Genomic DNA, 278,317 nt, shown 5'->3' on the forward strand with positions numbered 1-278,317 from the left:
GTCAGATACAGGGCCAGACGACCCTTCTCACACACACTCACACACACGTAAAGCTTATGAGTGTGTGTGTGTGTGTGTGTCCAGTTCCAAAAGGAAGGGCGGGACACTCAGGACCTGCTGAAGCGGATGGACACCGAGCTCAACCAGAAGTATAACCCAGAGTTCAAAGACATGTATCAGATGGAGGGCCTGATAACAGAGCTGGATGTGAGTCCTCTTTACTACTGGTGCTCTCCCACTGAGTCTTCTACAACAGCAAGCAACATGCTGCCTGTCTGTGTCTGTGTAGGACCAAGCCAAGGCCATGGACCACTTGGATGAGCGCGTCAAGGCCCTCCAGAAGCGCAGCCTGCAGGTTCTGCCTTTGACGTCCCGGCGCATAGCCCCCAAGAAGCTGCTGCCCGTCGAGGCGCTGTGCGAGTTTGACACAGAGGAGGTTCGTGGTGTGCGTGGCCGGCTCATGGGCTGTTAACCTATTACGCCGCATGTGATATACGTTAATAGCGTTAAAAACCCTAGCCTCCAACGTCTTCCAAGATTTTTTGGGCTGATGAAATATTGTTGTCACATAATATTTGAATTTGAATTTCTCGTCAACTAACTCAAGTGTAATCCTAACTTTCGAATTCAAGTGAAATTGAATGGTTCCTTTGGAGAGTGATTATTCCCTTAACGTGACTGAGTTGTCCCCAGTAGTTTTTAATCTCGGGTGTTTCTTGAGGTTGCTATTACCCCCGGCTTTAGTAGAGTCTGCTGATGAACACGTTGCCACTGACCTGTATGTATTTGACCTGTTCGTTTGTCCGTGCCTGAGGCAATAAGGCTTCTGGCATGCTTATTATAACCAATACCTTATAGATCTCTGCTGTAAGAGTGTCAGAATCAGCACGTTGTCTTTCTTACAGTACTAGTCCTGTAACTTTTTGGTTTTGTGGTGTAATGTATTCAAATCCCTTCGGGAGGGAGCTCAGGCTGACACTCTGAGTATCTCATGTGAAACCCCCCAGGATGAGAACACGAAGAAGTCTGTGGAGCTCTTCAGCTTATGTGCAGTAAAGCTCCTCATGTCCCCGTTTGACCTCACTGATTGTCCATCATGTGCAGGACCAAATGCATGAGGTCCCAGGTTACTTGAGCCCCACAAGCAGATGTAAACATCTATATCTCAGAAATGCCTTTTATACTATATCCGGCACTGATTATCCTGGTGTACGGCACAAATCTGGTTTGACAACTTTAAAAGCTTTTGTCTATTTGGAGAAGCACGTTGTCCGAATAGATTTTGAAGAGACGGTCTTAAAATCTCCAGGTGCTAGGTGACAGGTTGTCGTAGCATTACTGCCCTCTGCTGTGTAGACCTTGAACGAACTAGAGGGTCATATAAACGGTATATCTATACAGTATATATAATTTCTTAAGTGATGTTGCAAATGATTTCAAAACATGAATAACACACACTGGGGGTCCTTATCGTTTAGTCTTCATGTCCATCCATTATGTTGCTTTTGCTGGGTTAGGGTGGTGGGGCAGCAGGCTCATCAGACATCTAGAGGCCAGATATGAAGCCCTCCATCGTGTTCTGGGTCTAACCCGGGTTCTCTTTCTGTTCCTCAGTCCATTTGTAGCAGCTCATACACCGCTTTTAACCTCACTCTAAAAGTCATGACCCCTAGATCCTCCATCGCTCGGGGCAGTGACCACAATCCTGGACAGTTCATTTCACTTCACAATTCCCTTTAAATGATTTAGAACTGATTTTGCAAAAAGGAGCTCTCAGATTTGTTTTAGCACAAACCTATAATTCTGTAACTGTTGGATGTGCACAGGGGCAGATTTTGCGCGGGGAGAGGTACACTCTACTCCGGAACAATGGCACCAAGTGGGACGTGAAGGATGCGGCTGGACGTCAATTCACTGCCCCGGCCGTCTGCTTCATGATCCCCCCCACTGACCCCGAGGCACTGGCACTCTCTGACAAGTGAGTGTGTGTGAACAATTCCCACGACAACGTTCATTTCTATTCCAGTGCAGCTTTAACAACAGTTTATGTTCTGTGTGCTTGCAGCCTGGCAAACCAGCAGAAAGCGGTTAAGCAGAAGATCGCGAGCAGCAGTGCAACTCTGCAGAAACGCTTGGGTGAGCTGAAGAAGGAGAGCGGGACCGGCACAGCGACAGGTACACAACACATTTCATTCTGCTGTGCAGCAGCTTCACGGACATTTGTTACTCCAACTCATTCATCATGCTTAGCCTCGTAAAGTTCAGGGTCCAGTTACACACGTACAGATTTGACCCGTTGCATGACTGATTAGTGAACGAGGTCATCGGAGGATAGAGCCTGTGTTCACTGTGCAATCCTTTCATTAGTGATCATGTGTGGTTGTATGCTGGAATATGTTAATATAAGGACCTCAAGCTGGGTTATAATGATATGATCGTTATCTGAGCCATGATTCCTCAGATACAACACATTTTATTTCCATAGGTTAAGGCTTTACTTTGGTACTGTGTTGTTCTGAACTGATGAGATCTGGAAACAGTGAGAGACACACAAGTTGTCATATGATCAGACTGGGTGGATACAAACCATAGACTGCATTAACTATATTGTAACAATGCAAAACAAACCTTTGTAAATGTCGATGGTCCTGCAGCAGAGTTTCTCATTTATACATTGAGGTTGATGGTAATTCACTCTTTAAATTAAACTTGATGATCTGCATCTTTACCACTTTCTTTCTGGCTTCATTTGCCTGTGTTTTATCCCACAATGTCAATAGCTATTTAAAAAAATAACCATGCTTACTGCTGACTGAACAGAACGTCTGCCATAAAGAATCATTAGAACATATTTTCTTGTTAATCGAGATATTCCAACAACTCGATGATCCATGAGCGTCATAACTGTGTGGTGATGATGCTGCTGAGTTCTCTGTCCGTTATTCAGTGTGTCCTCAGATCACGGCACTTACTCTGTAAAGACAAAGATTGAACATGAATCGCTGTGCAGACCTGTCACTCTGTGTCACTGGAGAAAAACAGATGAAGCCAGAGGAGCTTATCATGTTGTGTTTGTGTTCTCAGACAAACAGGAGCAGCAGTGCCGCCAGCTGATGGCAGGCCTGGACAAGGTGGTCAGTGACCTGGACAAACAGGAGAAGGGCATTCATGCCCGAGTGCGCCCGCCTCTAGAGCAGACCCGCCCCCTGCAGGACAGCGCCGACCGCTTGCAGGATATGAGGGTAATGAGCTCCACATCATCCTGTTGATGGATCCAAACACTGCATCTCTCTCATTGGCTCAGAAAGCTCACTGAGCGCCCCCTGTACAAATCAACAACTCCCACCTGTACCTGCAGGAGATTGCTGCTGCTGTCAGTAAGATTGAACCTGAGAAGTCCTCCAAAGTGCAGGAGGCTCAGAGCTTCTTGGTGTCAAATCCAACGTGTGCCAGCGCTCCTCAACTGCACAGCAAGGTGGACGAAGGCACCAAGAAGTACACCAAGATCGAAGAGCTTCTCCAGTGCTCCCAGGAGAAGTATGGGGCTTGATTTGTGTCTCCTCTGGTAGTTGAGATAGTTTTGAGAGCAGTAGTTATTTCATCGGAACGACCATTCATATTGTTATTCATATTTTTTTGTAAGTTTGTAAATCATTCTGTGGATTTTAAATCCAATCATTGCAAATTTAGTCGACGTACCATTTATGTTGATCTCTTTGAAGCCATCAGGCTCCACTCACAAAAACTTTGTCATTTTATCATTTCGCAAAACGGGTTGTAATTTATAACCTCCTCCGCTTTCCTTTACCATGAGCTTTTTGTTTTATTTATTGTTCTATTCATGCATATCTACTCACAGAATAACACTTTCCTTTTAGACTGAAGAACTCCAACCAGCTGGAGACTTCCCTTCAGAATGGAAAGACTTTACTTTCCACCCTTGAGAACAAGCTGGCCAGGGAGGAGGTGGCTCCGTCTGACATCACCTCACTGGAAAAAACACAGCGGGAACTTGCAGTAAGATCCCTTTTATCCTGTGGCACACATTACAACGGCTCGGCCGAGAACAGCACACATATGATTTGTGTTTGAAATGAAACATTTAAGATGCAAAGTGTTTTTTTATTCTATCGAACTAAATATGAATCCTTCTGTTTGTATTCGCATGCACTGATAGACATTCCAGTTGATAGTCTTACGGTCAACTAACCAAAGAAGAATATTTCCAAAAAATCTGCATTGCAATTTTTTTATGTGAAAGATATGAGTCAATATGAGGAAAAGCAGTCAACTGATCTAAAAGGCCACATTTTTGCTACATCTCGGTGGGTTTCCACACAAACCAAGATGGATCCTGTAATTGATGATTTTATGACCACCTCTGTAACAGGGTCACAGGTTATTTGTAAAAAGAAATACAGCCCCATCACACTGTCATTTTATCATGGACTTGTCTGTATAAGTCATTATATTTCACTATTATAAGTATTACTGTGCATATTTAATGAGTATGCCTTGCTACCATGGTAGGATATTTCATCCGACCTGAGGTCCAAGAGGTCCGTTATCGCTGACTCGGAGCAGAACCTGCGTTCAACCAGAAGCAGCTGTGACAACATGGCTTCCAAATTCCAAGAGCACTGCCCCGACATCGAGAGGCAAGAGGCCGACGTCCAGAAACTCAACAAGCGCTACAACAACCTCAACCAGCAGACCGACACCAGGTTAGAGCGTCCAGAAGAAGGAGTCAATAATAATCTATTCTTTTTTGGGGGAAATATTAATGAGAACATCTCAAAAACACATGGCATTTAGACCTAAATATAGGATGTGTATTTTGCTGTGTGCTGCAGGTCTCAAAGCTTGCAGAGAGCCAAGATGGCGTACAACAATTACCGCAATGATTATGACAATCTGAACAGCTGGTTGTCTCGTGTCCCGAACTACGAGCCCCATGAAACTGATGACATAAGACAAGTGGACACCAAACTGAAGAATCAGAGGGTGAGAGTATTTCCTGGTGTAGTTAAGTATTCAGTTAGTGGTGTTTGTATCAAAACTCTTGTCTCATGTCTGTTTTCGTCTTTTCAGAACTTGCTTTCTGATATTGCAAGAAAAGAGTCTGACCTGAACAACGTCTCCAAAAATGCTCAGCTTTACCAACAAGCTGTCAAAGTAAGATATACCTTGATATTAACCACAACGTCATTACCTTTTTATTTGGATTAAAGGAAATAAGATGATGGGTTGATGAAAGCTTTGTTGGTTCCTCTTTGTAGGACTATGAGAATGAAACTGAGAAGTTTCGATCCATCCTTGACCTTGAGGATGGACTTGTACCTCAGACATACAAGAGAAACAGACTGGAGTCTCCTGCACAGATAGTCAAGGCAGAGGTGAGACACACCAGCTAAGCTCTCGTGACATGTCACTGTCAATTTAGTCAGATTTCAGACACAACTGTTATAGTATAATAGGACTTTAAATACACAGTAAAGATATACAAGCTATCGCTGTTTTCTGCTTTCCGTAACCTTTCCCTGGTTCAAGCATGTGCATGTGCCTAAGTGAGGTAAAACGCATCTTTCTCAGCATAGATTACCCATTGTTTCCCCCCCCCACCCCCCCCCCAAAGTCAATCTCAGCATTAGAGGCAGGGATATCTGTACTTTTAGTCCCTTGTCAGAATCATACTACCAGGATCCCACATTTCTCATAGTCTAACTCAATATGTGTTTTTATCATCTGTTAACCACGCACTCCAACGTTTTCTGTTTCTCAAGGATTGCTGTGTGTGCTTTTCATGTAACTGATGATGATGTTTACAGGAATCTGCTATTGAGGCAAAGTTTACCGAGGTGAATGCTGTGAACAAGCAAAGGCTTCTGAATCTGGAGTTTGCCCACAGTCTTCTCAACCAGGTGAAATATTTTCTCACAAAAAAATAAAATGATGGTGATGATGATAATGATAATAATAATTGAATAATTCATTACAATATTGATTATGATTTGCCATCAACAGCAACCGGAGGTCCCTATGATCCAGTCTACAAATGTAAAGTCAATCCATGCTGCTGCCCCAGGAGAAGAACCCTGGAGGATCAAGAAGCAGCTAGAGGATGAGATCCAGAGGAGGGAGCAGCTAGAGAGAGAAATCAAGACTATCCAGTCTGACATCTATCTCCTTGAAGGACAGAAGCCTCAGGACACAATCGTAAAGAAGGAGCTCATCAAAAAGGTTGCTGATCCCCAGCTGGATGAGGAAGTCCATAAGGTCCAGCAGAAGCTGTCAGAAGAGCGCCGCATTACCCATGTCCTGGTGAACGACCTTGAGGTACTAAAGTTTAAGTTGCGTGGCCTTGAGACAGAGGTCAAAGAAGGGGCACAGCAATACACTGTCAAGGAGGTCCTGCGTATCGAAAGAGATCGTGATCAGGAGGAGGAAATCCGCAAGCTTCGGGAAGAGCTTGATGAGCTAAGAAGGCAGAAGTTGATGAAAGACAATGAGCTGGTTCTGATTCAAAAGCAGGTGACAGTCCTGGCTCAAGAGAAGAACAAGGAACAGGAGGTGATCACTGAAGAGGAGGTAATCAAAGTCCAGAACGATCCCCAACTGGAAACCGAGTACCGGGTGCTTCTTGACCGACGTCAGAAGGAAATGGATAGCAGGAAGCAGCTGGAGGATGAACTACACTTTCTTCAAGAGAAGCTCCGAAGGATGGAGAAGGAGAAATCAATGGCTGAGGAGAAGATTTCCATCAAAGAGGTTCTGAAAGTAGAGAAAGATGTTAACTTTGAGAGGGAGGTAGAAAACCTCAGAAGGCAGTATGAAGACGAGAAGGGGAAACGAAGATCATCCCAGCGAGAAAAGGCTGACCTCCAGAGGAAAATTTCCAGCCTTGAGGAGGAGAAGTCCAAGGTTGTTATTCAGGAGAAGGTGCGGGAGATTGTCCGCCCTGACCCCAAAGCTGAGAATGAGGTGGCCAATCTCCGGCTTGAATTGGTAGAGCATCAGCGGCGTTGTCGGGATGCAGAGCTCCAGTTTAGATCACTGCAGGATGAGCATACCATGCTGAGGAACAGAGGGCCTCAAGTGGAGATCAAAGAGATCATCAAAGAAGTCATCAAATACAAGACAGATCCACAGACGGAAAGAGAACTTGAGAGGCTTCGCAACGAAATCGTAGATAAAACACACCAGACTGAGAAATCTGAGATGGAAATCCGCCAACTTCGTGATGAAATTCAAAGATGGAAGGACACCAAACCCCAAGTGCAGACTAAAGAGGTGGTCAATGAAGTACTGCAGTACAGAGAAGATCCCAAAACTAAGGAGGAAATTGAGACTCTCAAAAGGAAACTGGCTGATGAACAACAGAAACGGCTGGACCTTGAACGTGAACGGTCGGCCCAAGAAGAGAAGATCAGACTGAGGAAAATTGATCTGTCCCAGATCCGCGAGAAGATCGTTCAGCAAGAAGTGGTCAAGATGGAAGAAGACCCTCTCCTCAAATCAGAGTGCAACACCTTCTTACAAAACATCAGCAATGAGCAGAAACAAAAGGAAAGCCTGAAAACGGAGCTCTACCAACTGCAGAGACAGAAGGCTGACCTTGATCTGCAACTGGAAGAACTGGAGCGTGAGCGAAGGGCGAGGCGCGATGCAGAACTGGAGATCCAAAGGCTCAGAGTTAGACTTAATGACCTGGAGATCCGTGACAAGGAGAATCGGGAGAAGGTGACTGTCAAACAGAAGGTAGTCCTGCAACAAGATCCCCAACAGGAAAAAGAACACTCCATGCTCAAACTACAGCTTGATGAAGAGAGGCACAAACGCACTATGCTCGAGAAAGAGTTGAATATCCTCATCCAGCAGCAACTCACCCTGGAGAAGATGGATGTGAAGGAAAGAGTTGTCCGCACTGAGAAAGTCCAAGTTGAAAAGGATCCAGAGGCCGAGCTTGAGATTGAGAACCTAAGGAGGACTCTGGAAGAGGAGAAAAGGAGAAAGACAGAACTCGACCGAGAGTTGGCAAACCTCAACTCCAGGTTCTCTGAAATGGAGTTCTCCAACACCAAATCTTCTAAAGAACTGGACTACATTCGTGATGAAAGTGGCCGTTTGCAGCAAGAAAACCAAAGGCTGCAGAACGAGATACGCAAGCTTCGGGCTGAGATCGAGATCACCAGCAAAGAGACTAGGCTTATCACTGAGTCTGCACCAAGAGAGGAAGGAAAGAACCTGGAATTGAGGCTTGATTCACTACAGAGAGAACTAGCAGAGCTCAGGGGCATAACCAGCCAGAAGGATGAGGAGATCGAGAGGCTTCAAAAGAACCTGTCGACAGTGAGAATGAAGAAGGAACAGAGGGAGAGCCATCTGCGTAGGTCCATCGTGGTCATTGACCCAAATACAGGCAAGGAGATGAGACCAGAGGAGGCCTACAAGCTTGGGCTGATCGACTGGAAGATGTTCGTCAACCTGCAGAGCCAGGAGTGTGACTGGGAGGAGATTACAGTCAAGGGCCCCAAAGGAGAGTCCTCAGTTCTCCATGACAGGAAATCTGGGAAAAAGTTCTCCATCGATGATGCGTTGCGTTTCGGGCACATCACTAATCGCCAGCTTCAGCAATACATAAACAAAGAAATCTCCATCCAGGAGTTTGGCGTCATGGTGTCAGGCAAAAAGTGAAAGCAAACATGTTAAGGGAGAGGATTTTTGGTTGGTTTCATTTCTGTTTAACTATCTCCTTGTGTTTTATTGTACTTCCACTCTGACTCTAATACTATGGTGACTTAGCATTAATGTACCAATAGTATAATATATAGCTGCCCCATGTGTTTATTTGCTCATGCAAAGTGGCATAAATACATGGATTGCCTGTAATGGTATTAAAGCTAAATATGTAACATGGTAGTAAGTTTGCTCAGACAAGCTATCATTTCTAACACTGGGTGTGAGGGCTGAGGACATATCTTTTCATGGTGTTTTTGATAATGCCATTGAAATTCACATGGGTACTAAAAGTTTCATTCATGATTCAACTGGAAATGATGTGTGCTCTGTAATCTCCAATAAAAGTCAAATCAAAAGGTTTTTTTCTATCATTTGATTCTGTATGCTATATCTGATGATGGAGATTCAATAAAGAACATTGAACAGCTCAATGATGACTATCTAAAAATTGTTACTCGACACCGGTGTAGAATCATTGAAAACGACATTTATTAGATAAAACTTGCAAGTATGAGACATAAACATACATGTCAACCCTCCCGATTTTTCCGGGAGACTCCCGAATTTCAAAGCCCCTCCCGAAAATCTCCCGGACCGACCTTTCTCCCAAATTTCTCCCAATTTCAACCCGAACAACAATATTGCTACACCATCCGTCACTGGGCACGCCGTTTCAGTCAGTCTTGAAGTCAAGCGCGGCAATTAGAACGAAAAAAGATGAGAGTGGAACTGCAAAGAAAACCGCTACCGCTACCACACCCCCCCCCCCCCGTTGATCGCTTGGCCCAGCATATCTCATCATGCTATGCGGGTCAACGAGGATTTAATGTATTGAGGGCGGAGGCTGGTGAGCCAACAGCAGGGAAGAGTTCACTTTTAAATGTAACGTTAATAGAATTCACTTTAAAAGCTACAGATTTACATAAATGGTCAATTATAATATATAACATCTAGTGCTGATACACACACACACACACACACACACACTTTCAGTAAATATATTTCCAACGTAGCTATTGACATGACATTTTCACCAGATGTTGGTAACAACCCAAGTAATACATACAAAGAAAGCAAAACAAAGAAGCTCAGAAATAAAGTTGTGTAATCATGTGAAATGACACAGGGACAAAGTATTGAACACATGAAGAAAGGGAGGTGCAAAAAGGTATGGAGAGCCAAGACAACAGCTGAAAACTATCAGTAATTAAAAAGCAATCCAGACCCTTGTCAGTGCAAATTAATATTAGCAGGTTCAGTCCCAACTGATGGCCTGCAAAAAGGTCTCATTGCTAAGGTGTCACACAAGACACACCCATGATGGGTAAAAGCAAAGAGCTGTCTCAAGACCTTTGCAACCTAATTGGTGCAAAACACAATGATGGCATTGGTTATTGGTGCATTTCTAAGCTTCTGAATGTTCCAGTGAGCGCTGTTGGGGCCACAATACAGAAGTGGAAAGACAATCATTTCACCATTAATTTGTTTTCGACCAGGTGCTCCTCGCAAGATTTCTGACAGAGGAGTGAAAAGAATAATCAGAAGAGTTGTCCAAGAGCCAAGGACCACTTGTGGAGAGCTGCAAAAAGATACTGTTGTCTCAAAGAAAACAGTAAGTAATGCACTCCACCGCCATGGCCTGTGTGCACGCTCACCACGCAAGACTCCATTGTTGGAAAAAAAACATGTTGAAGCTCAATTAACGTTTGCTGCACAACATTTGGAAAGGTCATGTAACGCTCCCTGGTGGCTCGAAGTAGGGCGCAACATAAGGGCAACCGGTTCGGGCAAGTGAGGGGGCAGCCACACAAAATCCAGTACACAAAAGTATTTATTTACAAAAAGCAACACAGGGATCAACAAGGACAGTCAGTGGCACCAAAGAATATAAATAAATCCCCCCCCCCCCCCCCCCCCCCATTGACCGGTGCTTAGCACCAAAAACACAGTGGGTGGTGCTCACTCTAGCCTAGGGTATTAACAACAGGTAAACCTACATGTATGGAATATGTACACTCACCGGCCACTTTATTAGGTACACCTGTCCAACTGCTCGTTAACACTTAATTTCTAAGCAGCCAATCACATGGCGGCAACTCAGTGCATTTAGGCATGTAGACATTGTCAAGACAATCTCCTGCAGTTCAAACCGAGCATCAGTATGGGGAAGAAAGGTGATTTGAGTGACTTTGAACGTGGCATGATTGTTGGTGCCAGAAGGGCTGGTCTGAGTATTTCAGAAACTGCTAATCTACTGGGATTTTCACGCACAACCATCTCTAGGGTTTACAGAGAATGGTCCGAAAAAGAAAAAATCATCCAGTGAGCGGCAGTTCTGTGGGCGGAAATGCCTTGTTGATGCCAGAGGTCAGAGGAGAATGGCCAGACTGGTTCGAGCTGATAGAAAGGCAACAGTGACTCAAATAACCACCCGTTACAACCAAGGTGGGCATAAGAGCATCTCTGAACGCACAGTACGTCCAACTTTGAGGCAGATGGGCTACAGCAGCAGAAGACCACACCGGGTGCCACTCCTTTCAGCTAAGAACAGGAAACTGAGGCTACAATTTGCACAAGCTCATTGAAATTGGACAATAGAAGATTGGAAAAACGTTGCCTGGTCTGATGAGTCTCGATTTCTGCTGCGACATTCGGATGGTAGGGTCAGAATTTGGCGTCTACAACATGAAAGCATGGATCCATCCTGCCTTGTATCAACGGTTCAGGCTGGTGGTGGTGGTGTCATGGTGTGGGGAATATTTTCTTGGCACTCTTTGGGCCCCTTGGTACCAATTGAGCATCTTTGCAACGCCACAGCCTACCTGAGTATTGTTGCTGACCATGTCCATCCCTTTATGACCACAATGTACCCAACTTCTGATGGCTACTTTCAGCAGGATAATGCGCCATGTCATAAAGCTGGAATCATCTCAGACTGGTTTCTTGAACATGACAATGAGTTCGCTGTACTCAAATGGCCTCCACAATCACCAGGGCCGTTTGTCAATATGCGTTCTTGTGTGGACTTTTGTTCTCGTGGACTCGTGAAACGTCATCAGTCGCAGCCCGAGTACTGTTCCAATTCTCAAGTCCGCTTCTGGCCGAGAACGGTCATAATACCCGGATGTGGCTCGCCCCGCCCATTTTACCGGGCATGCATCGAAGCAGGCTCGTCTGTTCTTGTGAGAGACATATATCCCAGAATGCATTTCACCTCAGCAACAGGCAACAACGACAAAGGAAAATAAACACAACTTTATGTCGAAGTTTATAAATACTACTTTTTTAAGTAACGTAATGTAATTTTCTGACTGAATAGTAAAATATTTAAGTCAAAAACTAAAATAAAAACGTATTAGCAAGACCAGCTGACGTGGTGACGTCATCAAGTCAGCTGCTGTTCCAATTGCGGAAATGACCGTTCTCCGTTCTCCCGAACCTGCGAGTCAGGACTCCCGAGTCTGTCTCCCGAGTCTATTCTCGCGGGAACGCGAGTCCGTTCTCGCCGTCTTAGGTATTGAGAAACGGCCCAGATCTCAATCCAATAGAGCATCTTTGGGATGTGGTGGAACGGGAGATTCGCATCATGGATGTGCAACCGACAAATCTGCGGCAACTGTGTGATGCCATCATGTCAATATGGACCAAACTCCCTGAGGAATGCTTCCAGCACCTTGTTGAATCTATGCCACGAAGAATTGAGGCAGTTCTGAAGGCAAAAGGGGGTCCAACCCGTTACTAGCATGGGGTACCTAATAAAGTGGCCGGTGAGTGTATATTACCTGTCCTCATTGACCCTGTTCGCACAACAAAAAGAAGTAACAAAGACAACACAAAAGTAGGCTGCTACCAAATGCAGTTATAACTAAACACAAATCCATGACAAGCTGTCACTTAAACACTGCCTCCTTCCCTGACGAGCTTAACAGCTTTTATGCACGCCTCGACAGCGACAACCAGGAGGCTGCCATCAAAGCTGTGCTCACTTCAGACCACCAGCCCCTCACACTCTCCTCCACAGAGGTGTGTGCTGCACTGAGCAGGATTGATGCACGTAAGGCTGCTGGCCCCGATGGCATCCCCGGACGCGTGCTCAGGGCCTGTGCTGGGCAGCTAGCTGAGGTCCTGACTGACATATTCAACCTGTCACTAGCCCAAGCTATTGTCCCCACGTGCTTTAAAACCACCTCCATCGTGCCAGTGCCCAAGCACTCCAGCCTAAATAACTTCCGCCCAGTTGCACTCACTCCAACCATCATGAAGTGCTTCGCGAGGCTGGTCCTGGCCCACCTCAAAACCTGCTTACCACCCACACTGGACCCCTTCCAATTCGCCTACCGCAAGAACAGCAGTACGGAGGATGCCATCTCCACGGCATTACACTCCGCCCTTTCTCACCTGGACAATAACAACAGCTATGTGAGGATGCTGTTCATAGACTTCAGACAGCTCAACACTGTCATCCCCTCCAAACTAATCACAAAACTCAGTCACCTGGGTACCAACACTTCCCTCTGTAACTGGATACTGGACTTCCTATCCAACAGACCCCAGTGTGTTAGGGTAGAGAACCACACCTCCTCAACCCTCATCCTGAGCACCGGCGTGCCACAGGGCTGTGTGCTAAGTCCTCTCCTCTACTCCCTCTTCACCTATAACTGCACACCTGTACACGGTTCTAATACCATTGTCAAGTTTGCTGACGACACAACGGTGAATCACCTCATCAGTGACAACGACAAGTCGGCCTACCAAAGAGCTAATTGTGGACTTCCGGAAGAAAACTGGCACACACATCCCCATCCATATCAACGGGACGGAGGTTGAGCGTGTCACCAGCTTCGAGTTCCTGGGTGTCCACATCTCTGAGGACCTCTCTTGGACCCTCAACACCTCATCCCTGGTAAAGAAAGCCCACCAGCGTATCTTCTTCCTGAGGAGACTGAAGAAGGCCCATCTGTCTCCTCAGATTCTAGAGAATTTCTACCGCTGTACCATAGAGAGCATCCTTACAAACTGCATCTCTGTATGGTATGGCAGCTGCTCTGTCGCGGACCGTAAATCACTGCAGAGGGTGGTGAAAACTGCCCAACGCATCACCGGTTCCTCACTCCCCACCATTGAGGCTGTCCAGAGCAAGAGATGTCTGCGAAGGGCACGCAGCATGGAGAAGGACAGCTCTCACCCCAGCCACAGACTGTTTGCCCTCCTCCCCTCTGGGAGGCGCTACAGGGTGCTCCGTTCCCGGACCAGCAGGTTCAGGAACAGCTTCATCCCTGCGGCTGTCATTCGACTGAACTCTGCCGCCTACCCCCACACACATCTCCCTCAGTGACTGTACTTCCACCCTCCACTCTGGCTTGACTGCCACACACCTTCCTCCAGCCACTGAACACTTGCACTGTTATTGCACACTATTTCTTACTGTACATATCTATGTATTCACTTATCACACTTTGCATGTGCACATACTCTGCACTTTTTGCTATTTTGCACTTCTGGTTTGATGTTAAACTGCATTTCGTTACCTCAGTACTTGTACCCTGTGCGATGACAATAAAGTTGAATCCAATCTGAACAGGACATATCAGCACTCCGCCATGGCTCAACCCAAAAGAGCCTCCAACAAGGACTATTTAAAGGAGAATGGTTGATGGGAGATCTGGACCAGGTGTGGTGGTTGATGAGTGGAACCAGGTGTGCACATCTGTGAAGTAGGAGAATGGAAATGGGAGGGGGAGACAGAACACCAACACAAACCAACAACACAAAAAAAGGAACACAATAGCTGTAGGCCTAAAAACACGTTGAACACTGTACAGGTCAGATGAGAGCAAAATGGAACTGTTTGGATGCCATAATACACCATGTTTGGAGGAGAAATGGCGCTGCACATCACCCTAAAAGCACCATACCAACAGTGAAGTTTGGAGGTGGGAACATCATGGTGTGGGGCTGCTTTTCAGCAAATGGTACTGGCAAACTTCACTTTATTTTTTTTAAGGAAGGATGAATGAGCAAATTTACAGACACAGGGATATTTATATTAGTTATTTATAATCCTAGTCGTAATGGTAGTTATATCATATTCTGAATATTGTATTATATATATATATATGGTTTTATATATATATATATATTTATATATATTCCTTGTTCTAATGAATTGTTTGAATAAGATGTTCGTATTATGTGAAACTGTTGGAATAAATGTTTATTAAATATTGAACTGCAAAGTGATAATGGGTGTTTGATACCCTTTTTTGCATTGGTCATACTGATTAGCTGGCCCTATAAAAAATAATAATCCACTAGCTGCCACTGTCAATAACATTTTCTAGTTTTGGAATTGAAGATGTTTACAAGTATAGTTCACTGGTTCATGCATCTTAAGCTGGTGAGGTGTCATTATAATAAATAATAGAAAATATAATGAGAGTACAGCACTTTTCAAAACAAAGTGAAAATAATTGAAACGACAGTGTATTTTGTCCACGTTGTACAATGAATATCAGTTTAATTAGGGGCATTTCTTCATGTCAATGGTCTACTGCTGCTCAAAGGCGGGTAATCCTTTTTATGTCTATTTTAACGTTGCATTTAATGAACAAAGTTACTGTCTACTTACTGTCAAATCAAATTAGGAACGCCTAAACAAAAATCTTATACCAATCAATATTAAAATCAATATTTATTGACCATTCTTAGTATATCAAATGATATATACGTGTGTGTATGTATATATATATATATATATATATATATATATGTGTGGAATGCACTTTGGATAAAAGCCTCAGCTAAATGACATGTAATGTAATATAATGTAATATAATGCATGCATTACGCCAAGAAAACCAGCGAACGGAGCAGCGGATGTGACGTAGGAGGAGGGGCTTGTCGTCACATGTGATTAGTGGGTGTGTGTTGTCTTTTCCCTTCAGTCAGTGCGACGTTTTATTAAAGTTGTAAGATGGCGACGATGCATCTGAGGATTGGCGATCTGGTGTGGTAAGATAACCCTTGAATATTGTTCAACGCCTCCGGTCCCACTAACGTACTTGCATGGCCTAAAGTAGTCATTTGTTTAGTTGGTCCACGGTGAACGTTGCGTGTTGGGTGACAGCCGCCTTCTCGGTTAGTCGATAGTCGACCCAAACAAATCGCTGGCCGAGCTGACTCAGCCAGCAACCGTCGTCAGCTGCTAGCTAACGTTAGCTAGCGGACGAGCTAACGGTACGGGAAAGGGATCGCCTTAATACGTGTACTTCCAGATGGAGAGCACTCTTTGTTTAATCGCCCTTCTCGCGCGGCTGGGTTGTTGTGTAAAGTTGGTCGGTGTGTTTCCGTCTCCAGTGTTTGGGCGGTGTTTTTGTAGCACTTCCGAGGCGGATGTTCCCGAGCGGCTAGCTAGCTGTTCCTGTAGCTGTCTTCCGTGTTGACTGCTGCGGACCGCTGTGGGTCGTCTCCCGCGACACCGGCTCGCTTCTCTCCACAATGACACACAAGTGTGTCGGCCCCTCGCGGTAGCACCGTAGCCCCGGTTCGGGTTTGTCGTGGTGGCGAGGAGCTGTTCGGTTCAACAACCGACACCTCCCTGCAGCCTTAGTGATGTCGACAACCAGCCACAAGCCGAATGAACCATCGCAGTACCAGACGGAGCTGGAAGTATCACGTGGGAAACCTATTCCATAACTTTACTGTTATTAATGGTAGCACACCAAAACTAATGTTCTACATATGTGGGCTCATTGTTGTTGTACTGCAGGAGGTGGAATGTGCTTTTGATTATTTATAAATGTGATTTAAAATGCTTCACTCGTACAAAGTGTAGCTTAGAGGCAAAACATTCCATACATCAATGGGCTTGTTCTTGTTGTACTACAGTAATTCGTGTTGACACTAGCTTGGCGTCTAAAAATGTGTCCCTCTTCTTTCAGGGGGAAGCTTGGTCGCTACCCACCATGGCCGGGGAAGGTAAGCAGTGCAAATAGCCCACCAGCTGATTGGTGATAGTGGGCCAGTGTAGGATGACTTTATTTATTTACATTTTAGGTTGTAAGCCCTCCGAAGGACTTGAAAAAGCCCAGGGGCAAGAAATGCCATTTTGTCAAATTCTTTGGAACTGAAGACCAGTAAGTATGCCGAGCGAAGCTCCTGCCCTGACTCACCTGACCTGTACTTCTCCTTCAAACGTGTGAGAGCTGCTTCCTGTGTGCCTGTCCAGTGCCTGGATCAAAGTAGAACAGCTGAAGCCCTACCATGCCCACAAAGAAGAGATGATCAAGATTAATAAAGGCAAGCGCTTCCAGCAGGCGGTCGATGCAGTGGAAGACTTCCTAAAGAAAGCCAAGGGGAAAGAACAGGTGAGGACATGTCATTCAAATGGAGGCATCCCCCCCCTGGTGGTTACCTACATCTGAGCCACACAAGTCACCTGTTCTGCTTCAGTAGTATGAACGCCATTGTCACCACCACCCTACATTCACACCGCTGACAGCCTGTCTTCCATAGCGCAAAGTGACGAGCTGTGTTTCCGACAGAACTCAGATGGCAAAGGAGACTCAAAAGGAAAGAAGACACCCACCAAGCCACTGAAGATACTGGAGGAGGACGACGAGGATCTCAGTGCCCTGAAGGATCCCTCTGAGAAGGTCGGTGGAAGTTCATTATTTCTAATACAATGATAGAGCTAAATGCGGACTGTAATAAAGGCGTTCATAAAACCATCACATGCTTCTATTATGCAAAGTCTTTATGCATTCAAAATGTAATTTATTTTTAATTTCTTCCAATAGTTTTTTAGTTTTAACGTGAAATGGCCTCCACACAGTCCTCCAGATAGAGGACGTATCACTCGGAGTATAAACCACTTAATAAACCTCCACTTGATGAGCTCTTTGAGAGGACCTGTCAATCATCAGAGGCTTTTGACCTGACCTCCTCGTAGACCCCTAAGGTTTACTGGTCTGACGTTTCTCCCTCCATCCCAATGAAAGCAACGCAACATTTGGTCCTCCGTATACGACCAACCCTAGAGCAGATACGGACCCCTCCAGCTTCACCACTTGATTTCGAAAGGTGAATGTGTGTGTGTCTCTCTCCTCCTCAAGGATCTAACTGACTCTGACCCCGAGCCGTCCACTCTGGAGAGGCTGGGGGCTGGACCAGGCTCAGGATTCAATTGGGAGAGCAGTGTAGGTGAACTCGTTCTCCCCCAGCCTGCCTGGCCTTGCTGTTCTTCTACCTGACCTCCAGCTTTGTCTTTAATCACCAGCCCCTGCTTTCCCTTCTCCCCTGTTTGGTGCTCACCCCTGACCTGTTTGTCTGGTGCGTGCTGTTGATATGGTCACCAGGTCTGCTCACCCACAAACGTGTGACTTCCTCACCAGCTTGCTGCTTTCCAGGGTTGACTGGTAGTACTCAGGACCAGTGTTGTCTCTGTCTCTCTGTGTTTGCTCTGTATGTCAGTGGAAACGTGTACAAACTACTAACCTGGCCGTACGAGGCCACATCCACACTACTACGTCTTTGTTTTAAACATGCACTACGCCTGAAGCGCGTCGCGTCTTCGTTGGGGGTGGTTGGAAACTCATCTGCGTTCACTACTTGATTGGTTCCTAGCAGTCGCGAGGGGTCCATCGCTGATTGGTCTCGCTCCCATCACGTGACCGCTTCCAGAGAGGGAACCAACGGCACAGCTACCAGTGATTTATGTTACTCTCATCACCCTTTTCACCATCACACCGTTGCGCGCATGCCATGTGAGCGCTAATGGTCATGTGATTGACGGTTTCCAAAGTTTGCCATGTGGATGCAGATCATGTCATTGAAGATTCTCCCCTTGTGAGCGTGATGTTTCTGTTTTAAAGCGTGGGTAGAGCGAAGAGAGAAGAATCCTACCGGATGAACTACTCAATGATTGCACCAGTAGCTTGCTGGGTTTTTTAATGATCAGCTTCCTTGTCACTGACTGCCATGGAGATGACCTGTAAATGTGCACAGCATGAGGCCTTGAACTCTTGTCCCTGCTCTGTGTTGGTGGGCAGCCGCTGTGGCTGACTTGCTGTTTCTTTTCAACCTGACTGATCTGTGCCGCTTCCCACTGGTTACACACTGTAGGCATTTTGAGAGACCTTGTTAAATGCAATGGGAGCCGTGGCGTGTCAGCATGGCGCCCACTCTGCCGTCGGTCTGGTGAATACATACGGCCTTACAGTGAACTGTTCTTCTGTTGCAGCCTGTGAAGGACGACCCACATTTCCATCACTTCCTCCTCAGCCAGTCTGAGAAGGTAAGAGGAAGCACGCTCAGTGTGCTGACTTCACAGGTTGGGTTCCACATCAACCGTTGGCTCTTCCTGTGTGATCTGGTCCCGTAGTCCGTGTGAGACTCTTATGGTCTCCTTTCCTATAGAACAGGTCCATGGCTTCTGGTTTTATGAAACAAACTATAGATCGTTATCATGTGTCATTTCCGTCTCTACAGCGTCATGTTTACGATTCTCTGCTCTCTGTATCCGCCCCGCACGCACCCAACCACACACGCTCTCCCACAGAGGAAGAATGTCGTTGTCTTTCCACCGTAAAGTGTGTGTGGAGGGTAGATTGTTCATCTGTCTGACTGTTTCCCCACAGCCAGCATCATCGATGGAACCCATCAGCAAGCGGCTGAAGATCATAGAAGAGGTGAATAATAGTAAAACAAACTTCCTTTCCTGTTAACTTGGTATTTCCAAAAAGCACATATCAGGAGGTGCAAAGCTGGTTACGGCTTCACTGTGACTGTGTGCTCTGACTGCAGGAGTCAGGGTCAACATCTATCCAAGCAGCAGACAGCACAGCCATCAACGGCAGCATCACACCCACGGATAAGAGGCACGCAGCATCACCACACCAGTATCGGGAAGAACTGAATCAGACACAGCACTGAGGATGACTCGAGTGTTGGCGTGCTCCTCATGTGTGTGTTCTTTGTGTTCTTCAGGATAGGGTTCCTGGGTCTGGGTCTCATGGGCAGCGGTATAGTCTCCAACCTGTTGAAAATGGGCCATGTCGTCACAGTGTGGAACCGCACAGCAGAGAAGGTACTGCAGTACATGACGAGTTAACTGTTGAGCAGAGATCGTGTGTAGGTTGAAGAGTTTGAAGGAGGAACTCTTTCAATGCCCTGTGTTGATTTAAAATGTCTTGTTGTTTCAGTGCGACCTGTTCATCCAGGAGGGGGCCAGGTTAGGCCGGACTCCTGCAGAGGTGGCTTCCACGTGTGATATCACTTTCTCCTGTGTTTCTGACCCGAAAGCTGCCCGGGATGTGAGTACTAGCTCCAGTTACCGGCTCCCTGTTGATGTGACAGTCACTAGCCTTCACCAACTGGTCTTTGTGGCTCTGTAGTTGGTCTTGGGGCCCAGCGGAGTGCTGCAGGGAATCAGGTCCGGCAAGTGCTATGTGGAGATGTCCACTGTGGACCCTGGGACCATCACAGAACTCTCCCAGGTGAGCAGTACGCCACACACGCACACACACCTCGTCCTGTAGTTCTACCTTGTCTTTAGTGCACGGTAAAGAATCATGGACTATTAAAGTATATGTTTAACCACAATAAGCTATTCCCCCCCCCCCCATATAATGGTAAAGGAAAAACAATATGCGTGGATTAAAGTGTTGTTCTGTGTTTGAATGTGAGGTGATCACATCGCGGGGCGGCCGTTTCCTGGAGGCCCCGGTGGCAGGAAGCCAGCAGCTCTCCAACGATGGGATGCTGGTCATTCTGGCGGCCGGCGACAGGACCGTCTACGAGGACTGCAGCAGCTGCTTCCAGGCCATGGCCAAGACCTCCTTCTTCCTGGGTATGTAGGGTCAACTGGTCACATCAAACTGCTAATGTTGAACCCCTTCCAGGCCATTTCTTGGCTCCAGGTAGTTCCTGATCTCTAAAAAATGTTTGAATTGTTGATGCTGATGACCAGCAGTGTGGAGACGGCTGCTTCATGTGTCTGCATGTGTTCTCAGGGGAAGCGGGCAATGCAGCGAGGATGATGCTGATCCTCAACATGGTGCAGGGCAGCTTCATGGCCACCATCGCAGAGGGGCTGACCCTGGCCCAGGCCACGGGCCAATCACAGCAGACCTTCCTGGACATCCTGTGCCAGGGCCAGATGGCAAGCACCTTTGTGGACCAGAAATGCCAGAGTAAGTCCACACAAAGGACGTTCTGAAGACACTGGTGGTTGTTTGTCATTTCTCTGTTTGTCGTCAGTAGTTTTCAAACAGAAATGTAGTACTATACTAGTAAAAACCTTTCTCCATGCCTCGGACAGATATTTTACAGGGCAACTTCAAGCCAGACTACTATTTGAAACATATTCAGAAGGACCTGAGGCTAGCCATCTCCATGGGCGACAAGGCCAACCATCCGACCCCGATGGCCGCGGCCGCCAACGAGGTACACCTCAAACATTCTCTGTTTAAGTTGTCTGTTAGAATGCAAACTACATTTAAGTTCCCTGCTAGATGCTTTTGGTAAAAACTTTTGTAATAAAAAATGTTTTTACAAACTTCCCGAGCTTAACTTCCCATGTAAACTTTCCGCCCCTTTGCAACCCTAATGCTATCTCGGTGTGTGTGTGAATGGTGAAAGCACTCTGGTCACAAGACTAGAACTGATATATTTAAGTAAGAATAACCAGAGGAGCGAAGCATGAAACTGTTCCTCTGCTTTTCTGCAGGTGTACAAGAGGGCGAAGGCATTGGACCAGTCGGACAACGACCTCTCTGCAGTCTACCGGGCCTACATTCACTAGACCACACTCTAACCCCCTTCTTATTTCACCCCTGTCATGTAATGAGTTTTTAATTTAATTTTAAACCCTGGTTGTTTTATTTCCTTTTGCCATAGACATGTTAGCTGGGGCTGTGATTCCTCTGTTCGAGACTATGAGGGTGGAACGTTTGCTGTTAGATGGCTCCAGATGAGCATGTACTACTGCAGTTTGATTTGTGATGGCTGTCATGTGGTTAAGTGATGCTTGGCGAAGACGAGGGTTCCAGAGCCGGGACTCCAGCTTCTGTGGATGCATAAACCTGAACCATTTTTGTTGTTAATGTGCAAATAACAAGTATATTTAATGAAGTGGGATCTTTGCTTTTCTTTTAAAATGTCTAGAATTCCAGGAGACAAACCATCACAAACATGCCACTGCATTGCCTTATTATTGTAACCCCTCGTGTCTCCGTTATTTATTTGGTTCTTTCCTTTTCATGGAGCAGTTTAGCCATGGCTTGTTGCTGTATTTGAAAGCTCCTTTTCTGCTTTGTTTTTGTTTTTTCTTGAACAGAGCAACAAATGTGAGGCCTTTTAATGCAGTAATAATGAATCCTACTCAATGAGGCTTGAGATTTCAATGTTCAAAACTTTTGATCTTGTGTTTGAAAGAATTCTCATTTGAAATAATTTTCTGTTTTAATGCATTACTCAATAATGCATTACTCCTGAATCTAGATGAATCCACATAGTCCATTTTAACTTTAACGTCACATTTAAGCTCCAGCGTTGCCAGTCGACTTCTTATCTGGTGGTTTGAGGCAAGGTATTGAAGGATGGTTTGAGACCTGAGGGGATTTAAAGTGAGCTAGTGAAAGGGCTTCAGGTGAGTAATTGAACACTTCCACTAGAATGAGATGTGCAATAGATCCAACATCTACATCTACACCTCAGGTCAGGAGCTGCCTGTAGTCTGACACACACACACACACACACACACACACTCAATCTTTTGGTCCTATTTATGCTGTGAGAAGGTGTAACCTCGTACCGGAATCAGACATTAACCGAAGTGGTCCTGTTACTGCAGGTCTAATGGGTCAGAGTGGACTTATTCTGTGTAATTATGACTTGATGGGTGGCATGTATTTTATGCTCTTTTTCCTTTAGTTTGCACGTTCGTTCTAGATCAGGCGTACTCGTTTATTAAATAGCATCAGATGTCTTTTCAAAATGACTTGCATGTTGGGTTAGGAAAGTCTTCTCTGGGTGAGGGCCTCTACTATGTAGTCTCTGACCCCACATAAGTATGCAGATGCTAAAGAAGCGGGCCCAGAGGGGTTGTATGTTGGAGACTTGTCTCTTATCGGGGGACCGATCGCGTAACGCCTTGAAATCCGAGCTGGAGGCGTGCGTCTGTGTGACCCTTTCTGGAGATTAAGTTGTGGGTTGGTTTCCTTTGGAATATGGCCAAACATAACAATTCTATGACGCCAGAAGGCCGTGTCTATTGTTTTGGGGCCCCCTGGTGTGAGGAAGAACGTGCAGAAGAGTGCAACTATTAGAGCTATTTTCCATCCGCCCCAGTACAAACTATCGGTCCACAATCTCCAAGCTCCCATAAAACAGTGGTTCATATAATCTGGGTCACATTGACATTGATGACTCTGATCCTGTTGAAAGAAAACAAAGAGTTTTAGGGAATATTTGATTTTGTGTAGCTTACATGTGGAAGTATCAAGACTGTTGTGCTGTTTAATAAACCCTCTCCTGATTACTGACATGGGTCATGTTTAATCTCTGGTCGTCCTGTCGAGGAAGGCACTGAACCTCCGGTGGGTCACGAGGGTCACGCCTGCGTCTGGCATGGCGCCTTTGCCATCATCGGTGTGTGAGTGAGAAGCCTTTTAAAAAGTCAATTTACCTTTTGTTTTGTATTTTTTATTAAAACTCTTTTTATTTGCCTCTAAACTAACCCATTTGCATCTCAATATTTGTTTTTACTTCCCTGCCTCTTCTGTGGCTTACAGCCCCACACTTACTGGATTCCTAACACATGTACATGTAGGCCTACTTCTCATTTTAAAAGGTTCAGTAATCCTAGAAAAAGCTGCATCTTATAATATTTGTAGTTCTTTGTAAGTATGATGAGCAGCAAGGGTTGTGTTTTAATGGAGTTCTAAGCTTCAGAGCGAGGGCGTAACCATGGTTTAGACATTGGCTAGGTCCAAGTGAATATCATTTTCTTTTGTTAAGTGCATACCCTACAATTTTATATTTATAGATAAAAAAATCGCACATTTAGAACATTTCGAGGACTACATTGACCATTTGAATTCACATCTAAAGGAATAGTGTAATTGTATCTGTGCTTTTATTTGCTTTGTTTGGCTCGGGATCGAGTTAGTTACTGTAGGCTTGGCTCTGCTCCAGTCAAATCTTCCATTACTCCAACAAGTTAACTAACACTACGTTCTTTGCTCTCAACTGACTGACGAAAAAGTGATTGGAACCAACTTGCGTTGTCATGGTTACCAAAAATCGCAGTGTACAATTAGGAGGGGGGAATTCACAGAAAAATAAGGAAATAAATGAGACATAAGAGGCCCACAGGGTTCATAAAAGGAGAACATATATTTGACATATTTTCTGTTGCATATTGGGGGGGGGGGGGGTATCCCTCCCCCAGAGAATGCATGGTTACGCCCTTTTCCTCAAAGACACAAACCTCTTCTTCTTTGTTTGATAGGATTCTTGTGTAAACTTCCAGCTCAATCCTTTGAGGAGAACCCTGTAGACGTGACAGGCCGTGACAGTCAATTGATGCACTTATTAACAATAATGATACTCGACCTCTACTTCTAGTAGTAGAATGTGGACATGAAGTGGGGCAAAGATTCCGGAATCTTTCATTGGGAATCCCTCTGGAGCTTCCTTTGTGCCGAGGTTAAAGTAGGCTGCAGCTTTCTGTCTTTGTGTAAAGATCTAACACATGTTATGCACTGTTGTAAAACTTTAGAGAAAGCCCAGAGTAACTACAGTGGACCACATATGCGGTCAAACTGACACGACTTTCTGGATTGTGCAATGAGCGCGGAGGTACATCTCTGTCAGCCCTTGTGCTTACCCGCTGACTCCACTGAGCAACACTGCGCCACCAAACCTTATTCTAACGTGAACGGAAGTAGTATCCCCAAATAAGGACTAGTGGGTGGAGCCACATAAATAATGAACGCGTGACCATCCTAATGCTGCATTCAGGTATTCTCGGAATTCTCTTTGAGCCAGTGGATGCATAAACATGAAAACCTACACCATGACGAATAAAAGACTAAACCATATATAGCTGAGAATACATGTAATGATGCTTATGCTATCGCAGTACCTATGCAGAGGGTCGTTTCTACCTTTGCGTTTCCCAATGATTTGGTCAATTTTCCGACAGCACATGAAGGCAGCATAGCCGCGGCTAATACAGAAACGTTAGGTAGCGAGACCTTCATCGAGAGGAGAGGGTCGTGTTCTGAAGGGTTAGCCCGTAGTTTCTGTCCGTGTTCTGTGCAAAATGCTCAACCCGCAGAGGTCTCTGTCCGAGCTGCCCAAGATGTCAGCTGCCAGTCAAGTGGAAAGAGCCGTGTTGGTAAGCTGCACTGCGCTCTTAGGCTCCATTGCCAGCTGCCGTCCGTCGGTCAACATAGCGTGTGTTGATAATCAACGTCTGGACAGTAACGTAACACCTAGTGGAACGTCAGTAACGTAGCACCTAGTGTTCCGTCAGTAACGTATCACCTAGTGGAACGTCAGTAACGTAGGGGTTGGTGTACCGTCAGTAACGTAGGGGTTGGTGTACCGTCAGTAACGTAGCGGCTGGGGTACCGTCAGTAACGTAGCGGCTGGTGTAACGTTAGCTGCTGGTAGCCAGGAGGGACGTCAGTATCCGCGCGCTACAATGCAGGTGGACAGGGCTCGCGCTGACAGTCATTCTGTTAGGATGTCAACATCTGGAAAGGCGTTGTGGTGATCCTAAGAAATGATGAGGTAGCCGACCACCAACAGACGTCACACGACAGGCCCGTATGTGCACCTTGTATCCTTACTACCAATCACGCGCCATAGTGTCCCATAGTGCTACCTGAGTTGCATTAAGTATGTTTCCTTGTTATATTTGCCATGGTCTTAAGAAATGGAGGCCCGAAAGGCTACATTTAAATGAAGATCTAAGACCGCATCATCAGATGAAACTATTTTAATGTGAAATACTTGTATTCGGTTAGTACGTGTGGATATCATAGGTACGGTGCCTTTTTCGCCCACCTTCATAAATAAAAGTATTTGGACGTTTGTTTGTTGCAGGGCTGTATTGTCCACGTTAGCCTTAGCAAGGAGCTCATAATTGACTGCATACCATCATACGTGTAGAATAGAATAAAGTACAAATGAGCAACACGAAACTAAGCAAGCTATAGCTCACATAGTGCATAGTTCTTTGTTAGTGCTCAGACTAAGGAAACAGCACCGTAATGGAGGAAGGGTTACAAATACACAAAGATGTAAACTTAGTAACCCATGCAGGATTAAGTATGAAGTGTCCCACTGTATCATTCTGAGGATGAATGTTTTTTTGACCTATTTTCAGGAGGAGGAATTCAACTGGCTGCTGAAAGAAGAAGTGCATTCTGTTTTAAAGCAGCTCCAGGACGTCCTCAAGGTAAAGGTCAAGCTTTCATGTAAACACTGTGGCAACGGCTGGGAGAAGTGGTTGAGATCACATCCGCAGCATTAAAGGGCCATTCCAGCAATTCCAGCTACACATGTACTATTTCGTCTGTAAAAACGGACTGTACTTGCAAATACATGTATATATCTTTTCTAGTTGTAACTCGATTTTAGACCACAAATCGAACTGTACATCTGAAATGATGCATCTATAAGGACAGAGACTCTGAGGCTGTGACTTCACAACACTGTGATTAAGATTAATTTCTAACTGTACGTTTTCTCTGCCATCAACAGGAGGCTTCTAGACGTTTCTCCATGCCAACGCCAGGCCTTGAGAGTCAGCAAAAACAGGAAAACTTTATCCTCGGCAGCTCAACGTAAGCCTCTGTCCATTTCTATCATGGTGTACAGTCAATATGGACATAATATGTGTAATACAATGGTAAGTGTATAAATAGGTCCTGTGTCTTATTCCTGTGAAGGGAGTGGGAATTATGCTCTAAATAGTGCATAGTTGTAATGTTCAGATCAGTGCTCTGTCTCACCTGCTGTAAAGCCTCCCCTTGCCTTTTGTTAAAAATAAAATGTGATGTGTTGTTCTGCAGCATGGATCAAGTGAAGGGAGTGCTGACTCTGCAGGGAGAGGCTCTGACTCAGGCCGTGAGTTTGAGCTATTCTCATTGAGTTGGTTTTCCCTCAATGTGAAAGTGATGTGTAATGTTTTGCTTTTCTTAACAGGACATAAACCTGAAGGTTGCAAAGAGTAGCCAAGTGTTGCATTTTCAGTTCAGAGACGACAAGCTGTGGAAACTGCAGCAGGTACAGTATGTTCAGTTTGAGGTTTGGTTCCAGTCTGATTTGTTTCCTCTTTCAGGGAGCTCCTCCACTTGTGTCCACTACAATGGACATTTTGACTGAGATATTGAATCTCATTGTCTCATTCAGTCAGTGCTTGTCCTCACCACCTCACCTCACCGAGTCTAAAGCGACCCACAAAGTTGGCTCCAAGAAGATTCTAACATTAACGTCTCCCGGGGTGTGTCCTCTGTGTGCAACCCAACGTGACTGGCTGCACTGATGCTGCTGCTTGTTGAAACTCACAAAGCAAATGAGTTCTCAGCTGTCACAACACAGATATGTGTTCACAAGTTAACTGACTTCACCTAAATCTCAAATGTAGTTTTGATTGTTGTAAATAGGTTAATGGAATGTAGCCATGCTTTTTAGATAAAGAAAAAAAACAATAGTATTTCTTGGAGGTAAAGCACAAGTTTCAAAACTATTTCAAGATGGTTGAGGTTTGACATTGACCTCTCCAGGTTGAGGTTAGATCAGGGGGTTCAATCCGTTTTTTCCTGAGGGCCACATACAGAAAACTATAAGAAGGTAAATTACGTTTGATAATTGAACATTCTCTCATTGAGCCACAGATTGGTTCTTCATTGTCCCGAATGAAGGGGAAGAGAAGATGAGAAATAGGGAATGTGTATCAAGCTTATTATTCAAATAAATTATTGGGATTGTTCACACAACTAAGGTTTGTTAAAAAATTGCTTTAGTTTAAAAAACTTTTATTGATTGAGTATATTAAGTCTTTGGGCTTATTGACAAATGAAAACTGAGTGTATATTTTGAACTCCCCTGTAATGGGAGAATGTTGCGCTCAGTGGGAGCAGCGATTGGTCGCTTTGGTCAGGAGGAAGTTCGGTGGTTGAGACGTGAAGGACGTCACGGAGATGCGTTCATGTGCGCATACAGCTGTGGTACCAGCTGCTCTTTGCCTGTAGTCTCTTGTTGAGGTGATCAGCGAGATCAACTAAAAAATATTGTGGATATTTGATCTCAGGGAATAAACGCGCTGCAGCACGGAGCCGCGACTCTCAGAACGTAGAGTCGGTCCCGCATGCAGCATCGACATCAGAGAGGAACGCTTGAAGTTCTCTGTGGTAAAGCCCTCGTCCTTTTAAGAAGTGCAATACAGGGGCCAATTAAAAACCGATGGCGGGCCGTAGTTTGGAAGCCCCTAGATTAGATGTTGACCTCTACAGTCGAGGTTAGACGTTGACTTCTAACGTTGAGGTTAAGGAATTCAGAGTTTGTAATGATTTGTCCCGGTTGTATACAGATGTAGTAAATCAACCAACGCGTGGCTTGATAGATGCAGTGAATCCTGCCAACAAGTTTTGGAGATAAGCCACTCCCCTTCTCCATTGTGGATTAAGGAATGTGGCGAATAACCGTAAATGGTCCCAGGTGAAACATGACCAGACTGGCTTTGTTGTTGGGCTGGACTTACCATAATACTGTGTGAACTTATTTGGCTTTCAATATAAAATGTTCCTGACATTTCCACATCTTTGCTTCTGTTCATCCATCAGATTCAGGATGCCAGGAACCATGTGAACCAGGCCCTCCAGCTGCTTGGGAGCCACGATGAGAGCTACCACTTCAAGACAGGGGCTGAGGTTAATAAGGTCTGTCCCCTGTGTTCCCATGGCAACCGTACCCGGATCCTACCAGAACAGGCTGTTACTTTGTTGATGACTGTAGTCTCATGTCTCTGTTACTGCTGGAACAGCTCATGGACGCAGTGATGCTCCAGCTGACGAGAGCACGGAACCGCCTCACCACCCCGGCCTCCATGACGCTGCCTGAGCTGGCCACCAGTGGTCTGATGGTAGAGGACGCACGTGCACGCGCACGCACACACAGACGATAGTCACTAGATCAAGGGTGTACCCCTGGGAGTACGTGAAGGCACTGCAGCATCCCTGGCTGAATTATGGTCTGCAGTCTTAAACTGATGGTCCATAGGTTTTTAATTGTAAGTAAAACACTGTAAGAACTAAGGAAAAATGAGGAAAAATAAATATGAACACTGATTAGCAGCTTATACAGAAAAGAAAAAACCTAAAACAATATTTTGCAAATTTGAACAGATACTAACCTTGTGCCCCTGTCAACCAGGTGCTAAATTAGTGTTTCAGTGTTTTATAAGTTTTTCCGTGCTTTTAGCGTTTTTTAGATTTACTCCGGATAGCGCTTTTACTTTCACGACCTTTGAAATATTCAACAAGTTTAAATTCATAAACAGAATTTCTTATGTTTAGTTTAGTATTCAAATTCCTTATCTGACAAGTCTCCCCCATACTAACCTGCCAGAGGCCTTTTCTGAAGCTCTCTGTCAGCTCCATATTCCTCTGGTGAGCTTTGTGTGTGTCTCCTTCACCTGCAGAAAATGTTCACTCCTCCCATGCCTGGGGATGTGATGGTGAACTTCTACATCAACTTAAGCAAACTGTGCCTGACCGTCTACCAGCTCCATGTGCTGCCTGCCAACACCATGAAGGTCAGACCTTGTGGCCCTGCTGCTCTTTGTGAGGCCCCGCCATGTGACATGTGACCCATGTTTCCCTGTTTTGTCTAGAACTTCAAGCCAGCTGGAAGCTCAGTGCTGCACAACCCAGGAGCAATGTTGTAAGTCCTTCCTTTCTTTTGGCTTGATACATAAACAGTGTAGAGTTACTTTCTAAACCAATCTTGCGTTAAAGTGACACCGATGCACCATTTCAGTTCGTAACCCAAAGAAGGCCAATGTTTGAGTTGATCTGTTCTGGTGACAAACATTCTCTGCAGCCTCTTTGCTCAAGTTCCTTCCTGGTGCCTCAGCTCAACTGACACACCGTATACCGAAATCTCTTCCCTTTGACACGAGACCCGCCCAGCACTCCTAGTGTCAGCAAATGCATCCAACTAATGAATTAGGTCCAACAATCGATGAATAGTTGATGGACAGAGAAAGATCATTAGTGATACTACATTACTGATCATTCTTGGATGTCACAGCTCTGTATCTCTGCCTATCATCCACAGTGAGCTCAACAACAACCACTTCGAGGTGAGCCACGTTCACAAGGTGGAGTGTGTGGTGCCCTGGCTCAACGACACGCTGGTGTTCTTCACCATCTCCCTGCAGCTGTGTCAGCAGCTCAAGGACAAGGTGGGTGTCATCCTCCCCCTTGACCAATCTTAAAGTGGTCCGCCTTCTTAAAGCTGCACATCCATATCCACAGCGGCAGATCATGACTTTCCTACCTCAAGAGCAGGCCTATAGCTTCCTCTTCTATTAAACATGCAACTAAGTTAGATTACAAGTTACTTTATTAGTTACATTCAGCAGCTGCCGACAACCCCCCCCCCCCCCCCCCCCCCCCGTCTCAACATAAAAATGACAACTGGTTATCCCAACACTCACTTTATCTAGTCGAATCGGGGGGTTGCTGTGCTGCTGACCATGTGACTGGCTAACGTACGGCTGACGGGTTGTTGTCACCCGCACTCTGCTAGCGGGGCGGATGTTTGTCCGCTGGTACGCATGTGCATATACGGACATATGCACACACGTGAAAAAAGCGCATCTCTCACTCCTTGTGGCTTTGACCAGGTATTTATCATGTATATGCAGAAGGCTGGCTAAGCTCCCCTGTGTCCTCCCCTCCATGCAGATATCAGTGTTCTCCAGTTTCTGGAACTACAGACCTTTCTGATCCACTTCCTGTCCTCCTCCAGAGTGCAAAGGACGTCCTGGGAAGATCCTCATTACTTTTACACATGTATTTCTCCCGCTGTTACTCAGTCTCAAGTGTTGCATGGTTAGCTGAAGGAGCCAATCAAACCCCCATTGTGTGTGTGTGTGTGTGTGCGCGAGCGTGTGTGTGCCGACTTGAACTCCTCCATGAATAATTTTGTTCTAAGAATGCATTGTGTGATTATTTGTTGCATTGCTGACTGAGATTTGTTCTGTGTTACTGTGTGGAGCACAGTAACACAGCTCGTAGGATACATACAAGTAAACACCGGAGGAGGGTTCAAGGCTCCACTACGGAGGCTCAAGTACTGACTCTTTAGAAAATGCACACACACCTTTTAGGAGCCATCATTTATTATGTGCATGTACTACATCCAGCAGTACTAGAGAAGCAGGCCCACCCCCCTCTCATCTCAGGTAGGTGAGGGAAGAGAAGATGAACCTTTTGTGAATTCACTGTGAAACCTCAAATCCATCCTGATTGGTTTAGAGATGCTTCTCAAAGGGCCGGTGTAGAGGGGAGGGAGGCCGGCCCCTCGGCTCTCTCCTCCCTTCCCTCATGTGTAGGACAGCCCTGTCTAGTTGGGAAGAGCAGCAGCTGGATGTGTAGATTTGAAGGACTCCTTGTAAGCGTTTAGAAACAGGACTGTGGGTTTCAGGTGGTCTTACACTGCTGAACTCCTAGTCTGCATATCGTATTTTTCCAATCGACCCTCTGAAGTCCTTGAGGGGGCACTTGGCTGTGTGCTAGCACTCTGAGCGTTGTCTGTCCCACCTGTAATCCATCATCTAGGTTAAATCAAGACGATGGATTACAGGTGGGACACTAGTACCTCTGAGATGAGCTGAAGGGGCATTAGTGTGCGCGTTGGAGCTGTGGTTTTTATTCATATATTACAGTAAACATTCCCTGTTTGTTACGGCTTGGTTCTGACCAAATGATAAGATAGTTACCACGTCGACTTATGTTTGTCTGCTCAATCTTTCTATTTATTTGACACGTTTTGCACATGTTGTTAAAACACTAATCCAATCCTGAACAAATTACTTCATTCCACTAAGTGTTAATCTATTGTGAAGAGCTGCCTCTTATATTGTGCTGCATATATATATATATATTATAAAAATTACTGTGTATGGATGTGTAAAATGATCTGATACTTGTGCAATAAAAACATTGTAAACAATAAATTGTTGGACCTTTTCTGCATTGAAGCAACAATCAAAGATGTGTCATTACATGTTTATTATTAATGCATTACTAATTTAAATATGAACAAACAAACTGGGAGGAAGTGACATTCACATCCACAGAGTGTTTCCATCTCCCATGTGGTATCCTAGCAACACAGCAGTGATGGTAAAAAAGATCACATGTTCATGAGCAACAATAGAGGTGACATCAAATCAAAGTGTGTTCTCAGGAGAAAGACTAGACCAGGGGTGTCTAACTCCTTTTAGGGTAGGGGCCACACAATGCCCACCTCAATCTCAAGTGGGCCAGACCAGTAAAACCCTAAACAGTGGTCCGGGTGACGGGGGCGGGGTTAGAGGGACAGTCCCAGCTCCATCGGGGCGGTCAGGGCTCCAGAGCCAGGTTCTCTATGCCCACCTTCCATCTGCGAGGCTGGGGAGGAAGCACACAGCTCTGTCAGTACCCCCCCCCCACCTTTGTTCTACTACCACAGCATCTCTTTCCACCTCTCCTCAACACAGGCGGAAGGAGAAGGACCCGGATGAGCCGAGTCACAATGTCTACGTCCTACAGAGATTCCTCCTTTAAGTCCCCTCTTCAGACTACACCTTGACTAAAACACTAACAAACTGTAGCACTTAAATTGTACTTATAATGGCACTTATAATACTTATAATAGTGTGTGTGTGTGTGTGTGTGTGTGTGTGTGTGTGTGTGTGTGTGTGTACACACACCTTCTCGTCGCTGCAGCAGCAGCAGCAGCATCTGATAAGGACCAGGATGACCAGCAGTAGAACCATTGCTATGAACACACACACACACACTTCATCAGTGCTTGTGTCTGTCAGCTGGACCATCAGATCCAGTTCACTCCGCAGTGAAAGCCACATTCACAAAGCACACTTTGTTTACACTCTTAAATGAAGTAAGTTCAGCATGCTGGGTTCCTGTACAGTTCCTGACACATGGGACTGCTGTGGTCTCATCTTGTTGCTCCTTGAATTACCAACAGGGGTTGAAATGTAAACTTTCCATCACTTATTTTCACTAAAAATACAGTGGCACTGTTTTCTAGAAGTCATAAACACATCTTACGCTGCTTTCTTTCCCCTTTACTCACCAACAAAGATGAAGAAAACAGCAAAAGAGATGACGTCCCAGTCCGACTGGAAGAGGTGCTGTCTGGAAAGCTTGTGGCTGAGCTGATCCTCCAGCTCCTGCTGCAGGTCTTTGTGCTCCATCGCTCTGAGGACAACACGCTGGGTTCAGTCTCACCCAACGGGAGATTACACCATTCTGTGTGATTAAGAGAAGCTCCTAGCCTTACACGCCTGATACGTTGGCATTCATGCTTAGCATTAGCTGCGGAGCAGTCCAATCAAAGGAGGCAACGTTACACCCAGAGCAGTGTTGACACTCGTAGTTCTGTGTCAGGTCTGTCAGCCTTTACAGCACCATTAGAATACACTGTGAACTACCAGTACACACCAGTACATCAATGCACTACGGGCTGTGATCACTAGGAGGAATCACAAGACATTAGGCACAAGTTATGTTTCAATACTTTATTCTCCTGGAGACTAAACTAATTCTGATTCGCAGTCCAAGCCTTCAAAAGGTCCTGCTGAGTTAAACCGAGTTTAAACGCTTTAAAAGGTTCCTTACCTGTAGACGGAATCACTCCTTTCCCTCTTTCCGGGTCCAAAGGTCTACCTCACTCACCTGCCAGTCACGTGCACAGACAGCCTCTCAGTGGGTTTCCTCCTCACACAATGACGCACAATTACTGGAACAGCCACAGAGGTTTCACAGTCCAACCTTCCTCTTCCTCTTCACAGGGCGGGAGACGTCATTTAAACTGGGCCGAACAACACCTTCGAACGGTTACATCCTCGTACCTTATTGCTTAAATACGATAACAGCATTTTGTTCTTCATAATTGTTCAGCTACCGAAGCCATATTCAGCTCCTTCTGCTTGAATTAATATAAATCAAAATTCATACTATTTGTGTATATTGCTTCTCAATGAAGTTTTTTAAATCCTCTTAAACTGCTTCAACTCTTAAATTCTTGTATTTTCATCCTGGGTCTCTGACCATTCACCTATTTTTCGATCAGACGTTTAATTTAGTGTCTAAGGGGAACTTTAACGTGTGCATAGTTAAATATCTGTTATTCACTCTGCCCTTTGATCGGCTTGTTGACGGTCCCAGAAGTGCCATCACCGTGGCAACCGCACAGACACAAGTTGCACTCAGTCTCCATACCCCTCCCCCCTCACACAGCTCATTGGTATTAGCTAATTAGTGGAGTCTGACCAACCTTGAACCCTGAACAAACAATCCCCATGCCCCCCTAAAGCAAACCCTCACCTGGTCAGTGATGTGAGGGCTTTGTGTCAGTAAGACCAGACAGCTCTTAGCTGCCGCATCATGTCACCATGCAGGGCCGGCCCTATAGGAGGAGGGCGCCCTCTAGGTGTGCCCGTAAGCATACATCGAAGAGGAGGAGGAGGAGGAGGAGGAGGAGAGGAAGGCCTTTCATAGAGGTATGTATGTCAGACAAGTCATTTCATGTCACACAGAGGATGCTTTAGATTAACACTATCCTTTACATAGCTAGTGCTGGCCAAAGTGCTTTAAGCCTTAAGGAGCCTTCCAGCTAGCACAGTGATTCACATTCTAATCACTAATCAAAATACACCAGCACTTGAATCACTGTGCCACGTTCATTTTACTCAAATGACTGATTACTTTTAAGAAAGTACCACATGGGTTTTAGGATCACTGATCAGCTGTTTTATATTAACAAGGTGTCAAACATCCGGCCCACCGGATGAGTGTGAAAATGAATATACTAATATCTCAAAGAACCGTGTAAAAAACACACAGAACCATCCAATAGATAAAATAGTTCTGAAGAAGGTGACAGTTATTTGTAGAACCACTATCACGGTTTGGGCTTTTTTCCTGTTTTATTTTGTAGTTTCATGTCTCTTGTTCCTGTGGTTAGCTTCACTTCCTGCCTTCCCCTGTGATTGTCTGCAGTGTCTGATTGTTTCCGCCTGTGTCCAATCACCTGCACCTCCCTTGTGTATTTTCATTTTCATTTGTAAATTTGTAAATCATGCTTTATTACCTGTGCTAAGCGCTATATTGTGTTTATGACATTGTATTAAGATTAGGGCTGCAACAACGAATCGATTAAATCTATTAAAATCGATTATTAAAAGCGTTGGCAACGAATTTCATTATCGATTCGTTGTGTCGCGCGACTATTATGTTTGAGTATTAAAAGAAAGTTGCGCGCGCCGCGCAAAGCTGAGAAAAAAAAAGTTGCGCGCGCCGCGCAAAGCTGAGAAAAAAAGAGTTGAGCGCTCGCGCAGCAGAACAGAGAAGAAAAAAAGCTCCGCCCAGCAGAGCGTTGCTAAGAAAAATAAATAAAGAGCAGAGCTGAGGTAGAGGAAAGACCATCGGAGAGACCCGTAATACTGTTCTGAAACATGCGGAGGCAGAGAAACCAATGCGACCTAAATCCTCCCAGGTATTTCACACTGAAATGGGGGGTGCGGGTCCTAGCGGGCAACGGGGTGGGGTGCGGTGCTGCGGTTTTCTTTGCAGCGCCAGTCTGATCTTTTTCCGTTATAATCGCCGACACACATTTTTGACTCCAAATAAGATTAATTTGCAGCATTATGAGCCACTTGGAAACAAGAACATTGGCAGAAACAATCATGCAGGATTCTTGTCAAAGAAGTAGTGAATATGATGGGATGCTTGTTATATAGTTTGTGCCACTAAAGGGAAAGAGGGATTTTGTGAATGTGGCGAAGGAACGGGGCGGCCCAGTCGCAGCCGACGTGACCTATGTGGTCGACCAAGGCGTCATTATGAGGATGCAGCCGACAAATTGAGACATAGCTGGGGATTGGGCCCCATTCGTCTCTTCTCCCCCTCTCTCCACCACCAAATCTCACTATTTTCAAAATAAAGGCACCTTGAAGGGAATTCAAACATTAATACTTGAGAGGGGGGCATTTAATAACCTCTTTGTTTGTATGCCAAGCATTTTTATACTGTCACTTCACTCCCTCTCTTCCCCTCTCTTCCTCACCCAATTCCTTCATTTCAAAATTAAAGCCTCAATGATCCTCCGTACCTTAACATGAAGCTCAATGAATGACACAGTTTTGTTGAACTACGTATTGCTCTATACTACAACTATTGCTAATATTACAACTACCATAGCCATTTTATTTTACATTTATTTTAGCTTTTGTCATTTTTGTTTTTAAATATATTTTTTTAATTCCTTTCATCTCAGCATTCCAACGCATCTTCTGCAGAAAATGCATTTTCTTGTTTCTGTCACTATACAAGTTGGGACGATTTGATTGGCTCGGCAAGCCTAACAACACGGGGACGTTCTTTGACCGACAGCTTTCACGACCAATCAGCCGTCGTCACATTTTATTCTTTTGCCTACGTGGTGGCAGGAAGAGAACTTCCCCCGTACTTCCGGGACAGACTTGTTGGCATATCTGTGGTTGTTTACGAGGCGCGATGGCCGAAGACCCTGCACTGACTCTCCGCGTGTCAGACATCAAGGACCCGGAGGTTCTGTTCGAGCGCTACAACACCGCGGAGATCCGTCGGGTCGAACGCAAAGTCCGCGGCGAGATCGAGCAGAAGAAGGAGGAGCTGAGGCAGATGGTTGGGGAGCGGTACCGGGACCTGATCGATGCCGCCGACACCATCGGAGAGATGAGGCAGTGCTCGGAGAGCGTGGTCCAGTCCATCCAGGACATGCACCAGTACTGCCACCAGCTGAAACAGGGCCGAGCCGGCACCAGCAACTGCAGGCAGGAGGTGAGCCCTGCGTGCCCCCCTCCCCAACGGCTCCACTGCCCCCAGTGAATTACCTGATGACAGCAACACATCCCCTGTGGGGTGTGATTACACACATGGGGATCCTTGCATTGGATCCTTTTGCAATGTGTGTCATATCCCCAACATAAATATATATAATGGAGGATTAAGATGGTCCCTGACTATGTGACCACTCACAGTAGAGTACTTCTTGTGTTTGTACACACGTTCTCCAAAGTGTAATCTGCTGCATGTGTGTGTCATCCTGCCGTAGGGCCAGACACAGTGGCAGGAGAAGTTCTACACCATGGCCTCCCAGATCAAGCTCCTCTTGGAGATCCCAGAGCGCATCTGGAGCGCCATGGAGGCGTCCCAGTACCTCCAGGCCACCCAGCTCTACCTGCTTTGTTGCCACCTGCACAGTCTGCTGCAGCTGGGGGGCGCTACAGGGGGCCATTACAGCCCCGTCCTGGTCCGCTTCCCAATTTTGGTCCGACAGGTAGCCACCACGGGGCACTTCAGGTACTGGGTGTTTTGGTTTACAGAATCAAGTAGTCAAGGACCACCCAGTCCCAGTTCAGTCACTCGTCTGTCCTCCTGCAGGTCCACCATTCTCCTGGAGAGCAGGTCTCTGCTGCAGGGCCGCGCCGTGTCCGACCAGGCCATTGCTGAGGCCCTGGTGTCCACCATGCTGCTGGAGGACAGCTCACCACGCCAGGCCCTGGCTGACTTCCTGCTGGCTCGGAAAGCCTCCATCCATCAGCTGCTCAACCAGCCACAACATGGTATTCTTCAACCTTTGCCAAGTGTACCACAACACATTCACATGTCACAAAGCCAAAAATATCCTGCTTCAAGGCTTTTCCTGTGACCCAGAGCAGGACAGTATGAATGTAAATGTGTAAGTAAAGCAAACGCTACCTGTCCATGGAGTGTGCCCGTTCATATCACAAGTGTCATTGGTGCAGGTGCAGGGATCAAGGCCCAGGTGTGCAGCCTGGTGGAGCTGCTGGTCACCACTTTGTTCCAGGCCTACGCTGTCTTCTACCTGCCCCCAGAGGGAGGCCCCAGGCCGGGGGAGGGGGCCCTGAGCTGTGGCATGCTCTTCTCTACCTTGGAGAATGTCACCTCCACCACAACCGCAGGTAAAGAGTCCGAACACATAGTTCTTACCCTACGGAGCCGTTCTCCTTTAGCTGATATTTGAGCTTGGCTGACCTACCTTCATTAACAGGCTTTAGGCGTAGACGCATCCAAAATCCAATCATTTAGCTTGCCTGTTGCTCCAAACATTTTTAAATTAACAAAAAAATATATTCTCTGTATGTCCATGGGTTTTAAAACACTTACTATCATACAATAGGATCATTTACATCTGCGTAGACAGGGGATGAGGAGCTCTGTTACAGGCATGAGATGTTTATTGTTATGATATCATTCATTTTTCATCCATATATCTGAATCCGAGCCATGATAGATTATGATACATCAGCCCCAATTTGACTGTTCAGATCTATTATTTCTTAAAAGCACTAAGCATAAAGTAACACAGCCAAAACGCGGACTCAGGATACAGATATATGATGGCGCGTTGATGTCCGTGATGAATGGTGCCATCCATCCCACGTCTGTCCTCAGCTAAAGACAGGAGGGTGTTACAGGAAGAGACGAGCACCGGCCGCTGGTTCAAATACCTGCCTCCCTCCATCACCGAGTTCCAGCCCGCCCTTCGCACCCTGGCCAAGCCAATCCAGAGAGAGCAGCTCCGGGACACCCTTCAGCAGTGGATCGATACGTAAGCTGTAACCAATCAGAACACTGTTTATCTGTTTCACATTTGATTGGTTTCCTTGTTTCTCTGGTGCTTTTAAATGTTGTTTATTAGATGCACATTTAATTATTATAATACACAGACTGCTTGCAAGATTTTCATGGTCTAAAAAGTGCAACCAAATAGTGCTACAGCAGTAAATAGAGGAATAGAATATGACATCATACTAATGAATGATGAACAATCTTAAAAACCAGTCTTAATATATCGAAACACGCTTTGAGCAGGAAAAATGTGGTTTTCGTCCTGGCCGTGGGACCATGGACCAGCTCTTTACGCTTTAAAGAGAGGGGGGGGGGTGCTGGGAGTCTGCTCATCCAGTCTACAGTTGTTTTGTAGACCTGGAGAAGGCGTATGACCGGGTCCCCTGAGATATACTGTTATACTGTGAGAGATGAAATGGGACTTAAGCCTTTAATCATTGATTATCATCTTTTCAATGACTTTCAGCTGTAAGGAGGACATCTGCTGTGGCGTTAGCAGCCTTCTGGTCTATGTGAAGAGCCTGAAGGGGCTGGCAGCCATCAGAGACTCTGTATGGGACCTCCTGTCCACCAAGTCCATCAGTCAGCACTGGAGCACTGTGTGTCAGCGGCTGCTCGAGCGCCCCCTGGCTGTGTGGGATGACTTCCTGCAGCAACTCTTCCTTCAGCGCCTGCAGGTTTGTGCTCTCCTTCACAGTTCTGATAACTGTTACCGGTTCTCAGCATCTAAACGCGTCTCTCCATTGGCATTTGAATGCTTTGTGATTCCTTGAAATCCCCTGTCCCTTTGCGTCTTACAGTAGTGACAGACCTACGTGCTGATGCAATCCAATTTGACACTATCGTCCCGTTCCCAAGGCTATCACCAAAGAAGAAACCGAAGCCATCTCAACCAGCTCCATCCAGCTCCTCGCCTCAACTGTAAAGGATCTTGAGGGCCAGACCGTCCGTACCTCTTCGGCTACCAACCCTAGCTCAGCGCGCGGGGCCCAGTACGAGGTGGATGTGGCCTCCTTCCTGTGGTCGGAATCCCCGGGGGACCTGCTGAGCGATGCAGGCTGGGTCAGCGTGAGTCAGCGGGGGCAGCAGCATCAGAGGAGTAGCCTGGCCATGAAGACCCAGGCCGTCACGCCCTTCGTCCAGAACTTCTGCTCCTCTCTGGATGCTAAGCTGAAGACCAGGCTGGATGACCTGGGGTACTACCTACCCTCCCGAGACGCAGGTAAAAAAGCTGGCCGCTGTGTGCCCGTCTGTTTGGGCCGGGTTATTGTTCAGACTGAAGTGGTCCTTAGGACAGGGACTGGCGTGGTAGTCCCAACTATTTAAACACTTGCAGATTCGTCATTGACCAGGGGCTGAGGTCCCCCTCGTTGGCTGGCATTGAAGAGACAAACGTATCTCTTAAGAGGAAAGAAATATGATTTCACAGTGAGGGGAATTGATCATTCCCACTGAAAAAAGAGTTTGTGCTCTCTATTGCTGATAGAATCTGATCATGAATGAATGAATGAATGAATGCATGCATCCTCTGTCATGATGAGAGTCTACTGTAGCTGGTGAGCTTACCGGTAACAAAGCCGGCAGCATGCTAGTGGTGAGCATCATGCTACATTGTCCAACCCCATTAGTTGTTTGGCAAATTTCTCAAAAACTGTTGTGTGATCCTGCCATCCAAGTAGTGCTAACGTTCCCCCGTCATGCTGTTTTCTGTAGGGTCCGACTCCGTCTCGGCGCCCCCTTCTGGAGCCAGCGAGAGCGCGTCAGCATCCTCCTTTAACCGCTTCACGGATTCTGCAGCAGTAGAGGACGCTTTGCGGGAGGGCTGCCTGGCCTGTGTCCGCCTCGTCCTGTCTTCTATCCGCTCCGAACTGTCCTCGGCCTCCCCTGACCCCACCCCCGCCCGCCTCACTTCAGTCCTTTTCATGGCCAGGCTCTGCCAGTCCATGGGGGAACTCTGCCCCAACCTGAAGCACTGCATCCTGGGAAAAGCGAGCGCTTCTGAGGCTACAGGGAAGGAGGCCCCCAGACAGGCCAAGAAGCTGGGCAAAGCCAGGGCCCCCTCGGAGGTCAGCCCCGCCCAAACCAAGTGGGCAGCTCTGAAGGAGGATTTCCTCGCCTGCAGCATGGAGGCGTACCGCATCTGGAGCTCCGCCCTCTCCAAAGTCAGATACCCTCAGACATGTCGCTGTATTCAATTTGTGTATGTGTGGAGGACTGTTGGCGGTCCAATGTCAGAGTAGAGGGGACAATACATCCCGCCCCCCTATAGAAGAGTACTCTTAGTTACATGATGTTCTGTTTTGACTTAAATGCAGTTGAAAGTCCAAAAGTCTGATTAAAAAAGAACCCTAGTTGAGCTGCTAATGTCCACAAATGTTCCAAATATTGCTTGAATTCAGGCCAGATATTCACCTTTTCTGTACTTCTGTACAAGAAAAGGCTGTCTGCTTTATAAAAATGCCTCTACACTCAAATAAGGCCATTATTTTAAAGAAATAGTCCACCTGCACTTCAGGATCTCAACATTTTCTCAGTCTTCATTTTGTCTTTTCCTCATGTGCGCTTCTCAACATAATTCTATGGTATCAAATGTGTGATGTGTGAAGTGTTTGCCAGTAGTGACCGGGATCTACACAGTACACCCCAGGCTCAACAAAGGCGCACACACACACACACACACACACACCTGTTTACCTCTGAGACCAGCTGATGAACATTGAGGACTATTTACTGGAGACCAGAGAAGAATGACTATCGTGTGTTGTGACAGGTGCTGCTGGATAAGTTTGCCACGGCGCTGCATGCTGAGTCTGCCGGGGCTATCCTTACCACAGCAACCAACTGGGAGGATCTGGAGATCCAGGAGGAAGCCGAATCAGGGAGCAATGTCACATCCAAAATCCGTCTTCCAGTCCAGGTCAGCTAGCAGAACCTCAGGAAGCACAATGATGTGTCCACCCAGTGATGTGATGGTGAGCTTGTCTCCTCTGCAGCCGTCCTGGTTCGTGCAGTCTCTGCTGTTCCAGCTGTGTGTGCAGGTGAACAGGGTGGGAGGCCATGCTCTGCCCCGGCCCACCCTGCAGGAGCTGCTGCACACCTGTCTGAATCAGGTCCTGCACCACTACCAAACCTTTACCCAGCAGGCCCCCAGCAGGGTAACTCAGCAGCACACACACACACACACACACACACGATGAAAAGGAGGGACGCTTGTGTTGTACCTTCTGATTTGGTCTTTAGATTCTATAATCTCCTTGACTAGCAGGCGATGAAATCAGCGGCTTACGATCGTATCGTCTTCATTACTGTGGGTCATTTCACAGAGGATTGCTCTTCCTGAGTTTCTCTGCTCTGTTTGTTTGTGTTGCTCCATCCAGGAGGGCGTCTTCCCCATGACTCAGAACAGAGCCTTACAGCTGTTGTTTGACCTCCGTTACCTTAACACCATACTGGGCAGCAGAGTGGAGGAAGGAAAGAGCTCCCGGTCCCACCAAGACCCCAGGTAACGTCCGCTGTCCCAGCTCAACCAGGGTCCATCACCAACCCACCAGCTCAAGTCAGGCTGAGTTGGGTCTTCACAGATCCTCCAGGACCTGCAGAGCTTCACTTTTTCTGCAGGTCTTTTCAGATCTGAGGGGTCCACAAGCTAATGTAGACACACAAATACAGACCCAAACCTTTCTCTGAAGACGGGTGTTGCTCTGAGGTGGAGCAGGTTTTCCCATAATCACAAGATAGGCGCTTTGATCCCGCTTAGCCAGTTGTACCTTGGATGTAAAATAGTGGCTCCTGTCCGTTGGCGTCCACCTTTCAGGGAAGTGGCCTCTCTATGATTGACAGGTCACTGCTGACAACAATCAGATTTCAAACCATGTATACGATGAGAGAACAGGTCTCAGCGTTGGAGCGTCTTTCCATTGATATTCATATATATATATTTCTTGAATTGATAAATGAAACCATATCTGAATGCCGCAAACATTGTTGTGTGTTTTCCAGATTCCACGAGGTGTGTGATTGGCTGGAGGGCTACATCGACCCCTTTGACCTGGACGTGTTCACACCTCCGCTCAACACCAACCTCAACCGCCTGTCCCAGAGGACCTCGGTACATTCAGCCCCAACAACACACACACATGCAGCTTAATGTTGTAGAAGCAGCTTTAGCAGTAGCCCACAGATGAGCATTGGCTGGATGTGAGGGATGCTGTGCTCGCTGGCTGGCTCAGAGCGTCATGTGCCGTTGTGTCTCAGGTGCTGCTGGGGCTGCTGACGGGCTCAGAGAAGCAGTTTGCCCCGCGGAGCAGCAGTGGCGCCTCTCAGGAGCCTTACAACATCCTGCCACTAGCCAGCAGCCAGACCAGGTGAGTCAATCCCAGGAAACTGAGGAGACTCCGATGGATCATGTGACCAGAGGACCGCGCGCACTCTACATCATTCCCAGTGGTGCATATCACAATGTATCCACAGGGATGTATGCCTGACCAAAGTGAGGGACAGGAATCGGCTGATATGCTGATTGTACAGAACTGTTAAGTAAGAGAAGCTAAAAACCTCAAATGGGTGTAAACGCATGTGCAAACTGATCATGTCATGTATACAATAGTGCTGGCATTTGCTAAATTAATTATAATTGCAAGATTCAATAATTCATTTAAAAGTAGGGTATTGCACACTTTTATTTATGCAATTTAAACAAATAGGTGTAGCAACTTTCATCATAACCAAAGACTTGCGAGCAGTTAGTTCATTAATGCGCTAAAGTGTGAAGTCACACGTTAAGATACTCTGAGAAGCAGCTGTTCAATGCAGTTTATGTAGCATGAGTCTGAATAACTTATGCATAATACAGATAAAATCAAAATAGCCATTTCTGTTGTGACATGTAATATATGAAAACAATTACCACTCTAAAAAAAGCAGAATAAGTATAGATCTGATCAAGAACTCAGTGCCCAGGAAGTGATTAAATAATGTTGGTTTGATGCAGGTTCGGGTTGCTGCCTCTCAGCATGTCCAATGTGCGCAAGTCCAAGTCGGCCTCCCGGAGCGGTGACGCTGCTCTCCAGCTGGTGAGTGACAGACCTGGGATCAGATACCCGAGTCTCAGTGTTTCATATGTCCAGTACCACAGGATGCTCCTTGTTTTGTTCAACCATGGGAAAAATGTTTCTCTTTCACCTTCTGCCCTCCCAGCGTTTTTGAGATGCACAGGTAAGAGTGTGTGTGTGTGTGTGTGTGTGTGTGTCACAGGGATTAATAACTAAGATATTTCTCACTAATCTGCCACTCTGCTTGTGCTCATAATGTAGTTTGGGCTCAGACTAAAGTCTGGAGAACTCTTTGGGTAGCAGAGAACATGGGCTGCTCTTACCTGTCTCAAATGGACCAATCCCAATCTTGAATGAATGCATTATTGGTTTCTGTCATGGCAGCAAAATAAGAAACGTAGCTAAAGTTGTGATTGGTCAGAAACTTTCACTTTTAAAACTTCTCTATAAAATAATCCTCGACAAATCACACTGGCATTTGGGCAAATAGCTGTCTCTCAACATGTCAGTTGGCTTTGAGTGAATAGAGGCTCCACCAGTTTCCCGTGATTTTCAGGTTTGGGCTACGCTGAGCTAATGGTGTCTCGTCTCAAATCCATTTCCACTCTCCTGTTCTGAAAGTACAAATACTTTGTTACCTTACTAGTAGATTTGGGGTATCTATACTGGAGTATTCATTTTGCTGATGACTTTTTACTTCTACTCCTTACATTTTCACCCAAATATCTGTACTTTCTACTCCTTACATTTTAAAAATAGCCTGGTTACTTGTTGTTATTCCGACGTGTCATCGTTCAAAAAAGACAACCCGGATAAATGGCGCCATCCGGTAGAGTGAGTTTGATTGTGGTTGCATGAGAAGTATGCAACCACAATCAGACACCCTATTGGTTTCCTCCGGGATGCGCCTGCAGATGACACGAAGCCGAGTGACGCTGGGGGCAAAAAGTGGTCGGTGGAAGGATCCTCTGGTTCTGACTGCTGAATAAATGGCAGAATTGTAAATCCAGCTTTCTGACAGCGGTCTGAACATCACCGGCACGAGTCCGCAGTTTGTGTATTTATTAGACATGATGCATGCCCTTATGTAAGCCTAGATTATTTAACTTCATTAGAGCTTTTGGGATGCTCTGCTGTGTGTTAGCATGGAGCAGCATAGGCAGCTGGCCCTGATCCAGCTCTGTCATGATACTGCTACACCGTTCCAACCAAACCACAAACCATCTATCGCTGTCATCGTTAATCACGGAGGCCTCTGATGGCCCTTTGAGTGACCGCAATGTCCACATGGGAGGAGATCTGGATCAGGACTTGCATGTTGGCCAAGTGTGACGTGTTCTTCCTCCGGCAGGCTGCTCCATCCTCCGTGGCAGATGGCGAGGACAGCTTCCGTCCCGGCAGCCTGTTCAGACAGCTGGCTGATCAGGACGGGGACGCTCCGTCTTTATTCAAGCTCAGTTGGCTCTCTGGCATGGCCAAGTGACCCTTTATGGCTAAATACTTTTACTTGAACTAGCAGAAACCTTGTAAATAATAAAAGTGTATAGTAAAAGATGTTTAGTTTTTTTCCAGAAATGCAACTTGTGTGAATTAAAGTGAAAAATGGAACTTTGATTGTGGTCTCCATGAATGTGCCAGCTAACCTGATTATTACAAGGTGTTTGCAAGGCGAGCGGCGCTGTTCTCATCCCAGTCGCCCAGCCATGGCTGTTTGAGACCTGTTAGCATTTAGCTCCAAGCTCTGCATTCACCTCCGTCGGACCTTTCTACATTTTGTCATGGTAACCACCTATTAAAATGTATGTCATTGTGATTTAATGTAATGGACCAACACAAAATAGTCCATCTGGAAGTCAGGGGAATGTGGATTTACAAATATGAATCTGACTGAAGTGCTAAGTGCTCTTTACCCCCTTTAGTGTAAAACCCATCACATTGATCTGGTGCCACCAATTGGCTTCACAAATGATATAATACGGGTGTTCTGTGAAGGCCTCAGTTTGTTAGAGAGCATTACTGAACAAAGGGCGCGCCCTATAGGGACAACTATTCGCTGTGTGGCCTTTATGGAAGAGGGCAAGAAGGCCGCTGTGGAAAGTCAACCATAAATGATCCTGTTTGGAGTTTGCCACCATGTGGTGGACATGTGGAACAAGATGCTCTGCTCAGATGAGACTCCAATGAAAACCAAACGCTGTGTGGAGGAAACCCAACTCTGCCCATCACCCCGAGGCAAGTCAGAGTGGGCTGGATCCTTCTGAAGGTGCTGCATGTACCCTGACAGTTAGCTTTTGTCCCCCATTGTCGTTAGACCCTCTGCTGGGTAAATGTCCACATACTTCATGTGTGGGGGCTGCAGTGGACACCTCTGGCAACATGATACCTCATAAAATACATGTATTAATATTTCATTCTACCATATTATTTAGTTACATAGTAACCGCCATCATGTTTTTACTTTGAATGTACAAGCCTCTATGCAGTAGTTGTGTGTGTGTGTGTGTGTGAGTGTAAAAAGGTTTGACAAACACAAACATCTTCATCTCATTTATTACATTACATTGTGTGCAGATCAACATTGTATATTTCAACGATAACTTCTTCCCATTCAGTAACTCCTTTACATTGTGAGAGGAAAGGGAAATGAATATGATGAAATATACAACAAGGACAAAAGCTGCTTAATCAGATGTATTAATTATTTAGTAGAATTCCCTAAAATCTGCATGAATCTGCTAATTTGGGAAACAATTCACTTGAATCAGTTAAAATATGTGTATGATATAAATATGCTGCACCAGTAAACAAGCAGGACTCCATGAGTTCTCAGACTAATTTGCATACACAATGGAACGTTCCATAAGAGACGTCAAACTTTCCCCCTCAGCGATGGTGAGTTACTTCTTCAGTAAACTCCTCTTATCGATGTCCTGTCAGTCAACATCGTGTCTCACCATTATTGATACATATTGCACACATTTTGTCAAGTCAGCTAGCCAACCTACATTGTAATAAATTGTAATAAGTGTAGTAGTAATAATACTAGTCAGCGTTGTTCCATTAGCCAACATGCCACATACTAAGACAAATCCATGATCTTTTGTCTAATGTGTTCATTTGAATATGATTTTGTGTGCTGTGAGTCATAATTGCAGCTCGTCATAATGTGTTCTCAGTGCACAGGAAGCCACTGTGACTACGTCCTCGTGTCCGACTGTGCACGTGACAAACTGTGCACGTGACGAACTGTCACCCAAACAGTACGTTGGCCGTGAACAGGACATCTCAAGCAGTGCAAAAACACCACTTGGATCATATTTGAGGTTTTCACATTCACTCTGTTAAGTGAAGGTGGTGTAGTAGTATATGAGTGTATTATTGGGTAGTCTCGTACTGTATTCGCGTATTAGTGTATTAATATACTACTGTATTAGTGTTTTAGTGTACTAGTGTTCTGGTGTATTAGTGTATTAATATACTAGTATATTAGTGTTTTAGTCTACTAGTGTTCTGGTGTATTAGTGTATTAATATACTAGTATATTAGTGTTTTAGTCTACTAGTGTTCTGGTGTATCAGTGTATTAATATACTAGTGTATTAGTGTTTTAGTCTACTAGAGTACTGGTGTATTAGTGTATAAGTAAAGTGCTGTGATGCAGTATTGCTGATTTGTACACACACCAATAGAAAATGATAATGTTTTCTTATTTGTATATTGTACATTGTAGTGTAAGTGTTGGGTAGATAGAAGAACTAGTATACATACATTGTTAATAAAACACATTAATTGTACGTATTTTACGTTTTTGACTTTCTTTCATTAACCTGATTGTGTATATTAAACATATACGCTTTATAATACTGAATACATACTGCTTGTTATGAATTTAAAACATGCATAAACCTACTGTGTGTTTCTCACTCGTTTAAAATGGGTTTGACTTCCAACCATACGTGTACATAAGGGCCCATTCCATCTCTATACAGTGTGCAGCAGCCTCCTACCATCTACTTCTTCCTGTCTATTTTGCTCATCATGGCCTTGACGTCGACGGGAGCCGAGGCAGCAGCAGCCTTGGCCTTGTCCTCCTCCTCCTGCTGCCACAGGATGACCGGGTGGACGCCGAGGCTTCGGTTCTGAGCGTTCTGCTCCAGCTGTGCTGGACTAGGGCGGAGACAGAGACACGATGGGGTCAAGACGGCGAGCCCCTCTCCCGTGGAGCAGCTTCAGGCAGACTAACTGAAGGAGTTCAGATGTATTTTACAGTTAATCATGGAGACTATTTTCTGGTGTCTAGGCATACCGTTTCCACTGTGCACGTTCTTCTGGAGATTCATTCCACAACATGCATTTTATTTTCTCTACAGTTACACCATTTGTATAAATGTCTGACTTGTGCTTTTATGCCACTTTAGGTTATAATGTGTTTTAGTATTTGCATGAGTGCGCATCAAGCTGTGGGGCAGAAATGTCAGGGCTGCAGCGGGAACATCACGGACATTTTGTAAAGCTTTTCTGTACGGATTTTGTAATTCCAAAAGTGTAGTCCTCAAAGGTCTGGAGCCACCAACCTGAAGTTATGAGGCGCAGGGCTCAGCGCGTTCTTCTGGGTGTCTTTGTACACGGGGGACTTGAGGTAACGGAAGAAGGTGTCCTGTTCCAATGAAAGCACATGAGACATGCTGACCTCAACACAACAGGGCCTTCTACCTGCACATTTCATTTACATACACATTTGTATTTGGATCACAAGCTGCAGTATGAATAACATATTACATGTTAGAGCCTTGATTTAAAGGAGACGTGTGGTGCTCATTTTAAGACTCATACTTGTATTCAGGGGTTTCCTATTGTCCGTGTGAACATCCCTGTGTTTGTCCGAAATGTCTCTTTAAGCCCTGCTCCCCCCTGCTCCCGACCCATCTCAACGCGAGTCCAGCGCTATTTTGGCCCAGGTTGAAACAGCTTTTCTTACTTGGACATGCTCTTCATCTATGAAACGGATCCCTTTGGTTCTTGAGCCCTCTTGAGCTTCATGCTGCTAGCTAGTGTATCCCAGGTTTGCAAGAACGTGCTTTGGTGTGTCGGTGGAATATGCTGGGGGGGGGCCCGGGATCATGTAAGGGAGACCCCCCCCCCTTGGTCTAACGACGTCAGCAAAGCCCGGAAACGTCCAAACAGCTTGTTTCCAATCGTATTAAGTCATAACACAACATGCAGGTAGCTTCTCTCCCAGGGATTGGTAGTCCTCACAGATGAGTGGCAGCCCTGTCAAAGCTGTAGATTCAGAATATGTCTCCTTTGGTGGGACAATATCTGATCTGGTAACATCTGACAACCCACTAAAGACCGAAGCCTGTGCCCTCCAACCATGCCGTCCTGAGTGGGCACACACTTTAGATCAAAGCGTCATTGGTCTCTTTGAATTATAGGCATTATTTGTCACCTTTTTCATGAGCAGGAACACGTGTGTCTGGGCGGCTTCCAGCACGTAGCGGTGGGGATGTTCCAGGCCTTTCACGGTCAGACCCATCGTCCTGCCGTCAATGTTGATCCAGCGGGGGGCGCCGGGGGCCAGGAAGGTCCTAAACACACAGACACTCAGGTTTGACATTGAGTAATATAACACTGTTTGAACATTCAATTATTACATAAAATGCTGGGAAAACCATTTGGTCAATCAGCTAATAAAATGGTCAATGTGATCAGGTTCTGTACTGTGGTGGCCTAACGAAGTAGTAAAACATATACAGTACCAGTCAAAAGTTTGGACACCAGTTCTCAGAATGGGACAGGGTGTACGAACTTGGTTGCTTTGCTCCTTTAGTTTAGTGGTGAGATTAGAAACTAACTTTACATTTAGTTATGTTTTATGGAGCAGGAGGAAGCAGCATCAAGCTGAAGGAGAACGTTGTGCGTGGTGACATTCAGCTTCATATTGGACATATTCTGGAATAAGTTACAGTTAAAATAACTCGTATTCTATGCAAGAAAATCCTAGCATACAAGTTAATAAATGGGTTTACTGTGGTTTTTATTGATAGTATGGAATGATTTCTTCTCAGATTGCAATAATACTTTTAAATAAAAGTACATGGATTAACCATTTCGATCATTTCAATAGAACTTAAAATGACCTTAAAATGTTTTCTTTCAACTTGAAATACATCATGTAGCAGGGGTGTAGCATAACTTGCTAAATGAAACGCAATAAGAAGATTACAATCTCTATGTGTGGTTTTAAGGCTTGTCGTCTTTTTCAAGACTCATCGCAGGCACCTGTTAGAAGACAATCAGTGAGCCGTCAGCAGTCAATAATGGTATAAAACAGTCAAAAAAGAGGTTGTTCCTTCTAGTCTGGTTCTAGTACCTGACAATGGATGGCACACACACACACACACACACACACACACACACAGATAAACAGTTGTTTTCGTTTTCTTACTTGAAAATGGTCTCAGCCTTGGATGACATGGAGGATGCTGTGCCCCACTTCAGTTCTTCAGCTGCCTCCCAAAAAGCCAAGTTCTCCCCTGGGATGCCCCCCCCCCACACACACACACACACACACACACACACACACACAGGTTCAATTAAGCAGTGCTTTATTATTGTGTTTTCAAAGCCAGGCTGTGCCACAGGAAGACCTAGGTGTTAAAGCATTTTGTTTATGAGGGAGCACGAGGCTGAACAATCACATGTCTTGGATGGGGCATGGCATGTCAAACAGATTGCCCCATGTGCTCTGCTTGCTGTCTAGGGAAACACTTGGTTGATTAAGTAAAACCTGTAGAAATACCCAGGTGCCCAAAACAAGAAGGAGGGTTCCAGAGAAAAGACATCTGGCACAAGAGATTCATGGGGTGAACGGAAAGACGTCTGACGACATGTGGTGGCATACCGCTGAACTCCTTCTTGAGGAAGACCTTGAAGTCGTCCCGGCCTCGCAGGTCGCTCAGCAGCTCGAATAAGCTGAAGGACCAGCGCTCGACTCGCATCTTAGTGGGAACGTCGATTCTGGACACAAAGCAGCCACACTACACCTTACAGACATTTGCATTGCTGACACAGCTCTATGGAGGGTAATAAATATGACAAGATTTCAATTGTGTCATGGCATCGGTGATGGACAGAAAGGGGTCACCAATAGTTCAAACGTGCACGTTACTCTCCTGATGTGCACATCCATCCCTATAGAGGGATCCTCCTCTGCCGCTCTCCCTAAGGTGTCTCTCTTTTTTCGCCCCGTTAGCCCCTCCCCACTATGAAGAACGTGAGGGAATTATTTCTTTGCATTTTTACTTTCTGGGAAATAATAATCTTATTTTTACAACAACATAGCTCAATACAATTAATAAAGATGGTTTAATGAGATTAAGTTAGGGTCAACACCCTTTTTAATGATAAAAAATGATCAAAATGATGAGCTGATGATGGTAAAGCAGAGAGTCGAAGGGCTAGAGTTTTTCTTGTGCAGATGTGAGGACGCCGGGACAGAGGATGGTGTACAGAGCCCTCTGAGGCAACGTTTGACTTTGGCCCAGATGAAATCAATTGAATTGAATGAGCTAAGTGGACATCCATGGCTTCTGATCACCATGGCGATGCTCTTGGAGATGGTGATATAAAGGGTGCACTGCCTGATGTAGCCGGATACAGAAGCTGCACTCCCGGGTCAGTTATGTGCTCAGGTGGCAGGTCCTTTTAAAAAGGCCCAGACTGAACAGCGAGGTAGCTCCAGCTGTTGGACATTTGCTCCTTAAAGATGTTACAATACGTGTCAACATTTACGCGGATACACACATTACACACATCAATATATCTTGAGCAGAGGCTCATTCACTCACACACCGATTGCAGCAGCAACTTGTTGCTCAGTATCCTTCACCTGGGGGAGTCAGAGGTCAAACCACAGATTCTCACGGTTTATTGTGACAATGAAGCCAGAAAAAATAAGAAACTCACCGTCTGGTGTTGCAAATCCAGTATGCGTCATGGTCTGTTTGCCAGGGGTTGCTGGGTAGACAGGGAGCCAGGAACGGGTCGTGGTTTTTATAGGTTGTGACGTACTTGTTCAGTCTGCAGAAACAGAACGTTTGAACTAATCACTGCATAATGACAATCCACACATCCTGTTATTATGTTTAATAATAATCATTTAATGAACAAATACATGTTTTTAAGTCTCCTCAAGAAGAAAATCTTTCAAATTGATTTGAACCCAAATATACAGATAAGAGACCAGAGGAACTTACGCTCCAAGAGAGACGCTAGATTTGACCTTTGACCTCATGATAGCTTGTTGGTAGAATATGTTCTAGAATGATAAAGGGAGACAAATACGTTTCACAAGATTCAGCTCAACAATCAAAACTTGGGTCTTTTGTTGTTGTCATCATAAACTTGCAGTGTGTAAAGTTCTCAGTAACGCCATGACTTCTAATTTCAACATACATTGAATGATCGTTTTGACTTACCATGCGTCTGTACTCGTCAAAAGTGATTTTCTGAGAGACAAGAACAAATACTGTTAACATGGGAACAGTTTGCTGTGAGCAGCACAATAAAGGATGGGCCACCATGCGGTTACACTAAAGTAAAGCTACTGCAGCAATGCACACAGAGAAAGAAACACAACTCAGTCCCCCCAGGGTGAGAGACACTTGCTGCATACTATTCAGTCATTACTCAAGCCGAGATTGATTGACATTTGCAGCAGCTTTTCAGAAGGCTCTACTCAGTATTTGTGGGATCCCAGCTGAGCTGTGCCATACGAATTCCACTGAAAGTAGAAAACAGTCTAAACTTGTCTCATTGAAAAGGAGGGTTTTGTTTGATTTGGCTTAGTTTTGAAAATGACTTTTTCAGGACGGAGGCAGAAATGAAAGCATCCTCCCTTCCATCCTCCCAACCAAATCATGATGGAATTATTACAGGAATTAGACAACATTGTCATCATGGATAATTTACCATTAATTAAATCAATCCCAACATCACTCTTTCCTGGAGGGATGACTAAAAACTATATGGGACACGTGTGAGATTGTCATTTACACATGACATGAATGACAATCTGCTTTACTCTCTCATCTGCATCATTGTAAGGAGATCTGTGGAAAGAGTGAGAGACAAAGAAAGATGCAACAAATGAATTAGTTTCTCTGTTCAGGAGAACTACATTCGGACTCATTATATATTATTGACATCTAAATTACTTTTATTCAGCTATGTTGTTATAAAAAAGATAAGAAAAGATTATATTTGCCCCAAAAGCAAACATAGAAAGAAATAACACTACTTTTGTTTTAGTGAGGACATTAAAGTCCTACATCATTATTTTTATACAGGTATTTGCATTTTTCAGTCAATATAACATTAGATATTACCATTGATATTGTTCTTTATTAAAGAAAAAGGGCTTTGAGTTCCAGCTGATAACCATGTGTGAACACATACAGACTATACTGTGTTCTCATGGAGTCCAGTCCTTTAGTGGACAGAGTAAGCTTCAAAGGATTTAATGAGAACCGTCAGTCTACTCAGCATCTCGGGAATGTCCTCTTCACTTTCACTACAGGGTTTCGGTTTTGTGAATGAACATAGAGGACCAATGAGCCCAATGAGGAGAGGACAGGACAGGAGGTGAGATGAGAGGACAGGACAGGACAGGAGAGGAAGTGAGATGAGAGGAGAGGAACAAACGTTTGAACTGACTGAATGAGGAAACCTCCCCAAGACCCCAAAGCCACGTCTTTAACAGAGAAACAGTGCAGACACATGTGGACACTGAACAAAAAGATATTCAAGATGTTCAACCTGGGAACAAAACAAACACCCTCCCCCAGCACCGGATCAAGGTGTGCTCTGTATCTGCTGGTAGCTATCGAGTTGCGTACACGAGGCATGTTGTACGGGGACAACCAGCTGCCTTTTGGGGACAACACCACTTTGACTCAGGTGTGGTAGACAGCTTTTTTCTGCCACAACTTGGGGATTCTCCAAGGGATTCCCCCCCCCCCCCCCCCCCACTGATGAAAAGGAATTGGAAACAGAACTCAAAGCCATCCTACCACTGGCAAAGAGTTTGGTTGGTGACATACCCCCTGAGACAAGTGTGGCCCACACTTTGTGGTGGAGAAGGATTTAGATGGACTAATTGACGTCCAGTCCAAAATGGCCTACTTTTGACTCCAGAGAGCTCAAATACTGCTTTACAACTGAAATGATGAGCTTTATAGTGAAGCCAACTGGAATGATGGTACTGCGGGATATGTAGATCCAGTCTAGTCTGGCTGCACTCCCCCTGTTGTTGCTGACCCTACACCACGACCATGTGTACTGCCATGGTCTTTTTCTCTAACTCTGGGCCGCTGTCCACCAACGCGAGCCCACCGGTCACCAGCCACGGATCTCTCCGCGACGGGCAGCGTCCGTGGAGCCAGGCAGTTGGTGCCCCACATCTCCCCACTCAAGGATCTTCCGCTGTCTCGAGGTGGTGGACAGCATGTGGAAGCCGTGCTTCACTCTGGAGGACACCAAGGTCTGAGTCAGCGAGTCCAGGAACATGAACACCTGCCGTCTGGGATCTTCACATCCCAAATTAACGTTTATTATTCCACCTGCAAAGAATCCTCCGCAGCTCGTTCTCTAACGACCCACCAGACACGTTGATCCGCGGGGAGGGAGCTGATAGGGTGACCTACCCAAACGCGTCCCCAATCAACCCACCGCTCTCATAGACACGAGGCTCTTCCTTCAAGAACACAACCACTGCTTTGTTTCTACTAGGGAGAAGAGGAAAGGTAAGAAGAGGACACAGTGGATGTCTACAGATCCTCCAACAGTATTACTCTCCTCCTTAAGCTACAGTAAGTTTCTTAATAGACCAGCTGACCTCAATCCCTGAGTCACTGGCCCATCCCAACCTCCCCAACTCACGGACTCATGGACTTTGAGGCGCACTCCCACTATCTCCGTGATGGTTTACGGCTCTCCTACTGTCAAACCGTTGAGTTTGATGCTCTCAGGCAGACATTTTGAGCCCTCAGTGAACCCTTTCCAAAGGTGTCTTTGTCCAAGGAATTACCCACAAGTCATTGCAATGTGACCGTGTAAAAACAGCATAACCAGTTAAAGCATGGAGGCCTCAGTTCGATTAAAGAGCACTTGTTATTTTGAAACCCTGCGTATGAGTCCTTCCGGTTCCAGCACCAGCCATTGTGATGTGACCTCTCACCTTATGAGGAGAGAGTTTGGAAGGCGTTCAAATCAGAGTGAAAAGTTTAAGTAAATGCCTTCACTTGTAAATCCTACTTTCCTATGTGTGAAGTGCCACATAGTGGCAGCGTCATCAAACTTACACCATTTAAAGTTCTCACAGATTCTCCCACCACTTACCAGGTGACGTCAGCTAAGTCCCTTAAGGTTCAGGGTTTAGGGTTCAGAGTCGCTTGTGCTTCTTTTATATCAATTGGTGTGAGTGTGTTGTTACTGACCTGTTACCTCTTCTGCGTTGGGATCAATAAGACGTTCTGGACCACTGTCCATAGAGCTGTGTGTACGAGGCTGGACATGCATGGGATAGGTTCATGATGAATGTACAGGTCATGTGATGGCATCTTTGTGCTTCTACTGTAGAAATAGTTGTTATGGATTCATTTGGATCATTGCTCTTCACACAGCTCACTTACTGGAGGCCTGCTGACTATCCAGTAAGCCCTCTCCTGGCAGTCAAACACAACACGATCCGGCTTCGTCCTCTCCTTTCCAGCTCTGACACACACACAAACACACACACCAATTAACACCAAAAGAAAGGCAAGTGTCAAGAGAAACTAATGTCTTAACTTAACTAATTTTAAAAACTTAATGTTTAAGTGGTTTTAAACTGTCAACTCTCATGTTTTCCTGCATCTTTGTAATACTGGCTCATTTAAATGAGGTAATAGTACAAACTATTGTTGTAGTAGCAGTAGTACTAATATTGGAAAATGTTCCAGGCTCCACTCGCTGACGTGTCCGTGGTGGGGCGACGTGTCGGTGACATCCGACATGTGGATGTCTCCGACCCGGGACAGGCATATGTCTGTGTAGTGTTGGGGTGGGGTTGTTACAGCAGCTATCTACAGTATGTGCATTCAGCATAACATTCCCTCCAACATATCATCAATCTACATATTATATATCAACACATTATTAGACATAAAACATTTGCTCCAGAATCTTTCAATATGCAAATATTTATCTTTTAAAAGTTCAACTGTAGAGGAAAGGGGGATGCCATCCAAAAATAACCCAAGCCGGGACGGCTCCACCTACTTGTACTGCTCAGTGGCCTGCATCACGATGAAGTCCCACTTGTGGTTCAGCCAATCATGGAGGTGGCTGTAATGTGTCTGATTCAAACACAAACACAGAGACAATGTGGGCAGATCCCTGTTTGTCTGTTGGAGTGTGGAGAGAAAACCCGATGCAACAGGAGGAAGAAGAGGAGACTCCAGTAGAAACCAGGGTCCTTTACACCTCATGGGGAGTCAACATCATATACTGGGGTGAACACTCCACTCATTATACACATGAAGATAAGCTGCCTATATCTATGTATCTATTCAGTATATTTTATATATATATATATATATATATATATATATATATTTAAAGATATCTATAGCACTTTAGTGCTCAGCATTGGCTCACATCCACGCATTATTATTACACAATACAATATTATTATCATCAACAATTATTTCATCATGCATTATTATCAGTCTAGTGCTTTGAACACAGAGACACAGCAATGGTCATAGTTAGGGCCCAATGTGGATCAGTCTTGGCTTGGGAGGGGCCTAAGGACTGTTTTCAGTGGGGGAATAAAGTTATAACAAACTAGATAAAACATTAATGCCCTAGCACTGCCAAGTAGATTTGGTTATCGATTTGATTTGATTACATTTATTGTTAAGTCGAGATTTACAAGAAATAGTTGACCAGCTGCTGTGTAACGGAAACCTGGGTGTTAAGGAGCACCTTATTTAAAGTGTTTGCATGAATAAAAGAACAATATACTACTTTTCAACGAATTATTAAATTCCCGCATTGCATCCAAGAGTCATTCCATTTGTCCCAGTTAACAATGATGTTGTTGAACCATAAACAGAAAGAAAAGCTTAGAGCCAAATGCTTGTGCCACACGGCATCCTTTGTAAAATACAAATCACCCATCGAGGGGCCAGCAGTGTGACACTGACACACATTTACACACCTGTTCATAGGGTTCCAGCATGCCTTTCTTGCGGATGTTCCTCTTTGCCAGATAGATGGCTACAGTCAGAAAAAAACGTTATTACTCATCACACATGTTACAAGAGTGAACACTTATAAAGGGATGATGTTTGCTTTACTAGTGTCAGTGTGTCACACAGTGAAGGTGTGTTGAGTGTGGCTGTTTCATTCAGCAGAAAGTAGCCCAGATCTGTCCAAATGAACCTTTCATTGCCTCACGATGAGGGAAGTTTCATCCAGATATTTGCTCATTACATTACATGTCATTTAGCTGACTTACAATAAGTTCATTTCAACCGTAGGGATACAAACTCAGACAACAAGTAACAAGAAAGTACTTTTTTTCGATAAATAAGCTGTTATAGTCTAAAGAGGTGTGTCTTGAGTTTTTGGAGGAAGATGTAAAGGCTCTCTGCAGTCCTGATGTCATCAGAGAGCTGTAGGAACTTCCATAAAGAATGTTTGCTTTCCTTGCCACCTGCATTGTGACTCAACAAGGTTCATCCTAACAGGTCACTGAAGCTACTCCAGTAACCCCCACCCAGCCCCCCCGCGCCCATACCAACCATAGTCAGAGTCCTCTGCAACCCATTTCTGTGTAGGCCAGAAGTACGGGGTCTGAAAAGGTGTAGATCACAATGACAGTGTTAGTGATTGTCTATCAGCAGCCTGACCTTCTCCTGCCGGCCTCCCACCCTGCTAAATGTGTTTGGGCATCGTCATGTGGTAGGAATACACAACAACTGCAGGTGATCCAAAGAAGAACGCTTTACTCAAACAGTGTTGGTGTCAAAAATGTATTCTTTGGGTGCTTTACCGAAGGAACAAGGAGGTACAAATATTCAATTATTGTCATTGAACAAAAAGGTGCAACATTGTAGTCTCACCTTGCTTTGAAAAAAAGAAGAGGAGCACAAACAAACCAACCACATCATCACACCGTTGGGCTCATTGCAGGCACCTCTTGTTCCAAATCTCACTGATGCTCCATAGATAGATAACAACACCAGTTGCATCGCCCTCCTGCTCTGTCCCCTCCACTTTGCAATGTTTCCAGTCAGGAGGCAATCTATTGCTCTTCTGTAACAGTTGAACACGGCTTGAAAGAACGTGCATGTGAGTGCGCAGGTGAGGGCTGTGGCTCTCCACTGGCCGACCCTCCATCAAGGCGCCGTATGAAAGCAGAGTTGAGCCAGCACTAGATTGGAGAAAAGCCTGCTTGCACTCATATTTCTGCTCACACGGTAGGCGTTCCTGTGCTCCACCTTCAGCCCTCTGCTGGACTGCCACCTGCTCTCAGATTTCTTACAAAGGTACAACAAACCTTGGTTTCTCTAGGCGTTGGATTAACTAGTGGATTCATTTGTGCCTTGTGGCGTAGGAACAGTCAACTCTTATTCTTATAGTCCCCTTTCAAACTTAAAGACAGGTCCTCTAAAGTGCTCTATTTATCAACTCAGTTGAGGCTTTAATTCAAAGCTCCAGTATTGGTCAACTTGATCCTAGACTAGTTAATGAAAGTCAACCAGGCTTCTCTACTCAAGAATTGTCTGAATCTGGCACCAGAGTTCTGAGCTCACACAAGAACTCTTGGGCCAAAGATGTTTGTGGAATTGACAATGTGTTTCTAGAGAAACATAAAGGGACAATGTGTGTTCCCAAAAGGATGGAAATCAGCCATAATAACATTTCAGAGCAGAGCAGAGCAACTTATTAAACATCTCAACAGCTCCCCATATCAGCTGCTTCCAGTTTGGTGAATCATTCAACCGAAACAGCCAAGTGCTTTGAGAATGTGGAGCTTAAAATGGATAATCTATTATCAGTCTCAGCTAATGTTTGTATTCCATGGCTGACATGATAATGTAAAAAAAACTTGACAATTTGCATGTCATGCTACTCTATTTCATATTTCTCATGTGTCTTTTAAATAATGATTGTCCTCCTATATCACTATCTTCATAAGACATCAACAGGTCCCCTCAGGAACTGGTGAAGTAGGTGTCCTCTTGTTGAGTAGCACAAAATCTTGGGTTTTTTGTTCACTCTCCAAATGCAGTTTCCCTGTGATGTTAAAGTGCAGCAATAATTCCAACTGGAGGCAGCTAAAGGATTTGTTCTGACCTGGAAGCGGTAGAGGCTGGAGTCGTTGCACAGCACCAGCTTCTTGTGGTTCTGCAGGGGGTAGATGTAGCCGTAGGCCACTAACATGGTTCCAAAAGCCTGACTCTCTGGAACACAGATGGGAAAATAACAATAATAATGATAATGTCAGTGGGTTTTCTCTTCAATCAACTGATGTGAGAAGATGCAATGTTTTAGCGATCAATATATGATATGTGTGTTTGTGTTGTACCTTCTGGAGTGGTCTTCATCTTATTTGTGATCCATGCGATGACGTCTTTACCTTTGTAAACAGGATTGGAATTAATGTGCTGAATTGTTTTGATTTTGCAATAGTGAATGATATAAAGTTTGATCAAATCTCCCTCTAAATTTCTTTTTTTTTTGCAAATTAGTGAATAGGAAAACTAAATGCCAAAAATGTTTAGGGCTTAAACTTGACAAGCCATATTATTTGTATTCATTCCACATGAAATTAGTCCACAATAAGGTAAGCCCCAGCGAAGGGACAAAGTCAGCATCATATGCAGCGATAAGGGTGACGGACAAATGAATACTAAAGGTACCAATCATTGTCGAGGAATCCCACTAATTGGCTTATGCACCACCCAATCAGTTTGTAAAGGGTTACTCGCAGCAGGTGCTTGCACCTCATCGCCTGGAGGGTTTATCCCAGGTATCCATGCTGACCTTTCCCTCACTGCTCTTACTTTGGATTAAGAAGCCACTTTGGCCCTAGAGCACTCTCCAGATCTCATCCAATTGTGGGCCGCCTTATTTAGCCCGTGTTAGCAGCTTAGACAGCGAGGGGCCGTGTCTTCACGCAGTCTAGGCTTTAAATTATGCAATGATGAAGCGTTGTTTCACTCAACCATCTTCAGTCGTCCTTCTAGAAACTGACACGATAAGTGCTCAGTCAATGACGTTAAAAAACAACAAATCAATCCAACCCTATAGGACAAAGGTTGCTGCATTGTGAGAGTTATCTTCTTTTTTTCTCCCCATTGTCTGTTCTTTTTCATTCTTGTGGCAATCCAAATAAAAATTTTAAACTTCACAAATGGCCATAGGCATGGAATATACAGTAGTATGGGGCAAAATGTGGATAAAAAAATTGTTTACAAATGATGATCTATGTATTCATAGATATTTGCAAAGCGGGATTGTATGTGTCTATTTTGTGCATAACCTCTGAGATATATAAATATTTGGCTGCAGTAAATACAATGAACTGGCTGGTGTCTGCCAGTCTGCTGTTTGAGTTTGTGCTGGAAAGCTCAAAACCTAAAAGAGGTTGAAGAAGCCTGAATCATATTCCAGTCATTACTTACAGCAAACATGTAATGAATTGGCTTCACACAGTTGAATATTTGCATCTTCCTCGGGGTTTGTGAATGTGTTTCTCAGACTTACCAGTGATGACGTGTGGGATGGTGCTGACGTTGAGTTTTTGCTCCGAGCCCTTCACCCCACTCTTTGTGTCCTGCATCTCCACCACAATGGACTCCAGCTTAAAGCAGGACGGACACATAAGATGTACACAGGAATATATTTTATTATTTAATGTATTCCCAATCGCCTAAAGTAAAAAGCTAATGAATTTAATGAAAAAACAGGACTATGTATCAAAACAGGCACTCAAGTCTAAGTTAGGAAATGATAGGCAGAAACTTATAATGCTAAGAAACCAGGTAACGAAAGAACTTAGAAAAGCAAAAGAAAGTTAAATAACTAATCAAAATGAATGATGAAGCAGGAGGCAATTCTAAAAGAATATGGGATCATCTAAAGAAGTTAGCAGACAGCGATAACAGCAATTCAATGAAGCCACTTCAAATTAAAGGATGAACGGGTGCCTTACACAAGATGAAGAAGTCATTTTTACAGCTTTCAATTCATACTTTATCAACTCAGTTGAGGCTTTAATTCAAAGCTCCAGTATTGGTCAACTTGATCCTAGACTAGTTAATGAAAGTCAACCAGGCTTCTCTACTCAAGAAGTGTCTGAATCTGGCACCAGAGTTCTGAGCTCACACAAGAACTCTTGGGCCAAAGATGTTTGTGGAATTGACAATGTGTTTCTAGAGAAACATAAAGGGACAATGTGTGTTCCCAAAAGGATGGAAATCAGCCATAATAACATTTCAGAGCAGAGCAGAGCAACTTATTAAACATCTCAACAGCTCCCCATATCAGCTGCTTCCAGTTTGGTGAATCATTCAACCGAAACAGCCAAGTGCTTTGAGAATGTGGAGCTTAAAATGGATAATCACAATGTCCTGATTAATAAACTGTTATGCCTCTGGCCTGTCTGAAATCCACCTTGAAGGAAGAACCCAGTGTGTCAGAGTGGGTGATGTTTCATCATCTACTCTCAGGTCTAACGTGGGAGTACCCCAGGGTTCTATTTTGGGACCTTTATCATTAGGTTTAGACGTTCATGATTTTCTGTGTGTTTGCAATGGGTTTGATATTCATGTATGCTGATGATACAGTGATTGTCCCCCATCTGACCTTCTGCCTAACCAGCTGAGCATATGCCAGCATGCAATACAATATTAAGGCGCTAGAAAATGTAAAAAATGCATCCTGAGTTGGAAGAATCTCATTAAATGTACTGATGCGTGTCGATCTGCTTCAAGAGGTAATTGTGTCATTTGAAATAGGTCAAGCTCGTTTAGCAAATCTACCCTGGCGCCTCACTCGTGGAATATTCCACACAAAACGCACAAAACACGTACCAAGCCTTCCAGTACAACCTTAAGGTGTGCAAGCATTGATGTGCTGTCTACGTTTGTTATGTGCGTCAGTGGTAAACTGTATATGTGCTTGTACTGTAGGTGGGTTTCTTCTGCCTGACATTTTTAGATTTTATTAATTTAGGCTGCCTTAAAACATCTGGCTGGGGACAGCAGATGAAAATGAGCTTCTCTGACTAACTTACAGTACAGCTGTTGATTGTCCCTTCAAAATAAATTAGTAAATAAAACAAATAAATGTATATATAAAGGAAGTACTCCAGGTCACATGCTTTCACATCACCATCACAAAGCGAAAAACAACAGTGATATTTTCTCTGTTCCTTTCAGGATGTATTTCAATCACTTCATATTTTCCTCCAAAAGTAATTTGCAGTCTACTCTATTGATCCTATTGCTTTTGTGTTGTCAATAAATCCATTTTGTCTGTAATAGATTTGCTACGTCCTTCTTTCCTTTGACTCAACATGTTAGTGAGCTTGGAGCTAACATTAACAACAAAGGAGCGTACCAGGAGAGTCAGGTGATATACTGTAGCTAATTGGCTTTAAAGGGGAATTAACAAGTTTCTGCTCTGCTGATAGCAAACAAATCCTGTGTAATTCTTGTTCAAATGTTATTAGTTGCTGCTTGCTTTTTTGTTTTGAAAAATAATTAAAGAAATCCAGAAATGTTAAGTCTCACTAAACTTGAGCATAATATACATATTATACATAATACATAATACATATACATATCTTTAAGTTTTCTTCATTTCTGATTAAATTAATAATATACTATAACAAATAAAATACCAGCAGCAGTAGTAATTATGATGATAATGATGTACACCCACCTTTTTCAAGCAGTGCGTGCGAGGCCTGAAATGTTGTCCCCGGTTTGGACGGGCGGTTCTAATCGTCATTCTGCAGATGGATGAAGACCAAATTAGGTGATTAAAATTCAAATAAAAAATTCAAGTTAGAAGGTACAGAGTTGCTGACAGAGTAGTGTGTGGATGTGGTGGACTTGAGCACAGTCTCCCTGTGTGGGGATTGTCCGACAGGATGGGAAGGATGGATTTATCTAATCAGCTGGAGAAAGCCTCTGCCCCCAGCAGTTAAAGAGAAAAGCCTGTCTCTGTGGTTCCTAAATGAACCTTCAGTTCAGGAGGCTGAAGGGTGTCATAATCATCTGAGATGGCTTGATTGAATAATGTATTAAGAATCAATCCATGTCTTGCTATTTTGCAATTTAGAAAACTTTGTAATTTAAAAGAATATTTCTAAAATATCAATTTATTTGCCTCCATTCGTACATTCAAGATGGATGAAGACGAAATCAAAAGTAAAAAAACCCAATCATTAATTTCATTGTCTCCATTATCAAAGGATCAAAGCCGTGCTTTTCAAATATCCGGATTACTGATAGAAAGCAGAATAAATCAGTCAGAAACAATGCTGACAGAAATGTGCCTGCCGTGATCTGTGCGACCCGCCCAAACAATGAAGCATGGGCGCGCTCACGTTCTTTGTCGTGAGCGCGCCCGTTTATGAACTGTACCTCTCTTTGCTGCGTTCACGTATATTGGAAAAAATGTTTTAAGGGACATAACAGAGACATTTGTAAATTCTAAATTAATGTGACAGACAAAAAGAGTTTAATCCTCAGTCGTATGGTTAACAACATTTTATATTACATGAATAAACAAAAAATCCCGTAGACCTCTACATTGTAAAATCCGTTTGTTGCTATTTCCCACTTTTGTGGTAATTATTTTCTGCCAGAATTCCTTTCATCAGGAAAATACCTGACTTTTTAGAAGAAATATTTGACAGCCTATTTTAGGCCAAGCCTATTTTAAATAACGCTAGTTGAATTGAATGTGCTGTCAACTCAGTGTTAGCGGTTGTAGTTGTGGAGCAGTATTGATTCCCACGGCACGTGAAGGCAGCAGCGGGCCGCGCTGAGCTCGGGGCTCAGGTCTCCTCCTCGCTGTCTGTATCGATGAAGTTGTTTCAAAGATGGCGGATTTCCTGCCGTCCCGTTCCGTTTTATCTGTATGTTTCCCTAACTGTCTCCTCACAAGCGGCGAAGCGGAACAACTGAGGAAATCTAAAGATATAGATGAGGAAATTCATCGAGATAAGACGTATCTAAAAAGATTAGTAAAGATTTTATTACTTGGGGCGGGCGAGAGCGGCAAGTCGACTTTCCTCAAGCAGATGCGCATTATCCACGGGAAGGACTTCGATCAGAAGGCCAAAGAGGACTTCAGAGCCACGATTTTTAGTAACGTTATAAAAGGTAAGTGTACACGAAGAAGCCATTGTAAGTGTCATGTTGACGGGGGGTCACTGTGACGTCTGTTTGGGCCTCACACTTCAGAGGGGGAAGTTGGTAGCCATGCTAGCTGCAGCTGAGCCGACCGGTGGGACACTTCTCGCTGGTGGACAAAGCTAGTGTGGTTAGCTGCTGAAGCACCGAGAAACGCCCATGTTGGCTGTGTCGGTCTACACAGCCGTACAAGTGTGTTTATTTACAGCTCTCCAGATACAACGTTACACTTTCTCCCTACTTGCTGTTCTGGCACGCGAAGGGTTGAACTTAGTCCGAATGTTTCCTCTGGGCTTCACGTTGCGTGGCGGAGCATCGATGAGCTCACTGAAAGCCACGATCACGCAACTGACCCACTGGACCTTTCCTTAGCGGTATGATATGGGATGTTCAAAAAGCCAAAAAGAACATTAGTCTCTCTCCAGATAGCTTGACTTTTGTTGTTCCCCCGGTAATTGAGGAGGGGGACCACACACTGCCACCTGAGCTGCTGGTGCCTTCAGGTGAGTCACAGTAGCAGGAGGGGTATCGGTAAAGCCAGTATGTGGATCAGACCACTCCGCCCAGCTCACATGTTCCACGTATGAACTCGCTCTGTTGGTGCTTTTACATCCTCTGCAGCATTGTTGTGGCTGGTTACTTGATCCCCACATTGAGCTGAATCATGTCTGAACACACAGAGATTATACCTGTGCCTGCACTTACACCTTTAATGTGAGGAGTCAAGTAGCTGCTTATCCTCATAACTGATCAAATGACTCCTCTAGCCACTTGGCACTTAACAACAGCATGTTTCCCAGGAAAGCTTTTATTGTGACAAGTAAGCTTCAGGAAGTGTTAAGTGATCTATGGAAGCTCATTTGTTTTGAGGGTTCAGGTCATGTCGCTGCAGAGTCCTGCCCATTGGTCAAGGAGGATCTGAGCAGAAAGAAGGTCACAGATGAAGCTGCAATAATAATAAATATAATTATCTATACACCCCTGCTTGACTTGATCTTTGTCATGGGGATGCTCCAAGCTTTATTCCTAATATTGACATTCCAACTCTAAATCAACATTTAGCTGTTATACAAGTGTGAGCGGTTTTGAAATGTCCGCACTCATTAGTACCATGAGCACAGACATACGGGATAGATGAGTGGCGGTCAAGTGCAGATAACTGGGCCAGCTGTGGTCACCACTAGCTGGGGAAAAGGATCCAAGTTTGTAGAATTTGGATTCGTACTCATTACATTACATTACATGTCATTTAGCTGACACTTATCCAAAGCAACTTCCAATATGTGCATTCCAAATAATCCAAACATTAATGAATTGCACTGCAGCTTGTCACACCAGTTGTGTCCCAATGTGGAATGGCCTGTCTTCTTGTCTTCTCCAGGAGATGCAATCTGGCTGCCTGCTGTCCTGGGGCATGTATGGACATATGAACTAGCTCTGTGTCAGTGGATATGTACACCGAATATACACAACATGTGCATAGTAGTGTTGACAGTAGAGTGGATTTGAACTCTTACACAGGATTAAAGTAACACCAGACAAGTGTTTATTCTAGTCTTTTCTACTGGTTTGAGCAAATATTAACTAGCAGTGTTTGATATATTTACTCCTTTAGTATAATTCTTATCTAACGCATTATTTTCAATTGACTCTTTAACAGAACAACTGTCATTAAGTTACATTTTTCTTAGTATAACTAGTTAAGTAGTTAATAGTCCAGTGTTACTTTACTATTGTGTAGATAAGGACTATATGGTTACTGAATTATAGTTAAAATTCACCCTTTAAGTGTTAGCATTAACACTGTCAATAATTCCAGGCTTTTTCCTGGGAGCGGGGATAATTTCGGGTGTAGTGCACATCTCTGATATAATGGTAGGGGAAACACTGAAGTTAATCCTTGAAGTGTCCATGCAGGCAACAGTTTGGTCCAAATGACGTCAGGTAAACCAACTTCTCTCACATGGAGTCTTGGTGTCCTACCAGTGCTGGCTTTAGCTAGAGGCATTATCACTACTGGGAGCATGAGGCCATTACAGAAGTTGCACAGGATCCTCCAGGATGACACATACACACGTGCCGTTGCCAGGAGACTTGATGTGTCTCCCAGTACAATCTAGAACATGGAGGAGAATCCAGGAGACAGGCCGTTACTGGACAGGGCCGCAGAAGGTCCTCAACCCATGAGCAGGACTGATATCTGCTGCTTTGTGCAAGGAGGAACAGGCTGAGCATTGGCCAAATCCTACAGAATGACCTCTAGCAGGCCACTGGTGTGAATGTGTCTACCCAAACAATCAGAACCCGACGTCATGAGGGTGGCCTCAGGGCGCAGCGTCCTGTAGTGTGCTCTGTGCTCACTGCTCAGCACTATCCGATAGAGGCATGCGGGAAGTCCTCAAACCATGGCTGTGAACAAGCGTGTCAAGATTACACGGTTTTGACAAATTCTGGTTGTTTTACGGCAGTTTGTATGTACTACAGCGAGTCATGTAAAATGACCCTGCAATGTCCACGCTGTAACACTGCAGGTTTCGGTAACTCTACCACTATAACAGACTTTGCAATAAATCTGTTTCTGATCTAACGTAACTTACGTTGAATTTTCCAAAACCAAAAACCCTCCAAACAGACGTTAAAGAGTGTTTGTGTTTGTTGTGGGTTACTCATTGATGGTATAAAGTTCTATCCATGACTCAATCTCGACACACATAAGACCGACACGCAGCGCTCCTCGATGACGTGTGAAAATAAATCCAACGTCCGTTGTTATGGCGTAACACCGGTATGAACGGTGCGTATATACCTAATGTGGTACATCTAGGCCAAATTGCATCTCTGGTTATGTTTCCATCATTTTTAGACTCCTAAAAGCACCTGTGTTGCTCATGGTGGGGGATGCGTCATTATGGCGACACTGTTTGACAAACGATCAAAATCTTTGTGGGTTAGTCATGAGCTTCTTACATTTGTGTGGAACTAGTTTGATGTTGATCTGATTTAGCAGTAAGATAAATAGGCCAAAGTATGTAGACATGAACTTCCTGATTCAAGTAGGTGGCGCTATGACTGTTATTCAGTTTTTGTTTGTAGACGTCTTCAGGCCCAGAGTCTAATCAAATATGTGCTATTGGATGGATATTCCAATACCAGACAACCTTCATCACCAACCAGCCTCTGACATCAGACACCAAGTTCCTTTGGATTATTCCAACAGCAGAATACGATGCGCAGGGAACTTGGAGGTGCTGTAGTGTGTGCTTTTGTATTTGTTTCTAATTAATTATTATAACTATACTCTTACAATTAACATATTGTTACAGTTTGGAGTTAAAACGTTTGAAGCCAGGTGTGGCTTTGTGTTTATTTATTTATATTTATAGTATGCCTCAAACAGTTAATATATTGTTCGATTTGAAGGAAAGAAAATCCTTGTCAATAAAAAAAAAAAGCCCTTTAATGTTGTCAATTGCATTGTGCTTCTTTTTTGAAGTATCAGTTCAGTCACCGTTTAAGCACCTCTATCGTAAAAAAACCAAACCATGCCCGTCCCCGGTGATGGGTGTAGCATCCCTTCAGAGTTGAATAAACAGACTTGGGAGTGTTTCCTGACGGGTGTACTTTATTTCAGTAGAGTGTGCATAGCACCAACACCGTGAAAACTAAAGGGGGAACAACAGAGGCAATTTAGCCAGGTACAAATAATCCTTTGACAAATACAATTTAACATAAGTGTATAACTGCATAGCAGGCAACAGTCATATGATTTAGTCTAATTATCATTCACATGAACATGAAATACAATTACAATTAATCACATACCTCGCTCCGCATATCAAAAGGGATGCTATATCGTGGTTATCCCAGGAAGGCTGCCGCCATTAGCTTAGCTTTGGATGTTATAAAGCTAGCTATCAACTTAATAAATCATTATGGAACCTTTACTGCCAAGGCTAACAAACACTGAATGTTAAACTCTTCAAGGGAACACCTTCGTTAAGGTTAGTTATATTTTAAATCAATGGCTCTAACGTCTGCATTGCCTTATAAACGTGGCTTCTCGTCTTCTTACAACGTGAGCGCTAGCGATTAGTCACATGTGAGGATAGTTTGCGGTCAAAATAAAAGTCACGTAAAACATAGAAGCGGGATCGTCAAAATAAAAAACACTGCTAGTGGTCATTTACAATGGGTGATCAGATACAAATGCACATTCCTGACTGACGTTAACGCTTCACGTCACCCGGGTGGAGTTGGCTGTGTCATTCCCAAATGAATCCATCCATTCTGCAGAACTTCACAGATGAGTGTATACACCAAAACGGTTCTTTGGTGCTTCCATGATGTCAGATGGGCTGTGGGGGGCAGTTGCATGAGTGTGAACATGGAAGTGAGAGGCTAGAAAGGCTTGCTCAGCAGCAGTCGGGGGAAGTAACTGACGCTGAAAAGGAAACGGTTAGTGTCATTTGAGGATGAAAGTCAGCTGAATCAGGCTGGGGGAGCAGCCTGACACACCATTTTACAGTGTTTCCCCTACGCCGGGGTTTATGGGTAGTGGTCGTTGCGGTAGGACACCCACTCTCCGGTGTTTCCCCTGGCACGATATTGGGGGGGTGCCCCTAATATCATTTTTTTCTCCTCCTACGCACAGTAGGAATAAAGGAATACGACGGAGTCAAATCCTTCACTTGATTGGGGCGATGGAGTGCAAAACCCCCCTGTTGACCTCGGGGAAACGCTGGTTGGAGCTGCGGGTGCGATACTGAACCTGCTTTAGCGCGCTGTTGTGACAAAAAGAGAGCTGAGTCACAGTGGTTTTAATAATGGTATTTTTAGTCAGCTACTCTTGCTTTCAGTGCCGTTTATTGTTGTCATAATCGCGACCAGCTGGTTAGTCTCACATTTTACACATGGACATTCTCCCAGACAGACCCGGAATGACAAAGGCATAAAGGAATCTGCAAGCCCAAAATAAGCCGTGGAGGAACAACATTAGTACATCTGACCACATCTGACAGTTATGATTTTAAAATGAATTGCCATCATGCTGCTCACAGGAATCCCAGCGACTGGTTGCACTGCAGGAAGCGCCATAGTGGGGCTTCCAATCACTTCTGAGGAGTTGCATTGGTGAATGCACCTTCTCGGGCAGCTCAGAAGGTAGAGTGGGTTGTTAATCAGAAGGTCGCTGATTCAGTCCCTGGACCTTCCGCTCCCTGTGGTGTGTCCAGTGATGTTGCTGCATGGCTGCCCCTGTCATCAGTGTGTGAATGGCTGAATGATGACATGAAGTGTTGAAGAGCTCTATGTGGTTTGAAGATTAGAAAAGAGAAATACAAATAGTCCATTTAGCATGATGTATCTTACAATTCCAGTTATTTGAAGGAGATTAAAAGCAATATATTACAACAAATCCTGACCTGTTCAGATTCCTAGTAGTAGCTGTAAGCATTTGTAATAATGAATTAATAATACATGAATAGACCAGTGTCTTCTCCTCTGCTCTCTGGAGGCACATTTTCTTTTGTAGCTCTATTTGAAGAGTACTGTTTTCTGTTCCTTTATCATTGAAATTGTTTTTGATTTGTATGTGGATAACTACTATAGATGACAAGAACAAAGTAAAGGGAGCATTCCTAATTTTCCCTCCCAACACAAGGTCGTAGAACGTTGCAAACTGCATCTCTGTACAATACACCAATACAAAACACCATTTCCACTGATTCAGATAAGCACGACGCTGACCTGCATTTTGGTTGGTGTTCAGTGATTTATTGATGTTTTAGCCGTCAGTTTGTGCAGTGCTTTGCCTACTCCATGTATGGCCTCGGCTTATGTGACCGAAGCAGTCACATGACACCACTGTGTTCTGAAAGCTAAACCAATGTCCTAACGACCACAAGGGCTGCAGTTAATTATTATTTTCCTAATCAATTAATCTATCGACTATCTTTTTGATTAATCGACTAATCTAATGACTATTTTACCTGCATTGTACTGTTTAGTTTGGATTTTAAACTATGTGGACGCATGGTTACCCATATAAGCAACATAACACATATATGAATGCTTGGATTCTTTTGGAAGCATTGGAGTCCTGGCTACACAAACCACTTTAAAATACTCCAAACACAACTTTAGTGGGTGGTGTAAGAGTAGGAACATATTCCATGTACATTTGTCCAGAAATTTTGGACTTGACTGACTAACACGAGCAGAACTTGCCAATTACGTGTCAATTTCACTCGGACAAACTAGGCTGAACATAATCATAAAGCCATAAAAGCAAAAAAATATTTTATTTTTTACTTGTTTTACTGGATCTAATCCAGGCCTTCTGTAGAGTAGTTTATTCTTGCTCTATCAACTTGAAACTGTACACGTGTGCTCTCCAGACACAGGGCTATCACGTAGATGTGGCTTTAGCCTGGTATCTGCATCATCCATGGGATTTATAGGACTGTTTATGACATTAGGCCAATCTCAAAACTCTTTTTTTTGACTGTCACCCATTATAGCATTTACAAGGGTTCCCCTTTATCTCCACAAAATAAATAATAAGTATTTCAAGAGTTATTGCACTTTTTATCATGGGTGTGACATTTTTGGAGCAGAGGCCAAAAAGAGGATAGTCCCTATTAGGTTTAATATTCCCAGACCTTTGAAAGTCTCAATCTTGCTGCCTTCCATTCAACTTCGAAACATATTCTTCGCCTTTGTGCATGAAGACAATGGAAGCGATACTGCCCCCAGCAATTTCTGTGGCGCATTGCAACACCGAATGAAAATTACCGGTAGCTCTGAATCTTTTTAGAATATTCGATGCATCGACAATTAAAACCCATGACAACAATTTCCGTTGTTGCTTTGTCGACTCATCAGCATTAGACCACAAATAAGAGAGGAACTGCAGTTGTTTTCCAAGGAAATGTAGGTTGTATTGGAATCTGTAAAGAACCTCTGGAATAGCAGTCTGTTTCACTCCTGCTTCAGGTATTCGAGTGTTGGTGGATGCTCGAGAGAAGCTACACATTCCATGGGGCAACCAGTCCAACCAGCGCCACGGAGACACAATGATGGCGTTTGACACTCGCTCGGTGATGGCCCACGGTCATGGCATGGTGGAGCCAAAGGTTTTCCAGCACTACCTGCCCTCCATCCGGGCCTTGTGGGCCGACCGGGGAATCCAAAACGCCTACGACCGCCGCCGAGAGTTCCAGCTGGTGAGTTCCTGTTTAGTTGAGTGGGCGTGGGCCAATGCCATGGCCCATATACCTTAGTATTTTCCCTGTGTTTCTTGCTTTGACATTGTGCCTCTGTTTGCATGTCCAGTGATGCTAGTGAGTAGGTTAGCAGAGCATCCAGTGGACAGACCAGCATTGACAGCCAGATAAAGGCTCTGCCTCACACTTGATGCAGCAGAGCTGCAGCTGCTGAGCGCACACTGACGCACACTGACGAGCTAATGAAGGGCTGCTCTCTGTCTCTCCACCTCTCCCTTGCCATTCTCCACCAGTGTACACTGTGCTCTGACATAATGATGTGCAACTCTCTGGCAGGGACACCGGCTTGCCAAGCATCTGCTGAGATTGAAAGAGCAGTTAGCGTTGGTCATTGTGATGTTGCTGTGGTAGCGCAGGTAGTCTCCTCCTGGGACGCCACTACAGCCATTGATTTAATTTCCAACAACCTTTCCCTTGAATTACATCTAGTCATTTTTCTCTTTGTAGAATGAAAGAATGCCTCTGATAGTCAGTATCAGTGTGTTATTATTATGCGCTATATAGGCTTGGGTATCGAGGATTGATTGGAATCGGGACTAGCTTTGCGATTTACCCGGAATCGTTCAAAAGTTTAAAATTCGATTCCTAGTTTTGATTCTCAGTCCGCCGGCGCCGACCGGAAAAAGAAAATGCTGAACACCAACGAAGAAGCGTCCACCAGAAGTGTTGGCATAACAGCGCGATTGAACATGGATAGCGTGCGTCGGCGGTCCAAAGTGTGGTTACACTTTTGGAAACAAACCGAAAACTTGGCAAAATACAACATTTGCAGCAAAATAGTTTCATGCATGACAGGGTGCACGTCAAATATGATTAAGCACCTCCAAGGGCATGGAGTGGAAGTAAATGTGAGCCCCGTCTGTGACGCACTGCGCACACCGTCCTCCGCTGCCGCTTCCTCAGGCTCCAAGGGTTATTAGCCCATCAGTGGGAGCAAGGTAACGTTTAAGTACCTGCAGTATCATGCACTCATGTGTAAATGTGTTTTTGCGAGGTTTCAAAAATAAACCTCTCTTGAGGTTAAAAAATATATTCATAATTTATAATGTTTAGAATATCAAGTTCATAGTTTGATATTTATATTGTAGTTGAAAACAGCCCTGTTAGAAATTCATAGTAAAGTTTGTAAAAAGTAAAAAATTCATAGAATTAACATTGATGGAGAAGGTCCGACTATTTTCATTCAGAAAGACCCGTGGTTAGCTAGCTCATTTAAAATATCTTAATCTTCAACTTTTTTGACCCTGCCTCTTAAAAGAATCGGAATCGAGAATCGCTGGGAACCGGAATCGAAACAAGGAATCGGAATCGTTCAAATTCAAACGATCCAAAATGAAAAGAATCAAAGCCAGAGTTACCTGTGAAAGCTGTAGCTGGTAACTGTGCCCACAGCAGTACATGCGACTCATGGTCCCAGTGTTTCCCAGTTGAACAGGGGGGCGCCCCGCCCCAGGTCTACAACTCCTTGCTGCCCACAGCCATTCTGCCCCGACACGTGCGAAGGACAGAGAGCAGCCATCCTCAACGACTACTTCCCCGTTCGCCTTACTACTATTACCCCCCCCCCCCCTCCCACACTCCCCTCACGTCATCTACGATCTGTTCGCCCCTGCAGAGTTGTAAACATGGTGGAAACACCGGGTCCCTGTAATCTGTGATCACATTGCAGAACTACTGACAACACCCATATGTACGTCCTAGCTGGGTTGTAAATGTTGTCGTTGGGTGATATGACCTTTGAAGATGTCACATGAGCTCTGCTGGGGACGTCTGACGGTCAAACGCTTACTAATTAGGAAACGGAAGATCCTTGGAAGAGTGACGAGACAGCTGATCATTGTATCTTTTTTCACACATTCCTACCTTATCAGGTTTGGACTGGTGTCTCTGCATGTACAGTTTGACTGTCCCATTTCTACACACTAGGTCACTGAAATCTCTCTCACTCTCTCAGGGGGAGTCGGTCAAGTATTTCCTGGACAATCTGGAGAAGCTTGGACAGACGGTAAGTCCCACGTTCACTGCAGAGGACGCGCCAATCACAGACACGCGGTTCAGTTGGTATCACTAATGGGTCACAGATCGGATCAGCAGAAGAGAGCTCAATTAACTTTGACAGATCCCAGATATGTCCTTCTGGCCTCTGATCCTAGTGCATAGGGATTATTTGTCCATTCAAACACACTATTTGTGACCTTTTCTTCTTTCTCTGTGAACACACCAAGTTCATAATGAGCATGCACTGTACCTAATTTCCCTAATTTCCCCTCATCCTCTGAGTTCCTCTAGTTCTAAATATGACGAGCCACACTGAGCCGGAGCACTGACCACCAAATACTGCGTGAGGGTTTGTAGTGTGTTTGTGCGTGCAAACACACACGCACCGTGGTCGGATCGCCTGTGATGTAACCAGAGCACATGGAGACACACACCATCAAACCGGGATTGGGAATAGTCCTGACTAGTCCATGGTGCCCCTCTCCACAAACACAGCCCTGCATTTGTTAATGCTCTGTGGTATTTGAGGAATGCAGTTGTGTTTTGCCTGGAATACAGACCTCTTCATTTCTCCCCCGGTCTCTCTCATATGTGTGAGACATTGGAAGTCCTTCTCGCAAAATCAATGAGTTAAAAATAAACTACTAACTAACGTAGCTTTACGGTAAAATGGGGCAAATCTGCTCATGGTCCATTTAGTCTGCAGACGTCCCTCAGTGCTGCTATATCTCCTGCTGCAGAGCCATGCCTGCATGGACCAGGATGCATTGCAGCAAGTTCTTTGTTTCTGATAAACTGAACTGTCCACTGTGTGACGAAGCCTGGTTTGTTTGCTGTTAACTCAAAGTAAAACTACAATAATCAGCAACTATTATTGGCTTCATATAAACTGCTTAAAGGCTATAAAGGACAAGACTTGTATTTCTCTTCTAGTCTTTATACCACTCAAACACTACATGCCATCATTCATAAATGCACAGAGTGAGGCAGTGTTAATTTTGGCAGCTTTTTTTGATTTAGTATTTTAGACAAAAATGCATGTTAACCCTAACCCTGTGCTGTGTCTAGCTTACAGTACTTAAGTTGTCCATCAGATATCCCTCCTAGGCAATGTTGTGCCTGAACGCGTTCATATTTTGGGCGAACGTGAACTGAACGTACTGTATTACTGCCCGTCAACCAAATTAACACTGGAGTGAGGTGTGTCATGGCGAGGTGGACGACGTTCACGCACACAGCCCACTCTGAGTGATTGTGGATCTTCTCACTGTAGACATCACAAACATTAAGGTCCCTCAAAAGCACTCAGGCGTTCTTATCGTTGACCTCTTCAATTTCTCCCCCTTATCCTGCTTCCATATCACATCTTTCTTCCACCCATCGTGTGATGGTGCTTCTGCCTTGCACCATGTCTTTGTAAAAACACTCGTATGAGCTGCTCGCAAGCAGGGAGCCGCGTCTCTGAACACAAAATCTAAAAAGTCTACACCAATTTTTAGTGATGTAAAAAAAGAAAAATTCACTGAGAATGAACCCTTTTTTAATTCATGTGGTTCATTTACACCAGATTTCCTGAAGATAATGGTGGCTCTGACACTGTGCTTGCAGGACTACCTCCCCAACCAACAGGACATCCTCCTGGCCAGAAAGCCCACTAAAGGCATTCACGAGTACAACTTTGAGCTTCGCAACGTGCCGTTCAAGATGGTGGACGTGGGCGGTCAGCGGTCCGAGAGGCGGCGCTGGTTTGAGTGCTTTGACTCCGTCACTTCGATCCTCTTCCTCGTCTCATCCTCTGAATACGACCAGGTGAGTCTGCTGTCCTTGGATTGGTTGACCATAGTCAGGTGTCCATGCAATAACCCCAGCACTCCCAACACCTCCAGGTGCTGATGGAGGATCGGCAGACCAACCGGCTGAGCGAGTCCCTCAACATCTTCGAGACCATCGCCAATAACCGGGTGTTCAGCAACGTCTCCATCATCCTGTTCCTGAACAAGACGGACCTGCTGGAAGAGAAGGTGAAGCAGGTGTCCATCAAAGACTACTTCCCCGAGTTCTTGGGCGACCCCTCGAGCCTGCCGGACGTCCAGCGCTTCCTGGTGGAGTGCTTTCGCAAGAAGCGCCGAGAGCAGCAGCAGAAGCCGCTGTACAACCACTTCACCACGGCCATCAACACCGAGAACATCCGGCTGGTGTTCCGTGACGTCAAGGACACCATCCTGCACGACAACCTCAAACAGCTGATGCTGCAGTGAGGGGGCTGAGCAGGAGGTGGGGGTGGGGGGGCGGTGGAGCCAGACCCATCCATCCTCTCTACTTGACTTTGACCGGCTCCTCATTTTGAACTTTGACTCTGTATTAAAGACACCACTACTACCGCCCCCCCCCCCACTTCCCGAGCTTGCTCTCTGCCTTATTGAACTTGCTCACTATGACGCCTGTGGCTCTGAGCCTCGACCCCCCTCTGACCCTTCAAACCACTGTAAATGACCTCTAACCCCATCCCCATCGTCGCTCTGACCTCCTTTATGTTGCTCTAATCCACACACCTTCTCCATGCTGCTCTGACCACTGTTGCTAAGGGAGGGGGAGGGGCTTGTTTCATAGTGAGAAGCCGCCAGCAGCGACTGTTGAGCGCTGCGTCTTTGTTGTTCCTCTGATTTAACATCTGCTCTCCACTGGCGCTTGGTTTTGGTTCTAATATCACGCGCTGGAGCTAACACACAAAGAGAGAGGAATGTCTCCTCCAAAGTCGCATAATTTTCTAACCACAGCTTCTGAATATACTGTATGTACCTATGCCTTTAACTTATATTTGATGGGGCTTTACACTTACAGGCTGTGTTCCTTTTAGCTGGACACATGGACCATAATGCAGGCACTGCTGTCACGTCTCCTGCCACGTGACTCAGTCATGTGACACATGTTATGGGCTCTTCTCCCACTTTATATGTCTCAATAATACTCACCATGCGGGTTAGAACAAACAGATCATTGTGACCTCGGTTCAACTCGGTATTGACATGTGATCTGTATCTAGATTCCACATCTGTAAAATAACATCTGTCTTTGCACTTGGTGGTGATCCGCCTTGTTGCTTCTCACTTCTGCCTCCATCAGCGTTCCAGGAGTCAAAGCAGCGAGGCAAACCACAATGGAAGACCAAATGCACGCCGATGTTCCCTGTGGGTCTTTTTCCCTCGGATAATGGCTTCATCTAGATACTTAGCACAGGTCAATGTGGGGCTTCTATGAAACCTGTTTTTATCTTATTTTATCTCTTATTGTCTGTGTTGTGTGCAAACCATGGCCCAACAAATATGACCACAAACAGCAGCTGTGGCAGACTGAATGATGGACCGTTGTGTAGCAGCATGCAGCTTGAATGTGGGTTTTTGAAGGAAATGGGTCAGGTGGTCTCGGTGAACGGCGTGTTGCTGTGGCTTTCTTGTCTTCATAAGAGCCCATGGGTTTGGTTTAGATTGTTCTGCCTCTGATGGAGCAGTGGTCCTTACTGTGGGTGGGCTGCTGGGGCTCCACTGGTTCCTGCTGACACTAGACAAACATGTGCAAGGCCTTTTTATGGAACTGAATGTCTGATGTATGCATACAGACATCAGCATATTGTAGTATTTTTGTACCTTTCATCACTATAGTTGTGTTGGAATTACTATTTGCAGCTAACCACAATGGTGACTGCTTGCCACCCCCCCCCATCCCCCTGTCTACACTGGATGTTTCAGCCAAGCTTTCTAGTCCTCGCTCTCTGTTTTTATGACAACAGCTGGAGGTTCATCCTGAGGGAACATCAGTGGGAACCAAAGTGCTCCGATGCTCTTCATCACTTGTAATTAAGGCTCTATGAATTCTGAATGGCCATTACACCGTATGGGATACCTGTGACTGCCTGTGTGTGTATTTAGGAGTTCTACCAGTAGAGAGGTCAGTTAAAACTTACTACTTGGTGTCTTCAGTTAACCATCCAGTCATGTATGCTACAGACATCTGTTACTTCTTTGTACTTCAGTATTTGGACTGAAACATACTGATCACTGTATTTACTGTAGCTCATCAGAGAACAGAACAGAACATAAAGAAGCCTCAACAACATAAGAATACCACATGATGCTACTTGGATCCCTCTTAATAAGACACTCTGTTCACACTACATCTGGATCTGCAGGATGGATCCGTTTGAGATTTGAATAAGTGACCTTTCTTGGGTGGCATCGGGTTCACAGTCCTTTCCAGCCTATGGTGTGTTAGCATGAAGCAGTGAGGGGAGTGGGCGGGGGGGGCGGTCTGGATCCAGACTGCTGCAGGCTAGAGTAGAGCCCCTAATCACAGAGATCTACGTTGGGTTGTTGTCCCGTGGGAGCTGAACACACGTCCCATGTACTGTTCATGGGGTCCACAGTGGGGCCTTCTGCTGCCTCCCAAAAGCACTGATGAGGGATGCAGAGGAATCCCTCTTAGGAGATTGATCCAAATTCTCAAGAAGTCTAAAGAACTGCCTTCGTACTCACCGAAATAAAGCTTAGCTCAAAGGTCCACTTCCAGAGAGCTTGCTGGAGCTGCCTGTGGAGCGCGTTCCACCCGTAGCAGCCGGCGTGCACGCCTTCTCTGGCTGAGATCGTCTTCCTGTTTGGTTGCAACCCTCCGTGAGAGGAGTCCAGTGTCGCCTCACAGTCCAAGCTATGCAACAGCTATGCACAGCCATGACTTGGTATCATGGGTCCAATACTCCTGATGATTCTCTTAATGCCAGTGTCTTCTAGTCAGGAGAGACGTCTGCCAAATATTCTTGGGTCTCTGCCTGTACTGTCAGCAGCTTTTCTATTGACGTGCACATTCAACCTTTGTCCCAGTTCAACAATGTTCACGTAGACAAGCTTTCCATGTACAGTCTAACTTATGCCGCCGTAACCTTCTACTCTCTAATCAAATCAAACCTAAATAAACTGTTTGTTTTTTTACAAACCCTCTGTCTGTGCACTCGTTGGATTTGTGCTCTTGTGAATACGATTATTGTCGTAATTCAAACTTCCAGTTACTCTTCAAGCTAAAATAGTCACCTGTGGCTCACGGGAGAATCCACGTTCCTTGACTTGGTAATGAGCTTCGTCCGTAAAGAGGGGAGGGGGGGGGGCACCTTCTGATTGTGGGTCGCGATGGGATTTTCAAGAAGTTGCACATTAAACCATAAGTGCCTTGGAAAATGAATATTCTATCAAATAAACAATACCACACAAAAGGGTTTAGCATTTGACTAGTTCATTTGTTTATCTGCATATTACTAGACACATTTCATTTATCTGTCTTTTATTTCATTTATAATTATTTGGGATTGTATAAGTAAATAATCAGACGTATTGCTTTGTTTGTGTTGAAGAACACTGATGAAAGATGATGCAGCAAGTGGTTGTAGGTGAGAAGAACCTTACGTTCTATTTTTAGATTAAACGGAGCCAGTGCAGAAAAGCTAAAACAGGAGTGATAAGATCCCTTTTCTTCATTCTGGAGAGGCTTTAGAGATCAGCCTGATAACAAAGAATTGTAGTAATCCAGTCTAGAATTAACAAACGCATGAACTAATTGTTTGAGTCCCACTACTAAAGCAGTTGTATAGCGCTCATCCCTAGAGGGTCACGGGGGGGGGGAGGGGGGGGAGTCGATCCCATCTGGCATTGGGCGAGAGACAGGTACACCCAGTCATAGACACACAGCCATCCTACAGCGTGTCTGTGGACTGTGAGGAAGCCCACGCAGACACAGGGAGGACCTGCCGTCTCTCATACAACCTGCTAAGTGGTTCTTTAATACAGTTGACATGATTTGTAGTTTAGTGGATCTTGAACCGTGGAGCAGATGTTGGACAGAGGTTTAAACAAAGGGGAATGGGTGATGTGGTAAAGGCAGAGCTGCAGCCCGAGGGTTACAAGGGGTCAAACACAAGGATTAGATAGGACCTCGTAGACCACAGGATGGAGCTGTTGGAGACCAAGCAGACAGCCAGCAGCGGCCTGACGAGGAGGACGTGGAGGGCTCTCAGGTGGGCAGCAATGTAGACACTAGCAAAATACTTTACCATAAGCTGTATTTTACTTTGTTAGACCTTTGTGTTCTTTTTTCAAGCCAAGCAAGAACATAAAAATATAGAAACAAAGGTATGGAGGAAAGCTCTTTTACTGGCCTCTGACAGATAACAGAAGGAAAGAACATCCACTGATTGACCGATGAACACCTCCAAAAGTGTTTCTCTGAAATTTGCTCTCCCTCGTAAGTAGATACTGACCAATATTTGGGGATATCTGAAACATGATGTTAGAAGAATGTTCACATGTTTCACATCTACATTACATAATGTCAGAAAGCAAATACAAACCATTCTCTTGTGTTTGGTGTATAGATTACATTCATACACAAAAAGGGAAGGATACTCTTTTAATCCCTCTCTATCGTCACAACCCCCCCCCCCCCCCCCCGCCCCTCATAAGGACAGTTTTCTGTTGTCTCAAGGCTAAGATAATCACCCTGATGTCAGGGCTACAGGAGACGTTATACAGCTATATGGTGTACAGTACATGTCTGGGAGGGGACTTGATTCACCCAAAATCTTATTAAATAGGATGGGTAACAAAATCAAATAGAACTGAGTGAAGCAAAGGAACAATAGAAATGTGCTGTATTTATAAAGTCCATTTATGAATTGGGTGCACAATTTCAAAAGGATTTGACAATGATAACACCAAGTCTGTTTGGAGGACATTTTATTTAGATCTGAAATAATAAAAGCAGAACAGCACTTAACAGAAAGGTCCCAGCCTCGCACTCATCTTATAAAAAATATCGTCATTATAAACAGCTTAAGATTAACAGTACGGACCATATTTAGAAGCAACTGGTCATTATAGGCCAGCGTGGAAAAGACATTCAGGATGATCACACTGTGAAGTGAAGCAGTGACTCATGTGAGTGTTCAGCAGGCTCTGATGACAAGTCTCAGTATCCATGACAACAACTTTCCTGAGATAAAGGTCATCAGACCGATGATACCCAGAGGATTGTGAGATTAGGCCCCGGCCCTGAACAGCTGGAACAGAAATGTAGTGATGGAACTCAACATGGAGACATCAAGGTGTCACTGAGGGCCAGCTCGATAAGAAAGAGGGGCACCCAGCTGTGAAGACCATCTCTGTGTTGTTGGCTCTGAGGTGATGTCATGCTGTAGTTGGGTTCATATTACAGAGACATGTTCCTGGTCCGCAGCCTTTCTTAAGTCCACCTCCAGAAAGTCTGACTGGCCGCTATCCTGAGACATTCTCTCCTCTTCCTCTGTGCTCCTGCATTCCTCTTCGTGTCTGTTTTGTCTTTGGCACATGCCTGACTTGGTCGGGCCAACCAGAGCCAGGCAAATGGCACTGAGGCCCATTCCCACCGCACAGGAGTAGAAGGCAGCACCGTAGTTCTGTGTGACATCTATCAACACACCTATAAGAAAATACAGCTGTTAGAGTACCACACAGAGGCGACCCGATGAGTCCTAAAAGGTTAGAGGGTACCACACAGAGGCGACTCGATGAGTCCTAAAGTACCACACAGGTGTGACCTGATGAGTCCTAAAAGTTTAGAGGGTACCACATTGAGGCGACCTGATGAGTCCTAAAAGGTTAGAGGGTACCCCATTGAGGCGACTCGATGGGTCCTAAAAGTTTAGAGGGTACCACACAGAGGCGACTCGATGAGTCCTAAAAGTTTAGAGTGTACCACACAGGTGTGACCTGATGAGTCTTAAAAGTTTAGAGGGTACCACATTGAGGCGACCTGATGAGTCCTAAAAGGTTAGAGGGTACCACACAGAGGCAACCTGATGAGTCCTAAAAGTTTAGAGGGTACCACACAGAGGCAACTCGACGAGTCCTAAAAGTTTAGAGTGTACCACACAGGGGTGACCTGATGAGTCCTAAAATGTTAGAGGGTACCACATTGAGGCGACCTGATGAGTCCTAAAAGTTTAGAGGGTACCACACAGAGGCAACTCGACGAGTCCTAAAAGTTTAGAGTGTACCACACAGGGGTGACCTGATGAGTCCTAAAATGTTAGAGGGTACCACATTGAGGCGACCTGATGAGTCCTAAAAGTTTAGAGGGTACCACACAGAGGCGACTCGACGAGTCCTAAAAGTTTAGAGTGTACCACACAGGGGTGACCTGATGAGTCCTAAAAGTTTCGAGGGTACCACACAGAGGCGACTCGATGAGTCCTAAAAGTTTAGAGTGTACCACACAGAGGCGACCTGATGAGTCCTAAAAGTTTCGAGGGTACCACATTGAGGCGACTCGATGGGTCCTAAAAGTTTAGAGTGTACCACACAAAGGTGACCTGATGAGTCCTAAAAGTTTAGAGGGTACCACACAGAGGCAACTCGATGAGTCCTAAAAGTTTAGAGGGTACCACACAGAGGCGACTCGATGGGTCCTAAAAGTTTAGAGGGTACCACACAGAGGCGACTCGATGAGTCCTAAAAGTTTAGAGTGTACCACACAGGTGTGACCTGATGAGTCCTAAAAGGTTAGAGGGTACCCCATTGAGGCGACTCGATGGGTCCTAAAAGTTTAGAGGGTACCACATTCAGGCGACTCGGTGGGTCCTAAAAGTTTAGAGGGTGCCACACAGAGACGACTCGATGAGTCCCAAAAGGGTACCACACAGTGCAAGCAGTAGTAGAAACAGAGGGGTCATACCTCCTAGTGGTGGCCCTGCCAGTCCAGCAAAGCTCTGGATGAAGACATAAACTCCCACAGACGATGCCATCTTCTCGATGCCCACAACATCCTCCTCAGCCAGCATTGGAATGTGGGTGGAGCTCACGGTGCCCATGAAGTACCCGTAGAGGGCACAGCACACCACTAGGCCCCAGAACTCCCACACAATAGCGAAGGCCACCAGCACCAGGCACAGCAGAATCACACAGCCCAGCACCACTAGGGTCTTCCTGCACTGGACCTTATTCAACACCACTCCGATGGACAGGCGGCCGAAGATCTCGGCCACAGCTATCACAGAGAGCATGTAGGAGGCCACGCCGGGCTCCACCCCCCGGCTCTTGCTCAGTTCGATGACGTAGAGTTGCGGGGCGAAGAAGCCAAGCGTTGCAAACAAGCCAAAGAGGGAGTACCAGAGGAAGGCCCTGTCTTTAAGCACTGAAAAGTCCAGAAGTTTGGAGCTGGATGTGGGAGGTGTGGACAGTAACAGCTTCTTGCCCTCTATGTCCTGCACCTCCCTCTCCATCCGAACCTGGTTTTCAGCTTCTGCCGTCCTCACGTCTCCGTTGGAAGTAGAGAGGGAAGTGACACCTGAGTCCTCTGAACTGATGGAGGTCCCGCTTAGTTCATTCTCCTGCTCCAAAACAGTCAATCTCTCTTTCAGAGGCAGAGAATCGGACAGTTTGCGCTCCTTTACAGGCTCCGGCTCAATAATGATTGGACGGAGGAGAAGTCCACAGCCAATCACAGAAGCTTGAAATGTGCCAAGGGCCACAAAACAGTAGCGCCAGCCAATGTGTTCCTTCAGAGCAAAGAGAGCTGTGGAGAGAAGAAAGTAAGTATGCTGGGATGTTTGGTTTCGAAACAAAAACTTTTGCAATCTGAGTAGTGGGGGTGGCATATGCTGCTGAATGAGCCAGGAGTTTCTATTGGTGGGTTTGACTTGGCGCTCAGTATCTGCTTCTACCATCCTTTAACACAGAGGTTACCGTTGGGAGCGATATGGAGGTAAGTTTAACGTGTATTTTGTCAAAATTATTCTAAAAGTTATTGTTATGGAGTCTTTGTTTAAAGAAGGATATGGAGGACTGCTGTGATAACGTGAAATCTCATCTTCTGCGTGCATGTAACGTTAGCACATATTAGCCCACAGTGGGATAACACTAGGTTACGTTAGCTACAGGTACCTACGCATGTATGACACAATTTAAATCAATCCTATGGGCTTGGTTTGGTCATTCTCCAAAACTGGATCTGCAAGTCCTTTATTTACACATTTAAACATTCAGCTCCTCAGCATGCTAACCCATGTTACCAATATAATCACATGAGCAACCATCCAAATGACATCTGAGCAGTGGTGGGCCGACCGAACACTCACCTGGAGCAAATGCAAATATGGCGAAAGATTCTCCAGATGAGGCGACAGAGGTGACGAGGGCTCGCTGTCTGGAGAAGTACTGGGCTAAGAGGGTAACCGTGGGAAGAAAGGCGAAGCAGTAGCCCAGGCCTGTAAACAAAGGAGAAAAGAGGGGGACATGACAGCCACTGGCCCACATGGTAGGTGCACCGCATGTCTCAAAGGTCAAGGCTCCAGGTCACTCCTTTGTGTGGTATTCAGCTGCTGCTGGAAGACAAAATACAATACTCTCTCCCCATACCTTAATACAGAATGAATAAGGTAGGGGGAGAGAGGGGGGGGTTGTCAAGTTAGCTGGGGTCCACCTCAGAGGCACATGTGGTAACTTAAACCTATTTCTCTTTAACGTCATCATCATCCAAACTATTCCTTTCTCTTTGGCCACTTCGTGTTCTGTCAGCCATCTTGCTCTAAAAGAGGTCTAGTGTTTTTTGTTGAGCTATCTGTCTGCTCTGTTCCTTCCTACTGATAAAGATGGCTGTATGGTGCTCAGAGGAGCCTGATTACCTCAGCGCCAGTGAACACTCCTGAAAGAAACACATTCATTACAGGATGCTACTGTGGAAAGGACCAGCACACCTACTGAAGAGGACATGTTATGAAAATGGAGAAAATGGAGTTGCGTACATTTAACTTTCCAGTTTGCTCCATTTGACGCAACTTAATTTGTCTTAATTTGCGCTATTGCAGATTTGCGTTTCTCCTGTCTCATTTGTCTGTGCTTAGACTGTAGGTAATCTGGTGGGACAAAACACTGCATTTACTGTGAACACACCATACGGCTTTGGGACTCAAACAAACCACGGAGTAGGGCTGCAACTAACGATTATTTTGATAAACGAATAATCGGTGGATTATTTTTCTCGCTCGATTGATCCGATTTTAAAGCATTAAAAAGCTTTAATTTACAACCCTTTATTCTGAAACTATACTTCTAGAACTTCAAATTCACACTTCAAAAATACTTAAGAAAGTACAGGTTGCTCCTTGAACATAATAATAATTTATAAAAAATGAAGAATGATACAAATCAGAAAATTTAACAGGATTTGTTTTGATGTCAGAACTTGTTCTCTATACTACACTCACACACACTCAAACTCTCCCACTCAAACACACACCCATGTTGACTTGAAGCTTATTCATTAAATAATTGCCATCATTGTAGTACAAATTAAGTAAATGTATTCACCACACTAAATGCAGCTAAAGATAACCAAGTGCTATGAGATGAATTTAGTGTGTCCAGTGTCGGCAGTAACTTAAATTACGAGTGAAGGGATGAAAAGTTTGAGGGAAATGAAGACGCTGTAGTGATGTCAACGCTTATTGGCCAAGACCCGTCACGTCAAAGATGTTTTATTAGGAAGATCACGTCATCACCCTTCCTACTGTATACAGTACATAGATAGGCTGGATAAATACAGTAGATAGATGTGCTGTATAGAGACAGTACATAGATGTACTGTATATAGACAGTAGATAGATGTACTGTATAGAGACAGTAGATAAATGTACTGTATAGAGACAGTAGATAGATGTACTGTATAGGTACAGTAGATAGATGTACTGTATAGAGACAGTAGATAGATGTGCTGTATAGAGACAGTAGATAGATGTGCTGTATAGGTACAGTAGATAAATGTACTGTATAAATACAGTAGATAGATGTACTGTATAGGTACAGTATATAAATGTACTGTATACAGTAGATAGATGTGCTCTATAGGTACAGTAGATAGATGTGCTATGGATGTGCTGTATAGGTACAGTAGATAAATGTACTGTATAGATACAGTAGATCGATGTGCTCTATAGGTACAGTAGATAAATGTACTGTATAGAGACAGTAGATATATGTGCTGTATATAGACAGTAGATAGATGTGCTGTATAGAGACAGTAGATAGATGTGCTGTATAGGTACAGTAGATAGATGTACTGTATACAGTAGATAGATGTGCTCTATAGGTACAGTAGATAGATGTGCTATGGATGTGCTGTATAGAGACAGTAGATAGATGTACTGTATAAATACAGTAGATAGATGTGCTGTATAGAGACAGTAGATAGATGTACTGTATACAGTAGATAGATGTGCTGTATAGAGACAGTAGATAGATGTGCTCTATAGGTACAGTAGACAGATGTGCCCAGGCCTGTAAACAAAGGAGAAAAGAGGGGGACATGACAGCCACTGGCCCACATGGTAGGTGCACCGCATGTCTCAAAGGTCAAGGCTCCAGGTCACTCCTTTGTGTGGTATTCAGCTGCTGCTGGAAGACAAAATACAATACTCTCTCCCCATACCTTAATACAGAATGAATAAGGTAGGGGGAGAGAGGGGGGGGTTGTCAAGTTAGCTGGGGTCCACCTCAGAGGCACATGTGGTAACTTAAACCTATTTCTCTTTAACGTCATCATCATCCAAACTATTCCTTTCTCTTTGGCCACTTCGTGTTCTGTCAGCCATCTTGCTCTAAAAGAGGTCTAGTGTTTTTTGTTGAGCTATCTGTCTGCTCTGTTCCTTCCTACTGATAAAGATGGCTGTATGGTGCTCAGAGGAGCCTGATTACCTCAGCGCCAGTGAACACTCCTGAAAGAAACACATTCATTACAGGATGCTACTGTGGAAAGGACCAGCACACCTACTGAAGAGGACATGTTATGAAAATGGAGAAAATGGAGTTGCGTACATTTAACTTTCCAGTTTGCTCCATTTGACGCAACTTAATTTGTCTTAATTTGCGCTATTGCAGATTTGCGTTTCTCCTGTCTCATTTGTCTGTGCTTAGACTGTAGGTAATCTGGTGGGACAAAACACTGCATTTACTGTGAACACACCATACGGCTTTGGGACTCAAACAAACCACGGAGTAGGGCTGCAACTAACGATTATTTTGATAAACGAATAATCGGTGGATTATTTTTCTCGCTCGATTGATCCGATTTTAAAGCATTAAAAAGCTTTAATTTACAACCCTTTATTCTGAAACTATACTTCTAGAACTTCAAATTCACACTTCAAAAATACTTAAGAAAGTACAGGTTGCTCCTTGAACATAATAATAATTTATAAAAAATGAAGAATGATACAAATCAGAAAATTTAACAGGATTTGTTTTGATGTCAGAACTTGTTCTCTATACTACACTCACACACACTCAAACTCTCCCACTCAAACACACACCCATGTTGACTTGAAGCTTATTCATTAAATAATTGCCATCATTGTAGTACAAATTAAGTAAATGTATTCACCACACTAAATGCAGCTAAAGATAACCAAGTGCTATGAGATGAATTTAGTGTGTCCAGTGTCGGCAGTAACTTAAATTACGAGTGAAGGGATGAAAAGTTTGAGGGAAATGAAGACGCTGTAGTGATGTCAACGCTTATTGGCCAAGACCCGTCACGTCAAAGATGTTTTATTAGGAAGATCACGTCATCACCCTTCCTACTGTATACAGTACATAGATAGGCTGGATAAATACAGTAGATAGATGTGCTGTATAGAGACAGTACATAGATGTACTGTATATAGACAGTAGATAGATGTACTGTATAGAGACAGTAGATAAATGTACTGTATAGAGACAGTAGATAGATGTACTGTATAGGTACAGTAGATAGATGTACTGTATAGAGACAGTAGATAGATGTGCTGTATAGAGACAGTAGATAGATGTGCTGTATAGGTACAGTAGATAAATGTACTGTATAAATACAGTAGATAGATGTACTGTATAGGTACAGTATATAAATGTACTGTATACAGTAGATAGATGTGCTCTATAGGTACAGTAGATAGATGTGCTATGGATGTGCTGTATAGGTACAGTAGATAAATGTACTGTATAGATACAGTAGATCGATGTGCTCTATAGGTACAGTAGATAAATGTACTGTATAGAGACAGTAGATATATGTGCTGTATATAGACAGTAGATAGATGTGCTGTATAGAGACAGTAGATAGATGTGCTGTATAGGTACAGTAGATAGATGTACTGTATACAGTAGATAGATGTGCTCTATAGGTACAGTAGATAGATGTGCTATGGATGTGCTGTATAGAGACAGTAGATAGATGTACTGTATAAATACAGTAGATAGATGTGCTGTATAGAGACAGTAGATAGATGTACTGTATACAGTAGATAGATGTGCTGTATAGAGACAGTAGATAGATGTGCTATGGATGTGCTGTATAAATACAGTAGATAGATGTACTGTATAGATACAGTAGATAGATGTGCTGTATAGATACAGTAGATAGATGTGCTCTATAGGTACAGTAGACAGATGTGCTGTTTAGAGACAGTTGATAGATGTGCTCTATAGGTACAGTAGATATATGTGCTGTATAGAGACAGTAGATAGATGTGCTCTATAGGTACATTAGATAGATGTGCTGTATAGAGACAGTAGATATTTGTGCTGTATAGATACAGTAGATAGATGTGCTATATAGATACAGTAGATAGATGTACTGTATAGATACAGTAGATAGATGTGCTCTATAGGTACAGTAGATAGATGTGCTGTTTAAAGACAGTAGATAGATGTGCTCTATAGGTACAGTAGATATATGTACTGTATAGAGACAGTAGATAGATGTGCTGTATAGAGACAGTAGATAGATGTGCTATATAGATACAGTAGATATATGTGCTCTATAGGTACAGTAGATAGATGTGCTGTATAGAGACAGTAGATATATGTGCTATATAGATACAGTAGATATATGTGCTCTATAGGTACATTAGATAGATGTGCTGTATAGAGACAGTAGATATTTGTGCTGTATAGAGACAGTAGATATATGTGCTATATAGATACAGTAGATATATGTGCTCTATAGGTACATTAGATAGATGTGCTGTATAGAGACAGTAGATATTTGTGCTGTATAGATACAGTAGATAGATGTGCTATATAGATACAGTAGATATATGTGCTCTATAGGTACAGTAGATAGATGTGCTGTATAGAGACAGTAGATATATGTGCTATATAGATACAGTAGATATATGTGCTCTATAGGTACATTAGATAGATGTGCTGTATAGAGACAGTAGATATTTGTGCTGTATAGATACAGTAGATAGATGTGCTGTATATAGACAGTAGATAGATGTGCTGTATAGATACAGTAGATAGATGTGCTCTATAGGTACAGTAGACAGATGTGCTGTATAGATACAGTAGATAGATGTGCTGTGCAGGTACAGTAGATATATAGCAGTGATAAGTGTTGTAACAGAGATAGTGGTGTGAGTTTGAAGTACCGGAGACAACACCGACGGTGATGTACATGTCGTTGATGGAGGTGCTGAAGGCGGAGGTGATGGTTCCCAAGCTGATGAGAATTCCTCCCACCATCACCACTGGTCGAAAGCCGAAGCGGTTGCTCAGCATCATGGACAGGGGGGCTGGAGGGGGGTCAATTAAAAAGGTGTTAGCCCAAATCTTTAACAATTTGTATACAAAAACCCTTAATGTCCCTTAACAAAACTCAGAACAGCCCGTTGCAACGACTCTCCCAAGTCCTCTCCAGAAGAGGTCCTTTTTAATGACAGGAAACAGGATGCCGCCTCCCTCCGCTTCAGGGGATTGAATGAATGTCAGTGCCACCAAAGGGTGGAGACAATGACTTTACATATTTAACGGAAGGAGGTTTCTAGGTATAAACATTACTCTCTTCGGGTTGAACTATCATACAATTTGGAACCTTCCCCGATTATATAATATTATATTGGAAAAAATACCTATCCTCTGGTACGGCCTGTGGAACAGATCACTTGTTGCAGACTTTCATACTAATGGCCTGTACCTGTATATCTCCCTTCTAGTCTTCTGACCACTCGGGCTTTATCACTACATCTCTTTAATCACACACTGATGACACGATCTACCATACACAGGCCTACTCTTCCCACAGAGACCTGATTCAACACATTCCTTCAGGATGAAAGCAATCATTAGCTGCAACCTTACAACTCATTCTAGTAGTCTGCACAAGTCTGTCAACAAAAGGACAAACACGTATGAGGCCGAGGGACTGACCAGTGAAGGTAAAGACGAAAACACAGATGGAGAAAACCCATGACACTCGGCTGTTGCTCTCCCCAAACTCCTCCATCAGGTCCTGGAGGAAGACACCCTGACTCTTGAGGGTCCCGTAGGTGCAGACCTCCACAAGGAAGAAGGCCACGGCCACAGCCCAGCCCCAGCCACCTTCAGGCACCTCCGGGTAAACATTTGGACCCAAACAGCGCTGGGAATGGGAAGTCCTCATGGCTGCCTGGAGAAGGAAACAGAGACGTCATGTTGTGGAATATTTCAATAAGCTCGGTAGAAGAGAATGATTTGTCTAATAAAACGGAGTCTTGATGAATGATCAAAGTTGCAGAAAGTCCATTTATTGCTTGCAAGCAGGAGGTCAACTACACAGGCACGTATCACGGTGCTCTGTGGAGATGGCGTCTCCGAGCAGTGAAAATGCTGAGTTCTTATACACACACATGAAGGTCATTTCTAGTGGTATGCAGACACGAGAGCTACTAAAGCCTGAAACTCTAAACCACCTGTGAGATAACACAAATGAAAAGTTACAAATCAAGCAGGAAAAGAATCAAGGCAAAGATGGGAGTAACAGGGTTCCTTTGTTCGAGCATTCGGGTGAAGGCCAGTTTGACTATCCTCCTTCACATAGCTGCAAAAGGCAACTTTTGGGTCTCCCTTTTCTTCTCACATTGCTTCATTACAGACAATAATTAATCTTTTGGCATAAGATTATGTTATAACATATTTTACCATTACAGTCATCAGGCAGCTCATCTCAAGTCCTTGTGGACCACAAATGAGTTGATATCTATAGGCTACTGCAGCCCTCACTCACAGACACACTACGTATAACCCCAGTGAGCACAAGACGTTATTTCAACGTTGAAATATGGTTGAAATTGGGTTGAAATGAGGTCTGAACGTCTAAGACCTCATTTCAACGTCTTTTCAACCGGTGAAAAAGTGCATGAAACATCAACGTGGTAGAAAAGGGTAAATTTATTGATTATGTGTCATGTTGTAACGTAAGGTTGAAAGAGAGATGATAATATCATTAAGATTATCATAATGATGAATGAACTGGTCGGCGAAATTTGGTCTACGCAAAGACGTGATTTCAACGCATTTAAGATTTTTCTTAAAACGTCATGAATATGGAAATACAGAGTGTGTGTCGTTAACAACATGCTTTAAGGAGAAAATAATGCGGGCCGTTTCAAACATTAGTTGAAAACACGTAACTCTGATCACATCTGTAACGCGCATGCGCAAGTTCTTAGACGCTTGCAGAGCTTCCACCGGGAGCAGAGCGACGTGAACGGGCTGATACAACCACGGCTACCGGCCCCAATACTCTGTAAGTACGTGAGTGTTTGAATGAAGCACACCTGGAACTATAACCAGTTATTTTACTTGTGCTGCCCACTCGATACGGGAAAGACTGTTATTTTGGTAAGCTAGTTAGCGTTAGCGCAGATAGTTTGCTAGTTAGCATGCTAGCTTGGAGCATGCTAGCTCGGAGCATGCTTAGCGTTCAACATGAACTGGATCAAAAGTAAACATCATAGAGTATTTTCCGTGTGTTTGGTGTTGCTAATGCGTTAGGTTGTTGCTGTACCCATGTCATGTAGAAAATACACGTTTTTAAAACAACGCGGCCTAAACACAGTTCGCAGCTGAATTCAACAAGTTGTGGCCTGTAAACAAGCTAGCCAATACATCGTAAGTTACTGCATGCTTAAAGCAACATTGTAAAGTAGGGTACCGTGTAATATACCTGGAAATGTTACTCCCAAAATGCCATAATTTGCAGATGAATTGTTTATAATGTCATAAGTAAACAATCTATAAATAAGGGTTCTCAAACACCTCCTGCTGTTATCATTATTAAACTTTTTATTACTGTCATTATAAACCCAAGTTACACACTTTTCCTTAAAGTCTTTGGCCCTTTCTCAATATGCGTTCTTGTGTGGACTTTAGTTCTCGTGGACTCGTGAAACGTCATCAGTCGCATCCCGAGTACTGTTCCAATTCTAAAGTCCGCATCTGGCCGAGAACGGTCATAATACCCGGATGTGACTGGCCCCGCCCATTTTACCGGGCATGCATCGGAGCAGGCTCGTCTGTTCTTGTGAGAGCCAAATATCCCAGAATGCATTTCACCTCAGCAACAGGCAACAACGACAGAGGAAAATAAACACAACTTTATGTCGAAGTTTATAAATACTACTTTATTTAAGTAATGTAATTTTATGACTGAAGTTAGTTTTGTATAATAGTTTATTTTTTGTTACTGTATCCAACCTCCTCCTCCTAAAATGATAAAGCTAATTATTTTATGACTGATTATATATATGGTGCTCAATATTATATAGCATTTCTAATTTTAAATTAAAATTAGACAAAAGCTTGTTAATAGTAAAATATTTAAGTCAAATACTAAATTAAAACGTATTAGCAAGACCAGCTGGCGTGGTGACGTCACCAAGTCAGCTGCTGTTCCAATTGCGGAAATGACCGTTCTCCGTTCTACCGAACCTGCGAGTCAGGACTCCCGAGTCTATTCTCGCGGGAACTCGAGTCCGTTCTCGCCGTCTCAGGTATTGAGAGAGGGCCTTTGTTCTTCCCTCCTCACAGGTTCCTGTGGATGGAGGTTACATCTGATGGAGGTTGTCCCTGCAGTTGTCCTGCCTTACACCTGGCGTACTACTCTGAATATTTGAATAATTTCTGTCGTAGGAATTGAACGTACTGTACATCTTTAAGTTCTCTCTGTACACAGCTACTCCTCCGCTGTTCTCCCTTAGGTTTTGTCCAGTTGAAAGGAGTTTTTCGTGTGCCGATGTGATGGTTTTGGGAGAGGAAGCTGGAAGGTTTACAGACTGTAAAGCTCCCTCAGGCTTATTTTTCATTTTGGGTTGAACAAAATGAATTGAATTGAACGAACATGTTGACTAGAGGCATCTGCAACTGAGGGGTGTTCTGCGCATTCTGAATCATTGAAGTGACGATGAGGGAGACAGAGCTGATTTAAGGTATACGGTCCGGATTCAAGTGACTCAGAGCCAAATGAAGTGCCAATGATTCAGAAAAATGGTTTACAAACACAAAATTCTAAACTGACTGGTTCGTGTTGTTGCTGCACTTATAATTTCATAGTTTATTTTCACAAATTGTATTTTTGTATTCTGTTATGTATAGGAAAAGTGTTGTTATATTGATATGAATAAATACAAATTAATCAAATTGTGTTGTCCTTGTTATGGGCTGTTGACATGACAACTAACTGTGTGTAACTTGTACTTTTCCAGCGAGCAATTTATCGTTGAATAGACGTCTATGGCCCGACGTTGAAAAGACGTTGCAAAATGGTTTAAAAGTGAAAGTAGACGTTGAAATGACGTCTATGTTTAGACCAGTTTTCAACGTGATTTTTAATATCGGTGGTAAACACACAAATGTGGACGTCATTTCTTTTTACACCTATAAAATAATGCTGTAGCACAAAGTAGAGGACGACATTTTACCGTATTAAAAATCACGTTGATATGTGGTCTAAATATAGACTTCTTTTCAACGTCTTTTCAACGTCGGGCATAGACGTTTATTCAACGTCTTTTCAACCAAAAGATGTTCACTGGGACAAATCACGTGTCATGACCATCAAGTTATAATTTAATGAGAATAAAGTGATAACAGGGGAAGATGGGCCCGAACAAAGTGACTCATAATATTCTAATATGAGAATCATGATAAATAGTTGGTGTCTAACAGGGCCATGACACTTGTCCATGACCGTATATCAGATGGAGCTTCGTGGATGGTACGTTACCGTAATGTCCCGTAGAGCGGAGTCCTGTCACGTCGTGATTCAACTCTTTGGTCATTCGCTGATGTCACCGGAATCTTTTCAAAGCAAACGTAGTTTTTTGGCTTTAAAAACTAATCCTATTGCCTATTACCTACCACAGTACATAAATAAATGAGGCCAACTGGCCGCTGTTAACGTGTGCTTTCTCTACGGCGCATCTTCTGCCTCCGCGGGGTGATTTCCGGTCGGTGTCCGCAGCTCTTTACCGGCTCAAACCGGTACACGCGCGCTGACACACAGACCCCTGCTTCATGAACGCGCCCCGCGAGAGAGAAGATGAAGTCCTGTCTCAATTTAGGAACAATGTCTCCTTGTAAAACTGCCCACGATGTGTGGAGCTCGTGACACCTTCCGGACAGCGGGGAGAAGATGCGCAGGGTGTCCTGCTGGAAGGACAATGGACTCCTTCTGTACACCCTGCAGTGGTTCACACGAGTATATATCATATAACTATGTCATAATCAATTCGTGAAGTCACGGCTGCTGAGAACCAATCAAGTAGCGAACGCCAGTGTGGGCGCGATCGATCAAATGGATCCGTTTCCGTTTGAAAAGGAGGAGGGGTAGTGGGATTAAACAGCATCAACATATAGACACAACACCACAGCCGTGATCCAAACACTACCCACTGCCACATTGGACTGCGTGTATATCTACCATTTAAAGAGCTTTTTGAACGATATGAAGTGACATCACACAGCTGCTATGCTAACCCAAGCTATAAACGATCTTATACATCTTCTTCTCCAATGAGCAATATTAGAGAACACATCCTCTCTCGGGAGAGGCATTAAATAGGAGACATTTGTGTTAAAACGGGAACAGTTTGTTCTTAACAAACCCAATACATCGTGTTGTGTGACCGTGGCTCCTGTAAAGGTGAATGGGTTTACTGTGAAACTGCAATAAGACGCCCAGAGCACCCTGCTGTTGTAATAAATCACACTCTGCACCAGCAGAGGAACACGCTGATGTGCTGAGGAACGTGTTCCTGTCACAGGTGATGTCGCTTACATAACTCATAAACACACAGATATCAGCTCCTCTGCTGTGTCAAAAAGGAAATGCAACTGGCAAATTCTTTGCTTTGCATAGGTTCTTTCTCACTCTAATGGGTTTATTTCTTTCACTTGTTTTGGTCTTGTGCAATTAGCAAAATACTTTGCTCTTTTACAAATGATAATTAGGCACCAACAATCTTACATCACAAAAACACCTTCTGAAGTCCATCCAGGAGGCATACATATAAACATCTAATACATGGCATTACAATACGGAATAAAAATTACAATTTAATTATTTATCATGGATGTGAACTATAGTATTAACAAACAAATAAAAAATGTTGCTGCAATAAAATGATTATAATAACTAAAATATTTGTCAAGTAGAAATGCTTCTGGTTGTAGTTCTGCTCCAGCATGCACCTCATACTTTCATCAGACAATGAGCTGGAGGGAAGTTTAGAGATACTATTGCTGCGTTGACTAAATCAGGCATGTATCTTAACACAATCGTTACGTAACATCTACTTCATGGTCAAATTTTTGTCAACTTCAAAGATAATGTTAGTATTATTATTGTCTCTCTGAAGGGAAAAGATAACTTGGCACCCTGAAATACAGTTTTTTTGTGGATCATCCCACAGCGCCTGTCAGTCCTCTGTCCATTTGTCCTTCTACCCCTCACGAGGGCCTGGCCTGGCCACCTCCAGTCCCGCCTCGACACCAATTAATCTACCAAAACACATGAACACACCCGTTAGTTTGTCTACAGGATTCATTTTTTCAAACGCAGCCTGTGTCAAAGGGAAGTTCCACAACACGTACAAAACAAAACCATTCAGCAGCTATTCTTTTGTAGTATGTGTTAACTCTGCTGCCATAGAATCGTGTGAAATCACGAGACAAACACTTCTTGTCATTACTGTAGAGGAATAGGAAGCTAGTTCGGTTATTCCTGTACGTAAAGCTTCTTGCTTGGTATTGGTATTTATTTATACATCACTAAAGTCATCTTTCTAAACTTCTTTGGTCCTTTAAATTATCATCTCTTATGTAAAGTGTGTGATATCTAGTCGTGGAACTGCCGATTGAAGTAAATCAATTCAGGCGGCCTTCAGACAACACATTCAGTGTAAAGTTTGTCCTTTCCGGGCTACTGTAGATACATGGCTGCACCCTGTTGTTCTCTGTGAAGAGGACCTGCTGCCATGTAGATATTAATATCTATCTTTTGTTGAAGGGAAATGTTTCTTATTGCCCAACATATATACTTCATGTTATAATCAGCTTTAGAGAAATTGGGTAGGGATATAACGGTATTAATATATCCCTGTAGAGGAGTTACATTTCCCAATGAGAAGTGGGACGACGCCAACAGGAGGAGAGTTATGCAGTAAGGATTAGGATTGGGGAGGGATTCACGCAATCGAATGGTCAACGAAATGTATAAACTGATGTGTTGTATCATCACCTCGTGGGTGTCTTTCTGGAATGAGCTCAGTTTATTCAAGTGTTGGTGCTCCAATAAATCTGACTTGAAGTATCCTAATCTCCAGCGTGTTCTATGGGTGTGTGTTACTGAATGTCCCTGGTCTGTGAGGATGTGTGGCTCCTCATTTGGAGTCAGATAGATGAAGTCAGTGAGTTGAGAGAATACCTGGAAAATAGTATAAACTATGAATAAATTTATCCACAACACTTTCTAGCGAGAAAACATAATGATAATCAATTTCAGGTGATTATACAGTGAATGAAACATAGTAATTAGGCCAATAAATTCCCCTATATGCTACACTGCGGAATAACAGTAGTTAAAGTTCTTATAAAAAAAGCACAATTTGCATTTCTGTCTTTGCATGTTTCACTGTGTGCACAAGTACAACAGCTTGTAGTAAAGCCAAATCTCAAAAGTATTTTGGAGGACTACTTATTCATTTATATGAAGTATACCACAATATTCATTCAAATTCATCTCCTGAGGTAAAGTTGAATCGATTCCTCTATGACAATTTCAGAACCAACTGATCACTATAGAGCCTTCATCAGGGCGGTTGCATCCACACTGCATTAGCTTTAGCTCAGTGTATGCCAATTAAACATGTATTGATTAATGGGTTTTAAGTTAAGTCATTGAAAACCTCCCTCTGGTCTCAATTGCATTTTACTGCTTTTTGGTAACAGTGAAAGAGGGGAGTCAGCCGGCTTGCTTGGCTTCCCTGGGTGCAGCGATGCTTTCGGCACGCTTATAAACTACACCTAGCAGTCAGCACTTCTGGATGCTCACAGGAGGAAACTCGTTCTCATCGTCTAGACACACGGGTCCAGCAGCGAACTCGTGTTCTGGAATGACTTCGCCTTTTTTTGCACCGCCATCCTCAGAGTATCCTGGGTAGAAACAGGTGAAGGAGGCAGACGTATCACATGACACAGGCCTGCATCATGAGGAACATAGAACATTTAATGATCTCAGATCTGCTCAGTTTCTCCTGGATTAAAGACTTAAGTAAGCTAAGGATGCAACGAACTTGGGTGTTATGGTTGCATTTGCTCTTCTATTGACCAGGGGGCGACGACTCTGGTCCTATAGAAGTCTATGAGAAAATAACTCCACTTCTCGCTTGATGTATTCCCTCAGTAAGGAGATTAATCTCTAGATAAAAGTCTTGTTCATTACAGCATCATGTTCATTTCCCTAAATGACGGTCCATAAGTAGTGTTGCTTTAGGACTGCCTGTGATTGGCAGGTTGCAACCACAGCATTGTTTGGTCTGGGAGTCTGAAACGTTTCAGTGTGGTTTTGCTTCCTGGAAGTTAAATGTAACATTTCTTGTCTAAAATGATTCAGCATTGCAGTCCTCCTTAGATGAAGCTGGCACAGTAACACAGAAAGCTGACTGAAAGCTGGTTAAACACTGGGCTAGTTCACCAGTAAACCTGGTACACAGGTGGAGGGACAGGTGTAGCTGCTAACCAGTGAGAGTTGCAGTGACAGGACCAGAGGCTGGTAAGGCAGCGGTTGCAGCGTAGGATGGACAGGTCTGCACTGGCCCTGGGACCTCTGACCCTTCCGTCTTTGCGACTTCGTCTTGGTCATCATCAGTGCCAAAGAGCCTGAGGGGAAGAGAAAGAACGTTAAAGCAAACCAGAGGGTTGGCAAAAGTCCTCCATGGCAACGTAGGGTAGCTCTCATTCCATTTCCTGCTCAAGTAGACATTTATCCACTCCAAGTGTTTCATGTGATTGCTCTGAATGTCGTGTTGATCCTATTAACCACTGGAAATTGTCTGCCTCGGCTCCTTTAAAAAATATCTTTTGCACAAATTCAAGCGATAAAGAACAACAGAAGAGCAGACAATGCACAACCATGAGGACCACAGGTGGGGCCCTGCTGGGCTGTCATCCAGAACCACCCTCAATACATGTTTAGATTTATCCTTTTTGCTTGTACATTTTTGCTTGTGCGTTTAATACAATTAATATAATTATATAGCTTCTCTGTCCGCCAGCTGCTCATCTTTTTGTATTTTCCTGGTGATATACGAGTCCAAATACAAGAAAATCCGAGTGCAGGCATTCTATCTGTGATGTAGCTGTGAAACTAAATGGAGCCTCACCTGTGTTTGTGGGCTAACATGCACTCGCCTCCATCCAGTGGATCCACGTTGTAGATGAACAGCTGGCCGTCAGCTGTAGCCACCAGGAGCCGCGGAAGCTTCTGGATCCTGGAACATTACATTGAGTTGTTAAATCATAGGCATTGATGGCATGCATTGCGCATAGCTGGATCAGGAATGAGAATGAGAAGAATAGTGTGACAGTGCAGAAAACACACATGAACACAGGAAGCATTGGATGGAATTATTGGGTATCAAAGGCCCATTCCCAAAGAAGCTCACATAGCTAGGGTGCAGATGTTCCTCTGGCCCAAGGTCACCAGGTGGACGGTGGCGAAGGCCCGGTCCTGGCTCATCATGCCGGACACCGGAGCGGGGAGGTAGCTGCTGGCTGCTGAGAACATCTTCCCCACGTAGGCTGTCCACGTGCCAGTCTCGTCCTCTCCACTACATACAGAGCAGCAAGTTCATCCTAACTACATTCATAAACAATAAATAAATAAATAACAAAGTGCAATGGGAGGAATAGTACTCAAATACAGGCTGGAATACATTGTAGCTTTAATTGAATACAGCAAGCACACACATACGCACACACACACAGGTAAAGGTGACGTGTGGTTATATTAACTTGTGTGTACCTTGGTCCCAACTGCTCCAGTTTAAAGATATGCACCGTCTCTGTGTTGCTGGACGCACAGAGGAACTGACCATCAGGGCTGAAGGATAAAGAGCTTATATTGACATACCTGCAGAGAAACACACACACACACAAGGATTGATCAAATGATACTGATGTGATGAAATGTATCAAATATCTTCGGAAACCATTGGAGGTGAAGATCTCTATCAAGTCTCCAGGAAATGTGCGTGGCACTGTAAGAGTGACTCCATGTGTATTTGAACCATCTTTAGCTGCGTTCATTCTTTGGACACGGGGCAGATCTAAAGGATGTGTTTGAACTCTGACCTCTTCATGCCCCGGCGGAACTCAAACAGACGCAGCCCCTCGGGTATGGAGAACACTCGGATGACGGTGCCCTGCAACGACACACAGCGGGGGGGAGGGGTCATCGGGACTGCTTTAGCCGAGAAGGAAACACAACCAAACTCTGCCCGTCCCTCCAAATTCCATCTCCTGTAGGAACAGCTCTTGAGGGCAACTATGCTCAGGTATCCAATAATAAGGAAGAAAGACCCAATGCACTGAAGATTTGGCCAAAGATGTAGTGTCGTGCACTTATTTGCCACATGGGTTCAACCTGCACAAAGGACACATTTTGGTTGAAAGACGGAGATCGGTCAGGATAAGCCGGAATACCAATAACTGGACCAAACTGGACTGGCCGAACTTCATCAGCTACATGTGCAGTGTGTTTTACCCTCTCTGAGGCACTGGCGAGTTTGGTGGCTGAGGCGTTGAAGGCGAGGGCTGCCAGAGGACTGTCGTGAGCCGGGATCATGGTCACTGTGTTCTGGAAGGACGAAGAGAAGGAAAAGAGCCTTACTCAAAACTGATTTCATGTTCATGTCATCGATTTCTACAGAAGAGCCTGCACTACAGAGATGGATTGCAGATATCAATGAACAGTGTAACTGTGAAAAAGCTGTCTGACCATTTAATATCAGGGACAAAACATAGGTGATTTGAGTGGTTCTGTGATGAGATGTTTTTTACCAAATTGTTGGCATCATATACTACAATCTCCCCGATGGTGGCACTGCCTGGGTACGCCAGGTAGGAGTTGGAATGGCTGATAGAAAGCGCACAGAGACCTGCAAGAGGACACAGCCAATGGTGCCCAGTTATGTGGTTATGTGGTATAGTATGTAGTCCAGGAATGATCTGGTGGATGAACGTCTTACCTGACGGGTTGGATGGAGTGTTGAGCAGTGTCTTGAGCAGCTTCATGTCTTTGATGTTGTGGATATAAATGGACTCGTCAAGGCACACTACCAGCCTCTGCAAGACACAGCACACCTCAAGTCCTTCCACGAGGGTTGGCTTCTACCAGTGAAAGCCCCGCCTCCATAGGAACATTACTTTTATTCTATATTTCAACTTTCTGTCAAAAGAAACATTCCTTCCAGGTGATCATACATTAGCTTCTGCTGAAAAGCTGAGCTGAGGAAAAGCCAGAGCAACACCTTAAGTATTACAGTTCATCTCTAGTGGAGCACGAATACGAACAGCTGTTTCCACAGCATGGAGACGTTTATAGTTGTACATTTGTTTGGTGGAGTAAAGCAATCAACTTTGTATGAACAGTCGTCGGCTGTATTGAACTCGGAATAGACACTTCTATCTCTAGTTTCAACCATTCGTCAATGGACCATCAGAATCATGAATATAACAAATCATGAATATCATTTGAAAAAGCATGATGTTTTTTTTTAGTAAATGAGGGTCCATTTAAGCTCAAAGAGACCATACATGCTTTAGAATTAGGGCATATCATTTATCATGTTTCAAGATTAGGTAACCAAAAAAAAGAAGCGGCTCACTTCCTCGTTGGGATGAATTATGGTGTCCGGGGGTGGGGGTGAGGCAGGGTGAGGTGGGGTAACTCACATGTCTGTTGAGCTTGACAGCCAGGATGCTGTTGGGATAGCTGTAGTTGCAGATCTCCGTCCCCTTCTTGAAGTGGTAGATGTTCATGCGCTGTGGCATGGCGGTGCTCACTACGACTACCAGACTGCTGGAGAACAGGCGCTCTACGATGTAGACGTCTGGGGTCTCTACTGGGGGACAACAGGGAGTTTAATGCCAATCTAACCACTAGAACTCCCATTTAAGCATTCAGATCAGAAGGGCCGGCGGCCCGGGGGGGGGGGGGGGGGGGGGTCACCGGGGTGGGTGGATGATGGTCCGCGGGTCGGGGGAAGTGGGGGGGGGGGGGGGGGGGGGGGGGGTTTCATGCGAGGTGGCCCGCATTTATTATACATTTATTTACTTTGTAATTTATATATTCCATTACTTTTGGAAAGACAATGCGAAAGTAAACCAATTTCAAGCACCAAAAGCTTGCCACAGAAGATCATTTACCTACAAATTGTCATATACAAGTCTCATATCCACAACGTCATGAAGGTGATTTTAAGAAAATATGTAAAATTCGATTAAACTGAGGAGTTTTAGAGGAGTTTAACGTTTATACCGCCAGGTGGCAGGGTTGACAGCTATAGGACTGTAAGTCCGTTGGGGACGGTGCATCAATCACACTGCAGAGGCAGATGTGATTCCAATCCTCTTTAATAAAGCTGTGGAGGAGTTTGTGTGGTTCCACAAGAAAGCTGTCACAAAGACATATCAGCCCACTGCTGCATTGTTTTGATTGCTTCAAGCGGAAATCACTGAGCAGTTGATATCTGGTCCCTATGGCCACATTCGAGGAGACGATCTCACATGGAGGCTCTGGATCAGAAGATCCTGGTAGTATTCATGCTTCATTACAGTGAGCATGTGTAAAACCTTTCCCTTTGAATATACAGATCATGCATTGTGGGTAACCTGAGGGGTTTCATGTGTGTACTAACCACTCTCATGGATACAGTCCAGCATTTCCACCATGGTCAGAGAAAACAGCTTGTAGCCAGTCTTTGTTCCCAGAGCCAGGGATCTGCAACACACACACACACACACACACTCAGTCATCACAGCTGGAAGACATTTAAAGCTTTAGTTTCATTTTGTTGCAGTCCAACTGGAAATACAGGGACAGTGTGATATGAGGTGAATTGGGGGAATTCACTTCCTCGGCACACAGTATACACGGTTATCACTAGAGAGATAGAGATAGAGAGAGCCCCCCAGTGATGAAATGTGTAGTGTGGAAGAAGTGAGCTCTGTTGGGAACTAGGGGACCAGCTGAAGTTCTAGTCAAAGAACCCTTGCAACAAATTCAAGTTGTTTGCCAACTGAAGATTCAACATTTCCACTTCCTAGTTAGGAGTTGTTGTTTGGTATGAAGTGGCCCAAGTATGGAATTGTGGTCACGTGATAACTTCACCCTCCCCAATCAGGCTTCAATGCAGGCCACTCAACAAAGACCCCCCCCCCCCCCCCCCCCCGCCCCCTTGCGCTTTCTCAACCGTTCTGCTGCATTTGACACGGTCGACAACCGTTGAGACCAGCGGAGAGGACGTTATACATTATATTCTATATTATATTCTATATTTTTGCGCAGGTATCTTAATTTACAAATATTATATATATAATTATATATATATAAAAGCACAAAAACACAAATATTTGTGAAACTTTTTTTTAATATAATAAACTTTTGTTTTTGTCGCTCATGGTGGGGCCACGCCCCAATGCCATCTATGGACCAGCCACCACTAATCTGAACCATGTCCTCTCACCACTGGCGTACCTCAAGGCTCTGTCCTGGGTCCCCTCCTCTTCTCTCCGTACACCAACTGTCTCGGCTCTGTCATCCACTCATATGGCTTATCCTACCATAGCTATGCTGATGACCCTCAAATAATCCTGTCTTTTCCCAAACTAAGACACAGGTAGCAGCACGAATCTCCTCTTCTGCCTGTTTGACTGACATCTCTCAACAGATGGCCACATACCTGAAGATTAACCATGACAAGACTGAACTTATTTTCCTTCCAGGGATGACCATGATTTTAACGTTCCTCCACCGTCTCATTCTGTCCCTGAGCAGAAGGATGATGTGTGACACGTGCATGTTTTTCTGTTTTCTGGTAGATATTTGGGAACGGAATAAGTAATAATATGCTGAAGAAATAGCATACAAACCATGCATTCTTCCTGTTTGTAAAAAGAAGAGTTACTGTTACAGAGGTGCAAATTAGCACATACCTGCACACACAGATCACATTTCCATACACACACCCCTTTCCTTCACAAAATCCCGTGCTTATCTTTGGTATACTGGGCACCAAATGGCCGACACATGGCCTGTGTGGGCATCCTGCTTAGTGAGCAATGAGTGGGGCGCCAGCTCCATCCTAAGTTTATCCTGTGGTTCAAGGGGGAAGATGAGGCTTTTGTTGTTTGGGTCTGCAGCGACCTGTTGAGCAGGACCAGCACTTGCTTACAGTGACTAGACTTAGAGCAACCGCTTGGCAAATACTGCCCTTGTGCAAGGCATTGAAACACCCCAGTGAGCTGCTATTACAGCCATCAACAGATGTTACCGTGGTTGCAGCTGCAGACTGGCTGCACAGGCTGTGTAAGGGTTAGTGCAGCAGAGGCCCACATAATGACTCTGATCTGGTCACATCACTATGACATCACTGGGGTTATTGACTCAAACTCTAAGCTTTTCATTGTGATGTGTGTAGGAGAAGTCTATACTTTAGTGACCAAAGACACCTTTTGAAGGTACGCCTGGTCTTCCAGGGAGAAATTAAGCTGATGGGTGTGTCGTGGACACACCCTCTGGGGGTCTTCCTGCTTACTTACGTGGAGTCTTGGTTGAAAGAGGCGCAGCCGAACTGCATCCCGGGTGCGTCCGGCCCGCCAGGCCCGTCGGCACCGTCTCCTGTCTCCATCCCGATTCCCAGCGTCCTCCTTCCCTCCCCCCGCCCTGGATTGGAGGCCCGGGATCGGCTGCACCTCTTCGCTCGATCTCGGCGGAAGACGACTCCAATTTGGCAGAAATGTGCTCCGTGGAGGAGAAGAAGAGCCTCAAAGGAGCGTCCGTTTCACCGCGGCTGCTTGCGGAGGTCGCTTATCCAAACCTTGGAGGAGGGACGAGGAGTACTGGAGCAAAACAGGAACAGCTGACGGCTAACGTCACAGCTTCGCCTCTTACAATTGGTTGGTAGCCAAACCCGTTTTCGCTGGCACTTATTTTGATTGGGCAACTGTTCAATGACGTGTTTCTATTGGCTGCTGGAGCGGAGTGGGTTCTGTGTGTCCGTCCACTCAGGCTGTGATCATGTCCCCGACTCTCATCTCTTGACTAAAACGACTTGATTCGTAAAATACCAGTGTGTCACAGTTTAATGACTGTATTCATTAATCGGTCCACTTCAACATGAGCCCCACGTGAGTCTAGGTCGTCCTCAATCAAGAGAGATCGCTCCAGTTGAGCTGTCATGTGATCACATGACTTCTGGTTAGTCCAATTACAGGATGCATCCGAAGGCTTTGGATTGGCCAGATATCAGTCCAACAGAGACGCTAGGTGGCGGTGTGGAGATTTCCGTGTTTCTTCTAAACACGACTTATCACGTCTCCGAGGTACATGAAGTACTTTTAGACTTCATCTCAAAGGGTACATGTATTACTGTTAAACGATACCCGAGCTCAGAGCTACATGAAGTACTTTTAGACTACATCTCAAAGGGTACATGTATTACTGTTAAACGATACCCGAGCTCAGAGGTACATGAAGTACTTTTAGACTTCATCTCAAAGGGTACATGTATTACTGTTAAACGATACCCGAGCTCAGAGGTACATAAAGTACTTTAAGGAATAGCCTTCTTCTGGAAATCAGACAGTTTGATTCTGTTGAGGTTCTGACAACCCAGAGGATGTTGACAGTAGGACCTTCTCCATCTTTGGAAAACACAACCAATGTCACAGCAGAAGATTACTGTACAACATTTTCATATCATGACAAGTCTTTCCTAACTGATGTCAGTCAGTGAGGTGAAGTGCTCCATTGGAAGCAACAGCAGCAGTGTAGAGTAATGACGCAAATATTAAGTGATAAACTAAATAAATACATGAAACCTATGCAGTAAGAGTGGTAAAATGAGTCAAATATCAACACACTGAACACACAACATGAAAATCTGGAGAACAAGTGCATTGTCCGCCCCTGTAAATATCCTCTTTATTTGTCAAAAATTGTTTTCAAATATAGTTTCCAGTTGCTGAGAAGCACATCAGTAGTTCCATGGCGGTTATGTTGCATAGAGGTATATTTGATCTGGGGGTGTGGTTGTGGGCGAAGCTTCTGACCCCTCAGCGTGTTTCAATGCTGCACAAAAAGAGCAGAACATGTCAGAAGCATCCTACACAGCTTTGAGTTGTCCCGTGCGTCCTTTGAGGTACCAGGTCATGTGCTCCCATTCCACTGTGCACTGTATTAATGTATGAGGACTAAGCATTCAGAACTCTTTCAAGGTGAATAAATTGAAGGTACTGAGGTCACTGAGCATGGAGCTTTTTTTAATGTGGGAAACAGTAGATACCAGAACTTATGTTTCTCTTTTATAAACTTTAAACCACATCTCATGGAGAATATAGGCACATGGATTTTGCTCAGTTATGTCACAGTTGAGAGATATTTTCCAATCAATAGAATAAACAAATAAATATGTGATTATTTACAGAATATTCACCTTCAATGACAGTAAATAGCCTGCAGTCAAAGTTTCTCAATGTTGAATATGATTACATCAAAGTTAAACTGAGTGATACAAATCTTTACAGCTAAATAAATAAATGTGGTTTCACTTGTGTGTTTGACCGGTTTGTACCTTAAAATCCCAGATCACCATGGCTCCATCCAGACCCACACTGCTGTACTTCTGCACTTTGGCTTTGTCCCCAGACACAACACACAGCTGACTGCAAAACACAACACAACGCGCTTTACAAAGATGGATCTATGGAAGTTTCCCTGTAGCTTTTCTAATGTCCACTCTGATTCATGCAGATGTACAAACTAAAGAACCCTAGACTTTTCGGAGAATATTTTTAGTGACCCTTTAAGTACTTCTCTCACCTGAAGGATCGATAGACAGCATGTACAGTGCCTCCAGCAAGGCCTCAACGTTTATGAAGTCATAAAGCAGCTGGAATAAAGGAAAGGTCCAATGTGCACGTGGCTTTAGATCTGCATGACACTACACAACTTAAACGTGAAGGAGGACATGAACTGACTCACATTCCGGACCACTCATTCATGGCACAAATGACACATTTGACATGTGTACTTGCAGGATTTAACACAACTCTGAGGGTTTACTACACATGTGACCTATACATTTGGTCAACATAACATAATGTGGCATCACAAGGTGGAAAGCTGCTACATTCCCACCCAGGATCGGTGGCCCCACCCCAAAATGCCCGCTGCCACACTAACTACAGCCCCCAGAAAGCCTCATGGAACACCCAGCTGTAGGAGGTTCAGCCCACTGATTCCGGCAGGGCTTTCTGGGCCAGAGCGCCAGGCTGGCAAAGGGGAAGAACGGACGGAGCAGGGGAGCACCCCACGAGCCTTGGAGAAAGAAGCCACGCAAAGACCGGTTATGGAGGGGGCCACAGGACGGAAGGCCTTATTTCAGTTACCTGTTTATTTAAGGAAAATGAATCTTTTCTTTTGCTTGGGAAATCTGTTGGTTGACGTTATTTTTGCACTAACCCCACCCAGCTGTCCATAGGAACCCCCCCATGAGGCTACAATACGTTCAAGATGAATGGAGATTTCTGGGAAAAAGACCAGCTGTATGGTTGCACTGTGATGAATGATGCTCAGCTTGCCTCCTGTGGTACCGGGTCCAAACATGCTGGTGGAAAATCCTGCTTTTTTCCCCTCTCAATAAACTGCCATTTAAAAACAAACAAGCAGCTTTTTGGAGCTCATCTAAACATGGGATATGGGGTGGGGAAAACAAATTTGCCAAATAATATTCCATCAACAGACAAAAGAGTTATGGCCAAAGCACACGTTATGATGATGCTATTGAATCTGCATCAACGCGTTTCTACTTGCTGTGTTGTGTGGTACCTCGGAGGTATATGCTATATCCAATGGAAGCCCTTACGTGATGCTGTTCTGGTGGAGGACGCCCAGCTCGTTGCTGTCCTCATCCGTGGCCCTCTTGTCCAGGTTCTGGAAGTGTTGCATGGCAGAGATGCCGCCCTTGGAGGTCTGCTTGGGGATATCCAGCTTCTTCACAAACTCAACGGCACCTGGACCCTTATAGGTGAACTGGTAGGGGCAGCAGTCATGACCCTGACAGAAAAGGCAATGTCATTTTTTATTTATTTTTAAAAAATCAGCCAAGGGTTGTAGAGTGTTTTTCTCACTAGGGTTCACAGTTATAAGGGACTAAGTTCTCATTGGACAAAGTATTCTCATCTATTATTAATAGAAAAATATCAATTAATGCAGCTTCCAATTAGGAGCATCAAGTTGATTAGTCAATGATTCTTGAAGTTGGACACACACACACACACACACACACACAGGGGAGGGTGTGATATTTACCGCAGCAACAAGCTCAGATGCGCTGACATAGATCACGCTCAGTAGTGGCAGATGGTTGGTGGTCAGCTGGGTGACCCTGGATTGAGTTGAGAAAGGTGATATTATTATATATATATACACCAAAATAAACCCATGATATTCTATTACAGAATTATATTGACATGAAAAACGTTTTCAGCCATTAAAAGAAGGAAGTTGGTTGGTTGATTGGTTTCAGTCTAGGAGCCACATCACTGATCCATTTCAAGGTCCTCTCCATTTGAGCTCAATATACACACTGATCATCCTGATGGAATAAGTGTGTGTGTGTGGGGGGGGGGGGGCGGGGGGGCAGCTGAACTCACTCCTTCCCCTGGGCGGCGTCCACCACAGTGATGCTGCTGTTGTGGGCCACACAGGCCAGCTGGTCCCCACTGGGGGAGAATGAGACGCTGTGCACCCAGCCCCCGCAGTCCTTTTGCTCCAGCAGCACTTCCCCAAAAGGCATTTTGGCCCCCCAGGCAGTAGGTCCAGGCTTGTCCTCGATGTCTTTGATGTAGGCTGAGAAAACCCTGAGGAGCACAGTATGGAGCTCTGTTATAGTCCACTCTGGGACCCCATGTTGTGTTGCTTAGTCGTGCACAGTTGGAGTAAACCATCATTAATAAATACTGTGTATGAGTATCTCAATTATAAAAAACGTCATATACATGACATTTCTTTTGCTCATAATGTAAAAAAAGAAAACTGTTTGCGTACAACTTTGACATCAATACTTTTCAAAATAAATATGTCTGTTTTGGCCTGGAAGCGAAAGATAAATGAACGGAGTCTAAAAAGGCAGTTTATATTAATAAAATCATTTCCTCCTTTCCTTTACATGACTTTGGGTGGTTGTGTCACCTGCAGTGGAAGTCTGCAGACCCGGCGGCCAGCAGGACGTTGTTGGGATGCCAGTCCAGACTCATCACTGTGGAGCGAATGGCCTTCTTGATGTGCTTACTCAGCCACCTGAAAGGAAAGCACCATTGTGAAAACCTGCAACTTCCCAGTTGTGTGTCAGTGAAGAGGTTAGACAAGGTAAGTACAAATAAATACAACAACAATTTAATCTTGTTTCACTTAACAAGAAAAAGAACACCAAACGGCTGCATCCACACCTGTAACCCGACTGATGCCCTGAGACGGCCCGTTTCATTCGCTGCAGCTGGCAAGAGATGGTGGATCCAACACAGGGTTCTCAAACTGTGGGGCCAAGCCTCTAGTGGGACGCAGTGGTGTGACAGGTGGGTCGCACGGGGACATTCTGAATTATTTTATTTTACTATATTGAGAAATATTACAATAAAAAGAACACAGACTGCTGTTGCCTCTCAAAACTAAATACAGATTGAGGCTCAACATTGAGGATGAATTGAGAGGCCTTATCAAGTCTGCAAGCCTGTATTGAAAGGATTTGTAGTGGAAAGCAGGCTCATTGCAGCCCTGAATACTGATAAAATGTGTTTTATGCACTAATTGTGTTTTGTTTTTCACAAGTTGCACATTGTTATATATATGATATGCGTGTAAAACTCTTCATTGCAAAATTACTAATTACTTGCCCATTTTGTGTTGATATTATCTTGAGAAGATGTTCAGTGCAAAACCGGTTAATTACAGCCACAATAAATCATTTTCAACCAAATATTTGTTAGAACTTTAGTTGCATTGTTCTAACAAGATTGTTGTAGTTGTTATTTGTTTTTTTCCTGATCCTGATCAATCTGGTTAAGTCGATTTCAATTTTTTTGTGAACATTTTTCTGCCTCCACATGGTTGTGATAGAAAAGGTTTGAGACCCACTAGTTATTGTTGCTTTTTAAACTCAAATGACGAGATGTTGGCTTCACATTGCCACAGTGGCATTGATCGTTATACCAGTAACGTTAAAAGTAAAAGTAGGAGTGCATGAGCACGCCATCGGCACCCACCACGGATGTCGGTGCGTCCCAAAGACAGGCTGAGGCTCCAACACCACAGAAGTAAATGCTGTTGGCCTTCAAAACCCACAGTGCATAACTCCAGGTCCCTGGTAGAAAGCAGCACTAGTTTAGACTGGATCCTGCAGCGCTCACCAGTCGTTCTCCTTCTCAAAGTAGCAGACAGAGATGAGGCGTGCTCCGCTGCCCAGGGCGAACTTGTTCTCCAGAGGGGACCACTTCACACAGGTGGCTGCACGGTTGATGCGCACCAGGACCAGGGTGGGCTTCCACACGCCGTCCTTCAGGGTCCACACGTAGGCGTTGCGGTCCGAGGCGCATGTTACGATGCGGTTGGACTCTGGGGCCCAGTCAATGCCTGTGGACATCACGATGAAGCTCAATGAACGATGCAGTGCTACCTAGGAAACGTATCCCACCTTTGCTTTCAAGTCAAATATTTTACTCAAGAAGTCCGTAGACTAAAACGCCATAATAAACACAAAATGATTTATACCATAAACAAACGTCGATTTGCTCACTCTAGTGTACGTTAAATAGGTCACATCCCATCTATCCCTCAGTCACAGCTGCTATAATGGCTACCGAACCTGTGACCCGTCCACTGTGCTCTGTCAGCTCGTGGGTTTTCACCCACTCTTTGGCCTTCTTCTCGTAGATGATTACCACATTGTTGTTATGGCTCACTGCGACCTCTGCAAAGACATGTGCAACAAAGGTTAGTCATTTAACCCCTTTATGTTAGTAACACAAGAAGTAGTGAATACGACGTGGTCTTCACCTGCAGAGTAATGATGCGCAGTGTGTTACTGTTTGTGTGAGGAAAAGTTCCTCTTTTGAATGTTTAGTTATTATGGGTGCAAAATGAGTAGTGCGAGGATGATATAAAGCGGTCAAAGAGATTGAATGCAAGGAGCATGAATGCATACAGTCAATTCCATTTGAATGTTGTGTTCTGATCAGACACATAGTTATATATAGATATTGATACTGATGATTATGTCTGTTTGACAACTCCAATAGCATTAGCTTATTGGACTTCAGTGTTTTCCTTCATGAGAAGATTCATCATCCGGGGAGTATGAAAATACCAGGAATTTACACTGAAATACCGCATGCTAGATTATTAGATGAAATGAGTTTGTAATAATTGTAACTGAATTACTTATGAATAACTAAATGTTTTATCTTGATCCATCATCAGGTGCCAACTTAAACGTGTTTGACCCAGTAACTACAAGCTGAGGACCTTCCCTTTGGCCCTTAAGCCAGTGCAATAGATCCTCTCTACAGAAAGAACAACACCACAGAATGCCTGCCTCCCTTAAACGTAGAGAGGCAGGATGTAAAGTGTGCAGAGCAAGTTCAAATGACTGGAGTGTTCTACAAAGCACCATGTGCAAAGCAGCAGACACGCTGCAATGATGCATGCAGTGGAGCTCTTTGCGTCCATTTCCTGCTTTGATAATCAGATTCTCCGCGGCTCTCTGCCTGCAACATTAATGCAATTAGAGAAGGGAAGGATTGTATCTACATTAAAAACCTTGTCCCGCCCTGTATGGAAGGCTCACATAATGAAGAATATTGAGTACTGCACATGTACATATGCACAGTGTGTATGGCTGGTGTTTCACCTACGTGTCCGGTCTTTGTTCCAGGTGTGGCACGAAAGTGGCTCCAGGCCAAAACTGTAGAGCGACATGTCTGAGCAGAAATAGGGGAGGCTGCTGGAATGTAGATCTGCAGCTGCACGTCCCAGGATGAGGACAGGGAGAGGGACGGGGAGACATATTGTAGAGCAACATGACTTTACAGCCAAAGCACTAGTTTGTTGATGTGAGCAGTGGATTGTAAAGTAATTAGATTAGACCTATTTAATCAAAACAGAGTGTGATGGATACTTTAGGGCCCAGGAAAGTGGGTAGTGCAGACTCCAAGGCTGCTTGGTAGAGGTTACTTTCGGCGACATTTCTCCCTTTACTGGTTGTTAGCTGCATGAGTAATGCCTGGGAGATAACAGTCGGCTACACCTTTATCAGGTGTGGTGCACACTGTACAAACACTATTTAACTGGAAGGTCTGTATTTTTTCTGTTCACTAACCCTAACCGGAAAGTCCTCTCAGTTTAAAATGTCCTGCCTAAAAGGATTCCTGACTGGTACATTTAGGAACATTGCACCTTTGCTATGAATGATCTAATAAACAGACTAGATGGTTTCTCACTATCACTGCTATATGGACCAGAGAGATCAAAAGTGATCCAAACATAGCAACCTGATTACATGTGACAAAGCAGAGATCTTAGGTCATCAATTAGGTCACGTACCTGTGCTGTGTATATGTGGTTACGCAGAACGTGTGCTGGTGGTGGAAGGTGCAGAGGTGTATTCGTGGACTCTGGGCAGTCGACACGAATGAAGCGGTGCAGTCTGACTGCTGAAGGAAGTGACTGTGCTGTGGCTGGAGGGAGGGAATCAAAGGTGGGTGTGTCTGCAAATAGCTGATGAGCAAGCATGTTGCCTCGGGCAGGTCTGTTGTTTCAAACCAGCAGGACACAGAGGTGGGCTGATGTATGACCAATCAAACATATATGATGAATGAGTTGGTTTTGTAAATATTGATGTATTTATACATATACAGTTGTGTTATTATATTCACAAAGAAGTGTTCCAAGGAGAAACAGAGATGATGTCTTGAAATAGCCTCTCTGTGTCTTACAACCTGAATGTTTTTACATTTACATCTCAAAATGTGCAAAGCTGGTGGAGACATTCCGCAAAAGACTTACAGCGAATAGGGGTTTTACAAAGTATTGACTCAGGATGGTGAAGACTTCCAACAGATGTAGACTTATGTTGTCTTTAAAGTACTATGAATGTTGTGTTGATCAAATGGAAAAGTCTATTTGAATTGCAAGACACTGTGTATATCCATGGAATCATTTATATTGCATATTGTTATCTTCATTTATTTTTCTTTTTTTTCTAAGCGGGTCAAATTCACAATAGCCAATAAACTTGATTCTGATTATTTGACAAAAGTGCGAAACCGAAAATATTATGAAATTGAAAACCCTCCATAATTAAGCTGGAAAGGAGTGATGTCTATTTTCTGTTTGATTATTATTGAAACCATCCAGCAAATAATTACATCAGACCATTTATTTTCTCTCGGGTGCCTATCAGACCTGCCATGTTTGTATTGAATGTGTAACAGTAGGACATTTGTTTATGTTTTATATATCAATTTAAGTGTTGCTTATATTTTATTGTGAAAAAACTCTATGCGGAAATTGTGGTTTTCTTCTGACAAGAAGAAAATTACAGAACTCACGTCTTTTTGCTTTCGGTGAGTAGAAGTTTCCAGGTTCAATAATTCGTTTTTACTCTTTTTGTAAGTGCATTTGTTCAAAGCGTTTCACTTATTTGTGTCTGTTACGCTTTTTTTGCCATAGTTTCGATATGGGACAGTGGTTCTAATGGTTAGCTCGCCAAGCTAACGCTGGTTAAAATGGCTACTTTTAAACATGGCTAGCTAATCATACGCCATCCTACGGTGTAATTACATGTACTGTGTTGGTATCACATTGGTGACGAGAAGAGTCTTTTGCTAACGTGTAACGTTACATAGAAATGAGGAAGTAACGTTAGTTGCCCTAATGCTAGCGCTAAGTGAGCTGCTGCAGCTAACGTTAGCTGTTTGGCACGTCGCATTTAACTCACGCTAACGATCACCTGCGCATCTGCCAGCGTTAACAACTGTACCAGAGTCAACGCGATTCACTGCACAAGAGTTCCTTTCGACACTGTTCGCGGTTCACGGTTCCGATCCTCGCTGTGGAGGGTCTGCAGGTCGCCGACCCGTCCTCCCAGCAGCCTGTGTGCCATGCCCCCGGTGCAGTAACGTACCGTGCATAGAGGAGTTTAACATTATACCAACCATACGTCCCTCTCGATGCGGCGGGACTCAGCCAGTGGCTTGTGGCTGAGGAGAAGACCATAAATCCCATTCTTGATTTAACAGGGACACGCTGCAGAAAAGCGAATGCATCACATAAACATGTCATTTCATATATACACATGTACACTCACCTAAAGGATTATTACGAACACCATACTAATACTGTGTTTGACCCCCTTTCCCCTTCAGAACTGCCTTAATTCTACGTGGCATTGATTCAACAAGGTGCTGAAAGCATTCTTTAGAAGAGTTGGCCCATATTGATAGGATAGCATCTTGCAGTTGATGGAGATTTGTGGGATACACATCCAGGGCACGAAGCTCCCGTTCCACCACATCCCAAAGATGCTCTATTGGGTTGAGATCTGGTGACTGCGGGGGCCATTTTAGTACAGTGAACTCATTGTCATGTTCAAGAAACCAATTTGAAATGATTGGAGCCTTGTGACATGGTGCATTATCCTGCTGGAAGTAGCCATCAGAGGATGGGTACATGGTGGCCATAAAGGGATGGACATGGTCAGAAACAATGCTCAGGTAGGCTGTGGCATTTAAACGATGCCCAATTGGCACTAAGGGGCCTAAAGTGGGCCAAGAAAACGTCCCCCACACCATTACACCAGCAGCCTGCACAGTAGTAACATGATGGCAATCAATCATGGCAAGGCATGATGGATCCATGTCCTCATTCTGTTTACACTAATTCTGACTCTACCATCTGAATGTCTCAACAGAAATCGAGACTCATCAGACCAGGCAACATTTTTCCAGTCTTCAACTGTCCAATTTTGGTGAGCTCTTGCAAATTGTAGCCTCTTTTTCTTATTTGTAGTAGGCCCATGACCTCTGACCTCTAGCATCAACAATGCATTTTCGCTCACAGGACTGCTGCATACTGGATGTTTTTCCCTTTAACACCATTCTTTGTAAACCTTTGAAATGGTTGTGCGTGAAAATCCTAGTAACTGCGCAGATTGTGAAATACTCCGAGCGGCCCGTCTGGCACCAACAACCATGCCACGCTCAAAACTGCTTAAATCACCTTTCTTTCCCATTCTGACATTCAGTTTGGAGTTCAGGAGACTTCTTGACCAGGACCACACCCCTAAATGCATCGAAGCAACTGCCATGTGATTGGTTGATTAGATAATTGCATTAATGAGAAATTGAACAGGTGTTCCTAATAATCCTTTAGGTGAGTGTATGTGTGACGTATTCGCACTGAGAAGCTAATACGGTAGTAATATAAGGAAACAAATCTAGGCCAAAAGTTTTGATCATCAGTTTTGGTCTTGAACATTGAAAAATACAACAATGCATTCAAAATAAAAATAAGTGGACAAAAAGTATTTTGGGGTTTGATATAGTTTTTACTCGGTTCTTGAATATCTTTTTTTCCCAATATATTTTATAATTTTAGTTAGCAGATTTAAAATGACAGATTCAAATCTTATATTTTCAGGTTTCAAATCTTTTTTTCACTTTCGAATTGCATTTTCTTTACATTCACAATTTTGGCCCTGATCTGGGGTCAGGGGCGTGGCATCAACTGGGGGGGGGGCGTGGCATCAACTGAGGGGGCGTGTAAAAAGGAAAAACTTCTAAGCATGTATCAGGGCCCACATCTGTATCCAAACTTCCAAAAATAATAATACAAACAAAGAGAACCGGCTGTATTGTTTTCTAGGTTGAGTGCAAAACACTGGGAACAAGGCTTTCAAATGAGTTCTAATCCATCTTAGGTTAAGATTTATTAAAAGGCAGGAGTCATAAATGCCACTCAACCCCCATGGCCTGTAGCTCGGGGAATATGAGAATTAACATGACTTGGAGGAGTTACCTCATTTAAGCTGAAATATTCTCCATTCGATAGCCACGTTTCAGTAAGACAAAATAGATGAACTTTGGTTACAATAACCGCTTTAGATCTAATATTTAAGAGCCCACCTTTAAGTCTCCTATTTTGTAGCAAAGTGGACTTTACGTACATTCACATCCATATTGAGCGACACATTGCAGCACTTGGTCTTTCAAATATAACATTTTCACTGCTTTTTTATATATACACAACAATAAATGTATTTACTTTATGACTTCATGACCATCGATAGACTTCTGAAGCACAGTAAATGACAGCCTTAGTCAACTCGTTCTGGTAATTATTTGCATGCCTTCATATTCTATTTGCAACGTTCAGGCCTAGGTAACCTTTAGCTGCTGCACATTAATTCTGGGGACACAATACAGCTTCCTGGTTTGTTTTTGTGTGACCATCTCGTCTCCCTCCAGGTCTCAACACAAAGATGGCATCAAGCAGCACCAGCAGCGAGGAGGAGCGGAGCCTCCAAGAGTGTGAGCAGTACGTCCAGAAACACAACATCCAGCAACTGCTCAAGGAATGCATCATCCAGCTGTGCACGGCCCGGCCCGACCGACCCATGAACTTTCTCAGGGACCACTTTGAAAGACTGCAGAAGGTGGAGACGGACACACGCGACAGCATGTCTGCCTGCTTTGATTTGTCCCTTGAGTGTCACCGTGATGGGTTTGTGAACGTGTGTCCCTGCAGGAGGAGGCCCAGCAGATCGCCGCGCAGCAGAGGTCTGGCTCGAGGTCAGACTCCCGGGAGGAAGAGGTTTCTCCTCCCATGAACCCCGTGGTGAGGGGTCGCACCCGAAGAGGAGCCATCAGTGCTGAGGTGTACACCGAGGAAGACGCTGCGTCCTATGTCAGAAAGGTCAGCTGTCTTGTCTTTGCGTCCTCATCCTCACACATCAAGGCCCCATTTATTTAGATGGGAAACGGATAGAGAAACAATCATTTATTGAACTATATTGAGTGGTTTGTATTGATTACAGCACTCAGTTCAGTGCACATTTTATAATTATTTTGATCTATTTTGACTTGCAGTATTGAAGTTTCATTCAAGTTTATTGTATTCTCAATATTCCCTGAACTGTTCCTGTGAAATCTAAACAAGTTTCTCAACCCAAGGTCATCCCAAAAGACTACAAGACCATGGCCGCCCTGGCCAAAGCCATGGAGAAGAACGTGCTGTTTGCCCACCTGGACGACAACGAGAGGAGGTAACGCTGCATTCCATGTGTTAGTTATCAACCTCTTTCATCCATTTCCTCCTCACCCGCTCTTGTTCTCTCTCTACAGTGACATTTTCGACGCAATGTTTTCCGTCAACTACATCGCCGGGGAAACGGTCATCAAACAGGGTGAGTTTTCCACGCTGCATTTAAAGGTTGTTGTGTTTTTCTTGTGGTCATTCATTGACGGGCCTCTTCATTGCTCCTGATCCAGGTGATGAGGGAGACAACTTCTACGTCATTGACGTGGGAGAGATGGATGTAAGATCCTTCATGTTTTTATGCACTTTTGAATTGTGATCTTAAAAATGAAACCAGTTATCTTTCTGATAACACCTAAAGCTCTGAGTTATGTTCCAGCCAAACCATCTATGACACGGAGCTTCAATAGAACGTCTGGTGGTTATGCCGAAACGCTGTGTTAGGGTTTGATTAAGCAGGAAGTAGCGGAGCACAGTTTGTGTCCCAAAGCCACAGCTGGTAAAAAAAAATGAACATCTGCAGCAATCGATGAATCCAATGTACAGTCAGTTCTGTAATGAAAGGACTGGATAGTCTCCATACCTGTGCACGTTGTTGACCCCCATAATGATGCAGGGGGCAGTGTGTCAGTACTTTGTAAAACCTCTGTTCTGACCCATGTAGGTGTACGTGAACAATGAACTGGTGACCAGCATTGGTGAGGGGGGAAGTTTTGGGGAGCTGGCTCTGATCTATGGGACCCCTCGAGCAGCTTCAGTCCGTGCCAAGTCCAATGTCAAGCTGTGGGGCATCGACAGAGACAGCTACAGGAGAATACTGATGGTAGGCGGCGCCGTCCCACGTGCCAAAGCTGACGTGACGTTGTGGCAGCAATGAGCTGTCGAGTGTAGCGCCCCCTAGCTGTCCTGGCTTTGTTAAAGGAGTGCGCTGCCCGAATTCTTAACTATTTAATTTATATAATCAATACTAGATTACTACACTGTTAACCCTATTATTTTAGCACCTTATCACACCAATTATTTAGGAAGACATACCACGTACACAATAGAATACATTTAACCTTTTACTTGACATGGGATTCACAAATACACATAAAATAACACTCAAACATTAGGCTTCTGTCCAACCATTATTTATCTAAGCCGGCAGGTAACTAACTAATATACATAAACCAAACGTGGGTACCCAATCAATTGTCCACTGTACTCTATCCGAGTTCCGTTACACAAAACAAAACCAACGTAGCGCAAATCGTGCAGATATTGCTGTCTTTTCTAGTGGAGAGTCACTCGCCGTTCCGCTCGTGAATCCCTCTACTATCTCACTTTACGCTGTCTTGTTGTTGTCCGTCATCCTTCTTCGTATCCCCTTCTTCTTCTCTCTTCTCTCGTGTCTGCCCTTCTTCTTCTTCTCTCCCTCTTTTTCGTCCCTCTTCTTCTTCTCTCCCTCTTTTCTGATTGGAGTACTATCCCTTCAATTAATACAATGTTTAAACATGCTCAACATTAACTACAATAACAAACACACAAATAAAATACAATCATTCCAAGATACAACCCAATTGGCCATAGGGCTACACGAGGAAACATCCCTCTTCTCTTCTTTTTAGGGAAGCACTTTGAGAAAGCGGAAGATGTATGAGGAGTTCCTCAGCAAGGTGTCCATCTTAGGTGAGAACGTGTGCTTCTACTGCCTGACGGGCAGATGGGGGGGGGGGGGGGGGCGTACTCTAACATAAAGGAAGGGAACTGCTGACCTTTGACCCCGGTGTTGCTCCTAAACAGAGTCTCTGGATAAGTGGGAGCGTCTGACGGTGGCGGACGCCTTGGAGATCGTCCCGTTTGTCGACCGCCAGAAAATTGTGGTGCAGGGAGAGCCTGGAGATGAGTTCTTCATCATCCTGGAGGTACACACCATCTTCTGCATGCTCCTGTTAGACTAAAGAGCAAGGCCCATTTCTCCTTGCTATTCACCTCTGCAGCAGGTAGGATCCTGCTGTCGTAGGCGCAGGGCTGTGCTTCTCATCATCATGTGACACATAATCAGTCAGCCGCCAAATAAAGCCATGCGTTCAACATACACAGTGTGAGCAGTGCCACACGGTAAGGTGCTTCCAATGAAAAGCAATGCAAGCTGTGTCTTGTTTGGCCTTCAGGGGACGGCAGCGGTGCTCCAGAGGCGCTCAGAGGACGAGGAGTTTGTGGAGGTGGGCCGACTCGGACCCTCGGATTACTTTGGTAAGTCAGACCTTGGCGGACGTCTGCCATCTACAGCACAAGTCCATTTAAAAACCAGAGCCTTCTGACATACCTGTGTGGACCCCTCCCCGTGCCCCCCCCAGGTGAGATTGCCCTGCTGATGAACCGGCCCCGGGCTGCCACCGTGGTGGCATGCGGCCCCCTCAAGTGTGTCAAGCTGGACCGGCCCCGGTTTGAGCGGGTCCTGGGTCCCTGCTCGGACATCCTGAAGAGAAACATTGAGCAGTACAACAGCTTTGTCTCCCTCTCAGTCTGAGCGTCCACCCCGCACATCGGCTTCAATCTCCTCCTGCTGTTACCACACGACGCCTGCTACGCCTCCTACTGGTTTTATTGTCTCTGCAGGTCCTCAGGAGACGTCATGTGCTTTCTGTGAAGGGAGGAGCTGAAGCAAAAACCAAATAGATACACTTTGAAAGTCTGGCTAAGATTAGCTAATGAGGGATGCATACATTATTAAAAAGGAAGTATTCATACAAATTGCAGTCTAGATCCGATCTGCATAGTCCCACAGTCAGGTGCCAGGTCTGAAGGTGAGCAGTGTGTGTAACTTGGTCCGTTGATGATGTGATGCACAGCTGGTACCTCAGTTTGCTCTCCACGTCTCCCTCACAGTGAATTGTCACAACCGTCACGTCAAATTTAAAATGTGCTCAGTGCGTTGCTCTATGACGTGCTGCTGATTAGCACTGTTAGCATACTGAAATGCTAAATACACCTGCTGGACCTCGGCATGTTACCATGGTTACGTCCTCTTGTCCCTGTTTCTTGCTATCGATGCCAGTTGTACTTCTACCGTGTGGCGGCTGTTCAAACGGAGGAAGATTCTTTTTAAAAGCCCAATTCATTCCAGTCTCCTCCACTGCTTATTTTAAACAGCACTTCCATCATCTTCATTTCATCTCTTCTTGCATCTAATTTCCGCTTTGCCATCATTTCATTTTTTGTATGTTTTTTACATTGAATCAGTAATCAACATTCTCTTTGTTTACCTTTTGCTTTTTAACTGTTGCTATATTTCATTGTGAAGTTGCACACTTCCCAATGTCGAGGTACACCTCTGCTACAAATCTACGTATTTTGAGTAAATCACTATATATTTTTGCAGATTTTGTGATGTACAAAACTTTAATCGCAGAAGTGAGTGTATGCTTTAAGGCTCGCTGATCCCAACAAGGTTCCTCTCGGGAGGTCTGACTTTCTGACCCACGGCATCACAAAGTCCGTTATTCTTTACTGGTTGTGTTATAATTCCACTGCTTATATCAGTGTTGTGTTGAGGATGTACTATTGAACTAAATGAACCTATAATAATATAACTGCCCGTATTTTAAAGTGATTTCCTGAACTCCACGTATTGGAGACGTGTTTGTGTTTGGAGCACACTCCGTGCAGATGGTCATTGGTCAGATGGAAGCGGAACGTCTACACTTCAATGTTGTCTGTCACAAATGAGCGAGTCAAGCTTCCGTAATGCTGCATCGCACGTTTCCCATGATGCAACGCTGTGTGCCTGGTAAACAATCCGCTCAATATGAAAGCGTGGTTTTCCAAGAAGACAGAAGCTTTCCTTCAGGCCGATGCTGCTGCTTGGTGGACGTGTCAACTACGACACTTTGATACCTAAAGTATGCATGTTAATTAACCCAACCAATGAGTCAGCATCCCGATGTGCAGCTTGTCCAGCATCGCTTGGTCCAGCCTGTAGGAACCTCGTTGTCTACACGCAGTGTTGGATGTCCACTGTTTATCAGCAGGGCGGCACCTGTTTGGACCCGGTTCTGTCTTTAGTTTAACCGGCCTTACGACTACAGTATGACTGAAACGCTTCAATGCAGCCGTGTTTGGGTTATTAACTAAAAAAGAGGGCCGTGTTTCCAGAGGGTCTGAATCATTTGACTCATGTTTAAACGGCCTTATGTTTGATCAAACCAGTGGGGGAAACATACGTACCAGTCCTTTTTCTGCTCCGTGGGGGGAGGGGGGGGGGGGGGGGATATTGCCATTGAGTAAAGGCTTACATGTACATTTTTGCCATGATGATAAAATGTGAACTATTTTTCTCAGCCACTTCTTGTAAACGTCTGTGCTCGCTGAGCAGACTAGTTATATCTCAAATATAAATAAATTCTAATCCTGTTCTGATTTCATTTGATTCAAGCACAGTTATTTAGTTGTGAAAAACTATTATTGGTAAGCATACTTTCTAGTAGTAATAAATGGTAAAGTCCTCTCTCACACACTTCAAATGAGTGGGGGGGGTTGAGTGGTGTTCAGTTTGCAACCTCACCACTAGAGGTCACTGTTTCAAACAGCTCCTTGTTGGGGCCCATCTCAATCCCCCCTCACGGACTCAGACTTTGAGGCGTTTGAGGCTCTCTGGCACACTTGTTGACACTTTATGAACCCTTTCCCTAAATCTTGTGGGTTATTCCCTTGGCCCTAAACACCATATACAGTTGGAACCTCGGTTCTCATGCTTTCTGTAGGGACGTCACGGTGTGATTTGTGTAGGACAGATGTTGTTCAGTATCTACAGGTATCTAAGGAATGAAAGGAGAGGACCATTCAGACATGAATGCATATGATGACACCCAGTTAGGAAAGTGCTGGTGGCATAAAAAAGATGCGTTTACACCAACTCTGTTTAAATCTGTCGGAGACAAGCATGTTTTAATCAATGAGAGGCAACTACGCCCCATGTTGAAATGTATAAAACTTGTGCTTGTCCTTCATTCATGGTCCTCTAGCTGGAGCAAACTGCACTGTGAGAAATATACGCTGTCACAACCATTTTTTATTAAAACCGCTATATCATAACTCAGCGAATACTGAAGTTCTTGTTCACAACTAATGGAACAAAAAACCCACATGGAGATAAAATTGTCTCATCTATTCATCAAACATTTGAGTTATCTTGCGCTGTTTTGATGGAAAACAGTAAAAGCATTATTTTAAATGCCCTCATTTTATGAGAAAAGATCGTGGAAGACGTACATAGTATGAAAAAAATCCCCCTTTTTTGACGTTGTCATGGTGACATGACATGTGGCAGCAAAAGGCTTCAGCCTGACGTTCTCCCCCCCCTCGCGGATTCAGACATTGAGGCGCACTCTGCTAACTCTGAGATGGTGTTTGAGACATTCTCAGCCCTTTCTGTAAGACAACATTAGATGCTGACTTTGCCCAAGGGAATTACCCACAAGTCATTGCAATGTTACGTTAAAAAGGGGATAACCAGTGGAAGCATTGAGGCGTAGAGGTTAAAGGTGGAATTAAACACCTCCTTGGGTGGAAGAGAAGGCCTTCCTTCTGGCACGCTGTGTGTCCGTCTGTCCATAGCTGATGTCTTCTGTCCTCAGGTAGGACCGAACATCATGCCCAGTTTACGCTGACCCCACCCATGACCTTAACACGCTGCACTAAAAACCAGCCTCACCTGGTGTGTTGCAGACCACATGAAATCCCTGTTTGGTTGTCTGTATAAATATCAACATGTTCTACCTATTCAATAGATATGAATACTTTCAACAGCATGCCGATGGAATGGAATGAGGAGCCAGCTGAGGGACTTTATTAGATCTATTAGATTTAATTAGACACACTGTACAACTTTAAAAAGCTTTAACAACAGCTGGATGTGAATGCATGAATCAAGATCAGAAATAAATTATTCTACATTTATGCTCAAATCAGTGAAACATTTAAAAACTCTGCTGAACTCTCTGTCTCTTTCTATTGGCTGACTACATCACACATTGCTTTACATGCTAACTGGAGTTCTGCTCGGTATCTTTGGGAGTGGGGGCACTTTTGACAGCGTGCGCATCAACAGGAAGCGGAGTGGCGGTCACCTTCCACAGCTCCTAAAAAAAAAAGGAGTTTGTTGATGATGATGATGATCACTGAAGCCGTCCATCTTTCAGCTTAGAATGGAGCTGCAGGCCACCACAGCTCCTCCTGGGTACCAGAGCTGCTATGTTGATGCTTTGTGTCGTATACTATTGTGTGTATTGTTATGAACCACTACGACAGGTTTCTTGTACCATGCTTTTCTTCTCATACATTAAGATGAAAGGCTTGAAGGGGGGAGCTACTTTAAATGTGCGTGACTGCTTCCCTTACCAGCTGCTCTATGCGTTCATAAAGAAGGAACTGTGCAAAGTCCGAAGGGAGCTGCTCCACAGTGAAGCTGCACCGCCCGTCCACCTGCTCCTCCAGCTGGGACAGACAGTGGCTGAAATGGTTGTAGGCGTCGCAGGAGACATCCATGTGTCGCAAGGTGAAGTTCATCCTTGACAGATGGAAACAGCTTTAGTGTTTAAAGGCTGGTTTTTAGAAGGAACAATACTTGTGTCTCATGAAGAACTGCATGTGTACAGTGTCCTAACTGGACACCTCACCAGGGAAGCATCAGTACTACCCCCTCCAAAGCACAGCGTGAGGAAATAGGACCATGAATACTTGGTGTGGTGGTGCTGTGAATGTTGTTAAAGACCAAACAGGTGGAGGACTGCCTGATGAAGCAGCCTTTCCTCCTCACCTTTTCTCTAAGGAGATGAAGATGGTGCAGGTCTGCCGGAAGTTGCTGCAGAGTCGATACAGAGTTCGGAAAAGCCCGTCCGTCAGATCGTCATCGTAGCACACTGTGGGGGCGGAAACACGTCACAGGAGGCCGACTTCCTGTGGCCACCAGGTGGCACTTCGACAACACGCACACACACACACACACACACACACACACACACACACAAAGACACACCATCGGCAGCAATGATGATCTTCGTTTTGTCGTACAAATCGGCAACTTCCTCCTCTGTCCACCTGAATTCCATATCAGCGTCTACAGAGAAGACACAGATCATTAAGGTTAAGTTATCCCTGTGGTTTTAAGGTGCCACATGAATCAATCCATCCAAATGTCCACCGGGTGAAATAAGTATTGAACACGTCACCATTTTTCACAGTAAATATATTTCCAAAGGAGAAACCAAAAAGAAGTTCAGGAATAAAGTTATGTGTAATAATGTGAAATGACACAAGAAAAAAAGTATTGAACACACTTAATGATATTTATTCAATACTTTGTACAAAAGCCTGTGTTGGTAATGACAGCTTCAAGACAGGACTGTAGGTCAGAGGAACAGTGTGTGTTACCTGTACAAAGGTCATATTGGAGCCAATCCAGCTGTCTCACTCGCACTTCTCCACCTGATGAATAACATGTAGAAACACACGAAGAACCACTGAAGAACAAACACTCGTAGCTTTCTCAGTCTCCCTGTTCATTATGCATCACAAAAATACTGCATGGGCATCCAGATAATCGGTTGATAACACAATTATATATGAATATATATATATATTAATCGATAATGCTTCATTACAATAATCACAGTGGGAGTGATAATAATTGCCTGACACAAATGTTCACACAAAAGTTGTTAGTTTGGAGAAACATTTCCCTCCAGGATGAAAAGAACAGGATGTAGTTTCATCCCTCTTAAGTAACCATGGTAACAGAAGAAGCCATTCCAAAGGAAATGAAAAAAAGAGCAATTGTCATTGTTATCTCACCTGCAGGCTCTATTATGTGTTGATTTAAGGTCACATTCTTCCTGCACATGCTTAGAAGGTCTTCTCCCACATCTGTGGAACAAAATCAGGTGATACAAAGACCAACATGTCTACAGGAGCTGATGGGGCTGCTGTGGGGCTCCTCCGGTCTCCACGGACCCTCCACACAGTTACACACTTTCTAATATTGCATCATCAATATGCTTCATCGCTGGCTGGCATTGGGAAAGCTCACTACAGGCATAGCGCCCATTGGAGAAACTTTAAAGAAGGTCATTCTGGAATGCAGATAGAATTTAAAAGCCTTAAGCAATAAGTGGACCGTTGAAGAAACGGACAGTTTGAACAGATTGAATTGCCCTGTTTTCATTTTTAAGTAGCACAAATGCTGGATGGCACTATACCTGTGCAGTACAGCATTTTGGCTACAGTTGCCATGACGATGCTGGTCAAGCCTGTTCCTGCTCCCAGCTCTAGGACTGTAGCTCCTCTGAACATGTGCGGCTTAGAGAGGATGAAGTCAGCCAATAGGAAGGCCCCAAGCCACACCTGAGGGGGGGCAGAAAGACACAGGGCCTCAATGGCACCACACTTCAACGTGAGCTTTTTATCTACACCAATATGGAGGTAGTGGTACGGAGGCAGCAATATTGGACAAGTGTATCGACGGATACGGACACTGAGAGGAGGTCGTCATTGGCTCAGTGGGACGACAAGTCCTCCTCTGAAGACTGCTCTCAAGGACCTCCTCTTCTCAGCTGCGTCATCTGTGTTGTCCTTCATTTAGTTTGTTTAGAGAGTGCTTTGACTCTTCTGTACGATAAAACACGGGCCGTTTGGGTTCCCTACAGTGGACATCTCGTGGCTGGACACTGTAGTAGATCATTGTAGAAGGATCCTCATGCTCTTGCTCTTTTTACTTCAGAAAGCCAACAGCCTCCAGGCGTGATGGGGTCAAAGGAGCAGTGTGTTCTTTGGGGAGCATCTCGCGCTGGGATTGGAACCTTTTACTATTTACTATTACTTCTCCCATGTGGCTAAGACACACACACAGGTGTCCACCGCCAGGTACGACCACCAACAGGTACGACCACCAACAGGTACGACCACCACCAGGTACGACCACCACCAGGTACGACCACCACCAGGTACGACCACCGCCAGGTACGACCACCGCCAGGTACGACCACCAACAGGTACGACCACCAACAGGTACGACCTCCACCAGGTAAGACCACGGCCAGGTACGACCACCGCCAGGTACGACCACCGCCAGGTAAGACCACCGCCAGGTAAGACCACCGCCAGGTATGACCTCCGCCAGGTAAGACCACCGCCAGGTAAGACCACCGCCAGGTAAGACCACCGCCAGGTACGACCACCGCCAGGTACGACCACCGCCAGGTAAGACCACCGCCAGGTAAGACCACCGCCAGGTATGACCTCCGCCAGGTACGACCACCGCCAGGTACGACCTCCAACAGGTACGACCTCCACCAGGTAAGACCACCGCCAGGTATGACCTCCGGCAGGTACGACCACCACCAGACTAACAGATACCTTATATATACCTCATTACCAGCATTTAAATGTAACCACAGGTGGCCTCGGGCCCATATGTATATGATATTCATCCCCTTTGTTTTTGTGAAATGAATGCATGAATCAGAAAACGTTACTGACCTGTTTGCCAACGTCCTCGAGGGTCGTAGCCATCGTGTGCTCTGAAACACAAACCTTCCTCAGTTAGTGCTGTATTCACCCTTCCTCTAATGGCAGGTGGGTAAATCCCAGGCAGCGTGCGTTAATGAATGAGGCAGTAGGCCCTGTGCCTAGATGGTGTGGGCAGGCTTCAGAAAAAGAAGAAGAGGTTCCTCTTACCAATCTTTATAATGCCTTCATCATCTGAAGTCTCGTCTTCCTCTTCCAGTACAGAGTCAGAGTGTTTGAGAATGACGGGACAGACCAGGTCTCGCCCCCCCCCCTCGTTGGGGTTGTTCCTCGGTCTGCAGAGGAAGAGCATGAAATGCATCTGAGGAAAACAGCGATGTATCTAACCAGGCTTTTTGTGCACCTCTGAATGACAAAACGGACAGCGTCACTAAAGAGGTGAGTTCTGAGCAGTGGACCACTGGTGCTGGTCCAGTTTGAAGCCCCCCAGGATTTAGCTGTGGACTAAACGTACCGGTGCTTGATGTCAAGATCTCCGTCCACATCTAGAAATGGTTTCACATTTCCCGCCCCATCTTCCTCCTCATCGGTTCCTTGACTTGACGTGACTTGAGTGTCCTTATCAACGCCTTCCCTTGGTTCATCACTTGGCTCCGCCTCCTTGCCTGGGTCACTGTTGTCCTGTTTTTCACCATCTGACAGGATCCTGAATTTAGTGAGGAAGACTGGACGGAGGAACAGTTAGACAGTGAGACGATGAAATGGACACAAAGTGGAACAGTGACACAGAACATTTGTTTTTTTACTCCCAGCAGTCGCCATCTTCTCCCTTCGGAAGCCACTAGCTTCCTCACATAGAAGAATGATTCCAGTCTTATTCATTATGTATTTAATATTAATAACACTAAGGGTGTAAGTACAATAAATGGACTGTATTTGGAACATTTGCATATCCTCTGTATACAGTGGTCCACTCATTTTTACCCTACATGTCATCATCCATTCACACACTGATGGCAGGAGCTACCTGCCCACTAACATTCAGACCAGTCACAGGACACATTGATCCGAGATCGAGCCGCCCATTGATCCGTGTAGTGTGACTGGTGCATCCTCGTCTTAATGCTGCATTGTGATTGTTATGATTGGTGGAAAGGGTAGACACACATTACCTTTGAAAGAACAAATTCCTCACATTGGTGAAGCTGATCCAGAAAATGGACGGATCATCAACAAATCATCATGTCCAAAAGGGACAGTACAGGATCAAATTGATTCAATTGTGCACATGATATGTACGAAAGTTTACCTAAATATGACATGATATAGCCTTTGGGAGGTATGTTTTTCATATGGAATCGGGTCTTTGCTGACAGCGTTGGGTTTACCTTTCCTAGAGGGTCACCTGATGTGACATGTGTATAACAGCTGCACTACACAGTGACAATCATACACACCTGGCTGTCCAACAGAGTTGAGGCGTGTCATGAGGTGGCTTGCATTGGGCTGCAGCATGTGGACGTCTGACAGCACAGTGTCATGGTGAAAGGTGATGTGGTCCATGGCTGATCATTCATGGTACAGGAGGGGAGAGACTGGGCACACAATGACAAGAAAAACGGAACAGTTTAATCTACAGGGACAATAAAACGTTCATTTGTACAGAACAAGTATTACTCTTTTATTGTTTTATTTTATTTATTTTCTAATGCTTATTTAGTTGTGTGTAGTTATATCTAAATGGACCACCATTTTGTAAATAAACATCATGAAGACTTGAAACTAGAGACTGAGACCATAAACTCATGTATACAATGTTTACTGAGGGAATAAATCAAGAGAGAAGTAGTCATTTTCTCATAGACTTCTATGGATCGCCCCCCGCTGGTCACTACACACAATGCAGCTTTAATGCGTGTTTGACTGAGATTGTTGCTCGGTCACCACTTTTCTCCCTGGATGAGTGAGTGTTTCGATGGAGAGATTGCTTTGTTCTGGAAGATCACCTGTTGGTGCAGGGTATTTCCAACTGAAGCCGTTCTTTTTAGTATTGTACGTAGACTAAAAAATAAAATGCCATGAACAAGGAGATGAAGGAGAAGCAGCAGAAATAATAATGGATCTGATGGAGTGTCCGATCTGGAGGAGCATAGACCTGCCACATATTTCCTGATTCCTGATGAGCTAGAGTCTCCTAGTGCAGCTCTTATTACACCGACTCTGACCATGTGTGGTTTTAAATAGAGTGGGGGGTCAACGCCTCTCTTCACTTCAGCATGAAACAGATGACTGTTTACGTACATACATACATATTTACATCCATCTTTATTATCTAAAATAGATACCGATTGTGGAACAAACTTAATTCTGTGGCTTGTACATAAATGTATCATTAGTGTGATATTAACATAAAACAGAAAATTAAAAAATCTTAATATGGCACCTGAGGAGCAGGCTGAAGGACAACAGAAGGACCTTGTCCAGAACCGAGTGGACGCAGGCGGTTCTGTGTGATATCAGGACCACGAGATAAGAACAGGATTCACAGGTTAATAGTCTCTGAGACCAACTGTGTCGCTGTGGAGGCCAAGCAGAACCTCTCAAGGTCAAAGAGCAGTATCTCATTACTAATATTAGCAGTAAGTGATCGATTGATTTTAATTAAATGTAATTTTTGGAATATAAAAAGGTTCATATTAAAAATATAAATTATTAATGTAATTTTGCACTCCACAGGGTTCATTGGTTGGGTTTGCTTCTTGGAGCTGTTAAGTCACTGTCCAAACACAGACATTGAGAATGAACGCAAGCTTTATTAGAAACAGCAATACTAATAATATGACGTTAGTTAGCGGCCCACACGCCCCGGGTCACGGAGCAGGACGTCCGGGTACCGACCGCTCGACCCCGCCGGGTCAGACTGAGGTGACCGCTGCTCGGAGGGGGGCGACGGGAGGAAACACGGCCTACCTGCTGGAAAACATCCGGAGGATCGCACCCTGGTCACAGGTCGCTACGGTCCGATCTGGTGCACCAGCTAAACCGTCCCGACAGGAAACGGACACACATGGCTTCGGTTCCGCAATACAAAGACTGTGGGCCTGTTGTTCAGTTTCATATTATTATTATTATCCGTTTTAGCTTTAAATATATTTCACGCGGTGGCAAAACAGTCTTGTTGAAAACAATAAAATATACATGGTACAGTGTGCAAGGTGTATGAGGCCAGGAAATGTCTCCTGATGGGCGGGTGACCCGTTCACTGTCCTCGCTACATGTCCTCATTACTGTTAGACGGTATTTCTTCAGCCGAGGCTACACTCATTACTATGACGTCTAACGTTACATGAAGCGCTGCTGCAAAAAGGCCGAGCCAATCAGAAGAAGCCCCTCCTCCTGACTGCTGAACACCGCACACGCACACGCACGCACACACACGCACGCACACACAGAAACACGCGCTCTCAGCTGCGGTCCATCAGTCGTCCCTCGCCACTTCAGACTCCGAATCTCCGGTAAGTGAGACCCCCCCCCCGCGGCCTCCCGGCGGGCGATGCTCTATGTCCGCGGGGACACTTTGTCTTCCGGATGCGCGCTCCTTCACGTCCGTTAGTGCCGTTGACCCGTTGAAGCGTTTTACAGCATCCAAGTCCGGGTAGCAGTTGGACGTGAGCTCACCCAGAGATGTGATCCTTAACTAGGATGAGCGCGCGGGCTGCGGCTGTGAGCCGGTCGGAACCAGATCTGTCAGCTGAGCAGAAACAAACAACCATTTGTTAGCGTAGTTGAGCCTGCAGCGATAGAAGAGATGCCTGGAGGAAGTGAACTCCGCAGGAAGAACCACATGTGTGTGTCATCCTTTAACATTCAAAGACCCGCTGTTTTAAGGTGTTGATCTTTGTGTTGAAGGGCCCCACTGCTCCAGGTCTCTGGATCCACATCCAACAGCAGACATCAGCAGGTAAGGGATGTGAAGATATCATCATATCGGGCCACTATGATAAATCATCATCTCTTCAAAGGAACACTAATAAATACCCCAGTTAGATCAAATGGATAATGTATCTTTAAGGTAACTCCTCCATAAAGTGAACATGAGCGTGCCTAGTCGTTGAGGTTCAACTCCGATCTGCTTTATGCAAATCCCTTCATTTGGATTGACTTAAGTAACAAAAGGTGAGGCCAGAGGCTTGTTAGGGTTAGATGTTGAAGAGTGGCGAGTGGTCGCTATGGTTACCATGCAGATTTACAAGTCAGCCTGAACAGCCATAGATTTGTGCGGGCAATATCCACGAGTCCCTCTATGACCTGCTTTAAAACAGAAAATATGCATTGATGAAAACACTAGGGTTGCAAAAAATGAACTAATTAATCACACATTTTAAAATTCATTATTATGGATTAATCACAATTCAAAGTTTGTTTTTCTTCTAAAGACTAAATCTTACAAATAATGAGTCACTTTAGAAAGAGTGAATTTTAGACACTGTTGTTTACTTGTTCATCTTAAACACAAAACTACACACATGTGACCATCTTGGAGACAGAATTTCACCGGATGGAACATGTAGAACTAGCGACTCTTCCTGCTGCCCACGTCATCATTTGACGGCTGTGTTTTGAAGTGGCATCAATCTCCCAAACATCGAGTTAAACCACAGTGGTGGTCCTCCGCAGGGTAGAGGTTGAGATGGAAGTAGCCTAGCAGCTAGCTTAGCCTAGCATTGCTTAAAGTGGTCCGTTCGACATGTAGAGGAATTCTTCTGCGCAGTTCTCTGCTGTTTGTTTTACTTCCAATCCAAAAAGCTCTCTCCATCTTCAACTATGTTCTCGCTCTCTTCAGTCTAACTGACTGCAGCTAGCGATGGTTTCATTTCTGGGGTCAACGGAGGAATGGAAGTAAACAAAGTTGAGCTAACTGCATTAAAATATTTGATCGCATAGATTAACCCGAGAAAATACACGATTCCAAAGTAAAGCACCACAACTGAATCTCACTGGGTTTGAAGGCCTTATGAAGCAAATATTATATCACTGAGAGTACTGTCAAATGGTGGAAAGGTGGTGTTAGTAGAGTCAGACTCTCCTCCACCCGCCAGGCTGTGGGCCTGGAGCAGCCCCTTCACCTGCTGTTTCATAAGGAAAATTAAGGATACTATTAAAAACCGTGAAACACAGGTATCATCTTGTACTTTCAACAATTTTTAACGTGCGTTCCATTAAAGGTTTGAATACCTGGCTGTTTTCTAACATGTGCTTTAATAGGCATTTTGTAAAACCATTTTAATTTACTGGCCAAGTAGTTTTTGCACTTTTTTGCAGTTTTTATATTGAAAAACAGTGAGTTGTTGAGGATGCTCCTCTCACATTGAAACAATGTCTCTGCTCATTCATACCAACAGCATGGATAAATAGATGAAAAGCAAAAGTAAAGAGACCAGAGTCCTTCCTTCGCTTCCTGTCATTGAGTGTGGAGTATCCCTGGAGCTCACGGAGACGCTCTGTAATTAAGACTTCAGGGAAGCAGCCTCTCATCGTCCCTCCGAGCACAAGAGACAGCTGTGGTCTATATGGTCCAGGTATGTCTCAGGCACACCTATGTGTGATGCACATGTAGCATAGAGATAGCCCCCTTGTTTTGGATGTGCGAGAGTTGGTATTATTGGAGTTTCTTAGCATCTATCCCTGACCCGGCCCAACAGAACCTTCCACATGCTTCAGCCTCCTCTGATGGAAAGAAGTCTGTTTCTCTTTGTGAGGAACACATGTTGCATGCAGCCGTGCTCAGCTCACAGAGGGACAAGTAGAAGTTAAAGAACCTCAAGCTCCACCTTTGGCCCTCCAACTTGTGTACAAGGGCCCCTGTAAATCTGTCAGGTTTGACTTAGCTCTTGTGTAAGGCGGCCTTTTGATCCAGTCCTTTGTTCTCTGTCGGGACTCCTAAATCTTTCTTAAATCCATGTGTTTACATCTGGAAGTTTGGGTGGAAAAAACGTGTGCCTCTCTGTCTCTGACACAACCGAATAGCCAGTAGACCCAGAAGTGGACTGTGGAGTTTGATAAGGCCGCTGTGGTTACATAACAGCCTTTCTGTCAATGCAATTCCAGGTCACTCGGTGACAGCTGATTTTACCACCCCAGACCGGTTCCAAGCGGAGAGAAAGAGTGCACAACAGTTTCTGTCATGCATTTGGTATTACTTCATCTTCCACTCTCTATAAGAAAGAGCTGCCTGTGGGTTTTCCTGTTGTATTCTATTCAGTAATTTTTATCATGTTTACAGTCTGAATATCAAAACACCAAGAGGAGGTTCGTCTTTAGGGATATCTCCAAATACATGCAACGCCTCCAGATGGTATTCTTGACAGAGCATGGTTCTGATAGGAGGTAAAAGTTTTAGTACTTCCAGTCCAATCCAGCTTCAATTATATTTATTTTGTAGAACCACAAATCACAGAATTGGGCTTTACAAAATGGACTTAATGGGAAGTCACCAGAGGAGAAAAAGACTGGCTCATGTGTTACCCTGTTTTGGGGATTTCCCAAATTTGAAGACCTGTGTAGTTCTCTGTCTTCACTGGCTACAAGTCCTCTCCCTTCACTGGCTACCAGTCCTCTCCCTCCAGTGCCTACCAGTTCTCTTCCTCCACTGGCTACCAGTCCTCTCATCCTCTCCCTCCACTGGCTACCAGTCCTCTCCATCCATTGGCTACCAGTCCTCTCCATCCACTGGCTACCAGTCTTCTCCCTTCACTGGCTACCAGTCCTCTTCCTCCACTGGCTACCAGTCCTCTCCCTCCACTGGCTACCAGTCCTCTCCATCCACTGGCTACCAGTCTTCTCCATCCACTGGCTACCAGTTTTCTCCCTTCACTGGCTACCAGTCCTCTCCCTCAACTGGCTACCAGTCCTCTCCCTCCACTGGCTACCAGTCCTCTCCCTCCACTGGCTACCAGTCCTCTCCATCCACTGGCTACCAGTCTTCTCCATCCACTGGCTACCAGTCCTCTCCATTCACTGGCTACGAGTCTTTTCCCTTAACTGGCTACCTGTACTCTTCCTTCACTGGCTAAAAGTCCCCTCCCTTCAATGGCTACCAGTCAAACATTGGTACTTTTGGACCGTGCTGCCTTCAGGGTCCAGTCTACATCCAGAACACGGTCAAACCTTATGTGCTCCCTCACAGAGAGCTGTAACGACATCACCACTGAGTGATAACCTGGCTCCTGAATGGTGGAATGGTGGATGCCTAAAGGCATCAGGGCAGCAGAAAGTCTATTCAGCTAAAAACACACCACTTTATCAGCACTTACTTCTAGCACTTTGTAGTTTGGCTTTCATTAAGAAATGCTTCTTTCTTGATTATTTTTATTCTGGTTCTGTTCTGTCTGGGTTGAATGCACTAACTAAACAATGTGATGTAATGTAAATGTAAATCACAGTAAAGTGATGCACTTTACTCAACAGATAGGGGTGGGGGGCAGCTCTTAGCACTCTCACTCTGTGTTTCTGTGTGTCTTTTCAGAATAATATAAAGGCTTTTCCATGATCTCTTTGTGGTTGATTGGGATTTGGTTGGGTGTATTGCTTCTCCCACCTTCCAGTCACCTCCACTGTGGCGATATAGCTCGCTGGTCTCTAGGACGTGGTCTACTGAGATTATATCTAGAATTGTTGTTTCAGGTCTTCATTTTCTAAAACACTAGTGATTGTTTTCTTTACTGTATGTAAGTCAATGAACTTGTTGACATTGTTATGAGAACTGCTCGGCCCCATCATGGCTGTAGGCCATCTGCATCTGTGGACCCAGTTGTTGTGTTTGTAGCAGCCTGTATCCTCTCAGCTGGCGGTAGTCAGTTGGCTGCCCGATGAAGAGCAAGTGGCTTCTGATGTAACACTGTGTCTGCCGATGGAGGGCTGCTCGGCTCCATGCTTTCCTAAACAAGAAGCCTCCATTAACAGCGCACAGACTGTTTGAGGCCCCGGGGCTGTTTACAGCTACAGCTGCTTCCTGTTAGGGGAACAGCTTTGGAATCCTCTCCACGATCCGGACAGGAGACATTGCTCCATCATCCACGTGTTCATGTCCACTGAATGAAGGTGTGTGAGGGGGAGTACATGTGCTGCGTTTCAACTTCTCTCCAGCTCTCTTTTTCATTCCTTACATAACTATCTCTGTCACATGTGATGTGTGCAAATGGGTGCAGCACTTTGAAAACATTTCTGTTTTTACTCTGCTCAACACACTTTTGCGTTGACCTAATTTTCCAGTTATTGAGGTAATGACCCAGTTTTTCTAGCATAAGTCAGTATATATTCTCCGCATTGTCACTGTGCATCAATAATGAATGTCAGTGGTACTTGTGAGTAACAACCAATGAGTAAAGAGTCTTTCTCGTTATATGGTCTCTATGGTTACGACTGAAACACATCCTCCCAGCTCCAGTACTCCACCGGGGGTGTTGTCCTCCCTTTATATGCTTCCTGCTCATCCCGGTTCAAACTCATTGCGTCCCTTCAGCTATCCTCCATCACTTTACTCCCGTACGCCCCCCAGCCATATGAAGACGGATTCTTGTGTAACTCACTCGCCAAGCCAGTTCCATCCAGTTCACGATGTGCTGCCAAAGAAACAAGCTCTGTGTGTGTGTGTGTGTGTGCGTGTGCGTGTGTGTGTGTGCATGGGTCAGGGTTTCCTTTGCTGTGTGAAAGCAGATATCTGGAATGATCCTGTTTCTGCCGCCAGGGTTGCATAAGAGCCACTGCCTCACTCCACACATTTAGCCCTGTTGTTGCTTTCTCTCCCGAGAGATAAAAGGAATCATTATTTATGAATCACTATTTGTAACGTGGCTGTAACACCAGCTCGCCCATTACTATTTATTTCACTGGTATATTTTGACGGTTTCCTTATTGCATTGCTCTATTTAAATTGTGAACATACTTTATCATTCTCCTGCTTTATCCGTCAGGCTGTCTACACTGCTTTTAAAGGGGCTCATACAGTGACTGCCTTGTTAATCATCTTAAGGTGGGCCTATAATGATAACTCACAATACCATGATATCATGATGTGTCGACATCAGAAGAATGAATAGGACCCTCCAAGGTCTCTAATAACTCTTGACATAACTAGGTTGGAACAATGAACAAGGTGCACAGATTCTCAGCTCTTTGTTCCCCCCTCACTAGGTGATCAGGTGGAGTCAGACTCTTCGGGCTCTCACACAGCTCCGGCATGGCGTCGTCCTTCATCAGCCGTCACTTCGCTCTCTCCCTGCAGAAGAACCTGTGGCTCAGTGGCCCAGGTAAATCCGACACTGAAACTTATTTGTAGCTTTACTAAATGCTCCACGCCTCTCTTTTACATTCTAATCCACTGCTCCTCAGCCTCCTTGAAACCTTTTAATCTTGTTTTTTAAAATGATTTACTCTGAATTGGGTTATTAAACCATCACTGTGTTTGATGTCACTCGGTTTTGAGTGTGTGAGAAAACACCAGCAGATAAGAAGTCATAACGCTGTGGGCAACACTTTGGGAATCAGTGTAAATGTTTGATGAGTGAGAAAACAGGATGTGGTTATCAATGTTGTGGCTCCTTAGAGGTCGTCGTCTCAAAGGCCATCCCTCCTGTCAATCATCAATCGGCCAATCTGTGGTTCATATTTACTAAAAAAGAAAGTTTAATAAGTGACCGTCCAGTATCAACAGAAGGAGGCGACGGTTACACATTATGTCAAAGATGTACCACTCAAATATCTACTGGAGAAAGCACGCTAACCAGTTAGCCTGTCTTCCATTTACAGACCAATGTTACAATGTGCAAGTCCCGGTCATGCCCGGACAGCAGCATTAAAAACTGTGTGTGTACGTGTGTGTGAGATTGCTCCGTTTCCTCCACCAGGGTGTCGGTACCTCAGTAAGGCGGCACCAAAGACCCAGGTGGAGTATGACTACGATGGGCCCTCCATGAAAACCTCAGTCCCTGGACCACGATCACAAGTAACACACACACACTCACACACACCTGCACATTCCAGCGTTTGCTCAGGTCTTGGTAGTGAATACAACTTTGTGTTCTGTAGGAGCTTACAAAGCAGCTGGGAGACATCCAGGTGAGTTTATTTATAATATGAACTGACCTTGATATGTGATGTGGAACACGATAGTTGTTAGAACAGGGGAACGGTTATCTTTCATGGCAACGTTTATTCCCGCACTATGAGTGTGTGTGTGTGTGTTTGACTGAATTCTTCTGAATGATGTGCTTAATACAGCACATGTCTATCCACAGAATGTTGGTGCGATCAACTTCTTCTGTAACTATGATGAGAGCAGGGGGAACTATCTGGTGGATGTGGACGGCAACCGCATGCTGGATATCTACACTCAGATCTCCTCCATCCCGATCGGTAAGTAGCAGATTGATACCAACTGTGGATCTGAAAATGAAAAAAAGAACTGTAGCCGATGCCCCACCTGGGCTCCAGTGTTTCCTGTTTGTTATTGGCAGAAAGTAAGCTTGCAAATGTGACAACAAGCAACCACAGCTCAGATGGTGCAGCAGTATCCTGACAGCCTTCTGCCAAACATCAGTCCGAGCTCAGGCTCTTCATTTTAGAGACGTGCAGCTGATGCTTTCCTCCACCTCCTGTAGCAGCGCTCTGCTCGTTTAGCACTTCTACTGTGCAGCGTTTCATGACATATGGGAGGGAAAATCAAGCTGTGCATGACGCTGACCTCTGTCACTCAAGGTGCCCTCAAGTTCCAATGCATCATCATCATCATCATCAAAGAGCGGCTTCTCCGTGTAGGTGGTGCTCTCTGATCCCCCCTCTGGTAAAAACTGTTAGCTGGGCACACATCACTTCGGTTTGTGCTGTTTCACTGATTGAGGGTCATTGGGAACCAATCATATGCTCCCAATCTCTTATTATGCACCAATAGAAATGTGCTCCAACTGAACAAACCGCTCACAAGCCTGGGGGGGTTTGCAGGAGCCATGAAGTGAATCAAGTGTGCTGGTAATAATCAGCATGGCTCTACCCTTTGCTATTGGATCATCAGCATATTTTACAGAACATTTACAGTTGACAGGATAACTTCCTTTACCTGTGCTGCCAAAAGTTGATCTTCCTTAATCAAATGCATCTTAGACTAGAAGGTCTGACAGTGCTTCGGTGCTCTCTTTGGAATGGGCCTTTGTCCAGAGACCAACCACTACTGCATTTGGGCAGCGGTGTTCTGGTCTGATTAACATTGTTTGTGGTTTCAGCTCAGGCCTCAGGGCCTCTCTGACAGAAGGGCTTCTGTTGGAGCCAAAAAACTCACAAGTAATTAATTCAGTGGTTGAAAGGGGGCCAGAAGCGGTCGCTCACTGCCTCAGAATGCATAGGAAATAGAAGATTTAGGGGATCACATTTGTAGTTTTGCTCAGTGTTCCTTCACTTCTCCTGTCCAAGCCGCAGCGTGATACCACGTCTTTTCCCCAACCTTCCTTCAATTGACACTGTGACGAGCATGCGATCTCCTACAAAGAAAGTGGAAGATTTCACATAAAGAAATGGAATCGAAAGTGGCGCTTTTGAGAAATGATGGGTGTGATTGTGATGGGCCTCAGAGTTCTGGCCTCATAGGAACGAATGACAACGAGGCTCAAAGCTGTGAGACGCTGTTTGTATGCGTTCGGTCCTCGCCGTGTTAGTGTTTGTGTGGAAAGGATTGCGTTATTCTGAACCGAGCCTGATGTCACCAGATTACACCACAGGACTGGGAAAAATGTGAAGCACATGTAGAAGACTCTAATGTGGACCAGCTGGAAAATCAAAGATCCAGAATATGCACAAAGGTCTCCCAAGTGGAGTGCTGCCCTCGGCTGGTTGGAAGTGGAACACTTTATGTAAGGCAGCCACATGACTTGCTGATGTATGCTGACTGCAAAGAAGAGAAGGACTTCTCCTTCCAATGTGTCACTCACTCAAAGCCCCACGATAACCGATAAATTCATTTCCACAACATTGTGGAACATCATTTGAGTCCCTCACAGGGACAGTCCACCTTTCTGCCCCCTAGGTATCAAACATCTGCGTAGGAAGCATTCACATTACCAATGAAGAGGAAGACAAGTAGGATATGCACATAACTCTACTTTTCTTGACAAAGGGAGTTATTAGTCACTCATGTAATGAATCAATAAGTGGATTAGTGGATTGAATCAACAAATGGGTTTATGCATTGCTGCTTCATTGCTACAATGAACACCTGATAAAGGTAGGAAATAAAGAGCAGGACACAGCAGGAACACGTTTTAGCCACTGTTGGGAAATGTAGTGTGTCCTATTCATACTTTATGAGATTTGTTTTGGTTCGATTTTCAGTTGATGTGTACATTGATTAGTCGTGTGTGTGTGTGTGTGTGTGTGTGTGAGAACAAGGCCATCAGGCCACCTCAGACCTCTGGCTGGACGTCATGGAGGGGAAATGAGCGTAGTCACTGTAGAATGGCTGTGGACACTGGGCTACTTTATACATTTAATGGACACTATCAGCTTTCAATAAATAGGGCTCTGAGTTTGTCCCCTGATCAATAATATCGGTAAACATGTCCTCTGGATTTAAATACTTGATGTGGCCATAGAGCAGTATAAATGTATTAAAGACACCAGAGTTGAGACCTCCACTCGGACCCCACATTGTCCCATCCACATGTCCAATGCTTCCTGTGCCCACCCACTGTCCCCCTGTCCTCCCCCAGGCTACAACCACCCGGCTCTCATCAAGCTGATGTCCGATCCGAGCAGTCTGGTAGGTCACTCGTACCCTCCCCACAGCCTGTGAGCTGGTGTGTTCTAGGGTTCAGCTGTTGCACTACTGTCCAAGTAAGGCTCAGTTGTGCTGAAACGCGTGTGTCTTTCAGAGTACACTTGTGAACCGACCCGCCCTGGGCATCCTGCCTCCGGAGAACTTTCCAGACAAACTCACGGAGAGTCTCCTCTCGGTTAGTAACATGCACATATTGGACAAAGAGAGTTTGAATATTGTTGTAACAAATGAGTTTAGCAGTAAATACATCCGCTCTGCCGGCAGGTGGCTCCCAGTGGAATGGCTCGGGTTCAGACCATGGCCTGTGGCTCGTGCTCCAATGAGAATGCTTACAAAGCAATGTTCATCTGGTACAGGGTGAGTGAGTATTAGCACTGCTGCTACTATCAGTCCTTCTACCAGGGGGCCACACAGTCACCTCACAGCCAGACATGCTCGGGATGGGTGGAAGCATCAGGTCAACACCATCCCCTCAGAAAATCGCCTGTTGTCCCTGGACGGACGTGTGAATCTTCCTCTAGATGTTCCCTCAGGAAAAATGAGCATCTTCTGCTGCAGCTCTGAACACAACCAGAGAAAGAGTACGTCAGCCTCTGAGCGACAGCCAGTGGCGTTAGCAGCTAGCTGTGCTGATGCTACGTGAGCAGGAAGGACGCAAACTGTGGTCCTGGTAACAGAGCAACATCTGTAACCATGGAAACCCTACACAACAATGAGGAGAGGAAACTGAATATAAATTACAAATGACAAATTTAACTGCGGTTATTAGATTAACTTGTGACTAACACAAATATACAGTATGCTCTAATAATGAGAGATGCCATCCAATCCATTAAAATGTGTAATCTTAAACACAGCTTAACTAGAGGCAGTCAGAGGCAACGTAGTACGTCCCATGAGAGGAAACACACCTTCCACACGGGATCCATTAAAAGGGCCTTTTAGACTTAGACTGCAAGAAACACACAACTTTGACTTTCTAATTGGTTCCTTTAGTGTTTTATACGTATGTCTTGAATATGTTTGTCATTCTTTCTTAAGATATCAAGTGAAGATCTTGAATGTGATCTAAGTGCAGCTTGATCTGTGTGTTTAGAACAAGGAGCGAGGCCACAACAACCCGTCTGAGGAAGACCTCAGCAGCTGCATGGTGAACCAGGTGGGTCACACCGTTTTCCATACATACCAGAACATTTCGACATTTCCAGGTATGTTGTACTGAACATGTGCATCGTGCACTTTGCCTTTTCCTTTTTGTTGTTTCTCTGTCTCAGGTCCCAGGTTGTCCAGACCTCAGTATTTTATCTTTCATGGGAGCTTTCCATGGAAGAACCATGGGTATGTTACTGGTCGCTTCGTTGTTGGTGTTGGAATAACATTTGGATACGTGAATAAGAATTGAGTGTATACATCCAACATGTAACAGGATATAATTCATGAAGTATCCTAATTAGATAATGGATTCAGGGCAATTCAATGGTTTACCACTCATAGTCATACGCACCATTCTGCTGCTCTACATGAAAAGTATTGTCCTTCTAGAGCCTTGTTTTCTCCTCCTGTCGATTTAACGCAAAGCATGCTGAACCACCATTGAATGAAACGGCTGTTGTTATTGCAACATCATAGATTCATGGCTAACAATGTTTCTGCATCGTTAAGGTTGCTTGGCAACGACACACTCTAAAGCGATCCACAAGCTGGATGTGCCATCGTTTGATTGGCCGATCGCTCCGTTTCCCAAACTGCAGTACCCGCTGGAGGAATTTAGCAGGGAGAACGCTCAGGAGGAGGCTCGCTGTCTGGAGGAGGTACGCTGTGTGTGTGAAGATGGAGCTGACGTTCCCCAGCCCCATTTGCTTCTCTTATTGTTGCATAAGTGTAGTAACACAACTACATCAGTCGCCTGTAGAGTTTGCATCCGCCCATGAAGAACCCCAAATACGAAAAAGTCCACATCTGTCCAACAGGTGTTCACTCGCGCTCATTCTCTTCCCCACACAAGTGAACTGGTCATCTGAATTGCAGCGTAGACGCCTGTTTCGGATGACCAGTCCACCGATGATATCACACATCTGTCTTCAATGACTGACCAGGGGATGGAGCAGCAGGGTTTCCTTCATCCGTTGTCTGCAGTACCTCAGTGCAGCTAATTACCTGCGTCATCACTTTCACTGTGTGCAATTCATCGGGCTCTTGATCAAAGAATCAATCTGTGTGTATTTCCTTACATAGCAAGAAAGCCCATAACGATCCTTAATGATATTTAAAGCTTTTTAATAATCAGTTAATGATGAATACATCTTTAAAGCTGTGAAACAAACAATATAACATGATGTATTTGTTCATCTTTCCAGTTTGATCACGCAGGTTTTTACAGTGCCCGACACCCATCCCATATTCCATGTACGTGTAAGTCGCATTCACATTATGATGATAGAATTGTGTGTGTCTGCAGGTGGAGGACCTGATTGTGAAATGGAGGCAGAAGGGGAAGCCTGTGGCTGGCATTGTAATTGAACCGATCCAGGCTGAAGGTGGAGATAACCACGCCTCCCCAGACTTCTTCAGAAACCTCCGCAACATTGCACGCAAGGTAACGGCGATCACTATGGCAACAGATACATAAAAATGTGTTAACTTGTTGAGTCAACTGGGAAGGAATACTTTTGTGCTGCACACCATAATTAAAATACCATTTCAAACAGAAAGCTCAACATCAATATTGTTAACATATACACCTGGAGCCGTCTAGTGAGATGATAAAATTACATGAAATTACTGTTATGCAGCCTCTAAAATCAAGAAAAGTTCTAGAATACGATTGATTTGACTGTAGAGTGGGTCAGCATGCCAGGTGGTAGAAATCCTGGAATCCCAGAAGGAGCTGAAACCCTTTGAGCCACATGAACAGGAGGAAGGTCACCCATGTCACAGACCGTATGATGTATGATGAAGAAAAGACACTTCTCAAAGAAATGGTTTTAAACCAATGATCCAGCCCCACTTTAGATGGAAAGGTCTGGTACTGTCTGGTCACTTCTTGACATTTCTATTACATGAGGCCAAAACACTGGAGATCACATTTCCAAGCCTCAGTACCAGCTTCCATGTTGCACATGAACCCGAGGCTCTGGGTTCTTACTACAGACCCATGTGAACATGCAATAGCAACTTAAACTGAGCCAAAGTGGTGCGAGCAGCTGCAGGAAGCCTCTGCACGATACTAAAAGATGGACGTAGGCTGTCTCTCCCTCCCTCATAACCGACAATATATAAAATAAGTGCAGTATTCTAACTCAAGCTTCTTATCCATTGGTTCCCCTGTCAATTAGAGAAGAACTTTTCCTTCCTTTCCTCCTACTGCACAGGTGTCAAACTCCAGGCCAAGGTGGGCAGTATGTGGCCCAAACCTAAAATGAGTTTGACACCCCTGTCCTACTGCCTTCGTAATCCCTCTGCCTCGGTCCCTTTTGCATAGCTCACTCTGTTGACCCTTTATCTCCCCAGCATGGCTGTGCCTTCCATGTGGATGAAGTCCAGACTGGTGGAGGAAACACAGGAAAGTTTTGGGCTCATGAGCACTGGGGCATGGATGACCCTGCTGACATTGTGTCCTTCAGCAAGAAGCTTCTCACCGGTGGCTACTACCACAGAGATGAATTACAGGCTGATAAGGTCAGTCATTGGCATATCACAGTGCCTTCACCCCTTGGGCTTTTCTACATCACATGACCCTAAACATACAGCCAGAGCTACACAACATTTACATTCACTAGATGTGCACAGCTGGTGGAGGCGTTCCTCAAAAGACTCGCAGCTGTATCTGCAGCCATAAGGGGCAGTGTTGTGCCCGAACGCTTTCATATTTAGGGCGAACGTGAACTGAACGTACTGTATTACTGCCCGATGAACGTTACTGTGAACTTGTTCATTCTGGTGTCTGTGAACGGCACGTTCTTTCAGGTCAACATCGTTCAATAGGGTGCCAGATTTCTATAGAAAACACACCGTAAACGCGCCTTAATAAGTAGCGGAAAAAACACAGATTCTGGCAACACCAGCCACCAGTGTCGCACCGCGCATGCGTCATCAAAAAAAAAAGAAATGCATGGAGGCGACACCTGCGGCGTATAATAATTTAAATGAGTTTTATGAAGTTACTGACAAGGTTGGTGAGGATGGGAGGAATCTGACCTTTCTTTACAACATCAGGGTGATGTACAATTAAAGAGGAATGTATTTAACAAGGAAGCCACATCCGATCGCTTGTCTGAAATGAACAAAAATCACTGTAAACATGTTCTGAACAATGTTTTAAAATGTGCATGTTCTACGTGTATTTTGAATGGAAATGCAATTGATCAGCACTGTTTTATTGAATGTTTGGTGAAAGCCACTGAGGATATCGTATGGTATACAAGTAAGGTCTTCAAAACAGCTTCCCTTGATGCCACTGGACTGTCACTTTCAGCTGTTAAATGATTTTTGGGATGTTTATTTGCTGGTGTTCCTTTTTCAGCCGTACCGCATCTTCAACACGTGGATGGGTGACCCATCAAAGAACCTGCTCCTGGCTGAGGTTCTAAATGTGATCCGCAGAGAGAACCTTCTGGAGGAGGTGACCCGCTCTGGGAAAGCCCTGCTAAACGGCCTTTATGACCTACAGGTGTGTGTGTACTTGTGTTTTTTTTACTATTTCTCTGTGTGCACCCCTTTGCTGCTGTGATCCTGTACATTTCTCCGCTATGGGATGAACAAAGGATTATCTTCTCTTATTGCTTTAACACACTGAACCCCACACAACTATTGTACATATTCAGCCCTATAGCTCCTTGGTCTCATCCCGCCTGTGTAAACGTTGGAAACATGTCTGTTCAGAGCGAGCTGAATGTCTGCCATGACATACTGTAATTGCATCCCGTGTGTTGAGATACTACAAATATAACCCGTGTAGTATTGTATCTACATGTTTAATGTTACTGGCTACAATGAAGATTCCGATTTTACACACACAAATAATTATGATTGATTATTGCTCATTCACATACTTTGTGTCTCTTTGTCACCTTTTACTTGAGGTAAACATTTGAAGAGAAGACATTTTTTCTATTGACCTGTCTTAGTATGTGAACATGGCCAATATAGATGTGAACGTAGGCTACATGGATGTGAACGTAGGCTACATGGATGTGAACGTAGGCTACATGGATGTGAACGTAGGCTACATGGATGTGAACGTAGGCTACATGGATGTGAACGTGGGCTACATGGATGTGAATGTAGGCTAAATGGATGTGAACGTGGGCTACATGGATGTGAACGTGGGCTACATGGATGTGAACGTAGGCTACATGGATGTGAACGTAGGCTACATGGATGTGAACGTAGGCTACATGGATGTGAACGTAGGCTACATGGATGTGAACGTGGGCTACATGGATGTGAATGTAGGCTAAATGGATGTGAACGTGGGCTACATGGATGTGAATGTGGGCTACATGGATGTGAACGTGGGCTACATGGATGTGAATGTGGGCTACATGGATGTGAATGTGGGCTACATGGATGTGAACGTGGGCTACATGGATGTGAATGTGGCCTACACGTATGTGAACGTGGGCTACATGGATGTGAACGTGGGCTACATGGATGTGAACGTGGGCTACATGGATGTGAACCTGGCCTACATGGATGTGAATGTAGGCTACACATATGTGAACGTGGGCTACATGGATGTGAATGTGGGCTACATGGATGTGAACGTGGCCTACACGTATGTGAACGTGGGCTACATGGATGTGAACGTGGGCTACATGGATGTGAACCTGGCCTACATGGATGTGAACGTGGGCTACATGGATGTGAACCTGGCCTACATGGATGTGAATGTAGGCTACACATATGTGAACGTGGGCTACATGGATGTGAATGTGGGCTACATGGATGTGAACGTGGGCTACATGGATGTGAATGTGGGCTACATGGATGTGAACGTGGGCTACATGGATGTGAATGTGGCCTACACGTATGTGAACGTGGGCTACATGGATGTGAACGTGGGCTACATGGATGTGAACGTGGGGTACATGGATGTGAACGTGGGCTACATGGATGTGAACGTGGGCTACATGGATGTGAACGTGGGCTACATGGATGTGAACGTGGGCTACATGGATGTGAATGTGGCCTACACGTATGTGAACGTGGGCTACATGGATGTGAACGTGGGCTACATGGATGTGAACGTGGGCTACATGGATGTGAACGTGGGCTACATGGATGTGAACGTGGGCTACATGGATGTGAATGTGGCCTACACGTATGTGAACGTGGGCTACATGGATGTGAACGTGGGCTACATGGATGTGAACGTGGGCTACATGGATGTGAACGTGGGCTACATGGATGTGAATGTGGCCTACACGTATGTGAACGTGGGCTACATGGATGTGAACGTGGGCTACATGGATGTGAACGTGGGCTACATGGATGTGAACCTGGCCTACATGGATGTGAATGTAGGCTACACATATGTGAACGTGGGCTACATGGATGTGAACATGGCCTACATGGATGTGAATGTAGGCTACACGTATGTGTACATGGATGTGAATGTAGGCTACACGTATGTGAACATGGCCTACATGGATGTGAATGTAGGCTACACATATGTGAACATGGCCTACATGTATGTGAACATGTCTCTCCTCTGTCTGGTCTCCAGGCTCAGTTCCCCGGCCTATTGAGCCGAGCTCGAGGACAGGGGACCTTCTGTGCCATTGATATCTGTGACGATGCAACACGCAGCAGTATCCTGCTCAAGGCCAGAGACAAAGGTAGGAAGTACTCCACCATTTACTACTTCTGATTTGCAGAGTACTCCTGGTAAGACCTCACCTTCCTGACTCCTAAAAACAGGAGCACTGTCATTGTTGCCATTTATCAATACAGTGTAAGATTAACCAAAATAGGCTTTTGTGTTGAAGCGTCTGGATGTGGATGACAGATCCTTGATTGAGCTGTGTGGACACCCTGTAACGGTGTCTTCCATCGACAGGTGTCCTCCTGGGAGGGTGTGGGGATCGGTCAATCCGTTTCCGTCCATCGCTGGTATTCAAGGAATACCATGTGCACATCTTCCTCAACATCTTCAGCGAGGTGTTGGCCCAGCACAAATAAATGGTGACCATGAAGGAACCGGACTGACACTGCATGAGTCTAAGTTGATCCAGAATGGAAGGAGGGAACTCCAGACAGTCGGTGTCATGATAAGCACAATCCCCACAATTACTCACAATTCAGATCCAATTAGCCAATCCTCATCTCCTTAGCCAGAAATGATGTCCTCTTGCTTGTGGTGCCATAAAGCTGAACTCAGAATTTCCCAGAATGCTCTGTAAAATAGAGCTATGGAAATAACTCCCAGGTCCAGAATCATTCTCATCTCTTACTTGCAGACTGACTTGACTTTGGATGACATCAATGTCAGACTGTACATCTCTACCGTTTCCCACTCTGTTCTAGCCTTAGATAAATGTAAATAAGACATGGGGGATCAACCTCACTGATTGGCTCAGAACAGATTATTATGTTATGTAGGACTTAGTGCTCCTATGCTGGCTTCATCCATTCAGTCACTGCGGGGATTCCAGTAAGCATGTATGTGTGTGTGTGGAGAAGAAGACAGCCTGGATGCAGAATTCTGTGTCAGCGATGGCTCCGTGTAGGAACACAGCTATGACCTGCATGTCATTTAATGCCGTCCATTAGAAACGTCCTTGTAATGAATCTGTGTTGCTTTTAATAGGAATGAATTTTGAAATGTTATAGCCCAGAAAAAACGTGAATCTTAAATGGACCATGACAATGTCATTGATTGTTTAGTGCCTGCATGTCACTTACATGTGCTCATTTTTGTATTCTCCTATTTTTTAATGCTCTATTTGGAGCAGCCATCGGCAACCTTAGTTGAACTCAAAGGTTTCATATGTTGGCAGAATGAATTTTCAGTTTGCATCCAGCTTTGAAATGCTTCTCTAATTGAGCCTGACTAGAGGTTCAGCCTGTGAGCCACTCTGTGCAGAGACAGGCCCAAACAGGGATGGCCTGTAAACAAACTGTAGCCAAGTTGCAGAATTTGAACTCTGAGCACATGTTGATTGAGCAGCAATTAGATCATAAGTAATACAGAAATGTAGCTCATAAAGGCGTAAACAACATTACGGCATTCTTTTTACTAATTCACTTACTGAAGACCTTGATCGGTGTTTGATGGAGCTTTTGGGCAAGTTTTGTAGCAGTTAATAAAACATGTAATCATTCATTTTTTTCTGATTGTTACGCTTCACAAATATATATATGAATATTATGTACATTTTTTACATTTATTTTGCATAAATGATGTCAAGTTAGCCAAATGTAATTTGTTCCGCAGGGTTCAGAGTCTTGTATAGAGTCTAGTATTGAAAGGAGATCTGATGAAGTAAGAACTGCAGGGTGTCCATGTGAGCAATATGATGGTTATGACAACAGTGTCAGTATCCCATGTATCCATCATGACCTTCTTTAATCATTTTTGACATTCATTATTATCACTTGTGATCCGAGATCGATGGTTATTGATGTAATTTTTTAGATGGCTCTAACTGTTGTCCATTTGTGAGGAATAAACAATGTTTTGAGTACCCTGGTTGAGTATTTATTTCTGGAGGTTGACATCGCTGCGTCCCTAACCTGGTTACCCAGCTGCAACGCACACAGTACTGCGGTGACGACACACAACCAGCATGTGGATGAAAACAGGCACATTTTATCTAAAATAATTCATTGTGTGAAGTTTCGTGGGGCTTTGGAGTCAGTCTTTCCTCAACACACTGATCGGAGAGGAGAAGCATATCTTCCTAAATTAAATGAGAAAAAGTTTGTCTTCTTTATGAAAAAAAAAAGATCTGAAGGTGAAAATATAAGATTTGAATCTGAAAATATATTTAAAATATATCGGTGGGGGACACAGAAGTCCAATGTTGGACTCTCTGTGTAGTCCTAAATCTGATACACATTTAACTATGAAAATAGCTATATTATTGTGTTATCCAGCTAAATTCTACCTCAGGTTTCAATTCATCAGCTAAAAAGAGACAATGTGTATACTGCGTTGTTAAGGCAGACAGATGTTTTCCAGAAAACATCAGGTCTGCCCACTTACAGGATTGTGTCAAATCACAACTTTGTTCAAATCATGTCATGTCATCACAAGAAATCATAATTTAAAATGAGTAAGGACTCCACAATCACTCAGTTCTTCTGGTGAATATGTCCTATTTTAAAGGGGATAATTAAAAGAGGATTGTCATATAAAATGCATGTAGCGCCGGCTGGTGGTGTTTCATGAATGTTACACATTTATAGATATTTTAACTTTGTTCAGAGAATAGCTGATTAAGCTCAAATTTTGGTAAGAAATCAGAAAACCTTTTTTATTATTATTTTCCTCAGGTCCAAACAGCAAATAAATAACTTAAATTAATTGAGAAAGAAATTAAATCTGATATCTGAGACTGACTGCCTACTTGTCTGTCCACCTGACTACCTCCCTAGCTGTTGTCTTGTCTGTCCTCCTCCCTAGCTGTCTTCTTGTATGTCTACATCCTTAGCTTTTGTCTTGTATGTCTACCTCCCTAGCTGTCTTCTTGTATGTCTACCTCCCTAGCTGTTTTATTGTATGTCTACATCCTTAGCTTTTGTCTTGTATGTCTACCTCGCTAGCTGTCTTCTTGTATGTCTACCTCCCTAGCTTTTGTCTTGTATGTCTACCTCGCTAGCTGTCTTCTTGTATGTCTACCTCGTTAGCTGTCTTCTTGTCTGTCTTCCTCCCTAGCTGTCTTCTTGTATGTCTACACCCCTAGCTGTCTTCTTGTATGTCTACATCCCTAGCTGTCTTCCTCCCTAGCTGTCTTCTTGTATGTCTACCTCGCTAGCTGTCTTCTTGTATGTCTACATCCCTAGCTGTCTTCCTCCCTAGCTGTCTTCTTGTATGTCTACCTCCCTAGCTGTCTTCTTGTCTGTCTTCCTCCCTAGCTGTCTTCTTGTATGTCTACCTCGCTAGCTGTCTTCTTGTCTGTCTTCCTCCCTAGCTGTCTACCTATCTACCTGACATGGAGAGCAAACGTGCTAAGAATGAACATCCCAGTCTGAAACGAGTGAACACATGAATGTTGCATACATGTCATGTCAGTCATATTTGGAAAGGTAACACCTTCTACATGAAGACAAGCTGTGAGAGCTCCTCGGCTGGAATCGGCTCCTCTCGTTTGCTTTCGTGTTGAGCAGCAGCAGTCCGTTTGGCGTGACAACGTGGCACTTTACAGCCAATAAGAGCATACCCAAAAACTTTTCACTTATGCTACTTCTTATTGGTCGGAGGCCCATTGAGGGCTTTGTTCATTGGGTATCTGAAGAACACGGCCCGCCTCCGGACGTTGTTATTTAAAGGTACAGAGTGCCAACGCGGACCAAACTGCTGCTCGAACTGCAAACGGAGGTGTCGCGAGAAGCTGCAGAGAAACTGGTGAGTTCGTTTTCTCTTGGCTCTAAACCGTTATATTAGAAGAAAAGTGGCGAGAGGTGTAATTTAGAGTTTGCAGCAGGAAATATGGAGGAAAAAGTGTGACTTTGTTAAAGATGTTTCATGTAGAGGGAACTGAGACAGTATTTATTCATTCTCATCAATGCTGTACTATTTACCCAACATTCAATTCATTTTATTTTGTATAGCCCAGAATTGTAAATTAACAATTTGCCTCACAGGGCTTTACAGTCTGCACACATGCCACATCATCTGTCCCAAAACCCTGACATTGGCACAAACATCTCTCTTTGAAGTGTTTGAAAATGACATCGTTACTGAGAGGGAATGTTGGACGAATAGTGACCTGTGAGTAGAATGATCCACGTGTCCATGTTCCTGTACAATCTCATTCAATGATGGATGTCGTGGTCTAAGAGGCCGATGAGGTCGTCCTAGTCGGCCTTCTAGCACAAACTGCAGATATGGACTGATGCACAGTAAGCACTGAGGAAAGGATACTACCTCCATCAGGAGGTATTTCATTGCAGTTGTAGAGCTCGGTCGTGACCGACAGTGAAAACATTAAAGTTTGATGAAGAGCTCCAGAGGGACTCATGGTAGTGTGCTAATTGTCCACCAGCCTCTCCTATTGGTTTCACCTCCACTCCAGGGCAGCAGAAGAATGGGTGAACCCATTCTGGGTGCGCTGTATATGGTCAGAAGACACCGCTGGGCCTTCTGTCCCTCAGTAGAGGCTCTGACCTGAAGGAGGCGCTGTAGACTGTAGACCTTTATTCCAAGCATCTCAAACGGGACACGTGTGTTATCTAAAGTTTGATGCTGATTCAACTGTGTTTTAAACTTTCCTGTTTTTTTGTTCTTGTAAATAATGTGCTTTCCTTTTTTCTTCATTTCTGACATCCCACAGCCCCGCCACCAGTCAACGATGATGCTGTGGAGGTCACTGGCCTCCCTCTGCGTCCTGGCCGCCGCTGTCTTTGCCGTCCCTGCTCAGGAGAAGCGCATCCATCACCAGGCCGATCTGAGTGACCACGCCCACGACGATTCCGGCGGCTTCCAGTACGACCATGAAGCCTTTCTGGGCAAAGAGGAGGCCAAGACCTTCGACCAGCTGACGCCCGAGGAGAGCAAAGACAAATTAGCGTAGGTTTTACTAATGTTTCTACACTCCCAAGACTCAGGGTTCATTCTCTTGTCATTGCACAGCGTGGTGTTGATCAATGATATGCACTCTGTACATTTGCATGAACGTTCTGCTTATAACACAGCTTTCAATTATTCTCCGACCCCATCACTCGTACAGGAAGATTGTGGAGCGCATCGACATGGACAAGGACGGCTTCATCAGCCATGCAGAGCTGCACTATTGGATCAAACACCGGCAGAGGAGGTACATCGAGGAGAACGTGAACAAGCACTGGAAGGACTACGACAAGAACCAAGACGGGAAGATCGGCTGGGAGGAGTACAAAAACACCACCTATGGCTACTACCTGGGTAATGCTTCCTCTCCCCTCTGTCCTTTACTTTCATTTCTTCCTCTACCTCCCTCCTTGTGATCTAGAAACTGATAAAGCAACTCGAAAGGACTTGGAGCTTTCCGAGGAGCACAAGAACGTCTCAGACCACATGATCCAGCGCCACTCAACTAGTGTGCAATGCAGAATATCCAAAGAAGTGAGCACCACGTAGCCACAGCTAAGACAAACTAGCTTTCTAGCAGTTACCCTTCTGTAAACCACTAATCCCCCCAAACACTAATCATGCTACAGAGAATACGCTCTAAAACGGCCTCAACTCAAAGGTCCACTTACTTGCTTTTCTGCAGCTCTCAACCATTGTCACTAGCAAAATGGAAGCGGCTGATCTGGGATCAGCTGTTCACACATGCTTACCCCTTTTGGTAGCTGTTCTGGAGCTTTCCCTCACATGACCTGGTCTTCACACATTGTCTCTGTTTCAACACCCCACGATGCCCGGCTGGCTCAACCATGAATGGTTTTTTGCAGACGACGGGTTTGATGACCTGGAAAACAAGGACACCTACAAATCCATGCTGACCCGGGACGAGAGGCGCTTCAAGGCGGCCGACCGAGACGCCGACGGCATCGCCACGCGGGAAGAGTTCACTGCCTTCCTCCACCCGGAGGAGTATGACCACATGAAAGACGTGGTGGTGCAGGTAGACCTCCAATGTGGATCCATGCTCCTTACACAGAGCTCGTGTTCACTGCATTGAGTATTCAATCCTTTTCTCCTGCAGGAAACCGTGGAGGACATCGATAAGAACGGCGATGGCAAGATCAACCTAGAGGAGTACATCGGTGGGTGTTCTCTTCCACCACACCCCTCATCACTCCTAAAGCTGGAGGACATCTGTCCTAAGTGTGTGTGTGTGTGTGCTGCTGCTGCGCCCCCCACAGGTGACATGTACACATCAGAGGACGGTGGCAGCGAGCCCGACTGGGTCCAGACAGAGAAGAAACAATTCTCTGAGTTCAGAGATGCCAACAAGGTAAAAGCTGCGGTGTGATTTAGGTCGTCCGTGGCGTACCTCCACTCGGCTCCACAGATGAGCAGGTGTGCTGCGTGTTGTACAGGATGGCTACCTGGATGCTGACGAGGTGGCCCACTGGATTCTGCCTGGAGAGGTTGACCATGCTGACAATGAAGCCAAACACTTGATCTATGAGACGGACACAGACAAGGTACACCCCCCCCCCCCCACACTTTGAAGCCTCTGCCAGTGCAGTCTATGTGGTCCTCACACAGCGTAGACCCAGAAGCACACACAGCTCAATGTTCACTTCCCTCCAGATTGTTACACACCTACTGACTACAACGGCTCTGTCCATTTGAAACATGAATCCCAGATGACTGCAAACACCAAGATGAATGTTTTACATTTTGAGCTCTGCCTTATTGAGAGCTGATGAGAGGCAGTAGATGGTGTACAGCACCTTTAATGCACCGAGGGGCTTTTCAACACAGACGCCACGTGCAACTAGCAAACAGTGTCGTTGACACTGACAAAGGTCGCGGGGTCGCTGTGTCTGCATGGCGATGCAAGAGGTAAGGTAGGAACTATGATGAATGAAAACTACTGATTAACTAGAGCCAGGACCGTACCTGCCTCTCTAGTTCTAGTGAGTGGAATACACATTACATTACACGCTGTACATACTACACAGTTACGCACAATACACTGTCAGCTATGCTATGCTATGCTATGCTATGGTGCATCTAATTGGGGATTGTGTTTTAATTATTAACTGGCTTCTGTCTGTCTCTTGCTTTCTCCTACTACTGCTTGTTTTCACCTCTCTTCCTGTCAATCATAAACCAATGAACCACTGCTGGATGGAATCTGCTGATCAAACAACAGGACCAGAAAATAACCAAGAAGGAGATTCTGGCCAACTGGAACATGTTTGTGGGCAGCCAGGCCACCAATTACGGGGAGGACTTAACAAAGAGACACGATGAACTTTGATGAGCTGTCAGAAGCTCATTGGGAGATTGTGGTTACCATGGTTATGAGGTGGGGGTTCTGACTCTGGGGGAAAGGTTGTAATGTTGTACCTTTGGTCACGCATACACACATATCCATTCAGCATTCACTCACATACTGTGTATGTGAATACAGACCGTCGTGGGTTACATATCAGTGACACTGAAAACTATCTCCATTTACAAACTAAATTGGGCATAATGCTCACACAGTTCTTCTTCTATGAGCCTGAGAGGTCCCAGCACATGAAGAAACATGTAGTCACGTCATTAAGACCAGCAGACATCGTATCTGAAGCATTAAACCACAAGGTGTATGGAATGTTGTGATCTCTGGGCTTTGCTTATTAAAGTCTTTTGTTTTTTTTTCTACAAATTGCCAATTCTTTGTTTTAGCATTAACCAATCATGAATCTTCGGTTCCATTTGTATACCATTTTGTGAAAATGAGAACAGTGTAGTATGGCGGCAAATCACTGTGGAAAAAGAACAGCGAGCGCGCAGAAAACCCCTAGCGACTAGCGAGCAAATATCGCTCTCCACAGACTTTTGCTCGTGGATGTTTGATCTATGTGCGCACGTGAACCTTATTTGTGCCCTCGAATTTTGACAGTGATTTGCCGCCAAAGTGTAGGTCTCTACATGGATTTCTGTCTATTTGCCTTCAAAATGACATTAAGTCTGGAGTTGTTTGTAAAAGCTGATAAAAGTGGAAGGTGCTCAGCACTGTTGGATTCTGTCCATCTCATCATCACTATGTGGTCAATTCAGCAGAGGAAGAGCCATCCTAAATCTTTACTGCCCAGTACAGCTTCCACTTCCAGATCCGAATGCATACTTCCTGTTAGACAATGTACACTTTCAAGTCGAACCCTGAGGCATCACACCTCCAGTCGTGGTGAAGCTCAAGTATGTACTATATCTACTCAATATTTCAGTCACCAAAGTACTGCTAGCGTACTCTCATTAGGCCACTAGAAACAGAACCATAATTCATTCGTTAAATCAGATTCAGGAGAATGGGACAGACACAACCAACTAATTTAGCAGCCACCATGCAAAGGATGTTTAAAATATAGTTGGTAATTATTTGTGTTTTTCTTCTGCTATCTATTTGTGCAGTTCCGTATCATCACATTGTTCTTTTAACGTTATGCATGTGATGTTAGTTCAGTGCCTTGTTTGGATATGGATGCTCCGATGAATCATGGCTCAGACTGTAGACCTCATCTAACAGCTTTCTGGACATTCATTTGGTTCAGGGCCCATCTGAAGGGCCTCATGGGGTCCTTTTATACCACCTGTGTCAATGTCTGATCTCCATCATGAAGCATATTTATGTGTTGTCAGTAAGCAGCACAGATGCAGTTGGTAGTCAAGCCTTGAATTCAGAGTGGAGAAATACTGCTGCAAAGTGTCTCATGAAAGAGCGTTCCTTTGTTTGGAGGGGGCCCACAATGAGAATTAGAGGTCATCATAGTAGATAAATGAAGGGGCTCTGTGTGATCGATGGACTTCAGACTGGTGAGAAGTATTTTCAGTTTAAAAGTTAGTGCAGCTGTGTTTAATATCATTTCCTCAGTGTTTACTGTATCCATCTCCACCATTCTATAACTAGATGTACTATGAGTACATCCGTCACACAAAGACATGGCTGAATGCTATCCAGCTTCCTTAGGGACCGGCGTGGAAACCTGAGTGTTTGGTTTGTCCTTCATGGGGTCCTGTAGTAATTATGACCAGCTCACTTTAAGCTAACAGAGACCAATTGTTGGTTTTAGGATATTTTATACTTCTGAAAACATAGTTCTGGATACCTTATTTTATTTCTGATGGTGGTAAGTATAGTAGTATAGTATATAGTACTCCTGTTGGAACTTGTATGGTTGGCTGTCCAGCCTCTTGAAAAAACATGCATTTCTAGAATAAAAGCAACATATATATTTTTAATGTATTTCTGGATTAAAAGCCACATGCATTCCTACAATGTATTTCTGGATTAAAAGCCACATGTATTTCTGGATTAAAAGCCATATGCATTTCTAGAATAAAATCCACATGTATTTCTAGAATAAAAGCCACATGTATTTTTAGAATGTATTTCTGGATTAAAAGCCATATACATTTCTAGAATAAAAGCCACATGTATTTCTGGATTAAAAGCCATATGCATTTCTATAATAAAGGCCACATGTATTTTTAGAATGAATTTCTGGATTAAAAACCATATACATTTCTAGAATAAAAGCCACATGTATTTCTGGATTAAAAGCCATATGCATTTCTAGAATAAAAGCCACATGTATTTCTGGATTAAAAGCCATATGCATTTCTAGAATAAAAGCCACATGTATTTCTGGATTAAAAGCCATATGCATTTCTAGAATAAAAGCCACATGTATTTCTAGAATATATTTCTGGATTAAAAGCAACATGCATTTCTAGAATAAAAGACATGTATTTTTAGAATGTATTTCTGGATTAAAAGCCACATGTATTTCTAGAATGTATTTCTGGATTAAAATCCGTATGCATTTCTAGAATAAAATCCACATGTATTTATTTCCACATCTCTATCCATGGTCGTCAGGATGGCCTTCTGACTCTTTCTGAGCTGCTCAACAAGCTGGACTACGTCATGACGAGCACCATCACGGACTACGGAGGCATGAGGGTGGAGGAACACGACGAGCTGTGACAAAGGGACCACAGAGCTGACATGGTGCAAGTGATCTCCTTCCCACTGAAAGTGTTTCTCTCAAACTACAGACAATAAAAGCAGACAGGCGTTGGTTTCCATAAGTTCATGGTTTAATGAAAACAACTTTAAACTTTCTCCAAATGATCCTTTACCACTAACATCACTAACCTTTGTCTAAATAATGATGTTTTTGAAATCATTTGATGCGATCACATCAAAAAAGGACAAACTATTATGTAGTTTAATGCCTGAAACAGGAAGTAACTGGTGAGACTACTCTGGCCACATCTATTTCTGGGAATATAGTTCAGGATGGAAGGGACGTTTACAGTTTGAAGTAGGAAAGCCAGTAAGCAACAGATGCAAAAAACAACAAGGAGCAGGCCTGTGAGACGGGTGGCCGCGCTGTCCTCCGTCTCATACTTGCATCACTGGACGTGCCTCTTTGGCCCGGAGGTCGACTCCGGACGCAGAGAAGCCGGTTCCGCCCTGTCACAACACACGACACGGCAGAAGACATCAGTAAGCCGTGACTGAGAGAGCAGCAGTGAGAGACCGGCTACTGTAAACGGGCTCACGGGGGGGGGTGTCATTGGACCCCACCCCCCTCATTGCGTCCACAACTTGCTGTCTGAAGCAGCTCATTCAAGTCCAGAGTACCATGAGTGTCCCCCACCTCCTCTACATAGAAGTACACACATACCCTCTGCATTGGGATGATGTCCCTTTCGGACAGTTTGTCTCCGGTCACAGGATCCATCATGTCCTTCTTGATCAGCTTCTCCACACACTCCAGAGTGACAACCGTCCCCCTGAACAGGGCAGAAAGTCAGTTTATCCTGTTGGTCAGAGAACACTGAGCATGGGGACGGGAGAGTGGAGGACATTTGGACACTTACGAGGGCCGCAGGACAGCACACGGGACACTGTTACCCAGGATGTCTCTGGTGACTGCACACACATATCTGTCCTAGAGAGACAAGACAGAATGTCAGGACAGGACAGCGATGTTCCCCAACACATCTCCAACTATTTGGTTTGATCAGATTGGAAATAATAATAAATAATATATATATTATATTGAGGGATGAATAGATTTTTTAAATCAACTAATTAATCACACATTTTGAAATTCATTAATCTTTATTAGTGGCAATTAATGTTGTTTTCAAGAGGCCAGACTAAATCTGGCATGTATTTTAAACACAAAACTACAGTAATTTCACGACTATAAGCCGCAACTTTTTTACAGAGCAGCTGCACGTAAATTTGCCATTAATGAAGCTGCCCCCCGTCGACCGTAACGTACCCCCCCCCCGCGTTTTGGAAAAGTTGGCAGCTCTGCAATGGTGAGACGGCAATGTGAAGCACTGCGGCACGGACGACTCAGTAGTCGTTTCTCTGCCGCGGAGACACCTGCGGCTTATATGTCACATCTTTTTATTTATCTTCAGGTGTGCCCGGAAATGATGGTACGCACATTTGATCATCTTGGAGGCAGAATTCCACCTGATGGAACATGCAACTATTCCAGCTAGCTTAGCCTAGCAGTGCTTTAAGTGGTCAGTTTGCCACTCACATTCCTTGTGTTTGACACGTGGAGTAACTCCTCTGCAGTTCTCCACTGTGTCGCACCTCGGTTTGTTTTACTTCTAATGCAAAATGCGTAAATTGCATAGATTAATGCATTTATGTTGACAGCCCTAATTATAGTTCATTCACTGTCCCCTCCACACGGAGTTCACAATAAACTGGCCAGTTTAGACAGTGGCCAACTGTCTAATCCCTGTGTGTGTGTACACACCACCAGGTCAGAAGGGGGAGGACTGTGGGACATAAGCAGACACTAGAGTAGTTTCAGGAAGGCTATCACCAGATCAAAGTCCTCTTTGATGCCTCTGCTTTAATCTCACAAGGTTAATTACTTGATTTGAGTGGAACATCCTGAGTTAGTAGCAACGTGGCTCACAGCCACGTGGCCCGGCCGCTCGGGCGTGAGGTCACATGTGAAAATAACTGACCTGTCGGGTGAGCAAGGCCACTCGATCCAGGCTGGGGTCCAGAGGGGTGAAGCGCACTGGGATGAGCTCATTCATCTTAATGGGTCTTCCTGACATGGGACATAACACGGTCTTACTCTGAGGGAAGGAGAGAGAAGAGAGGGTAGTAAACAGTGACGTCTGATCTTCCCATGTCTCCCTACTCAGCTGCTATTGGAGTGGAGTCAACATCACAGAGGACGTCATGACATTTAACCGCATGAGACCCAACAAGGCGTTTCTGGACACTGGACACTGTTGTGGCTAATTCCTCTCATTGAACACATGGCTCTGGATAGAGTCCTGATTTCCCTTGAAGAGGACAACTGGACCCTTAGAATGACATCTCATTGAGGGGGGGGGGGGGGGGGGGGGGGGCTGGTCTTGCATTTTGTTGAAGATCAGAAGACCAGCTTTTTTTTTAAATGGAAGAAACGTATTTAATTTTATATTTGAAATGTTTTTCCTGTTATATTAAGATCTAAGTGTTCAGAGCCTAGTTTATTCTCACAGAGGCTGTATTGCTGGGTATGATTGTGAAGGATTCCTCTGTGTTCCCTATTCACTAAAGTACACGTCAGTATTTTGGGGGGTGTGGAGAGCTAATGAGTTCTAGGTTGGGACATGAACTTCTTTTATATGAAAAGATTTCTAAATATGTTCAAACATTTGAGATCCTGCAGAAAAATATGATTTCATCATTATCTTGTAAATTAAAGTTTTTTTTTAAAGAAAATCATGTGATGTGATTCAACCATGTGATTTTTACTAAGCAAACACTTCGAATAGTTAAAAATTAATATCCAAATATAAAAAAACAACAACAGCGGCAGCAGCGGCGCTACTGTACTGACTTTATGTTGAATGATAAAATAGACTATAAGCTAACAGCTTCATGCAGTCCATAAACTTCAATTAATGTTAAGAATATTTGTTTCAATCACTGAAAGAAGCCTAAAATATGGAATATGTAACACTGAAGAGGTTTTGTTAAACTTGCTTTATACTTTTGCCCGTTGTTTGCATTCTAACCCGCCAACCAGTTCATTAAAAGGCGTTGCATGCGTCTAAGGGAGGAGCAGCACGTCGATCATCACAATACGAGCATCCCTCTCTCCGTGGGCTCCACCTCGAGCTGCCGCAGGGTGAGTGGATCGTGTTGAAGGTCATACACACCGGTTTCAGGATTACCGCCATGACTTTAACGTAAAAGTCAACAGTCATACATGGGACCAATAATACAAGGGGAACCACTTGCACCTAGAATCCCGGAGTTACAGGACTGGTCCACTGTTCCCTTTCTGGCCATGCATGAGCAGCAAGCCATGGTTGCCGGGCCACTGCCCCCACACAGGAGAAGAAGACACTCACGGGTTTCTTGAGCAGGGTGGGCTTGGACTGTGGTGTCAGAGAGGGGATCCAGAAGCTGGGGAGGCTCTGACTGGAAGAGGCCACAGAAGCAGCAGAGGAGGAGGACTGTGCTGAGCCGCTGTCTGTCCGGCCCTTCTCTCCTCCTTGCGTTAGTCCTGAAGGGAACAGGTCACACGTTCTGCTCTTTGGAGTGTTTCTTAATTGAGACATGAGTACATTTCATCGTGCAATCCTGTAATGACAATAACAACTCCTTGAAGATGAAGACATGACGGCAGACCTGAAAATACCATTTTCTGTGTACATGCATGGACCCATACACCCACCATTTATTTACCATTTATTTATACATATATGTAGAACTAATATATATATATATATATATTAGTACATAGTACTACATATATGTATAAATAAATGGTAAATAAATGGTATAGAAAATGACACATTGAGCAGACTTTCCCTGCACAGTAATGTCCAGTGAAACTACTCTGTCAAGGGGAGCTTTATAGTGCATTAACACATAATCATATTTCCACTATTTGTAATGCAAATAAATCATTTGACTAATTTGATTTCTGTGTCCATCCTTCAGCTGTTAGAATTTGGATCTGTGTCCCGGACAGCAAAAACAAAGTAGAATTAGGCCACATTTGCAGGTAAAGCATAATCTAAAGTGCATTTTGATTTTCTTACACAAACTTCACCATCAGCCACAACACCTCAACGTCACGTGATGAACCCACGGCCATTTGATTGTTCTGACCAAAAGTCTAAACTCATTTGATTAAGATAAAAGATTATGCCAAAACACATGGTAATAATAATAATAATAATGAGTGTCAGCGGTAACTTCTATTTGGTGTGAAGGGAAAGAAAATTGGAGAGAAATGAAGACTCAGTGGAGATCTTAATGCTGATTGGCCGTCACAGTTGGCAGGTGTGCATCCTGTCAGTGCAATGAGAGCCTACCGGATGTGAATGGGTTGATGGGTTTGGACACAATGCTGTTCTCCCGGGTCTTAAACCTCTCCACTTTCTCTCTTTCTTCGGACTTGGACTCCAGTCGGCTGCTGCTCTTCTGCGCCTGCTTCTGCTTCTCATAAGCCTGACGAATTAGAGGAGGAAAAACACAGACAACATTTATTAAATTGTTGTTTGAAGTTCAGTCAAAACATGCACGTTTCACTGCCAGTAGCGTAAAGGAGCAGCAATGTTCAAAGTTTTTCTATGACCAAGCATCAGATCCAGATCATCCATCAGCTGTATTTATGTCCAATTCATCAGCCAATAGCTTCACCATGAAATAATGACTTTCCACAGGAAGAAGACGTTTTCTGTTGTGTCGCACTGTGGCGGCAAATAAAGTCATTAGACAGTGTAGTATAGGGCTTACCTTCATTTTCTTGGCAGTTTCTGTTTTCTGGTGCAGAATGTATTCAAGAATGGCCTGTTTTTCATACAAGAATCCATCTGGACTGAGCACAGCAACGAGAACAAGACAATGCGGTTTACGGATTCATGGTCACATGGTAGGGTTACAACAGCATGTTTGTATGTGTGAACGTCAACATACGTCATCACAGGATCCTGACAGGTCTGCAGAGACAGGCAGCAGCAGTCAAAGTCTTTGATGGCGTCTTTGCCCAGCCGAATGCTCTGAGTGCCGTAACCAGACGCCGCTGGGCAGGAGACGGGGACACATAGTATGCTTACATGACCAAGACCAAACAGACAATGCTGTCCAAAAGGAAAGGAAGTAATGGTCCTCTTGGTTCTCTACACCAATAATCATGTTTCTGTTCACAAACAAAATATAGGAATATGGCCTTTAAAACCTAGACTTCAGATCAAATGTGTGTGTTCTGCTAGCTCAGAAGACACCATTCGGACCCGAATGGTCGAACGGACCTGTACGTTCTGTTTACTGGTCAAACTTCTAACACACTCCCGAAGACAGGAGCTACCATACACAGGAGCTACCATACACAGGGCCATCACTAACTAACCGAAAATAGTACAGACCGGTTAATGAGTCGATGCTACATTTCCTTTGACTGCTTGAAGGCCCCACTACTGACAAACGAAGGCGCTTCTTCGACCGACACGACGGGAAATCACTGGAAGTGTGGAGTGAACACGCTTCTCACCGGTATCTTTCCTCTTCTCGTGGTACGTGTAGACAGCTCCGGCCGTACAGTTCTTTCCATGGCGAGTCATTGCGCTTCTGCTTTATCCAGCTGGTCTGCAGTTTCAAAGAGGTCACGTTACGTGTTGTTATTGTAAAGTTAGCATCAATGCTAACATTAGCTGGTGGTCTGTAAGGAGTTTAAAGAGGTCACGTTAACGTTACGTGCTGCTATTGTACGGTAGCATCGATGCAAACGCTAGCTGCTAAATATTAACATACACAATAAATGCACAGACTGAATTCAGATTGCGTTACATTATAAAAAGAACAGCTTTTAACGTACGTTGCGAGTGGTGCTATGGTAGGTTTACGAACACCAAAACATCGACACAACTGTTTTTCTTCTTCGTTGCCTCAACTGCTTCCGCTCACTCTACTTCCGCTTATTCTTTTACGTCTGACGGCGACTGGCATCCTTCGTGTTGCTTTACTGCCACCTTCTGGTTACTACACACATGACAGACGCGTCATTCATCTGGTAAAATAGTATCATGAATGAGATAGGATGAGGTCAAATAAGACAAGACAAATCTGGCTGAATGAATGTTTAAGTGGTATATACTACAGTTCGCTAACTTATACCTGTAAGATATTTATTATTATCTGTATATTTATACCTATTACTATTGCACTTCTGGTTGATTTGTACTCGTACATGTGTAATGACAATAAAGTTGAATCTAATCTAATCTATGTCTTAAAAAGCAGTGGAAACGTTTTCACTCCTGATTAAAAGAACTGAGGGATCCAGATGCGTGGTGCATAAAAAGACAACAGTGTTTCTGCTCGTTCAGGTTGGTCTCTATGGGCGATGAGCAGACCTGTCTCAGACCACCGGAGGGGCCTGCACAGCACAGTAGCCCAGCCTTATCAAACAACAGTGTAAGTTCACTCTTTCAAACGCGGGAGGCCACTACAAAGATCTAATAACTGGACGGAAATGATCTGGAATCCAAAACCACTGCAGCTCACAGGGTTGACGGTACTGCGTGGCCAACATGCAAAGCACTATGGAATCAAAATGTACCCATCAGAAATATAAGCTAACTACAACATTCAATACATGTTTCCTAAATATGTGAGCAGAAAACCTTAGTTTCTATAAACACAAACTATGTTACTATGTAATGTATACTATGAGCTGCAACAAAGGCCATGAACCATTCCTTTACAGAGACCATCCAAACTGTCTTCTACTTATACCATTTCAATGTGTGTTTAAGTTTAACCGCTACCCGGAAAATGAAATCTTCAATTTTCAACCCTCAAAGTCTTGCTCCTCCACCTAAAGTCCTTAAATGTGTGACACTATAACACACAATATTTCCCTTTCAAGCTGTTGTGCTTCCACAAAGTGACACTAACCCTTTCAGACTACAGAGAACGTCTGTTTTTCATTTTCAGGTTACCAAATACAAATATTCAAGCTGCTTTCTGTTTCTCAAAGTTGAGCAGGACAATTCATGTTTGGAGATGTTCTGGAAATTGAATTGAGCTTTGGCTCCATAGCCTGCTCATGGGTTCTGGCTTAACGGATGTCATATGTTTGATTGGGGTCCATCCAGTGCTGCTAGAAGGGCCTGTGTTTCCCTTACAACAACTGTTTATTTCTGTGTGAAAGCAGCATTTCCTGCCTATGTGACTGTGGATTTCCTGTTAGCAGACCCTTACACCCACAGCACATACAGATGCACAGAATAAAGAGCTGCTGGGCTAGCAGTGCATGTGTGCTGTCTCAGTATCCTTCAGTAGAAAGGAACCAGTAACACATCGTATTCCACAAGCAGGATTTTGGGAGTGTTTAATCAGGGAAGAGCCCCGTCGCCCTGCACCGATAAACAGTATATGTCCCTGTTGAGTCTGCAGTCATCATAGCAGCAGTTCCAGTACAGACCATATAAGGTCACATTCAGGTTGTCGGGTTGCTGCGCTGGCACAGTTCATAAAGTCCGGAGGTAATGATGTGGGGAGGGTGGTAAAGGATACTATGGCAGATAATAAGTGGGACTAAACTTCCTCTATAAACAACTATTCCCCATAGAGAGCCCGCCCAGCAGTTATCTGGACTCTTTGAACATGAGCCCGTGTCTATCACTCCATCTGCACCCTGCCCACCCGCTGCAATCACCTCCCATCATCAACACAAATCAGCTGGACTTCAGCTCCAACTGATCAAGAAGAGATCACACGTACACATTCACTCAACATTTCCAGAAAATCTGTGGGAGAAAATGTGTACCGTCATCGAGATAACGTGATGGAAAGAGTATCAGTCAAAGAAAATCTAGACAACCTGCTTTAATAATGTCGTTTTTCTTCTATTGATTCGAGGAAGGTTAAAGCTCCACACATATCCACATTTTGGGTTTTTTATGTTTCAATATTTTGAAACTAACACAGCTATGGAATAGCTACACGTGTGCTGTTGGAGTGTTTCAGAGGTGGCCTGCAGCCTGTATTTGTGACACCAGCATGGTCTGTGTACCCTTAATACTGGCTTTATTGGATGGGATCCAAAGAGGAAGAATGCACGAAAGGGACTTGTATTTTCATTCTGTCCTCGGTAGAAGACCCGGAGGAGTGTGCAGCACCTCAGGTTGACCACTGGGAAGGTCCACTTTGTTTCACAGCAGCAACTAAAGGGGTGCTGATCCGATTGAAAGTGTGTCCCGCTGCATCAGTTTCTGTTTATTCACTTTTTGAACGCTTTGAGGTGAATTCTCTGAACATCTTGTACATTAGTGCATCCACTAATGTGCTCACAGGCTGTGAGGCCTGCTGCGTTTGTTGCATTTGTTGCATTTGCATGATGGATATTGTTTTAAAGCTGGAAGGCAGAACTTTAACAACAAAACTCTAGTTCCCACGATGATGCTGAATGTACCGCCAGCAGGTAAACCTGTGTGTATTTCACAGTATTTCTGAGATACGGTGGCCTCCTGGAACTGATGCATTTAATGTCCTCCAGCCAGAGCCTGAGGGGACATGAAGAGAGCAGAGAGTGTAGCGGGGAGCAGCAGAAGCTTTGGTGGGAGATACTGAGAAATGTTTCTGGAGTAAAGTAGATGCTCCAGGTGAAAATGAGCCGCATAGGAAACCATGAAGAGGGGTCCTGGGGCTGATTCTTAGCAAACCACCAACCGGACTGCAGTGCAACATATCTCATGCACAGTCCTCCATACTGAGGTGTGAGTGGATTTATCAGCTGGCGAGTACAATGACGTACTGCAGGACGGAAATCATACAGTACAATGATGCAGACTGATGTACGGCTAAAGGCAAATGACTTTATATTTTTAGATAACAGATGTTAGGTATTGACCTTTTCCTGACCCTTTAGAATTATACCTAGAGGCATTAAACATCTGCATCTCTTTATCTCTCCTTGTCTCATTACCTCCCCCCCCCCCCGAGCCGTGGTTTCTGGGTGTTTGCTGTTAGTTTCCTGTCACAGAGGAAGTGCCTCACCCTGCCGCCTGGCTCCCTATTGGCTCCAGATGAACAGTGATTTTTGGGGGTAAGAGGGGGGGGGCAGCACAGGAGGATAGAAGAGGGAGCGGGTGTGGACAGGGAGACACGGGCACACACAAGACAGGCGATGAGTGCAGAGGACTGAGAGTTGGACGCTTCGCCGCAGAGAGGAAATGGCTTCGAGTTGGAGGCGGTGAGACAACTGAACTAACTTAATATTCTATCAAAGCATCTTCTATTTATATCTTGCTTAACGTTAATTCATCAGTAAAAACATGAACGTGTTCACCTGTTACTTGGTTGCACATATTTTGAAAGTAACTGAGGTTCAGTTTTAGTAAGATCCGATGGAGGATTCAGTAGCAGACATGCCGACTTGTCTTCTGGTTTGCTGCTAGTCTTCTTTCCTTCCTTCCTTGGTCTGGTCACTCCCAATCCTTGTACCAGTGTCGTTACCACGGTGACGCTGGACAGGTTTGGGGGGGCTGTGCCAAGGACCGCATCAACCATCATGTCTATTTCCTTTATCTGTAAATACTGTTAGGAAATTCAATTCAATTCATTTTATTTTGTATAGCCCAAATTACAAATCTGCTTCAGAGGGCTTTACAGTCTGTACACATGCAAAGGAAACAATATTTATTTTCTCATATGCTCTTTAAATTGGTCTAAACAATGGTTGCACTAATTAACAGGAATTGTGGAATAAATGCAATCAATAAATTACTATGAAAAGAAAATGTTTTTTTGAGTTTCACATAATTCTCTCATCAGGACTCTGTGGGTCGAGGTATTGCTTCTATATATGTTAGTCTTGAGTGTAGGGTGAACTTGAAAGCTTGTGCCATACGTAATGTTAACTAAATGAGCAGATAAGACATCCAATGAATTTAGTCCAAGCGATGCAAAGTAAAATCTTGTTCAATTTGTTAATATTATGTATTTTCTTAAACATTTAGAATACAAAAATAAACTTGATGTGCTGCGGGTTGGACAAATAAAAGCTTTGTTTCATCACATTACAAATACATTTGACAAATAGTCAATTTGTGTATTTGTGTTTATGAAAAATGGAATGTAATATTTGTAAAATAAGACATCTACGCAAATTGTATGCTTTTCCTGAATGTCTGCATGTCTCAGCTGGGCTCGGGCCGGGCCCAAAAGAGGTGGGTCTAAGAAGCAGTTTAGCCAATTACTGATTAAAGATATAAATGAGTGACATTTCATTTAGCCAATCAGCTGAATCCTAAAATGGATTAATGGACTAACCTGAACCTGGTCAAATCCCTCCTCCAAGACCCGTTTGAGAGAAGAACCAGAGGTAAAACAACTAGAACCAGATCAGCCTGACCTCACAATCAGAAAACGGACAGGCGTGAAAAGGAAGCTTCTGTAGAGACCGCTACACCTGGAAGGTTTAGCTAGCTGGATGCAGTCGGGGACAGATTCATGGACCGATAAGGGAGAAAGACACATAAAGCACTTAAAGCACAGGCTGACGGTGAGGACACACAACCAGGACGTGGATGGAAACAGGCACATTTTATCCAAAATAATCATTGTGTGAAGTTTTGCGGTCTTTCCTCAACACACTTATTGCATCTCAATATGTATATATACACTCACCGGCCACTTTATTAGGTACCCCATGCTAGTAACGGGTTGGACCCCCTTTTGCCTTCAGAACTGCCTCAATTCTTCGTGGCATAGATTCAACAAGGTGCTGGAAGCATTCCTCAGGGAGTTTGGTCCATATTGACATGATGGCATCACACAGTTGCCGCAGATTTGTCGGCTGCACATCCATGATGCGAATCTCCCGTTCCACCACATCCCAAAGATGCTCTATTGGATTGAGATCTGGTGATTGTGGAGGCCATTTGAGTACAGCAAACTCATTGTCATGTTCAAGAAACCAGTCTGAGATGATTCCAGCTTTATGACATGGCGCTTTATCCTGCTGAAAGTAGCCATCAGAAGTTGGGTACATTGTGGTCATAAAGGGATGGACATGGTCAGCAACAATACTCAGGTAGGCTGTGGCGTTGCAACGATGCTCAATTGGTACCAAGGGGCCCAAAGAGTGCCAAGAAAATATTCCCCACACCATGACACCACCACCACCAGCCTGAACCGTTGATACAAGGCAGGATGGATCCATGCTTTCATGTTGTAGACGCCAAATTCTGACCCTACCATCCGAATGTCGCAGCAGAAATCGAGACTCATCAGACCAGGCAACGTTTTTCCAATCTTCTATTGTCCAATTTCGATGAGCTTGTGCAAATTGTAGCCTCAGTTTCCTGTTCTTAGCTGAAAGGAGTGGCACCCGGTGTGGTCTTCTGCTGCTGTAGCCCATCTGCCTCAAAGTTCGACGTACTGTGCGTTCAGAGATGCTCTTATGCCCACCTTGGTTGTAACGGGTGGTTATTTGAGTCACTGTTGCCCTTCTATCAGCTCGAACCAGTCTGGCCATTCTCCTCTGACCTCTGGCATCAACAAGGCATTTCCGCCCACAGAACTGCCGCTCACTGGATGTTTTTTCTTTTTCGGACCATTCTCTGTAAACCCTAGAGATGGTTGTGCGTGAAAATCCCAGTAGATTAGCAGTTTCTGAAATACTCAGACCAGCCCTTCTGGCACCAACAATCATGCCACGTTCAAAGTCACTCAAATCACCTTTCTTCCCCATACTGATGCTCGGTTTGAACTGCAGGAGATTGTCTTGACAATGTCTACATGCCTAAATGCACTGAGTTGCCGCCATGTGATTGGCTGCTTAGAAATTAAGTGTTAACGAGCAGTTGGACAGGTGTACCTAATAAAGTGGCCGGTGAGTGTACATGTTCTATTAGATTTATATATATATACATCCTTTATTATGGGACATGTATTTTATGATATTCATATTATTTATATTATATTTTTAGAATATTTAGGTTTAATATTTGGCATTTATATCATATACTGAATATTATAAATATATACATATGAATAATATACATAATTGTATGAATAAGGTGTCCTTATTATATTTATACTGTTGGAATAAATGTTTAATATTTAACAGCAAAGTAATAAGGCGTGTTTGATACTCATCAGGACTGGGATACTGGGTCTGCTGAAAATGACAAAAAAGAATTCCTCCCACCACCACTGATAATACACTGTGACAGGAAAAGAGGATAGTTGTCATGGAGGCACATTTATGTAGAGGCAAAATTTGACCATAACTTTATATACATCAATCATTGTCTGGAAAGATTAAGAAAATACTTTATAATTCCTCAAATATTGACATATTGGCTTTTTAAACATTCAAATGTACATTTCAGAAAATGTCTTTTAATTGTAGAAATATTTCTTTTTCAGCATGAGAGTAGTTAGTGATATCCTGAACTCATTTTTTGGAATTATTGAGAAAAGTATTTTTTATTGCAGCTCATAGAACTGATCAATTTGTGATTTTGAGCCAGACAAAATGAATGGAGTTGAAGTAAAGGGGAGGTGAGATGGAGCTGAAGGGACATCTAGTGGAGTATGATGTCAAATACATTCACCATGGCAGCAGTGAGTAAATGTAATGTAGTGGAGTTTGTTTGTCCTGGTTTGGTTTGATGATCATACATATACCATATTCACAACCACAGTTGTGTTTTTCAAACAGAAATTGAGCTGTAAATATGGAGTGTTCGTCAGCAAGAGACAGAAGAGAGATGGAACCCTTCAGGCCAGCGTGTAGTGATTGGAAATATGAAGTAATGTTAATATACAGGTCCCTTCCCTTCACACTGCACTCTGAGTCAAACCCTAAACTCTAAGTTGATAAGATGGGAAACTCTGAGTTTTGGGGTTCAGAACAGCTGTTCTAGAGTTGGTTAAATCAACTCGGAGTAGGTTGACTCAGAGTTGAGCGCGTGCACTGAAGGCAGCATACAACGAGTTACCATGGCAACGACCACAAACCATCAGTCGACATACGTCACCCCTATTGAGCTGAAAATACGATTGCAAGCGTAATAAGAAACAAAGCCACACGCTACTGCAGCAAAAGACAGAGAAACGACCTGGGAGAAAACTGCTGCTCGGGTCAACGCGTAAGTTCCAATATAGTGTTGTCAGTTAATATTTAATGTACACACTAATCATAATCCATACATTTTACTAATTTAAAATGACATTTTTTTACACTCTGTTAAAATGCACTACATACAGGCTTGAAATACAATACTCATATTTAATCACAAGAATAATATTGCTGGTAAAAAAGGGTACAACGGTATTGAACCTATTATGTATTTTATTTAGGTGCATCCTGTGGAACTCCTCTTTAATGGCTCTCACTGGTTTGCGTCCAGGGAACAAACATGTTTAAAAGACGTTTCACTCTTTCCTCACGGCTCTACATATAGTAGCTTTACTAATATTCTCCATCATCGATGTTGTAAAGGAAACTTCCGTTTGCAAATGAAGTAATTCTACAGAAAGAATGTGCTTGGATGTGAGAGCATGTCCACAATGGGGGACGTTATATGTTGTTATATGAGGACGTGTGAGGTTATGGACATATTTGATGGACTGAGAAGAAAAAAGGATACCGTTCAAAGTACTTATCTGGAAATGACAATATATCTAATCGAGGCTTCAATATTCTCTCCTGACGTTTAACACCCTGCGAAGTAAAACCGCTTCTTCATCAGCAGGATTGTCCAGAAAAGGACGTGCCATGTTCAAGAACACACTTTAACATAACAGATCTTAATTTGTTCATATGTGGAAACTGCGCTAAAATCCGCCCGATGTATGAATTGAGTACGAATGAATGAATGAGGAAATGAAAGTGCACTGTGTCATTGGCTGGCTGCTGTCAGAGGGAGGAGCCTGTGAAAGAAACTAAAGGTTTCTTGAAGAAAACCTGCTCTCGACCAGGTTAGGTTAGCAGGCTCAGTTGCCATAGTGACTGACCCTGACTGAGGCTTAGTTTCCTCCCTTTCTGAAACAGACAACCCAGAGTTTCCCTCATCTCAGGGTTAACAAACTCTGAGTTTCCACTAAACCCGCTTCTTGAAACAGACCCCTGTGCTGCTCGAACCGATCCTTGGGAAGACATTCCTCCGGGTCCACATTTCGGTCATGTGGACCACATTTCAAAATGCAATTCTATTCAAGGCATTACTGTAATGGAGCTTATACGCCTCAAAAGTCCCTATTTGTCACCTTTTGTTATTTACAAATACTTGAACTGTTTTTAAACCAGATCCCTAAAAGGTTTCACTTAATTGTTGGTGATTAGGACCTCCTCTATGCCCCAGCCTATTTCCATGATATTTACTCTACAGTTTTTGAGAGATTTAAAGAGTATATTTGTAATTTCCCTATCCGTGATCTGTCTTTAAACAAGATCGATAAAAGGTTACATTGTAATTATACTTGATTTTCATAAACCTTTACTGTACAGTTTTGGAGAAAATTAAATTCAGCTCAGTGGGTCCATTGTCCCCTTCAGTGCAGACCCCGGATGCCCAGTGCAGGGACCCCTGTCGGGCCCTTTTTCCTCCTCGGGCGCAGTTTCCCCTCACCCATTGGGGGCCGAGGCAGGGCCCCCGTTGAACCAGTCTGGTGGACTTCAGGTTAAAGTAGTCACTCCAGCGGTGTTTGCTGGGGGTTGGTGCAGGTTATGGCGGGACCCTCCTCGGCCGCTCCAGTAGTTTGTGAGCCTCTCTCCCATTCCGGTGGGGGATAGCCAAGCTGCTAAGAAAAACAAGTATCACTGCAGTAGCTGCAAGGGAGTAAGAAAGAGCCCAAGAGCCTGGCGTTGTAAAAGGGTCAATGGTAAAGTTGGCAACCCATCTTGGAACACGGCCCAAGGAGTCTAACGCACGTGAGAGTCAGAGGGTGCAACAAAATCCTTTGGTGCAATGGAAGTGAAGGTCAGTGCTCGCCTGCCGAGGTGGGATCCCGGGCCATTCAGGGTCGGACGCACCACTGGCTCGTCTTGCCAGTAGTTGGAGCATTAACGCATGTGAAAGGACCCGAAAGATGGTGAACTATGCCTGGGCTGGGCAAAGCCAGAAGCCCGTAGCGGTCCGGATGTGCAAATCCATCTGGGGGCGAGACCGTGGGAGAGTTTTCTTTTCATTGTGAGAGAGAGGGGCCGGTGCCCTGGGAAGTGTCACGGTTCCAGTGGCAAGCTGTGAACTCTTGCTGGCCCTTGAAAATCTGGAAGTAAAAGTGTAGATCTTGCTCCCGGCCGTACCCATATCCGCTGCAGGTCTCCAAGGTGAACAGCCAGATTTAAGGTCAGTAAGAGAAGTGGGCAAATCAGATCCTTAACTTTCGGGACAAGGATTGGCTCTAAGGGCTGTGGAAGCAGTTGCTCCTCTCCCCGCCGGCCGGAGGTGCGGCCTATCTTGCGGCCTATCTTGCGGCTCCCAAACACAGGGGCTCTTGTGGGGCCATTGTCCATCGCCCCGCGTGGAAGACGGGCACCAGGCTCTTCTCGCGGAACTCCCCAGCTATTGTGCTCGTCCACGGGGGTTACGGGTTGGTTGCCTTATCTGAAGCCTAGCATCTGACATAGAGCTGATGCGAAACATGGGAATCCAACTGTTTAATTAAAACAAAGTATTCTTAAGGCCTACAAGAGGTCTATCCAAGCAAGCACGGTGGGATAGGTTCCTGCTGGGGTTGGCCTCTTTAGAATTTGTCGGGCAACGGAGTGGCCAGTGAGGTGGTAATGGACTGAGGTTGTGGTACGATAAGAATGCTCAAATGCTCCGAAAGCAGAGTCTTCGCAGGTTCTCCCAACAACAGATTAGCTGTGTAGCAAGTCATGTCACAGTGTGGACCCATTGTAAAGGACCAACAACAGAGAGGATGATTAGCAAGTCAGGCAACAAACACTACCATGCAGGGGAGAGGAGAGACTGTTCAGCAATTGGAATTAGATATTTTATAGAGCAGCTTTAAAGGCAGTTCAAAGATTGGGAAATTATGAATACATTGTCACTTTATCTTTTTTTTCTCAAAAACTATGCAGTAAAATATAATATTTACAAATATACATGGGCATAGAGGAGGTTTTTGTGAGCACAAATTAAGTGGAATGTAAATTTCTGATTTCTAATTTCTACTGACTTTCATTTTCTCAAAAACGACATAGTTGTAAGATATCATGAAAGAATAGATGGAGTATAGAGGAGGTCCTACAGAGATGACGAAGAGTGGCATTTGGGCTGTACAACCCTCTTTACCGTAACGCCGTGAATAGAGGTGCATGTCGTTTTGAAATGTGGTCCGCGTGACCGCAGTCCGTCCACGCACCGTGCGGCCGATCGCACACCCGGGGGTCGGGACACGAGGCAGCGGCGGTCCGGGGGAAAGCGCCGAAACACACGGATACGCGGTAGGGAGAAGCTTTTCTTTTAAGTGGACCTCCGTGGGTCCTTCGTTTGATCAGCTCGGTAAAGTGAGTCCGTGAACTTAACGGTAAGTGTTTCGGTGGTAATGGAAGAGAACTCCCGTTCGTATTTCCTGGTGGTTGTGGCGGGTCCTCGCCGTCCCGGGTTCCCGTCCCGTAACCTTCTTCCTCCTCCTCCTTCTCCCCCGGTCGGATGCGTGCCGACACTACTTACCGGCCAGAGGAGCATTTCCTGTCATTGACACATTATTACGTGTTCTTCTTGTCGTGTGACCACAGTGCTGGTGTTCACTCAGTCTTTGGACAGAGGTGTGTCCCCCTCCCTCAGTGCAAGGACCTGTGAGCAGGAACCTCAGATGAAGGGGACACCTACCATGAGTCTCCTGAGCCCTGATTTGAGGGCGCGTGGTTAGTAGTTGTGAGATGGTTAGCACGGTTTAAACGGCGTCTTCGCTGAGGTCAGAAGAAGATCATTGTTACAACACAAAGTAGTCAACTCAAAACCAACTAGTCGACTAAAGTAACGATCGAAACCGCGCCTGGTTTCACTTGGGCTTGGTGAAAGTCCCGGCTCGTGTGTCCCTCTCGGGCCGCGGCTCAATGCAAAGGCTCTACGTGCTTTGAAGGAGCCTTCTGGGGAGTTCGAGACGTTTTCCAACCTGTCCCGTGTTGTCTGTGACTGGATCTTTGGATCCGTCTTCCTGCTTGAGACCTTCACGTTGGTTATTTTGCTGGCTCACGGCCTGGTTTTGCCTCTTTGGACAGTGTCTGGTTGTTCATGGAGACGGGTCAGATGTTTGGAGACTGGACCAGTAGAAGAGAGCTCCTGGTTCAGGCTCTCCTACCTTTCATTCTGAAGTCATCACGTCACCTCCATTTATTGTAACACAACTGCAGACGAGAAGAGCAAGATTCCACTCAAAAGACAGCAAACCGGTTTCTCCAAGTATGTAGGGACTTTTACTACACACTATGTTGACTGGTTGATTCAAATCAATACTTTTAAATATCAAGTTTTGACTTTTTCTCAATTGTTTTGGAAACGATATTCAAATGTGAATAAATCCATGAAGTTAAACAAAAGGGATGTTTGGGACTCGGAGCGTAGACCAGAGAAGTGAAACTAACTAACTAAGGACTACAATGAATGTTGACGGACTGGATTTTCCAGGTCCGTTTGTTTCTTTTACTTTCACTATGTCGTGGATGGAATGTTTCATGACGCTTGGTGATAATTCAACCCGTGGCTTTATCACTCAGTGGATTTCCTCGAGACACATGTAACGGACATAACCACCAATTTTTCATACACCTCTACAGTGAGTTTTTGAAGTTGATTGTTTTCTTTTCACTTCACTTCTTTTTGTTTTAATACTATATTAAATATAACTTGTGCAGACATGACATTGACTCCCAGCTGAAACCAGTCTCAGAATGACATTTTTTAGCAGTTTGATGAGTCAATCTGTCATGTAAGTCCAGACTGAAATAGTTAAGATAATTACGGTATGTAATCCAATGCCTCATGTTTTTAAAGCGTCCACAGATGGAAGTCAGAAAATTACTCTGCTCCTCTCAGTAAACCCTGTAAACAGGATTTTACTGTCTCAATCTCCAGTTTCAAGTCTTCAATACAGCACGTCGTCTATCTTCTATTTCGAGTGAAATAGACCATACATCAGGGTATGATTTAGGGCGGGGCTACTGTGATTGACAAGCCGTGTATAGCTCCATGCAGACCAAAGACGGTCTTTTCCGGTTCACTAGTTGCAAGTAAGATGGCGACGGCCAGGGCCATTAATATACCATTCATGGCATTACCATGAATTGAGCTGTTATTTTAATTCATCTAGAGTCGATCATTGCTATGTGTACCAAATATCATGTCATGGTAGAGAGTTTCACTCAGAACCACAGCGCCACAGTGCCACTTGGGTCCAAAGTCAGGAGAAGACATTCTCTGTATCTTTCAAAAATCTGAATGAATTCACTATAATTACTCAATAAAACTGTACATAGTTCTACTTGATTTCTGTATTGTAAAAGCTATGACCCCAAGTCTTCCACATCCACTATCTCATATTCAAAACATTACATTACATGTCATTTAGCTGACGCTTTTATCCAAAGCGACGTACAATAAGTGCATTTCCACATAGGGATACAAACTCAGAAGAACAAGTAACAAGAAAGTACAATTTTCATCAAATAAGCAGTTTCAAAACATGTTATAGATGACAGATTGTGTGTCAACATTACAGATTGTGAGAATTTGGGTCACCTGACTAATGTACTTCATAAAATTTACTTTATTTTACCCCCAGAAAACAAATGTTACTTTTGAATCTTCAGAAAAACATGTTTCTCTCTGTTTGTTAAGTGTAATTGCCAGTGTTGCTGTTTTGGTTAATCAGTTCTTCCTCTTAAAAATAGCAGAATATATACATTTTTTGCATATAATATCATAATAATATGGTTTTGTTGAAAACCAAATGCTTGTACCAATACATACCCCATGCTGTATTTTGAGGATGTTCTCTCTTTTATAACAGAATAATAAAATCACATATTGTTTCCCCCGGTGTTAGTGATGTCAGAGTCTGGAGGGCGCCCTTCCTCTGTCTCCTCGGTCTGTTCCATCTCTCTCCTGGAGGTCAAGGCTGAGACTCATCTGGTGATCCAGGCTTTCCTCCATCGAGCCCTCTCCACCCCTCTGAGTGAGAGGCCTGGCCCAGTGGGAGGGGCCTACAAAGAGCACAACAAGTACAGGTGAAATAGCTCTAAAGTTCTGTTTTTTGTGATCCTGTTCTCGACAACACACTTCTCTGTTTTTACCTGGTGTCTAAACATGATGAAGATGTCCTTCCCCTTGGCTGATAGTTTCACACCCTGAGGAGAGAGCAGGAGGAGCCGGGTGCTACACACACGAAACTTAGTAGACTTGTTTCCAATACAATGTCACTGAATGACACTATGGCTCGTTGTTTGGAATTCTTCATCCGTCAAATGGACGGTGAAGTCCGTGGCCTTAAGTCAAGGAGAGACTTTTTTGCCCCGTGCATCCCCACTGCTGCTTTTAATCGCATTTTCTTTCGCAGACACATTTGCCCCCTATTTTCCTGCCACAACTTTGTTCACCCCTCGACCGGCAAACCGATGTTTGCAGAGGTCTGCGTCCACTATAAGGACGCCATGATGGAAGTAAATCTGTGTCATCAAGTTTTGAAAGAAAAAGGTGATTGGATTTCTAGCACTGAATATTTACGCATCGAAATTATGTATCTGAATGTTTTTCAGTTAAATACTGCAAAAAAGATTCAACCGCAATAAATTTAACGTTAAAATATTCAACCGCAAAATATGCAACTGCAAAAAATCCAACCCGTAAATAATTCAACCGCAAAAAATCCAACACAACATCCGGGACCTCAAGGACGAGCAATCTAGATTCAAGACCAGAGGGCTATTGCACGAAACCCGGATAAGGGATTAAGTCGGGCTATCCAGGTAATCCTGGACTTGGTTGCACGAAAGCAGGTTGAATTAAACCCGGCCTAGTAACCATGGCGATTTATTCTTTGAAGCTAGCCTGCTCCAGACCAGGCTAAGAGCGCTGGTGGGCGAAACTGCGCAGTGGGGAGTGAACAATTGTAAACTGTCTAAATTGTGACGAGGGCGATTTATAAAGTCCGTTCACATGTGTTTCCTCCTGCACCATGATGTCCACTTCTGAACGACGTGTTGGATGAAGAAGCGCTGATATTAAGACGTGCTTTCAGACGTGAGAGGCTGTTTGGGGACAGATCAGACCCTTTAGCTGTTCCCCACGAGTACCTTTGTGCAGACTGCTGGGTCCGAAGCCTGCTCTCACCATCCCACAGATGGTCTGTGTGGCACTGCGCTTTTTTGCAAGCAGCATGTTTTATATGTCGTGGGAGAAAGTGTACAACTTTCCTAGTAAGGAGATATTTCTAAATCCTTCCGCATTCAGTCGGTCTGCGATGGTCTGCTTTTTCTCTTTGTTTAGTTACAGCTGCCGTATTACCTGTTTTGCGTATGTCATAGTGTGACGCAGAGGGAGTCGGATCCATTTGCAGTACTTTATTAACACAGGCAAGCCAGCAGCGAAATACCGACATACATCACAAACTCCAACCGGGAAGTACTCTAGAAACTAGGCCTGGGTGTAACAAGACTTCACAAATGAGCACTGGACGGGGGAGTCTAAATAAAGGGGAGTAAATGACACACAGGTGACACTAATAATGATTAGAGGGGATAACGAGAGCAGAGATGGATGATGGGAGATGCAGTCCTAGTACTCTGGAGAGAGGGATCTGGTGAAACCAGGAGGAGGCGTTGTCGGACGTTCCGTGACACATAGTCCACCAATGACGGGTTGTATCAGTGGTCATATTTACGGATTTCTTCCGACAAAAACTCTTCAAACCGATTCATTCTCTCGTATAAAATCGTCGTTTTAACAACGGCGGAATTATGCTATGAAACCAGAAATGTGAGACTCTGTAAAGGATGTAGTTAGCAGACCAATCACAGCCTTGAGGGCTGCGTGATCTCGCGTAGCTGTTGACGCAAGTTTAGAAAAATGGGTCAACACACGCAAGCACACAAGGGAGGAGGGGGGGGGGGGCTGCAAGGGGCTCTGTGTCTGCGTGTCCTTGTCCGAAAGGGCAGAAGCATCAACTAGGCTTAAGCATCATGGTTCTACCAGCCCTGTTCACCGGACTCTGTCCCTTTCCATAGCTCCAAGCCGCAGCCAAAGCCCGCCTCGGATCGTCAGGCAAACGGCTCCAACTCAGCAGATGAGAAGAGGACTGGATTCAAGGATTTGATAAAGCAGCTTCCCCGTCACAACAGCAAACATTTTCCTGCCCAAGACCCTAGAGGCTCATTGGACAGAGACCCTAAGACGAGAGTGTCTCACCTGAGAGATCACACAGATGTAAGGAAAGGTTCATTTTAGTCGGCTGTGTATCCTAAAAAAAGAGCTCACATTGAGGCCCCCTGGGGCTGGGTCTCGATAATACTGTTGGGTGGGTCCATCTGTCAGTCAGTCTGTCCAGCACTTGGGTCTCTACAGACAACTGACCAGGTGTCCCCGTGTTTTTGGTATTGCAATGGTTTTAGCCCAAAAGCATAAATTCCTACCACAATGAACAACTGTGGCTGCAGGTCATGATATTTATTGAACACTGAGGATGAGCCATGTCCATTCCGACAATCCATTGGTAGTCCTCTTTCCACTGGCCTCTCAGTGATGAGTGGGTTCCCACTGGTACACCAGTGGCTGATGTTTCCAGGGGACAAGCATGGTTTCTGTGCCACTCATCTCATTCTCCAATATGCAGATGATCAGATATGTCCTTCACATTGGTGCTTTGGGGGGGGAGTAAGACTTTTTGATGTGAGCAACCCGTGAACCTGTTTCCACAGGATGGTGTCAAACTCCCCTCCTCTACATCGGAAGAAGATGAAAGTGAGAAGAAACCGCATAAGAAGCAAAAGAAGCTTAAAAAAAAGCTCTCCGATTTCTTCAGGAGAAGGTTAGACAAACAGGAGAAAGATGGCTGTGACACTCGTCCCAAGAGGCCTTCCACATTGGCAATCAACAAAGTCGTAGAGGCCTTCCCGGCCCCCATCTCTCCCAGTAAGCTCCTCCATCACACACACCTTAGGTGGAGTGCATTTATTTGCTACATAAAAATGTGCATGTGGTCTGAATCTGCACTACAATGAGGTGTACCTCCAAACCAGGCTGTATGGACTACTCAAACAACTGTCAAAATACACACTGCATATTTATTGGTATGACTACAGCAGAGTGGTTGGTTCAAAGTGTAATGGAGAGTTATGATGTGTTGCTGTAGCCCACCCTCCTCAGTTCTATGATGAAGTAGCAGAGAAACTGGAAAAGATTGCCCTGAGGTCCAACAGTACAAAGAAACTGAGTCCCCCGGCCCAGCTTTCACCAGGTAATCACACCCCCCTCCCACCCCCCCCCCACACACACACACACACACAAACATAATTCAAGGGACAATCATTTGAGGGGACTGAGGGAAAATAAGGTGAGGGTGATGGAGAGAAGGGAGGACAAAAGGATGCATACAGAAACCTTTGGTGATGGCAGAGCTTTGGGGTTTGATACGCTTCAAGGGGGGGTCGCAGCATCCTGCATGCACTGTGACGTGTTTCACAGGGAAACTGAATATTTGACGGATGTATGCTTTGTCGATGGATTCAAATCAAGTCCTTCACATTTGATCCAGTTGAGTGTGATACTTCACACATACCTTCCTCACGCCTGATTCGACAAAGGAGACCCTTCTCATTATGAATCATAACAATAACTAAATAGTAATGCACCTTTTCCTACCTCCAGATTATGTCACAATAATGCCGACACAGTTTGGATGTGCATAAACCTGTATTCCAGTATTTAGAGCTTAGTTAATACTTGTAAAGCTGTAGGGAGCCGTGATTCCATCTAGATAACCAGTGATGGATCTACTATCTGAAGAGGACTGCGGGTCCCTTGAGTGGACCTTCTGATACCCTGAGCTACCCTCTATGACCCTAAATGTGCATATTTTCTTTGAGCAGGGTGTGAGAAAGAGGCAATGGTGCAGCAGCTTGCCGAGGTGCTGTCTTTGGAGGGAGACTCTATCAACGTTAAGGTAGGAAGGGCTTCATCATGAACTATGCATTATTATCCATTTGTCAAATATGGGCAGCTAAACAGGCACTACGTCATGCAAACTCTGACAGATCGAGTCGGACCCCTTCCTACGGAACAGTCTGGCCCGGCTTTCCTATGCATCCTACTCCAAGCTTCTAGACTTTTTCGGGAGCAGCCTGGTATCCGGGTCATCCGCCCAGCCGCCGTCCGCTAGTCTGACGCTGCAACGGCTGGCTGTCAGCATGGAGGTCTCCCGGAGGATAGTTACAGCCACCGGAGTCCAGCGCATGCAGGGCTATGCAGAGTGCTACATGGAGAGCTTTGCCCCTTGGGTCAAGAGCCACGGAGGATGGGTGAGTGATCCATCAGAACATGTTACACAAACACAATGTCTCACAAGTCTCTAGCACTGGGTTTCTGGGGGGGGGGGATTAAGGACCCACTTTGGAGCCTCTGGTCCTGTGCCTGCACACCCCAGATTGTAATGTCTCCATAGCCCTCCCTACCTTTGAAACCTTCTTCCCCTGGACAAGCTAATAATGTGTAAGCAGCAGCATGAAGGTGAGGACATTTGAAAGGCAGAGGAGCTTTGAAATAAAATCACCATCAAAGTAAAGCCAGCCAATGCATCTAATGAGGGGTAACTTTAATGAGAATTTGAACATTTCAAAATAAAACACTTAAAGGCTGTTTCTAATGAGAGAGACAGAGTCCCCAGTGTCCATGCAAAGTGGCTTAACTTAACAAAGCATGGCTTTGAGATGTATATGTAAGTAGTCCAAAGTATAGTTTAAACTTCATTTGACTTTGTTAATGCTTATCTCACACTTCCTCTCCTCTTCAGGAGAACGTGGTACACCTGGAGGAGCCACTGGAGTACGACTGAGACTACTGGTCAACCCAAAAACACTGAGTCTCTTCTGGACTGTGACAAAGCTCCAGAAGGCCCTTTGATTCATGTCCATGTGTGATTCAGAAAGTTCTGTCTTTACATGGTCAGAAGAAGAAGCTGTGTATATGATTTCATTCAAGGACCTGCTGATTGAGAGGAATGAAATGTTCCACTTGTTGCAGTTCCAGGTTTTCTTACTGCAGATCTGTGTGAAAAAAAGCCTTTTGACTGTATGTATACTTTATATGTGTGAATTGAAGCTGCCTCACTGACAGCGTGTGATGCTCCCAGAGCTTCCACGCTGCCTCCTGGATCAATCCGCAGCCGTTGCAGTGCTGAAGATCCTGCAGCAGCTTCCATCACAAGCATCTTTTTTACTGTTGATAGGTTGTTACAGGTACTGCAATCATTTGATCACTGTCAAATACATTTAGGGATTTTTTGTGGCGATGGCGGGGCCCAGCAGAGTGATGACACAAACATTTGAAGTTGAGCTCGAGGCCATTTCAATATTGTCCTTCTATTATTCGTTGTATGTTTATTTAAAGTTTTACTTCCACATCTGAGGAAGAACAGAACCTTTCACCTCCTCAATGCAACATATTGTGTTGAGGCTGTGATTAGGGATGACTTATTTTATTAAAGAAAAGGGAAGTCTTTAGATTTCTGGGGAACTGACTCTTTAATAAAACCAGGATCTCTGGTCTTTTGCTGATATGTCCGACACTTACCAAGCCTGTTTGCAAATGTAATAACATAACCACAAACCCTTAAACCTGGAGGGTATTGCACAAAGGTAGAATCAATAAATCCAGGATAAGCGAAAAGGCACAGCTTGACTTGGTGTGATCTTAATTGGTTGCCGAGTCGGGCTGAGAAGGAGGAGCCAAGTCCATTCAGGTGCACATAGCTGGGATAAGTGCACGTCCTCTGCTTTCTTAAGTAGACCACGCTAATCGACAGATTTACTGATGCACGAGGGGAGAAGCAGCTTATTTTTCACCCGCTGAGCAGCAACTGATCAAATATATGAGGAGGTGAAGCATAAAATATGCAAAAAAAAGGAATACGGCAGCTGTAATTAAACAGAAAAAAAGCCTGGCAGACAATTGTTGACCAACTGAATGCTGAAGGGATTTAAAAATATCTACTACTAGGAAAGTTGTACACTCCGTTTTAATTGGATTTAATATGATTGTTTTATGTGTTGGTTTTATTGCTGTATCTGTTCATGTGCTAAATGTGCTGTTTTTACTGTATTTGAGTAGCCTAGCATGTAAAACACTATATGAATAATAACAATGTATTATTATTTAGCCTATACTTTGCCTTAAAAGTGAGCAGAGGAAATGAATGTTCCCCTGTAAATGTGCCTTAAAGACTAGGCCTCATTTCAAACCCTTTTCACAATGCGAGAATATGTTTTACAATATGCACAAATCTCTGTGAGTGCCTTAACGGTTTGCCTGCTCACATATTTGATCTAAACTGATTTTAGCAGTTAAAAAAGGCTCATTTGTCTGGCACTGGGGGCCGGCACCATGGAGGCTTCACCCCAGTTTAGGGATGGTCCCTTGTTTCAAAGGAATGCCTGTAATGGAGAGGATTCAGGGTGGGACAGCTACTGACTCTATTCCACCTGCACAAACTGCCCTCTTAATACTGTGGTGGAAATTTGTGGATTGAAGCTGTAGGATACTAAAAAATAAATTGACGACCAGGTTCATAAATTATTAATTAAAATTAACCATAGATATAATGCATTTAGCACACCAAAATACAACCATGATTCTGGAGATATATATTCAATAAAGTAATGGGAATGTTATAAAACTACTGTAATTTGGATAACTGTAATAAATAGAATAATGCCAATGTACAGTTATGATTGTATTCAATGTAATGTAATCTACCGAAATGCATTCATGTAATACTTGATAACACCACAACTGATAGACTGAGAGGCCTTCAAAATCCGAACTACATTGAACTCACCAGGAGACCACACCCAGGGGGCGTGGTCACATACTTTCACACCTTTACTGATCGGTATAAATACTTGTAGGCACACTTAACAGAACCCAGTTACTGTTGCAATTACAACAGGAAACACACATTTGCACAAAATATGTCAGTATAAGTTATCAGAACTTAACTGAATACACACTATATCCATAAATCTGCCAAAATGTTTTCGTTCTGACTGTTAAACTATACTTTGTCACAAAATATAGTTGTAGCAAAAAGCAAATGTCCGTCTTTGAAACTACCTAAAGATTTGAAAATTCCGTTGGTTAGAGACAGGACCTAACGTTAAGCCAAATGATGGAAATAAATAATAACTGAACTGAACTGAACTGAAAGCACATATTATGGTGAAATTACAAACCATGTGTTTGTTGAGTTCAAACCGAATTATTGTTGTATAAGCATTAAGCAAAAAGGCTAACAGACAAAAGAGATACCCCACCAATTAATTTTAGACCTTCATTCATGACAAATGTATAATCATACAGAGAGAGAACATAGTTGCATTCCTTCATCTTTTGCTCGTTTCTCCTCCTCTTCTTTTCTTTTCTTTCTATAGTGGGAACCTGATAGCTTTAACCTTTTTCTGTCCATCTCTGTTTTTATTTGCCACTGACTTGACAAGCAACAGATTTTCCATCCCCCCAACCCTGTCAGTCACGACTAAACCAATTAACCTTGGTGACAGGTGACACATAATCGTTTTGTATTACCAATTTTTTTTGGCCATTTCACACAATTCATAAAAAACAAAAATGTGCAGGAACTATAGGCCTGCATTCATCATTATTGAAATGTGCGTTATTTGGAAGAAAGTCGGGGTGTGACTGACTTTAGCCCACTAATTACATTAGCGTATTGAACAGTGAATCCCCCCGACCCGTGCCCCCCTTATCCGAACGTTCCATTTGGGTGACCCAGAGGTGAACTGTCCCCCGCGCGCCCCTCCCTTTTCCCCTTCTCAAACACACAGCTTCTGTGCACAGCACCTCCAGCAAGCAGGGCGCCTGCAGCCGCAGGGGGCGCCAATCTGCCAATTCCCCACACAGTGAAACGATAGATAATAGAAAACTGCTTCGCGGAGCAGAGGATTTTTTTTTTTCAATTGCTTGTGCCGCCCCCCATGAGCCATGAAAAAATGAAAACAATTTTAACTGTTCACCCCAAGATGTCTCCCGTCCGTCTGGTGTTTCTTCATTATTTGAACACAACAAAGCCTTGTGAGAAATCAAAAGTATCTTGAACTCGCTTTATGATTAAGTATTTACTCCTAACAAAGTTCTCACCTTGGTAACCTCGGCCCGTCCCACCACCTGCCCCCTTGACCCCATTCCATCCCACATCCTACAGTCGATCGCCCCCGATCTTCCCTTCCTCACATGTCTCATTAACAATGCTCTGTTATCTGGCTGTTTCCCCAACACAAGAGGCAAGAGTTAACCCACTCCTGAAGAAACCCACCCTCAACCCTTCTGAAGAAAACAAGTACAGACCGGTATCCCTCCTTCCCTTCCTGTCCAAAACAATTGAACGAGCCATCTTCAACCAACTCTCCTCCTACCTCCATAGTAACAACCTCCTTGACCCCCACCAGTCAGGCTTCAAGGCGGGCCATTCCACAGAGACTGCTCTCCTCGCTGTCGCGGAGCAACTCCACGCTGCTAGAGCCGCCTCTCTCTCCTCCGTCCTCATCCTACTGGACCTTTCTGCAGCATTCGACACAGTAAACCACCAGATCCTTATCTCCGCCCTTCAGGAACTTTGTGTCACAGGATCCGCACTGTCTCTTCTCTCATCCTACCTTGATGGTCGCACCTACCGGGTAACTTGGGGAGGATCAGTGTCGGAACCTTGTCCCCTTACTACTGGAGTTCCTCAGGGCTCCGTCCTGGGTCCCCTCCTCTTCTCAATTTACACCAACTCCCTTGGCTCCGTCATTTGCTCGCACGGTTTTTCCTATCATAGCTATGCCGACGACACCCAACCAATTCTCTCCTTCCCCGACTCGGACACTCAGGTGGCGGCACGGATGTCTGACTGACATCTCCCAGTGGATGTCCGCTTATCACCTGAAGATGAACCCCGACAAGACCGAACTACTTTTCTTCTCTGGAAAAAACTCGCCCACTCAGGACCTGACTGTTAACTTCTGCGACTCCGTGTTAACGCCCACTCAGAATGCCAGGAACCTTGACTCCCAACTCTCCCTGACTGCCAACATCGCAGCGACGACACGATCCTGTAGATACACGCTCTACAACATCAGGAGAATACGACCCTTTCTCACTCAGAAGACGGCACAAGTACTGATTCAGGCTCTTGTCATCTCCCGCCTTGACTACTGTAACTCTCTGCTGGCAGGTCTCCCAGGTACCTCCATACGACCACTGCAGCTCATCCAGAATGCAGCAGCTCGACTGGTCTTCAACCTTCCGAAATACTCCCACACCACACCACTTCTCCATTCTCTTCATTGGTTACCAGTGGCTGCTCGCATCCAGTTCAAAACATTGGTACTGACGTACCATGCTGTGAATGGATCGGGACCAGTTTACATCCAGGACATGGTGAAACCCTACATCCCAACCCACACACTCCGATCTGCATCTGCCAAGCTGCTTGTTCCTCCCTCACTGAGAGAAAAGCACTCGGCCAGATCGCGACTCTTTGCTGTCCTGGCTCCCAGATGGTGGAATGAGCTCTCTGATGACATCAGGACTGCAGAGAGCCTCTACATCTTCCGTCCAACACTAAAGACCCGCCTTATTAGACTCTATCTTGACTAAAACACTAGCAAACTGTAGCACTAACAAATGGTAGCACTTAAATTGTACTTATAATGGCACTTTTCTATAACATGTTTTGAAACTGTTTATTTGATGAAAAATGTACTTTCTTGTTACTTGTTCTTCTGAGTTTGTATCTCTATGTGGAAATGCACTTATTGTACGTCGCTTTGGATAAAAGCGTCAGCTAAATGACATGTAATATAATGTAACTAACTAGAATATAGAAAAATGATAAAGAACACAGAAATCATCAACATAAGCCCTAAGTACAGACAGAATTCAGATGACTACAATTCAGCTGAAACGGAAGGAAACGATTCCTTCAGAGAAGCAGGAAGATCTGACCAAGAGGAGCGGGGGAGCAGGAGTTTTATACACTCCGAAGAGGGACCTGTGTTGTGTCAGCAGAAACCCCCAGCACAAAGGAATGTAAGGAAAAAACCCAGGTGTGGTAAAGCGATGCCCCCGACAGGATAAGGATCAGTCAAGGCCTCTGTGGGTCCCTCTGCTTAGACAGGATGCCATCGTGAACTCGGACAGGTCACAGGTTTCTCAAGAAGTCCTGAGAGACTCACAATTTGCACAATTCTCCCCTTCTTCATACATGGAACATTTTACTGCACATCAATCCATTCATTCAACACGTGGTCCGGAAATGGGCATCATGGAGCAGGAAGAAACAGGTGAATGGACTCATCCCGTTTACAATTGTTCACTCCACACTGCGCAGAGAGCTGGGTCCAGCGCAGAACGCGCTGAGGCCCTTCCTGTCGCTGGTTCCGGTGCCACGAGTTCAGGTACCGGTCCCCCGGCCGAGGGAGCTACATGGACCGGTGCCTCGAGTTAAAGGAGCGCTGGTAGAGGTACCAGGAGCCATGGCTGTTACGGTAACGGTACTATTAGCATTTCAACAATATATGACAGTTTAACTGTCATATATTGTATATGACTGTTTAACTCATTTTAAGTACGACTGTGATCTGCAGGTTCAGTTGCAGTGCCTTGACTGATCCCGTTTTCATATTTTGACAATAATATTTGGTCCTTGAGAGTATTAGTATTGTTAGTTGTAATTGGTTTAGTGACAAAACGCTGATAAGTGCTATAATGTCTTCCAGTTTAAGTCCAGCTAAGATAATATCGGCTAAGACCAGTTTGCACGTATTGCCTTGCCGTTATTAAACGAGAGCTGCCTTCAAAATAAAAGCATCTAACTTTAAAACAGGAAATGCACAACGAAGCCAAGAAATCAACCAAAAACGTGTTACAAAAGCAAATCATTCATTAATACATATAAATTGGGTTAATTACACAATGCGTCTTATCAATATTTACAATTTGCATTCTCCAGGGTGCTTCCTGAAGACGTTAATTGCCGCAAAGTCGAGGCAGTTGCGACGACTCACCGCGGCACCGCAACCTGCAACAGGAAGTACCTCGGCGAGTTGCCAGTGCCACGGTTTGCGCTGGTCTGCAGCAGGCTAGCTTCAAATAGCCAATCACCATGGTTACTTGGCTGGGTTTAATTCAACCTGCTTTTGTGCAACAAAGTCCAAGTTATCTTATCCTGGTTTCGTGCAATACCCCCCGGAACAAAAAAGCAGAGGTCTTCTATGAGGTGTCCGCGGAGGTACTGCAGGGGGGCCACGACATTTTTGGTTGATAAGACAATTATTTATTTTTTCAACCATTTTTTTCCCACAAATTTAAATGTCTTCAGAATCAGAATTGTATTTATTGTCTTAAATACACATGAACATGAATTCAACATGTTGTAGCGAACACATAAATGGATGGAAAAGACGTTATCTTTCAGGATGCAATACACACACTCAGCTACAGTAGCTCGAGCCATTGGCACTAGCCAATCACATCGCGTTTATTCTCACGTCTAAAGAACGCAAAGCTCCAAAATAAAAGATGGCGGACCAAACTCCGTGGAATAGGGGGTCCCTGCTCCATCTCTCCATCAGTTTGGGGGACCTTGGCCTTAAAAATGTTGAAGACTTCTGACCTAAAGGTGTTTTGAAGCTGTGAAGAACACACACACACTTCAAAGGAGTTCACCAAATAACAAGAAACAGACTGTAGGACAGCTATTTATTCACAAGATATATGTATGTGTGTAACTGTAAGCATGTTTTGTAAGAAACATACACTCACCGGCCACTTTATTAGGTACACCTGTCCAACTGCTCGTTTCTGCCAATTTCTAAGCAGCCAATCACATGGCGGCAACTCAGTGCATTTAGGCATGTAGACATTGTCAAGACAATCTCCTGCAGTTCAAACCGAGCATCAGTATGGGGAAGAAAGGTGATTTGAGTGACTTTGAACGTGGCATGATTGTTGGTGCCAGAAGGGCTGGTCTGAGTATTTCAGAAACTGCTAATCTACTGGGATTTTCACGCACAACCATCTCTAGGGTTTACAGAGAATGGTCCGAAAAAGAAAAAACATCCAGTGAGCGGCAGTTCTGTGGGCGGAAATGCCTTGTTGATGCCAGAGGTCAGAGGAGAATGGCCAGACTGGTTCGAGCTGATAGAAGGGCAACAGTGACTCAAATAACCACCCGTTACAACCAAGGTGGGCATAAGAGCATCTCTGAACGCACAGTACGTCGAACTTTGAGGCAGATGGGCTACAGCAGCAGAAGACCACACCGGGTGCCACTCCTTTCAGCTAAGAACAGGAAACTGAGGCTACAATTTGCACAAGCTCATCGAAATTGGACAATAGAAGATTGGAAAAACGTTGCCTGGTCTGATGAGTCTCGATTTCTGCTGCGACATTCGGATGGTAGGGTCAGAATTTGGCGTCTACAACATGAAAGCATGGATCCATCCTGCCTTGTATCAACGGTTCAGGCTGGTGGTGGTGGTGTCATGGTGTGGGGAATATTTTCTTGGCACTCTTTGGGCCCCTTGGTACCAATTGAGCATCGTTGCAACGCCACAGCCTACCCGAGTATTGTTGCTGACCATGTCCATCCCTTTATGACCACAATGTACCCAACTTCTGATGGCTACTTTCAGCAGGATAATGCGCCAATGTCATAAAGCTGGAATCATCTCAGACTGGTTTCTTGAACATGACAATGAGTTCGCTGTACTCAAATGGCCTCCACAATCACCAGATCTCAATCCAACAGAGCATCTTTGGGATGTGGTGGAACGGGAGATTCGCATCATGGATGTGCAGCCGACAAATCTGCGGCAACTGTGTGATGCCATCATGTAAATATGGACCAAACTCCCTGAGGAATGCTTCCAGCACCTTGTTGAATCTATGCCACGAAGAATTGAGGCAGTTCTGAAGGCAAAAGGGGGTCCAACCCGTTACTAGCATGGGGTACCTAATAAAGTGGCCGGTGAGTGTACAGAACCATCTTTACAAAAAGGCATACGCTTTTGTAAAAATAATCCGGGCGGCCGACCTTTAAATCAACTTTATTTTCTTTGGAGTTGAGCCTTAAGTTTGGTTCTTTGTTGCGATATAACTGATGTGATTGTAGCAGCAGAGCCATTCCTATTGTCTCCTCCCCTTTCTTTACACGCACACCTAAGCCACGCCCCTAGCTGACTGAGGCTCCTCACGTGATGCTGATTGTTCCGTGCTACCGGTCCATAACCCTCTCTTTAAGCTTGCTCTTTTGATCAAAGCAGGGCTCGTGGGCCTTTCCAGCTGATCTGATGGTAAAATGGTAGCATTTGGAACATCTGGAGATGAGATGTCCTTAGAGCTGCAGAAGCCACACAGAGAGCAAAGTACTGCCGATACTTAGTGGTACCGTACTAGCCTGTGTGCTGATATTAGATTAGATAATGCTTCTCAAATAAGCAATAGTAGTCTATACTTTATCACTTTACCAATGGCAAATGATCCTAGTGCCTTTGCTAAAACACAACATGTTGCAGTTTGCACCAATACAAAAGACAAGGCTGGATGAACGAGTTAATAAGGACAAGAGAGAATGACAGAGTGTGACCATAAGAATATTGTGTCGCTGTGATGAGTAGATGAAACAGATGGAAACAAGAAAACCCTAAAGTAAACTTAACAAAATCTTCAAAGGGCTCCTAAAGTTTAGCAATATATACAAGGCTCAAAAATATGAACAAAGTGAACTGAGTGCTTTATAAAATGGTATGTCTTCTTGTTGACATCCTGGAGAGAAATCCAAATCCAGATAATGACATTTTAAATAGAGATTGAAACATAGATATGGCATAACTGGGCTAATGATCCCCATGCTGGTAAAATCAAGCCTGACTTTGTCCGTGTGCTGAGTCCATTGGCTGGATGGACATTACCATTTTAGGGAGTGTACATTTTAAAGCCAAAGGCTGAAACCACAGAGACGATTGGGGTTTTGAGAGGTTGAGTGCCTTGAGATCCCAGAGGAGTTTGGGATGGGCCCCATCATCAGGGGCCTGTGAACAGCTGGTCTCCAGTCAGTCCAGGTTCTTCTCAGCACACAGAATTTGACAGTACATCAGCAAGGAGAACAACAGGGCAAGGATCTGATGAGAGAGAAGGTCAGATAAAATCAATATGTACTGTACGGGTTTGAAACAGCCATTTGTAGAACCAGACAATACTCGATTCTTTCCTCCTGCTAACATTTCCTTAAAATAAATGAAAAAACAACACAAAAATAGACATTTGTGAGGTCAGAGGGGCAGTATGAGAATGATTATTGGAGACAATTACCTGCACAACACCAATACACACTCCAAACACCAGGACGGAGGGAATGTTGTCCAGCAGCCACTGCCTGGCCTTCTGATAACACGGCTGCAGGGGACAGACAGAGACAAACAGAAATGGTCTGTAGAGACAAGGGAAGGGAGCAATAAAAAGACTCTGATGTCTAAGAATCTATTTAAAAGGTGATGGCATTGACTTGTATCATGTTAGGTCTGGCTGGCATTTCTGGAGTTGTCTGGAACGTGTCTCATGATCTTCAAGAAGTTGTAGAAAATATAGTGTGTGGACACACAATGTTATTGTGCTCCAAGATGTCCCCATTTGTCCACGGGAACAATGCTATCCTAACCAAACAATGTCTCACACATGTGAGGATCGTGTCCATTCTTTAGGAGCTCAGTGTGTACAGCGCAGCGCCTTAACGTTTCCACACCATTTAGCGACATTGTCCTTTTTAGTCCCATGGTGGCCATTTTGCTATTTCTAAATATTTAAATCTAAACGCCACAGTATTTATTACTTGCCAAACATTTTCCTGAATGCTGCTTTTTTCTTCTGCTTTTTTAGATTTTGCTTTTTTTTTAGGACATTTGTAAAGCGACACTTTAATCTCAAAGCGCTTCAACAGCACATGTCAGCGGTAGCCGTTCCTACACAGAGGCTGCCATGCTGGTTGCCATGTCCCCAACAGCATCTGTCAGTCTGTGGTATAGTGTCTTATCCCGGGACACTTCTGGAAGCAGACTGGAGGAGGAGAAGGGGATCCAACCAGCAGTTTTCAGATAAGACGACAAGCTCGGAGGCTCTGCCACACTCCTCCTTAGGCTCTGAATACATGTCTCTGCTGTATGGAAATCCACCTAGTTTGGCTTTGACATTCAGCAAAGTCAAACTTGTGAGTCATTTCTATTAAATAATCAATCCTACATAACCAACTGCATTTGGAAGTGGCAGTTGCTGATAACTGTTGATATAACGGTAAAGGATGACATCATCAGGCCTTTCTTTTGGAGCATATGGGAGAATAAGACGACATGAACAACTTGTTTAATAGCGGAGCAGCAGACCGACCTCACTCCACCCGTCCACACACTGGACCGCGCCGACGGAGCAACAGGAGGAGGGCAGCGTTCCATTCAGCACGTCATACCAGTCCGTTTTGTTTGTTACTCCACAGCATTTGAACTGGGAGAAGACAGAAAGGCAGAAAGATTAGATTAGAGTAATTACTGGGAGGCACACCCCCTAGGGGTCGGGTGTGGGCGGGTGCATTGGAACTACATCACCAACCCAAACACACACACACACACCGGTAAAACAATATAAAATACAATCATAACAAATGCAATTTTGCAACAGTGAAGATTGTGCACTAAATCATATGGTTGCACTACAAATTGGAGAGAGACCGAAGGAAGGAGAAAGAGCAAGATAAGACATTTATATGGTTGAAATGTGCCAAGATGAACATATTTGTGACTGGTGACGCAAGCAACACGACAACAGCACAAAAAAAGGTGAAAGTATGAAAACATAAGGAGGCATATCTGTCCCCGGGCTTTATGAGCACTACGGTCGGCCAAGAAGACAGACCCCACGGTGAGAGTGTCTTAAAATACTGGAGGCAGACAGTAGGGAGCCCTCTAAAGTGATGAGACACTTGGAAACCCCCCACCATGGCCATGTTAACTTAATTAGAAAAAAAGATTTGAGCTAAAATAAGAATAAACTGAAGTGGAAAAGTGAGCGAACATGTACTTATTTTAGAATGAAAAACTAATAATTTTATAGATTTTATATCATAATTATAATGCAATTCAATTAAAACAAAGAAGGTATGGGGGGGGGGGGGTTCTCCAATGTTCCTATATAATCAAACGGGGCTCGACAGAAGAGCTTTGGCCGTGACATCATTTGTTGGGTGTTACGTACCTACTGTACACTCATGCATCACATGTGCTCATGCATTCTTTGTAGAGTTCTCACCATTTTCTGGACGTTGTCCCAGGATTTTCTAAGTTCAGGTTCTGATTCATAAATCTTCATACCTTCCTTTAATTCACCTTGTGCTCTTGAATCCAGCTTAAAAAAAAAGAAGCAAGACAGATATTTTATCCGTAATCTTGACCTGCCTCCTGAGTAGTAGTCCTCCTTTGGGGGTTTCCTTATTAAATCACTTCAGGGTATTACTAATGCATATGTTAAAACGTTAATGATAACTTAGATCGTCAGCAGAAGAGACATTTTATTTCCGTGCATCAAACTTTTCAACGGGAACAGAAGTCATCAATAAGTCCTGAGAGGTAACACCCCCACCATGATCCCCAGTGCAGACGTGTGCTACACGTATGTGTACAGAAGAAGTGGACCCTCAGTGAGTCCGGCCCCCCCACACAACCCCCAAACTGGTCTTGTTCCCTTCTCATGCTCTGGTCTTTGTCAGTGAATTTGAAAATAATACCTGCTGCCATGATTTGGATATGTGATCTATGCAGAACTATAGAACCTAATCTAAGAACGTACTTTGTAGTTGCATGTGTCCCTGGGGTTAACTTCACTTCCTGCCTTGTCCTGTCTTCCCCTGTGATTGGCTGCAGTGTCTGATTGTTTCCACCTGTGTCCAATCACGTGCACCTCCCTTGTGTATTCAGGCCATGTCAGTCTCTTGTCCCTTGTCGCTGCGTCTCTGCATTTGAGCCTGCACCCACCAGCCCTGGCAGGATTCCAGTCAACCCAACCCAACCCAAAGCTCTCAGCAAACTTTGATTAGAACTCACCCATGTCCAACTTCGTCTGCATTTTCACCTCCTTAATATTTTCTCTCTATCTAGGTCTCAATCATTCACCGTGCATGATGTTAAAACACCTATTTTATTCAGTGTGCATTGCGTTGGTAGAGCTCACCTTGTCATGGAAGACGTGTATTACCAACATCAGAGTGACCTCTGTCAGGACCAGGAGCAGAAGGATCACAAAGAACTGCAGAACAGAGAAAAGCCGTTGGAGACTGGCATCATGACCGAAGGATCTGCAACTTCTTCTCCATGTCAACCTCTCACCATGAACAACAGGCAGCGCTGCTCCTTCAGGGCTCCGAGACAACCCAGGAAGCCGGTCACCATGGTGATGCCACCGGCGACCAGCAGCAGGTTGGCGGCTGAGAGGGATGGAAACGACAGGGGAAGAGAGGAGAACTCCGCCTGCGTGAAGGACAGCCAGACTCCGATGCCGAACAAGCCGCATCCGCCTAGCTGTTCAAGAAGCGCAACGTCAAGCCAGTGGGACAACGCAGCACTGTGATGCATCGATTAACATGGTACATGCACACAATCAGTCGGACGCATGCAATACGCATACTCAAAGTTAACTGCTTAATGAATGAAGTGAAGTGTTGGATAGCTGTTTACTTACCCAGAAGATGAGGTTAAAGACAAACATCAAATATTTGACACAGCACAAACACCTTCGAGGCGCTGACATGCTGCAACAGAAGAGAACTACGTTCAAGCTACAATGTCACAGTGGACTCGTCCTGGCTGCTGTGTTTCTCCTATGGTTAAAAGTGTGGCTTTGTTGGCGTGTGGTGAGAGGGCCCGTGTGTCTCTTTCCAAGGCGATTGGAAATGTGTAAAGCATAAATGATAAGATGCTTCAAGTATTTGTTTGTGTCCAGGAAGGACATCATCCTAAACGTTTTGGATTGGCTACTTCCAAAAAACGCATAAAGAATGTCTGTTCACAGATGTTGAGCCCAACAGACTGCTCTTCGTGGCGTCTCCATCAGAGAACACGTGGCCTTTTCCAAGCTCCAGAGAAGCTGATTCTTCAGAGAATCACAGTGTATTTGGATCAGCTCTAAATGCAGACTCTCATCCTCTTCTTCTGCATCCAGTGAAAACGGAGCCGTAAACTGGGATTTCCTTCTCAAAAAACGTGGAAGCGCTGAATTCTTTCATGAGAAAAGTTATTACAGACACAAGCTCCCATTTTAGCAGAGAGCTTGATCTTTGGAAATGTGCATTTGATTGCGGTCAGCGTGGTGAAGTGCGCTACATTGAAGAGGCGGAGCTTCGCAACAGAATGCGTTCATGTGTGCATGCAGCTGTGGTACCAGACAGTTTTCACAACTGTGTTCAACTAAGAAGTACAACACAGTGGAAGTAGTCCTTTACATTTTTAGACTTTGATACGGGCCAATTAAAAATGGCGGGCTGCAGTTGGCCCGCGGGCCGTAGTTTGGACACCCCTGGTTTAAATCAACATGTTAAATACAGGATTATTGCACTAGATATGAGTAGTGGGGACACGAAGGGTACATGAATGGGTTTCCACAGACCGTATTCCTCGCCCTGCTTGGCCCAGTGATATTTAGTGGTGCATAATCACATATTGTACTTGTACTTTGTTTCAGTGGTACAACAAACTGCTACTGCTTCAGCTTCCTGTTCCCTTTGCACCGGATGATGGCGCTGGACGTTTTGCCCAATCCCTCACTTGGAATCCAGTCAAGGAGGGGTCACCATGGGTAGAAGGAATGATTACTGACTAAACTATGATGCGGTGCGCTTTCTGATGTATTCAATGGTTCAAAGTTTTGAAACATTAAACGTGATGTTTTTGTGTGTGTGAGAGAATGCTCACAGTGGGACTGGTCTCTGAATGAAGTGGTCCCTACACTGACTACTGACCCCACACAGGAAGTCAAACTGCTGACAGGAAGGAAGCTCCCTCCCCTCCTCGGTAGACCTAATTATATAGCTGGAAGCACTTGCCAAGGCCACAGCAGACCTACAAACCCACATGAAGCAAAGTATGGCCCAGGGCGATGTTTGACTTGTTGTATTGATTGTGTAGACCGAGGAGGACAGCTTTGGTTTCTATCACCTACTTTAGGTGAATAGTTGGAGGACATGATAAGACCCAGAGTCTCACCACCAGAGGCAGGAGAATCAATAATAATGAATAATATCCAACACCTCCAGACTGCCCCGAAGAAAAAGCCTGAGCTATCTATAAAACACACATTTAGGTTCAAATTTGTGCTCTTGTCACTAATGTAAAAGCTCCTTCCCTTTCAGTCCGTCCCCTTAACAGTTTGTAGTCCCAGAGAAGGCTCGCCTCCTCCGACCCGTAGTAACACTCCCACATGAGCCATTGCTGTGTTTAACACAAAAAGTCATCAGCTAGATGTGAACAGTAGGGCTGTCCTCGGCTAACCCATTAGCTTCTTTATTAGACTGTGAAACAGGGGGCAATGGGTCACAGCACTGGGGGGGGTCTGAAGACTAGTATAAAGTACACATGTGATCCATACCAGAGATGTGCTCACATGCTTCATGGAAATCATCGTCAGAAGGAAGACGTGTGAATGACTACAGACATATTTTAGTGAACAAGTTGGAGGGACAATCTTGTCAACTTATTTAGTGCCCTACAGAGATTATTTTGAGGATGACTTATTTATCTGATTACTCTTATTATTATTCTGGTCAGAAGTGCAAAGAGATCCACAGATGTTTTACACGGTAAGAGCAGTTCCATTTGAATGCATGCAAACTTATTAATTTAAACATGCTTGACCTTAAAGTAAAGTGGAGTGGAGTGTCTGGTGTCCTCATTTAGGGTGTGTGTGTGTGTGTGTGTGACTGGGATTCACATGCTGTAGGCTCTACCTGAAGGTGACTTTCTATGTCCGGCTCCTTCACCCCTGGTTCTGGTCTTCACTTGCTTTGCTTTCCAGCTCCCCTTGGCATCGGTCCCAGGAGCAGCCAGGCTTCTCTATTGTTCGTCACTGGTCGACGTTGTCCGCCCGCTGTCCACGAATCAGTTTGTCCTCTTCCACGACTCAGAACTTTGCGTTGACTTTAAGCAATTGTCCACCTGGGAGGTTTTACCCTACTTTTAATGTCGATCTCTGAACAAAACTGCCTCCTCTCTCTTTTTCTCTTCCCAATCATTTCCAGATGTGTGTTCATACCCGCCCCCTCTGTGTCCCTCCCATTCCCATTCTTTCCTGCAACGTGTCCGTCCCCCACCTCTTGTAAAGCCTGGCCCCTTATGCCACTTTTGTTCCAGAATGTTTGGCTCATTATCCTGTTTGCTGTGTCTCACTGATGTTCTTTTATTGCTGTACTCAAAAAGCAAACTGTCCATTCTACCAAATGGTGGATTTGCTTCATATTACTGCTGACCACACCAAAGCATATTAGGGATTCAAATGTTTTAAGCAAGTCGTTTTGTTGTCTCTGTTGTATCTTTCCAATAACATTCAAACGTAGCAAAAATAAATAAGTTATAACACCTAGACTAAATCTCTGTTTTCACTTCTTAATGCTGGTTTGTTTATTTTGAATCCATCCGTGAGCACTTCACTCTGTTAGCTAAAGCGACCATGCAAATAATCCGAATCCTATTATCAGACACACAATACATGTATGAATTACATTTTTAGATTACAGTCAAAACATTAAATTCACCAATGAAAAAAAGACAAAAACGACTCAGAGGACCCAACTGTCAAATTCCTAAAGTTTACAGAGGATCATCGGCCTCCTCAGGGACGGTGTGTGCGATGTCCTCTGGTGCAGTCACCTCAACCTGCAGCTGGAAGCAGGACACATCACTGCAGACACCACGGACACAACCTGTACAAACATGTGTCTTCTGGTAGAGACACAGCAACAGCTTTGTTTGGCTGGACTTCACTCCATGATTAAATATTCAGTGCTGCTGTCCTCTTTTTGTGTTTTTTTTACATTGAAAGCAATGGAAATGGACTCATGAGATAAGATGTGCGCATGCCCAGGCTCCTTTGTTGTTTGGTATATTGACTTTCATCCATGGCGACTTTTTGTCAAAAGCGACCAGCGACGAGTCCAGAGAACTTATCTGGTTTTATTGGAGACTTTAGTGGTGTCTGATGTGAAAGCACGTGTTGTTCTGCAGTTACTGTCCTCAGCGCGTCTCACAGAGGAGACACACGACTCAGACTGACAGTGACGCATGCACAAAGCCGCCTATGATTCTGCAGCGTCTTTCCGCGTTAAGGAATTGGCCATAAACTGGTTCCATAAGGAGAGAACTCTCTTCCCGGACTTTTCAATCGTTACTATTCACGAGATCTGCGGAATACATAGAATACATTAGGATGCTTGTTACATAGTTTGTGCCACTAAAGGGAAAGAGGGATGTTGTGCATTGAAGATGGATGGTGTTTCTGCACTATTTAAATTTTCTCCAATAATGCTGTGTGAAGTTGTGTTAAGCTCGGTCATGTTTCTGGTATTAAACTGGTCAGAGGTCGATAATATGGAGAGAAGCGAATAACGATGGAATACTGTTAACTTTCCTCCACATTTACTGTGAGTGAATTCTAAAATGACCTTAAAGAGAAGGAACAACCAGCCTTCAACACCCAGAGCAACCTTTGAAAATCTACCTTTGTCCATGATAAAAATCCAATGATTCTTTTTTATGGCTTGCACACTATGTTAAAATCATGTGAGCGTGGCATAATATAAAGTGTTTGAGTCAAAGTAAAGTCAAGTTAAGTGGAAGAAAAAAGTTAAAACAACTTGTGAGCAATAACTTAAGATCTGGGATCATATAATAACACCCTGACACAAGTAGTGTTGGTATCAATATTCTTATCTAACTTTAAAGTTTATGCTTCAAAGTGACATTTTAGCTTTCTGTTCTCTGGTTTAAAGGATTCTCTCAGGGTTTGAATTCTTTATTATTCATATTTATCTACAAAAGATTAAAACAAACACCCTTCAGACTGTCGGTGTACATTGATGGTGTAGCTTTTGATAAAAGAAAATAAGTTAAAGGGCACCAATTCCCTTTTGCACAATAGTACAAAAGGATCAAGAAAAACGGGATTCAACCTCATGTTGAATTTGGTGTTTGTATCAAATCCACTTCTCACGCATTGTCAGACTTCAGTGAAATCACTTGAGCACAAGTTGGTGTATTCATCATCCCCTTTGTCATCTGAACAGTTTTATTTCATTATGTCAAATACAGCAATTCCATGTACAGAAGAGCAACTGAAATTATAGAATGAAGTAGCTGTACAATATATACACATCAAAACAACAGAATTGCTCTACACGTATATCCTCTGAGAGGTCAAAGAATAGCAAATATCAATCAACAACAAACAGATAAAAGTGACTGACATTAAACACTGATATTTAGGATTTTGGATCATTTCACCTCACTTCTTTCAAGAAAATCGTGCTTAATTGTTTCATTCATCGTCTTACAGGCGTCTCTTTCATTGTCTTCTGAAGAACAAACAGAAAGAACACGGCTCTTCAATACATTTCCCCTCCAGCGCCTGTTTTTAACTGAAGAGTTAGAAAAGAGAGTCTATCATATAGTCCTTCTCAACCTCACCGTCATTGACCTGTGTCTGTCTGATGGACACAGAGGACTGCAGGTGGGCCATTTCACATGTGTCCCTTTTAACAAACAACAATAATGACAGCAAACCATCCCGTCTTAGGGTGGTCATTTCTGGAAATCTCCTTGTATCAGCTATATAAACCATAGTAGTTTACCTGTAGACATCTAGTATGTATTCTGTAGGTCTGTGTAGTGCTGATCCTCCTTTCCCATTGCATTCCCATAGTTCACTCCCTCCATAGTTCAATAGTTTCTTAAAATAGAGGTCATTTAAATGGACTTAATAAGAAAACAAACACTTTAAAAGTCAAATCTCAGACAAGCAATCCAATAGTACAAGCATCCGTAGAGATTTGATATCCCGGATGCCTCTATCCTCTTCATATTGCAGGTGTGAGTGGTGGCCGGGCTCTGGTCCTCCTTCAGGCCTTGGCACTGAGGTTCAGCAGCTCCATGAAGGAGTTAAAGAGGCTCTCCAGCCAGCCCTGGTTGGCCATGCACTGCTGCACCACCTCCTCCTGCCCGGGGTCCTCGGCCGCCTGCTCGATGCTGTCCGTCTGCGCAGGAAGACACCAGTCAGTGACTGTCTGCATCCCGGGCACAGTTCATTCTCACAACCCCTTTGTTGGACAGAGTCTTAACAGATCACATAGATGTATTTTACAAGAAAATGATGACAATTAAAGTAAGATACGGTGAGCAGGGTCACCAGGGGCCACGCAGGGGAATATGCCAGTTTCAGCGTTTTATACAAGAAGTTAAAGATGGGACAACTAGTACCTAAACCCATTTAGCACTGATGCAGTTATGATTACCTCTTTCTTGCAGTGCAGGAAGGTGTGGTACTTATAGTGGTGGAGGGAATGATACAGACTGTACATCCGGCCACTCTCGATTGACAGCCTTATATCCTAAAAAGAGAAGAAAAAAAAGATTGAAGATTTTGCCCAGCATTTTCTTGTAGGACAATAATAATGTCCCACTATTTGCACCTTTCATTTGTACTCACAAACGAAAAAGCATTGTGATATTTCTTTATACATTTAAGAAGTGCCAGCTGAGATTATCTAAAGGAATGTATTTTAGATAAGATTAAATACATTAGATTAGATACTTCCTTCTATTGAAATGTCTGCGTGCACCTCCAATATCACAGAGGACACAGTCTGCTTCTCTCTCACCTCTTCACTTTGGGAAGTCGCCCTTTTCTCCACACACCTGCTGCTTCAAACAACCCCGTTATTGTAGTGTAAAAAGCATCTTGGATGCTACATTGTCGTAGGATTATCTCACCGTGCTAAGCTTTGTAAATTCAAATGACTACTTATCAGCTTCGTGAGCTTTCAGTTGCATCCCATGGTCTTGATTCAGCGAATGGAGCTAGCTAAAACGCCACCAGGTGACCCTTCAGGGCGTCACATGCAGGGAGAGACGACTCCATTTACTACTGGTTGGTGAGCTTTGCCCCCTCCGAGGGGCTGCCGGCGGAGGCTTGTGGCCGGAGGGTTGCGACATGCTACTTTCACACTAAACTGAGCGGAGACGGGTGACGTCTTTAACTAGTTGTTTCACACGGTGCACAATGACATCATAGTCCAGGTGGAGAGCAGCCTGCTTAGGGGTCCACTATGTCCACTGGCTACACCGACTATGATCCACCGGCAGTCCCTGCTGGGCTTCAGTTTAACTCCACAAAGAGAAACAGGTGAGGGGACATCTGGGTTACCAGGTTGTCTGGTTGCATTGTGCAGCGGGCAGAATGACTCTATGGGAGGGAGGAGGACCCGTTGTGAAGGGCTATTTCTCACCTGTTGCTTAGGAATACTCCTCTTGACCCGGTTGAGTGTTTTGCGGTTGTACCCCTCTCCACCCAAGTGAACTTTGACAGCTCCAGAATCCAGGGGGTCCGCCATCATTTTGGGGAATATATGCAAAGCCTCCTGGAGACAGGAAAGCAGAATGTTAGCAGTCAAAGGTACAGCGGTCGATGGTCTCCAATGTGCACACCCATGCAATAACTGACCCTTCTAACAGACCATAAAACAAAGATAGGAAGGTTTACCTGGTGCTGAACACTCATGTTGACTCTCCTCAACAAACGCTTCTTCTGTTCACCCAGCAGGCTATCAATTTTCCTCATGGGGGGCAGGTACAACTCGTCTGTGGAGGAAGTGGTAGTAGTAAGTACTAACACTCATTTACATTGATTCCCGTCACTGCCTTTTATCATCAACCATGAGAAACCTACAAAGGACTTTAAGGTCTAGGTAGGGTTAAGAGTCTTTTAGCTCCCCTAGTGGATGAGCCTCTGTGCGTCCAGTCAATCACTGTTACACCGGGATAAAATCAATATGATTGAGCTTTTGTATGTGACACCATGGGGAGCTCCAATGTCCAGCTAGTTTCAAAGGCTTTAGGAGCGTATTTGGATTAGTGGGAGGGTCTAAAGGGTTAATGAGCTGGGTGAATGATAGTAAATAATAAGTAAAGTAATACTTTATTAGTCACAGGATTACAGCCGCAAAGTGTGAAGTGCATGTCTTTACGTGTGAAAGGGATTCAAGGTAGTAAATGAGCAGTTCAGGTACCACCAACACGGATCATAGCTCAGCTAGTGCACCATCCGTCAAGACCATGAAAAAACATGGAGGTTGCTTTTACAGTAGGGACCACCCAGTTGACCAGCTGGAAAAAGGACTTCTCTCTTCTGCTCCACGGTCACCCAGATCAGTTGGTGACATGCTAGATGAACACATGTCGTACGTGTCCGAGGAGCAGTCGAATGGTCAGGAAGGCTGACCTGGAAGCTGTGGGAGCAGAGACAACGTGGAGACTGATCCTAGGACGCTGCACTAACTACAGATGAGGACAATATGCAGATCGCAATGTGGTACCTGTCATTGCAGATTCATGACTTCATCACAATGCATCAGCACAGCTGTCAAGCTATCCATTCGATGGTATGCTAAGGGCTGTTAACACATTAGCTAAATATATATCACTCCCTACCCTTCCTCCAGACACTGGCATTCACTGAATGAACAATGGGATCATGTGATTCATGTTCTACTTGTAGGAACCGCATAACATGGATATTTCTTATTTCATACTCATTTATGAATTAACAAAGAGTTCACGTTGACCATCAAGTTCTGATCAAGTTGACAACTCCTCCTCAATGTACATTACGTAAAAAGCACTTCAAAGTTAACTTAACGTTTTATTGCCATGCAAGTATACTGTGTCATAATCAAACCATGTAGTTTCAGACTTCATCTTCCCTGCGACTGTAGTTGAAGTTTGGAAATGAATATGACTTTCAATAAGCTGGTGCCTGGTATTTTCAGCTCAGATGGTCCTTGGAGAGTGTGAACATGTGTACATCTCTTTGCTCCACTCATTGCCACTTCCTGTGTTATCCCCACGAGCGCTCACCATCAGTGTCCTCCAGCGCTTGGATCATGTCAGGGTCCAGCGCTGTGCTGACCAGCATCTCCACGTAGCTCCTGAAGACCTCCCTCATGGCCCGACTGTTGACTCCCCCTCGCACCGGTCCTACAAGACAAGACGGCGCTCTGAGGGCCCGGACACACACTGACCCACGGAGGTGAACTCCACCAATATGTGTGTACCATGCACTCACACACACCTTCATCATCGCTGGGTCGGGAGGAGTCAGACGAAGAGGAAGAGGATGGCACCTCCTTCATCCACTTCTTCCTCTTCTTGGGAGGAGGCTCAGCTTTGTCTTTCGAAGTCTTGGCTCTAGGCCGACAATCCATCTTCTTTTCTCCTCCTCTCCTCTCCTCCTTCAACCTTGTAACCCCTGCTGTGCCATCTCTCCCCTCTCGCTCCTCCATCACCCTTTTCTTTTCCTCATCAACCCGTTGTCTCTCTTGGTCATTTTCTCTCTCTCCTCCCTCCCTTTCTCTCTGCTCCCTCTCATTGTGTTCTTGTTTTTTCTGCTCCCTCTCTTTTTCTCTACACTCCCTCTCACTCTTTTCCCTCTCTTTGTCCGTGTTCTCCCTCTCTTTTTTCTGTCTCTCCCTTTCTTTTTGCTCCCTCTCCTGTCTCTCCCTGTCCTGTTTTTCGCTCTCTCTCTGCTCCTTATTCCTCCTCTCCCTCTCTTTCAGCTCTCTCTCCCTTCTCTCTCTGTCTTTTCGCTCTTTGTCTCTTTTCTCCCTTTCTTTCTGCTCCTTCTCCCTTCTTTCTCTCTCTCCTGTATGCTCCCTGTCCTCTCTTTCCCTCTCCATGTTCTCTCTTTCTTTCTGCTCCCTCTCCCGTTTCTCCTTGTCTTTGTGTTCTCTCTCCCCCTTCTCTCTCCTCTCTCTCTCCTTCTGTTCCTTTTTCACCTTCTCCCTGTGCTCCCTCTCTCTTTGCTCTTTGTCTCTTTCTCGCTGCTCCCTCGTCTCCCTCTCTTTCTGTCTCTCCTTGTCGTCTCTTTCCACCCGAGGTGGGGTTTGGTTGTGAGTGGAGGGCAGCTGTTTAGGCAGCGACTGGCGTCTGTCAATAAGTAGGTGCAAAAAGAGAGACCATGTGAATAAAGCTGCCATCTCAGGCCGAGAGCAAAGTTCATTGGAATGGATCCAGAGTCAGCTGCTGTAGATCTGATTCTTGTACTACTTTCTGTTTCCTACCTCGGAGTGAAGAAGTGAAATTCATCCCCTTACCTCAGAGCGAGACCGGCTCGGTGCCACGGCTTCCGAGAACACACCCTGACAAAATCTTTTTTGTTGACATTCTCCAAGAACTTCACATACAAGCGCTGGTAGCGCATTTTGGCATCACCAAAGTAACCCAGATACTAAGAAAGAAATATGAAAAATAACAATTTAGTAAACAGTATTTTTCTCTACAAAAGTATTTCAATTACTTACAGAGGAAATAAATAAACATTAAAACTGGGTACTTTCAAATGTCCTGGATTACAGTTAAAGTGGATTGTCTGAAATACATGAGATGGAATACAATGTGTGATGCTATAAATGACCTATAAAGGAGGATAAATCAAACATTATTGTGTATGTTGGACTGTAGAAGGAGACTAAAGCGCTAAACCATTTTTCCAACCCCGACCAGCGCACACTGACCCCAACGAGTGATTAATTAACTTATTAAATACATCAATTGGTTACAAACAAAGCGTAGTTTGCTATTAAACAATGGTGTCGTCACTCGTTCCGTGTCCTAACTTGGAGCTTTCTATACATTGGTATTTCTTGTGCAGGTTCCAGAGCTCTTGAGTCACTCTGGTTCTTCAGTGGGCAGGTGGGGGGTCACTCACTTATTTCCCTGTTGTGCCTTTATGAGACAGCTTAGAGTGAAGGTATCGACAGCCATATGTGGATGGGGAGGGAATGACAAGGTACATAGCGGTTGCGTGTGTGTGGCTCATCCATTAGGCCGGCCGACGTCTCTAATCCTCCTAATCGTTATGAGAGAAACGTTTCAGAAGAAGCTTTTGGGAAATCTATCAAACTCAGCTGGACATCTCGAAATGTTTTGAGCCCCCCAGAGTTCTGCATAAAACACACATGTGCTGTAAAACTCACGTTACTGGTTGCACAGAACTGCCTCTGACCATCTTTGATCTCTGGGCTGAATTTCTGGAGCAAGGCTTTCTGAACCCTCCAGATGGGCGGGGGCTCCCGGCCTGTCTGCAAGGCCATCTGGGGATACCGACAATCACAGTGTACACCATCATTGTACAACTCAGCAGATTTACTTTCTGGGTGCTGTGGGGGGGAACTCACCTTAAGCGTCCCGATGTCCTCAGATCGAACCACAAACTCGTCCCGTTCGCGGAAGATTCCCTCCCCTCCACTCTCACTGTCCTCCTCTTCGCTCTCCCCAGCGATGGCGGCGTCAGCCTGCTTCTTTGCCAGGTGGAGGGAGGTAAGACGCTGAGATGCTGGGGCCTCTTCCGGGGTTGGAGGTGATGGTGGTGGAGAGGATGATGAAGAGGGTGAGGAAGAGGTGGGTGAGGAGGGGGAAGGCTGGTCAGCTTCTGCTTCCTGGTCCTGATCAGAGGAGGATGGAGGAGGTGTGGTGGATGGAGGCGGAATGGGCTGGCCCAGGGAAAGTTTGGGTGGGGATGGGATAGCTGGAGGGGAGGTCGATGGGGGAGGGGAGGTGCCAGTTGGAGCCGGTTGGTAGGAGGACTGCTGCTGCTCAGCAGGAGGAAACATTTGACTGGTTTTCTCTTTGTCATGCTGTGTCGGGAGTTGCAAGGGTGCGGAGAGACTTGGGAGAGGCAGGGGTGAAGGTGAAGAGTATGTTGGTGGAGTTGGGGGGGTGATGGACAGTGCTGGGGATGGAGGTGCAGGCGTTGGTTCTGATGGAGAATCTAAAAAAGAAAAGGGTGGGTGGTGAGACATTTTTCCTAAAGCTGCAATTACAATACTTTTTTAGGGGGACAGGAAGTCAACTACTAGCCAGAAGCCTCACTGGGAGGCAATGACAAGCTCATGGTTTCCCATTCCCGCTAAAAGCAGAGCGAATAAACCGTACCTTCAACTTGAGGGACCTCCAAAAGCTGCATTTCAGATATCCTCTCCTCTTGCTCTTCCTCCGGCTCTTCCACGACTCCCTGCTGCACAGTCTGTGGCTTTCTCATTTGTTCATTGTCTGCAGTCTCCCCACTTCCCCCCGTTTCCTCTTCCGCTCCATGCTCAGCCTCTATTTCATCCACCTTTTCTACATATGACTGTGGGGAGAAGTTTTCCTCTTCCTTGTCCTGCATGTGATCCCGTGTGTAACCCAGGACCTCTTTTCCATCCTCCAAACTGGGGATGAGGGAAGGCATGGCGGGGACCGGGGGGGTGAGCGGCGGCTCTTGTTGGATAGGCGGGGACAGGTTGGGTAAAGCCTTGGCCATGGCAGAAGCCATGACAGCAGCTAACGAGTGGGGGGTGTCATAAAGGGCAGAGATGGCGGATGAGATGCTCTTCTGCAGGTCCTGGTTTTTACCAACTGAGTCCTCCTCATCAGAGGAGAAGGAGGGGAGCGTCTCCAGGTTTCCTTTCAGCTCCTCGTCCAGTGGCTTGCAGGGACTCGGGCAGCTGCTGAGAGCCAGGTCTCCACTGTCGCCCTGGCCTCCCTCGCTGAATGTTTGTGGAGGCTGCTGTGGAGGAGTTGGTGATAGGGGGGGAGGAGGAGTGGATAAGGGCCGTATCCCTCCCTTCATAGAGGAACAGGGGTTTAGTGAATCCTGCTCACCTCCATCATGTCCCATTTCAAGGCCTGACTCTTTTTTGCCTGTCTTCAGGAAGTCCAAAAAAGACGCCATAAAGCCAGGTTTGAAGTCAAAAGCCTTCTCATCAGTCTGCAAAAAAGAGCATAATCTCATCACTAAATATAGCTTCATGAAGTTAGTCTCGTGTTCCCTGCAAAGCTGTTTTCATTACTTTACATTACATAAAAAGTTAGCATACTCATTTGACCCCTTGTCCATATCAAAATATTAAGTTATTCCAGAAGCCATTCACCATTTGATATCTTGACAGCCGGAATCCCTCCACCACAATGAAAAGATACTTAATTCCCTGACATTTAAAGGGATTCGTTTTACTTCATTGTATCTTCATCTTCAATGAATATATTTCATTTCTTGATGAAATGACTGATTAATGATAAAAATTATCAAAGCAGTTGCTGCTTCTCTTTCAGTTGATCACTTGCTTAGATAATCCATCAAATAAATTTAAATAATTAAAAAATAATACTAATAATCTTTCTGACTGTAAATAGTCATAAAATAATAGAATAGAATACTACATCTTACTCTCAGATGTGTTCTGATAGTGTACTTTATTTGAATCTGAAATTATGTGAAACATAACAAACTGCATTAAGCACACGGGGAGGATGGATAAGAAGTGATTGCAAACAAAATCAATGACAACCTTAAGAAACCATTGTAACTCTTATATAATCTGGTACGATGAAATAATTCAAAATGAATAATACATTTGACGTACTTTATCAGCTCTAAAATTACATTTTAAGTGATTAAATAAATACAGGCCCTGGAAACTTGGTAGTAGGTAATGAAGCTTAACAGACAGCTGGTGGCAGCAAGGGTTCTGTACTGAAGAAAATGTAGTAACCGTGGCAACAGCCGCCCTAGTAACAGCCATCTCTCTTCTCTCTTTTGTCAGTCAAAAAGAATTGGCTGTCGGTCAAATATAACCTCCTTCTCTCCAAACCTCAAATCAAAAAGACTTGACTGAAAATGAACACACTTCTTAGTTCCCCTGTAAACAACATCTTTACATTTATTCTGAACACATACCTGGCCAATGGTACCTTTTTACACATGTATTGGCAATAAAGCCTTTAAGTACCTACGATGTGGGGAAGGTAAAGAATGGGCTCATTTAGAGGCTTGAGGCTTGAGATTGAATGGAAGAGGAATTAACAAAACATCAAGCTTGTGTCTCCTTATAGGGGTGTGAGGCAACTTACTGAACTGAGCTTCTGCATAGCAGCCCAGGCTTCAGGATTCAGAGGATCGTCAATGTCTTTCTTCCACGTCATCTGAGCCAACAACAGAGAGAGAAAAATGCTTGAATCTGTTACGGCCAAACTGCGTTTAGTTTAGTTTTTCTTTACATGTACAACAATGTGATGTCATCACGAGATTTCATGGGGTTGTATAAAATCAGGCATGTAGATGATGCTTGAGAGGATGAATGTTCATATCTCATTTACCCAGTCATATGCCCACTATTTAAAACACTCTGATCTTCAGACATTTGTTAAACATGGCAAAAAGTGCCTTCAGCCTTTTAATTGTTTGTTCGCTGACAAGCCATTCAAGACAGGAAAATAAATATTTATCAAGAATTCAAGGTATAATAAATTATTTCTACACCCTATACTCAGATTGGATTGAGATTATAGGACTGACTTTGTCAAGGCTGTTCCAATGTTTGGACATTTCCAACTCCTTGGTTGCCATGGCTGCACTACATTAAGGCCCACTGCCCTCCTGCATTGTAATTGCGGGGGTAGAGATTTGAAGGGCTCAGTGCTTAAAGCTGACTCTGAAATTTGATATTGGTCGTTGGTAATGTCCACTAATGTGCTGGAATACAGAGCTGGCACTAATGAGACAATAGCTGTTAAAATGTGTACTAATTTAACAGCATCCGATCAGTGTGACTTGATTGAAAAAAATCAAAAATCAAAGATGTCACTTCACAGTCAAAATACTGCAGTTGCAGTATACCACACTGTTGCTGAGGCAACTACATTTCATTTTGCTCGAACATGAAATACACTTGCAGCTGTCATGCATCAGTCCTCTGCACCCTTTGCTACATCTACCACTCCTTCTCCCACAGACCCTGACATCAACAAGTGACAGACGCAGCCGGCATTATCATACTTGAATTCAACAGTGGAATGAACCGATTATTCTGAATTTACATTTTCCTAAAATCAAATGGTCTCCCTGCAAATATTCTGCTGTGTTTCTAAGGAGCATAATTCAAAACTAATTTTAAAAAGAAAGTAGTATCTTAGATTATATTATCTTACATTGCATGTCATTTAGCTGACGCTTTTATCCAAAGCATTAAATAAAGCAATAATCTGTGTATATACAATAAATTACTAAAAATAAATCAAGGTTATGCTCCCCCCAAAACTCTCACCTCCGTATCACATTTTTGAAGAAATAAATCCAATGTTCAAATGATTAAAACAAAATTAGCCTCAAATTTCTCCCAAATAAGATATTTTTCTGGTTATTTGCCCTTATGTCCGACCCTTGTAGAATGCCACTCCCCCTCAAGCTGTTGTTTGTAATTTAACTGAGGAAATGAGACATTTTTATTTGCATGGTAACCATGGTACCAGCATTGAATTCGTATAAGGTGGTCACCATCCTTTGAATTATTAAATATTTTAATAATTGGTTCAAATAAATGTGTTCATTCACAACAAAGACAAGTTCAGCATTCTCACAGAGAAGGCATCAGGGCTTTTTATCAGCAGATCTAATGAGCAGTGTGCTGTTTACCTCTACAGTTTTCTGCTGATGCTTCATTATCTTGTCTTGAACCTGGTTGTCCTCGTTTCTGTTGATTTCCATGGCAACACTGGGTTCAGGACTCAGTCCCAGAGAGGGTGCCGAGCCCACAGATCCGTCAGACAGAACTGGCTCAGTGCTGGAGAGCGAGTCTGTCCGCAACAGGCATTCCGATGAAGACATGGTGGGAACGGGCAGTTTGATCTAGAGACAGACCGACTTTTAGGATGAAAAATGTTTCTGTAGCTTGGCTATCTAGGATATCTACAAGACAAGTTGAGCCAGTACTGATTCTCTTGTTAAACCCCTGAAACCGATATTAACAGATATATAATTTACTGGTCTACAATGTATCCATTACTTGTCCTGTATTGCTTTTAGACTAATGTCATTTTTGTTATGCTGGAACTGGCGGAGGGAAATGTATCGCACACTGGTGACAAACGAAGAAAGACTATTTGAGGTGGACTCGTATTAAAGAACCAGCAGGTCTCATGTTCTCTCATTTTAAAGGATTGTTATTGTGGCTTTGTACACTCAAACTGCTTTTGTAATTTTTACGTTTTTGCTGCTGTGCCCGTACACGGGCGTCCGTAGGCCCTTGGTACTGTCGGCTGTTTCTCCAAACTGGGATCATGCCAACCATTATCTAATGTAGGTAATATATTCATTATTCAAATACCTCATTCCACCCCACTTAAAAACAATATCCCTTTAATGCACACACCAAATAATCAACACTAAATTGTATACATAAACAAGGTGTTTAATATTTACTGTTTAGATTACTATGTGTCATACGGCGCGATTAATAAGTGATTGTACATTCTATTCTCCAAACTGGTGCAGGTACTAATGCCCTACTCCAAGCTACATTTGAACCCATTCTCGCTTTTTAGACATCACTGTGATTTCTAACAGAAAAGTACAGACCCAGATGATCTGGCCCGGTTCAAAATTACCTTGATAGGTCTGATTGGTTCTCGCTGCAGCTGCTTGGATTGTTGTAGGTGTTGTTGAAGATGATGCCTTTGATGTTGCTGCTGTTGATGATGTGGTTGGTGGTTAGGACAGGGGATATGCTGCTGCTGAAGGTGCAGGGGATACGGTTGTTGTGGTGCTTGGTGATGCTCTGCCTGCTGCCTGGGATGGTTGTGTGGATGCTGTTGCATTTGCTGTTGTTGACTGAACTGCTGCTGCTGATATGAGAGGCTTTGAACCTTGTTCATATCTTGATGCATTTCAACATGCACTTCCTCCCTCTTGCCTCGCCCTCGTCCCCGCCCCCGACCCCTTCTACTTTCTCCAGTCACTGATCCCATCAGACCCCTGCAGTAAGGAGGCTCTGGAAGAGGACGTATCCGTGGTCTACCTCGTGGGCGAGGAGGGCCTTCACGTTTTGGTTTAGTTGGTTTCCTACCCCTTTTTTTAGGGCCATCATGTGGGAGGAGTTGTGGAGGATGTCCAAAGGATGCAAAGCTGGAGGGGTTGCAGAAGTCCAGGTCACTCATCAGTGGGCTGAGCGCACTTACTCCTGATGTGCCACCAACCTTCCTACAACTAGACACCAAGTCAGGAAGCAGGTCAGGAAGGCGTCGACAGTTAAGGCGAATATCAGCTGGAACATCTGCTTTATTCTCATCGTCCTCAAATTCATACTCCTGCGCATAGTTTTTCTTTGTTTGAGGTTGTGGCTCACGCCGCTGTTTGAGCAAGTGAAATGAGCTGGTCTTCAACAGTTTCTTCGGTCTAGAGGAACAGAATATAGGGGAGTTCAGACCAGTTGTATTTGAACTGCCACCCACTCCTATAGCTCCCATCAGCTTGTTTACTGAGCCATCCCCTTGAACTGCTGAACTCAACGCAATATTGGGTGTTTGGGATTGAATGAGGCCTAGCTGATCAGTGTTCACCGTAGAGGGAAGCTCATGGGTCTTCATAGAGTCAAGGTCTAAGTGTAGACTGCCATTCCCTGTTCCTGGAAGGCTGTGGCAATACTGTCCATAGTTTTGATCACTCGGATGACCAACAATATCATAGCCCTCTCCATCACCTCCTGATTTTAAGGCCTCCATAGCTTCTTGACCCTGGCCAATGCTTTCTTGAGCATCCTGTACTCCCCGAGAATCCTCAGCACAGCTTGATTTGTAACCCGCCGAACAAAACATGTCCTCCATTTCAGGAAAGAATGAGCGGTCTTCGTCGTGTAAGAGAGAGTCTGGAAAGCAGATTGACGTGAGAGGCGCAAAGCTCTGCTGTTGCTGCTGAACTTGATTATGTCCTACTTTATCCACTGAGCTGACTGTGTCAAACTGGTGCTGTTTGAGCTGGTCTAGCTGGGGGTGTGACAGAGTTTCTGGCTCCCTTTGCTGCCGCTGCTGTTGTTGCGGAGTTCCCATATTTGCTGTCATTCTGTGGGACTGTGAGTGAACTAACTGAGAGTGTGTCATCTGATGGTGAGAGTGTGCTTGCGGTTGATGGTGGGCATGGTTGTGGGTATGAGCCTGAGCCTGGTTGAGGTGGTGCACGTGTGAGGGGGTGGCCAATCCCAAATCTGGTTCAGAGAGAAAGTCATGGAGATCTGAGGCTGTTTGTTGGGTATGGTGTTGAGGGGGATGCCTGTGCTGCTGTCTATGTCTGTCTCCACTTCCTCCCTCCCCTCCTGTACCCGTCCCTCCAACTCCTATTCTGTCCAGGGCTCCTCCACCACCTCGACTGTTTGTTCGGGAAAGAGATTGGTCTATCATGTTTAGTGGGGAAACTGAGTTCTGACTGGCTCTGGATTGGTCTCTTGGCTGCGCTGCAAGGCTGTAGTGTGTATCTAAACTCTGGGTCTGGAGCTGGAGTTGCAACTGTGAGGACTGGTTTTGTGGATGGGTTTCAACTCTTGCGGGCCCTACTCTTCCAGCTGAACCCATTATAGTCTGCTGGCTCAAAGGATGCTGCTGCGAAGGAGCTTGCTGGGGGTCCATCTTCGTGCGTGTTGTATGTGAAAGGACAGATTGCAGCATGTGACTTTGCTGGGGAGGGTCTGGCGGTGAATCTATCAGGGAAAGCGGGACCTGGCTTTGTTGGGCCTGCTGTACATCCGATGTGTTGCACAAGTAGGCATTGTCATCTGTAAGCTTCTTCAGCTCCATGTGAGAGCGGCTGTGGGAGTGGGAATGAGGATGTTGTGAGTGCTGGGTGTGTTGAGTTTGCCGAGAGTTTTGGGGATGCTGAGAGTGTTGCTGAGCGTGTGATGAAACATGTGAGGTGTGATGGGAATGTTGTATGTAGGGGTCCCCTCTTCCGTAATGGTCCTCAGAGCCCAGGGAGTCATGCTGTTGTTGATGGGGGTGGGTATTATGAGAGTGGGAAAGAGAGTCAGGGATCCCTCCTACTCCTCCATCACTGGACTTTGATATGGTTAACTCTGATTTTGCCTGTTGCGGTTTCTTCTGTGATGCTTCCATTTGGCTGTTTAAGCCACTCGTAACGTCATCCATTCCCAGTCCAGCACCTGAACTGCTAGTGATGTTATTGGTACGAATGACACTCTGAAGCTGGTAGCGCTCTTCTGAGATCTTGTTTATGTTATAGGCCAACCCCTTGCCTTCCACATCTCTAGCTTGTGAGAGCGGCTGTGGTAGCTGCTGAGGAGATGGGTGAAGTTGGGAAGGATGGGGAGTGGAGCTCTGGGCATGTAGTAAATGGTTGATGAGGAAATCATCCTCATTCTCTTCATCATTTTGGGATTGCTGAACTCCCAACATTCTGGTGTCCGTTTTTGGCTTGGGTGGTGTTGTGTGGTAGGATTGGCTCTGTGTTTGCTGTGTATCAGGGAAACCTTGTGTTGAGGACATAAAAGAAGGCGAGAGGATGGAGGACAAGTATTTGGTGGCCCCTGAGCTGCCAGGGGACTGTGCGGGGCGGACAGACGCAGGAGAGTGCAATCCAGAGCGACTGATAGTAGAATTGATGGAGGGTGACGGGCAAGACTCAGACAGGTGGTAAGAGCTGCTGCCTCCATTACCAACGCTAACAGCCCCACTCCCTGACCCTGTAGATCCAACGCCACTGCCAAGTGAAGTAGGTCCTGATACTGGTCCACCTACTGTTGATCCTCCATACCGTAAGGAAGGACTGCCTGCTCTTCTGAGAGGAGTTGAACCAAAGCTGGAATCTCCAAAGACTACCTCTGCAGAAAAGGACCGTCCTCTTGAAACTGTACTGGTGAAGGCCTTGCCTCCAGAATCCCCTGCTCCAGAGCTCGGATCTTGTCCGTGGGGTGAGTTAAAGCCTCCATAAGACTGGGTTATGTGTGCAGAAGGAGGCTGGCCAGGAGAGTACGATTGTGCATGTTGCTGGGTAGGGGTCTGGTCTGGTAGGCCTGTATTGGATTTGGCCCCTGGAGGAGAGCCATAGGTGGAGACACATTGTTTGGGTGCTGGCTGCTGAACATGGTTGGATGACACCACTGGTTGAGGTGGTGGAACTGGTGCTGACTGAGATGGAGGCTGCTGACACGAGGGAGCAGGCAAGGAGCCAGAGCTGGTCTTGGAGCTGGAAGAGGAAGTGGAGGAAGCTGATGGGGGAGTATGTTGGGTACGAGAAGAGGATGAAGCTGAGCCCGAAGAAGAGTAAGCACTATTTGAGCTGGGATTCTTGGGTCCCTTAGTACCAGTTGAGGAAGGGGTTGATGTGCTGGAGGAGGAGGATGCATAGGGGGTTTGGATGATAGGTCGATATATCTTGGATTCCAGCCTTGGTGGGGGCTTGGGGTCCGAGGATGGGGTTTGCTCCCCAAGGGGACTGCAGGACACTCCAGCATGCCGGTGGTGGCTGGCTATCTGCTGATAGCTTGATGATCCACCACAGCTGACATATTGCTGTGGGGGAAGTGTTGTAGACTGGGTTGGGGATGTCCGTTGGTAATGCTTGATCACACTATCCTGCCGTGAAACTGCCCTTTCTGAAGAAGGCTGTGGTGTAAGGGGAGCCGTGGGCAGCAAAGCTGGTGTAGAAGAGAACATGGAGGCATTATATAGCTGGGATGACTGGTTGTGGAGCTGGGAGGACAACAGGTTGAATTGAGGAGAGGGTAGGTGGCAATTGGAGGAGGTGGGAAGGGCTTGGGTTTGAGGAGAGACAGGGGTCTCCTGGGAGCCCCGGTAGGTGGCACTGTGAGTAGACAGCAAGCGATCAAAGCCCAAATTGGCCTGGGAGGGTGTTTTGATGTGCAGCAAGGGATCATGGGGGGGTAGCAAAGCGTTGGGTGTCGGGCTGAATGTAGGTGCGTCCTGCAGGGATAGGGAGGGAGTAAAAGATCGTCCAGAGAAGGAGCCAGGATGCTGGTATGCAGAAAGGGCTGAGGACGAGGGAAAGGAGCTGGAACCAGGAAGTGCACCTGACATAAAGAGCTCCGCTGGGGCCGGTGTGTGCATTGCTACAGGACACACATTACATGGAAAAACATTTAAGAAATGTTCACCTCCTCTGTTTGAGACTACAAACGTTTTACTTGTATGTTTTTGCAAATGAAATAACCGCAACTGATTTTGTAAATTAAACCATTAATCATTATTCAGGAAAGATCATAGTATTTCAGTAGAAACAAGACTAATGGCATATGGTAATTATTTTTGTGGCATTACACTGAAAAGCTGACACTTACTAGTCTGCCAAGAAGGAGTACGAAACTGAGAGAGACGGGAGGAAGCAGAGGGTTGCGGCTGTGGACCCCGCGACTCCAGAGCTGATATCAGATTCATGACCGAGGCGTCCGGTCCAGAGTAATTGGCATGGTGGAGGCTGGCATCAAATAGCCCCGACAGGCCTGGCAACAAACCACAAGTCTCACTTAAATCATATTCATAATCATATCATATTCATATCCTGCACTGTGGCATTATCATATGAACAGTTTAATAAAACTTTAAGTCTTACTCACTGCACTGCTTTCATCGTGACTTACAGAGTCACAATTGATCTCTCTGTGATGCAAAAAAAAACACCCACAGACAAATTTGGACAGACAGCGAGTGTGTCTTCTCCTTAGTGAACATGCGAACACTCTGTGATTGGCACAGCCGGGTAAAATAAACAAAACAAGTAATGTACGTTGTTGATTTAATTAATTAACGATAGACCATACCCTTTATTCATCGTCCATTTTTAAGCGATTTTTCTCATAAAGCCGTAAACTTATGAACAAATATACTATATAAACAAATAAAGAAGGGTCGCCTGGAAATAGTCACACATTAGTCTAGGGTCAGCGCTGATTAATTCTCATTACCCATTAATTCAATAGCACATTATTTCTCACAATGTTTTCCAGCTCTTCCCAGTTAATACTGAGGTGTACCCATGCCACACAAAATACCACTTTAGCCTTACACTTCCCCATCGGCTCTATTCTGAGCTCCCTCCGGTTGTCTGAGCTCTTCAGCTTATTTTAAGGCTAACCCCAGCCAACTTTTGATGTTCTCATTTTTGGTCACTACCCAAAGCTCATGACCATAGTTGAGGATCAGATCGCAGGTGGACTTCTAGCTTTGCAATCCCGGCACAGCTTTCCTTCATCTCAATGGCACAGGACAGCACCTCTGACTTTGGGCATACCAGAACTGACTCCAGAAATCCCATGTAGACTGAATTGGTAAACTCCAGTTCATACAATCAGCCGGATATCCCATAAATATCCCCCATTTGTCAAAATTTGTCTTGGCAACACTAAAGATGTGTGTCAGCGAAGGCAGCCAAACAACGGAGGGGTGCCCACACTTTTTCGGTTTGCAAGCTACTTTCCATTCAACCTCTTGTCTGTCAGAAGGTGGGAACCATCACAAGTTATTCCACACATTCTCCATCATTACCTTTTAGTTTGAATGAAATAAAATGTATCCGTTAGTAGGCAAGGATCGATAATTAGTGCTACCATGTTTTCGTGCATGCGTGGGGACCTGACATGTTTTTTTTCCAATGGCAGGGAACTACCTGCTAGCACTGCATTGATCTAGCACTGCGTTGGTGAACGACCTGATCCCCCTGATCTATTCCACTGATTAGGAATAGCAGGTACTTTTATAGAAAAGCAAAGACATCTGGCGGGCCGAGTTGGCCCTGAATCCAGCCCGTCAAGCCATATGTTTGACACTCCGGGTCTAGAGCCTTCAGTATTTTCAAGTGATTCGGTTCAGATCAAGCAGGGTGTTCCACCAACACAACGGGGCACCATCCAGGGCAAATTTTTTTGCCCTGGATGGTGCCCTTACAGTAAAGAAATACAGTATGTTTAAGTGCCCACGTGGTAGAAAACTGTCTCCACGCTTGTAAGTAACTGCATGCAGCTGGATTTTTTTTAAATTTCATTTTCGAACCTGCTCCTCAGACAGCCTGAGATTGCCACTTGGGTACACCATGTATGGTTCCCCTGCCTACCACAGCGCTGACACTTAGGACAGACACCCATCCACTTTCACATTCACTCTAACATACAGGTTATCAAGACTTGTGCTGGAAATGTTCAAAAATATTAGCTACTTATCTCTCAACCAGACTATGCAACATTTATTGTAAATGTACATTTCCTTAAATACAATAAATATTGATGCCCAAATACAAGACCGTACAATATATTGAATGAATTTATTGATTTGTATCTCTACAGGTATATCATTTAATCGATCCTTACCAATTGTGCGTCCAGCAGCACCCCAGGCCCCCCCCTGCCTGACGCTTCCTGGGTGGTGGTTGGTTGAATAGCCTTGGAGGGTGTGAGGACTGCCATAGGCTTGCCGATGGAGCAGCTCTGAGTCTGGGTGGGACGACCTTGAGCTGCCATAGACGAGGCTGAGGAACACATGGGTGTTAGGTTCTTGCCCTTATTTTCACCAAGTCTGCTCACATAGGACTTGTCATACTTTGGACCTGGTCAATTTACCTTACTAAGAAATGTCTTAAATCTCCTGCTATTCTTTCTCCTTCACAATCTATGAATACGAAAATAATTGGACGAATGATGTCTCTAATTTCACAGAAAAGTTCATGAAAATTGACCTGAAGGATGCACGTTTCCACATCCCACTTGGTAGTTACTATAATCTCCAAAAAGACTGTGAATACACTGTCTCATTGTCAACACAATGCATTTTTAAACCTTCAAGGATACCTTTGCTATCATTCAACTGCCATGATATAAACACTGCCTAATTCTAAATCAATGCCTATGACAGAAGGAGGCTGTGTGGGCAGAATGTTGTGTTAAAGCATAACTTCACACTAGCTTCCTTTTCCATGGATGTTGTCAATTATGACGATGTGAGATTTTCGGCAGAGGTTGCATGTTTACAAGTATATATATACTGTATATAGATATACATATATATCTATATAGATATATATATATCTATATAGATATATAGATATACATATATATAGATATGAGATATGAGAAAAAAACAGTCATGACATTTTTAAGACGTAGTCTTTGAATGCATTTTGTGACAAAGACATTTTAAATGTATCCACAGTTTAGTCTTAATTGTATGCTGCTTTGCTGATAGTGTGAAGAGTTCTAGAAGAAAAGTGAATTCAGAGAAATGCAAAGTACAAACAACTAAAGCTCTGGTGAACTGAACGAGTTTCCTCTTGACACTTGTCCTTAGGCCTTAAACGTTTCTGAAGTTTTCTTGTTACTTCCAACTCAATAGCTCATGTGACTGGAGAAGTATAACACTGCAAACACAAATTCTGAGTAAGAATTAACATTTTATGACTTTCCCAGAGTACAATGAGATTATTTCTTACAAATTCATACTAGAATTCTATTGGCATAAATAATTATTAATTATATTTATAGATTATACAGTTGTCACACTCCATTAGTACACCTGTCAATTTTGCTGCTGATGAGCCCATTTATCAAATGTTTTTCCACTGCTCTTGTTCTTAGCAAGTGAAGAAAGGTGCTTTCAGTCAACGTTTTGAGTAAAGGTGCTGCTTTTAAAGCACAAGCAGATTCCTCTAGCCTTCGTGTTGCTGGAGAGCTCGGTGTCCGCTCTGAGCAGCTTGAAGCCCGCCAGCTGGAGCGTGGAGTCCGGTATCGATCCACAGAGCCACGTCTCCGTGAAGCACAACACGGAGGATGTAGCAAAGTTTCTGTCTCTCCTCACCAGCAGCTGAAGTTGGTCCAGTTTGTTGCTCAGTGACACGTTGGAGAGAAAGATGCCAGGCAGCGGTGTGCGAGAACCAACAAGCTAAGAGACCGATCCATTGACAGGGTTCATCAAAGGAGAACATATATTTGACATATTTTCTGCTGTATATTGGGGGGGACATATTGTTTTTTTCTCAATATGGGAATGTATACATATATTTATATTTATATTATTATATTTATTATATTATACAATATTGAGGATATTTGTATATTTTGTATATCCTTTTTATACGATGAGTTATTTCTATATCATACTGAATAGTACTAATAATTATATATATATACTGTATATATATATATATATATCCTTATTATGTGTTATTAAATGTTTCAATAAATAAATATTTAACGCCATAGTATGTGTTTGATACCTTTTCTGTATTGATAGCATGGCCAAACCAAACAGAACCCCTCCAGCCGTCACTGCAGATGACAGGAGCTACCATGCTGTAACATCTGCACTACATCGAGATGGAGACTGGACCAGCCGGGAATCGAACCACTGGCCTTTGGATTAAAGGAAGTCACAGCCCACCCGTTCGCTTATAGGTGTCTCCTATGATCATCTGTTCCATTCTGTTCTCACACAGAGGCAACGGGAAATGACTCAGAGAACAACCATGTTGGAGGGTGATGCAACCATGTACGCTACTAAAGCAATAATATTTGAGCATTCCCGCCTTGATTTTCCTTTCACCTTTTTCTATCTTCATTTCCAATTTCTAAAATAATGCTATGAATCGGAATGCAAATGAGGTTCCGGAGATGGAACCCTATTAGGTCAGAGGAAGACTGATGTGGTTGTCAAGGAGACCGCTAACGTGGAGCAGAGCTATGAGGAGCTAGCTAACGTTAACATGCTACTTCATTCCAACACACTGCAATGTGTCAGGAAACCCCGCTTGGTCCGTCACGTGGTGACAGCGGCTGCTTCAACACACCAGGTGGACATACGTGTGGACTTTGTGACGTCTTTGAGGGTAATTAGCCCGCTAGCTAACGTGTATCGAGTCACGAAGAAGCCCCTGCAGCGATGCGTTCACGGTCACACTGTGGTTACTGTGGCAGGAAGACGTTACCAAGGGCAACATGGACATGGACATCATATTAACTTCATACTCGAGCAGTGTTACGGCGGGCACTTTATTGTGAAGTCGTGTTTACTCATAAGGGGACTTCACCCTGACGTTGGAGCCCAACAAGTTAATTCGTAGCCCGAGCCATACACATCTTATGAATATATCCATCCAGCTGCTGTTACCACAACCAGGTGCGTGTGTAGTGTTGTTCTAGTTGCACCTTATTCTAACGAATACAGCTCAGATGTCTCCCACATCGTTTATCTTCTCTCGGAACCCAGTGATGTGGCTTGGTTTTGTGTGCTATGTAACAGACGGGAGCGAAACGCATCGCACTGCTGCGATGAGGAGCCAATTAGTGCTCCTCCGGGCTGCCAATCAATCAATCATCAGCCAGCCTGCCAGTGTCCCTGTCATGCAATGTCATGTCAGACGCGGGACAAAGCTGCAGCGGAGACAATGCAATGCTGGAACCAACATGTGATCTGTCATTTATTTTTAAATGACACACTGGATCTGCTTCCAGGCAACCCACCCCCCCTCCGCTTCCCCCCTCTCCTCTTTCTCCTTCTCACTATTAACCTTCCATCGCATTCCATGCATTTTGCCCACCCTCCCCTGTCCCCAGTGACAATGGGGCTGGCTCTACCTGCGGCTGGTGACCGTGTCGCGGCTCCGTGCAGCAGGGGCGCATTGTTCGAGCCCCGCGCACCGAGCCCCGCAGAGGAGCCCCCGGAGCTTACCTTGCTTTGGCCGATCGGTCGTAACTCCATCCCGCCCCGGCCCCTAGATCCCCGAAGCCTGCAGCGGGATAGTTCCTCTCCATGAACGAAAGGGCTGGATGAAGATGGGCAGATAGTGAGGGGGAGGGGAGGGAGGAATGTCTCCTCTGTTCTGCGCTCGCCTCTGTTTATTTCTCCGCTTGGCGAGCCTGTAGACTGGGAAGAGAAGGAGGGGGGGGGGGCACACACAGCAGCCAGGAGCACCTCCTCCCTCCTCTCCGCTCCCCGTGTCTTTCACCGTCTATTGTCTCCTTCGTGGAGCGGGTGGAGAGTGGAACAGATGCAGCCGGACGGTCCAGCTGTCTCTCAGCCGGAGGAGACACACTTTCGCTCATTTGGTTTGCAAGACGCCATTTTCAACGGGAGTGACTGAGCAGGCGTTCTACCTCTGCTGCTCTCACACACACAAACACACGCGCACACACACGATTTGTCATGCACAGCAGCGCAGTTTGCTGTAGCATTGTGGCGGGGGGGTCTGGGGAAGAAGCCCGGCTTCTGTAGCCAGCTGTTCTTTCAACAAACACAAGTTACATTATGAGTTACATGATGTGCAGACAGTTACACACATGTTCTGATGTGCAGACAGTTACACACATGTTCTGATGTGCAGACAGTTACACACATGTTCTGACGTGCAAACAGTTACACATATGTTCTGATGTGCAGACAGTTACACACATGTTCTGACGTGCAGACAGTTACACACATGTTCTGACGTGCAGACAGTTACACACATGTTCTGACGTGCAAACAGTTACACATATGTTCTGATGTGCAGACAGTTACACACATGTTCTGATGTGCAGACAGTTACACACATGTTCTGACGTGCAGACAGTTACACACATGTTCTGATGTGCAGACAGTTACACACATGTTCTGACGTGCAGACAGTTACACACATGTTCTGACGTGCAAACAGTTACACATATGTTCTGATGTGCAGACAGTTACACATATGTTCTGACGTGCAGACAGTTACACACATGTTCTGATGTGCAGACAGTTACACACATGTTCTGACGTGCAGACAGTTACACACATGTTCTGACGTGCAGACAGTTACACACATGTTCTGATGTGCAGACAGTTACACATATGTTCTGACGTGCAGACAGTTACACACATGTTCTGACGTGCAGACAGTTACACACATGTTCTGATGTGCAGACAGTTGCACACAAGTTCTGATGTGCAGACAGTTACACACATGTTCTGATGTGCAGACAGTTACACACAAGTTCTGATGTGCAGACAGTTACACACATGTTCTGATGTGCAGACAGTTACACATATGTTCTGATGTGCGGACAGTTTCACAGGTACATATACAGGTTCTGGTCTCTACTTGCATAAAAAACACTGGACGCATATGTATTTTCTTATGTAATTTATTAAATAAAAAACAAACCCTGTAGTATCAATGAATTGATGAATTGACACAGTGTGATGTAACAGTGAAACCACACCCGGAGCTGTGCCCTCTTCACAGCATCACATTCAGTGCACTGACGATGTGCACGCCATGCACTCTGAGGAGTGCATTCTGGGATTGTGCTTTCCACTTATAGGTACTGTTAAAATACAAAGTTCACTCAATCCACCATCAACTGTAACAAGGAGCCCTCTCATGCGTTGTCTCCGGGATCAGCAGGCTCCGATGGCGCCCCCCTGTGGTCAAAGAGAGGAGAACTCCTGTGAGCGTTGCGGGACATTGAGGTCCAGCAGGCAAAGAGGCTTCGCAAAGACAGGCTGCAGCACCCTGACAACCACTGTGATGTGAAGCATCAAGTCTGGAGTGTAATCCCAGACAATGAGGCCGCGATCACACATTATGAGACAGCCGGTGGGTCTGTACGCCTTTTTCCTCTTCAAAATAGGGCTGTCTAATGATTATTTATGGCTTTTTTTTATTATTTACGTGCATTTTAGACACTTTGCGCTCTCAACTCTCCATCATTTGACGGCTGTTTTTGAAGTTTCAACAATCTCCCCAAATTTATCCAGGACGTTTTCAAACCACGGTCTTTTAGGGACACAGTGGTGTTCTCTGCAGACTGTGTGCCGCGTAGGGTAACGTTAGATGTTGGGAAGGAAGTAGCCTAGCAGTAGAGTGGTCCATTTGCCACTCACCGCCCATCTGTTTGACACGTGGGGTAACTCCTCTGCATAGTTCTTGGCCGTATGTCCCCCCTCTGTTTGTTTTACTTCTAATGCACAAAGCTTCAGCCAACGACTTGCTCTGTTGCGTTTAACTGACTGCAGCTGGCGGCTTTGTTTCCGGGGTTAAAATATTTTAATGCATTAATCTCAGCCACATGAATCGCATGAATAGATTAACGCGTTAATGTTGACAGTTAAGGTTAGGGGGTTAGGGTTATTCTCACCCTAACCTAGTTCTTTGGGTCATGACCCCTCTTTGACCCATGCAAATGGGTCAAAGATTGGCCGGTAGATCGGCAGCTTTGGTGAGATGTGGTGTATCTATATAAATGTAGTATGGTTTTCCACATTGTGTGATTACAAGTGATTACCTCCTAAAGTGCTGTCACTTCTCTGGCACTAATCCTGATACACAACTACATTGATATACTAGTCTTTTTGTTGTTTTGCTATGCTTCTTTACCGGGTTACAAGTATCATGATATAACCTGGTGTTGAGAAATAAAATGGTAAGCTGCATGGCTGTCAAAGTGCTTCTGTTTACTGGAAATGGACTGTGTTACCTTAAGAACTTGGGAAAATCAATATGCAGTGTTAATTTCGTTGACGAAAACTATGACGAAAAATATTTGTTAGCAACCTTTTTTCCATGACTAAGACGAGGCGAAAACGGATCTTAAAAAATAAAAACTATAACTAAATGTAAGCTAACTTTCGTTACACGAAAATGTTGGGGTGACAAAGTCACAATATTTCACATAAATTCCCGTGCACCTAACAGACATGGACAAAGTACGGATCCCGTACGGTGGGCTGTAACGGCGGTTATTAAAGTGAGTGTGCTTCCTTGGTTTAGCTCAGCTGTCTCAGTTTAGCTAACTGTGAGCAGGCTAAAGACGAGGAACTCCAGAGGCCGATGTGTGTGGAGATGAAGACCCGTTAAACAGCTCGGGGCTGGTTGGCCAGCAGAGATGTTCATCCGTTCTCTGGGGACAGTAGACAGCGTTTGGAGACACGCGCACTTCAACCAGTTCACAAGCCACGTCTTGAGAAGACTGTTAAACCGTTTTGGCCACCGTACATTTGTTACTAAGCAACAAAGAACGCGTGAGCACACATAACAGGTGGAGGCTTTTGATCGAGCTGCTCAGTGCAGGTGAAGGATGTGGAAGCACAGAGCAGGTGGAGGAAAACCCAGAGGACAGAGACAGGAGAAAAGAACAAAAAGTAAAAAGGAGAGAAAGAAAGAAAAGACAATTAAAAGTGGGGGTCCAGTTAAGAATGGCTGGTTCATGATCCAGCCCAAAAAATAATGTATTGCACTGATTGTAGGACGTTAAAGGGGTCTCTTTTGTTGGGACAAGCCATTTCACAGTGGAAACAAAGGACGTTTCCGTTGGACATGTCAAAAGCATCGCAAGTATACAAAGACACAAAGTGTTGCGTTTAGGTCCCTTGTCCTCATGAAGTCTGTGGAGCTTTACACCCTTGTAAATGTGTTAAATATCCTTGCAAATAAGTGCTTTGCTACTTTGCTACTGTCATTTATATCAGCCCACAAACTCTTCATCCATTTGTTCCCCTCTGTCAAATAGTTTAGAACCCTTTATGGCCCGCGAGTCAAAAAGTTCATTAAAATGGGTAATGACGTGTTTTGTAACACATTGTACCTTTTGTAAGCAATGTCTTTATTTACCGTTCTTTTTGTAGGTTTCGGGCTGGATCTTAGACACTGACTTGGATCCATGCAAATAATTGTTTCTGATTCTGATCCAACTGGAGCATCCACTTACCCTGAATAAGGAGGTGGTGGGGCATCGTGTTGTCCGCTACGGTGCAGCGCCTCGCTGTAGCTGGGTAGAGCCGGAGGGAGGAGGATCCCAGCCAAGGGTACCGTCTCTGGGGCGGGGTGCCCATCTGCCGCCATCATCACCGGAGCTCTGGACCAGAACACACAAACCAGGTCCCAAGAGTTCAACCAGCCAGCCATCACCCTGCTCAGTAAAATTGAGTTCATGGGTTCGACTTCCTGTTATAGTATAGATGTCTAATAGTCCCCAGATGGTGGTACTGGAGAGAAGCTTGTTGGCAGAAATCAGGATCTGTGACACCAGAACCTTCTGTTGCCAGTGAGTTTGACTCAATGTCAAACATCACCTCTCACTCAAATTGCTCATAGAATTATATGTGATATGAAATTGATTTCTTTACAGAGTTAAATGATTTCTGTGCCAGAAACTAAATAGTGAGTCGTCAAATGTAAGAAAACTGAATGTTTTCTTACAACTGAATGTCATTACATTATAATAGAATAAAAAGACTATAAATGTCCACACCAGTATGATGGCCAGATGTGATCAAATGTTATTGTCTGAGCTTGGATGATATTTACTAAATTAAGACATGAGAATATTGTGTAAATAAGGTTTAAGATGATTTCATCCATTCGGATATGGTTCCAGACTCTAGCTCTTATCTCCTACATACGCTCATGCTCTGAGGTAACATGTTACTTTACATTACATGTCATTTAGCTGACGCTTTTATCCAAAGCGACTTACATTGCATTTTAACCCACGGCTTACATTTTGCCTGGGGAGTGATTAAGGGTCAGGTGTCTTGCTCAGGGACACTTCGCCGTGGCACATGGAGCAGCCGGGATCCGAACCATCAACCTTGTGGCTTCCAGCGCATCACACTACTCCATGCGCCACCATGGCCCCTAACAAAGATGTTAAAGATTCATTCGCCTCATGTCTTGATAATACCGTTCTCTGGAATCAGTGGACTTACCGGGCCGACCGCGGTCCACTTTTCTTCTTGTTTTTGTAGCAGTAGATTCCCAGCACAGTGGCAATCCCAGCAGACACCAGGAAAGCCACAATCCCTGCCACCAGCCCAGACACATCCACTCTGGGGGCATTCCCTTCAGAGACCAAGAGACATGAACCTCTCATAGGCGCCACCATGTCACCGGTGGACTCTGACTACACAGAGAATTTGACTATGAAGTAGTTTAAAAAGAGCATACGATTTATAAATGACCAAAGACAAACTGCTCCATGTGGTAGCATTCAACAAGGAGTGCGTCTTTCCCCAAGTAGCAACAGTATACCAAACACAATATTAGCAACACACTGATAACTAAAGTGGTACATTCATTTTTACAATATTAATATTATTAATGTGTGTATATTTTCAATGTGAAAACACTACATTCAGCTGGATTAGCGCGATGCAAAAGCCAAGCTCTGTGAGACTTTAACAGTATATCATATTCAATTTGAAAAGTATTACCGTGACTGTTCACGTAGTTGGTCCAAAAGGCTTTCTAAAAATGGAAGCAAGAGAAGACGTCTTAACTTACAAGACAAGTAAACATTTCAGCCAATGTGGACAAGCCTTAAGAGTCTTTTTCTCAAGTCAAAAGGAATAGATTCGTAAAGTATATTTTGGTAAACACTGGATTTGGTATAAAATAAATAAAACTGTGAGCTGTTTCTTATGAATGTATATGTAACATGTACACTTATTAGTGTTACATGTTGTTTATGTGTTACAAGCTGTTGTGTCGTGGTGTTTCAGCGTTTGTTGTGGGTAAGTGATTGTCGTCATAAAGTTATAACTGACTCCATCTGCTGCTCGCTCAGCAGGGTTCGGCGAACAATGTGTTATCAAATTTACTGCAACAACAGTTATTACGGCCAGTTATTACACCGGTATAACGGTATGTGAAACATTGATACCATGAGGGAATTTGAACCTGGTAACCCTAACATTAGTGTTCTAATAACTAAAGCAACATGTGGACGCCATGGAGTCCGTCCCTGTTCCTGCTGATCTATACAGATGTGGGATTCTATGTTCATAGAGTGTGTGGAGCGGGCACTACAGCAGCAGCGGTACCGTGTCGGTGTCGTCCTCGAACACCTCTCGGGCCTCCTCATAGCTGCAAACCTCCTCCTGACACTCCCTCTCCAGATTACCGGGCACCACCAGCTCAAAGTCCCAGCTGTTGTAGAGCAGTGAGCGGGACAGGAAGGAGTTGGCGGATTGATGCCCCACCACCACTGGATCTGCAGGACAGACTTTTGCTTTATAAAGTTTCTCAATTTGTACAAATGATTGATTTTCTGTCCTGGTGTAGTTAATTGTGTTTTTTATGGCACAATTAAGTTGTCTTTCACAAATTCCAGGTAACATGTTGTATACTAAATGTGGCCATGGTAGAGTTAGGGCTTCCTTTTGCATTAGGACATTGCTAATTGCAATGAGATAACGTAGGAGACATCACGCAGGGGAAGTCAAATGCTTTTTCCTTGTGCTGTCCCAGTATACCTGAATTCACCCTACCCGTAACATGTTATTTTGAAAACCGGATATTGTCTCGCGTTAATCTTTCTGCGCTCGCTTCGGATCTGGGCCGTTTGTATGCGTTTCCGTGAATGTCAGCATAAGTTTTGGCCTCGTGGTCACATGACCTGGCCCGTTTAATTCGACTCAACATGCAGGAACAAGTCAAAGGAATGCATCAATACACGACATCTGTGTTCCAGATGTGAGCTACCGAGCTCAGACTAAATGAGGACACCGCCAGTGGTTCATTCTTAACAGCGATGCCATCCAGAAGTCCCCTAACGACTGGAACGAACTGACCACAGGTGAGAGAGGCGCGGGTTACCTGCAGCGTGTCTGGAGTGGACTGCGCCGTGGGACAGCTGCAGCAGGGACAGCACCGCGATCCACCGCGCTGACCAGGCGGCCATCGCAGAGAGCAAAGGAGGAGCCCCAACACACACCTGTCCGTCAGCTAGAGGCTTCTTGACACCGTCGGGGATGTGGATGTCCTGATCGCAGTCAGTCCGGTGGACACTTCCTCAACAACGCGGCTGCTTTCCTTGAAACCCGCCCCATCACGAACCTGTTAGACCGCATACCTGCTGGAGGGAGGAACCGCACCGACCGGTCTTCCCCTGCGGAGCACTCACCGCTGGTTTCGTTCACCGCGCGTGCGTGTGTGCGTGCCCTCAGTTAGCGGATAATGTATTGTGTCCACATGCGGTCAAGTAGGCAGACAGATAAAGGAGTGTAACACAACCAGTATGTAGAATTAAACTGACCAAGGAAGGACAAAGTTAGCGCGAAGATCCACGTGAGACAACATCCGGTTTTCAAAATGAGGTTTGGCAACAAGCGGTTAATCAAAGTACATTTGCAAGGGCGTAACCACGCATTCTTTGGGCCGTGTCGGCCCCCCGCCCCGCCAATATTGAGAACATACCAATCTGCCCCCACAATATACAGCAGAAAATATGTCAAATATATGTTGTAGCCTGTCTTAAGTTCCTAAATGTGTATATGGTTCTGATTGCTTACTCTGTTACTTGGGCCAGGGTTGGGGTACCGCCCCTTCCGGGGTAATATGTGTAGTTTTTGGGGAACACCGGAAGTGGGAATTGCGGTGAGTTATGGGAAGTTGTAGTTCTTACTGGTGTGTAAAAAACCGTGGTGTTTTTGGATGGCGTGGCTGTGGCCAACAACAGTCAACAATAAAGCCGGGTAATGATAAACTGGCTCATAATTGGCACAGAACGTTACAGTATGTTCTCATTTGATGAACCCCTGAGCAACAAACTGGAGCAACTTCAGCTGCTGGTGAGGAGAGACAGAGACTTTTCTACATCCTCCATGTTGTGCTTCACGGAGACGTGGCTCTGACAAACAAACACGCACGTGTAGCCAAACCAGTAGGTTCAAAAACCAGTAGGCACGTAACACCGGACTCCTTGGTTATTGTCCTTGAGGGACTTTAAAGTGACTTTTCACTAATAACTACAGACGCGCTGACGTTCACAGCGCAGCTGATGCCGCAAAAGATGTGCGCTGGACAAATCTTATTTATAACGTAAACTCCGTCATGCTGACCCCCCTGACCCAGCTGTCCCCTCATCTGACACCCTCCCCCTTGGGTCCATGTACTGCTTGTAATGAACATCAAGGTACAAACACACAAGTACAACAATCTATACATAATATAATGAACAAATCAAAATGAGCTTAAGTAGACACGTTATGAAACAGAAATATGACTTTTTAAGTGGTTAACGTTATAAATGTCAAATACACAAAAAACTCAACTTGGTTACTTTGCTTCTTTGGTTTTGTGCTGTGATTATGAACCAACTTTATATTTTGTTTTGTTTTATGGAGCCAATTGTGGAAAAAAACATTACAAATTAAAAAAAAAGGATTAAAATTATTTGCAGACACAATAGCTAATACTTAATATGAGAATATTGGCAACCAGAGTGATCATTGTGTAATTATAATAAGAAATGTATACACTGCCCCCTCCTGGCAGGAATAGGACACTGCCACTCGGTGTTGGAACATGTAGTAGTATGTATGTAGTAATGTTTAAAACGTGTTTTTATGAGATCGAAAGGGGAAATATACTGCTGTGAATCCTATTCATATTGGTTTTAACTCTAACTAACATTTTAGTTAGGGCAGGGGTGTCAAGTAACAAAGTACAAATACTTTGTTACCTTACTTGAATAGAAATTTCGTTTTTCTATACTTTACTGGAGGATTTATTTTTCAGACAACTTTTTACTTCTACTCCTTACATTTTCACGTAAATATCTGTACTTTCTACTCCTTACATTTTAAAAATAGCCTTGTTACTATTTCATTTTGGCTTGTTTTCTGACTTGTCATCGCTCAAAAACACACACACACAAAAAACGATCCGAATAAATCGTGCCATCTTGATTGAGTGAATTTGATTGTGATTGGATGGGAAGTATAAACATTTACTATTCAGACACCCTATTGGTTTTCTTTGCGATGTGCCTGCAGATTTCACAAATCAGAGTGACGCCGGGTGGGCAAAGTGGTGCAAGGATGGTTGGTTCCTCCGCTGGTCGGTTCGTAGCGATACAAGCTGATCTCTATGAGGGGCCGTTTAGGACTTAACTACTGACTACTTAACTACTAACACTGTCACGCACACTACTGAGACACTCTCAACAAGCACATGTTGTGTGTGGCGCAAGTCATGCATGCTTGGCAATATTTCTGTGCATACACTGCAAAACGCTTTGTGAACCATGTTTCATCAATAAAATGTAACATCACCCCTTTTGACACATGATCCAGCCCACGTGTTCATTTTGCATTGTGACGAAAGAAATGTTTTGGAAGGCAAGGCTTGCTATTAGGACCCGCCAGGTGTTGCCAACGAATCCGAAGCCCGATGGGGACCAAAGTTGCCTCTCCTCTACTGATGAGACGGACTGCAGAAATGTGAGAAGAGGGAAGTGAAACCATACCATGGTCAGGTTGTGGTGCGTCAAAAGGAAGTCGAGCAGCTGCTTTTGTAGTTATCTCAGCACAAGCATTACCCTTTGAGATGTTATCAGTGATTGAGGTGTGAGCAGCACATTGGCAGACTGCAAAAGCCGTGGGCAACAAAATAGACTCTAATAGCTGTGCTATAAGCGTGTAATGTAGGATCGGTGAGCTTTGCTCTCTGGGCTGAGAGGTGACATGGGAAAGGACCGGAAACCAAGCACAGCTGAGTCTGAACCAGAGAGGGGATCCTGTGAGGCAGATCCGTCAACTTACAATACCATGTCCCTGTTGGTCAGAGGTGTGTCCAGAATGTCACGTCCAGGTATACACTAGCTATGTCTCAATTCCCTAGACTGCATCCTTATGAGGACCCAGCCTTCACAGTTGACATGGGCTGGGTCCTCAAACAACAGCACAGGCCTATGGGAGGGGACTTCCTGTTTACATCATCAGCTGTTCATTAATTCCTCACGTCGAACACAAACTAGCTGCAAATAACGATAAAAGCCTTGTCCGAAAACATGCAAGATGGACCCAGAGATCTTGATCTTGTTCTTTTTAACTTTTGAAATAGAGTTTTCAACGTCGTCAACATATTGTAAGAGGGCAGACCCGAGAGACAGGGTTAAACTTTAAGCTTTCTCTGAGTGCATCATTATAGATGTTTGGTGAATCAGAATAGCCTCGACACAGATGGGGGAATGTGTATGGCTTACAATTCAAATTTAACAGAAACCAATATTGTCCCCTGGGACACTGAAAAAAGCGTTGGAGAGGTCCACCACCGAAAACCACTTAGCGGTAGGAGGAACTTTAAAACGGGATTTCAGCAGCGAGTCAAACACTGGAGTGATGCAACCGACTGCTTCTTGACACAAACGATATTGATGTTTATTAGGCGGAAAATTGGACCTTATAGTGATGACCACAGGTTGACATTTATTGTTTTTCAGATACTTCATGTTCATCCAGGACAAAAACCAATCAGAGAGCGTTGTTAATGCAAATGGTTGTTTTTAGAAATTGGTAGATGGTGAATGAATCCCCTGAAAATCGTCAGCTTCACAATCTTTCGCCAACAGGCCCAAATCTCTCTATTGATCAGCTGTGGTGTGAGCCGTCCACTTGGTACTTGTGCAGGAGACAAAGAGACTGCAGATTCCTCTAATGACTAAAAAAGAACACACATCAACTGGTCTTGGAAAAGTACAGAAAATAGTTTCTCAAACTGCTCATAGCGACCATGTGATGTGCTGTACAGCCCAAATGTCCTGAGCCTTCGGGGCAACCAGTAGACGGTCAGGTTTGTGATTTGCTCTGCTGGTCCCAGCAAAATTTGCCATTGGTACACAATCAGGGGCTGGAAAAACCCATGTAGAAGCATTTGGCCCACTGTGCAATGCCTAACGACCTTCATGCCTCATTGCACTAAAGGCAATTTTTTGGACTCTGCTCTGAAAATTGCGCGCACGCACACACACACACACACACACACACACACACAAATAAATCAGAGAACTTGTGGCGGACGAGGTACGGGGCACCACTACACTGACGTCAGTTCAAACAGTCCCACCTCACCAAGATTTCTATATTGATCAGGAGAAGAGTGTTTTGTTTTCAATGTATTACAAAGTTGTCTTGTTGTATTTCCTTGCAATGGGGATGAAGATCACACAAGCTACGTGCTTAGTAGACTGTGAGGAACATCTTGTAAAGACAGGCAGAGCAGTTATTGTACCTTGTGGAGACAAAGTCCGGTTCCAGCAGAAACCTTCTTACATTCCAAAACATGAACATGAGTGAATCACTTCTCACTGTGAGATCACAGTACTTTGCCACTGCCACACAATCTAATAATAAAACACTGTAAGGTAGCATTTGTTTTACCATTACAGGACACACCTAACCAAAGGACTAGATGTAACACGTATAACTCATGGACCAATATCTGACACACACAGTTTTGAGCATAATTGAGGGTTTCAGCCCTCATTTATGCTCAAAACTGTGTCAGTGGGAAGTCATAGAACACACAACAGGAAGACATGTTAGGTTGTAAATGTTTTAATAATGTATAAAAGAGATTTGGCTTTCATTACAATAGAAAATAGAATGATGTGAATTGCAGGTTGTAATATAGATACACACTGTCCAAAGCAATAAAGGTGGTGGATAGGAAGGTGGATATTAGTGGACATATTTTATGAGAGATTTCATTCAATTTTCCACTGTCTCTTAGTGTGCATAATAGTGCGTTCATCTTTCCTTGCAAATAAATGGCAGTGAGGAGTGTGTTATATTCTCGCCCTACCAATACAAGGACACACACCCTGTGAATGGCCTACACGTCTCGCCTGAGTGTGTGTGTGCGAACCTGGGGGGGGACGGCTGCTTGCTTAGCTCTGTTGCTGCAATAGTGACCTCGACCAGTGGATAGGGGCTACTGCACAGAAGGGGTGGGGCTACCGTACTGTAGGGGGTGGGGCTACTGCACTGAAGGGAGACTTACAAATATGATAAATGGGGAGGCTGGCCCTCTGGGCCAGGAGCGCTAGGCCGTCTTAAGGCTCCAGTGAAGTTTAAACAAGGGGCGCCCCGTCCCTCCAAATTTCCCCCTACGCGGAAATGTACACACACACACACACACACACACACACGGGTGAGCACGCTTGGACAGAGGGCCTAACCCTAACCCCCTCTAAAGCTAAAGGGAAACACTGAATATGACACAGAAGGTAGAATATAAGACACCTTTAAGACCAAAACAACTGTGTATCCATCCACTGAAAGCCACAGACCACTTGTCAGCTTTGTTTGGAATGTTGGAAATGCTGGTTCGGATGTCGTGAAGAAATCGTCATCATGTGATGTCAGAATGATAACAGTTGAATGAGCATCCAGAGGGACTGCTTCTGTAGCTGGACCTCCCCATGAGACAGCTACTCCACAAGAAGACATGACATCATCGTGACATCACATGGGCCAGTCAATCACAGCGCATCCACCAGATCACTATACTAAAGTCCAACATTTATGTCATGTCACGGCTGAATCATCACCATGGAGACCAACAATCATCTGAGGAAGCCCATCAGATGAAGTTAAAAGCTCCATGAAGAGTGAACCTGGAGGTTATCGTGTCAAGAGTAAACTTTCACCACTTGATGTCTGCAAAATATTATTTTACATTTATCCCTTATTGAGGCACAGATGAAGTAACAAGCTGATTAAGATCAAAAGAAATACGTAGTACCAGAATGCAGTCCACCTTTCACTAAAACAATGAACATCCAGAAAATGTCAAAGGAAATGTGCAAATGCAGAAGCAATTTCCGCTGTCATGAATACTGCACTGCCCTACGCACGCCCGGTCACGTTCTCTGTGCTGCTACAGGGGTCTTTCAACCCTCTGTCACAACAGGAGTGGGGGGGTCTGCTGCCCCCTGCAGAAAGGCATGCAACATGACAACCCATGGACGTCACCGCTGACGTCATCATTCACCACAGAGGCTTTCTAAACAGCTGTTTTTTCATTTGATCTCCCTATCACACCGACCACACACTCCCTTCTCTCCACCAGATGGTTACTGACACCTCTCACTTCATCCTCGCATTAAAATAAACGATTACACTGATTTAAAGTTGCTTTTGGCAAAAGTGCAAATTAATCTCTCTCTCTCTCTGTCTGTCTCTCTCTCTCTCTCTCTCTCTCTCTCTCTGCTGTAGAGGGATTTGGTGTCCATGGTAACATTGCTTAGAGGAGGACACAGGGACAGCCCCCCCTTTTCTGTTTCCTTGTGTGATGACTTTGAGGAGGAGGACTCTCCATCTCCTGAAACCGCCTGTGGATAAAGAACAGTTTTTAGCTTCCAAAAAGGCTGTGAGGTGACTCATACTGTTAATAGGGGTTAGGTGGTAGTGTTCCTCCCAAAATAAGGATGTACCGGATAATTTGCACCAGCTCCAGGAAGACTTCATCAACGTTGTGGCGGTTCTTGGCTGAAGCCTCCATGTAGTGGATCCTGTTCTCTCTGGCGAATGCCACAGCATTCTCTCTGGAGATCTACAGACAAAGCAAAGAGCCTTCAGCGGGGCCCTCTCACCACAGTATCTATGTGGCTCTGTGCGTCTGCCCCAATTATCCACCCGGGCCTTCCATACCACTCTTTGCTGTTCCAGGTCTGCCTTGTTTCCAACCAGCACCATGGGGAAGTCGTCTCGGTCCTTGACTCTCAGGATCTGAGTGTGGAATTTCTGCACCTCATGGTAGCTGTTGAGAGGACGCAGGAACGAATCAGTAATCCTGGTGTCAACAAACAGAGATTCGCGTGGATTGACGGAAAACAATGTGCCATGTACACGAGATGGACACAGTGGGGACAAATGAAGGGAGCTCATCTCTTCTAAACACAGCAGGAAGCATGGTTAAAGACAGCTCGTTTGTTAAGGTGAACATTCCCCCCCCCCCCCCCCCACACACACACACACACACACACTACCTGCTCCGGTCGTTGAGTGCAAAGACCAATAAGAAGCCTTCTCCTGAGCGCATGTACTGCTCCCTCATCGCTCCAAACTCCTCCTGACCTGCAGTGTCCAGGACTGAGACACACACACACACACGCGTTATATATTCACAACACAACATTGCTACTAACCACAAGGTATGTAGAATTAGGAAGCTTGTATTTTATTTGACGTAGTTAAAATGGATGTATGGGAGTAAACTGACTCAGGCAAACAAGGTGTGACACAGATGTGATGCTTGAGGAGAGTGTGAGGAAGCCCATGTTCCAGTAGAGCGCTGTGGCTGAGGGTTTGTGTGTCAGAAAGGCTGCTCCCACCCACGGCACACACGGCAACGTGTGCACAAACACTGGCACGTATAACAGAGCTCATAAATCAAACATCAGAGCTGTTCGATGTGATGACACCACACTACTTCTGTTCACCAAGGAGGGTTCTATTCCCATATCCTTTAATCTCTCGTGATGTTCACGGCTAGGCACAGAGCAGAATACAGTCTGCGGTACCTCTGTGTACGTCTGGTGATTCACTTATCCCTGAGTGGTGAAACCGGGCTGCGTACAGCAACAAGTCCTAACAAGGGAATGAAACATCCCCACTGTCATATCACAGCAGCGTGCAACACAGCCTCCACCCTCAGACAAACAGTGTGCAGCATGGATTCATATCCGGTTAGAAGGAGCCTTACTGTCCAGCCGGGTCTCCTTCCCATCCACAGAGCAGATCTTTGTGTAGGAGTCCTCGATGGTGGGGTCGTAGTCCGACACAAAGTAGGACTGTGGGACACGATCAATGTTAAACAAAGTTCTATGTTCATACAGTACAGCGAGTGTTCTTAGGATTCTCCCAACAAATACCCGGCTCCGTCTCAAGCGTCCGTTTGTTGCCACTAATGGTTTGAAAAAGTTGATGCACATGGACTCAGCACGGTTACACAAATGGTCAGTGTTTCCCCTACTGGAAGACACCTATAGGACAACACGGTGTGTACATTTACTCAAGTAGTAGATGAGCCTTTAAGAATACTTTTGAGTAACTTGTGTATTTCCATTTCAACTTGACGGCATTTCACTACTTCTATGGTTCATCTCCTTGACAGCTTAAGCTACTAGACAGATATCACAGAGCAGCATTCACTTATATCGCAATACTACCTCCACCACTGCACGTACTAGAAAGACACTTTACTGAATCTGGATTTGTTTGTTTGGCTTTGACTCAACTCCTTCCTTTATAACGTAATGTTAATGTTCCCCCGGGGGAAGGGAGCCCCACGCGTGTACACGCGTGTAGATGTGTACATGCAGCCACGTTAAGTAGGATCCCAGAAGTTAAAGAAATGCCAACATGGTCCTTAAAGTGAGCAGTCATGGTTAGCCAGTTAGCTGCACATTGCAAACAGCTCACACGACTGACGCATGGAGACCTGGATCAGCTGGAGACACAGCTCCACCTGGCACCAACCAATCAGATCCCCGGGAAACCTGGGATCTTTTGTTTCACATGTAACAGTTAAAGACTCCGGGACAATACATTGAACTGTTACTGTGTAGCTACACCCATGCAGAACATCTGGGATGGAGTAAATGCTGATGTGTTCACATTGGAAGTGTCCCTACTGCAGCGTGAGTGTAGTTTCATAAAAAAGGATGGAAACATGAACCAACCCTGAGCAGACATGTTTATTCCATGGCTTTAGGAATCACTTCACGGATCAGTAATAACTAATAATCTGTTGGGTTGCCAGGTTGAGTAGAATCCTCCTCACACTTGGCACTACCTTTGAGCTGTATAGCACATCTGGAAATCCATCCTACGTACTATGGTATGGATTTAGTGATTTAGTGATCAGTGAGGGAGCCTGGGTCGATCTGATTGTCCCTACAGTCACACCTGATCACTGAGATCGATGTGGACGTCACCAGGACTAATGACACACCAGCAGGGACTTTTTCCAGAAACAAGAAACATGTTTGTCATTAAGAGCCGCTCTAAAGGCTGAATACAGCGGTAATAAAGTGGCAGCACTTCCGCCGAGGTCCGCGATAGAAAGTAGGCCGTACCTGAATGAACTGGATGGTCAGGGCGCTCTTCCCCACCCCTCCTCCTCCTACCACCACCAGCTTGAACCGCTCCTCTTCTCCACTCATACTGGTTTGGAACTGGGATTGGTCCGGATCGGAAAGCTTGCAGGGCCTGGCGTAAAGTAGTGCGGCGGATCGCTCGGTACCGTTGTTGTTAGCGGGGGGGGGGCGCGCGGAGGGTTTCGGCTTCAAACGGAAACTTTACTCATTTCTTCTTTGACTCACAGCCAGACGCGACGAGTCCATCCGCCACAGCAACAAGTTCTGTTCCAGGCTCGAGCAGCCGCGTGTCTGTGCGTGTGCGTGTGCGTGTGTCTTCTTTCTGCTCCCCTCGGTTCGGCCTCCGGGCAGCTCGTGGGGGCGGAACTGCTTCCTCTTTTCTTTTTCCTCAAGAAACTACAGCAGCTCGCGCACCAATGTACACACGCACGCACGCGCGCACGTTCGATCAGACAGGTTGATTTATCGGCGTGTCAGTACGGACACGTGACCCAGGCGAGCTTTCTTCTCATTCATACTGAACCAGAACAAAACTAAGTCCACTTTCATGTGCCCCTCTCCTTATTTGGTCATCTGGCAGGGCATACGTCACCTATCACTGACGTCATTCCAGTGTCGAAGTGTTTCACTGCACTTTTGTTTATTTTTTTATCCATTTATTTTGCGTTGTGTTGCGGGCTGAAGTAAGAACAGACGTCCGTTCTTCATGGTGAACTTAAAATGGATTCTGGTGTCATCTTCCTGAGGAGCACGCCGCCATTGTTTCCCTCCTCCTGTGGAATGTGAAGGAATGTGCGGCCTCAGGCAGCAGCTCATGCCTCGCCTTTCTCTGTGGGCACGGCCCACGCAAGAGAACTACAATATTACGAAACACAAGAGACTCAAAAACTGCACAGACACGCATACCTGCATCCGTACTGTTAAAATACTACATGAAACAAAGCATGTGACCTCAATGCTGACCCCTGGTGTACAGTGTTGTATGCACAGGTCTGCTGCAGTATCATGGAGCTCCAAGGTTTGCTCCTCAGATTGTAGTGCACTTGGACACTGTGACCCTGTGTTCCAGGGCCGCAGCATGAGGTGAAGAAGAGGATCATGAGCACTCTCAGTGAGCCCCTTGGGGTTTGAAAACAGCTCCTTTTGCTAATATGTCCTGAATTCTTGTCTGAAATAATGAATTACACCACGAGATGGACCATTATGCCCATTATACAGCTTTTTGAAAACACATCTCTCATCTAGCTCAAATATAGCTGTCACCAGAGCACAACACTTTTGATCTCTGTGAAACAGACAAAACACACACACACAGGCGCGCACACTTCAACTAGTTGTGTCCACCTGGCCTCCTGTGGGGATATCAGAGAGATGAGATCTAATGTGAAGAAGCTTCCTGAGAAAACAGACAGGGTGGAAGTGGCATCTTTAATCATCAGTAAACACATTTCAGGCCGTTGTGCCACAAATGTTGATAAATAAGGAAATCTTACACATGTTACGATAAGCTGAATCTAGCTGTCAATGTAATAAACAAGATGCATTGTGTGGAGGTTGATTGTGTATCATATGTATAGTTGTTAAATTCAGGACTGTAATAAATAAATAAAAGACCATCTGTATGTATGAACCACATTGTGTGGTTTGGTTCAATATAACAAACATGCAGAGACACAAACAGACACAACCAGCATCCTTCATACCAGCAAGACCCCCCCCCCCCCTTCAGCACCTGTACGGCAGAGCAGGCTGGACACACACCCCTCCCAGCAGTACCCTCTCCCCCCAGCCCAGCAGCTTGTTGAGGGTGATGCTGAAAGGCGACAGAAGGCCCTGCCCCTTCCCCTCTGCTGGGCTGCACTTGCTGTGGGGGGGGCCGTGCTCCCTGCTGGCGTCCTCTGCCATCTGCAGCCGGGGGCAGCCGCTGTTACTGTGTGCTCTCTGGCCGCTGCTCTCCGAGGCGGGGGGAGTAAGGTTCACGGGGGGGAGAAGCAGGGAGAGTCTTTTCCGTTTCTCTAGGAGAGAAGCGGGGCCGGCGGGGAGCCGCGGGTGGGCGGGCTTCGCTGCTGGTGCGCTGGCCTCCCGGGGGCCTGGGGCCCGTGCCTGCTGCGGGATTGGATTCAGAGTCAGACGAAGAGCCGGAAGCTTCCTTGAAACCTGCCGCTCCCCGTTTCCACCCGAGTGTCTGTGCTGTGTGGCGCGTGCTGTGTGGTAGCACGTCTCACTGTCGCCACGAGGGCTCCTGACGTGCGCGTGGTCGGCGCCGCCGCTGACGGATGCCGGTCCGTCATCCGGCGGCTGGGCCAGGAGGTCGCCTCCAGAGGCCTTCTGGCCCAGGGTGGCCTGGAAGAGCTGCAGCTGACCCAGGAAGTTGAAGTTTGGGGAAATGGAGGGCCGGCGCTCCTTCACAAACCTTACAAGGGGACAGACAGGAGGATGAGGGGAAATAAGGGGGATTCTTATTTGCACAGATGGAGCAGCTCAGATCGTTCCACATGTGTTTGGTTACCAAGCTGAACTGCTATGTTCAATGGATTCTAAATTGAATCTTTAAATAACTGTGCCAGAGGCTTTTCCTGCGTGGATGGGCTTGTATAACTGCACTATTCATATTTACACGTTTTCTTTCCTTTTTTCCTGCTTCCCCCAAGTAAGTATCATCCAAAACTTTGATATCTGTCATTTATTCATCAAAGTTCAAGTCAAGTTATTTCTGGTGGTGCTTTCCATGGCTGTATTGCTGCTGTCCTGGCTCCAATGGATGTGTCCTGGTGCTGGACAGGGTCAATCGGTGAGAACTTTGGGCATTTAAACTGGCTTCAAATGGTGCAGTGCTGGACAGGGCTTTTGGAAGGATTTTCTCTTGTTAAATATGGCTACTATCTGTCTTTCTCAATCCATCTTAGCAGCTTAGCCCTGCTCTTTGCTCTTCTCACTGTCATGAAATAAGTTGTCTTATGATTTCGACAGATAAAGTGAATAAAAATAGCAGCCCAGCGGTACCTGTAGGCGCGGTCCAGGTCCATTCCCTGTGTGTACATGATGTAGGCCACAGCCAGAGCTGGGGAGCGAGAGATCCCTGCTGCACAGTGAACCAACACGGAGGCCCCAGAGGACATGGCTGCATCTGAGGACAGGAAACACACACAGTTAGTCCAAACCACCAACATCTGTCTGCAAGTTCTGTTATGCTATTGGTGGTGGTGGGGGGTCCTGACCGATGAAGTGCAGAGCCTGTGGGATCCAGGGCAGCAGGTCGTCCCACAGGGAGTCATCAATGGGGACGCGGAAGTATCTGGAGGGGGGCAGAAAGGAGGGCTGGGGGCTGCAGCGGCTCACACTCAGCACATAGGAGATCCCCAGAGAGGAGAGCCGGTCCTACACACACACACACACACACGGACAAATATTTGAATTTTCTATAAAGGAAAACAACTCACCATAATCTTGATTGAGAAATATTTTGGATATTTGTATCTGGTGTACAGGGGCCTTCATGTCATTTCATATTGCTGAAAGCCTCTTGCATGGTGAAAGGTTCTGCCACTTCACTTCAATGCATTTTAGAAGCAGATACTGTGGGTGTTTTCCACCACTTAATAATTACATTAGATGCTTACAAAGTTCTAATCATCTCCAGGAAATACAACAGTTTACATGCCCATCATCCTGCATCAGAATACGCTGCAAGATATTTGTGGGGACATCTCAAGTGTGCGTCTCACCTGCGTCACGTCGCGCTCCGCTCCGAGGTAGAGCCGCGGGAGGATGAGGGACAGGGGGGGGCGCTCCGCCTCGGTGTCCCGGGACCACACCATATCTGCAGCACCACAAGCGCATTCTTTCATGCATATAATGCCCGAGATGTTTGTCTCGCAGCTTTGATGACGTCACACCGTGTCGTCTTCTCAATGCGCTAAATTGAACTTCTGGTTCAGGAGAAGACTGATGAGCTGTTAACATCTGGAGCTTCTCCTGAGCTCAGCAACTTCTAGACGTTACTCACTGAACGTGTCCCGAGCAGGTGTCAGTCCCAGGTCGGATGGTCTCAGCCGGCTGCCTTCTGCTCATCAAACGGTCCTGGCTGCTGCCTCCTGCCTTCACGCGCCGCGCTCACAGACTGCCTTCCAAACGATGAGCTCATCCACATCTATGTCCAACAATAGATCTCGACGGGATGATGTCATCTTTAGCCAATCAGGGCCTCGCCAGACTTCCACATGCGCAGACGCATCTCCGCTGTATCAGCGTGCCGCTCAGCAGAGGTGGAGCAGAATAGGCAGTGTGCAAGAGTTCAATGGATAATGTGCACCTTCATTTCATCATGTTGTTTGTGCCATTTTATTCGTCAAAGATGATCTCTTTATCGTGCACTGCTGGATGTGCGTGTTGCTCCTAGCTTCCTCGGAGCACGCTGCTCTTTGAGGTGAGAAGAGGAGCGGGTACTGAGCTTCTGATTCAGAGACTATGCCTTCTGGAGTCCAGAAGGAACCACAAGCTCAGTACCTTCTCCACCTCTTCATCACCTCAGTCCCCTCGGTGAGACAAAGCTTGTACTGGTGTAAAACCATTAAAAGGGACATTTATTAAAACCCTTGCAAGTAGGAGTGTAAACATGTACAGAGACGCGCGTCGAGTGGCAGCTGACGCACGCATCAGGCTTCTAGAAGGTCTACTTGGTTAAGTACGGGCTGTGTAATCTCTATAAAGATGCATTCATATGCAGAACCAGATTCAGAATTCACAGATGAAGAATCTGCTGTGATGGAGAAGCATTGACCAATCACGTTCAAGTGTGGGCGGAGCTACTGGAGCGACGGAAGGAAACCTGAAGGCAGAGCGAAACCTTTCTGCGGCCCGTTCTTAATATGCGTTCTCAGACTTATGTTCTCGTGGAACGTCATCAGTCGCAGCCTGAGTACTGTTCCAATTCTAAAGTCCGCATCTGGACGAGAACGGTCATAACACCCGGATGTGACTCGCCCCGCCCATTTTACCGGGCATGCACCGGAGCATGCTCGTCTGTCCTTGTGAGAGCCAAATATCCCAGAATGCATTGCACCTCAGCAACAGGCAACAGAGCTAGAGGGAAAGAAACACAACTTTATGTCGACGTTTATAAATACTACTTTATTTAAGTAACGTAATGTAAATTTATGACTGAAGTTAGTTGTTAAAGCAACTTTTGTTGTTAAAGCAAATGTTTGTCAACATTCAGCCTTCGTAACTATTAGCTCCGTGGATGTGGGAGATGTGAGGTGTATTAAACGGACCGTCAGACCCTCCAACACCGGGCGGTCAGCTCATCTCAGCCCGCAGAGAGCAGCCTGTTTTCGGCAAGTCTTCTGTGAAATGCTCCGCTGGTTTCACGTCTCCGTAGCGGTTATACATGAGATTTAACTGTACTATAACGAGTCTTCATACGTTTTAATGTGGTGAAGCCCTGAATTATAATAATACATTAAAAAAATCCACATATAAATTATTGTATAGTTCTCTGTAAGATCTTTGATGTGTGGACATCAACTTGCTGTACGAGGACCACTAAACTGATTATCAGCCTCTTGATGTTTGAGTAACAAGACAAACGGTAGGTGTGTGTGCATTCAAATATTTACTGTTTGTTTTTTGTTACTGTATCCAACCTCCTCCTCCTAAAATGATAAAGCTACTTATTTTATGACTGCTGCTATTCACGTCTCCGTAGCGGTTATACATGAGATACAATTATACTTTAACTGGGCTTATACACGTCCGTGTATGTATATCTCGTCCTGTCCGTATCCAGCAGAGGTCGAAAGTAACGAATTACATTTACTCGTGTTACTCCCTTGTCTTTTTTTAAACACACTAGAATCCCGCACCCCGCGCTAAAAAAAGTAACTCAGTAACTTTTACTCAGAGTACATTTTTAATGAGCTACTTTTTACTTGAGTACATTTTTAGACTGGTAACTTTACTTGTACTTCAGTAAAATTTTACTTAACAGTACTTTTACTTGAGTACAACATTTTGTTACTCTTTCCACTGATATCCAGGGTGCCGGCTTGTTATTGCCCATCATTGTGCATTAAAACGAACAATGTTTTAATTAAAGGACATGAGGAGACCTGCATAGCGACTCTAAACCGGCAGCACGTCAGCTTCAAAGGGACTCCGAATTGTAATAATAAATCAATATTTGCCACATATGAATGATTAAATACTGGTCAGCTGCTTGCATATAAGTGAATGCTTAATTCATGTTTGACGATGTCGGCGTTCAATGATCACTGGATCATTGATATGAAATACTATGACGTTGATTACTAATGTCACTGCAGCCTCATTGATCACTGGAGCAACTAGTCAGCTGGGTTTTAGTAATAAATAATACATCATTTTCATTTATAATGTGCAAACATTTCCAGAATAATGCTTATAAAGCTTTCAAAATAGTTAGTTGCTTTGTTCAAAAACTAAATGGTTCAATTCTTTTTTTGTTGACATTTTACACTAAAAAAGAGGATAGTGAGCGGCTAATATTCCGTTTCCTTGGCTCCCTGCTGTGCAGGTTCGCCATCATGTAACATGGAGACAATAAGACAGGAGGCGTCATGTCGGATATATGGCATAGTTTTACTTTCACATTTTTTCATTACAGAGTAAATCTTAATTCTAACACAGGTATTGGACAGGTTCTTAACACCGATACATGAGGCTGCATTAGCTAGTGGATACGGCATATACACACACTCACACACGCAACCACACACACACACACAGAATGACTATGTTTTCCACTACAAAGTTCAATGATCTGGGATTGCTGTGCAGCCACAGAATGTAATGTGACCATGTATTAGAAATGTCTTTCGGCTTATTTTCTTACCTGCTGACAACCACATTCTCTCGCTCTCACACACACACACCTGTAGTTGTAATGGACATCTGGGTGTCTTACATCTTGTCCTCGCCTAGCGCATCCGTGCTCGTCCATGAGAGGAAGCCCAGGGAAGCGCTGGAAAGCTGTGGACGCATGGATCTAAACTTTTAGTGTAGTGGTTGCGTACACATCTGTTTTCCTTCCCCATGTCTCTTGAATAAATGCATACGCTTATTCATATATATTTATATATATATATATATATATATATATAATGGGATGGATGCCTAGAACTTGAGTGCCTGGCTCTAAACGGTTCTATCCTGCAGGAGATCGTGGTGCATCTAGGATGTCGACTCAGACGCTTCCCAAAGCTTTTCAATGGCAAGAACCTGGAACCATCCCAGATGGGTGTAAAAGTCCTCGACAGGGTCCGCGCTGGGCCATCCTTCTACTCAAGAGACTTGGATATGGGAATGTCTCCTAAAAGGGATAAAGTAATACACTGGCACGTATTTACACACACAACATGAACAAGTGGACTACTTCTTTGAAATGAAAGGCTGCCATTAAAAGGCTCCAAGGAGAGGGGGCATTCAGGGGAATCACGCTGGGGGCCTCAAAGAGGGTCCCAACGTCTTAAGTGCATTGTCACAAGGAATGCTTGACGGAAATGAGTGGGCAGATCAGAGTCCTGATAACCTGGAGCAGTTCTCCCTTCACTAATGAGTCTCAACAGACCCACGGGGATTCATGGAGGCCTCATTAGAACGTGTTAGAAATGAGTGCATGCGTTTAATTCAACAGCTTCACTCATTTGACTTCAAGGAATGCTCACCATATTTAAATGCTGTGTGTCTCTTTGTCTCTCTCTCTTCACACACACACACGCACACACACACACACACACGCACGCACACACACCCCCTGCATTACTACTACAGTCAGGATTGAGCAGAATGATACCCCCGGCTCAACCATGGGACCGGGACACACAGGCCCCAGCAACACAGGTAAACACAACAAAAACCAGAATGTAGCATTATGTTAATAAACAAGTAGAAGATGAACAGGAATCAGAATCTGGGACGAGAATAACGACAACAATGTCGCCTCTGCTGCTAGCAGGGGCTGCTTTTTCCCTTATGTAGGTTACACCTTTTACTCAAAGATTTTTTGTTGGGGGACGGGGAGGGGGGTGAGGAGAGAGGACGCTGGTGGGGCGGGTGGGAGTACTGGTCACGGAGGAGGTCTGGACTCTAGAACTGCTGGGCCAGCAGCTCGCAGAGACGCAGGGACACCGAGTCCTTGCTGCAGCGCAGAGTGAGACGGTACATCTGGGGGCACACAGAGTGAGGGGGGGGGGTCAGTCACTCCGGGTGAAGACACATGGGTTAAGGTGCTGAGACATGCCTCCTCTGCTAATCAGACAAAGTGACCCTGGCTGTCAGAGGGCTTGTTGAACCCAAACTTTGCTTTGTGGTGACACTAAAGCATCAGAACTTTGGTCCTGGGTCAGCTCTCGGTTCAACAGCCACATGGTGAGGTTTCTGTTAGAATGAATCTCACATGGTGATCTACACCCTCTCAGAGCTAATGGATGAGCTGTGTAGTACCTGTGCCTGGCCGTTAGGCTCCAGTCTCAGCAGACAGCCGACCTGCTGGCCCTTGGTCTGGATCACTCCAGCACACACGTAGTTCTCTGGGTTCGGATCCACGTCGTCCAGCAGGGCCGTTCCTAGTCCCAGTAGCTACGCACAAACACATGCAATGTAGATTACAGCGATACCAGAATGCAAGCGTGTGTTGACAGAAATGCGTGCATTGTGTCACTTAATGTTGAGAAGAATGATCAACGTGATAAATAAAGAGATGTAGAAAGTAGACTAACTGGATTCCAACAGCGTTTGGAACTGTATAAAGTAATGTAATAAAAGACTAACCTTTGCCTTGAGGACTTCAGTGTCCATGCTGTGGTTAGCCTTGAATATCTTCTGTGCTTCTTGTTGAGGCCTGGGGAGGGTTCACAGGAACATTTTAACATTGTCTGGGACGACGATCCCCCCCGCCACCACACACACACACACACACACACACACACTTACTGGCTAAGCTGTTTCCAGCGCTGGAAGAAGTCGTGGGAAGTCATCTCAGTAGGCTGAAAGAACTTGTTGATGGTGACTGGCAGCTTGAGGCTCAGGTTCTGCAGAGCACCACCGTATCTGAGCATAAGCCATAAAGACATGCTTCACGTTTCTGTGGGACACACGCACGCGCCACAGCAGCAGCCCTGATAAACAGCGGCCAGGTGGGGGGACCTTTGCATTTCAATGCAGGTCCATTTGTGCCGTTGGGTTTTCGGTACTTTGAGCGGCAAAAAAGGAGGAAGAAAATTATTTGTTGCATTCCAATGCTAATTAAAGTGGGAAATAAGTGCTAATTTGACAGAACTGTTTATGTTTTCTAAATAAATAAGTTTGCTCAAAAGTGCAATGCTAACATGAGCAAATGGAATGTGAAGGACTTCTTCACAGGAAGATCCAGGAGAATCCTGACTCTGGGTTCGTCCAACATGAGGTCACCCTTAGATCAGACACCAAAGGGACAGGCAGCCTAAATGACATCAAAATCTTCTCCTCATATTTCAACAGTCCTCTTTAGAATGACCCTGATGAAAAGTGGCTTTAAACATAACATTATATCCTGCAATGTTTTTTGAAAGAAATGTACAGTACATGTTTACAGTATGGCTGCTCAGGCATTTAAAAACTTGCTGTAAAATGAAAGGGAGGTTTTTGTATTTTGTCCCTTTTAGCAAGCCATTGGAAGAGTTACCAACCAGACCAAACACTGTAAAGGCGAACAAAGCTGCAGATGGTCCTGGGTTCATGGCACTCATTCACATCACGTCCCATTCGTCGGAGAGGAGGCTGCTTGTTGGTGCGTACCTGAACTTGATGTTGAGCAGTGGGGCCTCAGAGAAGTCAGTCAGACACTCTATGTTGAGGACCTGTTGGATCTGGGCTCCGCCCTCTACCACCGGCTCCACTGGTTTGGTCTGGACGTTGAGCTGTGGTTGGTGGTCAAGGGCCGTGAGGACGCCACACCGGCACCATCTTACTTACTAAAGACATATGATCTGAACTAGAATTCAAAAATAAAAATTCTAATTCTGTCCGATCCAGAACCAGAGATCTGAAAGCAGGTCAAGTTGCATAGAAAGGATATGAGACTGGAGCTCCCCAGGACAGCTGACTGTGGTGGTGAAGCTGGCGAACTGCACCGACGTCTTGTTCCCGTAGAATAAGTACATCCTCCCTGAAAGAGACATGGCCCAGGTGTTACAGCAGGTAATGAAGCATGTTCTCCTGGTGGTAAAGTGGGTGTGGAAACACCAGCTACTTAAAAACCTCTGGGGAGTGGTGAAGGGGGCGGAGCTTGTGCCCACAAGCCCAACAGAGCTCACCTAGATTCTGACGATATTCGGACTTGATGCCAATCTGCAGCAGCTGATTCTCAAACAGGACCCCGTTGTTCTTGCACACAAACCTACAGGATGAAGCATTAAAGGGTGAGTCAACAAGACATTTCCAGAAAATGAATACATCAATTTGATGCGAGTAATTTGCGTCTTGCGTTGAGCCAGTGACACAAGCACGCTACTGCTGTGGCTCCTCTGATCAGCTGTTAGTAAAATACAGTAGAGTCCAGCTTGGCTAAGCGTCAATGCAATATCCTTTGAAACAGGGAAAGTCACATTTAAGGGCGTAGGACTCCCGCACACAGGAAAAAAATCATACCTGCAAACTCATAAGGGGTGAAAAAGGTGACAAGGAAGGACACGTGACACCAGAGAGTCACTAGTCGCTTTTGACAAAAAGAAAACCACTTGATCGTGGTTGGCACCACTGATCTGGAGTGAGCGGATGAAACGTTGGGGAGGGGGGGGGGGAATGAAGACGCTGCAGAGCGCTGACTGTCCCGCACCCCCCTGACCCCTCCAAAATAAAAACACTTCAGACCTACACCATTCACGTGGATGACCTATTTTGCTTTCAAAATGGGCCAATCGGTTTGCAGGTATGTAAAAAGCTTACTTGTTGAGGAGCTCGTCTGCCTCAGACAGAAGAGTAGCAGGATCCTCAGAGGGAGGAGCAGAGCTGAGAGACCCCAGGACAGCACATGGATGGAGAGACAGGGATGGATAAGACCAAGGGATGCAGCAGAAATTAGATGAAAAGGCGTCCATTGGACACGGTGGGACAGAGATGGTTCAAGACCAACGAGAAGAAAGGAGGATAAAATGCAGAGTTGTTAGTGAAAGCTTTTTGTACAAAAGTGACATCATTGCACAATAAAAAAGGCACGTGGCACCAAATAATAAATACTCATCCAGTGCTTTTCTATTGTTTGGTGCCCTACTCAGGAAGACTGAATAACACATGAAATAATGGACTGCTTACATCCAGAGTGCGTGAAGACAAAACGATTCATACAGGAAGGATTTTGAGTCCTGTTCATCTGAAATGTGGAGCCCAAACGACAGATGATCCCTCCCTGTCTGCCACTGGTCACATGCACATGAAGCTTGATGCCATGAACACTGTTAAGTGGAAATAATGGGGGGGGGGGTGTTCCTACACCATTTAGGATTGGACTGGAGCTCTTGTAATGACGTCATCTCTTATGACTGACAGTAGTAATGATCATATTGGCATACTGGTTCCTCCCCTACGCCATCCTTCTACTTGTGAATACCTCTGGAGAGCAGTTATTGAGTCACACGTTGAGTCACGTTGTTGGTCTGCACATTTGGATGGAGCATCTAATACTGCGTCCACACCAAAAGCGAAGCAAATTATTTGCGCGAGTAGATTCCATGCAAAGGGAAGGCAGACACCAAGGGTTGCAGAGGACGCAAAAGACGCAAAGTGTATAAATCGCCTTTTCCCCCCAAAGTTGAAACATTTCAATCCGCGTTGAGATGCTCTGCTCCGATCACCGCCGCCCTGCTGACAAAGCGTGAAGACACTTTATGGAACGGCTGCTCACCGGAGACACCGGTTCTCTTTTGGTGTGAACGCAGCGTCAGTCTTCATGGTTCATTTACTCAGCCAAAATGAGGTGGATTTGTATAATAGTATGAACATGATCATATTCTGAGCAGGATTATATTCATAGCTGCAGCGACAGTCAAATTGGTAGTTCTTCTATCAGGTGATGAATGGACCCCCCTCCACCCAGAAGAAGAGGTTTTTTTCTGCTTTGTTTTGAATTAATTGCATCATAATCATCATTTTGTAAACATATTCAAGTAAATGTATTTAAAATATTAAAATTGTGCAAAAACAAAGTTTATCAAACCATTTTTTCTGTGTCACACCTGTTTGTTTGATGCTGAGCATCTCACTATCTCGCCCTGCGTCTCCCTCCCTCTCTCTCTCTCTCTCTCCCCCTCGGAAGGTGATGAAGGCCGCAACCCCCCCGTCGACCCACTGCAGCCCTCGGAGTACCCCACTAAGCCACACGTGTGGCTCATCTGTTGTCATGGCCCCATATGCACACAAACCATGTGCTCCATTCATTGAGCATTGTACGGATATGTAGAGCAAGTCACATGCTTTGATGTAAACCCAAATGGCTCATGGTCATCAAGCTACCCATCCAGTGGGGCCTTACATAAATAAAGATGGAAACAGGTCATATTTGCATTCTAGCCACATCTGTTTACTACTGAGCCCTTACTCTGAGTCACCACAGCCCTCCACCAATAGGGAACCAGAGGTCTCAGTGGGCGGTTCCAGATCTCTGTCAGTGTCCAATCACGGTTGAAGACACACACACAAACAGGCGCACGCACACACACACACGCACATAGGCGCGCACGCACACACACACAAACAGGCGCACACACACACACACACACACACACACACACACACACACAGAGAGAGAAGAAGAAGAGAAACAGACAAAAGACAGTCACATACACAGCAAGATTAAAAGAACACACATGTGTAGTGGACCAGCCAACCATGAGGACACTATCTGTAGCTGCGAAGCAGACCAAGGGAACTGGGGCCCACTGCCCCCCCCCACCCCCTGCACACTTAGAGCCTGGCCCTTCACTAGTTGTCAGTTATACTCAAAGAAAAGGCTCATCTGAAAGTATGGCAGAGGTGTCAAGTAACAAAGTACAAATACATTGTTACCTTACTTACTTACTAAATTTGGGGTATCTATACTTTACTAGAGCATTTTTGTTCATAAGACTTCTTCTACTCTATATCTAATATCTGCAAGCTGATCTCAGTTTGGTATTTAGCGAAATGAACTCGTCTCGTCTTCGTCCTCATGTAAAGTCCATTTAACGTTAAATGAGTATCTTCATGAACTTGAGTTGATACTTTAACTCCTACAAAAGTATTTTTGAACCCTAGTATATATACTGCTTAAACGTCATTAAGTCACTATCATGACTACAACAAAACATCTCATCTCAGCACCAACCTAAATACTGGTTGTAGCAAGTAGTACAAGTAAACACAGCTAACTGAAAGGGGAGGGACTCATTCATATATTATGGGACTATGAATGTCTTCAGGTTGACCGGTCCATATAAGACAAAGATAGAGCAAAGGGAGACGGACGGCACAGAGCCAATACAGCTAGTTGCAGAGGGATCAAACAGCAAGCAGACCACTTCCATCCCAACTACACTCAGCGGCCACTTTACTAGGGACACCTTGTTAACACTACGTGGTGAAGACGACTTGCTGAAGTTCGAAGCGCGCATCAGAATTCAAAAAGAAAAATGAAGTAACTTTGTACATGGTTGTTGGTGCCAAGCGGGCTGGTCTGAGTGCGTCACAAACGGCTGATCTACTAGGAATTAAATACACAACCATCTCTGGGGTTTACAGAGATTGGAAAAACGTTGGTCTGGTGAGTGTCCAGTCAAGCTGTGACATTCAGCTGGTGTGAACCACAGAGCGTGGATCCATCCTGCCTCAGGCTGCTGCTGGTGTGGGGGATATTTTCTTGGCACACTTTGGGCCCCTCAGTGCCCAATGAGCAGTGTTTAGATGGTGCAGCCTTCACCTCTCAATCCAACAGAGCACTTTTTGGGTTGTGGTCGAACGAGAGATTTCCATCGTAAATGCTGTCATGTCAATACGGACCAACATCTGTGTGGAATGTTATTAAAAGAATAACACAGAGAATTAAGGCAGTTCCGAGGGCAAAAGGGGGCCCAACCTTTCACTTGCAAGGTGGACCCAATAACATGGCCGGTGAGTGTATATTATATACTATATATATACACATACTAGATATACATGAAGACAAACTCATTCATTCATCTCCACAAGGTCCAAGTTCAGCCCAATCAAGAATGAGAGCCACTCATTTAACAGGCCGTGTGGTCCCTCCTCATCTTGCTGTGGTTTGGACGTGTCTTGACCCCCCCCCCCCCCATGGGGGTGTAATTCCCAGCCAATAAGCAGTGCCCCTTCTCATTCCCAGGCTTTGTAACGCTCATCAGCCTCCACAGGCTCAGGGCATGAAACCCTCCCTCTGCTGTGCAACACAGAGCCCCTCCCTCAAAGCCTGCCCCCCCCCCCCCCCCTTAGTGAGGCGTGGATGCATACATTGCTACTTTGGAAAATACTCTCTCTCGCTCGATTGCTCCCTCGTTGAGCCTGAGAGAAATACTGTATAATAACTAATGCAAGTATCTGGGTTACTGTGAGCTGGAGGACCTGCTTCCCCCGTTTGTCTAAGCAAAGGAACAATACAGCTGAAGAAATTATAGAGAACTTGTACTAAAGTTGGATGTTGATTTTGTAACGATACCCGGTTTGCTCAATATGTAGCTGAATTAAAATAGGCCTGCTATTGATCATTTCTAATCTTTTGAAAAGAAGACACTCTCCTGAGCGAGCTTTACTGTGGCGCTTCATACTGGACTTTAGCTTCCATGGATTCTACACCTCTGTGTCAAAGGAGGAGCTTTTACCTGAGGAAGCCGTCGTCGTTCACAGCAGCAGAGGGTGCAGCAGGCCCCGCCTCAGAGAACACATCCACCAACAGGCTGCCGGCGCTGGTAGGAGCAGCACCCATGGGAGCTGCTGACCGGATCCCCAGCAGGTCTGCGGAGGGTGATGGGGTGGACTGGAAAACAAAGGACACTTGCAGTAGGGGCCATGACCATTAAGTACTTCTGTTACAGCGGCTGGTGTGCACCAAGGCAGCTGCAAGCAACCAAGACATCATTTGGGAATAAGGCCTTGAGAAAGTCTGCTTACTGCATTGGAGGCCGACATGGCAGCCGAGTCTGGCCCCCGCTCGCCCCCCCCATTCAACTCCCCACCCTCCCGTTTGCCATCTTCCAGGTCAGGCACAGACACAGCACCCGGCCCCTTCTTCTTCTTCAGCTTGGCCAAGATTGACGACTCCCTTTCGGGGAAAGGCGGCATCTCCTCCAGGACAGTGGCCTGAAGGAACCGAGAGGACAAGCATGCCGTGATGACATGTGACATGGAAATATGGGGAAAATTGCTAATGTATGCCAGTTGATTCCATGGTGCAGAAAGACAAAAGGGGACAGTAAACCTGGCCCCTAGCTGTTAATAGCTGCCCAGCAATGCGTCCATTAAATCATTGTTCCTGGAGCTGATCAGGACTCACCAGGACATCAGTGCTAGCAATGGAAGAAAGTTTCAGGTACTCTACAGCACGCTGCTGCAGCTCCACATCGGAGTTGCGGATCTGGCTGTCGCAGCGCAGCACCTCTTGGATGGTGGCCTTGGTCTCCGGGAACAGGTTGATGAACTTGATGTAGGCGGACAGCAGCAGGGCACGGGTTGGCACCGAGCACAGATGGAACTTGGAGTGGAGAAGGTTGAACTGGACCAGGGGGCTGGATCAAAGGACGCCAAAGTTAGCCATTATCGCTTCAACAGTCAACAGAGACTGTGCAGATAAAAGGCAACATACCTGGAGCGCGGGTCACCAGCAATGAGGTTACCAAACTCTCCCAGAATGTAGCCTCCAACCTTCACCATGTTCTCATGGCAGGCAGGAGCCTGCAAGGCCTGGAAGAGACGGGGATTCGACTTACTGTCTTCTATTTACAGCGCCAGTTAATGTGCTCCAAACAAATACCAAGGGTAGCTCAATTCATAAGGTTTAACATGGTTTACACCGTGGTACCTCAAACACCGTCTTGGCGGCGTAGCCCTGCACATCGTCTCGGTTGATGACGATCTGAATGACGCGGTACCACACCTCTTCGCTGACGTAGTCGCCAGCAATGCGGATGAGGTTGAGAATGGTGTCTACGTACCAGGAGTAATCCACTGCATACTTCTCTGCTAGGATGGCCACTTTCAGCACCTGAGTGAGGAAAGGCACAACACATCACTGCTCCATCGGTTGGACGATCATTGAGGACACTGCTGAATGGGGAATTGTTAGGTTTTTAACCACAGTCACCAATTTTCGAGAGACATTTAGAGAGGAAGTAAATCTTGAGACGCACCATTTCTTCTCTGATGGAGTAGTCTGCGGTCTCCAGGTAGCTCAGCATCTCAGCCACAATCTGCTTGGCATTGCTGCGGTCACACATGGCATACAGCAGATCAGCTGCCCTCTGGCGAACACTCACATCCCTCTCCGTCTGCACAGAACCAACGAATTAAGGACAGCCGTGTTTCACACAGAACAAAAGGCACAGCACAATTGTGGGAGTAGACATCGGATGCTTAGCATGACATACCAGCACATTTCTAACTTACATTGGTTAACAAAAAGATGAGATAAGGCAACGCTTCATTTCAATATCACAAATGAGTGTGGCGCTTCAAAAGCAGGCCAGAGGAATAATCAGAAACCTCAGGCATTTAACGGGAGTTCATAAGGAGTACAGGGCAGTCAGATTGGATTGCTTGTGCTTACTGCAGTCACATCACAACAAGCTTCATCCCACCTCTGGTCCGCTCAAGGGTTTTGCGGTTTGTGAGACTTTGGGCATACGAGTTGGGATATGAAAAGTGCACCTCCTTTTCTGCCCGTGTCTATAACAGTACAGGCCAACCCGTAGCACTACACACAACATACTTAATGTTGGCTTGACCCATCTGTGCTCGGGGTCATCAGGGCGACGTAATGATACAATCAGTTGGGCTTCTCACTGAAGTGGGAATGGAAAGGTAGGACTGAGTAGATTGGAACACTGCCCGGTGTTGGAAGTGGGAGAGCCCACCTTTAGAGCGTTGATGACGGTCTCGATGTGGGTCTTGACGGCTTCGTGGGAAAACTCAGAGCTGGCCAAAGTACACATGCTCTCCAAAGCCAGGTAGCGCAGGTTGGTCTCTCTGTGCTGCAGGAACTGGCCCAGCTGGTTACAGGCTCGCACCAGCAGGTTCGGCTCACTGCGGAACAGAAATCAATTTAGAAACCTACCATGCTGAACAAGTACAATTTCCTCAACATCAATCATAATTTAGAATAGAAGGTTACTGCAATTCCTCCCTGACAGACACATGTGGCCCACCATCCCCTTTAAATATTTGCAACTCACCTGTCATAGTGGATGATCAGCGAGATAGCCTCAAACAAGATAGCATTTTTGGCGTTGGAGTGCTGCACCTTCTTGGACTTGGGTGGCTCCTGGGCCTTATTGAGGATGGTCTCCAGACACTCGACCAGCCGGCCTTTGACAGCGCCATCTTCTGGTGGAGGGTAGCACTGCAGCAGGCGCAGCAGCTTGCAAGAGAGCCACGGCGCTGGGACAAAGTAGTAGGTGTAATCCTGCAAATCAGTGGACGCCGACGACACAATCTGGAAAGACAGAATATTTCCAAAGAATTATTATGGCCTGTCGCTAGCAAGACAACCGTCGTGGCAAAGTGCAGCTTACTCTATAAAGGATGTACCGTATATAGACACTGTCATAAACATGGGAATTAAATGTATTCTTTTCATAGTTTTACACCCCGGAAGTGCACAGATAATCCTCTCTTGGTGATAACCACATCAGTCGACACAGGGAAGCCTCATTTAGGCATATAATCGGGTTGGACTAATGTTACCAAACTCAATATTTTATAAATCATTTGAAATGGTCAGGAATGCAAGCTGTCAGGAGAAAGCACAACAAGCTAAACGCAATAGAAAATCTATTTTATGATACCATAAAAACAAACCGCAGGAAACCCTGAGTGGTCTGTTCAGAATTGGGTGAATAGAATACACTGACAGAAAAGATTAGTATGCAGAATAGGTGGCTTCCCCATATAGTCCACAATTCCTTTTACAATAGTTTGCTCCTGACACACACACACACACACACTCACCCTGCTGAGTCGGGAAACAGCCAAGGAAACACAAGTCTTGAACTCATCTGGATTCTTCTGGCTCAAACATGTGATCAGAGAGATGGCTGCTGTCACCACACCCTAAAGCAAAGGACACACTGGTTTTAACAATACAAGCTTCAACACATCAGAAATAAGTTAGCTAATCAACAGCAGCCTTCAGTGAACTTCAGTCAGTCGATAAGAGACACACAAACAAACAGCGCCATGTGACTGCATTGGTGTGTGCGTGTGTGTGTGTGTGTGTGTCTGGAGTGAGTGCTCACCATGTGTTGGTCGTTGAGCAGGTGCACCACACGCGATGTCCACTCACCCATCAGCACCAGGTCAGGAGAGGTCTTATAGAGGCGCAGCAGACACAGAGCAGCAGACTGCTTCACGCTGTCCATTGTGTCACTGCGGGGAGTCGCGTTCACATCGCACGCAGCCAAGTGAGCCGACAGGGACAAGGTCATGACAAAGAGAAACGGGAACGCTGTGGATGCTTGTTTGCATTCGTTTCACAACTCACCCAGCAACCAGGATCCGAGGGATCTCACTGGCGAAGGCCTCGGCCATCTCGCGGCTTCCCACGTTGGCAATGCAGTGAAGCGCCAAGCACATGAAGGTGGGGTTGCGGCTGGACAGGTCATTCTTGATGGCGTTGTTGATCAGACGTATCAGCTCACTGTTGCTGTTTACCAGCACCGAGATGAACAGGTAGCCCTAGAACATCAGAACAAGAGTGCAATGACATCAAAAGTGATGGACCCCCAATAGAACGGTCCTTCCGACTATTCGGATAATGAGGAGCAGCTTGAGAGGGGTCCACTCGAATATTCAACATTGTAAAAGCCTTACAACACGTTTGTTCGGGGTGGTGCTCCTTGGGGCCAAATGACAGTAGTCAGCATTACAAATAGAGATCCAAACTCTCATTATTCAGCTGACTCAACATTTCCTGTTCCTGAGAAAACAGTTGGCGACTACAGGAAGAAGTGACTGTCGGAGGGATCTGTTCTGCTTTATCATTAGAACATTAAACCTAGCGTGCAGCTTTCAAATTGGATTCAAAGGGACACATTGATTTAGTAGGACATTTAAAGAGGCATTGCACTCTAAAATATATGTGCTTTGATGAAAACATATAAATGCATGGAATAGTATCGTCTTTGATTCCCAAATGTATCATGAGGCATGCACAGCTATCCAGTATTAGTTCCAGGTACGCAGAAATCCACTGTGATGGCAAGTTTAGAGAATGTAGGTGTCCTCACTTCAGTGTTTTCCCATACTCATTCCACTATATTACCACAATTTTCAGTCAGGAATTAAAAAAAATCCCTCACACGTATGTGGATATGTTAGTGTATGTGCACACGACAACCTGATGACAGCAGCTTGCGCGCGCATTGTAACAGAGTAACAGGCTTTCCTCAAATCCAGATAAACGCAGTTATAAAAACAAGTCCTTCCTCTGTGAACGAGTCAGATAATGGGGCTAGGAGAGGCTGTTCGAGAAAACGCGCTGGGGACCACATGTGGAAAATCACCAATTGATCGGAGCCATCTTGTTTTGGTAGCCAATGGCGTCTGTCTCAGGCCCACCGGCATATGTAAACAGCAACGTATTATTCAGTTTAACTGCTAACCCTAACCAGCCAATAAGCTACATTGTGAACCATAGCTCTGTATCAAATGGAAGCAGAGCTAGTAACGTAGTCAGCAGCTCCTGTGCTAACAGCTAAGGCACAGGCGGTCCATTCAGCTTATGGTGTGTTCAGGCTCTACTTCAGTGTAATAATACATTATCACATTACTTTTGACTTTGGCGCATGGCATAGAGAGCATGTGCCGTTAACCGCAGGGATGGAGGTTCAAACCCTGGCTGCTCCATGTCGTTTCAAAGTGTCAAGTGTTGAGACACCAAACCCCAAACTGCTCCCCGGGCGCCTGTACGCAGCAGCCTGCTCCCACTGTGGGATGGGTTAAATGCACTATGGAAGTAAATCTGTGTCATCGGGTGTTGAAATAAAAAGGTGATTGAATTTAGTCTAGCACTGAATATTTATGCATTGAAATGATGTATCTGAATGTTTTTCAACATTAAAATACTGCAAAAAATTCAACCTAAAAAAAAATCACTGTTAAAATATTCAGCTGCAAAAAAAAAATCATGGTTAGAATATTCAGCCGCAAAAAAAAAATCATGGTTAGAATATTCAGCCGCAAAAACACCAACATCCGGGACACTAAGGAAGAGCGATCGATTCTAGATTCAAGATCAGCAGCGTGCGTCAAGCTAAAGGAGCGAGCACCCAAAACACCTTCGGCTTCGGATTGTATCCATGTCCAATAATAACGGGGCCTTAACTCTTCTTTATGCCATCAGTGCGGCCACGTATGAATAAATACATAAAAGAACATATAATGTTCATCCTGAACCAAAACGTTTGCTTGCCACTGACGATATACAACTTAATTACAAGTACACAAATCAGCAGATCATCCTACGAGCTTCGTTGGCTGACGGCGTTTTGCAGCCGCTCTGTGACACAATGTTATTTTGCTCGACACGGTTCGAATCCAAGTTGTGGCGAACTTTTAATAAATGCTCTTTTATGTATTTCTTCATACGTGGCAGTGACGTAGTGCTCACTTGATACAATCGTAATCGCAAACATATTGTTGAACATTTTCAGCACAATATGTTTGCAAATGTGTGACGACTCAAGCAAACAACACCTGCCTGTCGGGGGAAAACAAACACGCACCCGTAGCCAAACCAGTAGGTTCAAAAACCAGTAGGCACGTAACACCGTCACTGAAAAATGGGTTCTCGTTTCAGACTTTACGAGCAAATACAGGATCCCTTTGAGTTAAATTCTAAAGCCTCGCATTAAGACGTACATCCCTTTATTTAAGACTCTGCGCTACTTGCAGGTCGCTGTGTTGTGCCAGATCCTCAATAAAGTTTACCCATGGCCATGAAGACTCATTTAACGTTACGTGGACTTTGAATGCCGCTTAATACCCAACTGAGATCGGCTTGTGCCGCTGTGAAAAAGGATCCTTCCACCGACCACTTTCCTCACTCGGCGCTACTGCGGTTATTCCTGCATGTCCTGTCGGGTTTATGCGTCTGCCCTCCCCCCCCCACACTACGATACAGCGGCTCATGTGCCTCTTCAAGCCCGTTATTATTGGACATGGCTACAATCCGAAGCCGAAGGTGTTTTGGGTGCTTTCTCCTTTTGCTTGACGCCCGCACGCAACATCATTACCACGGTTCCACATTGTGTGTTTGCATTTGCACGGCCATGAATGGGTTTTGACCCCAAACCCAGTCTGGGCCGGCTTGTCAGGCTGTGTTTACCAGCTGATAGCTACAGCACTATGGTACTTGCAGAGTTTGTGATGGCACACAGGTCAATGACTCTGTCAACTGACTAATATCCAGCACGTTTCACTACTAGCCAGACACAACATTTGATGTCATATAAATTTGTTCACGCTCATGTAACCCAACTGGACTGGCTTGTTCCCCCAACGTGGCATGAGGATATTGAAAAGTTTATTTTTATTCATCGCAGGGCCATAGTGGCGTAAGGAAATGTGCACTGTCACAGACATCCTCCCATTGGCATGACATTTACGTGATGTGGTCTCCACCTGATATATTGCAACATGGTGCATGTACATGTTATGCTCTAGTGCCACAAAGTGACACATGAGACTCCTTTGAAGCTTACTTTGCTTTTGCTAATTAACTCTTGGCTGGACGCATGGACTAGTTTTTACTCTAATGTAAAAATACATTTTTTCCAATGATTTTATCTGGTTGGAAAGCGGCTGTGGATCGGCAATGCAAAGAAAAGGAAAATGACAATTTACCAAAAATGACTTTATTGGGGAAATTGTCCACAGCTATCATTCAAAACCAGAAAGAATGGCACTGGGGTTGCATAAAAAACGTGGTATGAAATGACAATTAGTCCTTAACTAATATTGCATGATGGCGACAGCCCTACTGACTGGGGTACGATACCTGCCATCAGGCACGTGCAGACGTTTTGGGGGGAGGTGGTCAAACCAAAACAAATGCATGGCTTAATGACATTTTGTTTTTCAGAAAACAGACCAGTTGGGACGCAGGCACTAATGTTGTGGTTAATTTATCACCAGCCAACGTTTGTGATTGCACAAACACTGTGATTACCTGTTCGTCCGATGCTGCAGCCGTTTGGCGCTCAGCACGGGCACCAAGCGGAAGAGGAGAGGAGGGGGGGGGGGGGGGGGATACTTCAATAATTCTCTCCAGATTTATTTATTTTTTTCCATCAAGACGGGGACGGGAGGCAAGAAATTGTACTTGAGGTCATGTCCAAATCCCAACCCCCCCCCTGAACTCTGAACCCTTGGGGACTTATCGGACAGCCCCTGGTCAGCTGTTTAAATTGTGTAAATAGGAATGGGACAACATTCTGCTGCCATGTGGCGAGTCACAAAGACAATTTCAAAAAATAGGATTTACAATTAGGGGTATTAATACTTTTTTCTCTCTGATTTGAACGTCTTTTAGGATCTTACCTCACAAAATAAGATGAATAAACATTCTGGTTTCATGTCGTCCTTTTTTACATCTCCATGCTTTCATGGAGGGTGCAGGGTGGGATTGGGCGTGTGTGTCCCATGCAATCACACGCTGTGAGCTATTATGTTGAGCATTTATATATATAATGTTTCAAAACGTAAGAACAACAAAGCTCCATGAACCAAAGAAGTGCTGCAAACACACACACACACACACACTTACGATCTGTTTCTCAGTGTACTTGTTGGAGCTTAGCAGGTTGACGGCCTCCATGTGTCCAAAGTCAATGTCATGTCCAAGCAGGAAGATGAAGAGCAGCTTGCAGACATATTTCTTCTTGCTGTAGCCATCGAGAGCCTTGTCGCCTTTAAACTTGGAGCGGATGTTGGCCAGCTCTTTGTTAATCCGTTTGATCTCGGCCTCCTTGCTCTTACCTGACAGGGGAGACAAAGAAGAACCATGTAAGGGTTTTTAAAAAACATGATGGACTCCATCTTCCTCAAGAAATAAAAAACACTTTTCAAATTCCACTAGATGTGAGCCAAGAAGAAAGGAGTCAGCAGGCTCACCGGTAGTGGGAGTGAGATTTGTACCCCATTGATATGTAGTGCTGTTCGTTTGGGTCGTTTCACCTGCTGTTCTTGGGAAATGAGTGGAAAGGTCTCCTTTCTGACCCCACACCTTCAGCACAGATGGTCTCTAAACTAATATGTGTAATCATCATAAACCTGGTACGCAGCTCCCCCAGAACCCCATGACATCATCAAGATGCGTCGTATACTTTTTACCAAACAAAAAAACAATAAGCGCCACCACTCCAAGAAAGGTTTGTTTTTAAGCACAGTTCTAAATATTTCATAGTATCTTAGTAGTCACGTTCAGCACAGAAATAGGTTAAATTGCTGAAGAATTTAATCAATTGATGAATCAAACTGAAAGCTCTTCCAAATGTTCAAATCACTTCTTTGAAACTATGCATGCAGGTTGTATCGAGTCAATGTGAAATAAAGATGGCCTCCATAGCGCTTTGCGCTCTGTGTGTCGTGTAGATTTCACTTTATTTGGGAGTGGCATCTTAAATAGCACACACTTTTTTTTTTTAATCATCTCAAAAGCGTATAATTTCTGGTATTTCATAAAATGGGTTATTTGATTTGTTCAACTATTTTATTTGCAGTTTAATAACGTTTAAATTCCATTATTAGTTTTAATAATCTGTTCAGTTTGGCCACCATCCCAATGTTGGGGGGGGGGGGGGTCAAAACATGAAAGAATATTATTTAAATATACTCAAAATCTATTGGTTCTGTATTGGTTCTAGAGAATGAAATAATATATAATAAATGTATTTATAGCAAAGCGCACTGGCTTGAATAAAGCTCTCTATATGTAGCACGACTATTGGGCTTAGTTATTTTCCAGTTAAGTAGCCACCCAAATACTTTCTTATTAATGATTTTATAAGTTGTTATAAGATGCTCTTCATGAGGAGATGGAAGCAGAACAAGTCAAAGAAAGAGGCTGTACTTGTTAGTGAAGGGGACCATGACTCATTCGGTCCCGCCGTCTACTCTGGGAGCATTTGTGAAAATGCTTTGAGTTGGACAAAAAAAAGAAAAGAGGACGCCATGGAAAAGAAGCAATGCCAAACCTGGAAACTCGTCACAGAATCACCAAGGTGATATTTACAGGCACCGCATTTAAAAATGACCACTTCTTATAATTTGTCTCCATTCTTAGGTTTTACTCTCCAGGAGTGTGGGCTGACTCCAGAAAGGTTCTTTACTATTGTAACAATCATTTTTATTGTGCAGTATTTTTAGGAAAATGTGCTCATCACCATATTAGCAGTGCTTTATTAGCCGCTATCATTATTACTAAGTATCCTTGTAGAGCCGGGAGGAGGAAATGTAGCGATTGAAATGTGTTCGTCCAACACACTGAGCACTGTGTCTGACCACTATTCAAATACCTGCTGTGATGGGCTGAAGCCATGCCGCCACATGTGTGTGAAAGAACAGCGGCTTTAGGGAAGGACAACTCAAATAGATACCGCACATGCAAGCAAAATGTCAATCAGCAGGAAATTGTTGAGACAGTTTACCTAATTTGTATAGTGGGATCACCTGTGCATCTTGCTCAAACGTCCCTTTTCATATCCCATGGGATCACCAGGATGGAGCAGTGTGCCTTCCATCCACACTAACTGCTTAGCAGCAGAGACAATGGTTGGAATGCATTGGATACATATTTAAAAGTAAAAGGTCTGGTCAACTGTGCATGGGTTAAATTTGCAGGTGCAACTCAAGATGGACACTAACGCTGTGACAAGCCAAAACAATTTACAGCCATCAGTTTGGATAGGTGGAATTGCGTATTGACACTGGACAGTGCACACCGAAAGAAGAAAAAAGACCTGCCTTATGATGGCTTTGCTTTTGAACACTGAAATAAGACAGGAGCATCATGCTACCCAGTGTGTGGTTTCAGATCACAGGAGAACATACGGTAACAGAGAGGCCCTTTTTACACACACGTGTACGGTGCAGCTTGGATGGACAGTACTTTTATAAACCTCTAACACTCCATGTCCTCATTCACACACCGATGACAGGATCTACCACACACAGTGCCACCAGTAACTAACATTCCCACACTGCAGGCCTCGCTACAGAATGGGGTTAAGTGTCTTGCCCAAGGACACGTCACCATGGATGCTAGCCAAGGAGCCAGAGAATTGAGTTTTGTGTTGTTTAACAATGAAAAAAAGGGTATGCCATTCATTCATATATATATCCAACATTGGGAGTGACGCCGAGCGCGAACGGTGGAGGGTTCCTTTTTCCTGCTGCGCTACTTGCACGTTGCTGTGTTGTGCCAGATCCTCAATAAAGTAAACCCCCTTGGTCATGAAGATACTTATTTAACGTTACATGGACTTTGCATGCCGCTAAATACCCGACTGAAAAAGGATCCTACCACCGACCACCGGAGGAACCTACCAACGACCACCCGACCTACAATTAAACAGTCAACATGAAGAGTTACACAATGAACTGCATATATGAGGCAAAATCTGTGGCGCAAGAATGTGCGATTTCAAATTGAGGCTATTTTTAATTGTTTAAATGCTAAAACTCCAAAGCAAAGTTCCTGGGTCTTCTGCTAGTTGCGGATTCAAGTCAAATGGGGCTTGCACCAGAACTTCTCTGGTGGTCGGATATCTTCCCATCCAGCCCTGTTTGGAGAATGTACGAGTCACAATAGGCAACTTTGCATCGATATCGCTGCATCCCTGAAACTATTCTTTTTAATTTTATCCTTTCAACGGTAGTGTTGATCCATACAGCTTTCATTCAAGAAATGGAGACCCAATAAAAAAGACCAGCTAATGAACCAACGATTGGCTGACACTTCTCCAGCTTGACAGCTTTAGGGGATCATTGTTATACATCATTTAGTGTCCTGATCTCCAGTAATAGCTGCTCTCCATCCAACTACCGGGAGAGTGGGGGACTAACACCTTCTTTACAGAACAATGGCGTTACATCAAAAACTATTTTAAATTACTGCAGGGATCAATGTACACGTTTTTATTTCAATAACTAGTACACAACACCACTATTCCAGCAGATCCTTACTTCAGCCAAAGCACAAGCTGTTGTTGGAGGTATTATGGTGGATGGTTACAGAAAACAAAGTGTACCAAGCAGAGCAAACATTCACAGGTGAAAAAGCACTTCCCCAATAGTGCCACTTTGGATCAGGTTGACTAAAAACACTGCCCAGAACCTTTGCTACACTAAATCCAACACCTACACATTCTTTAGTTAGTCCTCAGTTTCCTATAGGCCTCACTGGGAGTCACTGGGACAGAGACAGTGGCATAGTGTCCCAGCTACACGTTTCTCTGGCTGTATTGTATCCTTGTGGGAAACAGTCAGGTATTTAATGCAATGGATTAGCCACACACAGACATGCCCGTACACCTAAATCACAGCCCTGCCTTTAATTATACACATAAACAATGAACCACAAATGTGAAATACAAAAGGGGGGAAGGGGGGGGGGGGGCAGTTTGAGCCTCTGCTGCATTTGGGTCTCTTGGGGAGCGAATCAAAGAGTCAGTCTCCAACGTGGACTGTCAACTTGAAATAAAGGAACATAAGCTGCTTTCCAAACCAACGTAGACATCCGGGTTTTCTATATCATACGGATTTTTGTGGTCAGAATTTGACGAAGCGAAGGCCGAAAGGCCTCTTTCCCGTTATGTGGTGAAATGTAACGTTATATTACTAATTGTTCCGTGAATAGGTAACGTTAGCGGCAGCGATAGGCAACAACAGCCCTTTGCTGGGGTGCCTTATTACATGTCCTTCCCCTACGGCAAAGGTACTAGCAACCCGCGGAGTAAGCAGTAAAAGGGACGGGTGGCAGGGACAACAATGAAATAAAATAGCACTTACAGTTCCTTATGTCCGAGATGAAAACCGCTAATCCGCGCATTCCATCTCCTTTCGACACAGCCGGCATTCTCGCAGGTTCCGGTCTTCTTCACTTCGGCCTTCACGTTATCCGTAAAATGGACTGACGTCGGTGAGCTTTTCACACCGGACGTTTAGTAGTAACGTTAGCCGACTACTTGGTAGCTCGAGTGGTGCGCTAACGTTATAGCTTTACGATTGGCCGTTCGCTACCAAACCCAGTGTCTGCTGGCGGGCTTCTAGCTCGGATAGCATTCACTAGATTAGCTGGATGGCGGTGGATCACCCAGCAGCAGGAGACATTGACGTTATCCCCGTTAACTGGCTCGTTTCCGCTGGCTAAGACAAGCTAACGTTATTTCATTCAATCTTTATCTAACGCTAGCTAAGATTAGATGCGACGCACTAAACACTGAAGGTTGACAAATCACTCGATGTAAAGCCACCGCCCAGTTGGATGTCTCTCAGATTAAGGCGGTCAGATGTGTTGGTGGAATTAGTGTCCGAAAATATAACATCAAGTTACTCCGAGTCAAGCACTCTGGAACTAGCTTAACAGCTAGCTAGCAATATCATTCGAGGCTTGGCATACATCACCGGCTAACCGGAATAAAGTCGACGGTCTTAACAGCCAGTCGGCGATACGGAATGATCTCTTTATCGCGCTCTTAATGTGGTAAATAAAAGGTGCTGTATAATAGATGTCCGTTCTGATTCTCCAGACTCCACTCAGCGGATGGATGTGGCTCGTGACAGCAAATCCGACAGCGTGACCGCGCGACGCATTCCCGCACGCGCACGTTACGTTGACTAAGTGAAGCTCAGCGCTGATTGGTGGGAGCAGTGGTTATGCTATAGGGCCAATACTACTGAGATCTCCCATTGCGGCCAAAAGCTGCTTGCACAACCCACGGCCAGGCCACGGTCACTGAATTTCAAAAGACCAGCACAGTGGACATAGGGACATTATGGGGTGTAGAAAGTTCCATCAGCTTTGGTATTGAGATGCAATATGTTCATCACTGGTTGATCCCTGCTTGACCTTATCTAACATATTATGCTACGAGGAGAGTTTAAATTTTAAGGATAATAAATATGTTCTTAATTGTTGAGGTTTTTGTATGAATTCACATCAGTAATGCAGTTAGCACATTCAATGGATTGTATGTAAATTTGACCAATTGGCTTCATCACTGGTTTAGTTCATTTTTTCCAATTATCTTTGGTTAGGTAATGTATGTACTTTGACTAGTTTCAACCGTATGTTTATCTATTGGAAATGGATGGTAAATGGACTGTAGTCACAGCTAGAGGAGCAATGCTGTCCAAGGATACATGGACATGCAGGTTAGCCGGGCCTGGGATCAGACCGCCAACCCTCTGATTGGAGGACGGCCACGCTCCCCACTCACCCACACTCACTATGTACTTAAGTTTGCTTTACATTGAAAAACAACATGAACTGATTTCCCCTTGACCTAGTGTGAAGTACCGTAGAATATCACTAGTGAGACTCCCTCACGGCCCCTACTACCCAAGACAGATCAAAGAGGACGCTCACATCCAAGGCCTATCGAAGACCGCAGTCTGCCTTTAAAGAAGACGGCACATGTGTCCAGACTGTCATTATAAAATGTGTACATTTAAACATCAAGAATTGAAGATGGAGAAAAAAAACACATGAAATCAGATGATATTTGATCATCTATTCATAAAATATGAAATGTTGACCAAAAAACTGGAAAACTATTTGAAATGACCGCTCATTTTATGAGGAAATCGCCTAAAAGATATTCAAATCAGAGAGTTAAACATGTTAAATAAATACCCTTAATTGTAGATCATAATGTTCCATGTTGACTGGGTGATGTGATAAGTGCTGTCCATTTAAAGCCCTCACAGACTCAGGTGACATCAGGTGAAGGGGTGCAGGGGTGGTTTACAGGGAGGTTTGGATTGGGTCTTGCTATACTCCAGAATCCCATGGTAGCAGTTCTATTTCTGATTTAAAGCAGGAATCTGTGTTTTTTCAGCAAAATGTGTTTAGTGAGTTTGAAGTTAACACAATGCAAATCTCGTCGGAGTTATATTTGAAACAATACAATCTTTTGGTGAAAGTAATCTGGCAGTATAATAAGGTATAATAAGGTGCCAGGAGAAAGTCACAGGACAAAGAGCAAGCTTCAGGAATGCAGAGGACATGGGGGTCATTAGTTGAGATTAACGGCAGCTTTGAGCCACACCACTGATGGACAAGCCTGCTGAAGCTTAATAAGTTCAAGATGGATAAAAACATATTCTGATCATCAAACAACTGAGACTTCCTTTTCTTTTCCAAAAAACAAAGTAGATAAAAAATGTCTTAATTGGGAGTTTATTGGATATTTTGTAAGTAGTTTTGGTTAGGCATTGGGACGAGGAACATCAATAGAGGACATTTTAATGTCTCTTCCAAATTATGATTCAATTCTTACCAGCCTATAGATCTTTCAATTCCAATTGTGTGGTCGAAGCAATTAATGCATGTCAAACTTATATGTCCTACATTCAAGGGATATTGTCCTATCTACAAGTCCTATTCAATTATCAGAGCAGAGGTAACGTGTATAGTTTAGAAAGAAGCAGTGGAAGAGTGGGAAATTGAACTACAGTAAGGGTATCTGCACTATTTAAAGAAAAAAAGTACATTTAATACAGATACAGATAGGTCCACTTTAATGGTGTGCATATAGCCGAATCGTTGTAAATGGGCCTAATAGGTAGACCAACCAGCATGCAATGGAATCCGTATTCACAATTCACAACATTGATGAACCTCTCAGGTGCAGGTTGTTTTGTTGGAGAAACGGCATCCATGGGTGGCTAAGGTCCTAATCACGGATCCCCTCTCCGAACAGAGGGGCCGGTAATGCAACCGTTCGCCGCTTGTCACGAGCCCTTAAAGCTAAACAGCAGAAGAAGAACCATGGCAACTCAAGTGGGCGGAGCCACAGAAGACCTTTTCAATCTCACGCAGGCAGGCACGAGACCGAAATGGCGGCGCCAGCAGAGAGGATGGAGGTAAGGTGTTACAATTGGAAAGACAATATTACTGAAACCAGTCATTGTAAACGTTATACGTACGTATTCTCATTTTTTATACCAGAAACACGTGGTGAATTGTGTGAACATTTGAGTTTTGTCGTGATATTCGCGCCAGTTCGTGACGCGTCCATCTTAACTGAAGCTCCCTAACGTTGCTTGAGTGACGCCGTTGCCATTCATTCAATCCGGCTCACTAATCCCACCGATCTGAGATCCGTTTGATACATTTCTAGCATCCCGTGTGTAGATTGTAATGAATCACTGGTCTTATTTATGAGATGTGTGACCGCTCATACGTTGTTTGGCATTGTGCGACATCCAGCCGGCCTAATGGACCGCATGGGGACTAACGTGTTAGCATACGAGTTAGCCTAGCGCCACTCATCCTTTACTCTAAGTAAGGATGCTGCCTCGTTCCAGCGCGGATTCACTCAGTCCCCTCGTTAGCCTGCTGTAAACGCACTACACACGAAAGCGGGACAGGCTTTTCCTCCTGGTTTATTGGCGTCAGTGACGTTACATTTGCGTGTACCGCTAGAATCCTAATTAGTCTGAAAGTACTAGGAGACAAACTGCCGATTGTGTCGAGTCACGCCAAGTTACCGGCTCGGTGGCTCCAGCCCGCGCAAAGGCCTCCCGGCTGCGTGTTGCGATTAACGGTCATTTTGAGACTGAGTGGGCCCATAGTTGACACTGCGTAGTTAAGGCAGTCATTGAGGGGAAGGCCAAGATATCAACCATGTGCTCCATCTTTTGTGCTGCGGGGGAGGACGGCCCGAAGACCGCTACCGTTAGTCCAACCCCCGCTAGATCTAATGTCTCGTATAAAGTAATATCGGTTCTCTTGGTGTGCCTTCGTCTCAGGATGCACTTCCTCCGGGTATTGCAAGGACCGATAACGTTACAGCTACGCGCGTGTGCACAAAGGGCTTTACGCGGTGGATCGTTCACTTTGTCCGGTACCGTGTTGGTCACCCCCCCCTCCTCGGGAAGAAGTTACCGTGGTCGACTGAGAACTCCTTTGTTTCATTTCACTTCACCAATGAAAATTGTCGACCAATCATTCATGTCTTTGTATTTAATCTTTTGGATGAAAGTTTGCAGAATTCCAATCGCAGTTTTACTAGCTGTAAATATTCCCTGGAGATGGGTAGTGGTCCGCTTTGCATTTAAATGCGTGGATTTGGGATGCTAATATATATCAACTGAAACTTGTAAACAAACTATACAGCGTGCTCATCAGTTTCCACCTTTTGAGCCTAGTGGCCCATTGACAATAGGCCGACCTTTGGGGACGCTACTGTGCAACACATCCCATCAATACTGCATCATAAAGACTGCACGGATATTTATAGTAATATGTGGGAGATTTCTAAGTACAGAGATTTGAGGTGTTGCTGTGTGTAATTCTTTAAACCACACAGGCGTGGCGTAGTATTTCCATTACTTGCTAGCCCCCAAAAACTGCAGCAAAGCCCAAGCTTGCTTCAGATTGTAATTGTGTGCATCTTTGGTTGAGATTTCTCAGGGGGAGAGCTCAGCCAAGCCTGCAGCCGAGGATATGACATCAAAGGACTACTACTTCGACTCATACGCTCACTTTGGCATCCACGAGGTACTTTTCTTTTAAACTAAACCAGTTTTATATTCACATTATCAAACGGTGTGCCTTTGTCACCAGAACCCAAATGCTTTCATTCAACATTTTTTCCTTCCTTGCTGCTGTAGGAGATGCTGAAAGATGAGGTTCGCACTCTGACTTATCGCAATTCCATGTTCCACAACAAGCATCTGTTTAAGGACAAGGTGGTGCTGGATGTGGGCAGTGGGACAGGCATCCTCTGTATGTTTGCTGCCAAGGCCGGAGCCAAGAAGGTCATAGGGGTACGTGTTGGCACCAATCCAATCGATTTGGGCTTTGTGGATTGCATCATAAGTTAATAGGGTTTCATTGGCTTTTTAGTGTCATGGGAAGGCGAGGAATGAAATTCAAATGTGGGTATTTGTCTTTATAGATAGAGTGCAGCAGCATCTCAGACTACGCTGTGAAAATTGTCAAAGCCAACAAGATGGACGATGGTGAGTGTGTAGAAACTCCAAATGTGGAGGATTTGAAACAGTTTTAATCCGCTCCGCTGAGTTAGGCTGGACATGTATAGTGATGGAGCTCCTGATCCCCTTTTTGTCTCCAGTTGTTACAATCATCAAGGGGAAGGTGGAGGAGGTGGACCTCCCAGTGGAAGGAGTTGACATCATCATATCCGAGTGGATGGGCTACTGCCTCTTCTATGAGTCCATGCTCAATACGGTCATTTATGCCAGGGACAAGTGGCTGGTATGTATTGGTTTCTCTCGCACAAAGAAGTCATCAGCTTTCATTTAAACACTGATGTGTTAATTATTTCAACCATGTTACTATAACCCGAAACTGATAAATCCGTAGGGTACGATAGTCTGATGCTCTTTATTTCTCCCTATGACAGAAGCCAGATGGAATGATTTTCCCCGATAGGGCAACCCTTTATGTTACTGCCATCGAAGACCGGCAGTACAAGGACTACAAAATCCACTGTGAGTAGATTCCATCAGTGATCCAGTGGTTGTGATCCAAACTTATGGACATTCATTATTGTCAAAAGTAAACATGGACCCAAGTGGTTACCCGGCCACTGTTTCCCAGCCATGTCTTCATCAAACTGACTAGCCTGTGTTTGTCTGCTGCAGGGTGGGAGAATGTGTATGGTTTTGATATGTCGTGCATCAAGGAGGTGGCCATTAAGGAGCCCCTCGTGGATGTGGTGGACCCAAAGCAGCTAGTCAGCAGCGCCTGTCTCATTAAGGTTGGTGGATGAACAGCTGTTGATATGATCCTGGGAAAGAAGTACATAGTCTGTGTAATATTAAATGTGTAATGTTTTCGTCTTCCTTCAGGAGGTGGACATCTACACAGTGAAGGCAGACGACCTGACCTTCACCTCACCGTTCTGCCTGCAGGTGAAGAGGAACGACTACGTTCAAGCTCTGGTCACCTACTTCAACATCGAGTTCACACGCTGTCACAAGAGGACCGGCTTCTCCACCAGTCAGTCTGCTTGCTTCCTCCAGTCCGCGTCTTGTCTTTACTTGTACAGATGATAGTCACTTCGTAGAACGTGTGCGTGTGTTTTCTCTGATCAATTGTTTCACGCAAACAGTGGGCTCAGCTATTGAAACTTTTTAATTTGTAATGAATATCTTAAATATTTGTTGTAATTAACTTATTTAAAAGCTCAATTTAAGTTTTTTTTATTTATAATTACTATTGAGCTTTAATTAAACCAAACCACTTGTATATCGCTGGAATTATCCAACTCCATTTGTTACCTATCTCGCCCACTGGGGTTTTGTTTTGGCTGTGGACTGCAGGGGTATTGAGTATTTTACTTTTCCTGTCCTCGCTCAGGCCCAGAGTCTCCCTACACCCACTGGAAGCAGACCGTCTTCTACCTGGATGAGTACCTGACTGTGAAGACCGGGGAGGAGATCTTTGGCACAATCAGCATGAAGCCAAACGTCAAGAACAATGTAAGCACGTCTCCACCACTCGTATCCAAATGTGGAACTCCTTCCTGCTGCTGCGGTTCTGACTGGCTGGTGTTTGTTTCAGAGGGACCTGGACTTCAACGTAGACATCGACTTCAAGGGTCAGCTGTGTGAGGTGTCGAAGACGTCTGAGTACAGGATGCGTTAGTCTCAGTCCCTCCCTGTGTTAGTGTGTCTGTAGTAGAGGACAGATTATACTGTTTGACTTGGAGTCTCTACGATAGTTTGACGCTCTCCATGCAGCAACATTTTAATATCTGTCTTTTCTTGTCATTTTCTTGTTCAGACGTTAACAGTATTTAAAATATTTTCACATGCTTTGGGGTCAAAGTGCGTTGTCCAGGTGATGTAGTCACTCCGGACAAGCGTGGGACATGTACTGCTGTTTGTGTCCTTTGCATGTGTAAGTGTCCCTGTTGTCGTCTGGAAAACCAACATGTCTGCCTCGTTCGCGCCTGGCTCCCTTTGGCCCTGGGTTTAGTCATCACATGACCCATCTTCTGATCTTCTGATCTTATTTTTCAGTCAGTTTTCATATTGGTGTATTCTCAATCCCTGCCGTTTCCACCTGTACCCGTTAATTAAAAACGTCTATGGAACTGACAAGTGAACTGTCCACCGAAGACCTATTCAAACCAGACACCCACTGTGGTTCTGGTGGGGGGAGGGGGCTCAAGCATTCTGGTTTGGTCTTCTAAAAGGAGCCAGATCATGAATACCATAAAGTGTCCAGCGTGTCCCAAACTACATACTAATTCTATACTGTGCAGACTTATTGCTTCTAGTGTTTTAGCATGTAGTTAACATCTCATACAGGTAACTGCATGTGTATGTTGGCTGTATATAAAACCTGTAAAGTCAATTATACAAAAATGTGTACATATATACATAAAACTGCGTTTCTCTAAGGAGAGCATCAATGGCATCCTTTAAGGACTGTGGGGTTACTGTCCTGCTTAGAATCAGTGTGTAGTGTAAGAACTGGGACGACATGCTTCATGTATGATGCAAGCGTGTCCTGAAGTGTGCCGCTGAGGTTTGGTCTACAAGATGTGTGAAGAGAAGTGCAGTGAAGCATGGTGGGGGGGATTCCACTTGTTTCCTGGTACAAAGTGTCTGTCTGCGCCGCTCATCAGATCGTAGTCGCCATGTTGGCACTGTGCTGAGGTCACTCACCAAGTTTCTCTTTTGTATTTTTGTTTGCTGCTTTTTAAAAAAATGAATAAAACTCATCTGTAAATGTGAAGTTTCTTCACGTTTTTTAAACTGCATCGTTTGGATTTCTTCACTTTCCTACCGCATCCATATCGTGCTCCCTAAAATGAAGACAAAAAGTTCCCCACTGCTTTGGCTTCCATAAGTTCTATGCTAAATCAGACTTTAATCTGAACCATGAATAGAATTGGTTGCATCAGCATGTCCTGTTGGTGGCTCCCTGAATCTCACCTCTGTCTATAGCTTCACTGAACTGTGCCCCAGCTCTGAGGACTTGACTCTTTTAAGACCTCTTGTGGATCCTCTGCTTGCTCTCAGGACTCTGACTTGGCTCTTCCACTACGAATACCTTTTGAAACGGGATATTTAGAAAGTAAAGTGGGCGGCACTTAAGAATTGCTTCATCAAAATGCCTGATGGAATTATGTGACTTCTCATCAGTCACTTGTGGACAGGTTTGCACTCTGTCACACCTTGTAGATCCCTGCCAATGGCTGTAAGCATGTAGCCAGGATATCCAACTCTGACCCAGTCATTGGGATGGTTGGTATTAGGGGTTTGAGGAATATTATTGCAGCAGGTTAGATGTTGATCTGAACTGGCTGTTGAAGTTTAAAATGCTTTTTCTGCAAACCAGTTTCCTTGCATGCCGTTGGAATCCGACGTCTTTTCTTGCCAGGACTTGCCTGGTGAAGCTGGTTTAGGCAACTGACATTCACAGCAGCAGTGCATGGGAAGGGACCGGACACACCTTCTGCCTTCACACCAGAATCCTCTATTCTCCTATCGGCATCTGTAACTGACCGATATGAGTCTGTGACACTGCTGGTATGAATCATTCACCTTGTTTAGTCAGGAGACCGTGAAACAACAAAAGTCCCAAAGATAACTAGTTGGGCGAGTTCTGAGAGGCTAACTGTAGGCCACAGCATGCATGGCATTTAACATTTGTAGGCTATGAAGCGGTTACGCTGAAACTAAGGCATCACGTGGCTTCAAGTGTTTGGGTAACAAAGTAGCTCCTTATAGTTAGGGCTGGCTCACATTGCATTTTTAACCCATGTTTTGTTTTACATTTTTGCCCAGAGAACATGGGAGCTGGGATTCTTGGATTTGGCGCCATGGTCTGAACCACCGACCTTGCGGTTCCCAGCACACCCTACTCCATGCACCACTGCTACTGGAGGCCTAGACTTCTGGGGGACTTCTTAGGACACGCCAAGCTTCTCTCTCGCTCTAATAAATCTGTCGTAATGCGCATCTTAACTTGGTTTCTTCCACAGAGTCTTTGTGCTTTCTCACCTCACAGGTTTCCATGGATCATGGTTCTGTCTGGACCCTGTTCCTACCACTGCAGACAACTGCTGCTGCTATCATCATCATCATTATTGCCATTTTAAATATGAATCATATTACTATTACTGTCATCATAAACCAACGTGCTTCTTTCCTCAAGTCCCTGTGCTTTCCCTCCCCACAGATGCTTTTGTGGATGGAGGTTCTATCTGATGGTGGTTCTACCTGATAGAGGTTCTACCCAATGGAGGTTCTATTTGATGGAGGTTCTATCTGATGGTGGTTGTCCCTGCAGTGGTCCTGCCCTACACCTGGCTTACTACTCGCTGTTAATTGAATCATTTCTGTTATAGGAATTGAAATTGAATGAATTGAATGTATTGTACATCTTTTACATTGTATATTCTGTACACATGACATCCATTGCAGTCTGTCCATCCCGGGAGAGGGATCCCTCCTCTGACCTTCTCCCTAAGGCTTCTTCCCTTTTTTCCCCATTGAAGGGTTTTTTCATATTTTGGGGAGTTTTTCCTGTGCCGATGTGAGGGTTTCAGGACAGAGGATGTTGCATGTGTACAGACTGTAAAGCCCTCTGAGGCAAATTTGTAATTTGTGATTTTGGGTTACACAAAACCAAATGAATTGAAATACATAGCTTCTTAGTGAATAATTGTTGTGGTGAGATTTACAAAGAAAACGTTGTTAAAGTGAAACATTAAATGAAATCATCCTACACAGTGGCCCAGTAGGGGGCAGCAGAAGTAGAAGTTGTGTCTTGTGTTGGCTCATAGAAGAGCTTATGGAGCCAAATCCAGGTCAATAATGCATTTGAAAATCAAATTTTAACCTGAAAGTTTTGGTCTTGAACATTGAAAAATACAACAATTTATCCAAAATAAAAATAAGTGGACAGTATTTTTGAGTTGAATATAGTTTTGTCTCAGTTCTATAATTTTTTTAAATATATATATTTTTTCTATCTACACATGTGTCATGTGTTACTGCAAGCAGCCTCTGTGTGTGTGTGCCTGACTCTAGCATTAGTTTGTGTAAACCTCTGACATCCAGAGTTGCACAGAATGAAGAATGTGCTTCATTTAGGACTTCCTTGTATTGAGGAAATGACTGCAACCCCCCCAGGGAGGACCGTCCAGACTGTCGACTTTTATCTCCTCAAGAAGCACCTTAACAAACAACGGAGTCCCTTTAGCTCTGTGTCTGCATTTAACACAATCTACTTTGTAATAGTCTTCACTTACTTACCAACATGTTCACAAGCCTGCAGCGTGGTCTAATGAACACGAGAGAGTTAGTCTACAGTGTGCATGTCTTTTCCAAGGAACGGGCCTGATACGAGGGCATGGAGCCCTTTTAATTTACAGAATAGGACAATATCAAGGTGTATGTTCCCTCTATTTGCACATGCTGTGTTATGTTATTTCTGTAAAATGGATTTATCGATAAACTTAACTTCTGGTTGGGTCGTGGTTTGACTATCAACACTTACACCTTGTGAGTGCAATATTTTGTCCACACAGGGATCCTGTAGAATAGCAACTCAATGTTTCCTCAAAGCTGATTGGTCGGGAGGTGGTTCTTTCATGTGGTGGCCTGTCCCTTGTTGTTCCTCTTCAATTCAAATGAGGAGTCTGCAGGCGCTGCACCCATCGGCCTCTTTTCAATTCCAGGAAGCCTGATGGGCGTCAAAGACTGTGCCTCGGCCCGTTCTGCACAAGAAAAACCAAATGATGGGACGTCGACCGGTTCTCTTATCACAGCTGATCCTCCTCAGATCAACAACAATAGTTGACGCACAATTATATTAGATTTGTACAATACGCTTCTGACGAGTTTGCATTGTGCGCAGGAAACCACCAAGTTCAGAAGTCATCAGCCAATCCTTGAGTCATTTGAACATGTTCTCCTCTGCTGGGAGGACCAGCTCTCTGTCTCTCAGAGGGCGTCGCCGGTTGTTCAGGTAAAGCCCCCTGAGGCCAATATGTGACACAAATATTTGAGTTTGTCTGGCAGTTGCATAAACACAGGGAGGTCGTAGGTGTGTCTCTCTGTACAAAGGCACATATTTTTGGTCAGCCCGGTTGCGTTTTCTTTAAGGGAAAAATACCACAAAAGCGAAGCCAACCCCTTATGTATCCGGTTAAACGTGTTGACTGAGTGGGTGCTGCTGTCGTCTCATTGTTTGTACCAGCTCTCTAGGAATCATTAAACACAAAGAGCCCAGGCTTTCAGGCTTTTGCTTTCTGCTCCTGCGTGGCCCATTATGGCTTTCAACTTCTGTCCAATTCACTTTGTATGTTCTCCTAGCTTGTATTGCTCCACATGATTCAGGAGCTACTCTTATTGAGGTCTATTGATTCCCACTATACCAACTTCTATTTTCCTAGAACAGAAACTGTAAATGTGGAAAAGATGTGACATGGGTCGCAACATATTGGCCATGCGGCTTTTGAACCTTTGATCTTTGATTCATGTTCTCCAACTATGTATTTGGAGTGACAGCTCTCGCTCTCTATGTTAATTCCCAACTTGATTGTTTCATCATCAGTCCAAAGCTCCTCCAAAAAGGGATTTGCACAGCTTTCCCCCCAATGTGGTCAGTCTGCTTGTGAAACGCCCCGTGTTGTGTTTTGTACGAGAGGCGTGGTTCAGTGGGCCGAGCTGCCGAGGGCTCTGCTGATCCCTCAGAGTGAACTCCACTCTTCAGCTGCAGCGCAGGATGAAGGAGCCGCAGAGGGACGGAGAAGTGGGAAACGGTACCGGCAGCAAAGGAACAGAACAGGTAGGTTCCTTGTGACCCAGGATGACACTAGTGGATCCCGGCTGGACGGTGCTGGTGGAGGTGTGAATACAAGGGTTGGTCTGTGGCTGAACGATAACAGATGAACGTTATTTCAGTGTTGACATACATTATGACAACATCGATGGTCTTATGTATTTTAAAGGTTACCAAAGAGATAATTCAGCTCTGACAAGGATTTCACAGCATTTATGTGCAGTTTTTTCCAGAAAGTTACTTCACTGTTGACATGGTTCAGGTTAAGTCAGTTAGTGCATCAGTCTGATGTAAAGGAACACAATGTGGAATAAGTTTTAGTTAAGTTTAGTAATGAATAAAGACCATTGGTCGATCTGGTGCCTGAGCGGGGGAGGAGGTCAGGCTGTCCGACACAACACAACGGCAGCATGACACCTTAGAAGTGGCCCTGCTGTTAGTTCCTTCATGTAAGATGATCATCATCATTAATATTACATTCAAATATCTAGATTTAGATATCTGCTCAGCTTCCATCTTCAAACCAAGTCACGTTGTTACTAACGCACACAGTGTTTCCACAAAAATCCTTTGGCAAACAGGTTGAACCAGTTCTCACGGTTCACAGATTACAGTTGCCAAACATATTATTTAAACCACATTGCACGTTAGCTTTTTTGGCAAAATACACAATTTCTCAGCTGTTTGCAACAAACAGATAAGTAGTTCAATAACACCAATATTACAAGGTTTTATCGCAATTCAACACAAAATGATTACTGCAGTCTCAAAATGATTCAACGCCGTTGATAGCATCCTCTTTCTGTAATATTGGTTTTATTGAACTACGTAGTTCAACTGTTCTTGTCTACTTTGTTTATTGCAAACAGCTGAAAAATACAAAACAATACAACAGTACAATTTGCAAATAAGCGTAGTACGCCATGGGGCGTGAATCATTTTGATTAAATTTGACTTGCTGATTTTGAAACACAAGTCCTTTTAGCTTTGGAGACGTTAGAAACCAGGGTTACCAACCAGGTGAGTGGCCGTGTTTGTGACACTGGAATGCTGCAGTCATGCCTCAGCTTGAACAGCGGTTCACTCATCTGTGTGATTACATGGAGTACATGGGTGGAGTACACTGATTCCCAGCTCACCTCTGAACTGAGCTGGTTTTAATGTCACATGTTCACATGAGGCTCAAACAATCCTTTTCACACAGTGGGTTTGTGCTTTAGTAAAGGGATATTATCAAACATACCTTTGCCATAGAACTCTAACAGATCTCCATCCGTAATCGGATTTTGTATTTTTTCAGTCCCAGTTAATTTGGTTCCCCATCACTTCTACTGAAAGCCTGTCATTGTTCATACTAGGCAACTGGCTATAAATAACCTTAACATCCTGCACATGCATTTGGCTATTAGTTGAGTCTACCAACCCACAAAATGTGAAACATGGTGACCCAGACCCAGACAGGAGGAATATACTGTATATTCAGACAGGAAATATAAGCCATTGTTCATGTTCTACAAACCCAAAATACGAGTACGCTCCCACAATTGGCAACTTTCTAAATGTTGCGCATACAAGACACATTGTTTTAGTAATCCGGTTAGTTTTATTCTTTGAATTAGGGAAATTAGGGATCTATCTAACTGGAGACCATTTGTATAATACTTTTATTACATTTAGTAATTTATTATATATGATAATTTCAATACATTTTGCTAATAATACTTCTGTACATTTACTTGAGCAACATGTACAATTTAGAACTTTTACTTACTTTGACAGGACTAATTTTAGGGTGTTGTTCTTCTACTTTAATTTAAGTAAAGGGTCCAAACCATTGGTGCTGTACACACATAGCAACCTAGTTTCCCCTTTGCATGTGAACAGGCTGTGTCTCCAGGACACTGGAAACAACTTGTACAGCTCAGACTAATAGTTGTTGTGATATAGAAACTGCCTTCTTTCATAGTCTGTACCTTTGTTGTTCCTGTGGCCGTCGGAATATGACGGCTCAAACAAGGAAGTAAGATGAGGTAGTATAAAGATTGACAAAGTAGTAATGTAGGGGAGCAGGGGGGGTTAAAACCAACGCACATCTCTGGTCCTGTTGGTTGTTTGGGGATTCTGTTGAGTTTTTCTTTTGACTTTGCTAAACTAGAAAAAAAGTTTACAAATTTAAACGCAAAACTGGTGACACAACTCAGGTTCATCTTCAAAATGCTGGCTGTCAAATCTGTCACTGCACTCTTAAGAATGAGATGACTTTTATATTTGGTCAACTCTATTTCTTTGTATTTCTTCCTCACAGATCTGTATTCCAAATAGCCTCAAGAAGCGGGTGTGCAATACATTTGTTGAAGACTCCTTCAGGTAAGTACGCCTTCCTTTTCTCTAAGTTGTATAAATATCAGATTACAGTGATTTGAAAGCAGATGCCAAATACTATTTCTGAAAAGTGAAGGCAAAGCAGCAGCTCTGAGGAATGGGATGAAGGCAGACAAAATGAGCCCCCTTTCACAGGCTGGGCTCGACCTCGGAGACGACGTATCCAATTTGATCAATTTGAACCGCTTTGCCTTCGCTTGCATTTGATTCAAGAATTGATTTAAGGTTTTACTCATTCATTTTAATGCATTCTGTAGAATGGTCCCAGCATACATTTATGCCAATATACACCTTTACCTAACCTTAGATATTTCAAGGAAGCTCTTCATCCCGATATATAATTACAATGGATCGGCAATTTGCTGTCCCCCGAACTGGAAAACCATCTATGAACCAGTAAAGGTTACAAAGATAACAAGTTGTGTGGGTTTGTGTGTTGTTTGTCAGTAATGGGGCGCTGTGTCAGTGTGGGCGTGAGCGGCAGGCGCATGATTCCTTGGCACCAGGGGACAACTTTGGAGAAGCTGTAGTCACTCAGTGGGACAGCAGGCAGCACTCTTCAGAGTCTCCCACCGATGCCTACGGGGAAGTGGAGTTCGCCGGCGCTGGCCGAAAACACAGCCATGTGAGTTCATCTACACTCGCACAATTTAAAACCACCATTTGGATCAGCGGGGGTAAATAGAACCATATAAGGAGTAAGGGCCCAAATTGTGGTTCAGTAGTTTGGACCAGATTTTTTTTAATGCAAATTTATGTTTTTAAAGCAGAAAACGCCATCTTCCAAAGAATTAAAAAAAATACCCAAATAAAAAGCAACGGAACAAAATAGTTTGACATACAGACATTAATTTGTGTTCCCGAATATTACATTACATTACATGTCATTTAGCTGATGCTTTTATCCAAAGCAACGTACAATAAGTGCATTTCCACATAGAGATACAAACTCAGAAGAACAAGTAACATTACATAAAGTGTTTCTGTATCTACTGCTCTTAAATGTCATTTATATTATTTCAAGGGTACAGGCAGAAATGGGAAAATATTGCTTTCCATAAACCTCAATCAACATCAAATGTTGAAACTGGGATGTAAAATGACCATGCAGGGAAATGTATTAGATGTAGGCTTAAGCCATATTAGAATTTATTTTTGGAAATTAGTGTTGTCTCAGGTGTCCTGCAGGACATATCCCTGTACATTAAAGTGGGACAGTATGAATGATATAAACATTTCTTGGGGACAAACATCTTTCTTTAAATCATTAGAAATGATGTGATGAATGCATTCCTTTTTCTGTCTAGTTTGTGCGGCTGTCATGTGACACGTCTCCTGAGACCGTTTACAGCCTGATGACAAATAATTGGGGCCTGCCCTTACCCAACTTGGTGGTCTCAGTGGTGGGGGGTGAAGATCAAAAGAAGGTCAAAACATGGGTGAGAGATGTCCTGAGAAACGGGCTGGTTCGGGCTGCACAGAGCACAGGTAAGAACCCACAGCCAATAATACCAATACCCATCTACAGCATCTGGGTCACTAGAAACCATTGTGCATCCAAACTGGAAACATTTTATACAAAAACTTTATACATACAGAAATTGTAAAATATTGTTTGTTTTGATGTCCCGTTTTGCTGGTCAGCTGTTCAGCAATATTGGCTTGTAAGGAGCATCTGACACGTCTCAACCAATGAGAGCATTTGGAGGTGTTTTTTTTTACTCAAACCAGAACCAAAGTTATTTCGAACCTGCATCAGTGAAGGGGGGTTTCTTTTCTTTTTTTGACTTTATTAATATCACGTTAAC

The 278,317-nt window shown here is 44.7% G+C and overlaps 24 protein-coding genes across 45 annotated transcripts in view; 11 read left to right on the forward strand and 13 right to left on the reverse strand.

Annotated features, from left to right (window-relative positions):
• ppl (periplakin) overlaps positions 1 to 9,167 on the forward strand; it is a 15,567-nt gene extending 6,400 nt beyond the window's left edge. The window contains exons 10-22 of the mRNA XM_037477126.2: positions 85 to 207; positions 290 to 436; positions 1,827 to 1,978; positions 2,066 to 2,175; positions 3,085 to 3,242; positions 3,359 to 3,537; positions 3,879 to 4,017; positions 4,531 to 4,724; positions 4,854 to 5,004; positions 5,092 to 5,175; positions 5,280 to 5,396; positions 5,829 to 5,921; positions 6,025 to 9,167. Coding sequence (XP_037333023.2) covers positions 85 to 207; positions 290 to 436; positions 1,827 to 1,978; positions 2,066 to 2,175; positions 3,085 to 3,242; positions 3,359 to 3,537; positions 3,879 to 4,017; positions 4,531 to 4,724; positions 4,854 to 5,004; positions 5,092 to 5,175; positions 5,280 to 5,396; positions 5,829 to 5,921; positions 6,025 to 8,694 — 4,317 coding nt within the window. The 3' untranslated portion in view covers positions 8,695 to 9,167. The remainder of the gene's footprint in view (positions 1 to 84; positions 208 to 289; positions 437 to 1,826; positions 1,979 to 2,065; positions 2,176 to 3,084; positions 3,243 to 3,358; positions 3,538 to 3,878; positions 4,018 to 4,530; positions 4,725 to 4,853; positions 5,005 to 5,091; positions 5,176 to 5,279; positions 5,397 to 5,828; positions 5,922 to 6,024) is intronic.
• Positions 9,168 to 15,617: 6,450 nt separating this feature from the next.
• glyr1 (glyoxylate reductase 1 homolog (Arabidopsis)) lies at positions 15,618 to 23,282 on the forward strand. Of its 6 annotated transcripts, none has more exons than XM_062565995.1 (16): positions 15,618 to 15,750; positions 16,680 to 16,716; positions 16,795 to 16,874; positions 16,967 to 17,105; positions 17,283 to 17,393; positions 17,853 to 17,936; positions 18,980 to 19,069; positions 19,377 to 19,427; positions 19,543 to 19,616; positions 19,726 to 19,825; positions 19,941 to 20,051; positions 20,133 to 20,234; positions 20,425 to 20,587; positions 20,751 to 20,930; positions 21,059 to 21,183; positions 21,467 to 23,282. In XM_062565995.1, the coding sequence occupies exons 1-16, from the start codon at positions 15,713 to 15,715 to the stop codon at positions 21,539 to 21,541; spliced, it is 1,560 nt and encodes a 519-aa protein (XP_062421979.1). In that variant the 5' UTR covers positions 15,618 to 15,712; the 3' UTR covers positions 21,542 to 23,282. The 6 variants fall into 6 exon arrangements, with proteins under 6 accessions (XP_062421979.1, XP_037331918.1, XP_037331919.1 ...); XM_037476021.2 differs by having other exon boundaries at positions 18,980 to 19,033; XM_037476022.2 differs by lacking the exon at positions 18,980 to 19,069.
• A 1,655-nt stretch (positions 23,283 to 24,937) lies between these two features.
• rogdi (rogdi atypical leucine zipper) lies at positions 24,938 to 31,904 on the forward strand. The gene is made up of 11 exons (XM_037476942.2): positions 24,938 to 25,141; positions 26,138 to 26,209; positions 26,515 to 26,597; positions 26,826 to 26,880; positions 26,959 to 27,039; positions 28,599 to 28,694; positions 28,799 to 28,897; positions 29,456 to 29,569; positions 29,648 to 29,697; positions 30,094 to 30,220; positions 30,726 to 31,904. Exons 1-11 carry the CDS (start codon positions 25,067 to 25,069, stop codon positions 30,765 to 30,767), a joined length of 894 nt encoding a protein of 297 aa, XP_037332839.2. The 5' UTR covers positions 24,938 to 25,066; the 3' UTR covers positions 30,768 to 31,904.
• A 457-nt stretch (positions 31,905 to 32,361) lies between these two features.
• smim22 (small integral membrane protein 22) lies at positions 32,362 to 33,805 on the reverse strand. 2 transcript variants are annotated; one of them, XM_037476943.2, is made up of 4 exons: positions 33,669 to 33,805; positions 33,124 to 33,248; positions 32,738 to 32,805; positions 32,362 to 32,435 (listed from the first exon to the last, which is right to left on the reverse strand). In XM_037476943.2, exons 2-4 carry the CDS (start codon positions 33,242 to 33,244, stop codon positions 32,388 to 32,390), a joined length of 237 nt encoding a protein of 78 aa, XP_037332840.2. In that variant the 5' UTR covers positions 33,245 to 33,248; positions 33,669 to 33,805; the 3' UTR covers positions 32,362 to 32,387. The 2 variants fall into 2 exon arrangements, with proteins under 2 accessions (XP_037332840.2, XP_062422151.1); XM_062566167.1 differs by lacking the exon at positions 33,669 to 33,805 and adding an exon at positions 33,331 to 33,462.
• Positions 33,806 to 36,491: 2,686 nt separating this feature from the next.
• cog1 (component of oligomeric golgi complex 1) lies at positions 36,492 to 45,346 on the forward strand. 3 transcript variants are annotated; one of them, XM_037476479.2, is made up of 16 exons: positions 36,492 to 36,872; positions 37,147 to 37,394; positions 37,476 to 37,657; positions 37,841 to 38,017; positions 38,511 to 38,667; positions 39,154 to 39,364; positions 39,546 to 39,909; positions 40,401 to 40,849; positions 41,458 to 41,604; positions 41,681 to 41,842; positions 42,065 to 42,189; positions 42,687 to 42,795; positions 42,942 to 43,051; positions 43,678 to 43,759; positions 43,884 to 43,901; positions 44,653 to 45,232. In XM_037476479.2, exons 1-15 carry the CDS (start codon positions 36,567 to 36,569, stop codon positions 43,890 to 43,892), a joined length of 2,838 nt encoding a protein of 945 aa, XP_037332376.2. In that variant the 5' UTR covers positions 36,492 to 36,566; the 3' UTR covers positions 43,893 to 43,901; positions 44,653 to 45,232. The 3 variants fall into 3 exon arrangements, with proteins under 3 accessions (XP_037332376.2, XP_037332377.2, XP_037332375.2); XM_037476480.2 differs by having other exon boundaries at positions 45,090 to 45,228; XM_037476478.2 differs by lacking the exon at positions 43,884 to 43,901 and having other exon boundaries at positions 45,090 to 45,346.
• A 924-nt stretch (positions 45,347 to 46,270) lies between these two features.
• On the reverse strand, positions 46,271 to 63,112 carry rgs9a (regulator of G protein signaling 9a). Its single transcript, XM_037476481.2, has 17 exons — positions 62,740 to 63,112; positions 60,559 to 60,655; positions 59,378 to 59,428; positions 59,146 to 59,252; positions 57,588 to 57,639; positions 57,002 to 57,060; positions 56,059 to 56,135; positions 55,431 to 55,512; positions 55,243 to 55,305; positions 52,218 to 52,247; positions 51,996 to 52,057; positions 51,706 to 51,819; positions 50,642 to 50,757; positions 50,186 to 50,273; positions 49,187 to 49,325; positions 48,312 to 48,394; positions 46,271 to 47,904 (listed from the first exon to the last, which is right to left on the reverse strand). The coding sequence occupies exons 1-17, from the start codon at positions 62,806 to 62,808 to the stop codon at positions 47,748 to 47,750; spliced, it is 1,446 nt and encodes a 481-aa protein (XP_037332378.2). The 5' UTR covers positions 62,809 to 63,112; the 3' UTR covers positions 46,271 to 47,747.
• Positions 63,113 to 63,826: 714 nt separating this feature from the next.
• gna13b (guanine nucleotide binding protein (G protein), alpha 13b) lies at positions 63,827 to 79,114 on the forward strand. Its single transcript, XM_037476721.2, has 5 exons — positions 63,827 to 64,190; positions 71,214 to 71,443; positions 73,458 to 73,508; positions 75,110 to 75,310; positions 75,388 to 79,114. The coding sequence occupies exons 1-5, from the start codon at positions 63,908 to 63,910 to the stop codon at positions 75,757 to 75,759; spliced, it is 1,137 nt and encodes a 378-aa protein (XP_037332618.1). The 5' UTR covers positions 63,827 to 63,907; the 3' UTR covers positions 75,760 to 79,114.
• A 1,143-nt stretch (positions 79,115 to 80,257) lies between these two features.
• On the reverse strand, positions 80,258 to 94,104 carry slc16a6b (solute carrier family 16 member 6b). 2 transcript variants are annotated; one of them, XM_037477004.2, is made up of 6 exons: positions 93,593 to 94,104; positions 89,758 to 89,991; positions 88,980 to 89,123; positions 83,652 to 83,780; positions 82,250 to 83,089; positions 80,258 to 80,995 (listed from the first exon to the last, which is right to left on the reverse strand). In XM_037477004.2, exons 1-6 carry the CDS (start codon positions 93,645 to 93,647, stop codon positions 80,742 to 80,744), a joined length of 1,656 nt encoding a protein of 551 aa, XP_037332901.2. In that variant the 5' UTR covers positions 93,648 to 94,104; the 3' UTR covers positions 80,258 to 80,741. The 2 variants fall into 2 exon arrangements, with proteins under 2 accessions (XP_037332901.2, XP_037332902.2); XM_037477005.2 differs by having other exon boundaries at positions 89,758 to 89,995; positions 93,593 to 94,103.
• A 619-nt stretch (positions 94,105 to 94,723) lies between these two features.
• wipi1 (WD repeat domain, phosphoinositide interacting 1) lies at positions 94,724 to 103,995 on the reverse strand. 3 transcript variants are annotated; one of them, XM_037475852.2, is made up of 13 exons: positions 103,690 to 103,995; positions 101,787 to 101,869; positions 100,822 to 100,988; positions 100,116 to 100,212; positions 99,928 to 100,025; positions 99,632 to 99,724; positions 99,220 to 99,290; positions 98,891 to 98,998; positions 98,532 to 98,696; positions 98,250 to 98,357; positions 97,607 to 97,746; positions 96,920 to 97,020; positions 94,724 to 95,367 (listed from the first exon to the last, which is right to left on the reverse strand). In XM_037475852.2, the coding sequence occupies exons 1-13, from the start codon at positions 103,776 to 103,778 to the stop codon at positions 95,317 to 95,319; spliced, it is 1,371 nt and encodes a 456-aa protein (XP_037331749.1). In that variant the 5' UTR covers positions 103,779 to 103,995; the 3' UTR covers positions 94,724 to 95,316. The 3 variants fall into 3 exon arrangements, with proteins under 3 accessions (XP_037331749.1, XP_037331748.1, XP_037331750.1); XM_037475851.2 differs by having other exon boundaries at positions 100,822 to 100,991; positions 103,690 to 103,994; XM_037475853.2 differs by having other exon boundaries at positions 96,892 to 97,020; positions 100,822 to 100,991; positions 103,690 to 103,994.
• Positions 103,996 to 105,013: 1,018 nt separating this feature from the next.
• Positions 105,014 to 111,882, reverse strand: zgc:86896 (uncharacterized protein LOC415190 homolog). Its single transcript, XM_037475859.2, has 10 exons — positions 111,749 to 111,882; positions 111,061 to 111,168; positions 110,013 to 110,117; positions 109,558 to 109,780; positions 108,344 to 108,451; positions 107,806 to 108,012; positions 107,462 to 107,537; positions 107,016 to 107,206; positions 105,723 to 105,813; positions 105,014 to 105,220 (listed from the first exon to the last, which is right to left on the reverse strand). The coding sequence occupies exons 2-10, from the start codon at positions 111,122 to 111,124 to the stop codon at positions 105,215 to 105,217; spliced, it is 1,071 nt and encodes a 356-aa protein (XP_037331756.2). The 5' UTR covers positions 111,125 to 111,168; positions 111,749 to 111,882; the 3' UTR covers positions 105,014 to 105,214.
• Positions 111,883 to 112,666: 784 nt separating this feature from the next.
• prkar1aa (protein kinase, cAMP-dependent, regulatory, type I, alpha (tissue specific extinguisher 1) a) lies at positions 112,667 to 120,870 on the forward strand. Of its 2 annotated transcripts, XM_037475854.2 has the most exons (12): positions 112,667 to 112,770; positions 114,117 to 114,173; positions 115,672 to 115,859; positions 115,952 to 116,119; positions 116,377 to 116,468; positions 116,548 to 116,609; positions 116,695 to 116,741; positions 117,126 to 117,284; positions 118,072 to 118,132; positions 118,247 to 118,368; positions 118,618 to 118,699; positions 118,804 to 120,870. In XM_037475854.2, the coding sequence occupies exons 3-12, from the start codon at positions 115,686 to 115,688 to the stop codon at positions 118,974 to 118,976; spliced, it is 1,140 nt and encodes a 379-aa protein (XP_037331751.1). In that variant the 5' UTR covers positions 112,667 to 112,770; positions 114,117 to 114,173; positions 115,672 to 115,685; the 3' UTR covers positions 118,977 to 120,870. The 2 variants fall into 2 exon arrangements, with proteins under 2 accessions (XP_037331751.1, XP_037331752.1); XM_037475855.2 differs by lacking the exon at positions 114,117 to 114,173.
• Positions 120,871 to 122,297: 1,427 nt separating this feature from the next.
• On the reverse strand, positions 122,298 to 129,130 carry mettl22 (methyltransferase 22, Kin17 lysine). Its single transcript, XM_037475856.2, has 12 exons — positions 128,939 to 129,130; positions 127,426 to 127,563; positions 126,483 to 126,693; positions 126,179 to 126,303; positions 125,981 to 126,021; positions 124,702 to 124,846; positions 124,298 to 124,369; positions 123,878 to 123,931; positions 123,483 to 123,563; positions 123,264 to 123,366; positions 122,846 to 123,014; positions 122,298 to 122,586 (listed from the first exon to the last, which is right to left on the reverse strand). Exons 2-12 carry the CDS (start codon positions 127,529 to 127,531, stop codon positions 122,491 to 122,493), a joined length of 1,203 nt encoding a protein of 400 aa, XP_037331753.2. The 5' UTR covers positions 127,532 to 127,563; positions 128,939 to 129,130; the 3' UTR covers positions 122,298 to 122,490.
• Positions 129,131 to 129,351: 221 nt separating this feature from the next.
• On the forward strand, positions 129,352 to 147,478 carry abat (4-aminobutyrate aminotransferase). 2 transcript variants are annotated; one of them, XM_037475850.2, is made up of 18 exons: positions 129,352 to 129,483; positions 129,878 to 129,929; positions 131,371 to 131,547; positions 135,161 to 135,276; positions 135,874 to 135,971; positions 136,055 to 136,084; positions 136,264 to 136,381; positions 138,724 to 138,773; positions 138,886 to 138,966; positions 139,056 to 139,148; positions 139,888 to 139,950; positions 140,066 to 140,129; positions 140,454 to 140,602; positions 141,250 to 141,387; positions 142,302 to 142,469; positions 143,314 to 143,460; positions 145,519 to 145,630; positions 145,852 to 147,478. In XM_037475850.2, the coding sequence occupies exons 4-18, from the start codon at positions 135,207 to 135,209 to the stop codon at positions 145,971 to 145,973; spliced, it is 1,503 nt and encodes a 500-aa protein (XP_037331747.2). In that variant the 5' UTR covers positions 129,352 to 129,483; positions 129,878 to 129,929; positions 131,371 to 131,547; positions 135,161 to 135,206; the 3' UTR covers positions 145,974 to 147,478. The 2 variants fall into 2 exon arrangements, with proteins under 2 accessions (XP_037331747.2, XP_037331746.2); XM_037475849.2 differs by lacking the exon at positions 131,371 to 131,547.
• A 1,815-nt stretch (positions 147,479 to 149,293) lies between these two features.
• On the forward strand, positions 149,294 to 157,863 carry rcn3 (reticulocalbin 3, EF-hand calcium binding domain). 3 transcript variants are annotated; one of them, XM_062565949.1, is made up of 8 exons: positions 149,294 to 149,361; positions 150,290 to 150,525; positions 150,686 to 150,879; positions 151,392 to 151,564; positions 151,646 to 151,706; positions 151,806 to 151,897; positions 151,983 to 152,090; positions 157,801 to 157,863. In XM_062565949.1, exons 2-8 carry the CDS (start codon positions 150,308 to 150,310, stop codon positions 157,846 to 157,848), a joined length of 894 nt encoding a protein of 297 aa, XP_062421933.1. In that variant the 5' UTR covers positions 149,294 to 149,361; positions 150,290 to 150,307; the 3' UTR covers positions 157,849 to 157,863. The 3 variants fall into 3 exon arrangements, with proteins under 3 accessions (XP_062421933.1, XP_037331880.2, XP_037331881.1); XM_037475983.2 differs by lacking the exon at positions 157,801 to 157,863 and adding an exon at positions 155,483 to 155,694; XM_037475984.2 differs by lacking the exon at positions 157,801 to 157,863 and adding an exon at positions 152,768 to 154,949.
• On the reverse strand, positions 155,686 to 161,603 carry nosip (nitric oxide synthase interacting protein). 3 transcript variants are annotated; one of them, XM_037475985.2, is made up of 10 exons: positions 161,478 to 161,603; positions 161,154 to 161,248; positions 160,580 to 160,685; positions 160,400 to 160,481; positions 159,976 to 160,111; positions 159,004 to 159,158; positions 157,615 to 157,731; positions 156,493 to 156,563; positions 156,297 to 156,405; positions 155,686 to 156,082 (listed from the first exon to the last, which is right to left on the reverse strand). In XM_037475985.2, the coding sequence occupies exons 2-10, from the start codon at positions 161,221 to 161,223 to the stop codon at positions 156,011 to 156,013; spliced, it is 918 nt and encodes a 305-aa protein (XP_037331882.1). In that variant the 5' UTR covers positions 161,224 to 161,248; positions 161,478 to 161,603; the 3' UTR covers positions 155,686 to 156,010. The 3 variants fall into 3 exon arrangements, with proteins under 3 accessions (XP_037331882.1, XP_037331883.1, XP_062421935.1); XM_037475986.2 differs by having other exon boundaries at positions 161,154 to 161,321; positions 161,478 to 161,592; XM_062565951.1 differs by having other exon boundaries at positions 161,154 to 161,578.
• Positions 161,604 to 171,837: 10,234 nt separating this feature from the next.
• Positions 171,838 to 181,559, forward strand: bcl2l12 (BCL2 like 12). Of its 2 annotated transcripts, XM_037477334.2 has the most exons (10): positions 172,110 to 173,034; positions 173,162 to 173,259; positions 173,349 to 173,407; positions 174,677 to 174,857; positions 176,853 to 177,051; positions 177,543 to 177,756; positions 177,977 to 178,081; positions 178,713 to 178,786; positions 178,878 to 179,141; positions 179,633 to 181,559. In XM_037477334.2, coding segments are annotated over exons 3-10 (1,080 nt in total). In that variant the 5' UTR covers positions 172,110 to 173,034; positions 173,162 to 173,259; positions 173,349 to 173,406; the 3' UTR covers positions 179,675 to 181,559. The 2 variants fall into 2 exon arrangements, with proteins under 2 accessions (XP_037333234.1, XP_037333231.1); XM_037477337.2 differs by lacking the exons at positions 172,110 to 173,034; positions 173,162 to 173,259; positions 173,349 to 173,407 and adding an exon at positions 171,838 to 172,073.
• Positions 181,560 to 188,579: 7,020 nt separating this feature from the next.
• tspan4b (tetraspanin 4b) lies at positions 188,580 to 195,603 on the reverse strand. Its single transcript, XM_037477196.2, has 8 exons — positions 194,879 to 195,603; positions 192,619 to 192,688; positions 192,267 to 192,458; positions 192,112 to 192,186; positions 191,194 to 191,289; positions 190,279 to 190,392; positions 189,211 to 189,294; positions 188,580 to 189,020 (listed from the first exon to the last, which is right to left on the reverse strand). Exons 2-8 carry the CDS (start codon positions 192,685 to 192,687, stop codon positions 188,952 to 188,954), a joined length of 699 nt encoding a protein of 232 aa, XP_037333093.1. The 5' UTR covers position 192,688; positions 194,879 to 195,603; the 3' UTR covers positions 188,580 to 188,951.
• A 1,576-nt stretch (positions 195,604 to 197,179) lies between these two features.
• Positions 197,180 to 219,111, reverse strand: prr12b (proline rich 12b). Its single transcript, XM_062566328.1, has 16 exons — positions 218,682 to 219,111; positions 215,333 to 215,490; positions 213,311 to 213,472; positions 208,617 to 213,082; positions 207,646 to 207,858; positions 206,085 to 206,156; positions 204,129 to 204,942; positions 203,372 to 203,964; positions 203,171 to 203,287; positions 202,289 to 202,422; positions 201,268 to 202,121; positions 201,054 to 201,173; positions 199,681 to 199,778; positions 199,427 to 199,558; positions 198,434 to 198,529; positions 197,180 to 198,175 (listed from the first exon to the last, which is right to left on the reverse strand). The coding sequence occupies exons 1-16, from the start codon at positions 218,762 to 218,764 to the stop codon at positions 198,041 to 198,043; spliced, it is 8,247 nt and encodes a 2,748-aa protein (XP_062422312.1). The 5' UTR covers positions 218,765 to 219,111; the 3' UTR covers positions 197,180 to 198,040.
• A 993-nt stretch (positions 219,112 to 220,104) lies between these two features.
• On the reverse strand, positions 220,105 to 227,017 carry prrg2 (proline rich Gla (G-carboxyglutamic acid) 2). Its single transcript, XM_037477544.2, has 6 exons — positions 225,568 to 227,017; positions 224,793 to 224,962; positions 224,184 to 224,217; positions 223,680 to 223,812; positions 222,680 to 222,826; positions 220,105 to 220,394 (listed from the first exon to the last, which is right to left on the reverse strand). The coding sequence occupies exons 1-6, from the start codon at positions 225,650 to 225,652 to the stop codon at positions 220,352 to 220,354; spliced, it is 612 nt and encodes a 203-aa protein (XP_037333441.1). The 5' UTR covers positions 225,653 to 227,017; the 3' UTR covers positions 220,105 to 220,351.
• Positions 227,018 to 230,293: 3,276 nt separating this feature from the next.
• On the reverse strand, positions 230,294 to 235,775 carry rras (RAS related). The gene is made up of 6 exons (XM_037476424.2): positions 234,836 to 235,775; positions 233,461 to 233,548; positions 232,745 to 232,847; positions 232,407 to 232,515; positions 232,190 to 232,308; positions 230,294 to 232,087 (listed from the first exon to the last, which is right to left on the reverse strand). The coding sequence occupies exons 1-6, from the start codon at positions 234,920 to 234,922 to the stop codon at positions 232,000 to 232,002; spliced, it is 594 nt and encodes a 197-aa protein (XP_037332321.1). The 5' UTR covers positions 234,923 to 235,775; the 3' UTR covers positions 230,294 to 231,999.
• Positions 235,776 to 236,265: 490 nt separating this feature from the next.
• On the reverse strand, positions 236,266 to 239,017 carry si:ch211-195b15.8 (dual specificity protein phosphatase 8). Its single transcript, XM_037476423.2, has 5 exons — positions 238,863 to 239,017; positions 238,582 to 238,676; positions 238,075 to 238,234; positions 237,860 to 237,983; positions 236,266 to 237,269 (listed from the first exon to the last, which is right to left on the reverse strand). Exons 2-5 carry the CDS (start codon positions 238,672 to 238,674, stop codon positions 236,582 to 236,584), a joined length of 1,065 nt encoding a protein of 354 aa, XP_037332320.2. The 5' UTR covers positions 238,675 to 238,676; positions 238,863 to 239,017; the 3' UTR covers positions 236,266 to 236,581.
• A 2,438-nt stretch (positions 239,018 to 241,455) lies between these two features.
• Positions 241,456 to 262,951, reverse strand: ap2a1 (adaptor related protein complex 2 subunit alpha 1). 3 transcript variants are annotated; one of them, XM_037475599.2, is made up of 22 exons: positions 262,139 to 262,951; positions 257,895 to 258,106; positions 253,611 to 253,804; positions 253,366 to 253,495; positions 253,079 to 253,180; positions 252,304 to 252,563; positions 251,986 to 252,154; positions 251,263 to 251,400; positions 250,935 to 251,117; positions 250,719 to 250,816; positions 250,410 to 250,641; positions 250,028 to 250,216; positions 249,739 to 249,893; positions 247,467 to 247,529; positions 245,819 to 245,881; positions 245,188 to 245,270; positions 244,950 to 245,039; positions 244,670 to 244,793; positions 243,827 to 243,943; positions 243,665 to 243,734; positions 243,338 to 243,472; positions 241,456 to 243,058 (listed from the first exon to the last, which is right to left on the reverse strand). In XM_037475599.2, exons 1-22 carry the CDS (start codon positions 262,203 to 262,205, stop codon positions 242,981 to 242,983), a joined length of 2,952 nt encoding a protein of 983 aa, XP_037331496.1. In that variant the 5' UTR covers positions 262,206 to 262,951; the 3' UTR covers positions 241,456 to 242,980. The 3 variants fall into 3 exon arrangements, with proteins under 3 accessions (XP_037331496.1, XP_037331498.1, XP_037331499.1); XM_037475601.2 differs by lacking the exon at positions 247,467 to 247,529; XM_037475602.2 differs by lacking the exons at positions 245,819 to 245,881; positions 247,467 to 247,529.
• Positions 262,952 to 265,125: 2,174 nt separating this feature from the next.
• Positions 265,126 to 270,068, forward strand: prmt1 (protein arginine methyltransferase 1). 2 transcript variants are annotated; one of them, XM_037476836.2, is made up of 10 exons: positions 265,126 to 265,216; positions 266,760 to 266,855; positions 266,969 to 267,124; positions 267,256 to 267,319; positions 267,433 to 267,575; positions 267,724 to 267,811; positions 267,965 to 268,080; positions 268,172 to 268,322; positions 268,683 to 268,804; positions 268,887 to 270,068. In XM_037476836.2, the coding sequence occupies exons 1-10, from the start codon at positions 265,190 to 265,192 to the stop codon at positions 268,968 to 268,970; spliced, it is 1,047 nt and encodes a 348-aa protein (XP_037332733.1). In that variant the 5' UTR covers positions 265,126 to 265,189; the 3' UTR covers positions 268,971 to 270,068. The 2 variants fall into 2 exon arrangements, with proteins under 2 accessions (XP_037332733.1, XP_037332734.1); XM_037476837.2 differs by having other exon boundaries at positions 266,769 to 266,855.
• A 3,872-nt stretch (positions 270,069 to 273,940) lies between these two features.
• Positions 273,941 to 278,317, forward strand: part of trpm4a (transient receptor potential cation channel, subfamily M, member 4a) — a 22,125-nt gene continuing 17,748 nt past the window's right edge. The window contains exons 1-4 of the mRNA XM_037475744.2: positions 273,941 to 274,133; positions 276,433 to 276,494; positions 276,957 to 277,134; positions 277,817 to 277,997. Coding sequence (XP_037331641.2) covers positions 274,071 to 274,133; positions 276,433 to 276,494; positions 276,957 to 277,134; positions 277,817 to 277,997 — 484 coding nt within the window. The 5' untranslated portion in view covers positions 273,941 to 274,070. The remainder of the gene's footprint in view (positions 274,134 to 276,432; positions 276,495 to 276,956; positions 277,135 to 277,816; positions 277,998 to 278,317) is intronic.

Source organism: Pungitius pungitius, chromosome 12 (genome assembly GCF_949316345.1).
Source record: "Pungitius pungitius chromosome 12, fPunPun2.1, whole genome shotgun sequence".
Lineage (NCBI taxonomy): Eukaryota > Metazoa > Chordata > Actinopteri > Perciformes > Gasterosteidae > Pungitius > Pungitius pungitius.

Bases quoted from the DNA above. Each gene is read 5' to 3' on its own strand.
- glyr1 (XM_062565995.1), top strand. From the start codon at position 15,713: ATGGCGACGATGCATCTGAGGATTGGCGATCTGGTGTG. The intron at 17,106-17,282 runs GTGAGGACATGT...TGTTTCCGACAG, and splicing joins AAGCCAAGGGGAAAGAACAG to AACTCAGATGGCAAAGGAGA. The intron at 20,235-20,424 runs GTGAGCAGTACG...TTTGAATGTGAG, and splicing joins CCATCACAGAACTCTCCCAG to GTGATCACATCGCGGGGCGG.
- rogdi (XM_037476942.2), top strand. From the start codon at position 25,067: ATGCTCAACCCGCAGAGGTCTCTGTCCGAGCTGCCCAAGATGTCAGCT. The intron at 26,598-26,825 runs GTAAGCCTCTGT...GTTGTTCTGCAG, and splicing joins TTTATCCTCGGCAGCTCAAC to CATGGATCAAGTGAAGGGAG. The intron at 27,040-28,598 runs GTACAGTATGTT...TTCATCCATCAG, and splicing joins AGCTGTGGAAACTGCAGCAG to ATTCAGGATGCCAGGAACCA.
- smim22 (XM_062566167.1), bottom strand. From the start codon at position 33,362: ATGCTAAGCATGAATGCCAACGTATCAGGCGT. The intron at 33,249-33,330 runs GTAAGGCTAGGA...TGTTGTCCTCAG, and splicing joins AATGCCAACGTATCAGGCGT to AGCGATGGAGCACAAAGACC. The intron at 32,436-32,737 runs GTGTGTGTACAC...CTTCCTCCCCAG, and splicing joins GCTGCTGCAGCGACGAGAAG to CCTCGCAGATGGAAGGTGGG.
- cog1 (XM_037476478.2), top strand. From the start codon at position 36,567: ATGGCCGAAGACCCTGCACTGACTCTCCGCGTGTCAGACATCAAGGAC. The intron at 38,018-38,510 runs GTAAAGAGTCCG...GTCTGTCCTCAG, and splicing joins CACCTCCACCACAACCGCAG to CTAAAGACAGGAGGGTGTTA. The intron at 43,052-43,677 runs GTGAGTCAATCC...GGTTTGATGCAG, and splicing joins CTAGCCAGCAGCCAGACCAG to GTTCGGGTTGCTGCCTCTCA.
- rgs9a (XM_037476481.2), bottom strand. From the start codon at position 62,808: ATGACGATTAGAACCGCCCGTCCAAACCGGGGACAACATTTCAGGCCT. The intron at 59,253-59,377 runs GTACAACACAAA...TCTGTGTTCCAG, and splicing joins GATGAAGACCACTCCAGAAG to AGAGTCAGGCTTTTGGAACC. The intron at 51,820-51,995 runs GTAAGTTCCTCT...CTGTTTCTGCAG, and splicing joins TCTAGCGTCTCTCTTGGAGC to ACTGAACAAGTACGTCACAA.
- gna13b (XM_037476721.2), top strand. From the start codon at position 63,908: ATGGCGGATTTCCTGCCGTCCCGTTCCGTTTTATCTGTATGTTTCCCT. The intron at 73,509-75,109 runs GTAAGTCCCACG...CTGTGCTTGCAG, and splicing joins TGGAGAAGCTTGGACAGACG to GACTACCTCCCCAACCAACA. The intron at 75,311-75,387 runs GTGAGTCTGCTG...CAACACCTCCAG, and splicing joins CATCCTCTGAATACGACCAG to GTGCTGATGGAGGATCGGCA.
- slc16a6b (XM_037477004.2), bottom strand. From the start codon at position 93,647: ATGACCAAAGAGTTGAATCACGACGTGACAGGACTCCGCTCTACGGGA. The intron at 89,992-93,592 runs GTAACGTACCAT...TTCTCCAGGCAG, and splicing joins CCGCTCTACGGGACATTACG to CCATGAGGACTTCCCATTCC. The intron at 80,996-82,249 runs GTATGACCCCTC...ATTTTCTTATAG, and splicing joins GGCAGGGCCACCACTAGGAG to GTGTGTTGATAGATGTCACA.
- wipi1 (XM_037475851.2), bottom strand. From the start codon at position 103,778: ATGGAGACAGGAGACGGTGCCGACGGGCCTGGCGGGCCGGACGCACCC. The intron at 100,213-100,821 runs GTGAGTTACCCC...TGTGTCTTGCAG, and splicing joins CTGTCAAGCTCAACAGACAT to AGGCTGGTAGTGTGCCTTGA. The intron at 98,999-99,219 runs GTCAGAGTTCAA...GTTTCTCTGCAG, and splicing joins TTCCGCCGGGGCATGAAGAG to GTATGTCAATATAAGCTCTT.
- zgc:86896 (XM_037475859.2), bottom strand. From the start codon at position 111,124: ATGTCGCTCTACAGTTTTGGCCTGGAGCCACTTTCGTGCCACACCTGG. The intron at 107,538-107,805 runs GTGAGTTCAGCT...AACTCAATCCAG, and splicing joins GACGCCGCCCAGGGGAAGGA to GGTCACCCAGCTGACCACCA. The intron at 107,207-107,461 runs GTAAATATCACA...CTTTTCTGTCAG, and splicing joins CATCTGAGCTTGTTGCTGCG to GGTCATGACTGCTGCCCCTA.
- prkar1aa (XM_037475854.2), top strand. From the start codon at position 115,686: ATGGCATCAAGCAGCACCAGCAGCGAGGAGGAGCGGAGCCTCCAAGAG. The intron at 115,860-115,951 runs GTGGAGACGGAC...GTGTCCCTGCAG, and splicing joins ACTTTGAAAGACTGCAGAAG to GAGGAGGCCCAGCAGATCGC. The intron at 118,700-118,803 runs GTAAGTCAGACC...TGCCCCCCCCAG, and splicing joins CGGACCCTCGGATTACTTTG to GTGAGATTGCCCTGCTGATG.
- mettl22 (XM_037475856.2), bottom strand. From the start codon at position 127,531: ATGGACCACATCACCTTTCACCATGACACTGTGCTGTCAGACGTCCAC. The intron at 126,022-126,178 runs GTAAGAGGAACC...TTTGTGTTTCAG, and splicing joins TGAAGGCATTATAAAGATTG to AGCACACGATGGCTACGACC. The intron at 123,015-123,263 runs GTGAGGAGGAAA...CCATCTGTCAAG, and splicing joins TTCATCTCCTTAGAGAAAAG to GATGAACTTCACCTTGCGAC.
- abat (XM_037475850.2), top strand. From the start codon at position 135,207: ATGGCGTCGTCCTTCATCAGCCGTCACTTCGCTCTCTCCCTGCAGAAG. The intron at 138,774-138,885 runs GTAGGTCACTCG...TGTGTCTTTCAG, and splicing joins TGTCCGATCCGAGCAGTCTG to AGTACACTTGTGAACCGACC. The intron at 143,461-145,518 runs GTGTGTGTGTAC...TCTGGTCTCCAG, and splicing joins ACGGCCTTTATGACCTACAG to GCTCAGTTCCCCGGCCTATT.
- rcn3 (XM_037475983.2), top strand. From the start codon at position 150,308: ATGATGCTGTGGAGGTCACTGGCCTCCCTCTGCGTCCTGGCCGCCGCT. The intron at 151,707-151,805 runs GTGGGTGTTCTC...CGCCCCCCACAG, and splicing joins CAACCTAGAGGAGTACATCG to GTGACATGTACACATCAGAG. The intron at 151,898-151,982 runs GTAAAAGCTGCG...CGTGTTGTACAG, and splicing joins AGTTCAGAGATGCCAACAAG to GATGGCTACCTGGATGCTGA.
- nosip (XM_037475985.2), bottom strand. From the start codon at position 161,223: ATGACTCGCCATGGAAAGAACTGTACGGCCGGAGCTGTCTACACGTAC. The intron at 157,732-159,003 runs GTGAGTGTCTTC...TCCTTCCCTCAG, and splicing joins CCACCCTGCTCAAGAAACCC to AGTAAGACCGTGTTATGTCC. The intron at 156,083-156,296 runs GTATGTGTGTAC...GTGTTGTGACAG, and splicing joins ACATCATCCCAATGCAGAGG to GGCGGAACCGGCTTCTCTGC.
- bcl2l12 (XM_037477334.2), top strand. The intron at 178,787-178,877 runs GTAGGAAGGGCT...AAACTCTGACAG, and splicing joins GAGACTCTATCAACGTTAAG to ATCGAGTCGGACCCCTTCCT. The intron at 179,142-179,632 runs GTGAGTGATCCA...TCTCCTCTTCAG, and splicing joins TCAAGAGCCACGGAGGATGG to GAGAACGTGGTACACCTGGA.
- tspan4b (XM_037477196.2), bottom strand. From the start codon at position 192,687: ATGTCAGCGCCTCGAAGGTGTTTGTGCTGTGTCAAATATTTGATGTTT. The intron at 192,187-192,266 runs GTGAGAGGTTGA...TCTGTTCTGCAG, and splicing joins AGCGCTGCCTGTTGTTCATG to TTCTTTGTGATCCTTCTGCT. The intron at 189,295-190,278 runs GTCGGTCTGCTG...TGTCCCCTGCAG, and splicing joins GTGTGGACGGGTGGAGTGAG to CCGTGTTATCAGAAGGCCAG.
- prr12b (XM_062566328.1), bottom strand. From the start codon at position 218,764: ATGGAGAGGAACTATCCCGCTGCAGGCTTCGGGGATCTAGGGGCCGGG. The intron at 213,083-213,310 runs GTAAGTGTCAGC...TGTGTCCTGTAG, and splicing joins TACTCCTTCTTGGCAGACTA to CAATGCACACACCGGCCCCA. The intron at 204,943-206,084 runs GTAAGTTGCCTC...TCTTTTTTGCAG, and splicing joins CTATGCAGAAGCTCAGTTCA to ACTGATGAGAAGGCTTTTGA.
- prrg2 (XM_037477544.2), bottom strand. From the start codon at position 225,652: ATGGCCGCCTGGTCAGCGCGGTGGATCGCGGTGCTGTCCCTGCTGCAG. The intron at 224,963-225,567 runs GTAACCCGCGCC...TCTGTCCTGCAG, and splicing joins CCACTCCAGACACGCTGCAG to ATCCAGTGGTGGTGGGGCAT. The intron at 223,813-224,183 runs GTAATACTTTTC...TGGTCTCTGAAG, and splicing joins CAACTACGTGAACAGTCACG to GGAATGCCCCCAGAGTGGAT.
- rras (XM_037476424.2), bottom strand. From the start codon at position 234,922: ATGAGTGGAGAAGAGGAGCGGTTCAAGCTGGTGGTGGTAGGAGGAGGA. The intron at 233,549-234,835 runs GTACGGCCTACT...CGTGTCCCACAG, and splicing joins TGACCATCCAGTTCATTCAG to TCCTACTTTGTGTCGGACTA. The intron at 232,088-232,189 runs GTACATCCTTAT...CTTTATCCACAG, and splicing joins GAGCTGGTGCAAATTATCCG to GCGGTTTCAGGAGATGGAGA.
- si:ch211-195b15.8 (XM_037476423.2), bottom strand. From the start codon at position 238,674: ATGGTGTGGTCCCGGGACACCGAGGCGGAGCGCCCCCCCCTGTCCCTC. The intron at 238,235-238,581 runs GTGAGACGCACA...GTGTGTGTGTAG, and splicing joins CGGAGCGCGACGTGACGCAG to GACCGGCTCTCCTCTCTGGG. The intron at 237,270-237,859 runs GTACCGCTGGGC...TCCCCTTGTAAG, and splicing joins GACCTGGACCGCGCCTACAG to GTTTGTGAAGGAGCGCCGGC.
- ap2a1 (XM_037475599.2), bottom strand. From the start codon at position 262,205: ATGCCGGCTGTGTCGAAAGGAGATGGAATGCGCGGATTAGCGGTTTTC. The intron at 250,817-250,934 runs GTACCACGGTGT...CGTCTCTTCCAG, and splicing joins CCGCCAAGACGGTGTTTGAG to GCCTTGCAGGCTCCTGCCTG. The intron at 250,642-250,718 runs GTATGTTGCCTT...CCTTTGATCCAG, and splicing joins GCTGGTGACCCGCGCTCCAG to CCCCCTGGTCCAGTTCAACC.
- prmt1 (XM_037476836.2), top strand. From the start codon at position 265,190: ATGGCGGCGCCAGCAGAGAGGATGGAG. The intron at 268,081-268,171 runs GTTGGTGGATGA...GTCTTCCTTCAG, and splicing joins GCAGCGCCTGTCTCATTAAG to GAGGTGGACATCTACACAGT. The intron at 268,323-268,682 runs GTCAGTCTGCTT...GTCCTCGCTCAG, and splicing joins GAGGACCGGCTTCTCCACCA to GCCCAGAGTCTCCCTACACC.